This window comes from Canis lupus, chromosome X (genome assembly GCF_011100685.1).
Source record: "Canis lupus familiaris isolate Mischka breed German Shepherd chromosome X, alternate assembly UU_Cfam_GSD_1.0, whole genome shotgun sequence".
Classification (NCBI taxonomy): domain Eukaryota; kingdom Metazoa; phylum Chordata; class Mammalia; order Carnivora; family Canidae; genus Canis; species Canis lupus.
The window spans coordinates 32,416,108-32,668,302 of NC_049260.1; the positions used below are offsets into that span (position 1 = coordinate 32,416,108).

General features: G+C 40.0%; 2 protein-coding genes, 1 long non-coding RNA gene and 1 other non-coding gene across 4 annotated transcripts; 3 read left to right on the forward strand and 1 right to left on the reverse strand.

Annotated features, from left to right (window-relative positions):
* The first annotated feature begins 30,045 nt into the window (after nt 1-30,045).
* LOC119868666 lies at nt 30,046-30,170 on the forward strand. Its single transcript, XR_005386642.1, has one exon. It is a non-coding gene; the product is annotated as a small nucleolar RNA SNORA77 (small nucleolar RNA).
* A 40,502-nt stretch (nt 30,171-70,672) lies between these two features.
* LOC111094893 lies at nt 70,673-71,610 on the reverse strand. Its single transcript, XR_005385939.1, has 3 exons — nt 71,310-71,610; nt 71,023-71,162; nt 70,673-70,802 (listed from the first exon to the last, which is right to left on the reverse strand). It is a non-coding gene; the product is annotated as an uncharacterized LOC111094893 (long non-coding RNA).
* A 158-nt stretch (nt 71,611-71,768) lies between these two features.
* LANCL3 (LanC like 3) lies at nt 71,769-174,621 on the forward strand. The gene is made up of 5 exons (XM_038587164.1): nt 71,769-72,528; nt 147,859-147,982; nt 151,253-151,450; nt 158,250-158,457; nt 165,502-174,621. The coding sequence occupies exons 1-5, from the start codon at nt 71,956-71,958 to the stop codon at nt 165,659-165,661; spliced, it is 1,263 nt and encodes a 420-aa protein (XP_038443092.1). The 5' UTR covers nt 71,769-71,955; the 3' UTR covers nt 165,662-174,621.
* Nucleotides 174,622-175,910: 1,289 nt separating this feature from the next.
* On the forward strand, nt 175,911-220,774 carry XK (X-linked Kx blood group). The gene is made up of 3 exons (XM_038587165.1): nt 175,911-176,232; nt 183,689-183,951; nt 216,914-220,774. The coding sequence occupies exons 1-3, from the start codon at nt 175,988-175,990 to the stop codon at nt 217,738-217,740; spliced, it is 1,335 nt and encodes a 444-aa protein (XP_038443093.1). The 5' UTR covers nt 175,911-175,987; the 3' UTR covers nt 217,741-220,774.
* Nucleotides 220,775-252,195: the final 31,421 nt, after the last annotated feature.

Sequence of the window (252,195 nt, forward strand, 5' to 3'; positions counted from 1 at the left end):
TCTGCTCCAGCTGCTGACTCAAAGGTAGCCATCATGCTCTGCCCTGTCTGAACTTTTGGCCAATAGAATTATTAAAAATAACAAAATGGCTGTTGTTTTAAGGTTCTAAATTTTGTAGAAGACGAAAAAGAACTCCCAAATTCATTCTATGAGACCAATATCACCCAAATACCAAAACCAGATAAAGACATCACACAAAAAAGAGAACTACAGGCCAATAACTCTCATGAATATAGATGTAAAAATCCTCAACAAAATATTAGTAAAATGTATCCAACAATATATTTTAAAAAATCATACACCGTGATCAAGTGAGATTTATTTCCAGGATGCAAGAGGGATTCAATATTCACAAAACAATCAAAGTGATACATCACATCAATAAGAGAAAGGATAAAATCCATATGGTCATTTCAATAGACACAGAAAAAGCATTCAGTAAAGTATAACATCCATTTTTATCCACAATAAAAACCCTCTGCAAGGGCAGCCCCAGTGGCGCAGCGGTTTAGCGCCGCCTGCAGCCCGGGGTGTGATCCTGGAGACCTGGGATCCAGTCCCACGTTGGGCTCCCTGCATGGAGCCTGCTTCTCCCTCTGCCTGTGTCTCTGCCTCTCTCTCTCTCTCTCTCTCTCTCTCTGAATAAATAAATAAATATTTAAAAAAAACCTCTGCAAACTACATCTAGAGAGAATATACCTCAACATAATAAAGGCCTTATATGAAAAACACAGCCAACATCATGCTCAATGGAAAAAGCTCTCAGCTTTTTTTCCTAAGGTCAGGAATAAGACAGGCATGTCTATTCTCACCACTTTTATTCAACATAGTACTGCAAGTCCTAGCCACAGCAATTAGACAACATAAAGAAACAAAAGGCATCCAAATTGGTAAGGAAGAAGTAAAACTCTTTGGTATTTGCAGATTACATGATACTATATAGAGAAAACTCTAAAGACTCCACCAAAAAACTACTGACTGATGAATTAATTCAGTGAAGTTGCAGGATACAAAATCAATGTACAGAAATCTGTTGCATTCCTATACACTACTAATGAAGTAGCAGAAAGTATAATTAAGAAAACAATCCCATTTAAAATTACACCAAAACAGAGGGCATTTAGCTGGCTTAGTTGGTAGAGCATGTGACTTTTGATCTTGGGGTTCTAAGTTTGAGACCCACATTGGGTATAGAGATTACTTAAAAACAAAATCTTTATAAAAAATAAAATAAGGGATGCCTGAGTGGCTCAATCAGTTAAGCATCTGATTCTTGACTTTGGCTCAGGTCATGATCTTAGAGTCATAAGATCAAGCCCTGAGTCAGCCTCCATGCTAGGCATGGAGCCTGCTTAAGAATCTCCATCTCCTTCTGCCCCTTCCCACATTCTCTCTCATTAAATTAAATTAAATTGCACCAAATCAATAAAATATCTAGGAATAAACATAAGCAAAGAGGTGAAAGACCTGTACTCTGAAAACTATAAAATATTGATGAAAGAAATTCAAGATGATACAAAGAAATGGAAAGACATTCCAAGCTCATGGGTTGAAAGAACAAATATTGTTAAAATGTCTACACAACCTAAAGCGATCAATAGATTTAATGTAATCCCTATCAAAATACCAACAGCATTTTTCACAGAACTGGAACAAATACTCCTAAACTTTGTATGGAACCACAAAAGACCTTGAATAGCCAAAACAATCTTGAAAAAGAAAAACAAAACTAGAGATATCACAATTCTAGACCTCAAGTTGTATTACAAAGTAGTAGTTAAAACAGTGTGGTACTGGCACAAAAATAGACACATAAAGCAATAAAACAAAATAGAGGGACACCTGGGTGGCTCAGCGGTTAAGTGTCTGCCTTCTAGCTCAGGGCGTGATGCTGGAGTCCTGGGGATCGAGTCCCACATCGGGCTCCCCGCGTGGAGCCTGCTTCTCCCTCTGCCTGTGTCTCTGTTTCTCTGTGTGTGTGTGTCTCTCATGAATAAATAAAATCTTAAAAAAAAAATAAAATAGAAAGCCCACAAATAAACCCATGATTATATGGTGATTATATGGTTAATAGTCTGAGGCAAGAGTATGCAATGACAAAAATACAGTCTCTTCAAATGGTACTGGAAAAACTGGATAGCTATATGCAAAAGAATGAAACTGGACCACTTTCTTACACCATACACAAAAATAAACTCAGAATGGATTAAGGACCTAAACGTGAGATCTGAAACCATAAAAATCATAGTAGAAAGCAAAGGCATTAATTTCTCTGACATTGGTTATAGCAACATTTTTCTAGATATGTCTCCTGAGGAAACAAAAGCAAAAATAAACTATAGGGACTATATCAAAATTAAACATTTCTGCCTAGCAAAGGAAACAACAAAACTAAAAGGCAACCTACTAAATGGAAGGAGATATTTGCAAGTGACATATCAGATAAAGCTTTAGTATCTGAAATATATAAAGAACTGATACAACTCAGGACCCCAAAAACAAAAAGCCAATTAAAACGGACAGAAGACACGAACAGACATTTCTCCAAAAAGGACTACAGATGGAAAACAGACACATGGAAGGGTGCTCAACATCACTTATCATTGGTGAAATGCAAATCAAAACCACAATGAGGGGGATCCCTGGGTGGCTCAGTGGTTGAGAGCCTGCCTTTGGCCCAGGGCGTGATCCTGGAGACCCGGGATTGAGTCCCACGTCGGGCTCCCTGCATGGAGCCTGCTTCTCCCGCTGCCTGTGTCTCTGCCTCTCTCTCTCTCTCTCTCTGTGTGTCTCTCATGAATAAATAAATAAAATCTTAAAAAAAAAAAACCACAATGAGCTATTACCTCACACCTGTCAGAATGCCTAGAATCAAAAACACAAGAAACAAGTATTGGCGAGGATGTGGAAGAAAAAGGAACCCTCTTGTACTGTTGGTAGGAATGCAAACTGGTGCAGCCATTGTGGGAAACAGTATGGAAGTTCCTCAAAATATTAAAAATAGAATTACCATATGATCTAGTAATTCCACTAGTGGATATTTACCCTCAAAATACAAAAACACTAATTCAAAGGTATACATACGCCCCTCTGTTTATTGTAGCATTATTTACAATAGCCAAGACATGGAAGCAGCCCCAAGTGTATATTGATAGATGAATGGTTAAAGAAAATGTGGTATATAAATAAATAAATAAATAAATATATATATATATATATATATATATATATATATATAGATAATGGAATATTACTCAGCTGGAGAAAAGAATAAAATCTTGCCACTTGAAACCACATGGGTGGATCTTGAGGGTATAATGCTAAGTGAAATAAATTAGTCAGATAAAGACAAATACCATATGGTCTCACTCATATGTGGAATTTGAGGAACAAAATAAACAAGCAAAGGGGAAAAAAGAGATAGACAAAACCAAGAAATAGACTCTTAATTATAGAGAACAAATTGATGGTTACCAGAGAGGAGGTGGGTGGGGTGGGTGGATGGGTGAAATAGGGGATGAGGATTAAAAAGTACACTTATCATGTTGGAAAATATAAATAAAATTAAAATAAAGGTTTTTAGTTTAAAAAGAAGGATCTAATTTGGGGGATAATTAATTATACATAAATAGATAACAAAAAGAGCTGCTAGAGTTTTTTTTAAAGTTATCTTTTAGAAATATATATGAAAATATTTACAGATAGGAAAATCATAAATTATATGGTTCAGAAACATCTGATCATCTATTCCACTGCTGAATTAACCTGGACTCCAAACAATGCTAAGATGTCCAAGGCTAGGGTTTAAATTTCAGCAAGAAACTTTCTCTTTGCTTCTTCCAAACTGCCTCCTTTGGTCAACTCATAGTGACAGATATGGAATTCAAACCCAAGACTGTTGACTCTAAGTCTTCTGCTTTTAATAACCCTCAGGCTATTCTGCTATTTTGTAAACTTTCTATATATCTGGATTAAAAGTGCTACAGAGAAATCCAATGATAGTAAGGTGAATTCCTTATCTTTTTATCTAGTTTGGTAATACAGAAGATACTTTTGGCAGTGTAGAGAGGCAGGGGGTAACCTTTCTTCCAGCTAGATGGGTTGCTTATTAAGAGAAGATGTTTTTATTCTTCAGTGATTCAAACAAGGAAGTCATCTCTCTTTATCCTGGATTGCATTTAACTTCTGGATTTTCTGTCAACTAACAACGTTGGCATTTTACAAGGATTTTAGGAGATTATAATCTTTCTAACCTCTTCCCTCAGTTTTTTCCCTAAACCCTTGGAGATAAATTGGCACACTTTTAAACATTTAATCCTTTTCCTTTCAGCAATTTCTCTTGGGGGCATATTTCACCTGTGAAGGTTTTTCTTTTATTTTCCCATAAATGCCATATGACCTGTCAGATGTCTATTCCTGAGCCATGGAATTGTTACTTTTAAGACTTTCTGGACTTCTCTATCTAAACTCAAAAAAGGTTATGTGACATTGTTTCAGGCCATGCAGCTGATGCTTAACAAGGTTCAAGGGTGACCTTCTACAACCTGATGTGCTAGATATCTTCAGGGAAGGAAAGAAGGAGTGAAAGGGAAGAATGCAAGTGATCCCTAGCTTCCTGAGTTTGGCCAATTATATGAACAGGATGACTTTGGGGGTAGGTGGTAAGCAAAGTCACAGCTTTAACGGTATGATTTTTAGCTTCGAGAGGCTTCTTACCCCTACTTCACAACCCAAAGGATCACATAATATATTCCCATCAACTAAAAAATAATGTGTTTGACATGGAAGGTAAAGTGCTTGGGCATCTTTTCTTTATTAAAAGCATGATTTGATTTTTTAAAAAAATGGAGAGAGTACTTTTTCCCTAACGGTGGTGAGTACTTGAGGGACCAGTGAAAGTTCATAATGAAGAGACAGAGGATTTCTAACAAACTTTTTTATTGGCATAAGGCAGCATTTCTCAGATTGTATATTTGGGAAACATTTGGTCTGAGATACATTCATCTTTAAAAAAGTTTTAGGATCAATTAAACTTGGAAAATGCTTATATTATAACACACTTCTTAGAGATTCACAGTGTATAATATCATATTAAAACTCTAAAAACTACTTCAATTTAAAAAACAAGCTAAGTGATGTTAGCAATTATTTTTGCTCCAGAAAATAGAAAGGGCCTCTTGCTTTGGGTAATTTCTGGATATTATGTTCAAGTGATAAAAGGTACATACTCTTTAAAACACAGGAAATCATAACAAATCATATTGATATAAGAAAAATGCAAAATTTTTATTTAAAATTTCCAAATTTGTGGTAGAAATTGCAGGGAAATGAAAATGGGATTTAAAGTACTTTGGAAAAGATATCCATAAGAAAGGTGCTTTTTAAAAAGATTTTATTTATTTATTTATTTACATACTTACTAATTTACAGAGCATGTGAGTGGGTAAGGGCAGAGGGAGAGAAAAATCTGAAGCAGACTCCCTGCTGAGCATGGAGCCTAACTTGGGGCTTGGTCTCATGACCCTGAGATCATGACCTGACCCAAAATCAAGAGTCTCACACTTAACTAATTGAACCACAGTTTTATATGCAAATTGACATGAGTAAGTCTGGTCCAAATAGGGAAAATGACAAAGTATAGGTTAGAAAAAGTCATGTATAATCCTCAAATGAGATTTATTTCATTGCCATATGTTTTAATGAAATAAACAATTTGTAAGCCTCTATCATGACTACTTAAATGCTAATCTGATGGTCCCCAACAAGATAAGTTTTCACCAGAATGTAAACCAATTCACTATCTCCTTGACTGATAGACTTGCTTCCAAAAATATGTTACTTAGGGGCACCTGGCTGGCTCAGTTGGAAGAGTGTGTGACCCCTGATCTTGGGGTTGTGAGTTTGAGCCCCATGTTGGGTATAGAGATTACTTAAATAAAATAAAACTTAAAAAAAACTCCAAAATATGTTAGTTATATTGGTAACATATCTGATTCACTTCATGGACCAAGCTCTAATCTTGTTGAAAATAATTATTAGAGTTTGCAGACCAGCATTTTAAGTAGCACTGTCCTGGATAATATACGATGTATGAGCACAAAGATATAGCCTCAAAGGCCTGAAATTTAGGCAAGTATATTCTTTTTTTTTTTTTTTTAATTTATTTATGATAGTCATACAGAGAGAGAGAGAGAGAGGCAGAGACACAGGCAGAGGGAGAAGCAGGCTCCATGCACCGGGAGCCTGACGTGGGATTCGATCCCGGGTCTCCGGGATCACGCCCTGGGCCAAAGGCAGGCGCCAAACCGCTGCGCCACCCAGGGATCCCAGGCAAGTATATTCTTAAGAAAATAATTCAGGTTATGGAAAAGCATGATGCCATGATGTCATTTATGAAAAATTTGTGCACATGGTGTGTGTGCCTATGTGTGTGTATATGGACTGCTGACTAGAAGAATGAGCTTCAAAATAATAACTATGGTTATTTTGGGGTAGTAGGATTTTAGGAGATTTTAACTTTTTTATAATTTATTATATGTTTGTATAATGTTGTTGTTGTTGTTTTACAATAACCATGCATCATTGCCCTCAGTATACTGGAAACTACAAGGTATCTCTGAAATCTGGAAATTAGATGGAATGAAGCAAAAGATAAAAATCACAGCCCCAAATGCCCAGCATGGGATTGCTATAAAAGTTGCTTTACTTTCAGAGGTGGCAAAGGAATAGGGAGCCTAGAGTCAACCAAGAGAATGATTAGTTGGGTACCACAGGAGGAACACATACTGCTGCCCACGGCCTCTTCTTACTCTCAATGCTTAGCAGTAGCAATAGAAGCAAGTGATTTTATATCAAGGCAGTATGTGTGAAAGGTCAAGTCAGAAGGTTGGGACAGTTCCCACAGGTAGTAGGCAATACCCAGGAAGAACAAGAAGCACCCAAACTCAGGAAACCAACACTTCACCAAAAATATGTCAGACTCTCTTCAAATTCACTACTGGCTGGAGTATAAGATGTCCCAACTCTGGCTTCACCAAGCATTCTAAATTTGCACAGTAGGATGTCTAACAAGGAATCTCAAAATCAAACATGTGCACACAACAAAGAAACACCATCAAATATTTGAAGAAAACTTATTAAAAGTGAATTATAGAAAGTAATATTGGAGGCAGTCCAAGATGGCAGTGTAGAAGGCCCTGAATTCAGGTCTTCCCATGGACACATTGAATCCACACCTAAATATAAAGCAAGTCCTACAGAAGAAGAACTGAGGGCTAATTGAATACCTTCTGTACAAAAAAGAATAGAGGAACCACATATAGAAGTATAGGAGAAAAAGAGACATAGTAAGAATGGGAACCTCATCCCTAACATGATGACCTGAGGTAAGGAGGGATGTTACTGAGGGACCTGTGTACAAGGGAAATCCCATAAGGCTGTCAGCTGATTTTTTTCAGCAGAAATATACAGGACAGAAGGGAGTGACAATGACAAGATACATTCAAAGTACTGAAAGGAAAAAAAAAAACTTACAACAAGAATAGTCTACTTAGCAAGGTTATCATTCAGGATTGAAAGAGAGATAGTTTCCTAGACAAGCAAAAGCTAAAGGAGTTCATTACCACTAAATCAGCCTTACAAGAAATGTTAAAGGGCTTTCTTTAAATGGAAAAGAAGAAGTCGTAACTAGAAATAGAAAATATATGAAAGAAAAAACTCTCACTGGTAAAAGCAAATTTACAGTAAAGGCAGTAAATCAGCCACTTAAAAAGTCAGTATGAAGGTTAAAGACAAAAATAGTAAAATCAAATATAACTACAATAAGTAGTTAAGGGATACACAAAATGAAAATGTGGAAAATAAGACATCAAAAACATAAAATATGTTGGGAGAGTAAAAATGTAGTGTTTTTAGAATGTGTTTGAACTTAAGCCACTATCAGCTTAAAATAGACTGTATATATATGTGTATATATATATATATATATACACATATATATACACATATATAATAAAACTTACACTTATATATTATATAAATGTATATTTATAAGTAAATATATAAATATATATTTATAAATATATTTCTTTATTTCAGAGTAACCACAAACCAAAAACCTACAATAGATACAAAAAAAAAAAAAAGAAACCTAAATATAACACTAAAGAAAACAATCAAACCACAAGGAAGAGATCAAGAGAAAAAAGGAACAGAAAAGAATATAAAAATAACCAGAAAACAATGAACAAAAATGGCAATAAATAATAATTACTTTAAGTGTAAATGGACTAAATGCTCCAATCAAAAGGCATGGGTGACTGAATGGATAAAGAAAACAAGACCCATCTGCATGCTGTCTACAGAGAGTCACTTCAGATCTGAAGATAGACAGATTGCAAGCAAAGAGGTGGAAAAGCATACTCAGTGCAAATGCAAAGACAGCTGGCTTAGCAATACTCACGATAGACAAAATCAACTTTGTCAACTGTTTACATCAATGGATACATCATCCACACAGAAAATCAATAAGGAAATATTGACCTTAAATGACACATTAGGGGTGCCTGGGTGGCTCAGCCAGTTAAGTGTCTGCCTTTGGCTCAGGTCATGATCCTGGGGTCCTGACATTGAGCCCCATATCAGGGGTCCCTGCTCAGTGAGGAGCTTGCTTCTCCCTCTCCTCCCTGCTCATGTTCTCTCGTGCTATCTCTGTCTCTCTCTCAAATAAACAAATAAAATCTTTTTTAAAAAAATGACACATTAGGGATGCCTGGGTGGCTCAGTGGTTGAGCATCTGCCTTCAGCCCAGGGCATGGCCCTGGGGTCTTAGGATTGAGTCCTACAGCAGGCTCCACATGGGAAGCCTGCTTCTCCCTCTGCCTATGTCTCTGCCCCTCTGTCTTTCATGAATAAATAAATAAAATCATTTTAGAAAATGACACATTAGACCAGATGGACTTATTAGATATAAACAGAACATTTCATCCCATAACTACAGAATACACATTCTTTTTAAGTAGACATGTAACATTACCCAGAGTAGATTGCATGTTAGGACACAAAACAAGTCTCAATAAATTTAAAAAGATTGAAAATATTTTAACATCTTTACTGACCAGAACAATACAAAATTAAAAATCAGGTACAAGAAGATAATTGGAAAAACACAAAAACATGAGGACTAAATAATACGTTACTAAATAATAAATCAGTCAATGAAGAAATAAAAAAATATTTTGAGGCAATGAAAATGGAAACACAACTTTCCAAAATCTATGGGATACAGCAAAAGCAGTTCTAAGAGGGAAGTTTGTAGTGATATAGGTGTACATCAAGAAAGAATAATTCCAAATAAATAATATAGCTCTATACCTAAAGGAACTAGAAAAAGAAGAATAAAGAAATAAACAAAACCCAAAGTTAAGGAAAGAAATAATGAAGATTACAGTGAAAATAAAGAGATGGAGATTAATAATAGAAAAGATCAATGAAACTAAAAGCTAGTTCTTTGAAAAGATAAGCAAAATTGAAAAACCTCTATTCAGACTCATCAAGAAAAAAGAGGGCATACCTAGATAAAATCAGAAGAGAGAACTGACTCTATAGAAATATAAAAATCATAAGAGAGTACTATGAACAATTAAATATGAACAAATGGGAAAATCTAGAAGAAATGAACAAATTCCTAGAAACACACTAGCTTTTAAAAATGAATCATGGGGCAACCCCAGTGGCCCAGCAGTTTAGTGCCGCCTGCAGCCCAGGCTGTGATCCTGGAGACCCAGGATCAAGTCCCACGTCGGGCTCCCTGCATGGAGCCTGCTTCTCCCTCTGCCTGTGTCTCTGCCTCTCTCTCTCTCTCTCTCTCTCTCTCTCTGTATGTGTGTGTGTGTCTCTATGAATAAACAAATAAAATCTTTAAAAAAAATAAAAAAATAAAAATGAATCATGAAGTAATAGAAAGTCTGAATAGATTAATTATGAATAATGAAAAGTGAATCAGCAATCTAAAAACTTGCTTTAAAAAAGGCTCAAGACCAGATGGCTTTACAGGTGAATTCTATCAAACATTTAAAGAAGAGTTGGGGCAGCCCAGGTGGCTCAGTGGTTTAGCGCCGCCTTCAGCCTGGGGTGTGATCCTGAAGACCCAGGATAAAGCCCACGTCAGGCTCCCTGCATGGAGCCTGCTTCTCCCTCTGCCTGTGTCTCTGCCTCTCTCTCTCTCTCTCTGTGTGTATCTCTCATGAAAGAAATAAAATCTTTAAAAAATAAAATAAAACAAAGAAGAGTTGGTACTTGTCAAATTACTCCAAAAAATTGAAGAGGAAGGAATGGTTCCATACCCATTTTACAAGGCCAGCATTACCCTTATACCAAAATCAGACAAAGAAAAACAAAAAAGAAAATTACAGGCCAATATCCCTGACGAACATAGATGAAAAAATCCTCAACAAAATATTAGCAAACTAAGTTTAAAAATACTTTAAAAAGATAATATGCCATAATCAAGTGGGAATTATTCCAGGGATGCAAGGATGATTTAACATCCACAAGTCAGTAAATATGATACACCATGTTATAAAATGAATGATTAAAATCATATAATCAATTCAAGAGATTCAGAAAAAGCATTTGACAAAATTCAACATTAATTTATAATAAAAAATTATCTACATGGTGGGCAGAAAAGGAACATACCTCTACATAATAAAGACCATATATGACAAGCCCACAGATAACATCATGCTTAATGGTGAAAAGCTGGAAGTTCTTCCTGTAAGATCAGTATCAGGACAAGGATGCCCACTCTCACCACTTTTATTCAATATAGTATTAGAAGGCCTAGTCAGAGCACTTAGGTAAGAAAAACAAAATTAAAGGTATCCAAATTAAAAAAGAAGAAGTAAACTATCACTATGTGCAGACTACATGATATCATATAGAAAAAACCTGAAAGATCCAGTAAATAACTTGGAACTAATAAAGGGATTCAGTAAAGTTGCAGCATACCCAATCAGTATACAAAAATCTGTTGCATTTCTACACACTAACAAAAAACTGTCAGAAAGAGAAATAAAGTGGATCCTTGGGTGGCTCGGCAGTTTGGCGCCTGCCTTTGGCCCAGGGCGGACCTGGGAGTCCCGAGATCGAGTCCTGCGTCGGGCTCCCTGCATGAAGCCTGCTTCTCCCTCTGCCTATGTCTCTGCCTCTCTCTCTCTGTGTTTCTCATGAAATAAATAGATAAAATCTTTGTTTTAAGATTTATTTATTTATTTATGATAGACATAGAGAGAGAGAGAGAGAGGCAGAGATCCCCAGATAAAATCTTTAAAAAGAAAGAAAGAAAGAAAAAAAATCTAATTTACAATTGCATCAAAAAGAATAAAACCTAGGAATAAATTTAACCATGGAGGTGAATGACCTGTACACTGAAAACTATAAGACATTGATATAAGAAATTCAAGACAAAAACAAATGGAAAGATATTCCATACTTATGGATTGGAAGAATTAATATTGCTAACGTGTCCATAGTATTCAATACAATCTATACAGTCAGTGCAATCCCTATCAAAATTCCAATGACATTTTTCACAGAAATAAACAATCCTAAAATTTGTATGGAACCACGAAAGACTTAGAATAGCCAAGGCAATCTTGAGAGAGAAGAACAAAGCTGGAGGCATCACTCTCCTCTATTTGAAACTATATATATATATATATATTTTAAAAAGATTTATTTGCTTATTTATTCATGAGACACACACACACAGAGGACGAGAGAGAGGCAGGGACACAGGCAGAGGGAGAAGCAGGCTTCATGCAGGGAGCCCGACGTGGGACTCGATCCGGGTCTCCAGGATCATGCCCTGGGCCGAAGGTGGCACTAAACCGCTGAGCCACCCAGGGTGCCCATATTTGAAACTGCATTACGAGACTGTAGTAATTAAAACTGTATGATACTGGCATAAAAACAGACACATAGATCAATGAGCACAGATATATGCCCACACAGAGATGGTCAATTAATTTACAAGAAAGTCAAGAATATACAATGGGGAAAAGACAGTTTCTTCAATAAATGGTTCTGGGGGAAAAAATAAATGGTTCTGGGAAAACTGGATAGCTACATGCAAAATAATGAAGCTACAACATTATCTTATATCATACACAAAAATCAACTCAAAATGGATTAAAGACTTGAATGTAAGACCTAAAACCATAATACTCATAGAAAAAAACATAGGTGATAAGCTCCTTGACATCATCTTGGTAATGGTTTTTTTGGATTTGACACCAAAAGCAAAGACAAAAAATGTAAAAATAAACAAGTGGGACTACATCAAACTAGAAAGCACAGCAATGGAAACAAACAAATGAAAAGGCAACCTACCAAATAGGAGAAAATATTTACAAATCACATATACGGGGTTAATATCCAAAATATATAAAGAACTTATACAACTAAAAAGCAAAAACACCCAAACAATCTGATTTTAAAATGCGCAGAGTATCTGAATAGACATTTTTCCCAAAACACCATACAGGTGGTCAACAGGTACATAAAAATATGCTCAAAATCACTAATCATCAGGGAAATACAAATCAAAACCATAATGAGATATTACCTCATGTTTGTTAGAATGGCTGCTATCATAAAGAAAAAATAACAAGCACTGGTAAAGATATAGAGAAAAGGAAATCCTTGTGCCACTAATCCTGTTGTTAGGAATGTAAATGGGTGCAACCACTAAGAAAAACAGTATGGAGATTCCTCAAAAAATTGTGATGTATTTCCCTCTTAGGATGCTTTTGCTGTAACCCAAAGATTTTGAACAGCTCTACTTTCATTTTCATTAGTTCCCATGAATCTTTTTAATTCTTCTCTAATTTCCTGGTTGACCCATTCGGTTCCTCGAAAATTAAAAACAGAATTACAAATGGTCCATCAATTCCACTTCTGGGTATTTCTCCAAAGAAAATGAAAATTGTAACTTGAAAGAAAAAAAAATATCCGCACCCCATGTTCACTGTAGCACCATTTACAATAGCCAAGATTCAGAAACAACCTAAGTGTCCATCAATGGATAAAGAAAATATGGTACACACACACACACACACACACACACACACACTGGATTATTATTCAGCCAAAAGAAAGAAAAAAATCCTGCCATTTGTGACAACATGGGTGGACCTTGAGGACATTATGCTAAGTGAAATAAGTTAGAGAAAGAAGACAAATACCATATGATATCACTTATATGTGGAATCTTAAAAAAAAAAAAAAAAGCTGATAGGTACAGAGAACAGATTGGTGGTTGCCAGAGGTAGAAGTTAAGGGATGGGTAAAATGGGTGAAAGGCGCCAAAAGTCATAAACTTCCAGTTATAAAATAAATAAGTCCTGAGGATGCAATGTACAGCATGGAGACTATAGTTTATAATACTGTATTGCATATTTGAAAGTTGCTAATAGATTAGATCTTAAAAGTTCCTATCACAAGAAAAAAATTGTAATTATGTATGGTGATGGATGTTAACTAGATTTTTTGTGGTGATCATTTCACAATATATACAAACATAGAATCTTTATGTTGTATACCTTACACTAATATGTTATATATGTTAATTATACTTCAATAAAAAAATATAAAGTACAAGTAGTATCACATCTTTGGTTTGTTATAGAAATGACATAATGAAACACCCAGATTATTGCCTGGTATATAAGAGACACTCAAATAAATATTTGTTCTTGTTATTCATGTATTCTACTTTCTAAGAATTTATACTCCATTTATGGAGACAAGACTTTAAATAGCAAATCAAAGGTTGAAAAGGAATTTAAATAAAAGAAGAGATAGTATAGAATATTATAAATACATATGGATTTAAATTTTCTAGGAGTCAGAGAAAGACTCAGCATCCATGTAAGGTTTCCCAAATGTGTGATTATTGTAGCTATTGTTTTTTTGTGCATACTCTGGACTTCTCTTCCTCCAGGTTCTACATGGGGATCCCCAGCAACACTGATCACACACATTAATTACCACTCTGCAAAACTCTTTCTTGCTTTGATCTACTACTAAATGATGTCAGTTCCAAAGTGTTCATTAATAGGACACACATATGATCATGTCTTCCTTATGGCTCCACCTATTTTGGCACAAGTTGACATGAACATGGTAGGGGAGTAATAGTGAATCTGCAAAACTAAGTTTATAACCCATCTGAAGTTAGAAAACTGCAGTGGGGCACCTTTTCATAGTTTACCAATATAGTCAGTGGGTTTACCAGCTCATAAACTTGGAGTGAATGTACAGAGGCTATCAAATTGTGCCAGTTTTATACACCACAATTATGAAATTAGAATGACTAGAAAAATAAGAGTATAATGAGATACTGGAGGGGAGAACATGACTTCTCTTGCTCCTTTGTAAATGGAATTAATATTGGCTGTATAATGTTTATGTGGCTCATATAACTGAAGTCTCACAGGGGGGAAGAAGGGAAGCTGCTCCAATAAACTGATGCCCACAACAAATAGTATGAAAGAAGAATCCTCAGGGTAGAGTCTAGGCGTAAATTCCCCCAGGTTGGTAAATAGCTGCTATGGCATGAACAGCAATCATGGCCTCTTTTTTTTTTTAAGATTTTATTTATTTATTCATGAGAGACACACAGAGAGAGAGAAAGAGAGAGAGAGATTGGCAGAGACACAGGCAGAGGGAGAAGCAGGCTCCATGCAGGGAGCCTGACGTGGGACTCAATCCCGGGTCTCTAGGATCAGGCCCTGGGCCGAAGGTGGCACTAAACCACTAAACCACCCGGGCTGCCCCCAATTTGTTCTTCATAGTTAAGCATTTGTTTCTTGGTTTGTCACTCTCTTTCTATTTTCCCTTTGCTCATTTGTTTTGTTTCATAAATTCCACGTATGGGTAAAATCATAGTATTTGTCTTTCTCTGATTATTTCACTTAGCATAATATTCTCTAGCTCCATCCATGTCATTGCAAATGACAAAACTTCATTCTTTTTTATGGCTGAGTGATATTCCATTATATTGGAAGATTGACCACATCTTCTTTATCCATTCATCAGTTGGTGGGCACTTGGGCTCTTTACATAATTTAGCTATGGAAGGGAATGCTGCTATAAACTTAGGGGTATATGGATCCATTTGAATTAGTATTTTTGTATTCTTTGGGTAAATACCTAGTAGTGCAATTGCTAGATTGGAAGGTAGTTCCATTTTTAACTTTTTGAGGAACCTCCATACTGTTTTCCAGAGTTACTGCATCAGTTTGCATTCCCACTAACAGTGCATGAGGGTTCCTTTTTCTCCAAATCCTCACCAATACTTGTTTCTTGTGTTTTTTATTTTAGCCATTCTGACAGGTACAAGGTGATAGCTCATGGTAGTTTTTTTTTTTTAATTTTTATTTATTTATGATAGTCACAGAGAGAGAGAGAGGCAGAGACACAGGCAGAGGGAGAAGCAGGCTCCATGCACAGGGAGCCCGACGTGGGATTCGATTCCGGGTCTCCAGGATCGCGCCCTGGGCCAAAGGCAGGCGCCAAACCGCTGCGCCACCCAGGGATCCCTCATGGTAGTTTTGATTTGCATCTCACTGATGATAAGTGATGCTGAGCATCTTTACATGTGTCCATTGGCCATCTGTATGTTTTCTTTGGAAAAATATCTGTTTGTGTCTTCTGCCCATTTTCATTGGCTTATTTGTTTTTTGGGTGTTGAGTTGTATCAGTTCTTTATATATTTTGGATACCAACCCTTTATTGGATATGCCATTTGCAAATATCTTCTCCCATTCAGTACGTTGCATTTTAGTTTTGTTGTTTCCTTTGCTGGGCAGAAATGTTTAATTTTGATATAGTCCCAATAGTTTATTTTTGTTTTTATTTCCATTGCCTTAAGAGACATATCTAGAAAAGTGTTATAGCTGATGTCAGAGAGATTCCTGCCTATGTTGTCTTCAAGGGTTTTTATGGTTTCAGGTTTCACATTTAGATCTTTAATCCATTTTGAATGTATTTTTGTATATGGTGAAAGAAAGTAGTCCAGTTTTCCTAGGACCATTTGTTGAGCAACCATTGTTTTGTTCTCTATATTTATAAGTCTGATTCTTCTTTTTGTCGTTTATTCATTTTTAAAAGTTTCACATATAAGTCAAGTCATATGGTATTTGTCATTCTCAGTCTGACTTATTTCACTTAGCATTATACCCTCTAGGTCATCAATGTAGTCACAAATGGCACAATTTCATCCTTTTTTATGTCTGCATTATATCACACATATTTTCATTAAAAGATATGTATATAGCAAAAATTAATTAGGAGGAGAAAACTGGCAATTTTTGTGTCTGCCATGGTTGTAATGCACCAATATTCTCTTAGAATGAGCATTCTATCTTAAACTGTGTCCAAAGTATACCAGCTATCTTAGTATTTTAAGCAAATATTTATTTCTCTAATTTAAATGTGGATGCTTTCACCAAAACTGGCAGCATAAGACCATACATAAAGATATCTGTAAGTGCTACATCTAACATTAAAATTTTCTTAGTTTAAAATTGTAAACAGGGCAGCCGGGGTAGTTTAGCGCCACCTTCAGCCCAGGGCCTGATCCTGGAGACGCAGGATGGAGTCCCACATCAGGCTCCCTTCATAGAGCCTGCTTCTCCCTCTGCCTGTGTCTCTGCCTCTCTCTCTCTCTCTCTCTCTCTCTCTCTCTCTCTGTGTGTGTGTGTGTCTGTCATGAATAAATGAATGAAATCCATAAAAAATAAAATAAAATAAAATTGTAAACAAATAAGTAAATACATATATAAGAACAGCAGTATTATAGGAAATATCCCCAGACTGGAAACTGCCCAAATGCCCATCAATAGAATGGATAAATAAATTGTACATTTACACAATGCAACATGATAATGGCAAAGAGAATAAATAACCTACAACTAGACATAAGAATGTGAAACATTTGAAAAACATAATGTTTAATAAATGAAGCCATCACAAAAGAGCACATATTATATTGTTTTATTTACATAAAGTAGAAAAACAGGATATGAAAACAATTGTAGGGAGGAATAGTGATTAGTAAGAGGCATGAGGGTGCAAGGACTCTGGGATACTGGTGAGCAGGACCAGCTATATAATTTGCAGGGCCCAGTGCAAAAGAAAAATGTAGGACCCCTTGTTAAAAATTACTAAGAATTTCAAGACAGCTACAGTAGAGCATTAAATCAAGTGCAGAGACCTTGTAGGTATGGGCCCATTGCAATTGCACAGGTCAGCATTCATGAAGCCTGCCTGAGAGTAATGTTTTTAACCCTGATATGGGCACTGGTCTCATGGATATTTCAGTTCATAAAATTCAGTGAGCTATATGAGTATGTGCCTTTTTCTTTTTTTTAATTTATTTTATTTTTTAAATTTAAATTTATTTTTTATTTTTTTGCCTTTTTCTGTATGTATGGTTTACTTCAATAAAAAGTGGAAACACAAAAATTTTTCACTTTTCTTTGTTTTGCTTGGTTTTATCCAAGGTAGTAAATTGGCATTAATATATTTACATTTTGCTGCTCTCTCTCTCTCTGTGTCTCTCATGAATAAATAAATAAAATCTTAAAAAAAAAAAAGGCCATGATTGGAGGATCCCTGGGTGGCTCCGTGGTTTAGTGCCTGCCTTCGGCCCAGGGTGTGATCCTGGGGTCCCAGGATCGAGTCCCACGTCGGGCAAAATAAAGAACAAACTGATGGTTATCAGAGGGAGATGGGTGGGAGGATGGGGAAAATAGGGTATGGGAATTAAAGAGTACACTTATCATGATGAAAAGAAAGAAAAAATAAAGGTGAAATAGTAAAAAAAAAAAAAAAACAACCCAAAACAGAAAACAAAAACAAAATCATGGTTGCCAGAGGGGAGGTAGGTAGGGGATAGGAAAATGGGTGAAGGGGAATGGGAGATACAGGCTTCCAGTTATGGAACAAGTAAGTCATGGGAATAAAAGGCACAGCATAAGTATTATAGTCAATGATACTGTAATAGTGTTGTATGGTGACAGATGGTAGCTACACTTGTGGTGAGCATAACATAATATATGAACTTGTTGAATCACCATATTGTACACCTGACACTAATGTAACATTGTGTCAACTACATTCAAATAAAAAAAATTAAGTTAAAATTTAAAGAAAAGAAATATGTGAGCATTTCTCTTATACATATACCTAAAAATGGAATTGCTGGGTCACTGGGCACGCACGTGTTCAGCTTTAGTAGATACTGCCAAGCTGCTTTCCAAACTATATAAAAGTACACTCCCAGCAGCAGCCTTTGAAGTTCACCTCCTAGGTAGGCCTTGTTTTAAGTCCTATACTATGATGACATCTGCTGGTGGTTAGTGTGACCCTCTTACAATGAAGCTGTTAAATGTAGGAAACAACAGTTCTTTTTAAGATGTTAAGATTTTACATTTTCCACCTTAGATTCAGTTGAATGTGTTCATTTTTATGTTTTCTGTTATGCATCTTCAGAGGAAATTCAAGTGCATAAAGAATACCTGTTAAATATGTACAGAACTTTCTACACCAGAGCAGCTATAGTATCAAGACCCATGGCAAGGGTCAAAAGAGGTTAGCAGGGCAGCCCAGGTGGCTCAGCCGTTTAGCGGTTTAGCACCTCCTTCAGCCCAGGGTGTGATCCTGGAGACCCGGGATTGAGTCCCAGTTGGGCTCCCTGCATAGAGCCTGCTTCTCCCTCTGCCTGTGTCTCTGCCTCTCTCTTTCTCTCTCTGTTCTCTCATGAATAAATAAATAAAATCTTTAAAAAATACTTTAAAAAAAGAGGTTAGCATAGAATATTCTGTATTTCAAATTTTAGTCTTACCAAATTTTCCCTACCAAAATGCTCAAGTGCTATTGGCAATTCATCTGGTGTTTAACATATTTGGAGAAAGCCTACTATGTACTAGGAATAGAGTAGTTGTTGAGGACTCTATGTTGAATAATATAAGTATGGGCCCTTCTCTCTGGGAGCTTACTATCTAAGCTGGCAGAGAATGATATAAGTTCTACTTAAAAGTGTGACCACTAGTAAGATAGGTCCATATATTATTGGTTAAAGATGTACTCTCAAGCTGGACTGCTGGGGTTTGGAGTCTGACCCCATACTTAATAGCTTACTGATATAGAGCACATTTTTAAAAAACTATTTTGTACCTTGTTTCTTCAGACCTAAATAACAGACCGGACCTCATAATGGTTTTGTGAAGATTAAATGAGTGTAAATGTACTTAGCATTAGTGACTGGTACATAAGTGCCATTTGAGGCTGTTACCATTATCACTGTTTTTAGGGAAGTTTAGAGTTAGAAAAGTTAGAAGGGGATAAAAAGGAATAAAGATTGCATTTGAATGTCTGGGTCAGGTAGACTTTGCTTAAAAAGAGAGAAGATGATTTCCTTGATCAAGTAATGCATATGGAACTAATTGCAAGCATTAGTGAAGGAGTGGAATTCTGCACACACCTTCTTAGTTCTATCTCTGTTCCAATTATCCATTGCTGCATAACAAATTATCCTAAAACTTACTAGCTGAAGACAACAGTTTATTATAGTTCCTCATGGTTCTATGTGTTGATTCTGCTTAGCTGGATGTGTCTCATGTAGAGCCCCTCGTTTGATTGGAATCAGATGCTAGCTAAGGCTAGAGTTTTCAGAAGGGTCTACTGGGAGTGATGTCCAAGATGATGCATTCACAAAGCTGGCAGTTAATGTTTGGCTGTTGATAGGGAACAAAAGTAAGTCCATTGACTAGAGCATCTACATATGGCTTGAGCTTCTCACAGAATGGCAATGGGGTCCCAGGAAAAAGATTCCCCCAAAGTGAGCATTCCAAGGGCCCAGGTGGAAGCTGTAAGGCTTCTAAGATCTAGCTACATGTTTTACATCCCAGAATGCCACTTCCGTCACACTCCATTGGTCACACAGAGCCAGCCCAGATTCTGTGTGGGATATGACTGCATAAAAGGAAGAATACCAGGAGGTAGGGAACGATGGGGGCCACCTTGTAGACTGGCTACTATTACCAGGAATTCACACACTGGGGGTGAAGTCAGAGTCACAGGCTGTAACTCAGACTCTATCATCAACTAGCTAGTCATGCTCTAGGACTCGACTTTCTCATTTGTAAGTTGAGAGAACTAGAATAGATGATCACTAGTATCCCTTGTGGCTCTATGATTCTCCATCTATTTCTCAGTCACTAAATGTCTTTTTATTTTAATCTTTTGTTTTTAGTCCATTTAATAATACTATTTCATGAAGATATTGTTTATATTTATTAGATGTTATTTGTAAAAGCCTACAAAATTTTGTCAAAGTAATCAACAATTAGAATCAAATATGTTCTTTATGGAGAACTTCAAGCCACCTAATTCTGGTATGCAGCCCTATTATCTTATCTTACTAAAATTAAAAATTGTATCAGATAAATGGTAGATAATTTGCAAAGGACTCCTAAATTTTTATAATTATAATTAGTTTTAAACTCCAGTGTGCATGCATATATCATTGATTCTCAGAATTTTGAGTGAATTCCAACATTAAGAGTTTTGCTGTTTAAACTAACATTTTAAGTTTAAACTAACAAAATCAACATTTATCAGAAACATAAAGAGGACTAGGAGTATCTTAAAGTACTGTACACAGTATAGAGCATAGCTTTAAGTAACTGTCTGCCAAAAATATCTTTTCACGGAGAGTGATATTTTCACAATTTAACAATGTATTCATTATGTGGAAGTGGGATACCTCTGGAGCTTGTTCCTCTTTGTCCTGCCATCTCAGGTTCCCACCTTTTGCCCCAAGGTTTGATTCACTTGTTTGGATGCATGAGGCAGCCTGTGGATCTTCTGGAACCAGAGAAATCACATTATGCTCAACATCTTGCAGTTTTATGGGCAGAAAACTACAGGTGTTCCTTTGAGGTCTGGCTATAATGCTTGTCAAAAAAATTTTTCCCTTTATTGATGTCACAGCCTCAGAGCTGGAAACAATGGAAAGTTGGGTTATTTTCCAGAATGCTTCTCTTACGCCAGACAGACACCATTATCATCACCTTCTTGTTTCCATTCTCCTGCTGGGTACACCACACCCTACACTCTCTACACAGAGACTTTCTTTACTTCTCAGAATTGCAGTGTCTCACATCACATGTACTGGCACTGTTTTAGATTCTGCCGTGAGACTTTTCTAAATTGTCCCTATCTCCTTAGAATCTTATTTTGTAAGGAAGTTATTTACAAATTTTATTGTTATTGCTTTCAAAGAAAGCCTGTGTTATAGTAGTTTTTTGTTCAAACCAAATAAACTTTAGTTCAATTTAGTAAATGGGTGAGATTTTTGCAGGACTGCCAGTTAGCGAACCAATTTCCCTAATATGGTACAATTTGGAATGGCTGCAACACTTGTCTACTTTAATTCCTAAGCTGGCATGTGAAATTCAGAGCTAAAGTATAAATCTTTCAGGGTTTTAAACATTTTATTAAGAGATAAATTGCCTGCCTTTGCCTTCTGAATCATTAACATAAAGGTACTTCATATAAAGAACAACACACCCTTATGAACCTCCCCACCAATGTTCACACTCACATATATGCAGATGTTAATCCTGCTAACGTACACTTTCAACTACCTCCACCACTTTCAAACTCATTTCAAAAATTGAACTCTATTTTAGATACTCAGCAGTCCTTAATGATGACTAAGATTTTTTTAAAAGATTTTATCCATTTATTTGAGAGAGAGAGAGAGCTCAAAACAGGCAGAGAGAAAGAATCTTCTTCAAGCAGACTCCCCACTGGGCCTGGAGCCTGACGTGGGGCCCAATCCCATGACACATGAGATCATGCTAAGCCAGAAACCAAGAGTTGGATGCTCAACCACTGAGTCACTCAGGCACCCCTGACTAAGATTTATTTATTTTTTTTATTTTTTTATTGGTGTTCAATTGACTAACATACAGAATAACCAGATTTATTATTTAGAGACTAATACATAGGGATGCCTGGGTGGCTGTGGTTGAGCGTCTGCCTTTGTCTCAGGGCGTGATCCTGGGATCTGGGATCGAGTCCCACACTGGGCTTCTTGCAGGGAGCCTGCTTCTCCTTCTGCCTATGTCTTGCCTCTCTCTCTGTTGTCTCTCATAAATAAATAAATAAATAAATAAATAAATAAATAAATAAATAAAAAATTTTAAAAAGAAACTAATACATATATATTAATTTATCTAAAAAGAATCACAGCACACTTGACTACCAAAATTCACTAACTCCAGAGACAATGTCAACTTTAGAAAAAAGGTTAGATGACCTATCCAATTCATACCCAAAACTGACAGAAATAACTTTATCTTGATCAATGGCCTCAGGCTATTTAGAGTAAGCTGAACCATTTGTAATGTTTAAAAATCCTACGAGCTTGTTCTACCATCCATTAGTTCTATTTTTATGATCAAAGAAGTTTAAATGCAATGCTATAAACTTGAGAAGGGCAATTATAAAATGAAATTTACATGTGGCAGTGAAACTCAAGAATTTAATGTCTAATATTTCATTGTGTTTGAGTGAAATCATCTTCTAATTTAGATCAAAACTCCATTCTTTTTTTTAATTTTTTTATTTATTTATGATAGTCACACACAGAGAGAGAGAGAGAGAGGCAGAGACATAGGCAGAGGGAGAAGCAGGCTCCATGCACCGGGAGCCCGATGTGGGATTCGATCCCGGGTCTCCAGGATCACGCCCTGGGCCAAAGGCAGGCGCCAAACTGCTGTTCCACTCAGAATCCCAATCAAAACTCCATTCTTAGTGAAAGAACATTATCAACAATAAATAAAAGCAGTAGTTTAAATTTCAAAGTGACTTTTTTACATGTAATTCTTGTGTTTAAGTCGTCTCATTTTCACAGAGACAATAGAAGTTGAGAAACAAGCATTGAACTCGAAGGCCTGAATTAGACTCTAATCACTGCCATACTGACTGAGTGATTCTGGGCAAGTTCATCTCTCTGAGTCTTTGTTTTGTCACTTATAAACTGAAAGCACTGGAGTAATATATTAGGACATAAGTTAATCTCTTTCTCTCATGTAGATGTCTGAGCATAAGCCTCCCAGGGTAGTGTGGGAACTTCAGGTAACAGGGCCCCAGACTCCTCTCATCTTGCTAGACCCTTTGTAGGATGTTGTCATCACCTACATGGTCCAATATGGCCCACTACCACCACTCTGCATTCCACCCAGCAGATAAAGGGAATGGAAAGTGGAGGAAACTTATTACTTCAGCTTATATCCCATTGGTCAGAACTTAGTTACCTGGCCCAACTAGCTGCAAGGGATACATGGCATAGAAGTGTTTGTACTGGTAGCCATGTGCCCAGCTAAATACTGGAACTTCTATGAAGTAGAGAGAAGAGATAGCAAAAAATATTGGGGACAATTGGCAATGTTTACCACAATGAGATAGCCTTTGAAGTCTCATCTAAGGCTGTACTTCTTAGGTGCTAAGTTGTGATTTTTGCTTTCAATATAGAGTCTTTGGATTTGTAAATCCTGCTCTTAGCACTTCACTTCTTAGGTGCTAAGTTGTGATTTTTGCTTTCAATATAGAGTCTTTGGACTTGTAAATCCTGCTCTGAGTTTACGAATTAAGAAATAGAGATATGCTACTAACAGATGGAAAGTGGTGTTTTATATGAAATAAACAGACTTCCCAATGGTACAGGTTGAGAAGATATGCCAGGCTTTCTCTAAAATGGTCACTGATGTGTACATTGAGCTACATGGATGTGCCAATATTTAAATATTTTGATGAATAAAAGAGGAATTCCGTATGATTGAAACTTAATATATTCACATATTTCATATAGAAGGAGTATGCCTAAGGATAATTATAAAATAGCACTACCAATCATAATTAAATAAGTTATGACTATTTCAAGAAAAATAAAAAACTGGGTTCTTCACAGTATAGTTGACTCTTGAACAACATGGGTTTGAACTGCATGGATCCATGTATACATGGATTTTTAAAAATAAATATATTGGAAAAATTTTTGAAGATTTTTTACAATTTGAAAAATCTCAGACAAACCACATAGTTGGGACATATCAAAAAATTGATAAGAAGCTAAGTATATCATGAATGTATAATATATATAGAAACAGCTTATTTTATCATTTACTGTCATAACATATATACAAAGCTATTATAAAAAGTTAAAATTTATTGAAACTTATGGACACCTAGAGACCATACACGGCACCATTTTCTGTTGAGAGAAATAGAAACAAACATAAAGATGCAGTCTTAAATCATAATTTCATAAAATTAACTGTAAAGTATACTGCTGTAATAGTTTCATAGCCACCTACCTCCTGTTGCTATTGCCATGAGCTCAAGTGTAGTGAATATCCACTTAAAGCACCATGCAGTGCTAACCAGGTCCACGTGAGCAGTTTATCTCTCCAGTAAATTGTGTAGCACAGCAAAAAGTGATCTCTTGTGGTTCTCATACATTTTTCATCATGTTTTGTATAATATTTCAAACCCTGAATAACACTGTGGGACCCATACAAAGTGCTACCAGTGATGCTGGAAGTGTTCCCAAGAAGTAGAGAAAAGCCATGACATTACAAGAAAAAGTTGAATTGGTTGATACCTACTGTTGATTGAGGTCTGCAGCTGCAGGTGCCCACCATTTCAAGATAAATGAATCCAGCATAATGATCATTGTAAAACTAGAAAAGGAAATTCGTGAAGCCACGACTGCAGCAATGCCAAAAACCTTGTACTTTTTGCAAAATATCTTTTTATCTGGTGGTGAAAATGTAGCTTTTATGTAGATACAGGGCTGCTCTACAAAAGGCATGCCTATAGATTCTAATATTATTTGCGAAAAAGCAAAGTCATTATATGACAACTTCATGCAAAAGGAAGGTGAAGGATTTAAAGCTGGAGAATTTAATTCCAGCAAAGGATGGTTTGATAGTTTTAGAAAGAAGTCTGCCTTAAAAGAAATGTCAAGATAACAGAAGATGCACCTTCTGCTGACAAAGAGGCAGCAGATGAGTTCCCAGACACCTTTAAGAAAATCATTGAGGAGGGATCCCTGGGTGGCGCAGCGGTTTGGCGCCTGCCTTTGGCCCAGGGCGTGATCCTGGAGACCCGGGATCGAATCCCACATCGGGCTCCTGGTGCATGGAGCCTGCTTCTCCCTCTGCCTGTGTCTCTGCCTCTCTCTCTCTCTCTCTGTATCTGTCATAAATAAATAAAATAAAATAAAAGAAAATCATTGAGGAGAAAGGATATCTGTCTGAACAGGTTTTTAAAGCAGATGAAACTGCTCTATTCTAAGAAAAAAAATATGCCACAAAGGATGTTTATTAGTAAGGAAGAGAGCACCAAGATTTAAGGAAGGAAGGGATAGGCTAACTACTGTTTTGTGCAAATGCAGTTAGGTTTATGATCAGGACTGTCCTTATGTATAAAGTTACTAAGACCAAAGCCAAAAGGGAAAGATAAGCACTGGCTACTCGTCTTCTAGTTGTACCACAAGAAGGCCTGGACAATGAGAACCCTTTTTCTGGATTTGTTCCATTGATCTTTGTCCTTGAAGTCAGGAAGTACCTGGCCAGTAAGAGACTGACATTTAAAGTTCTTTTGATATTGGACAGTGCCCCATTACCATCCAGAATCCCATGAGTTCAACATCAATGGTGTCAAAGTGATCTACCTGCCCCCAAACACAGTGTCTCTAATTCAACCTCTAGATCAGGGGGTCACAAGGACACTTAAGGCTCATTACACACATACTCTGTGGGAAGGATTGTCAGTGCTATGAAAAAGAACCATGATAGGACATCATGGAAGTATGGAAGGATTACACCATTGAAGATGCCATCATTTTTATAGGAAAAGCCACGAAAGCCATCAAGCCCAAAATAATAAATTCCTGCTGAAGAAAATTGTGTCCAGATGTTGTGCATGACTTCAGAGGATTTACAGAGAGCCAGTCAAGGAAATTATGAAGGAGATTGTGGCTATGACAAAAAAAAAAAAAAGGGTAGTGTGTAAGGGGTTTCTTCTTTTTTTAAATTTTATTTATTTATTCATGAGAGACACACAGAGAGAGGCAGAGATGTAGGTAGAGGGAGAAGGAGGCTCCCTGCAGGGGACCCAATTGTGGGACTCGATCCCAGCACTCCAGGATCACGCCCTGACCCAAAGGCAGACACTCAACCGCTGAGCCACCCAAGCATCCTGAGTAAAGGGTTTCAAAGTACAGATCTTGGAAAAATTAAAGGCCTAATAGATACCACATGAGAGGAATTAACAGAAGATGACTGCATGGAGTTGAGTGCATCCCAACCAGTACTAGTGAGGAAGAAGATGTAGAGGTAGTGGTGCCAGAAAACAAATGGATATTAGACAATCTGGCAGAAGAGTCTCAATTATTAAGACTGAGTCTGACTTCTTTTACATCATGTACTCTTCTATGTGTCAACACAAAATGAAAAAACCTTTTAAATCTCTAAAAGATAGAAAGTGAGTTTTATTCAAGCCCAAGTTAGGATAGCTGCGCAAGATACATAAAGAACGTGCTTTGGGGAAGGCATACTTGGTGTAGGGTTATATACATTTTTTACATAAAAAGTTACAAATTATCATGATAGAAGACATTTCAGAAAATTATAGACTTTAAGCTTTTAGTATGAGCAGGTCTGTATGACTTCACTATCATGAGAACCAGGGATGTCTTACTTTTATCTTTATGTTTGGAATGTTCTTTTTAGGTCATTTGTCAAAAAAGTAGATGTACAATGTGTGCTTGGGGCAGAAAGGAGCCCATGCTTTGAAGTTTTGCCAAGTCATTCTGACCTTGGTAAATGTTTAAGTATAGCTTTCCTAAGAGCCCATGAGCAGGGCCCACAAATAATAAAAGTTGAAGTTTTCCTTTATTTTATCATATGATACAGGCACTGATTTTTTTTTTCACAAACCCATAATGTTAAGAATCAGTTTTATATAGCTCTTGTGTAATTGGACTAGAAGTATGAAACTCTTAAGAACCAGTCTTCCTGGAATATATTTATGACTGGACCAGTATTGTAAGATGTCTTCTTAATATTTATAAAGGGAGGGGTGCCTGGATGGCTCAGTTGGTTAAGCATCCAACTCTTGATTTTAGATCAGGTCATGATCTCAGGATCCTGGGTTTGAGCCACATGTCAGGCTCTATGCTCAGCACACAGTCAACTTGGGATTCTTTCTATCCCTTTCCTTCTGCCCCTCCTCCCACTCACACACTCTCTCTTTAAAATAAATAAAATCTTTAAAAATATATAAAGGGGGCCTACAAATTTTTGTCTTTTTCTTTTAACATAGCAAATATAAAAGAAACTTGAGCAAGCATTTCATCACCTCCATATTTACTGGTATGAACTCGGAAATTTTATTTCTCCAGTCAGAAGGGGAAAACATAGCCAGTGACCTTTAGTTGACTGCCTAAGAGCAGTCTAAAGAACATTGTTCTTTAGAGCTGTTTCTCATATAACTGCCAATGTACCTGAAATAGTCTCTTGGCAATAATCACTCATCCAGACACTCTTTCTGATACTCTTTTTAAGACAGCCAAGTTTTCATATTTGAAAGGGATCAGTTTGCCTTTCCAGTTAAAAATACAGTTTTAAAAGCACATTTAGGGGTACCATGGTATTATTTAACAAAGAGTTCTCAGTTTTAAACATATATAGTTAAATATTTATGGATAAAAAAATAACAATGTCTTATAGTTTCTTCAAAATAATAAGAGAGGAAGGGGAGAAATATTGCCATAAATTAATAATTGTTGAAGGTAAAAGATAGGAACAAAGGAGTGTATGGTAATATTCTATTTTTATACACAATTGAAATTGACCATAATCAAGAGATACCCCCCACAGTATAGGATCATCACAAAGTATTGCAAAAACAAGTTTGTTTATATTTATTATTAATTTTACTATATGGTACTGTTTAAAGGTAATAAATCTTATTTATAATAAGCAGAATAACTTGGGATGCCTGAGTGATTCTGTGGTTGAGCATCTGCCTTTAGCTCAGTTCATGATCCCACGGTCCTGGGATCAACTTCTGCATCAGGCACCACTCCCGTCAGGGAGCCTACTTCTCCCTCTGCCTGTGTCTCTGCCTCTCTCTCTCTCTCTCTGTCTCTCTCTGTCTCTCATGAATAAATAAATATTAAAAAAATAACTTGAGAATAAAACCTAGTTAGTTCTCCCTCACAGTTATACATCTTGTAAGAAATGAGTTTCTGATACTTATACCATTTTTTTATAGTATATTTTAGAACTTTCCCCGGTAACTTTTTTCAATATTTATATACCATCATAGTTGGATAACAACCTTGAGAAAATATTTTTCCACTCCTGACAAAAACAACAATGCATAAATCTTTCATTGCACATAAAAACTATCTTAGAGACTTGAAGAAAATGGGAGAGTGCGTAGTTTTGTTTTATGTATAAGAAACATATGGCTATGCTTTTTTTGGGAATTGTTGATGGACAATATGAAAAGTGATTTAAATTTAACTTTCAAAATTAACTTTACTCAAAAAAATTCCCTTTGGCAACTAAGATTTCAAAAGCAGATGAGAGTAATGACTACTTAAAAATGCAACGTTACAAGTTATTACCTGAAATACAAATGTAATGTGTAGATCATGGCCAGTTAAACCATTTCCCAGTTTTACAAAGCAACAATTTTATTCAGCACCATTAACTAAAAAGGTTACCACTGAATATGGAAACATGATTTGAAACTTGTTTCCTCAGGCAGAGTCTTGAAAGTATATTTTGTTTCTAAACTATAAACACAATTAAGGGATTCAACTGATAAAATAAGAACCATGACTTCAGACCCTAAGCAGCTTTTCTCCCATGTAAAGATGTATTCTCTCCTCAGAGACAATATAGCTCAGGACCCTTAATCACCATCACCACCATTTTCTCCCTCCCTTCATCTCCCCCAACAGACATGGTCATGTGACATTTTCCTGCACAATCCCACACCAGAAGTTAGAATTCTATGATGCAATTTGATGGTGATAATTAAAGAGAGTTGGGGCAGTTATTACCAAGTGTTTGGTGTATGATCCAATAATGTGACTCATTTCCAGCATGCCCACAGACTTATATCTACTTTTCACACATGCCCTTAACTATCTCATTCTCTACATACTGTTCATAGCCTTTTATCACATTTGCAAAAAAGTACATATTACTGGTTACTTTCATCAGGACACAGCAATATAACATAATGAAATAATGATTTCATAATGAAATACTATTTTTTTAACATATGAAATACTACACACTAGCAAACCAGTATTCCAAATGATATTAATGGTACCAAATTGGTGTTTTAAAGTCTCTCTTTATTGACTTTAAAAGCCCAAACATGCCTGAAACCTCCCTTACTTGTCTTAGTAATCTTCCACCTATGAATTCATCTAATACTTTATTAAAGTCATGAATATCCTGAAGCCATACACCCTCCTGGGAAATACGTCCTTCACATTTACTGTCTACTATATAGAGTATACATTGCTGCCTTTAATTTGAACTAAACTATCTTTTGCAAGCTCCGCAAGGTGACTCTTCATTCCAGAATTTAAAAAACAAACAAGCCTAAATTAATTTTCTCTCTATACATCCAGATTTTATAAACTTTAATCTTGTACTCATGTTAGGATCTGTCTTTGAAGACTGAAGAGTGTTCTTACTTAGAAAGCTTACCCAATCAAAAAAAAAAAAAAAAAAGCTTACCCAGTACAGTTCTCCAGCCCCTCAATTATACAAATTGCTGTTACTGAAGATGTTTCCAGTACTGCTAATGTCCTACTTGAAGTCTGTGATCAAAACTGAACAAGGAAATGTATGTGGAAAAAAATCAGTGTGTACAGATTCACTCTGTATCCAGCTGTAGCCCCAGGTGGGTGCTTTTTCTGTCTGCCACAGAGACATCCCCAAGTGTTGTAACCACCTTGACCTGTCAGGGCAGTGCAACCCTCTGGGGACTCAGGGAAAAGAAGAAATATAAATCACTGTAGATTTCTATTGGGTACTATGACATGTGGAAGCTTACATTTTGAGAGAGATACTGCCTTGCCCAGACCAAGTCCAGAGCATATGATTTCATTCATTAGACAATTGGTTTGTTCACTTGTTAAATCATTCATCTTTTAAGATCTAATATTTATTGAGCTGCTACTGTGTGTTGTTCCCTGATCTGGGTGTTGTTGAAACAATGGTGACCTTGCCTTCATGGCATTTATGGTATAGGTAGTTATATGTCTTTCTCTTTCTGAAAGAAAATTTAATTGGCTAGCACTCGTGTATTTAGAGCACTGTGTGTTAGAGGGCTGTTAAAAATGCATATCCTAATAATGATAAGGAAGAGAGGGAGCAAAGTTACTTAGCATTAGTAGCAGAGATATCCAGGTATTGTTAAACTTCATGTCCAAAAAAGTTTTAGGTGTAAGAACACTCATGAGGACCCATAGTCGCTTTTCTTTGAGTCCATACTCCTAATTTTATTGTGTTTAAGGACTCTTTTTAAAAGCAAAATAAGATTCATATCCATCCCCCCCCCACACACACAGAATAATGTTTGTCATACCTATATAAGAAGGCCCAAAATAAGGAAAATTCCTGGTAATGAATAAGGTTTTGTCTTATGTACCTCAGAATTATCCCCTCCATGAAAAAAGAACCTGGAATATTTATGTACCAACTACTGTTCCTCCTTGTATGAGGGCAGTTCCTATGGGCATTAACTCTCCAGCCCTTCTGACCTGTCATCCATGAACTGAGCTCACTCCTGCAGACAGAGAAAACTCTAAGGCAGAAAGCACAGGAACTATCTTCAGATAACCCCAGGGTAGGTCTGGGTATATTGGTATTTGCCAGCAACATATTTTAAAGTAAATTTTTATTTTCTTAATCACAAGAGTATTTATAAACTTATGAGAACAGCAGTCCATTGTGAGCCATTCTTCAGTCTTCAGACAACACTCTACCAAGGTCTACGACCCAAAATTAGGACTATTGTTCTATATAATTCGAGAAACAAATGTTATAAGAAAATGGAAATATTTCTCTTCTTAAAACATAATAGAGAAAAAAATCACATTGCACACTTAATTCTTTAGAGGATAATCCTATTCCTTCAAGCATTTTTGCAACTAAACTCTGCCTTAGAGGATGTAAAATAAGATGTGGTACCTTTATGTAGGGCAGCTCCTACCACCAAGGTTTTTGCTATTCAATTTTCTCCTATACTGGTTCTTCCACATTCCCCTTTGGGTCAAACTGACCATTTGATAAGTAGTAAGAGGTCACTGGAGTCATTGCTAGTCTAGAACTTTCCACAAAAAAGTCACAGCCTCTAGCCACATGTGACAGAGGAATCATTATGGTCCTTCTAGAATAAAAAATACAACTGGGTTATTGGATATTTGAACCACATGTGCTCAATCATAAAATAACTGTATTAAGGACCATGGCACTTTGAGCTCATTTCTGTAAGAATTGAGCTTGAGTCTATTGGAGGCTAGAAAATACTGAAAGCAGGCCATATTTTTTTTCTTTTTGCCATATCACCCCTACTTCTCACTCCTAGACTAAAAAATGGCAGTGGGTACTTCTGAGTCACATTTAAAGTGTTGGTTTAGTTAATCCACGTGGTGGGTATATCCATTAGGCAATTATTTGAGACCTATTATGTGCACCAAACAGTTTAAAGGGGGAAGAGGGAAGAAAGTATTGTCAAGACCTCACAAAATTACATTCTTATTGAAAATAAGCATAGCTGAATTGACCAAGGAACAACAGATTGGGAATGGGGGGCTAAATAACTTTCTAGAAAACTACTTTTAGTTCTACAAGGAAAGGCAATCCAAATCTCTTCTCTATCTTGACAATGAAATATTGATCTTTCCAAATGAAGGATAGATGACCATGTCTACATATGGAAATGCCACCTATAAAACAGAAGCACAATATCAAAATCAAGAGTAATAAAAAAAGTGTGATGTTCTAACCAGCACATGAGAGGAGAGCCTGCCCAATGTAATCTCCCTTGTCCTATCCATGGCTAGAGGCTTGGCAGCCCACTGAGGAAAAGTACTGTTTATTCTCAAACAATAGTCTTTCACAATTTTTAAAACTTTAAACTCGTCTTCTAATAGAAACTGAGCAAGCAGAGACTATTCCGTGTAGCTGAATAGGAGAAAACTGGCCTTGCCAAAGGTTAGGACAGTCCCAAGAAAGCTGAGCTGGAGGCAGGTGGTGTTAGTGTGCTACTATGGAATCACAACAGCTTTTTCCTGCTTCTGGCTGTACTTCTCTGTTCTCACATTACTTAAACTGGGAGAGGCCTCAAGAAAGTACATAGCCCAGGGTCCTGTTTATACTCCATTTACTAAAGATGACTGAGGTTACTATGGGATACAGTTGAGAGTCAGATCTGACTTTAATCTAGTTTTCAGATCATCTTGGGCAAATAATTTATAATCTGTATTTCAGTTTTCTCATGCTGGAAAATTATAAAGAAGCAATTCCTACTTCACAGAATTGTGAGGCTTAGTGAGAATGCAGGAAAAAAGTTAGTCTGGACTCATCACATCTTTCATTTATTATCTGGTCACAGCACTGGGACTGGCTCCCTGGTCACCTCTATCACTGGGACTAGTCCCTGTGGAAACTCTGAGCTTAAAGCACTATAATTCATTCCTGAGGAAGTTTATCTAACACATATATTCTCTGTAAGGCACATCACAGCCTTCTTGAACTTAGGAACATTGGCAGTTCTTCAGCACTACACTTGGGGACAACTTTAAATGGCTAAATCACCAAAAAAGAACAAAAGGGGGCAAAAAACTTGGTTTAGAACAGACCATGAAAAGACTTCTTTACAGTATGAAAGCTGAATCAAGAAGGCAGAAGGGGGGATGCCTGGGTGGCTCATTAGTTGAGCATCTGCCTTTGGCCCAGGGCGTGATCCTGGAGTACCAGGATCAAGTCCCACATCGGGCTCCCTGCATGGGGCCTGCTTCTCTCTCTGCCTATGTCTCTGCCTCTCTCTCTCTCTGTGTCTCTCATGAATAAATAAATAAAATATAAAAAAAAAAGAAGGCAGAGGGGGGTTCTGGTTCAAGATGGAGACATAGGAAGACTGAATTCACCTTTCCACAGACACATCAAATTACACCTATTAATAGAACAATTCCTCCTGAAGAAGAATAGAGGGCTGACTACAAAACTACTGAACAGCCAAAGACAGAGATAATGGTAAGAGAATAGCAAGAGAAATGAAAAAATGGTAACAAAGGTCACCTCCATCCCCAAAACTGTGAATGGCAGTGGGGATAGAACTGAGGGACCAGGAACAGATCCCTCTGTCCTTGGGCACAGGAAAAAACCTTCAGCTTAAAGGGGCAACTAGCACATAAAAGAGACAACACTAAAACTCTGCCTAGTAGTAGAGGAGCTATGGGAAAGCTCTTCAGGTTAGAGGGAATAGAGAACCACACAGTTTACATTCCATCTCACCATAAATGCCTAGACCAGAGCAGAATTCAGACAGCACCAAGGATCAGGCCAGTCATTTCAGAGAACTTGCTAACTTCAGGGTCCACAAGCCTACACCCACTCTAGCTAGATCTGCTGGGACACAGAGAAAAAGCCTCAGTTTAAAAGGGCCGAAGAAGTGCAGGAAAGTTCTCTCCTTCTCCCCCTTAAAAGCTCAAACCAGAGGAGGGTCTGGCTCACAGTGAGCCTGTGACCTCAGCGAGCCCAGGCTTCACAAGCCCATACAAATTCCCCTGCAGTGCTAGGACACAGAAAATAAGCTGTGACTGTGTGTGTGTGTGTGTTAATTTTTACTTTTTAATTTCATTTTCTTTTAAAATTTTGACTTTCTTTGTTTTTATTTTTTTCATTTTGTTGGGAGAAGAAGGAAGAGGAGGAGGAGGTGGAAGAGGAGGAGAATGATGTAGAAAATTTGAAGAAAAGAGTTAAAAATAGATCTGCCCTACGACCCAGCAATTGCACTGCTGGGGATTTACCCCAAAGATACAGATGCAATGAAACGCCGGGACACCTGCACCCCAATGTTTATAGCAGCAATGTCCACAATAGCCAAACTGTGGAAGGAGCCTCGGTGCCCATCGAAAGATGAATGGATAAAGATGTGGTCTATGTATACAATGGAATATCCCTCAGCCATTAGAAACGACAAATACCCACCATTTGCTTTGATGTGGATGGAACTGGAGGGTATTATGCTGAGTGAAATAAATCAATAAGAGAAGGACAAACGTTATATGGTCTCATTCATTTGGGGAATATAAAAAATAGTGAAAGGGAATGAAGGGGAAAGGAGAAAAAATGAGTGGGAAATATCACAAAGGGAGACAGAACATGAGAGACTCCTAACTCTGGGAAATGAACAAGGGGTGGTGGAAAGGGAGGTGGGTGGGGGGTGGGGGTGACTGGGTGATGGGCACTGAGGGGGGCACTTGATGGGATGAGCACTGGGTGTTATGCTATATGTTGGCAAATTGAACTCCAATAAAAAAAAAAGAAAATTTGAAGAAATAACAACTGAAAACTTCCCTAATTTAGGGAAGGAAATAGCTATCTAAGTAAAAGAAGCAGAGAGAGCTCCCAACAAGATCAACATGAGGAGAGGCAGCCTGGGTGGCTCAGCGGTTTAGCGCTGCCTCCAGCCCAAGGCATGATCCTGGAGACCTGGGATCGAGTCCCATGTCCGGCTCCCTGCATGGAGCCTGCTCCTCCCTCTGCCTCTCTGTCTCTCTCTCTGTCTCTCATGAATAAATAAAATCTTAAAAAAAAGATTAACATGAGGAGGTACATGTCATGGCACATAAAATGTCAAATATTAAACAGGAAAAGATAATCTCAAAAGCACCAACAGAGAAACAAAAAGTTGCCAACAAGGGAAAACCTATAACACTATCAGCAGAAATTTGTAGGCCAGAAGATAGTGGTGTGATATACGCAAAGTGCTGAAAGGGAAAATATCCAGCCAGTAATACTCTATCCAGCAAGGCTACCATGCAGAATAGAAGAAGAGATAAAGAGTTTCCAAGATAAATAAAAACTAAAGGAGTTCATGACCATTAAATCAGCCCTAAAGAAATGTTAAAGGGGACTCTTTGAGTGGAAAGGAAGACCAGGGATCCCTGGGTGGCGCAGCGGTTTGGCGCCTGCCTTTGGCCCAGGGCGCGATCCTGGAGACCCAGGATCGAATCCCACATCAGGCTCCCGGTGCATGGAGCCTGCTTCTCCCTCTGCCTATGTCTCTGCCTCTCTCTCTCTCTCTCTCTGTGACTATCATAAATAAATAAAAAAAAAAAAAAAAAAAAAGGAAAGGAAGACCATAAATGAGTATGAAAAGTAAAAAACACAAAAGCAGTAAAAATAAATATTTCTGTAAAAATCAGTCAAGGGATTCATAAAATGCAAGAATGTAAAATACGACACCATATACCTAAGATGTGGTGGGGTGAGGAGTAAAGAATGGGTTTAAACTTAAGAAACCATCAACTTAATATAGACTGCTATATGTGGAAGATGTCATATACAAATCTAATGGCAACCACAAATCAAAAACCAGTAGTAGATATTCAAATAAAGAGAAAGGAATCCAAGTATATCACTAAGTAAAGGCAACAAACTATGAAAGAGAGCAAAAGAAAGGATCAGAGAAAATCTAAAGAAAGAACCATAAAACTAGTTTAAAGATGGCAACAAATACATAAATATAAATAATTATTTTGAATATAAATGGACTAAATGTTTCAGTCAAAGACATAGGGTGACAGAGAAGATAAAAAAAATAAGACCCACTTATATGCTGCCTTCAAGAGACTCATTTAAGACCAAACGACCCTGGAGATTGAAAGTGAGGGGATGGGGGGCACCTGGGTGGCTCAGTTGGTTGAGCAACTGACTTGTGGTTTCAGCTCAGGTCATGATCTCAGGGTTGTAGGATCAGGTCCTGTATTAGGCTCCATGTTCAGCAGGGAGTCTGCTTGATATTCTCTTCCTTTCCCTCTACCCCTCACCCCACTGGAGCACACACTCTCTCTTTCTGAAATCAATAAATAAACCTTCCAAAAAAAAAAAAAAAGAGGAAAGTGAGGGGATAGAGAAATATTTATCATGCAAATGGATGTCAAAAAAAAAAAAAAAAGCCAGGGTAGCAATACTTATATCAGGAAAAATAAACTTTAAAAACAAAGACTGTAATAAAGACAAGGAAGAACATTACATAATATAAAGGGGACATTCCAACAAGAGTATATGATTGTGAATATCTATGTACCCAACATGGGAGCACCCAAATACATAAAAATAGTTAATAACAAAAATAAAAGAAATAATTGGTAGTAACTCAATAATAGTAGGGGACTCTAATATTCCACTTACAACAATGAACAGTTCATCCAAACGGAAAATCAATTAGGAAATAGGAGCTTTAAATGACATACTAGGGGTGCCTGGGTGGCTCAGCAGTTGAGCCTTTGATCTCAGAGTCCCGGGATCAAGTCCCACATGGGGCTCCCTGTATGGAGCCTGCTTCTCCCTCTGCCTGTGTCTCTGCCTCTCTCTCTCTCTCTCTGTGTCTCTCATGAATAAATAAAATCTTAAAAAAAAATAACATACTGGACCAGATGGATTTAACAGACATATTCAAAATATTCCATCCTAAAACAGAACATACATTCTTTTCAAGTGTGTATAGAACATTCTCCAGAACAGACCATGTATTAAGTCACAAGTCTCAACAAACTCAAAAAGGTCAAAGTCATACCATGCGTCTTTTCTGACCACAAGGCTATGAAACTAGAAATCAACCACAAGAAAAAATCTGGAAGGAGCACAAATACATGGAAATTAAATAACATACTACTAAATACTGAATGGAGCAATAAAGAAATCAAAGAAGAAATAAAAAAGTACATAGAAACAAATGAAAATGGAAATGCAATGGTCCAAAGTCTTTGGGATGCAGCAAAAGTGGTTCATAGCAATATGGGTCTACCTCAAGAAGCAAGAAAAATCTCAAATAAATTATATTTGGGATATAAATCTACTTTTGCCAAAAGGAGATAGAAAAAGAACAAAGCCCAAAACCAGCAGAAGGAAGGACATAATAAGTATTAGTGCAAAAATAAATGATATAGAAACTAAAAAAATAATGGAAGAGATCAATGAAACCAGTAGCTGGTTCTGGAAAAAAAAATCAATAAAATTGATAATCTTCTAGCTACATGTGAGATATATATATATATATACACACACACACACACACACACAATGGAATATGTGAGAGAGATATATATACACAATGGAATATAATTCAGCTATAAAAAAGAATGAAATCTTGCCATTTGCAATTACTTGGATGGAGCTAGAGGGTATAATGCTAAGTGAAATAAGTCAGTCAGAGAGAGGCAAATACCATATGATCTCACTCATATGTGGAATTTCAGAAACAAAACAAACAAGCAAAGGGAGGGGGGAAGAGAGACAAACTAAGAAACAGAGCCTTAATTATAGAGTACAAACTGATGGTTACCAGAGAGGAGGCAGATGGGGGGAAGGGTTAAATAGGTGATGGGGATTAAGGAGTGCACTTGTGGTGATGAGCACTGGGTGTTGTATGGAATTGTTGGGTCACTATATTGTACACCTGAAACTAATATAATACTGTGTGTTGGCTAATTGGAATGAAAGTAAAGACTTTAAAAATAAAGATGAGGGGCACCTGGGTGGCTCAATTGGTTAAGTGTCCAACTCTTGATTTCAGCTCAGATGTTATCTCAGGGTAGTGAGATCAAACCCCATTTGGGCTCCATGCTGGGTGTGGAGACTGCTTAATTTTCTCTCTCTCCCTCTCTCTCTACCCCTCCCTCACACACACACTCTGTCTCTCTAAAAAATGAGTTAATACCTATCCTCTTCAAGCTATTAAAAAAAATATGAGGAAAGCTTCCAAGTATATCCTACAAGGCCAGCATTATCCTGATACCAAAACCAGACAAAACCACCGTGAGAAAAAGAAAACTACAAGCCAATAACCCTGATGAACATAGATACAAAATTTCTCAAAAAAATATTAGCAAACTGCATACATTACATTTAGAAGATCATTCACCATGATCAGGCAGGATTTATTCTTGGGATGCAAGGCTGGTTCAATATTTGCAAATCAATGTCATACACCATATGAACAAAACAAAGGACAAACATCATATGATCATTTCAATAGATGTAGAAAAAGCACCTGACAAGATCCATCAAATATTCATGATAAAAACTCTCCAAAAATGGTGTTAGAAGGAACATACTTCTACTTAATAAAGGCCATCTAAGAAAAACGCATAGTTAACATCATCCCCAATGATGAAAAATTGAGAACTTTCCCTCTAAAGTCAAGGACAAGACAAGGATGTCCACTGTTTGCATTTTTATTCAACCTAGTACTAGAAGTACTAGCTACAGCAATCATAAAATAAATGTAAATAAGAGGCATCCAGTAAACAAGTTAAACTATCACTATTCACAGATGACATGATACTATACATCTATACATAGATACTATAGATATCTATGTATAGATACTATACATCTATACATAGAAAATCCTAAAGATTCTGCCAAAAAACTAGAAGTAATAAATGAATTCAGTAAGATGGCATGATAGAAAATTAATACCCAAAAATTGGTAGTGATTCTATATACTAAAAATGAAGTCTCAGAAAGAGAAATTAAAAAAAAAAAAAAACACATCATTTACAATTGCACCAAAAAGAAAAAAAATACCGAGGAAAAACCTCAACCAAAGAGGTGAAAGACCTATACTCTGAAAACTATGACATATTGATGAAAGAAACTGAGGATGACCCAAACAAATGGAAAGATATTCCATGCTCAACGTCTAGAAGAATTAATATTGTCAAAATGTCTACATTACCCAAACCAAACTAAAAATTCAATACAATCTCTATCAAAATACACCAACATATTTTTGCAAAACTGGAACAAATAAAACTACAATTTGTATGGAACCACACAAGACCTTGAATGGCCAAAGCAATCCTGAGAAAGAGCAAAGCTAGAGGCATTGCAATCCCAGATTTCAAGATATACTACAAAGCAGCAGTAATCAAACACTATGGTACTGGCATAAAAGAGACACACAGATCAATGGAATAGGGTAGAGACCCCAGAAACAAACCCACCTATATATGGTCAATTAACCTAAGAGACAAGAATATACAATGGGGAAAAGACAGTCTTTTCAATAAATGGTCCTGGGGAAACTGGACAGCTACATGTAAAAGAATGAAACTGGGCAGCCCGGGTGGTTCGGCAGTTTAGCGCCGCCTTCAGCCCAGGGCATGATCCTGGAGACCCAGGATTGAGTCCCACGTCGGGCTCCCTGCATGGAGCTTGCTTCTCCCTCTGCCTGTGTCTCTTGTGAATAAATAAATAAAATCTTTTTTTTAAAAAAAAAAGAATGAAACTGGACTGCTTTTGAAGACCATATACAAAAATAAATTCAAAATGGATTAATGACCTAAATGTGAGACCTAAAACCATAAAAATCATAGAAAAGAAGACAGGTAGTCACTTCTCTGACATCAGCCATAGGACTACTTTCTAGATGTGTCTCCTAAAGCAAGGGAAACAAAAGCAAAAATAAACTATTGGGATTATATCAAAATAAAACGTTTCTGCACAATGAAGGAAACAATCAACAAGACTAAAAGACAACCTACTGAATGGGAGAAGGTATTTGCAAGTGATATTTCCAATAAGGGGTTAATAAACTAGGGATCCCTGGGTGGCGCAGCGGTTTGGCGCCTGCCTTTGGCCCAGGGCGCGATCCTGGAGACGCGGGATCGAATCCCACATCGGGCTCCCGGTGCATGGAGCCTGCTTCTCCCTCTGCCTGTGTCTCTGCCTCTCTCTCTCTGTGTGTGTCTCTCATGAATAAATAAATAAAAAATCTTTAAAAAATAAAATAAAGGGCTTATCAAGTGCCCAGCATTCTTTATAAAAGATAGACCTACATCAAGGCATATCAAACTAATTTTCAGAACCCTAAGGACAGAGATGATCCTACTTGCTTCCAAAGAGAATAAACCGTTCGTATTCAAAAGGTCAGAGATTAGAATGACTTCAGACCTTTCACAACAGCCCAGTAACTAGAAGGCAATGGGGAAATACCTTCAAGATTCTAAAGGAAAATTACTCCCAAGCTAGAATTCTATTTAATTATCAATGCAGTGTCAGTGTAGAATGAAAATATTTTTGTACAAGCAAAGTCCCCCCAAATTTACCTCTTTTATGTCCTTTCCCAGGAACCTACTAGAGGATGAGCTTCAACAAAATAAGGGAATAAATCAAGAAGAATTGAAATAAGGAAACTAAGAAACAAAGGATGCAACTAAAGAAGCCACCGAAATTCACAGGCTAACAGGTGAGGGGAGATCATAGAATAACAATCATGAACCAAGAGTAGAGACCTAGCAGTACAAATTGCAAGTGGTTGGAAGATGTTAGAGAGATTATTCAAGATGTTGAAATGGAGAGAACACTGGATTATCAAAAGTGTTAAGAAGAGATTTTGACAACTAATGGAGAGTTCAGGTTTGAGTTGGTAATAAGAATGTAGAAAATTAAGCAAGAAGACAGTGGTAAAAGAGAAAAAGTTGTGCAGAAGTGGAAAAATAACCATAGCTTTCTATGGGGCTCAGTTGTGAACAGTATTTATATAGTCAAGGAGAACACTTAATATTGAACTCACCATAATTATGCTGTAACTATATGAAGATGATAAATGATGGGTGCATGTGTGTGGTAGGTACTGGAAGAATGAAAACAAGCTAAATACTCATCTTGAGTAATGGTAAGTCAATAGAAAATGCTAAAAACTGAAAACAAAGAAAGCAAAAAGTAAGTTAAATATATCAAACTAATTAGTTAACATAATTAAAAACTGTTGCCATTAGAAGGGGAAATGGGGAAATGATTTGACTTTTTATACTTTGTGCAAATATAGCTTTGATATAAATAAAAACTCAATTACAAGAAAGAAGGGCACATCAATAAGAATAATAACGATAATTAAAGCACATCAAATATGTTTAAATTTATGCCAAAAAACCAACTTATTATTTTATTTTTTATTTTTAAAAAATATTTTCATCCATTTATTTGACAGAGAGAGCACAAGCAGGGGGAGTGGAAGAGGGAGAAGCAGGCTCCCTGCTGAGCACGGAGCTGATGTGGGGCTGAATCCCAGGATTCTGGGATCATGACCTGAACCAAAAGCAGACATTTAACTGACTGAGCCACCCAGGTACCCCCAACTCACTATTTTAAAAGCTGGAAAATAAAAGAACCAAGCATTTATCGTATTTATTTTTCCTGTATGCACTATATGTCAAAGTAAACAAATAGTTGATGAAGGAAAATTTTTGTTTTTAGAAGTATTCCAGCAATAAATGAAAAAGGAACAATAGAGTTAGAATATGACCATTTTGTGACTCTAATGATATAATGAATCTAAAAAGTGACCATCAGTGTCTGCTAACTGCATAAAAAGAAAATTAGACATTATAAATCTCATGATGGAAGTACACAACCCACCTATAAATTACTCTTATCAAAATTTCAACTCAAGCAAACTAAACTTCTACAGAAACTTGAACACTGGTGATGTAAAGGAATTGTTATTTAAGCATGTCAATGATATTGATGTGTTTTAAGTGCTCTTATGTTTTAGGAGAGAGCTTCTTAAACTTAAATGGACATCAGCACACGTGGGAGGCTAATTTAAAATCAGATTGCTTAGCCCCTACATCTAGAGCTTCTGATATGATATATCTTTGGTAGAGCCTGAGTATATGAATTTTTGACTAGTTCCCAGGTGATGCTAAAGCTGCTAATATGGGACCACAAATTGAGAATCACTGTTTTAGACCTACATTCTGAAGTATTTATAGATATAACTATATGATGTTTGAAATTTGTTTTGAAACTATCTGGGAAGGAGAAAAAGGAATAAGTAGAGGGTAATATATTAAAAAGATTAGACATGAGTTGGTAATTTTGAAAACTGGAAGATTAAAACATAGAAGTTTATTATAATTTTCTGTCTACTTTTGTATATGTTGGAAATTTCCTATTTTAAAAGTTTTTAAAGGAAAGAAGGAAGGTAAAAATGACAACAAAATGAAATAAATAAAGCAAAATGTTTACAAGTATTTTCTCTGATAATTTCAGTATTTTTAGTGACTATTACTTCTGTATTCAGAAAAACTATTAAAATTTGTTCATGCTTTAAAAATGTTACTAGTCTGATATAATATTACAATAAATAAAGGAGAGTTTAGCAAGGTTTCTGGACATATGGGCAACACACAAAAATCAACTGCATTCTTACATACCAGCAATAATGAGTCAGAAAGCATAATTTTCAAAAAGGACTATCAATATTACCAATGAAAATATAAAGCTCCTTGAAGGCATAAATGTAACAGAAGTTGTGCAAAACTTCTAGTCTAAAAATTTTTAAATTATTGATGGACAATAAAGATCGAAGTAAATGGAGAGAAAAATGAATTCAACAGATAGGAACACTCAGTATTTTAAAGATATCGACTTCCCATATTAATCAATAGATTCTATGCAATTTCAATCAAGATTTCAACTGCATTTTCATGGGACTTTAGAAGCTGATTTTAAAATTAATATGGAAGAACAAAGGACCAAGAATAGCCAGGATTATTTTGAAGGAAAGAACGAGAAGGAAGTTGCTTTACCAGATATCAAGATATTAGAAAGCTACAGTATCTAGTAAACAGTGGTACTGGTTCGGAGACAGGTAAACAGACAAATGGAACTGAGTAGAAAATTCAGAAATAGACCTGTGTGTTTATAGAAACATATATGACGGAGGTAGTATTGCAGTTTAGTGGGAGAAAGATAAATGGTTTAATAAATGACATAGGGCAGTTGGTTAACAATAGAAAAAAAATTGAATACATACCTCATATCATGCATCAAAAATGATTTCAGTAGATTGTGATGTTTAAAAATGAAAAAGCAAAAGTCTAAAACTTTTAGAAGAAAATTAAGATAATCTTTAAAAATTTTTTCTTTATGATTGGAGATAGGAAAGGGTTTATTTTATTTTTTTAAAAGATTTTATTTATTTATTCATTAGAGACACACAGAAAGAGAGGCAGAGAAGCAAGCTCCCCACAAGGAGCCTGACGTGGGACTCAATCCCAGGTCTCCATGATCACGCATTGCTGAAGGCAGTGCTAAACCACTGAGCCACCCAGGCTGCCCAGGAAAGGGTTTTTAAACAAAAACATTAAAAGTATCAGCCATAATGGAAAAGATTGATAAATTTAAAGTTTAACTACATTAAAATTAAAAATATCTATGCATCAAAATACATCATAAAATATTGACAAGACAGACTGTGAGAAGATTTTTGTAACACGTGTCACTAACAGAATTAGTTATCAGTATAAATTAAAAGTTGCTACTAATAGAAGAAAGACAACTCAATTAAAAATAGGCAAAAGATATGAACAAGCAATTCATAGGTGGAAAACTCATTGACCAATGAACAGAGTAACAATGCAATAATCTAGGAGACAAATATTAAAACAACCACAGATACCATTATATATTCATCAGATTGACAAAAAATAAAACGTTTAATAATACCATGGGTTGATAAGGATGTAAACCAATGCAACCTCTCAGTTAGTGCTGGTAGTGATTATAAATTATAAATTATCTCAATTATTTTGGTTTAAAATTTGGCAAAATCTAGTAAAATGCATGATCTTATGTCCTAGCAATTCTGATCCTAGGTATACTCCTTAAAGAAACTCTCATACATAGAAATAAGTAGATGGTTTATAGCATGATTTTAGTAGGAAAAGGAGCAAAACAGCTCTAATATTCATCAGTGCAAACTGGATAAGTATACTATGGTATAGCATGGTTATACAATATAATACTGGACAGCATTGAAAATGAATGAATTCAAGCTACATGTATCAATATAGACAGATCTCAAAGACCTATGTTGATACAAAAAGTAAGTTACAGAGGTTATGTACAATATGATACCATTTGTATATAGTTTATCAACATGCAAATATACAAATATAAATTATATATATGACATACATAAAGTAAATGGCTATAAATGGAAATAATACCAAATTTAGGGTTGTTGGACCTTTAGGGTAGGAGAAAACAATGCCCGATAAGGATATAGTCTTAAAATTAACCAACTAAAAATAATAGTAAGGGAATGATTAAAACACCGTTTTCAAGTTTCATCACTGATTACTTTATATACATGAAGTATTTAAGAGTTTTAATGAAATGATAAAGCCACCAACTGCTAGCCTGAGCAAATTGTAAAAAGCCATCACTAGCACCCTAACAAACCAAATAATGAGAGCTAGCAATAAGGAAGATGATGATGATGATTCTTCCATCAGACAACTAGAGCAAAGTTGATTGCACTTTTTCTACCAATGGCTACTTTCATTGCTTGGCTTGTGCTATTTTAAGCATCTGTCAGGTGTTGAGCAATTTCTACGTATCTCTTTGCAGTAGTCCCAACATCCAAATTAGCAGCTAGATGTATGAATAACCAAGCAAGATAAGAAATTGTCATGTGTGTTTAAGTTAAGCCTCACTTGTCCAAAGGGAAAATAAAACCCAACCCACTAACAATGACAAAAATATTTTTGTATCATAGCTTAATTGTGTGCTGTCATTTATAGAGTTATATAATTTTTGTATTGAGATTTCACAATAGTTCTTTGCTTTTAGCAACAAGAGAATATGGAAGTGTAGTAAAAATTATTTAATTGAACTATTTAAATTCTTCTGTGATATATATTATGATGAACCACTCTGCCAAAGAAGGGGAAAGAATATTATGTCTGATCTTGGCTTATAAAAAAAATGAAATACTAGATAAACAATAGTAGAGGAACGCAGCCATTAGAATTATTCTTTTAAAGTGCTTTTAACAGGGCAGCCCGGGTGGCTCAGTGGTTTAGCGCTGCCTTCAGCCCAGGGTGTGATCCTGGAGACCCGGAATCGAGTCCCACATTGGGCTCCCTGCATGGAGCCTGCTTCTCCCTCTGCCTGTGTCTCTGCCTCTCTCTCTCTCTTTCTCTGTGTCTCTCATGAATAAATAAACAAAATCTTTTAAAAAAATTAAGTGCTTTTAACAAAAAATACAGCAATTTCACAGCTTTGTAAAAATCAAGACACCTTGTGTAAAGGCATAAAAATTATGAAAGGAAATATATAAAAGTATTATAGTTCTCTAGCTGTTGGGTTATATTTTTCAAATTTTCTACCATCAGCACATATTAATTTTCTAAATGGAAAAATATTAAGAATTCAGTATTATAATGTATGTAAATGTTTAAAGGATATACTTTCCATTCTAATTGCTAAATCATTAATATGAATGATTGACTGTTGCAATATTAAACTTCATTTGCATGCCTTGGTAATCTTTGTTTAAATATGTTAAGTATTCTATTCCAATCAGAAGTGACTTCTTCCATTTTCCAAAATCATCTCTTTGGCAAATTTTTTCTTCTCTGAACTGTGCTTTTTGTCCACATGTCAGAAATACTCTTTAGTCATTTACCTGTGCTTTTATAACTAATTATAGTAGTTCTCAATCTTTGCTTATTGAAATCTCCTTGGGAATTTTAAAAAATTCCAATGCTCATGCCACACCCCTGACACATTAAATCAGAATTTATGTGGGTGGAACCCAGGTGTCAGCAGTTTGTAAAGCTGTATGGTGATTCCAATGTGCAGCCAGTGAACGATAGTCTTATTACTCAAAATATGATCTATAAACCAGAAGCATCAGCATTACCTAAGAACTTATGAGTACAATCTTAGATTCCATCCCAAACCTACTAATCAGAGCATTTTAACAAGATCCTTAGATTATTCATACCCGTTAAAGGTTGAGAAGTGCTTTTCTAGAGTCCTCAAATGAATAACTGAAGATTTAGTAAGACCAAAGTAATGAGTGTGACCCATAGTTGCAATCAGTAGTTTGGCTATGTTAGAGGTAGGTAGTCAGTCACTAGCATTTGTGTTTAATATTTTCTGATTTTAAGATCATGTGTACGGATAATCTTTTGTGTCCACAAGAAGATGAGTGCTTGTAATGACCACCCAAAGTTAAGGATGTTTCTGTTCCTTGTTAGGAGTTTATTACCCCAGGAAAGCAGTCAGTTAATGATACTAATTACTCTCACACTACTTATGAACCTCATCACACAAAACTTCACAATCAGATTCTACCTACTTCAGTCACATTCTTGTTGGACCCCAAAGTCTTTTACACATGATGATTCACATTGCACAGAAGAAGTCTTCAATAAATGTTAGCTAGACATTATTATCATTATTCCTGCCTTTAAATGAGCAATCTCCCTAACTAGAATGTCCATCTCTCTCCTTCCTCACCTGGCAAAAGCCAACTTAGTGTTCAAATACCAACTTGATGTGGAGCCTCCCCCTAAGCACCCTCGGGTGATGCACCCTCCTGCATGTAGCCTTCTGTGACAATTCAGCTGTTGTGAGGCTGTAGTTCCTCCTACTCCGCATACTCTTTCAGGAGAGAGACCACATGTCCTTGAACTCACAGGCCCTCCATAAATACATATATAATGAATCAATAATTGAAAGAATCATCTCCCCTCATGGAGATTTGCCAAGTGCATGGCAGAGGTTTTATTCAGGCAGAATAGAAAACCGCTAGAAAGCATCTGGGTTTTAAAATGATAGAGTTATGAGATGTATTTTTTATGAAGCATTTACTATTTAAAGGAAAAATTTTAAATAATGCATTCTTTAAAGCCCTAAACTATAGACTCTTATTTCACATGGCTCCCGAGGAAAATTTCATATTATGAGAATTGGATTTTTATCTGTTCCTTGTGCATTAATTAATCTACTCATTCATTCAACAATAAATCATTTTAAATATCTACTCTAAGGCATTATATGTTTTAAGCGCCTACGTGAGGGCATAACAACATGAATGTATCACTCCTTAGTAGGATTAAGTAGAAATAGTATCATCATATTATAATGCCTTACAATAGGAGATTATGTATATTTTACAATTAGGCAAAATAGCCTACACTTGCTGTAGAGGGCACAATGATCCCTTTTTATGGGTTTTTCTATGTTCCTGCCTCAACTTTTGTGTGCTTTCAATAGCCAGGCTAACACCTACAGCTTTTCTTCAGTAGGAAGACTTCCCTCAGGCTACTGGAAATGCTTTGCAAAGATTGTGGATGTGGAAGTATAATAACACAACTTCTATGCTTCAGGTTGGGACAACTCTAAAAAGTGTAACTTACACCCCAGAGCTCCCTCATGAAAACAGGTTGAAGCTATTCTTTATGTAATTTGACCTAAAATGGCACACTTACTTGGCATTTTCTTTTTTCCCTTCCTACTTCTTCCACTCTCATTGTTGGTGTCTTTCCCCAGCTCCTCTCCATACCACACGCTGCCATAGGAGCATGTCCTTAATAAATTACTTGCATGCAAATCCTCTTCTTAGGGTTTGCTTCTGAGGATTATGACCTAAGGCAGTTTTTTATGCTGTATTTCTATATATAAATATACACACATACACACAGGGTTTTACACATTCAGCACTCTTTAGTCTATATTTTATTTTGCCCTTATTGACTAGTCGTTTATATTATTTATACATCTATATTTCCCACTGGGTTAAAGGGTCCTTAAAAAGAGGAAATGTTCTCTTCCCTCCCCGCCACCACAACATCTCATAGACTACCCATACAGAATATAAGCTCATGAATGTTGTTTGTATTTTTTTAAACCACATAGGATACATATACATTTTATAGACATGTACATTAATTAAGAATAGTCGAAGAACTTAAAGCCTATGTTATTAAAGGATTATTTTTCCAGGCAGGGAGAATACATATTGAAATGTCTTATAACTTAAAAATAACCAAGTGAATTTTTCTTTAAAGTGAATTCATCATCAAAAGGGTTTTAAAGTAAGAAATGGTGAAAACAATTATACCACTACAGAATCTGTCTCTTGGACCATTTTGTGATTAATGCCTACTAAAATTACTCAAATATAATCTGACACAGTTTTTTCAAAAAGCCATAATTAGAAATAAAAGAGGAGATAAAAGGTTTCATCAAGTTTCTTTCTTTTGCCATCCAATCCAGTTCTATCCAATTTCTTTTCTGTTTCCCTAACATCCTTAAGCTAGCCCCTTTTGGGACACTTACATACAAAATTCTCACAGCAGGCAAATGAGCTTGGCAATCTGGTTGGCCTGCAAGATGCCCCTTCTTATCATTTTCCAGCAATAACAGTCCCCAGAATAAGGAAGAAGCCCTTCCTTAGTCTGTTTGCTTTAACTCAGTTACCTGCAATGCTTTAGAATGTTCTTCTCATCAGGCACCTGTACACTGAATTTCAGAAGTCGTCTTATTAGAGATAAAATTGATCTTCACCTTCAACCAATTTCCATGCAAATTAGGCTTGGCTAAACATGTAGCTTGAAAAAAAAAAAAACCCAACAAGCAGTTGCAGAAATTCCAAAGACCTAAAGTATTTTTCGTCACTTGTCACACGAGGTAAAGAAAAGTCATTTTTCCGTAAGTTTCCTCATGCCTGAGTTGCTGCCTCATGCTGACTCTTTACAAAAGTCCACAATTGTATAAAAGTGATGACTGCTATTTTACCTCTTTAGTAAATCTACTTTGTTTATTGTCATGGTTAGTCCTTGTTGCCAAAGATCCAGACAGTGTTGTTGGAGGAGAACATATCTCCTCCTAGCATTAGAGCATCTGAATAGAGGTGTGACATTCTAAGCAAATGCCAAAAATGATGGTGCCTCTATGCCAGAGAAAAGTGTTTCTTGGCTTCTTTCAAGAATCACCTAAATCAGAACTGGTTGGGAGGGCTTGTTAAAAATGTAAATTCCAAGGATCCACTGAATGAACCCACATTTCTGGAAATAGAACCCTTCTCTTTATCAAGCTCTACATGACCATCACCAACTGACCCTGGAGTGAACCCATGACTCAGATAGAGTCCATCAAAGCTCTTCCTTAGAACTTTAAATTCGGTGCCCTTGGCTGGAAGGCCCATAAGAGGCAGGAACTTTATTTTGTTCTCTGACGTAGCTTTAGCACCTCAAATAGTGTTGATCGCATAGTAAGTAGGAGCTTATTAAATTGAAGGCATAGAATAAATTTCAGTTTTCCTTTGATGGTGAACATTGTGAACAGTGATGCTACCATATTCCCCTATGTTTGAAAGATGGGGATAGAGACAGAATGAAACTATCCTAGAAATACTCAAATCCATAATTCTAGTTGCCCCAGAGGCCTAGCTATCTACCTGTCCTTCCCTTGGTTTTGTGAGCCAATAAGTTGCCTGAATTTTTTTCCCAAATTTATTTGATTTTGATTTTTATCACTTACAACCAAAAGTATTCTAATAAACACAGCCAGAATTTTAGAGTCTCTTATTTGTAAATTATCTTATTATATTGTACCACACTTTGACCTAAATCAACTTCTGAAATAGATTTTTAAAAACCTGAGCTACGAAGAGGTTACAAAGACTTGCCTAAGTTACATGCTATTGTGTGGCAAAACAAGGACTAAAATTTATATTGATGCTTCCTTTTTGGTGAAAAAGAATACATAGATAAAACTTGGAAGAGATTGAGAGTTTAGAATTGTTTTTACCTCTCCTGTTTTCCAATTAGCTTAATTAACATCATAGCAAAATTTACTCAGTAATGAAGGAGAGTTTTAGTCACCAGGTACTTTCAGAAATCTCATTCTACTAAAGACAGAATATCTGATAATTTTGGACGCCTGTGTGGCTCAGCAGTTGAGCACCTGCCTTCAGCTCAGGGCATGATCCCGCGGTCTGAGGATCAAGTCCCACATCCGGCTCCCTGCATGAAGCCTGCTTCTCCCTCTGCCTCTGTCCCTCTCTCTCTTTCTGTATCTCTCATGAATAAATAAAATCTTTAAAAAATATCTGATCATTCTTGTCTACTTCTGGTGAAGATTTCAACTGTCAATGGAGAGTGAGAGTAACAAAGGAAGGCTCCTTTTGATTTAATTCTAACCACAAAGACTTGGTGGTGATGATGGTAATGTAAAAGTACTAGGGATCTGAGGAATATTACCTTGTTGTCTTAGAAATTGCCTGACTTAGACCCTGGATATGTCTGGATACATATTTGGGAAGCAAAGATTTCAAAATTTTCACAGAAAAAAAAAACAGAAACTCTTCCACAGTTGTGCAGTAAGTGTGGAGGTGAAAGACTAAAGAGTTTGGGATGTTTTGTTTGGCCAGCATCCTTAACTCTTTGCTTTGGCATCAACACCCTAATTTCTATGGGGAAATCACTTCTATTCCATTCCCAAAACATGTAGTTTGGTCCCACACATGAGCATATGACCAAAGTATGGCCATTCAGATTTGTTCTGGAATGGGTGTGTGACCCAAATCAAGCCAAAGAGAGTCAAAATCTAAAGAGAAGAACTCTTTCCTATAGTTAACAAATTCTGGGTTGCTGGAGGGGAGGGGGGTTAGAGGGATGAGGTAACTGGGTGATGAGCATTAAGGAAGACATTTGTTGTGATAAGCACTGGGTGTCATATGTAAGTGATGAATCCCTAAATTCTACCCCTGAAACTAATAATACACTATATATTAATTGATTTTAACTAAAAATAATAATAAATTTTATTTTTAAACAAGTTTAAAAAATAAAGAGAAGCACTCTATTAGGGTTGTTAACCTGTAGAACTGTAAACTGTCTCCACTGTATACTGGCAGTGACTTTATCAGCACAAAGAAAGAGCCTGCCTAAGAATGAATCCAACCTAGGAGGTAGGGTTGAGGGAGGGACATGAGGATACAGAGAGAGACAGAGAAATTAATTACTTTTTTAGCACCTGATTCTAGCCATGTCAGGATAATTTAGTTATGAGCCTGTAAGTTCCCTTTTGTTGAAACTCAGGTAGAGAGGTTGAATTGGGTCCTGCCTAATATAGAAGCATCTAAAGAAACCAATGTAGTTACACAGAGAATTTGCTGGACAACAAAGATTTTTTTTTTTTTTTGACAACAAAGATTTTTAAAAGACAAAGACTGGATGGAGGGAATTAACCAAATATGAATAAGGAGTATCACGAAGCCCTAAGAATGGCATTAAGAAGCCACTCTGGAAAACTGTGTGGAGGTTCCTCAAACAGTTAAAAATATACCTGCCCTACGACCCAGCAATTGCACTGTTGGGGATTTACCCCAAAGATACAAATGCAATGAAACGCCGGGACACCTGCACCCCGATGTTTCTAGCAGCAATGGCCACGATAGCCAAACTGTGGAAGGAGCCTCGGTGTCCAACGAAAGATGAATGGATAAAGAAGATGTGGTTTATGTATACAATGGAATATTACTCAGCTATTAGAAATGACAAATACCCACCATTTGCTTCAACGTGGATGGAACTGGAGGGTATTATGCTGAGTGAAGTAAGTCAGTCGGAGAAGGACAAACATTATATGTTCTCATTCATTTGGGGAATATAAATAATAGTGAAAGGGAAAAGAAGGGAAGGGGGAAGAAATGTGTGGGAAATATCAGAAAGGGAGACAGAACGTAAAGACTGCTAACTCTGGGAAACGAACTAGGGGTGGTAGAAGGGGAGGAGGGTAGGGGGGTGGGAGTGAATGGGTGACGGGCACTGGGTGTTATTCTGTATGTTAGTAAATTGAACACCAATAAAAAAAAAAAAAAAAAAAAAAAAAAAAAAAAAAGAATGGCATTAAGAAGAAACAGACTATTTAGGCTCATTATGTAAATGTAAAAAAGAAGACATGAGCCTTTCTTAAAAATTATTTTCTCAGCAAAAAGATACAGGAAATTATGGGAGTAATCGATGAATCATAACAAATGATAGAAGAAAAGCCAAAATTATTCCACTTCTATGATGTTTCTATTATTTTTCCATTGAGGAAAATTATTTTCAAATTGAAAAGGTTAGAACAACAAAGATCAGGAGAAAATAGAAACTCTGGACACTTACAGAGATTGGAGGTTATGCCAGGCTGAAAACAACAGCTTGATTTGAACAGTAATTTGGTTGAATTGAACAGAAAAGTGATTTATTAACAGAAAATTGGGCAGCTCATAGAAACTATGGGAGGGGTGGAAAGCTGAACACAGAGACTAAGGGCCAGGGACATTGACCTAAATGACCCCACAGAACAGCCTATTGAAGATTCAGCTGCCACCATCACTGTGCAGTGGATACTAAAGTTCATGCTACAACTACCATGGTATTGGATATTATATGCTGCTACTAGAACTCTCAGTTGTCCTGGGAACTCTGTCTTGATACAACTATACTTCCCACCTGAGATGAATCATATAGGCGCAGATTTTTGCATGTGGTTCTCTTTAATTCAAAGACTGGATGCACCGACAAATATACCAGATTAGCAAAATATGGTTAAATATTCACATTCTCAGTGCAAGGAATGCTGGGGAAAATCTGAATACAGCATTTTTAATTCTACAGGAGAAAGTAGGTCCCTGTCTCTCACTAAAACTCACGAAGTGTGAATTCCTCAGAGGATGGAATTCAACTAGTGTGCAGGCAAAACAACTGGCAATACCCTCCACAGATCACATTTAGTTTGTTTGCTTCGAAGGGCTTTTAAGAGGATCACTGACAAGTGGAATTCCTAGGAGAACCAGAAGCATCTGGAAAACAATTTTTAAGAATAATAATTGAGCAAATCGGCAAACTTTAGTCTGAAGAATCATCCATTTCCTTCAGTACTGTGAATCCTAAGATGACAGCATCACTTTTTCTAGGAATGCTATCTAGTCCAAATTCCACATGCACCACCCACCCAGCTCTTCCTCATTAATCTGTTGCCAGATTTTTTTTCTAGGAGATAAAACTGGGATAATTGGAGCCTGTTCATTACAGACAAGGATATCTTACAGATGTAAATGTCCTCTCATGGCCTAACTCTTGATCCACAGTAAGCTGCATTTGCAGGGAAATCTTGTAAAAAGGCCAGAGGATCACAGCTCCTGGCAGAGACAAATATATTGTAATGTATGGGTATATGGACCGTATAACTATATAGACTATATGGAGCCTACAATAGCATCCTTTCTCCCTTTACTCCTCAGTAATAAAACCCTAGTTTTATGTAGAGTGGCAATACATCCAACTGAAAGACTTCCAGTCATCCTTAAATTAGATAGGGCAATATGACTGGGTTCTGGACAATTAGAAAGAGGAAATATTCTGTGAGATTTCAAAGAGGGCACCTTCAGAGGGCTAACTCACTGTAGAAGAACCACCTTTTGCCCTCCCTCAATTCGTGTCCTTGCTTCAAGCCTGAAATTTAGACTTTGTGGCTGGAACTGCTGTAGCCATCTTCAGCTGTGAAGTGTCTCAGAAAATGGAAGCCATGTACTAAATATAGTAGAGTAGAAAGACAAAAGCAGCCCAGGTCCTTGGTGTCACTGTGATGTTATCTTACCAGTTCTGCCTCCATGCCCTGGGCTTTTTCTATTATGGTAAGACATAGGTAACACGAAATCTACTCTCTTAACAAACTTTTATGTGTATCGTACAATAATGTTAACTATAAACACAATGTTGTATACCAAATCCCTAGAATACTTCCATCTTGCATGACTGAAACTATACCAATTAAACATCTCCCCATCTCCCCCCTTCCCCAATTGAGCTCCTGGCAGTCACAATCGACTTTCTGCTTCAATGAGTTTGACTACTTCAGATACCCCACATAAGGGGAATCACATAGTATTTGTACTTCTGTGATTGGCTTATTTCACTTAGCATAATTTCCTCAAGGTTCATCGATACTGTAGCATATGACAGGACTTACTTATTTTTATGGCTGAATAATATTCCATTGTATATACGTATGCTATTTGCTTTATCTATTCATCCATGGAAGCACATTTAAGTTGCTTTTACCTCCTGGCTATTGTGAACAATGCTGCAATGAATGTAGAAGTACAAATATCTCATTGAGATCCTAATTTAATTCTTTTGGATAAATACCCAGAAATGGGATTCCTGGATCATATGGCAGTTCTATTTTTAATTTTTTGAGAAATGCAATATTGGTTGTCATAGCAGTAGCACCATTTTGCATTCCCACCAGGAGTGTACAAGGGCTCCAATTTCTCCATGTTTGTTATTTTTTGTGTGAATTATAGCCATCCTTAGAGGTGTAAGGTGACATCTCATTGTGGTTTTAATTTACATCTTCTTGATTATTAGTGATGTTGAGCATCTTTTTATATACCCTTTGGCTATTTGTATGCCTTCTTTTAAGAGATGTCTATTTGAGTCCTTAGCTCATTTATTTTTTAAAAGATTTTATTTATTTATTCATGAGAGACACACACAGAGAATGAGAGAGAGAGACAGACAGAGGGAGAAGTAGGTTCCACGCAGGGAGCCCAATGCGGGACTCAATCTCGGGACTGCAGGATCATGCCCTGGGCCAAAGGCAGGCACCAAACTGCTGAGCCACCCAGGGATCCCCCTTAGTTCATTTTAAAATCAATTTTTAAAACAATTGTTTTGTTTTTGCTATTGAATTGTAGGTGTTCTTTATATATTTTGAATATGAACCCACTATCTGATATATGGTTTGTAAATATTTTCTCCCAATCCATAGGTCACCTTTTCATTCTGTGTTTTTTTGTTTGTTTCCTTTGCTGTGCAGAAACTTTTTAGTTTGATGTAGTTCCCAAAGCTTTTGTCCCTCGTGCTTTTGGTGTCATATTCAAGAAATCATTTCCAAGTTCAGGGACGTCTGGTGGCTCAGTGTTTGAGCATCTGCTTTTGGCTCAGGGCATGATCCCAGGGTCCTGGGATCGAGTCTCACATTGGGCTCCCTGTGAAGAGACTGCTTCTCCTTCTGCCTATGTCTCTGCCTCTGTGTGTCTTTCATGAATAAATATTAAAAAAAAAACACAACAAGAAATCAATGCCAGGTACAATGTCAGAAAGTTTTTCTCTTAGGTTTGCCTATACTTTCAGAGCTTATATTAAGTCCTTAATCCATTTCGAGTTGATTTTTGTGTGTTTTGCAAGACAAGGGTCAAATTTCATTCTTTTACATGTGGATATTCAGTTTTCCCAAGACCATTTAGTAGATTATCATTTCCCCATTGTGTATTCTTGGCAGCCTTGACAAAGATCATTTGACTATATATGCATGTGTTTATTTCTGAACTTTCTATTCTGATGTATTGGCCTTTATGTCTGCCTTTATGCCATATTATTTTTATTACTCTAGTGTTGTGATATTTTTTTTGTTTTTGTTTTTTTGTGTGATACATTTTGAAATCAGCATGTGTGAGGTTTCTAGCTTTGTTCTTCTTTCTCCAGACTGTTTTGGCTATTCAAGGCCCTTTGTGGTTCCATACGAATTTCATGATCATTATCTTCTATTTCTGTAAAAAATGCCATTGGCATTTGATGGGGATTTCATTAAATCTGTAGGTCACTTTGGGTACAATGGGCATTTTAATAATAATTGTCTTCTGACCCATGAAATGGGATGTGTTTCCATCTATTTGTGTCTTCTTTAATTTTCTTTCAGCAGTGTTTTATAGCTTTCAGTGCACAAATCTTTTGCCTCCTTTGATAAGTTTCTTCCTAAGTAGTTTATTCTTTTGATGTTATTGTAAATAGGGATGTTTTCTTAATTTCCCTTTTGGATTGTTCATTGTTAGTGTATAGAAATGCAACTAATTTTTGTCTGTTTTCATTCCACAACTTTATGGAACTCATTTATTAGTTCTAAATCATGTTATTTATGAACTGAGATAATCTTACCTTTTTTCTGATTTGGATGCCTTTTATTTCTTTTTCTTGCCTAACTGTTTTGGTTAGGACTTTCAGTACAATGCTGAATAGAAATGGCAAGAATGGGCATTCTTGCCTTATTCTTGATCTTAAAAGATTTCAATTTTTCATTATTTAGTATATAGAATTTGCTTCAGGCTTTTTATATATAGCCTTTAATATGCTGATGATGTAAATTTCTTCTACATCTAGTTTGTTAAGAGTACTTTCTAACATGAAAGGGTGCTGCATTCTGTAAAGTGCTTTTTCTTCATATATTAAGATAATCATGCAATTTTTACACTTTATTCTGTTAACAAGGTGTATCATATTTATTGATTTGGGTGTGTTAAACCATCCTTGCATCCCAGTGAAATCCCACTTTGCCATGGTTTATAACCCTTTTAATGTGATGTTGAATTCAGTTTGCTAGTATGTTGTTGAGAATTTTGGTATCTATGTTTATTGGCCTGTATTTTTCTTCTCTGGTAGTGTATTTTTCTGGATTTGTTTTCAGGGTAATGCTGGCCTCATAAACTGAATTTGGAAATATTTTTCTCCTCTTTATGGTTTCTGAAGTTTGAGAAAGATTGACATCATTTGTTCTTTAAATGTCTGGCAAAATTCACCCATAAAGCCATCTGGTCCCGGAATTTTGTTTGTTTGTTTGCAGGTTTTTGATTACTGATTCAATCTCCTTACTTGTAGATCTACTCAGATTTTGTATTTCTTCATAATTCCATTTTGGTAGGCTGTGTGTTTCTACAAATTTATTTCTTCCAGGTTATCCAATTTCTTGGCATATACTTGTTCTTAGTAGTCTCATAATCCATTCTATTTCCATGGCATCAGTTATAATGTCTTCTCTCTTATTTCTGATTTTGAGTCCTTATTTGTTCTTAGTCTAGCTAAAAGTTTGCTAATTTAGTTGTTCTTTAAAAAAAATCCAACTCTTTTGTTGCTTTTTCTATTCTGTATTTCATTTATATCTGCTTTAATTGTTATCATTTCCTTCCTTCTGACATCTTTGGGCTTAGTTTGTTCTTTTTCTAGTTCCTTGAAGTGTAAAGTTGTAAAGTAAGAGTTTTTATTTGAGGTTGACCTTTTTTAATGTGGGCGATTTTTGCTTTAAGCTTCCCTATTTGTCTTTTTAAAAGATTTTATTTATTTATTCATTCATTCATTCATGAGAGACACACAGAGGCAGAGACACAGGAAGAGGGAGAAGCAGGCCCCATGCAGGGAGCCTGATGTGGGACTTGATCCCAGGACTATGATCACACCCTGAGCCGAAGGCAGACACTCAACTGCTGAGCCACCCAGGAGCCCCTAAGTTTCCCTATTTGTACTGCTTTTGTTGTATCCCATAGTTTTGGTATTTTATACTTTTATTTTCATTTGTTTCATAATACCCTCTAATTTACATTTTGTTTTCTTCTTTGACCTATTGTTTGTTCAAGAATGTGTTAATTTCCACATATTTGTGAATTTTCCAGTTTTCCTTGAGCTACTGATTTCTAGTTTCATTCCGTTGTGCTTGGAAAAGATACTTGGAATCATTTCAATTTTCTTGAATTTGTTAAGACTTGTTTTGTAACCTAACATGTGATCTATCCTGGAGATTGTTCCATCTGTGTTTGAGAAGAATGTTTATTCTGTTGCTGTTGGGTGGAATGTTCTACATATGTCTGTTAAGTTCATTATGTCTATAACATTGCCAAGTCCTGTGTTTCTTATTGATACTCTGCCTGGATGTTTTATCCATTATTGAAAATGAAATATTGAAATCTCCTATAATTATTGTGTTGCTGTCAATTTCTCCCTTCATTTATGTCAATGTTTGCTTCATATATTTATGTCCTTTCTTCTTAGATGCATATATAATTGTTATATCTTCCTGATGAATTGGCCACTTTATCATTGTATATTGTTCTTTATCTTTCATGACAGTATTTTACTTGAAGTCTATGTTATCTGGTATAAGTATGGCCACCCCTGATCTCTTTTGGTTACCATTTCCATGAAATATCCTTTCCCATCTTTTCATTTTCAGCCTACATGTGTGCTTAAATGTAAAATGTCTTGTAAAAGGCATATAATTGAATCTTAAAAAAAAATCCACTGTTTTTTGATTGAAAACTTTGATCCAATTATATTTAAAGTATCTATTGATAGGCAATAACTTATTGCCACTTAAAAAAATTATATTCTGAGACACCTGGGAGGCTCAGTGGTTGAGCATCTGTCTGCCTTTGGCTTGGAGCGTGATCCCAGGATCCAGGATCGAGTTCCGCATTGGGCTCCTTGCATGGAGCCTGCTTCTCCCTCTGCCTATGTCTCTGCTCTCTCGCGCTTTCTCATGAATAAATAAACAAAAATCTTTAAAAAATTATATTCTGCCTTGTTATTTTGTCTCTCTTCCCCTCTTGCTCTCTTCATTTATGTTTTATTGACTTCTTTTTGTAGTAGCATGCTTTGACTCATTTCTCATGTTCTTTTATCTCCTAAAGGTATTTTCTTTGTGGTTACCATGGGGCTTACAAAGAACATCTTGTAACAATCTACTATAAGATGATAGCAACTCAACTTCAAACAAAATACAACTTCATACTTCTCTCCTGCAACACTTTGTTATTGATGTAAAAAATTACATTTTATATTGCATATCCATTAATATATTTTTATAGTTATTTTTATACTTCACTTTTAACTTTTTTTTAATTTTTATTTATTTATGATAGTCACAGAGAGAGAGAGAGAGAGGCAGAGACACAGGCAGAGGGAGAAGCAGGCTCCATGCACTGGGAGCCCGACGTGGGATTCGATCCTGGGTCTCCAGGATTGCGCCCTGGGCCAAAGGCAGGCGCCAAACCGCTGCGCCACCCAGGGATCCCACTTTTAACTTTTTTTTTTTTTTTTTAATAAATTTTTTATTTATTTATGATAGTCACAGAGAGAGAAAGAGAGGCAGAGACACAGGCAGAGAGAAGCAGGCTCCATGCACCGGGAGCCCGACATGGGAATCGATCCTGGGTCTCCAGGATCGCGCCCTAGGCCAAAGACAGGCGCCAAACTGCTGTGCCACCCAGGGATCCCCCACTTTTAACTTCTATACAAGAATTAAAAGTGACTCACATATCACCATTTTAGTATTATAGTATTCTATACTTGTTTATATATTCACCTTTAACAGTGAGCTTATATTTTCCTATGCTTTTGTGTTGCTGTTTAGCATCTTTTCATTTTTCATTCAATATTTCTTGTAAGGCCGTTCTAGTGATGAGCTTTATCAGCTTTTGCTTATCTGGGAAATTTAATTTTAAATGATGGTGTTGCAAAAAGGAATATTTTGCTGGGTACGGTATTCTTGTTTGGCAATTTTTTCTTCTAGCACTTTGAATATATCATTGCACTCCCTTTTGGTCTGCAAGGTTTCTGCTGAGTAATCCACTGATCTGCTTATAGGGTTCCCTTGTGTGTGATGAGCCACTTTTCTCTTGCTTTCAAAACTCTGCCTTTTGATAATTTCATTATAATGTGTCTCAGTTTGGAAATCTTTAGTTTCATCTTATTTGGGGGTATCTGTTGGGCTTCTTGAATCTAGAAGTTCATTTTCTTTCTCAGATTTGTGAAGTTTTCAGTCATTATATCTTGAAATCAACGCTTTCTTCCCTTTTCTTTCTCTCTCTTCTTGTGGGACCCTAATAAAGCACAGATTGGTCTTTTGATGTCCCATAATTCCTCTAGGTTTTGTTTTTCTCGGTCCTTTTTCTTTTCACTTATTTAACTGGATAATCTCAAATGAACTTTTCTTCAAGTTTGCAAGTTCTCCCATTTGCTAATTCATGTCTGGTGTTGAATCTAAGGAACTTCTCAATTCAGTTATTGCATTCTTCAGATCTAAAATTTCTGTTCACTTTTTTATATTTTCCATCTCTTTGCTGAAATTCTCACCTCGTTCATTCATAATTTTCCTGAGATCCTTGAGCATTTATAATAGTTGTTTTGAATTCTTTGCCATGTAATTCATATACCTTTGTTTTTTTAGGGTCAGTTCCTGGAGATTTATTTGGTTTCTTTGATTGGGTCATTTTTCCTTGTTTCTTTTTGTTCCTTATAACTTTGTGTTGGTATTTGCACATTTGAAAAAAAAAAAAAGTCAACTCTCCCAGTTCCTACAAACTGACTTCATACAGGAAAATACATTCACCAATCACTTCAGCTAGAGATCCTGTAGGCCTCTCAAACCTTTTTTGTGAATGTATGTTCTTTGGACTTGTCATGTAGATTCCTAGAGAGATTTGTTGGTTTTTTTGTTTTTTATTTTCAGGAGTTTGTAATCTCTTGCTCCTTCTGCTGTGTGCCTGCTATACTGTAGGTCCTCTGAAGCAGCAACATGCTGCCCAGCTCTTTGTTCTCTGTAGCCCCTAGGGATCTAGATTATGCCAGTTCCTGTCCATTTTCTGAGACAAGTGAGACAGAAACTAGTCCCTCAAGTTGCTTTCCCAAAAGTCAGAATGTCAGATGCATATTCCACTCCTCTCTTATGAGGGAGAAGCCACCAAATTATGTCAGCCTTTGTCTGCTGTGCCATGGACCTTCTAGAACAGCAGCATGTCACACAGCTTTTTTTTGTTCATAGTGGCATTGAAGCATCTGGCGTATGCTGGGCCCATCCACATTCTGAGACAGGCAAGGTAGAAGCCAGTCCCTCAGGAAGCCCCCTGAAAATCCAGAATGTTGGAGACATGTTCCAGTCTTCTCTTCCCCCACTAAAAGAGAGACTGCTGAGTTATATCACCTCTATTGAATTGTGGTTGTATACAATGGAATATTACCCCAGAGCTTTAGTATGCTGCCCAGCTCTTTTTTATTCTCAGCAACCTCCAGGCACCTAGACTATGCCGGTTCCCATCAGTGCTCCAAGACAGGTGAAACAGATGCCAATTCCTTGGGCAGCTTCCTGAAAGTTAAAACTTTGGATGTACAGTTTAGTCTTCTTTCTCTTCCTAGGTTAAAGTTAAAAGCTAGGAGTTTGTTTCAGATTGCATGGTACTGTGCCAAGGTGACAGGCTATGACAAGAGAGTATTACAAATGTTCCTATGGACTTCATTCAATGTGACTGGTTTCATGCTTGGCCTAGGGCACAAAAACCTCTAACTGGCTTTCAGATTTTTCACAGAGGCAATTGGTTCATATATTGTTGTGGAATCTGTTTCTCTGGGGGGAAGGAAGGCCTGGGGCTTCTATTATGGCATCTTATTGACATCACTTTCTTTACCTTTGACTTTTTTTAATAGGTGAAATTATTATGCTTAATGTTTAATATATTTTTCGTTCTAAACAGCTAGATCAAATCCTAATGGATGCAGATAGATGCCTGCTTTAGGTGGCAGGCATATTATATGAAGTCTTAAAACTTTATAAATATAGGATGATATAAGTTTAAGATTCAAATTATTTTCTTCTCCCAAATATTTTATGAAAAGGAAGAAGTTTGTTTTTTAAAGATTTTATTTATTTATTCATGAGAGACACAGAGAGAGAGAGAGTCAGAGACACAGGCAGAGGGAGAAGCAGGTTCTACGCAGGGAGCCCGATGTGGGACTTGATCCTGGGACTCCAGGATCATGCCCTGGGCCAAAGGCAGGCGCCAAACCATTGAGCCACCCAGGGATCCCCGAAAAGGAAGAAGTTTAAAAGAATAATGAAAATACATAAAAGTGCAGTTCTCAGGAAAGCACATCCTCCTCTTTCTGTTTTTACCCATAGGAAAACAATGGCTCTCATGCTGTTTTGGTTAATTAGGAATAGGATAGATATCCAGATGTTAATCCCTTAGCCAGCCTCATACTCCACATGGTTTTTTGGTCTAGATACTTAGTCTGCATCACAAACCAGAGTGAGCTTGTACTAATTAAATGACTTCATTTTATTTATATTTAATCATTTGGTAAATGAAATAAAGCTATTATAAGAGATAATAGACTTCAGATTTAAAAATAAATATTGAGACTAGATAAATATCTCTGCTTTTTCATGACATTTATCTGGCAGCAGGAACTTATTAGACTGTCATGATGTTCTATTCCATTGACTTATCTTCAGGCTGCCTTTATAGAAGGCCAATCTTTTGGATGTTTTCAGTCATCATTTATATGTACTTACCTACTTATCTCTTCTGAATCCACTAGCACTCTATATCTGAATTCCAGTTTTGTGTATCTCATGCAAAACTCAAAATCCAAATGTATAGTGCTCTTGACAAAAAGAGGCTAAATGTCACCATCTGAATAAAAATCAATTTTACTGAGTAGTAGTGGCCTGTAGATTCAGTCATGTGAAGATTCTAAGTGTGAATTTCAGGTAACTATGTATCAAAACCACTTTACCTCCATGTTAAATACAGAGATAATATTGATAACTTTCTGGAAAATCTTAATTGAAAGAGAAAATATAATTAGAGATTGAATATACTGATTTTTTTCTTTTTAAACTAAGTTTGTGCTGTACAACTTCTAGCCAAAAATAAACCAAATTTCTCTGTCAAGCCTTTCAGAAGCAGTTCAAATAACCAAAGTAACCAATGACATATTGCACGGTTGTTTTTTTTGTTTGTTTGTTTGCTTAGGAGAAAACTGTGGAAAGCTTCCATTGTATTTAAAAGATTGAAAACCACTGAGTCAAACATCTCACTCATTTAGTGCCTGCTTATTCTCCTTTCCAGATCTGCTCACCTACATGGCTTTATGTCACATGTTTTTCCTTTCCTGCCTACTCTTAGCACTGCAGAACCAGACAGCCTTGAAAAAGATTAATTTTATTCTGTCTTATGCATCAGCAACAAAATTTGTCAACCTGAATCTTTATTACCAGCAATCATACCAAAGCTGAAAAACATAGCATGATTTCTTTTTCCACCTTAGAAGTTGAATTTGTCACACTAAAAAAAAAAAAAAAAAAGGAATCTTTAGGCTTGTAAATGTAACGTGTTTGGTTTAGGAATCATTGAGAAAGAATAAGCAAAACAAATAAACAACCCCCTTCCGACTCTTTTCTAAGGAGAATCAACTTAGTAAAAGAGGAAGATACAAGAGGTTAGGTGGTAATCAGGCAGAAAGAATACACTTCTTGAAGCAACTACATGCAGAATAATAATGATTTTGGACAAATGCTAACATTTATTCAGAACTAGACATCAAGATAAATCCTTTATAGGCATTATCCTAACCATCGTAGGAGACAGATTCTCTTATTATTACCAATTTATAGATGAAAAACCGAGGGTAAGGAAAGTTAAATAACTTTCTCAAAGTCACACAGTTAGATTTGATGGAGCAGGAATTTGATATCAGGTCTTATTTCAACACTTCCCCTTATTCATTGCTCAAGAGCTGTTCTCAATCAGCTCTTGTTCGCACTCATCCCCTCAAACATGACGTCTACAACTTTTCCAAACATTTTTCTTGCTTCTCTTCCTGCCTACCCAGCTTCTATAAACAAATCACAGCAAATGATTTTTTAAAAGATTTATTTATTTATTTGAGAGGGAGAGGGAAAGAAAGAGCCCACGCAAACAGTGGGGAGGGGCAGAGAGAGTCTCAAGCAGACTCTATGCTCAGAGTGGAGCCCATGGGGCTCGACCCCACAACCCTAAGATCACAACCTGAGCAAAAACCAAGAGTCAGACCCTTAAGCTGACTGTGCCACCCAGGCTTTCCCACAGCAAACTACTTTACCAAAAACCCAAATCAGTCCAGATCTTTTTTTTTTTTTTTTTTTTGTAAGTGACAGATATCTACTTGAGCAAAAGAAGGAATGTACTGGGTCCCATAACTGAACAGTTCTTTAGGTAAACCCAGGTATGGGTGTACCAAAAATGTCATCAGGTCACACTTTTTATTCTATGACTCAGTTCTGCTTTCCTCTGTGTGGCTTTATACCTGTTTTCTCCTTGCATCCACAGGATGGCCACCAGGAGCTGGAAATTTAATCCTATGTTAGCAACCTCAGCTTCCCCAATGGTTCTAGCCTCCCAGAATTGCTTTTTCATGGGCAGGCCTAGGATATATGCTCACCCTTGGGGACATGGGAATGGTTTAGCTCCCTTCAAATGGCATGTTATGGGAATGAGAGGTGGCTGTTTCTTAAAGGAAATTCAAGGGGCACCTGGGTGGCTCAGTGGTTGAGTGTCTGCCTTCAGCTCAGGGCATGATCCTGGGGCCTGGGATCAAATCCCATATTAGGCTCCCTGAGGAAGTCTGCTTCTCCCTCTGCCTTTCTCTTTGTCTCCCATGAATAAATAAATAAAATCTTTAAGAAAAAAAAAGGAAACTCAAGATATTATTGATAGGAGAAGGGAATGAAGCTGGATTGACCAGCACAACAGACTTTGCTCTGAAGTCTGGGTGCCTTTTCCCATATTCTCACTATATTAATTAACCCATTTCCAAAGCTTACCTCCATCAGCCTCCTTTAATCAGACTTAGTGAATTTTGACTACATCTTTGGGACTACATCTTATATAAAAATTGAAATTATATATACATATACATACACACACCATATATATATACACACATATATATAACCCCATAATAAGACTGAAAGTTTCACTCCAAGTTTTAAAATTAAATTATCCATTGTCCTTCTTCTCATACCTATTCTACTACCTGTATCGTTTGACTTGGTGCATAGCACCTCCATTGGCCCAGTTGTCCAGAGCAGAAACCAGACATAATCTTTGATTTTTCTTCCTTACTCCCACATACAATCATCAAACCCTATAAATCCTACCTGCTTAATATCTCCTGATTCCTTCTAAGTCTCTCGATGCTTCCTGCTACTGACCTAGCTCAGATTTCCTCATTTCTTTTTTTTTTAAAGATTTTTATTGATTTATTCACAAAAGACATATATAGAGAGAGGCAGAGACATAGGCTGAGAGAGAAGCAGGCTCCCTGCAAGGAGCCTGAGGTGGAACTCAATCCCGGATCCCGGGATCATGCCCTGGGCCAAAGGCAGGTGCTCAACCGCTGAACCACCCAGGCATCCCTCCTTATTTCCTGATTATTCTGCTTACCATCCTGATAAGTCTTCCACTCCTCAAATATATCCTCCAATTTTCTAGAAAAATGATCATTCTAAAGCTCAGATATGATCCCATCATTCTTCTTTCCACCATTCAGTGGGCCCCAGTTTCCTCATGTTTTTTTTTGTTTGTTTTTTTAGTTTCCTCATTGTTAAAGGAAAGGATTAAATTGATGATTTCTTGGATCTTTCCAGCTTCATGATTCTGTTAATCCTTGCCAACCTAAAGCAGTTAGCTTTCTTTGGTTACCTGGTAATGGATTTTTCTACCTTTTGGACTATGGGCTGGAACCTCAGTTCTTTCTGGATATCACTCCTTGTTATAGCTAATGGGAATGTTGGGCCAAGGTGTATTGAGAAATCATTTCATATTGAGGACAGTTGGAAAAGTGTAAGTATGAGCATTTCAAAGTCATAATCAATAACAATTCTTTGAGACATATCTGATCTTTTAACTACTACCTCTTTTGTGTTCATGTAAGTGTCCAGAAATTCTATCAGAGAAAAACTCTACCTTATGTTTCTCACTTTGGAACTTCTTTCAACAATGAGAACTATCAATGGAGCAATAGATATAGTGCTTTATCATAAGGCAAAAAGCAAGAGTATTAATTAATGCATTATTCATTACTAGGTCATTATTTGACATCCATTGAACTATTCCACCACAGGGATTCTCAGTCACTCCTCTTCTTCTAATCCTGAATATTGCAGAAAACCTTAAAAATTACTACATGTAGGAAACTTAAAATTTCCAAGTTGAAGAATTTATTCTAATCAAAGGAACACCCCCATCTTCAGTTGCCAATTTTTTAAAAATATTTTATTTATTTATTCATGAGAGACACAGAGAGAGAGACAGAGAGAGAGGCACAGAGACAGGCGGAGGGAGAAGTGGGCTCCATTCCATGCAGGGTGTCTGACGTGGGACTCGATCCAGGTTCCCAGGACCACACCTGCGGGCTGAAGGTGGGGCTAAACCGCTAAGCCACCCGGGGGGCCCTTCAGTTGCCAATTTAAGGTGACTTTACATAGATTCATCAGTTTAAAATAGGAGCATATTTGTATTAGTATTTTGCCCCACACATCAATAATTTATCATAGTGTATTTAAGTCATACACCCATACATACATAGTACCCAAAGGGATAACTGACACATATTTTTCTAATATCCAGTAAGGTAGGGTGTATGTTACTACTTATTCTTGGCCAGTGTGACTGATCACACTGGGCTGTCCCTCCTTCAGACATAGTGATGGTTGACAGTTTACTTCTTTTGCCTAGTTTCTAATCTGCAATTACATTGTGCACTGGCGATCATGTTTGACATATAATGGCTAAATAAAAATGCTTAAAATGGATAATGTTGGATGTAGAGAGAAAGAGGCAAGAAAGAAAATCAAATCTTATGTCAAAAATGTACATTTAAAAATGTACATTTTTAGGGCTGCTTATACAAAGGAGCACTATCAAGAAATTGATGAAAGTGGACAGCAAACTACAGCCATGAGTCAGGGATTGGTGGAAGTTTTTGACATTAAGAAAGGTATCACAGACATCGATAAATATATATTGAGCAAATATTGTGTGCCAGGCATTAATCTAGGTGCTTGGCATAAAGCAGGGAGCAACGGAGATAGAATCTCCTGTCTTTGTGGGAATTACATTCTAGTTAAAGGAGACAGACAAGAAACAACATGAATCAATAAAAATATATAGTGAGGAGATACCAATGGTTGGCAGGGATGGGTTGTAATTTAAATAATAAGTTATGGGAGACTACATTGAGAGAGGTGAGGGGGCAAGTATATCTTTTGAAGAGTATTCCAGGAAGAGAATACTGAAAGAAAATTTTCCAAGTTAAGACTCTAACTAGCAACGTTTGAAGAGTATCAAGGCAGTCGGTGCAGCCGGAAGTGAAGGAGCAAAGGTAAGAAGAAGAGGGGAGGTCAGGGAAGGAAGAACAGCGAGATGGCAGTGGGCCTTCTGGGCTATCTTATGCGCTCTGAATTTTACTCTGAGGGACAGGTGCAACACTGACATCAATCAGGACATAGGATCTGACTTCTATTATTCAGGCTGCTATTTTGAGGAGGGGCTATAGGGGACAAAGGAGCAGAAGCAGGAGAGGTCTCCAAGGTTTAGGTAACTAAGCTAAAAAAAATCAGAGGCATTTCCAAAGAGAATGTGCTATAAGGACTAGACATAGCTCTGACTCAGTTAATGGAACCATTTCTAGGTTGCACCCTTAGGGCACAACTTCGGAAAAATTTCTGAAAGTATTTTTAAGATGGTTTATCCCATAAAATGTACTATCTCTTAAGTGTTGAGGTTTGACAGTTATAAATTTACTGTTTTGTTTTGTTTTTTTCAGATTCACCCTGAGAGAGCAAAGATTTGCAGCAGAGAAACCCTTTGATTTTAATATTTTCTTCCTGGATAGTTTTGCATGATTTTTATGTGATTTCCTTGATGAACCCACTAAAACTATTTTCCATCCATAGTTTTGCATAATCTGCATAATAAGGAAATCCTGAGGAAGAACTAGGAACTGGGCAATTCAGCAAGATCACAGAAACCATGTGTTGGGAGCTGCTTGTCAGCAAATGCTGCTAGAGATTCTGTAAAGATCAGGACAAATCTTGCAGATAAAGGCAAAATAACTTGTCTTTGGCAAGATTTTGTATAAGCTGCATATTTCTTTGTGGGGTCGTTGCTACTTCTAAAGAATCCAACTAGAATTATTATTTTGGAACACATTTTTCTGTGTACCTGCATACTTCCTGTCTCCCTGTCCACAGTTCCCCCAAAATATTTCTCTCCTCAACTATTTGCTGCCCAGTTGAAGGGGCCATATAGATTATAAGGGACTTTATGGCATTGGATGATGGGAAGCTAGCAAGATATTCTAGATAGCTTTGCTGCACAATAAATTACCCTAAAACTTAGTAGCTTAAAACTATTTCATTTTGCTCATAATATTGTGGGTCAGGAATTCTGGAAGGACTTGGGATGGTGGTTCTCATGGAGCTTCCGTCATCTGAGGGCTCAGTTGGACTGTGTATCCAAGGTGGCTCACTCACATGGCTATCAGCTGATCCTGTCAGGTGGGCTGTCAATCCGAGCACCTGTAAGTGACCTCTTTGTGTTGTCTGCACTTTCTCACAACATGGAAGCCTCAGGATAGTCAGATTCTTACAAGGTGCTTCAAGTCTCCAAATAGGAGTGGTCCAGCATATAACAGGGAAGCTGCACCATTTTTTCCGAGCTTTGGCTGCCATGCAGTATAATTTCGATCACATTCTACTGGTTATAAGTCAGCTATAAGTCCGCTCAGAGTCAAGAAGAGGGGACACACACTCTACTGTCTGATGGGAGGAAAGTCAGGGTCACATTGTAGAGGAGCGCATGGACAGGAGATGTTGTTAGGGCCATATTTGGGAAATGTAATCTCCTACACAGGGTTAGTTGATAACAACAGATTGGGTGAAGTCACTGTAAAGCATTCAGGTCACCAGCCTGTCGAGAGACAAAGAAAGGAGGCAGAAACTGCAGAACATTTATATTCTTGCATTCATAAGAGCAAAAGGATCCAAGAAAACAGTGGGGATTTAATCAAGTCAGGGCAAACTTTCAATAAAGGTTTCATTCTGCATTCTATACTCCAGGTTACTCTGTGATGATGGTTTCTCATAGTCATTCATTCATCATTTCACAAACTTAATATTGAGTGCCCACTACATAGGACTATTCCAGGCTTTTGGTGCATATCAGCAAATAAATGTAACAAAAAGCCCTATCCTCATGGAGAGTGTATTCTCGTGGAGTCGTGATATTAAAATAAGAAATAGTGCTTGTGAATTCAGTAAAAGGCAATTATAGACAAGGCCTCACATGGTCTAAAGAACTAGCTCCAACCGGAAGGATGTTCTGGGCTGAAGTTTTGCCAGGTGATTGTGAAACAGACCAAGTGGTGGGGTCTTTGGGAAAGACATTTATAGGTAAAAGGGCTAATTTGTCCTATGAGTTTAAGAGCACTTCCGGAAAACTGCTAACCTCTTGCTTTTCCCAAACCATGCTGTTTTACGTCCATCTGGTACCCTTTGTTCTACTTGTTGGCATCACAGCCCCAAACCCGTAGGGCCTCCAATAATGCTCCCCACCCTGTACACACACCCTCTGCCATATACTTTGGAGTTCCATGAAGACACCCTGCATTTTTCATGTGATTCACCAATAGATTAAGGCAGGTAAAAATGGGTCAGTACTAAGGCTAGACCTAAAGAAGTCTTGAGTGTTTTCACTGGAGCTCTTGCCCCTCTGCCTTTGCCACACAGGCATGCTGCGATTAGCTGGAGGATGGGAGACAAGTGAACTAGAGCCCAGTTGCGCCAATCTCCCCAAGCAACAGCTAGCCCAGCCCTAGACACATGAATGAGCCCAGCCAAGGTCCCAGATACATGAGCAATAAACTTACAGTCTATGAGGTTTTGTGGTTGCTTGCTATACACCATTTTGGGGCAACAGAGGGGGTGGCACAACTAGGAAACGGCAGAGCTCCTTCTCTGGGAGACTTGCTTACAGGTCTTTTTGTTGTTGTTGTTGAAGTCAGTGAACACAAGGCCCTGTCATTGCTGCTGGTGCTACCGTGGCACTGGGATTTGCAAAAGGATAATCCCAGTCAAAATGAACAGAGTTGCCTCTAGATTCATGACAAGGGGGAGGTGTGGAGGAATGAAGTGGAATAAGGCTTCATTTCTGCCTGTGAAAGTTTGCATTTTAGGCCTTCTTATCTGAAGGGACAAAAGTCACTCCTAATGTTTATTCCGATCAAGGGAAGAGGAAGAAGCCCCAAGAGGAAGCTAAACATTCCAGTTGCTCCTCTGATACCCTTAACCCATCAAGCTCCCTGCCTAAAAGTGGACTTAGCTTTTTTATCATTATAATTAAAAATAAGCCTGTTTTGGCAGCGTTAGAGGAGGATGGAGACCATAGCACCCACTATGTGGATGCGTCAGTCCTGCCAGTAATCCTGGCAAACAGAGCTCCTTTTCCAGAATGCACGGAGCAAGGACTGAGGGGCAGTCAATGTAATCTCTGCCTCCAAATCGTTGACAATTACCACTTTTGAGGAAAAAAAACCCACCTCCAAACAAAACTGTCCTTTCAAGTAAGCGAAGTAGTTGCTCTCCCCACCAAGTGTCAGGAACTTTTCCACCACTTATTCTTTTGTGTCTGGCACAATCCCTATCAAAATGCAAATACCCCTGGGAGAGGTGACCTCTTTGGCCTTCACTGGTCAACACTTTGGGAATGGAAGCATTACTTTAAAACAGCTGAACAAAAGAAAGGCAACTTGTTTGTGTAATTGTTCATTTTCTGTCTTGCCCAGTGGACTGCAAGCTCCAAGAGGTCTAGGACCGTGTCAGCTTGGTTTACCCATTTATTTCCAGAGTCCAGGACACAGAGGAGACCCTCAGTAATGCCTGCGAAAGGAAAGCAGAAGAAACAGAGGTAGGAAGGGAGGAAAGAGGCAGCTAAGAACACGCAGAAAAGGGTAAAAATGCCTAATTAAAATTCTCACGCAGCATTTACCCTTCTATTAACTAGTTAATGACATCAACCTCTTTACTAGGCTCTTACTACGCATGCATGGGAGGGAGAGGTCTCTAGAGTAGGAGAAACACAGAGCCCCCACCCTCTTACCTTAACCTGGTGTGGTTCTTTGCATTTTTACTTCTGTATACTCCAAGAAAAGCAACACGACAACGAAGGCCAAGCAAGTTTCTCTATGAGGCCTTCCACCGATTCGACGCTTGAGACGTGATGTACTCAAAGCCCTCAGCCTTTGGGATTGAAACATTCAGAATGAGAACGCCAAAGTGACCAAGGTGAGAAAACAAGTTTCAGGAGGGCACTCCGTTTTCTCCTAGTTCCCCCCCTCCGCCCCCCAGTTCAGTGGCTTCTCGACCTTTAGCGTGCCCGTGAATCACCTGGGGGTCTTGCTAAATATGCTGATTTTGATTCGATAGGTTTGGGGCGAAGTCTGAGCTGCTGCGTTTTTAACACGCTCCCAGGTGATGCCGATCTGCTGACTCGAGGGCCACACTTGGAGTATACTAGGGACTCGAGGTCTTCACCTCCACCGCCAGGTGTGTGCGTGTGCGTGTGCGTGTGCGTGCCGGGTCTCAGCTTTCCGGATCGGTCCCGCACGTCCCTGGCCTTCCGCCGAGAAGGGAGGAGCCGGGGGCGGAGCGGGAGGAGTGGCGCGGGCCCCGCGTGGGTCCTGCCGGCGATCACCTCGGCCCCTTGGAGAGGCGGCCGAGCTGCGGCGGCGCAGGAGGGGGCGGGTTCGGCGAGGGCGCGGCCTCTCGGAGGGGGGCGGGCGACGCGCATCCCCCGCGCCCGCCTGGGCCACTCGGGAGCTTCGCGGCAGCCCGGTGCCCCACTTGGCAGTCCGCTCCGTGCTTCTTCCTCGCGCCCGCCTCCTCTTGTCACCTCCCGTCTCAGCCTCCCTGCTCCATCCCCGCCGCATCGACCGCCCGCCGAGCGCCTCCGAGAGCGAGAGGTGGTGCGCGGGGCTTCAGGGCGCGCTCTCAAGCGGACCCCGGCCCGGCCGCGGGGGGCTCGGGCAGCAGCATGGACACCAAGCGCTGCTTCGCCAACCGCTTCGATGACTACCAGGGCAGTCTGCTGGCGGGCCAGTGCGAGGAGGCGGTGGCGCCCTTGGTCACCGCCACCATCGAGCGCATCCTTCAGGAGCTGCCCCCGCTCGGGGGCGGCGCTGAGGCCCGGGGGGCAGCGGCCGCGGCCAGCAGCTGCCAGGGCGGGCTGTACGGCGGCGTGGCCGGGGTGGCCTACATGCTCTACCACGTCTCTCAGAGCCCGCTCTTTGCCGGGGCCCGGGAGCGCTACCTGCGCTCGGCCAAGCGCCTCATAGACGCGTGCGCCCGCGCCGAGGAGTGGGGCGAGCCGGACGCCGACACCCGCGCTGCCTTCCTGCTCGGGGGCGCGGGCGTGTACGCCGTGGCCACGCTCGTGTACCACGCCCTGGGCCGGTCCGACTACGTGCAGCCGCTCGGCAAGTTCCGGGCGCTGTGCGCCGTCTGCGCGCCGGTCTCCTTCCTGGAGTGCGGCTCCGACGAGCTGTTCGTGGGCCGCGCGGGCTACCTGTGCGCCGCGCTCGTGCTCAAGCAGAAACTCGCCCAGGAGGTAAGAGGCAGCCCCGGCCGCGGGGGGGCGCTCGCCGCCTGCCCGGCCCTTCCCCGGACTCCCGGCCGCGGGAGCAGCGCCCCCCGGCTCTTCTCTTTGTTACTCGGTCTGGCGCTGTCATCTCCTCAGCCTCCAGAGGTTTCTCTCCCGGTTTCATCCGTCTTCCCTCCTCTCTTTTAGAGCCTCTCGTTTGTTGGGATTGCGCGTCTTTGCGCTTTGTTCCCGTTTAACGCCCAACGTGGCGTCTCCCCGGATGCCTCTGCCCAACAGCTTCCCGGAGGTCCTTTCAAGTGAAGGGGGGAAAAACCCCGAACTCCTTGAAAATGAGATTTCCCTTCCTTTGGTCCTCCTGTCAAAAAGCCGAAGCACTCTCGTATGTTAAGAGCGCTAGCAAAGTATTGGAAGTTTCGGGGGCTGGTAAGGCTGTCATTGTTTCCATCGCTAACGGGGAGGTAAATGGCTTCTGCGACCCCCCCCCCCCCCGCCTCGGTCTGTAACCCAGAATTACTGCCCAGCTGCGGGTCTGATGTACTGACTCTGGTTGCTTGCTATTTGGTTCATCTCAGGGCTTTTTTTTAAATGCATATCTGATGAGAGTGTCCTTCTGGATGCATAAATGTAGACAGAAGTTTACCCCATTGTAATCGAATGTGCATTTTTCATTTTAGAACGTGTAGTTAGAAATGTCGAGACGACAGTGTACTTGACAGAGCAGGTTTTCTTAATGAATAGCTTTCCAGTAGCTCTTTGAAGTGAATTGGATTTCACAACTACATATGGATTGTTGTTTTTCTTTTCTGGATTCACTTTGAATACAACATGTGACTGTTAGAATGTGCCAGTTCCTGTGGGGGGAGGGGGGAATCCTCCAAAGATCTTAGTAACTAGAACTGAAAGAGGCATTTTCATTCATAACCCAGTGGAGCCAAATATTCTAGGGAGGAAGTGACACATTCAACATGACTTTATTTGGGTGAAAGAGACATTTGAAGAAAAATTAAGGGTATACGGTGTTTTAAAAGTGCAATTAACTTAGATAACTTCTAAGATAACAGGCAGACTTGATTTTGTTTTTATAGCAGGTGAGGTTGATCCAAGTGAGGAAAAAAATCACTGAAGACTGTGTACTGTGCTAGCGCGGTAGCAAAGATCTGTGTGACAAAGTTGTCTTGAAATAGTTCATTCTGCTTCTGAGTCACTGTTATCTGCTAGCAGTTCCCTAAGGGCCCTTCCAGTTGTAGAAAACCTTTTAGAAGGCCACAGGGCTATTTACATATCATTTGCATTACATTTGCATCTGCTCCTCAGACCTTGCAGTCTGGTGGTAGGCAATTTTCAAATAGGTGGGGGTTTTTTTTGTTTTGTTTTTGGTTTTTGCTTTCCCTTTTTGTGCTTTGGAGCCTTTTCTCCAGAATGGAGTGGCAAAGAGTGTGAGACTCATCAGGTCATACAGGTAGAAACAGACCACAAGGACTCATTGCCCTAAATGGTGGCCCAGGGCCAGTCTGCAACGCTGATCCAAAAAGACATTTATTAAGACCTCTCTTTTGCGCTCCTGCCAAACCAAATCTGTCTTTTTCTGCTAATCAATTTGAGGTGCTTTGACCCCTGCTTCTAGAAGACAGAACAAACTCTGAGGGTTAAACACTGCTCCCTGTCCGCCCCCCCCCCCCCCAAAACTCCAGCTCAACCTGAGCAAATAAACTAGTCTCAGTGCCAGCCTCAGCTGCAGTAATCTGAGAAATTCAGGCTTGAAAGGTGCAGGGCAGGGGCTAAGCACGCCTGGCTGGAAGCCCTTATGAGGGGGGGAAAATACATCTTCTGCACTATTCCCACTCCCACATCCTAGTCAGCATATGGCTTTGCCCTCAGTAGATGATCCATAAACGTTGATTAAATTGAGTTGCCAAATTCTGTCATTTCTCTATAAATAATCTGTTATTATGTCCTGGGTTTCTTGCCTTCCAATGTCATTTATATTCGCTTTCCTCTGGCAGTTCCCTCAGTTATCCTAGTCTAGATCCTCCCCACACTACTTGGCACAGCTTTGGCACCTAATAGTCGACTGAATGAATCCCCATTTACTGGGATTAGTACAATATACTCAGCTGGATTCTCTCAAGCCATTACATGTACCACTTAGGAACCAATCTTAAAAGCACTTCATTATGCCATTTCCCCACTCAGCATCCTACAGTGGCTCCCTATTACCTTTTCTCCCGTGGCTTCTCATCTTTCTCAAAGCTAAGGTCCTTAAAATGGCCGACAAGGCCCCACATGATTTGGCCCCCCTGCATACCTATTCCACTTTTGCTCACTCTGCTTCAACCACACTGGCCTTCTTGCTGTTTCAGGCATTTATTGTCTCGGGGTATTTGTACTCGCTGTTCCCTTTGCTTGGAATACTCTTCCCCTAGCTATTTTTATAGCTAGCTCTCTGACCTTGTATAGGTCACTACCTCATCAGTGAAGCCTTCCCTGTTCACCCTCTTTAAAACTGCAACCTTGTCCCCTAACTTTGTGCCCTTTTCTTGTTTCATTTTACTTGTTTATTGTCGTTCCAATTAGAAGATAAGCTCCATACATGTGGAGAATTGTTTTTTTATTGCTATATTCCCCTCATTAAGATGGTACCTGGGACATATTTAGGGTTCTCAACTTTTCTTTTGGTATTATTACAAATATTTTTTATGCCACTCATTTTTAATTGTGACTCATTTATCAAGATTTTCCTTTACGGTGGTGCTTTTGGTGTCCTACTGGTAGGAATACGTCCTATTGGTAGGAATTCTTTCCTACCACTAAGGAAATATGTGTTGCCTGAATAAGTGAATACTAGTTTCTTAAAAATTTTGCCTCAGATTGAGGGTAACCTTAGCCCAGTGCATGTTAAACTTGAACCTTCGTAGGAATCATCTACAGATCTTGTCAAGAGAATACAGGCTGATTCAGCAGGCCCGGTATTGGGCCTGGGATTCTGCATTTCTAACAAGTTCCCGGGTGATGCTGCTGGTTCAGGGACCCTACTTTGAATAGCAAAGGCAGTATAGTGCTGCATAGGTTTTGGCATACCAGTCATGTCTATTAAGATATGCTATAAGACACCATTCTCTGGTGTCTTGGCTTGATATATTTTTTTATAAGGTTGTAGTTGAGAATACTGATTGCTGTATCCTATCATTCTTTCATTATAAGGAGCCACAAGGGAAATTTCTCTCAGTACTTAGAAACAGGAATAGTTGTGCTCCTCCTGGAAATTGATTGAATTTTTTAATCTTCAGAATATGTCACATAACTGACATGTTTCTTATTTGATGCTGGCTACTAGGGAGCATATGGCCAGAATTGTCCACATAAGCTTGTGTAAAGTGCCTTCTCACATGTACCTTCATATACAGGTGTTTCATTTGGGGTTTGTAATTTTTTCTTCCTTAGTTTACCCTTTTTTGACTTGTCTTCCTTCCATCTGATTTGATTGTACTGATAAAATTCAGAGAGGAGAAAAAAAATGTGTGCATGTGTGTCTATGTATGGTAAAGAGACAGTGACAGGAATAGTCCCTCTAACCAGGTAATATATTTGTGTTCAATTTGGCTCTCCTGGAAATACTCAAGGGAAGTAGCTTTAACGGTTTGTTAAGCAGATACCCTTGAGCAATGGGGCACTAAAGTCCTATGAAATCACACCATAAAAACTTGTATTGGGTCCATTCTGCTTTCCAGATTGGTGAAAATGTAGCAGGGAAAAGGAAGTTAGAAATAGTGGAGGGATAAAGGGGACACCTGGGGACCAGAGTTAAAATAGTAACTTTGCCATTGGGGTGACCTTGGACAAATAATTTTAACATCTCTAAGCCTCAATTTCCTCACTTGTAAAATAGATGAATGATTGCTTCCTTATCCACTTAATTCTGTCGTTTATTCCTTTGTTCAATTACTGTCAGGTTTTTTACCTGTGCCAGGCCCCTTGCTAGATACCAGGAGTTCGTAGTGAACAAAAATCAATATAATGATGTTACCACAAGTGCTCTGAAAGAAGTAAACAGGAAATAACTGGGGGCAGGGAAGGAGAGGGGAGGGGTGCTGCTTGGCAGACATCAGCAAGGAAGACTTCTCTGTGGAGGTGATGTCCTGGCTCATCATTGAAGCATGAACGTGAAGTGGCTGCTTTAAGAGCAAGCAGGCATTTCAGGCAGAGGAGACAGCAAGGATGAAGCCCCCCCCCCCCAGGTGGGAATCTGCTTGGAAATTTCAAAGAAATGGAAGGCTGCCAGCATAATGGGAGCAAAGTGAGCTAGGGCTAGATGGATGGGAGAGCTCCAGACCAGGTAGATGCTGTGAGCAGGATCAAACCAGATTCTACAGGGCCAGGTCAGTCTGGAGTTTGCACGTGTTTCAGGCTTAAGTGGCAATGTCTTCATCTTATTTAATTTTTAGAAAGATCACCTGGATTTTCTGTATGAACAGTGGATTGAACAGTATTAAGAATGGTCACAAGGGGGGCTGGTGTCTGGGGTCTAAGCCCCTTTTGTCCCAAGGACTCCTTTGTAAATCTGTTGAATCCTTTGATACCCTTTAGAATAGCATTTTTAGGTGTATATAATCAAACACTTAGAATTACAAAGGAAGCCAATTATATCGACATTCAGTTACCAAGACATTTAAAAAAAATTGTGCTGCAGTTGCACTTATGTTTCTTTATTAACACGTTAAGTAACAAGATTTTGCAGCAAGCCTAAGGATTATGGTACCTTTGAAAGAGTGATGAGGGTCAATGATATTTCGAGCTGTCTTCAACAACTGCAGTGTGATATGAATATAGCTGTGATTTCTATAGGTGGCAAAGTCACAAGTACTTTGGTGGTTTGTGGTCTGCATTTGTAATGAGAAGAAATGCTAAATTGTTTAAATGAGATTTGAGGAAATACAGATGTGATTTTATTTCCTCAGCCAAAGGGGGCTGGTCTGGTAGCTGCCGTGGTGACTTACTTTAAATAAAGTGCCTAGTATAGTGCTTGACACCCAGTAGCTGCTTAATGAAATTGATGTTCTTTCCATTTGCATCTACCAACAGAAGATCAAAAGTGATTCTGAACATCATACAGCAAATTATACCCAATATAAGGAGTCTATCTTCCTGCCATAATTAGTGTGTATATGTGTGTATATATATATATAGCTAGATCGTTCATTGGGTCCTTGGCTCATTCCGAAAGCAGGTGGTTGGCAGCTGTGTGGGGATGCTTTTAGCTGCAAATAATAGAATGTCCAATAAAAAGTGATCTGAATAGTGGGAACATTTACTACCTTACTTTCTAAGGGGTGTAGAGCTTGGCCGTTCCAGATTGGTCCAGCAACTCGAGAAAGTCATCAGAAACCAAGCTCTCCAACTTTTTTCCCTGCTGTTCTCAAAGTAGGAGTTGTCCCACTCTTGAGGATTGCAAGATGGCTACTGTCATTCCAAGCATCATGTTCTCATACAACTGAAGTAGAAAAGAAGGGCCTGAGGCTTTTTTCTTGCATCTTTAAAAAAATCATATAAAACATTTTATTTTGAATAATTTCCCTTCTGCCTCATTGTTCAGCGCTTAGTCACTGGCCACTTCTGGTTTCAGGGGAGGTTAGGAAGGCTAGTGTCCTTCATTTTTAACCTGGATCATTGAATGCAGGTTCTGACAAGAAAGAGAAAAGAAGAAGGAAAAGGCTGTTAAGTGGATACTAAAATGTCTACTTCCTGACACCCCTTGGCAAGGTCTGTCTTAGGACCTCCCACTTCCTTGGCCATTGTGAATAATGTCATGAACGTGGGGATGCATACATCTGTTTGAGATCCTGTTTTCATTTCCTTTGGATAAATACCTAGCAGTGGAATTGCTGGGTTGTAGGGTAGTTCTATTTTTAAGCTTTTTGAGGAACCTCTTGACTATCAATTTACATTCCCACCAACAATGCACAAAGATTTCCTTTTCTCCACATCCTCACCAACACTTGTTATTTCTTGTCTCTCTGATGATAGCCATTCTAACAAGGGTAAGATCCCATAGTGGCTTTGGTTTTCATTTCCCTTGTGGTTAATGATGATAAATACCTTTTCATGTCCCCATTGGCCATGGGTCTGCCCTTGGAAAAATGTCTGTGCAATTCCTCTGCCCAGCTTTAAATCAAGTTGTTTTGCTGTTGTATGGAGTCATTTATAGATTTTGGATGTTAAACCTCTTATTCAAAATATGGTTTGCAGACATTTTCTTCTATTCCATAGGTTACTTTTTCATTTTGTTCATGATTTCCTTTGCTGTGCAGAAGCTTTTTAGTTTGATGTAATCCCACTTACCGGCTTTTGCTTTTGTTGCTTGTGCTTTTGGTGTTCTATCCAGAAAATCATTGCTAAGACCAATGTCAGAGCATTTTCTTTGTTTTCTTCATCTTTTACAGTTTTGGGTCTTATACTTAAGTCTTTAATCCATTTTGAGTTAATTTTTGTGAGTGGTAGAAGTTGGGAATCCAGTTTCATTTTTCTGCATGTGGGTTCTTCAGTTTTCCCAGCACCATTTATTAAAGAGACCATCTTTACTCCATTGAGTAGTCCTGGCTGCTATGTCAGGTAGTAATTGACATGTATGTGTGGATTTATTTCTGGGCTCTTGATTCTGTTTCATTGGTTTATAGGTCTGTTTTTATGCCAGTACCCTACTGTTTTGATTATTGTAGCTTTGTAATATGGTTCAAAATCAGAAATTGTGATGCCTCCAACTGTGTTGTTCTTCCTTAGGATTGCTTTGGCTATTCAGGGTCTTTTGTGGTTTCATGTCTTTTATTATTTTTTCTAGTAATATGTTGACAAAACGTGGTGAGTGTAAGCACCCTTGTGTTTTGTTCCTGATCTTGGAGGAAAAGCATTCAACCTGTTATCATTGAGTATGATGTTAGCTGTGGGCTTCTCTTATATGGCCTTCATTATGTTAAGGTATATTCTTTCTATAACCAATTTGTTGAGAGTTTTAATCATAATTAGGTGTTGAATTTTGTCAAATGCTTTTTTTGCACATCTTGAGATAATCATAGGATTTTTTTGTCTTATATTAATGTGCTGTGTCACATTTATTGATTAGCACATATTGAACCATTCTTACATCCCAGGGATGAATCCCATTTGGTTAAGTTGTATGATCCTTTAATGTGTTGTTGAATTTGGTTTGCAAATGTTTGCATCTTTGTTTATTAGGGATATTGGCCTGTAGTGTCTTTATCTGGCTTTTGTGTCAGGGTAATGCTTGCCTCATAAAATGAGTCGAGTGCACCCTCCTTTTCAGTTTTTTGGAAGAATTTGAGAAGGATTGACATTCTTTTTAATTGGTTGATAGAATTCTTCAAAACCAGTCGGTCCTGGCCTTTCTTTGATGGGAGGTTTTTGATTACTGATTCCATCTCATTACTCCTTATTGATCTGTTCAGATTTTCTATTTCTTCATAATTCAATCCTGGTAGATTGTGTGTTTCTATGAATTCATCCATTTCTTCTAGATTGTCCAATTTGTTGGCATATAATTGTTCACAGTAGTCTCTTTGTATTTGGGTGGTGTCATTTGCAATGTCCCTTCATTTCTGATTTTATTTGAATCTGTTTTCTTAGTCTAGCTAAAGGTTTGTCTTGTTTATCTTTTCAAAGAACCAACTCATAGTTGATCTTCTCTGTTGTGTTCCTGGTCTGTATTTTGTTTCTGCTCTAATGTTTATTCTTTCTTTCTGTTAACTTTGGGCTTAGTGTTTTTTTCTTTTTGTATTTCTTGGAGGTGTAATGTTACATTTTTTTTTGAGATCCTTTTTCCCCCCCTAGTTTTTCTTAAAAATCATTACTGTCCTCATACAAGGTAATACCAAACAAGAAGAAGATACAGAAAGATACATAACAAAAGGTCTTTTTTGAACACATCATTGTTAATGATTTATCCTTTTTAGAACTATTCTGTATAAACTACCTATATCTTTATCCATCTACGGAAATTATCATATTATGTATATTCTATAGTTTTCTTAATGTACCTTGGACATCTCTGCACATGACTGCATAGTGGTCTCATTCTTCATACTGGTTTGATTTAATGGCTGTACCACAATTTAGCCATTATTGATATTAAATTGATTCAAGTTTTTTTCTTTTTTTTTTTGCTGTCAAAACCAATGCTGTAAAGAATACATACATATGTACAACATATATATATACAATTTTTTCATGTAATATGAATATACATACAGGTCTTTTTATATGTGTATCTTTGCCTTCTGTTGCAAGTGTATGTATATATTAGGATAAATTTTTTACTTTTTATTTTTTAAAGATTTTATTTATTCATGAGAGACACAGTGGCAGAGACACGGGCAAAGGGAGAAGCAGGCTCCATGCAGGGAGCCCGACGTGGAACTCTTATCCCGGGTCTCCAGGATCACGCCCTGGGCTGAAGGTGGCGCTAAACTGCTGAGCCACCTGGGCTGCCTGGATAAATTTTTTAAAACTCGGTTGTTCATTCAAAGTTCACGGATAGTTTTCATTTGATAGAGATTATCGAAACTGCTTTCCAAAAAGATTTCATCAATTTCCTTTCCCTCCATGGATGCTGGGGAGTGCTGGTGTTTCCATACAATTTTCAGTGCTGGGTTTCATCAGACTTTCTGGTATATGACAAACTGATGGGTAGAAAATGAATCCTCTTATTGTTCCCTTCAGCACTCACCAAACAATACGTATGCAAGATTTCACTTAGTTTTGATTTGAGTGGTTTCTGTTTGTAAGCAGCCACGTGCTGTGTACTACATATGTAAACCCCTCAGGTTAGGCTTGAAATGACAGCAGGTTAGAACTCTGGAGTTTTATAAGTTGAATCCAGTTCTTAATGGCCTGATTATGGACCCACCAGCAAGTGGGGACCATCAATGGGCTACAGCTTAGATCCTTTGTTACTCTTGAGCCAGAACCCTGTGATTGCCCAAAGGATGTAAGGATGAACAACAGTTGATCACTTACTGTGCACACTGTTGGCAAGCACTTCACAGATTCTATGTCCTTTAATAGAACCAGCAACCATATGACTTAGGCACCATTACTCTCTCCATTGTACCCAGTGAGGGAATGGAGGCACAGAGAAATTAAGCCACTTATTCCAGGTCACACAGCTCGGCAGTGGCAGAAATGGCATTTCGCCTCCTAGAGGCTGGTTGTCAAATCTGTGCTTTCAGTTGGCACTCCTCACACTTGAATGTGCACACGGATCTCCTGGGGATCTTGATAAAAAGCAAGTTTTGATTTAGCAGGTCTGGGGTAAGGCCCCAGATCCTGCAGCCCTAGCAAGTTCCCAGTTGATGTTGCTGCTGCTGCTGCTGGCTCATGGAGCGAGCAAACTGGAGTGTAAAAAGCTCTAAATCAGGGAATCCCTGGGTGGCTCAGCGGTTTGGCACCTGCCTTTGGCCCAGGGCATGATCCTGGAGTCCCCGGATCGAGTCCCACGTTGGGCTCCCTGCGTGGAGCCTGCTTCTCTCTCTCTCTCTGTCTTTCATGAATATATAAAATAAAAAGAAGGACTTCCTTCACTTAAAAAAAAAAAAAAGCTCTAAATCACTATTTGTCTTCCAATTTTATGGGATTGCCTATCAAAAGATTTGACAGATTCCCCCAAAACTTCATGATTTTCATCGTTTGTCCTTTGTGCTGAAAATGACTTCTTCCATAAATGCCAAAGAATATTAATTCTTCAGTTCGTGGTTAACGCTGAAGGAAAGATTCACTGCCCAGCACATCTTGCAGGTGTAAGAACTCTGTTAATATCTGTGAATGAATGCATGAGTTTCTTTTTTTTCCTGATAAATATAATTTTGCACTATATATACAAGGGTTTTGTAGGATTTCCTTAAAGGCCCAAATAGACCGAATTCCAGCAGTTTTAAATTAGTTCATAATAGAGGAGACACTTGATTATATTTCCAGATCAGATAGAACACATGATCTTGATGCTCATGGAACCACTCCCATTTTAGAATCATTTTAATTAAATTCACCTGTGTGACATAAAGTAGTGCTGCCCCTACTGTAAATTAATTTAAATGGAAAATGCTTAGACCGTTTCCTTTTTATTTTTATGATATAATGATTCAACAAACCTCAGTAATGCAGATTTCCTGAGATAGAATTTATTTATACCTTTTCATCTATTAATATACATTCCACTAAATCCTAAGCTTGTTTGCGTTGTAATTATTTAGCAAGAGCATGGTTTGTAATTTTCTTATTACTGAATCAATGGGGGGGGGATATGTGCTTAGTAAAAATTCTTTTAAATGTATTGAAATATTTATTTTGCCAATAACTTAACCTCCCAGTGGTTTGTAAGAGATTGTTTTAATGGAATTTCACTGTATTTATTGACCTCTGAATGTGAAAATTGTAGATTGTATTAATTTTGTATTAACTTGACTGTTTTCATTTTTGCTGGTTAATTTAATGTTTGTCATGTGATGGCCCCTACAAAACGCACAGATTTCCTCCATGTGGCAGGGAGGTCCTTTAACATCCCCACATGGTGATGGTCTCTTGGTAAGGGGGCCAGTAATCTATGGTGTGGTCAAGTGTTTTTCTTCTTGATTGACTTTTACTGATCTCTGACCTGTATTCGTTAATTAAGTATGATGCCTTGGATATTTGGTTTGTCCCAAAGAAAAACATGTTGTTTTCATGCATTATTTATATATAAGTACCACTTATCTTTGTCTAATTATTTTCTTAATGGATTGAGTTACTAGGGAAACCTACCAAGTTAACAGACTCATTATTCTTGGGGTGCTAGCCACTTGGACAAATTAAATTTTTAAGAAGTCGTTTGATCCATCTTTTAGCAAGCTGAACAAAGAAGTGTTTTGTATAAGATCAGATTTCCATTTCTGAATAGCTTTACCCATTTAACAACCCAGACAAATAAATGACTTTGACACGTTCAAGTGTGAGTGTTGCTACCTGGCCCATAAAGAAGCTGTTTCTCAGATGAGAGGCAGTCTTACAGACTTCATAGGTGAGAACATCATTTAAATTAGAGGTGGCAAAACAAATATTGGTCATAGCACTGTGTGCAGTTAGCTGTCACTGTGCCCATCTGCTGGCTCCATTGCTTTTCATGGAATGGATTTCCCGTGCTCAGTGGTGTGTTGAAATCTGGTGTCCATGGCAACCAAAACATCACCAATCTCAAAGCACACACTGTGGGAACCAGCTGAATCTCCACTTATTACAATGACTTTAGGAGGGAGCCACATTCCTAACAGACTTTAGAGCTATCTAAGCTGAAGAGATCCAGTGCTCAACCAGAAAGGTATTATCCTGGTGTACTTTCTGTAACATAATCTTACTATCTGAAATGTTCTTTCCTCGTGAGGCAAAGAGAATTGCAACTGGTAAAATAGATTGGACTCTAAATGAAGGCATTAAAATATAGTATTTAAGAGCAGAACTTTTCAGAGTCGAATAGCTTCGGAATTGAATCCTGGCTCCACCACCATAGTTGGTTGACCTTAGCCAAGTTTCTTAGCATCTTGGAGGCCGATTTTTCATCTTCTATTGCAGAATGCAATACAAGCAGCACTCACCTTGTACGTGTATTAAGGAAAATCCATGGAAAAATGGGCATGTAATGTGCTTAGCAGAGGGTCTGTTAGGTACAGAGTAAAGACTCTGAGTCAGCCATTATTAGTATTTTAAGTATTGTGAAGCGAGACTCTGTATTGGCTAAATAATATTGGTATACTTTTTGGACGCTCAGCCAGTCTAATATTTCCCGTGGTGGCATTCAGAGCTGCTGTGCCCCTGATCAGAGCTTTGAGATCTTCACACACAGGCCATAAGGGGCTGGAGGGAAACATCCTTTGCTATGCTACTCAGGAAATTAAGCTGAACAGTTCAGAGAGATTGTGTGTCAAAGCAAATTGAGTGGCTGGTCATCACCTCTGAAACACAAACCTATGTGTGCTACCCTCTCCACTTTCCTCCTTTGAAAATTTCAGGCTCTTTGGGGACTTATTCTAGGAATTGCCTTTCCTGTGTGTGTCTCTGATTTGTACTCCTCAGAGTAAATCACCTAATGGGCCTTCAGCAACTGGAAATTGCTATGCAAGTGATGTTGGAATCTTTCTTGGCCTGTTCTCCCGGAATCCGAGTGGCAGATTCAGGGAACTCTCTCTTACTCTTAAGTTCTTTTCTTTCCTTCTAAAGATCATTTGCTTGCATGGCACTAATTCAGAATTTGAGATGAATTTCAATAGTTGTATCTCTGGTGAAGTGACAACATCAAATGAGTTTTCCTCACCAAATATTCTGGATCATGTATATTTGGTAGCTTGTTTCAGAAAAGAATTAATACAATTACGGATTCTTTCAAGTGTTTCTTAAGCTTCTGGGCCCAGAAATTGTTTTTCTTGCATTAATGCACTTTTCTATTTGTGTTTCAAGACTATATGGTATAGGCTCACTGTCAATTCTACAAACTTAAATCCTCATTTTACTCTTTAGCACCTAACTCCTGTTTATATTCATTTATAACTTGATCTTAATATTTACATTGCTCTAATAATAAAAGTATAATTATGACTTCTTCCTATCCCTAATCATTGAATGGCTATGTATATTCATTAGCTCTGCTTACAGTCTTCAGTACCACACTGACTGGCTCTAGGTCTTAGCCTTTATGGGGGTCTGTTATATTTTTCTCTAATATAGAAACTGGCTTTAGGTCTATATTTCTCACAGGCGAACATACATTAGAATTCCTTAGAGGGCTTGTTAGAATGCAGATGGCTGGGATTCATCCCTGGAGTTTGATTCTGTAGGTCTGCAGGAGGACCTGAGACTTTGCACTGTTACCAGCTTCCAGATGTTCCTGCTCATTTGGAGATGACATTTTTGTAGAACCACTGCCTTAGACTATTCCCTCAACCTTGAGCAGACATCTCAGAAGTGTGAAAACTAGGTAAAGACATAGGGTGATAGTACCTCAAACTTGTTATTACCACCAGAAAATAACCCAAAGGACAGGGCTTTACTGTATGACAGGCACTGCGATAAACATATGATATGACTCAGAGGCTCAGTGACTTGCCCATCATCACACAGTTGGTAAAGCTGTTGAGCCCATGTTCGTCTGACTAGAGAGCTGCTTTCACTTCTAGGGCTTTCAGTGAGGGAAGACTTCTGTATGTTTTCCTACTAAGGTTTACACTACTACAAGGAGAGTGAGTTATATCCAAGATGTTTGGAAGAATAGATGCTTTGAAGCTGATGGTGTAACTAAAGTGTCACTTAGAATTGAATAAAAATGGCAGTACAGGCAAGTGTTCTACAATTGTCACCAACTTCCAGAAGCCTCAGCTTCCTAGAACACTAGAAAGGTTCAGGAATGGGAGGTTCTCAAAACCCATGGTGGTGGTGTAGGGGTGTGAGTCAGGTCTGAAAATAGAAGAACTATTTGCAAGTTTGATGAAATGGTTGGACATCTGGATCCTTTCCCAAATCCAAGCAACCAGATGATGGTCTAAGGCTACTTCTCCAAAAACCAACTCTGGGCTATAGATTGATGTGGAAGTGCTTCCTTCAAAAAGTGCTTCTTGGAGAAACCAGTACAAGGGTGTGGGGGGTGGGGTATGGGACAAGAGCAAAGGGCAGGAAGCCGAGCAAAGGTGTGATTTAGGCTAAGTCCCAGCTCTGTCTCACTCTGTAGAGGAGCTCTGGAACAGAAGTAACATCAGAGGCTGTCCTGACTAGAGGCATACTCTTGGACCAGTAAGTCAAGACAGCCAGTGGTGTGGGCTGTAATCTTCCCAGCTAGGTCTGCTCTGTTGGTGTGTGTCCAGTGTGTCTCTCGTAGCATAAAACCTGGGCCCTGGAAGAAGGCTGCAGGCATGGGTTGTTAGAAGCAAAACACATGGACACTGGGGGGTGAATTCACAGACTCAGTGAAAGTATCTGAGGAGATTGGGTAGGAACACCCAGATTCTGTACATGGGCCCTCCAGATCTTGGCAGAAGCCTTGATAATCACTTGACCGACTGAATTAGAGAAGTTCTGGGCTTTGAGGCCCAGGTCACATTCAAGGGCAAAGATGAGGTACTTCACTGAAAATAACATTACATGCTGAATGGTGAGACATCCCCTTCACACCACCTTACCCCCCCACACCACTGCTTCCCCCTCCCCCACACCCCTTCCCCCTTACACCACCCTCCCCCACCTCACCACCCCCCTGCAACATATACTGGCCTAGCCTCTCAACCCTCAGAGTGCTGGCAGACACACCCATCAGGAGCGGGCAGATTAAAGGGGGGGGGGGGGGGGCTATGGTTGTCAAATAGATTCCGCAAAAAAGAATTGCAAATATTGACATTTGTACGTGTATTCCCTCCCAATGACGAAGCAGTTACGCTGCCTTGTCACCCTGTAGTAAATACCACCAACTGGCTAGCACTCTTCCCCATCCCAGGCTTCCCAATGAGCTTTTTAGGCTGAGGCTCTCAAATAGGACCTGTCAGAAGACATTTGAAGAAAGCATCTGATGTGAAAAACAGCAATCACAACACATAGGAAAGCCAGACTTGGATTGAACAGTTCATATTGGGAGCAGAAGAAAACTTCCCAAGTGCCCAAATCTATAATTTATATTGCCAGGGAAGAAAGCGATCACATGGATGAAATAAAGGCAGGATGTTATTGAAAGCAAGATCAGAGGACAGAAAAAGAACTCTTCAGAATTAAAAATATGATGGCAGAAGTAAAAATAATTCAGCAGAAGGATTCGAATATTAAATTGAGGAAGTGTCCCTGAAAGTTCAGCCAAACGAAAATGAGACTGATAAAAAGAGAAAAGACTAATTAGAGGAAGCCCAACCTCTGTCTAGTAGTCAGTCCCAATGAACTAGAGCAAAGTAAATGAAAGGGAAAGATGAAAAAAAAATGACTCCAGTATTTTTCATGGATGCAAGCCTTGAGTTGTCAGATTTTAGGGGCCCACCAACATGTTGGATGAAAAAAGAGATTTTAAAGACTTCCAAGGAGAAAAGCAAAACGGGTTCCATAAAAAGATTAGCTTTGGGCTTCGAATAGCAATTTAGGAAGGTCCAAGACAATGGAGCAAGGCCCAAAAAATTCACAGAGAAAATTACTTATCAACCAGAATTCTATGGCAGCCAAAATAATCAAGTGTGAGAGAGGGGAAAAAATAACTTGCAAGGTCTCAAAAAAATTTTTTTTTCTTTCAAAAGCTTAAGACAGAAGTAATCTAGCCTCACAGGATATGTGTTAAGAGAATTTTAGAGGCCAGAGGTTCCAAATAAACCAGCCACCATCTGGAACACTTTATAAATCATAAAATATATATATATATATATATATTTTAGGCCTATTGTAAAGGGGGACTGAACCAAGAAATAGGAAAATAGGGGAATCTCAAAATCTGGAGCAGGTGAAGTGATTGGAGACTTCCAGAGTGATTATAAAGATAGCCCCAAATGACAGCTGTGTATCCAGCCTTGAAGGCAGCCAGCAAGTACTGAGGCAGAGCTACAGCTGGGATGTTGCCAAGAGGAAAAAAAATCAGAAGGCTTACCTGATGTGTTTGGATATACCTAGGGGAGTTTTGCAGGTCAGTTGGAAAGTTTGGGTGTGCGTTTGTTACAGATAGAAAACCAAGCAACTATATAAAAAGAAAAGGAAATTATTAACTCCGAGGTGGGATAAAGTAGGAGAAGTGTACCTGGTTTTGCTGAGTATTTAATCACATATTGTTTTTTTTTCCCCACATATTGTTTTGATAAAAGATATAACTCAGGTGTTTGAGAAAGGGAATGTATGTATGGAGAGATAAGAGAACTAAATCTTTATCTTCCATGTTAGATTAATAGCACCTAAAATGGAAAAACCAGGAAATTGCTGTATAAGAAGAACTGTGAAGGTAAATAGCAAAAATACAAATGTTTTTAAGTTTTTGCTTCAGAGGAACAAAACATGGATGGTGGAGGGTAGGGGGTAGGAGCCCAATATTACTTTAAGGAACTCTTCTTTTTTTTAAGCTATGTACATGTATTTTTTTGAGAAATATGAATACCAAGAGCACAAGAACTCTTTTTAAAAAATTAACCTTGTGCTTTTTAGCTATGACTTCTCCATATTCTGTTCTACACATTTATGCTGTTACTGCGTAGTGATTCAAAAATGCTCTGAGAGAACATTTATGGGATATTACCTAGTAATGAAATAATGTGGTCATTTATAGGTAAAGTTTGTCAACAAATACCTCCTCATCAAAAATATGGCTCGACATATCCTTTATATCCTTAGAGCTCATACTAAATTAGAATATAATGATATTTTATTAGTTTGAATAGTCAAATAGCCTTGTGACCATTAAAATCTTCCTATGGTCCAATTTAAATAATTGTGCCTTCTTTAATAAAGTATTGAGGAAAATGAGGATCAGAGCCACATTTAAGCTTCTCCCCCAGAAGGAGAGGAGGGAACCTGGTTAAAATAATTAAGAGTGAAAAGATGATTACAATACAGTAAAGACTGGTTGAACCATTTATGTAAAGAAGAACAGGAGAGACCCTTTTTTTCATAGTAGTGGCTCTAAGATGCTCCAAGATCCTAAAATGCTTCCAAGTCATTGCAACCAATAGTAACTAATAATTATATAGAACATTAAGTCTGCTCAGTACTTTTCACATACATTGTCCCATTTAATCCTCATAATATCTCTCCAAGTTAGATAATATTACTACTTCCATTTTCAGAATAGAAAATGTTGCAGAGAGGTTAAGTAACATTCCCAAGGATACAGGGTTGTTAAGTAAGATAAAGATAACATTTCCGAGCACGATACTTTTGATAGGAACCAACCTGTTGGAAAGAGGCGATAGAATCAGAATTTACCTATGGGGCTTACAGCTCCCAATTGATAAGGGACTGAATCTAGTCTAGAGCTCATGTTCTTCTTCAGGGTTGTGATCTTTCTGCTGCCCTGGGCTGGTTAAACAAAATTATATACCGATAAATGTTCACCAAATGACAGATAATTGTTGCAGTTCATGGAGAGAACATTTGAGGAAGTTGGCAGAGCCTCTAAATCCACCCTGGGGATTCAGGACTGAATTAGTTGCTCACCAGCTACCCCCCCCCCCCCCCCCCCCCCCGCAGATTCCTCATAGCAGCTTGAAAACTCAAAGAGAGGAGGTGTCTGGATGGCATTCAGGTAGAGGTGAGAAGGGCCCAGATAGAGCATGGTCAAGCATGGTCAAAGAACTGGTAGTGTGATGTTCAAGATGAGCACAGATGATGACCTGTGAGGATCCAACACAGATGGCAAATTGTGAGATAAATAATCCTTAGCAGAAAGTTTCTAATACCATATTTGTTATTTTTCTGAGTTTCTTTTGTTATTTTTCTCACAAGCCTTTTTTCTTAATCCCTTTCCTTAGCATCTCTGGCTGCCCTTTTGGGTGTACTGTTCACTGCACATTTCATGTTTGTTTTCATCCTACACGTTTCCGAGGGAACCTTTCCTGCAGCATACCTGGGGCAACTCCGAGCCCCTAATCTCCACTCCCTTCTTAATACTACTGAGCTGAATAATAAGCACACTCCTGGCAAACAGAAGATTCCTAATACTTACTGAAGGAAGGAAGGAATGCATATGAAATGTTTTTAATTTCATGAAAGTAAATAGCCCCCTTTATTCAAGGCTCAAGAAGGAGCAACCCACATTTTAAAAGCAGCTCTTATCTAAATGCATTGTAGCTTTTATGGCTCTGAGAGCAGAGCCACTTAGGATTAAGTATTTGATGGACAGGATACTTGGTTAGTCATGAATATTGTCATATTTTCACTCACAATCAGCTTTGTGACAGCCAAAGGATGGTGAAATTCTACCACTTTTACACAAAATGAGAAATTTACCCAGCTTGTGACAGGTCAAAATGATCCACTTAGGCATTTCTGTGCTGACACATAGGACTCTCTGATTGTTAACATTAAAGATAGCTTTTAGAGAACTATAATTTTGGACTTGTGTAATACCTGACATCTAAAAAGCTTTTTGTTTTTCTTTTAAAAAATAATTTATTACTTTTATATTCATGTGGGTGATAAAACCTTCTGTATGTTTTCCAACCTTTACCTCCCTCTGTTTAAAGTTTACATTTGTGCTTGATAAACATTGACAGCTGTAGACACTTAATCAGCCATTAGAATGCCTTTTTTGGTTTGTTTTGAAGGACTTAAGCTTTTCCTGTAAAGAAAATAACTTAGTGTAGAAAACTGTCAGTTTAACTGCATATTAAAATACTGTCCTTCAAACAGTTATTAAATATTTATGAACCAGATATGTACAGGAGGAGAAAAGTCAAAGGCAGTTTTCAGTAAGTATACTTTTACTACAGCTAAGAAATGAATACCTCATCAAATCCTTCTCATAGTGAGTAAAGATATCTGAAGAGATAATTAAATCTAAGAAATGAGAAGGAAATATGAACCTGAATTTTTATGTGGCATACTGTGACTTAATATTTCTCTTCATTTTAGCATGAGCTTTTTGTTTTTTTAATTTTTTAAAAAATATTTTTTTATTTATGAGAAACACAGAGAGAGGCAGAGACACAGGCAGAGGAAGAAGCAGGCTGCCTAAGGGGAGCCCAATGTGGGACTCGATGCCAGGATCCCGGCCAGGATCATGCCCTGAACTGAAGGCAGATGCTCAACCACTGAACCACCCAGGCATCCCATGAGCTTTTAATGAGCAAGGTGGTACCTGGTATGACACAACTGCTTCTGATCTCTGTCCTTGCGTATTGACCAACATGTAACCAACACCCTGTCAGCCTTTGCAGCTGGGTAAAGTCCCCAATTTTGCCTCCTGATGCTAGTGACTTCCTAGGGATTCTAAGTAAAACGACTTTGTCAAATGACTTTTAACATTTAGCTTTCAAGCTTAAAGCATCCTGTGTTTTCCATCAGGCAAGCTGTGTTCCCGTCCAAATGTGAATCAAAAGTAGAACAATACTGCTTTGATTTGTTTACTTACTGCCCGGTGTTTTATTCTCTCTAGATTTCGGGCCAAATGTGAGGGTACCTTCTGGGTAGTTCCTTGTTCTGAAGTTCTGTGCTCTGGCTTTCTTGTTAATGCTCTGATGCTTTCAATGTGTTCACAGTCCCCTCTAGATTTTGATTGCCAGTGATTTCTGTGTTTTTGGCTTTCTGCAGTTTCACCATTGTGTGTCTAGGAGTAAATTTCACTGGAATCCCCCTACTTATGTCTGTGGTGCTTCTTGTATTTGTGGATTCTTGTCTTTAATCAGTTCTGGAAAATTCTCAGCTGTTGTCCCTTCAAATATCACCTGTTCTGCATTTTTTTTTTTTTTTTTTTGTGATAGTCACAGAGAGAGAGAGGCAGAGACACAGGCAGAGGGAGAAGCAGGCTCCATGCACCGGGAGCCCGACGAGGGATTCGATCCCGGGTCTCCAGGATCGCACCCTGGGCCAAAGGCAGGCGCTAAACTGCTGTGCCACCCAGGGATCCCCCTGTTCTGCATTTTTAAATTAACTTTATTGAGATAGAATTCACATATACTACTATTCACATATACGAAGTACACAATTCAGTGATTTTAATATGTGCATAGGGTTGTGCAACCATCACCATGATCGATTTTAGGATTTTTATCACCCCAAAAGGAAACCTTGAAGCCAATTAGCAGTCACTCCTCCATTATATCCAACTCCTCTTTCTACCCCCACTGCCCTTGGCAACCTCTAGTCAACTTTTTTGTCTTTATGGATTTGTCTATTTGGAACATTTCATACAAATGGAGTAATATGTGGCCTTTTGTGAACGCTTCTTTCACTTAGAAAAATGTTTTCAAGGTCCATCCACGTCTGGCATGTATCCGTTCTTCATTCCTTTTTACTGCCAAATAATTTTCCATTGTATGGATGCATCACATTTTATTTATCCTGTCAGTTGATGGACATTTGAGTTATTTCCAGTTACTGACTATTGTGAATAAAGCTTCTGTGAACATTCTTGTACAGGTCTTTTTTTGTGGACATATATTTTCATTTCTCTTGGGTATATACCTAGGAATAAAATTGCTCAAATAGGGATCCCTGGGTGGCGCAGCGGTTTGGCGCCTGCCTTTGGCCCAGGTTGCGATCCTGGAGACCTGGGATCGAATCCCACGTCGGGCTCCTGGTGCATGGAGCCTGCTTCTCCCTCTGCCTGTGTCTCTGCGCCTCTCTCTCTCTCTGTGACTATCATAAATAAATAAAAATAAAAATAAATTAAAAAAAAAATAAAATTGCTCAAATAGTAACTTTAACATTTTAAGAAACTGGCAGCCTGGTTTTCCAAAGCAGCTGCAGGATTTTCCATGACACCAGCAATGGATGCAAGCTCTAGGTTCTCTGCAGTCTCATTAACACTTGTTACTATTTAACTTTTTTATTATAGCCATGTTAAGTGGGTATGAAGTGGTATAGAATTGTGGCTTTGATATGTATTTTCCCAACGATTATGATTTTCATGTGCTTATCGGCCATTTGCACACCTTTGGAGAAATGGCTTTTCTGTCCTTCCCCCCCCCCCCTTTTAATTGAGTTGTTTATTACTGAATTGTAAAAGTTGTTTATATATTTTGAATACAAGTCCCTTATCAGAAATAGGATCAGCAAATATATTCTCCATGGTATGGGTTGTCTTTTAACTGTATTGATGAAGCACAAAAGTGTTAATTTTTATAAAGCCCAATTTTATCTACTTTTTCCTTTGTCACTTGTGCTTTTGGTCTTATATCTAAGAAGACCAACTAAAGTTCACAACGTTCCCCATTTTTTATAGTAAGGCTTCTCTACCTTGGCTGCACATTAGAATCATCTGGGGAGCTTTAAAAATTCCTGAAGCTCAGGCCATGCTCTAGAACAATTAAATCAGAATCTCCTGGAGTGGGAAGTAGGCATCAATAGTTTTATAGTTCCACAGGTGATTGCAGTGTGCAGCCAAGGTAGAGAACCAGGGCTCTATATCCCTCTGGGATCCAAATGGACACACATTACCTTTTGTATCACTTCCTGTTGCTTATCCTCTCTTTTACACTTGTCATTTCCTTGTTTCTCTGTGCTACATTCTAGGTCACCTCTGCAAATCTATCTTCTGATTTACCAGTTACCTGTGGAGCACTGTTTCACCTGTTTAACCTATCCATTGAGTTTTATGTCTGTCAATTTTATTTTCCTTTCCTGTTAGTTCCAGGTGAGCCTTTCTCAAGGTTTCATATTGCTTGTTAAGTTTTGTGATTTTTACTTTTTTTGTTTGGAGCATTTAATGCATTTGTTGGGGGTACAGTGTCTGTTAATTTAAATGTTGGAAATCCTTGGTAGTCTAACTTTATGGTTTGTTGTTTCTGCGTATTGTCACTCATGTTGGCTTGTTGCCTTGGGTCTTTGGCCTTTCACCCTGTACACATATTTGCTTGATTTTAATGTGTGGTGCCTAAATAGAGAATGATACTCATTTACAGAGACTTGTGTTTGCTTTCTCTGGGATTTGGGAATATCATCGGCCTGGAACCACTTTGGACTTTTTCCTGGGTCCCCAGCTTAATATATAGGAGATTACCAACATTTGCCCTCAGGACAGCCTTCCCTTGCTTATCACATATACTTCAGCTCAAGGTTTTTGTTTTGTTTTACTTTTTTTTTTTTTAGGGGAACCTGGGGCTTCCATTAGTGTATTTGAGTCTATGTATTGGCAAGTAAGCCTTGTGAAGGATATGTGGAATTTAATCAATTATAAGATTATGTCCTTTGTAAGATGCATCTTCCTTATGTACCAATGAGAAAAACCAGTCCATTAAACTGACATAATACTTTTTATCACTTAAGATTTTATACTTCTTGAAAAAGCTCTTTTTAGAGTTAAACAGTGACTTTTATCACAGATCACTCTTGTGTATACCTAAAAGGAGAATATAAGCAAAATAAATTTGTTATGATATTCATAAAATTTTCTCACATTCACACTTCAACAGGTCTGAAGTGTGTCTTTCCCCTTGAGTTACTGATGGTCTGTGATTTTCCACATAATATAGTCTCCTGTGCCATCAAAAGCACTGTGATGCAGCATTTCTCAAAAGAGTGTTCTTTGTGTCTGGCAGTTTTTCCAAGTAGTTGATATCCATTTTGGACATTTTTTAAAGATTTTTTATTTATTTAGAGAAGAGAGAGAGACTGAGAGGCAGAGACACAGGCAGAGGGAGAAGCGGGCTCCATGCAGGGAGCCCGACGTGGGACTCGATCGTGGGTCTCCAGGATCACACCCTGGGCTGCAGGTGGCACTAAACTGCTGCGCCACCAGGGCTGCCCCATTTGGGACATTTTGACGCACATGCACAGACCATGAGAACGAAGTCCTGCTGCCTCCAGACAGATAGTGATTTTGAGAGACATTCTGATCTCAGAGATGTTAAAATGTAGAAAATAGGTGCATCTTAGAATCGATAAAATTACAGTTCCTTTATTAAAGGGAAAGGCCTTTCTGAGTGTCTAGACCAGTGCTACTCAAAGTACAGCTTGCAGGCTAGTACCATTCTGCACGTTTGTTACTGGTCTAAAGGAATAGAAATATGGTAACAGAGAGTAAGCAAGCACTTAGGAATTTTTTTAGTAATTACATCAAATAATTTTTGTCAGTTGGATCTAATAATAAAAAAATGGGACTTGTATTATGCATTGGAATTTAAATTTTCTGGCAATGTATCAGTCCGTTATGTTAGAAATAAACAAAATTGGTCCTTTACCAATGATAGTTTGAGTAGCGTTGATCTTAATGGTCCTCAAAGTTTAGCTTCCAGCAGAATTGCCCACACAGCTTGTTAAAAGACAGGTCGCCAGTGGGTAGATGTGGGGTGGGATGTGAGAATTTGCATTTCTAACAAGTTTCCGGGTGATGCTCATATTGCTGTTCTAGGAGCCTCAGTTCTGGCACCACTGTCTTAGCCTACTACATTGCTAGAAGCAAAAATCTTACTTCCAAGAATTTCCAGCTTGGCATGTAGCACAAGGAATCCTGGTGCTCTCTTGGAAAGTTCCTGCTTCCAGTGATCACTCTTCATGAATATAAAATAAGTTCTCTAAACTTCAGTTTCATCTCCTTTCCTTGGCACACTGTTGAGAACATCACTGACTTTCAGGGCTATGGCACAATCAATGTAGGCTGTAGGGGATATGTGGTTTTATTAGATTAGATGTTCACACTCTTAGAAGAGCAAATGTGCTTTTTCCTGTTTAAGCCAAGTGGTACCATGATTTGGGTGTAAATAAGCTCCCAGTTCTCTTTAATAATGCCATGGACAATCTGTTGAAACATTCTAGGGTCTGACCAAGTAGCACAGATGCCCAAGCTATTCCTTTGCAGTGGCATGGTGGCATAAACCAGATAGCATCCCAGACTGCTGAGACATTTGTGTTGCTTTGTTTGAAGTGACAGGAGGAATCATCTTTATGAAAAGTGTGCCTTGCATCTCCACAGCATAGTTCCCCACAAGTGTTGTTATCACTGTCATCTTGAAGAATATATATTAACCTTAGAGACCTTAATAAATGACCTTTTAGGGAGAAGTTAATGTTTTTAGACCAGTTGAATATATTAATCATTGGTGCCAGGGGCAGAGTAAATTTTCTTCTTTCTGCCATGGCAAATGCTGTAAATCCTTGCAGTGTCCATAGGCAACATTTGTGGCCCTCAGAATATTAGACTATGCCTGCTATTTGCTGGGGTGAGAATAATCTACATCTCTCAATTTCTGGTGTAGTAACATGCTAGCAATGTTCTTAAAGTTTTAAACCAGTGCATCTCTATCTTCAATGTGGCCAAATCACCTGGATAACCTGTTAAAGATCTAGGATGGGGCCTGAGATTCTGCATTTTCTGAGAAGCTCCTGGGTCATGCCACCGTTCTTGGTATAAGAACCACACTTGGAGTGGCAAGATGCTAAACACTTTTGAACCACCTGCTTTCAGAAGGGTATCCCTTCTTTCAAACTAGCGAGTAGGGTGCTGGCATAACTCTTCACCCGGAATCTTGGCCTGCTCACCTATGGTAGTCATTGCTCGCATCATTTTGTTCACTTAGTAAGAATATTTTGCTTACTCTGTGGACAGTATTTTCATCAGAAACTACTCCTTTTATGTCTGTGTTCTTTAAGATCTTTTTACATTGGTCATTAAAATGGTCATTAAAAATGTCAACTTTGGCTCAGCGGTTTAGCGCCTGCCTTTGGCCCAGGGCGCAATCCTGGAGTCCCAGGATCGAGTCCTGCATTGGGCTCCCGGCATGGCGCCTGCTTCTCCCTCCTCCTGTGTCTCTGCCTCTCTCTCTCTGTCTGTCATGAATAAATAAATTTTTAAAAATCTTAAAAAAAATAAAAATGTCAACTTTATTCTTGTCGGAAAATGCTGTCGAGGGAAGAGTTGTGATGAATGTCATGTTGAAGGTGATCACATGTCATCATGTCAGAAAAAAACCACCCGAATTCCAAGGAAAGACATGTGATGCAGGCTCTGTGCTGTGCTACTTAATAATGTCCTCAGAAAGCCATAGCTTTCACTTGCAAACCCAACTTGTGACCAGTGGTGCATGAGGGTGAGTACTGCTTTAAAAAAAATCATTTCATTGCTGCTTTGGTCCTGGGCAAAATAGGAGTGATGGGAGATAATATTAGAGCCTGTGTGCAGCAGTTGCTCATTGTGAGGCCCTCATATGCTTCTCTTCCCAAGGAGCAAAGCACAGTATTCTAACAGGGATTTTTTTTCAAACAATGAAACCTACTCAGATCAGAGTATGAAAGCTGGATTCCTGTCCTAGCTGAATGTATCAGTTTAGCGATGCTTTTAGCTGTGATTGAAAACCTGACTTACAGGGGTGTAAGCCGACAGGGTTATTATTTTAACATGCCAAGAAGTCTGCAGTTAAGTGGCTGTTGGCATTTGTTCGATGAGTGGTGGTGTACTGCTTTACCTTTCCCACCCGAAAGTTGCAGAATCTGTGTGGAAGTTCCAGATACGGTGTCTGTATTTAAGGCAGGAAGAAGAGGGAAGACCATACTATCTGTCTGGACTTCTCAGAGAAGCAAGATCTATCCACAAAATCACCAGCAAAGTTTTCCCTTCTGTGTGTTGACCAGAACTGTTGTGTGGCCACAGAGAGGAGCCAGGGAAACTTGCATTTGTCAGGGTCACCTTGAAAACCGTTGGGGTTCTGTTAGGAAGACAGAGATATTGGGTAGACACTAACTGTATGCCATACCTAAAATAACTAAAGTAAAATTTTTCTGCCTTCTGTGACTAAATTTCGTTCTTAGCAGAATCCAATATTCTTACTAGGAAATAGAATATATGCTAGAGGGAGGCTGGGTAGAGTGAAGAAGCAGAGGTCAAACAGCCTTTCAGCATCCAAATTTGATTCCTTCCGAGTGAAATACATACACACCTTGGGTTTTGAGGGCACAAATTACAGCTAAAATGGAAAGGAATGGACATTGTGCACACAAAGTAGCTTGGAGATTCAACAACAGAATTTCCAAAGTCATAAATATGGCGATATCCCTTATCCTGTAGTTTTATTAGAAAGTTCAAGTATTAAACAGCTTGTGTTGTCAGCTTAATGAATCCCTAATGATTCCGAAAGAAAACCTCGTACTTTTAATTATAATTAGAATGCCTCTTGGGAGGCTTTAAGATTCACTTCTTGATAAGCAGTAATCAATAAAGGCTTTTGATAGAGAATGAAGCAACATGGAATGTGAAAATCAGGGGGTATTATGTTCCATTTAAAAACGTTCTTTTGGACATTTATTCTTAAATAATACCTTTCCAATGATGTTACCATATGTTTGCTGTTGGTTTTTAGACACTTCACATCAAGTAGAGTTAATTAGAATTGTGTGAGATTATGATTTTCCACACTGTTGAGCTGGGTAACTGCTTTCTGCCCCCCCCCTTCTTTTTCATTTAACCTTATTAAAATAATTTAGTTGCTAGGAGTTAACTCTTCTTCTGAAGATGAAGAAAAATGCAATTTTGAGGACAGAGTGACGTATTTCTCTTGATTAAAAACCTAGTGTGGATGGTCAAGATCAGGCTTTTCAGCTTGGCTTTGTAACATTTTGAAGGTGATTGCCTAGTTTAATCCCCTCTCTCTGTGCTTTCTGGCTTTGAATTCACTCACACATTTTTATCTGTACCCTGGTCACTGGATGAAAGGGAATGATGATTTCTGTGTTGTGCAGATTTTAGCATTTGGAGGAGAACAATGAGATAAAAGACAACTTTTAATTTTGTTTCATTCATCTAGAGGAGTAGAAGTGTTTCGCACGATCCCATAGAGAGTCTGGCAGGAGATGGTAATTGGGAAAAGATATACGTGGGCTTCCTTGGATCTCTCTTGAATCAGGAGATTAGTTCTTACAGAGAATTCCTTTTCCTGTTTCCAGAGGAGTGTAAAATAGCTCGTGTCCAGGTCTAAAGGATGGGCAGGGTCCTGGTAGGATTGTGTGGCAGAGATATGACAAAGTAGAATTTCAGAGTTTTTCCATGTATTCCTCAGAGTGAATGACTGGGATTCATGGTCCCTGGGAGACGTGAACATTGGGGTTCTGGGCTCTAACTTCACATTGGTTCCTCGGCCCTGTGGACATACTTAAGTGTTACTGCCTCTTTTGTGTTTGCACAGAACTTGGAAACTGCTTCCAACACTGCACTTGGCATTTTGGGTCCTGAGCTGTGCCAGAGTTGAAAGCTCCTTGTGAGTGGACCCAAGAACTCAACCTCCAGAGGGCTGGGAGTACGTCCTGTCTTGTTTTCCATCATCTTTGGTACCGAATAAATGGATGCAGGAATACAGGACCCCACTGTGATTCTTAGTTTATATGTCATTTTATCCACATTTTCACTGGAACATTGTGCCTCCTTTCACTGTACTTATTCAGCTCGTTTTGAGAGAATTTTTGGTATGACTTTGAGGGGTACTTGAAATATCTTGACCTTTTCAGAGTACATTGATTAGAGGGGGTACCTTGTGCATCAGTAAAGCAAAAAAAGGGGGGAGAGTTGAAAAGAATGTAGAGAACATTGAGGTTGACGGGCACAGACATAATCAGATTTTTGAATTAACCTTACATGTTGCTGCCTAAGACACAAACAGTAACATGGGCAGCTCTGTTGTTCTTAGGGGATGAAAATATTCTCTCGGCTCCATGCAATGAGGCTATGATGTTGAAACGCTGCCAGCCTCCCCGCTGGGCAGCCTGCCCACACTTCATCCAGGCACTGAGTTCTTTCTCAGCTGCTCTGGCGTCTGTGCCCTTCCTGCTGTTCCCCACTTTGCCAAAGGCCAGCCTCCCCGAGCCATGTGAGAATCTGCCCTTTGTTGTACTTGAGCAGAGATTGTTTCCAACATTTCAATTGCTCTTCTCCTTGTGAGCCAGAAAGAGAGAGAGAAAAGCAGTGTGACAGCTGTTGGACTCTCAAGCCAAAATGTAAGGGCTGTTTCGAAGTTAAGCATCCCATCCTGGAAGTGCGTGGCCTCCCTCCAAGTCCTTCTGGCTTTAAAGTGGTAGTCAGGTCTGCCTTCATCCTAAGAGCCACTGTGAGAGATTCTGCAGTGCTCTGAGCCCTGGAGCTTCTGCTAGGAGTCCTCTGGAGAATTTTTTTCAGAGAATACTCCATCCCGGGCACACATGTCAGTTATCACTGCAGAACAAAACTACCTCACAACTTAGTGGTTGATGTTTTGTTCGTTATTGCTCACGAGTCCATCTGATGGTGCTGCGGATCTGGGCCAGGCTTGGCTGATCCTGGCTGGGCTTGCTCATATATCTGCAGTGAGCTGAAAGGTCAGCCACGGCTGGCTGGTGGAGGACAGTCTCACTTCTGTGCCTTTCAGCTGGCCAGCTGTTGGCTGGAGCGACAGGGGTCCCTGAATCCCTAGAGTGGTAATATAAACATGCAAGGCCTCTGGAGGCTTAGGTTCAGGGGCAGTGCTCCATCACGTCCACTGCATGTTGACTGAAGCAAGTCACGTGGCCAGTCCAGTTTCAAAGGAGAGTCCGCTGGACTCCACCCTTTGCTGAGAGGAAGTACAAGGTAAAATTGCATAGGGCATGGATGCAGAGAGGGAAAAGCTTGGCATCAGGCTTTGCAGTCTGTCACAGTGTGTGATGTCAGAGGCAGCATAATGTACTGTGTTGGTGCATGAGTGGCTATATCCTCTCAGGGTTCTAGACTTCTGGGAAACGTGGGGAGATGTGTGTGCTGGAGAAGGCACAGGGCAGGTATTGAGTTTTCCGGAGCCCCACATCTCCTTTTCTCTCAACACATCTCATCAAGGCTGCCGCAGATAACCCCAAATACTTCTCTTCACCTCACGGGTATCATGCCATCTATTCCTCTGCCCCTCCATATGGCCAATGCTAGGTATTTAATGTATATAACTACAAGATGAGGCTAGAATGATTCGGTGGTGTTCAGGGATGTGCCTTTGTGGTTTGCTGTTCACATGAAAAGGAAAAAATCTATGGTGATTATTAATCCCAATTATTAAGCTATTATATGGTTGTTTTGGACCTAATTGTTGCCTTAATATTGAAATAGAGTGACTCAACACCTGAGATTTTCCTTCTCAGAGCAATTCAAATTGACCTCTCACTTCCCAACTATGAAGGTCCATGGTGAGTCTGTTTTGGTGTATTTACCTCACCTTTGACTTCATCTTAATTATCCTACTCTAATTTTTATTTCTTGTTACCCTCATGGTGGCTTACAAGGCCCTGTATAGTGGGCAACCTCCCTTCCTGGCCTCACTTCTCTGACCTCCTCTCTCACCGATCTCCCCCTGGCTTTCACTGCTCTGGGCACACCAGCCTCCTTTGGGTTCCTCAAGCACACAGGCACACTGTCATGTCAGGGTCTTTGCATGAGCTGTGCCCTTGTCTAGAAAGAAAGTTCTTCTTAACAAATCACTTTGGCTAATATCCTTTCCTTCTTCAGGTCTTTGATCAAATGGCACCTTTTCAGTGGGACTTATACTGACCTTCCTGTTGAATACAGTATGCTGCATCCCTTCACCACAACATCCCAGTCTTCCTTCCCTACTCTATATTTTCTTCTTCGCATCAATCAACTTCTAGTATCCCAGATAATTTAGTCATGTATAATATTAATTGCATATAGTCTAAACTTCTTCCTCCTTCCTGTTGGGGGTCCCCAAGACCACCCCAGGATCAATGATTCAGTAGGAAAACTCAAAGGACTCAGTATCTAGCCATAACCATGGTTATGATTTATTGTTGCCAAAGGACACAAAGCAAAATCATCCAAGAGGAAAGGGTCCTGGAGTAAAGTGGGGAGGAACTGAATGCAAGCTTTGGAAGCCTGTGGAGTCCAAAAGGACATGCTTAATTCCCCTAGCAGGGAGTTGTGACAACACATGAAACGTTGCTCATCAGGGAAACCTGTGAGAGACAGAATGCCTTGGGTTTTAGTCATGGAGGGGGCTCATCACGTAGGCATCCTCTGCCTGGCATGTACCAAAATTCTAGCCTCCCAGAAGGGAAGCAGGTGTTCACAAATAAACTATATTATTCACACAAACAGTTTAGGTATAGCTAGTCTTCTAGTTCTTACTAGTCCTGGGAGTGGTTGTTCAGAAATCCAAGTTCGCAAATGCCAGCTAAGGGCCATCCTTGGAAGCAGACCTTTCTAAGGATGGCAGTCTCAGGCCTGCTGTGATAACTCTTTTCTCCATACCATGCAAGAATATGAGCTCCTCGAGGACAGAGATCTTTGTTTTGTTCCATGATATATCCCCTGGAACAGTGTTTGACACATAGTAAGTGCTCTGTAAATATTGATTGAATGAAGAGCTAGAACCCAGACACTTGAGTAGACTTTCTCTATGACAGAAGTTCCGAGTAAAGGAGACCACGATCTCCTGATTTATACCTGTGAGACTTTACCTGAGCCAGCAGACTCCTATACTCCCACCCGGACAACTCCCTGTCCAGGGGTCTTGAAACAAGCTGAGCTTCCATGCCCTAATTTGATTCTCTGTTTGACATGTGAGTTCATCTCACCAAAGCCATTCTTTTTTTTTTCTTATAGTAAGGAACTTTTTTTTTTTTTAAGATTTTGTTTATTTATTCATGAGTGACAGAGAGAGAGAGAGACAGAGAGAAAAGCAGGCTCCATGCAGGGAGCCTGACGTGGGACTCGATCCGGGGTCTCCAGGATCAGGCCCTGGGCTGAAGGCGGCGCTAAACCGCTGAGCCACCTGGGCTGCCCTCACCAAAGCCATTCTTATGATGGACTCATGCAGCATAGGGCTGGAAAGGGCCTTTTCCCTTGTGAGTTGATTCGCTGGAGCAAAATGGAGCAACCAGAGTAACCTGGTTAGTTGCTTAGTGAGGACCCTGGTCTCTTGATCCTGTTTTTTCTCTTTGCCACATCCCACGGTGCCTAGCACAGCGCTGGGAAATGTTATATTGTCTTTAAGCATAATTAGCTACTTTGGACTAAAAAGTGGCCTGGGTGGACCATTTGACGTGTGTCCAGTTATGACATTTATGCAAGCAATGTCTCAGTTTCTTCTTTTAATGTTTATCTTCAAAAGCAAATGTGCCATATTAAAGGACTTTTCCTCCCTCACACCATATACATGTCCTTGTTTTTCTCTGTTTCTGGATCCTGAAACCATTTTTCGCTGTGACTACATAAGCTCTTTAGTTGACCTGTTATCACTGACTCTTCAGGTAAAAACCTCATTTTTCATTTCCTGCTCTCTTAGTAATAGAAGGATTAAGCTAATTTCAAAACTACTTGTGTCAGGATTTCATCCCACCTGGAAAGTCTATCCATTTCATCAGAGCCTTGCTTATCACATTCTGAAGTTTGACAAATGGATGGGATGAATCATTTGTTGAAATTCAACAGGAAGTACCCAGCCCACATTCTGTGTCTCTACCTACTTAGGATCAGCTCCAAAATACTGAATTGAATTTATCAGCAGGAGGGGATCCCTGGGTGGCTCAGAGGTTTAGCGCTGCCTTCAGCCCAGGGCCTGATCCTGGAGTCCTGGGACCAAGTCCTGCATCAGGCTCCCAGCATGGAGCCTGCTTCTCCCTCTGCCTGTGTCTCTGTCTCTCTCTCTCTATGTCTATCATAAATAAATAAATTAATCTTTAAAAAAAAAAAAGAATTTATCAGCAGGAAAAACGAAAGGTTTGCAAAAGGAATATCATAGTACCATCTTAGGATATAAATGTTCTGTAACATTTGCTATCAAAATTAAGTTTTAATATTTTTGCAAGAATGTGTTGAAATATCATTCCTGCCTACCAAGAGAATATCCTCAGTTGGCATCTTAATAACAGTCATAATGAATGCTGAGTCACTTTTGTACAGGGAAAATATTTTTCTGAACGGAAGGGGAATTATGAGTCTATTTTTGGCACAAATAAAAAATAATTGTACATCAAGTTTCCTGGACTGATCAGATGAATTAATATTTCTGGCTAAGAAATGATAAATTCTAAGGGAGATAAACTGTCAAGGAGCATTCACTAGCAACTTGAACAAATGACTTGGTCTTGACAGAAATGTTTTAAATACAGCTTCTGGCTGTTTAAAGTATTTAGTCATTTTTGACAAGATTGGGTTAGCCTTTCCTGAAACTTTAGAAAATCTGACATGAAAAAAAAAAACGGAATCATATGCCATGATATTATACTACTTGGCTAGTGCTCTTGAAGGCAGTGACTTTGTTGCTTTCAAGAAGTGGTAAGGACCTAAGAGAAGTTCCGTCTCAAGTTATTCATTGTATAGATAGGAAAACTGAGGTCAAGAGACGTGTGGTGATTTGATGAAGGCCACACACAGTAAATTAATAGAGCATAGAACAAAACTTAGGTCCTTTCAGTTTCAGCTCACAGTACCATTCTTTTTTTTTTTAATTTTTATTTATTTATGATAGTCAGAGATGGAGAGAGGCAGAGACATAGGCAGAGGGAGAAGCAGGCTCCGTGCACCGGGAACCCGACGTGGGATTCGATCCCGGGTCTCCAGGATGGCACCCTGGGCCAAAGGCAGGCGCTAAACCACTGCGCCACCCAGGGATCCCTCACAGTACCATTCTGATCCAGTTTTTTTTTTTTTTTTTAAGATTTTATTTATCCATTTGAGATAGAGCAAGAGTGAGAGAGCATGACATGGGGGGGAGGGGAGGAAGAGGGAGAGGCAGGCTCCCTGCTCAGCAGGAAGCTCAATTCGAGGCTCAACCCCAGGATCCTGGAATCACAACCTGAGCTGAAGGCAGACGCTTAACCAAGGAGTCACTCCGGCGCCCCATTCTGATCCAGTTTTATGTTCTAAGGCAGGGGTTCTCATAATCCAGCAGGCATCAGAAACACCTGGAGGGTTTGTCCATACATACATTGCTGGCCCCTACTGCAGAGTTTCTGTTTCCATAGATCTGGGATAGGGACAGGGAATTTGCATTTTTGTTAAGTTCCCAAGTGATGCTTGATGATCCTGATCCAGTGACCATACTTGCAGAACCACTGGGTTAAGAGGGGTAGAGGAAATGTTAGGAAACCGAGAATAAATGTGGAATTTGCTTGTGGGGAAGAGGAATGACTGATTTTAGCTAGTCCTGAGTATCTTAGTACTCAGAATAGAAGATCTACTTTTCCTTTTGCACTTGAAATTACTGTTAAACGAGGTTTCTACTGTTTGCACAAATACCTGGTAAATTTCTTATCTGACTCAGAATTACGACCCATTGGGTGCCTAGATAATGGATGAAAGGGACCTTAGGAAACCAAGGCCAAGGAAAAGAAAATCCTTGAGAGCCACCCTAAAATATAGAATGATGGCTAATTGTAAACACCTCATCAGAATCTAAACCCTCACCAGGAAATCATCAAATTGTCTTTATTCATCTTGAATGAATAAACACATTAACATAGGAAAAAGGAGAGCCAGAGTGATGACTAAGAACAAACACAAACATCAGGTAATTGAGCTGACAAAGGGGATTGAATTTAAAGCAAAAATTGAATTAAATTACCAGAAATATGCTTTAGGTTTTCCTTGGTGCTACAGAATGGGGAGACTTCCTAATATTAAGGTTAAATGTAAAACCTAAACTCTCTCAATAGATTCTAAGCACATTTTTTCATTAACATAAAGTTTCTTTCTTTTTTTTTAAAATCTTTTTGTCTGTATTCATTAGCTAGATTAAAATGGATGCTTTATAATATATTGAGAAAAAATCAAAGTTGGTGGTAGCATCCTTCCACCTCCTTCCAGAAACCACCTGCCTGCTAAAAAGAAACCCACATTTGTCTGCTCAGAATCCCTCTTTTTGTCCCTTTCACCTTCCTTAGAGTGGGTAAAATTATTCCTTGCAGACCTAGAGGCCAAATCAAGGTTTGGGGAGATGAGTAGAGAAAAGAGGGGAAAAAAGAACCCAAGTGGATTCTGGCGCCAGAGAAATAATTTGTGTATAAAAGGTTCTGAAGGAGCTGTGAGGGACAAAGGGATTGGAGAATGGGGAAGTGTTACTGCAGGTTATGAATAGATTTCTTTTATTGTACTTTAAAAGACAAGAAAAGAAAGCTGCTTTCTGATGATCTGTAGTTGCCAAAAGAGACATTGCTTCAGGATCAGACCACATGGGTCCTTGGATTTATTAAGTTTACCCAAAGTACCTGAGACTCAATCTCTGCTCTAATAAAATTTGTTTGCAAGACAGAATCGAGGGAATCTGTGGAAAATTAGGTTTCCAAGGAAACCAGCCTGGATGGGATAAGAGGAACACTGTATCTATTTATCAATTAACAAATACTTATAGTCCCAAGAAAGCTCTTGCTGTTGGCAATATGGGAAACTTTCCCTATTGCTCTAGCAGGACTAGTGGAAGAGATAGGGCACTTGAGACTACAAGCTTTAGAAAGGGGACAATACACTGACTTTCAAAAGAAGGTTTTGGTAAAAGCTCTTAGCTTTCCATTCTTGGGAAATTGGGTGTATCACCTACCTACTACTGCCTGGCATACTGCCTCAAGAAGCTCAGTAGTTCAGAATAACAGTCATTTATTTTGCTCAAAAGTCTGAAATTTGGGTAGGTTTCATCTCAGCAGAGATGGAGAGATGGCTTGTTTCTTGTCTTCCTGTTCTCAGTTGAGAGGGCTCACCTTGGGGTTAGGGGAACTATTTTCAAGACGACTCACAGGGGTGGCATGTTGGTCTTGGTTGTCTCCAGGGAGCTCATCTGGGGTTGGGAGCCTTGGTTCCTTTCTGCGTTGGCATTCGCAGGGACTGCTTGGGCTTTCTTACGGTGTGGTGGCTGGATTAAGTGAGCATCCTGAGAATATGCCAGAAGTGCATGGCTCTTCGTGACCTAGCCTTGGATGTCAGTCATATATGGTGTCACTTCTATCCAGAGCAGTCACAATGGCCACTGAGGCTCAAGGGGCAGGGGAATGCAAAGGTTTTAGGAAAGCATGTGGATGGGCTATTGTGGACATTTTTGGATAATGTAACCCGCCATACGGGGGAACCTAAGGGATGTTCTAGGCTTTAAATTAGTGTCCCCAGATTGCTCACCTTGTTCCTTTTCCTTCTTTTGTCTCCATAGAGAGAATGTTTGGCCCTTACTAAAAGTATAATCTCATAAACAGTCCCATTTTTTTTCTTGACTCTTTATGAAGCCAGTTTTGGCCATTTTTAAACATTTCGGGCTACAGACCTGGGAAGGAGAGAATAAAAAAGAATTCAACAAGAAAAGCAGAAATTCCAACTGTTAGTGACTTTTCCAGCCAGCAGCAGCCCTCCTCACACACTAAGAGATTTGTCAATTTGAGAACTTCATCTGCAGTAGCCACTACATTTATTGTAAGTACTCCTTGCCTGAATTCAGGTTCCCCTGAAGTACACTCTGAGACTTGGGTTTGGGAGCAAGCAGTTTACGTGAGAGGTGATGCCAGGAAGCACGGTGAGGGAGTAGAAAGTGAGGTAAAGAAGGGAAGAAAGCCAACAAAGCGTGATGATAATGAGCAGGTTTCTTGTGGGCAGCTGGGGCACGATCCCATGGGAACCTTTCATAGCTGGTGTTGAAACACAACCCAGAGTTGTCCCCTAGGAGGAGTGAGGAATGTGGTGTATTTGTCTATAAGTTCCTGTCCCCTATCGGTTGGGGGCATTGACTGTAATGCTTCCAGCCTACCCCATGTCCAGACCAAACCCACACATAAAGCCAGAGAGAGGCTTCAAGCAGAGAGCCCCAATCATTACATGATCTCCCAGATGATCCTGCTGCTTCAGTCTAAGACTGAGAAGCAGAGTGCTGAATGCCAATTAGCTTTCTTACCTCTTATCACACAGCGCACCTCTCCCCTGTCCATCTGCTCCATGGCTGTGGCCATTTCTTTTTTGTCTCCCATCCCAAGCCATGGGATGAGAGGTGCCTTTGCTTACTTATCTTACCATGATTTGTGTTCTCTTCCATCCTTCTTGTGGATATAGACCTAGTCATCATCTTACCCACAAGGGTAGGGCCCGTGGTCCCCTTCTGATGTGGGAAATGTAAGAGTTCCCTAAATGCACAGGGTCAAAGTAACAGTAGTTCTAGATGGAGAATGCAGGAATTGAAGAAAAAGACTGCCATAGGCCAGTGTTTCTACAGTTGTGCCCGCAGACCACCAGCATCATTGGCCTGCTTGATGTAAATCCATACCAGATGGCAATATGCTGAGGAGCCTCTGTGCATAGGCTTTGGATCCAGAGTGCCTGAGTTTGAATCTCAGATCTACTCACTTGCGTATTCCCAGTCAAGTTATCTGAGCCTTCTATGTCTCATTTTCCTCATCTGTAAAGTGTGTCATGTAATTTTTCTGTGGATTAGCTGAGATAGGACATGGAATGCATTTAGAACCAATGCCTTTATAATTACTAAGCATTCAGTAAATTTTAGTATTCTTTTTTTATTTTATTTTATTTATTTTATTTTATTTTATTTTAATATTTTATTTATTTTTTTATGATAGTCACAGAGAGAGAGAGAGAGAGGCAGAGACATAGGCAGAGGGAAAAGCAGGCTCCATGCACCGGGAGCCTGACGTGGGATTCGATCTCAGGTCTCCAGGATTGTGCCCTGGGCCAGAGGCAGGCGCCAAGCCACTGCACCACCCAGGGATCCCATATTTTAGTATTCTTGTGTCTTAGACCTAGTAAATCATAATCTCTGAGGATGGAACCTAGAAACCTGCATTTCTAACTAGCTCCCAAAGTTTGAGCACCACTGCTCCAGGCTGAGAGGCAGAGAGAGAGAACGTGAGAGAGAGCGCTGGATGGATGGTTGGATCAGGTGATGTCAATACAAGATTGATTAGCACAGTAACACCTCATTTCTCTAGCAGTTTTGGGGAATGAGGAGTTTCCCATGAGTTCTCCAGATCCAGGTGGCTGACACTTTTGTCTTGTTTTAAACATTCTATTTTTAGAGAGAGGGATAGGGGTGCGGGGAGAGGGAGGGAATCTTAAGCAGGCTCCATACCCAGAGTGGAGCATGAGGGCAGGGCTCATTCTCACAACTCTGAGATCATGGCCTGAATCAGAATCAAGAGTTGGACCCTTAACCAACTGAGCCACCCAGGCGCCCCTAAACACTCAATCTTTAAAGTTAAAACTTGATGTATTATTCATTCTGAAGTCTAAATTTTATTACATGTCCACACAGAGAATTCTGGAAATAGTAGTATTAGAGTAATATTTTTGGGGTGACTCAACATCATCAACCAAGCAAACAGTAAATATTTATCGACTACCTTGCCATGTCCCCTCATGGTAGTAGGTGCTGAGGATACAGTGACAAACAGGACCAAATCTCTGCCTTCAAGATACTCACTGTCTAGTGGAGAAGAGAGCAGGAAATGGGGATGACACAGTAAGAGAAGTGATAGAAGGCTGTTTTGAGCTTTATCACCGGGATGTCCAAAAGGCTAATAAGGTGAGAAGGTATGTGGCCCTCACACCAGGTCATCTGTGAGCTCGGGCCTGCCAGTTTATAGCTACAGCATCCTTCCCCTTGTTGTCAATTGATACTCTTTGCCCTGTCATTTTGTCTGCCTTCAAGCAACATTCCCATCCTCATGTCATGTACTGCCTGCCTCTAATGTACTATGGGGTGGAAACCAGATACCTTAAACTTGCTGGAATGTTGCCCTCTCAGGAAGGCCTCTCACCTTGCCATCCAAAATAGCATGCCCTATCTCTCCCCCCACCCCCACCCCACGTACATTGCAGCCCCTTACCCTGCTTGATCTTTCTTCTTGGCATTTATCACAATCACAACCTGATGATGACATATTACATTTATTTCTTCATGTCCCATGATGTGTATTTTCATTAGACTATAAATGCCAAAAGGGCAGGGGCTCTATCAGTTTAGTATACCTCTGTCTCTAGCACCCAGCACATGGCCAGGCTCAGAGTAGGCCTTTAATAAGTTCTTGTAATAATAGCAGATACATTTATTTTTATTTTTTATTTTTTAAATTTTATTTATTTATTCATGAGAGACACAGAGAGAGGCAGAGACACAGGCAGAGGGAGAAGCAGGCTCCATGCAGGAAGCCCAATGCGGACAAGATCCCGGGACTCAGGGACCACGCCCTGAGCCAAAGGCAGATGCTCAACCGCTGAGCCACCCAAGTGTCCCATCTTTTTATTTTTTACCAAGGTATAAAAAATACCTTGCATACGGTAAAGCACACCCATCTCACGTATTCAGCTCAGTGACTGGTTGTATATATGTGCACACATTAGAATGCCGCCCAGACTGGGATATAGACCAGCACCCATCCAGCAGCCCCCCTCAAGCCCCTCCCAGTCAGTACCTTCTCCAAAAGAGAATTGCTCTACTGACTTCTCTCACCACTGATTGGTTTTGCTTATTCTTGAATTTCAGACAAATATAATCATGTACTTTGTGCTCTTATGTGTCAGCCTTCTCAACATTATGTCTGAGATTCATCCGTACTTTTGAGTATACCTGCAGTTCATGCTTTATTTCATCACTTGGAATAGTCACAGTAAATTTATTGCAATATGCTTAACTCATTCTACTCACATGTGGGTTGTTGCCTGTTTGGCCGATAGAGAAAATGAGTCTGGGGAATGGTCCTTGCAGAGCTTTGAGTAAAGACCATAGGCTTTATGGCAGTTATTTTTGGATGGTTTCCTCCTTACCCCATTTTCTCAGTCCTACATTTCTGGATCTGTCCCCTTTTTTTTCCTGCTAATTCAGGGTTCTGATTTATGCTTGGACCTGTGATGAATGCCTGGAACTAAATCACATTTACAAAAACCCTAGTTGGCCTAGTAGAGAAAAAAGCCACATATCTAGTGGTTTATCCCAAGACATAGAAGCAGAATGCTGATTAGCTCTCCCTTATGGTATCCTTCCCTTCTCTTCCTCTTTGTCCTTGATTCTTATTCACTTTCTGCTAATTCCCTCCACTAACTGGGGGCACCTTTGGGCCTAATGTGTTTTATAGCAGTGTTTCTCAACCATGGCTGCACATTATAACCGCTTGGGGAACTTTAAAAATAATACCCATGCCTGAGCTTTACTCCAAAGCAATTAAATCTGCGTCTCTGAGAGTGGGTCCTAGGTATTAGTATTTTGGTAAAGCTCTCTAGATGGTTCTAATAGGCAGCCAAGTTTAAGAACCATTGCAGGACACACCTTACCCTTGGAAATAGTATAGATGTGTAGAATTAACTGAGCCCCTTTCCCCCCAGTTGAGCAGAATCAACTTGTTTCATATAGTTTACTAGATAGGGCTCTTTTGAATGCTGTCCACTTTCTAAACCTCAGGGAGCCATGTATGAGAACTGCTTGAAAATCAGGAAGCCAAGGAATGTGGCTTTTCCCCCACACCATATTAGTCACTTCATGGTGTTTACAGCAGTATTAACTCAGGTTTGGCTCATGAATTATAATTTAGATCCATCATTTAAAATCCAGACTGTGGCATGGATGCCTTGACTACCATTGAATGAGTGCTTCAGAAAGATTGTTATTGTGATGGCTTTTTTTTTAATGGGCACTATGTGTAAGCAAGATTAGCACCAATAGGTCCTAAGTGTCATGAAGTCAGAGTCTATTTTTTGAAAATTTATTTTCCTGTTCATTTTTTAAGTAAACTCCACACCCAGCATGAAACCCAATGTGGGGCTTGAACTCACAACCCTGAGATCAAGAGTCAGATGCCTAACCGACTGAGTCACCCACGTGGGCACCCTGGTCAGGGTCTATTTTTAAATTCTGTTTCCTGACAACACCCAACAGTATTTTGTCCACTGCGGCTAATATTTACCAAGTGTTTTCTATTTGTTTACTGCACTCAGCATTTACAACTCAATTAATCCTCACTATAACGGTAGTCTTACTGAATACTTATGTGCTATGCCCTTTTATAAGCTCTTCTTATGTATTCATTTACTCTTCTCAACAGTTAGTTGAGTTTTTATTGTCATCCCTATTTTATGGGTTAGGAAATGGAGGCACAAATTGGTTAAGTACTGTTTTAAGGAGTTGGAAATGGTAACTAGTAGAGCTAGGATTCAGGCAGTTTGGGCTCAAGACACTGCTTTCTCTTTTATTTTTAGTTTTTAAATATATATCAGATTTGTCTGAAAACATGGATTAAAGAAGAAAATTACAATAAGAAGGACTCTTGGAAAGTCAGCTTGGGATTTAGAGAGGTTTAAACTTACCATAATTCCAGTATAGTTAACATACAGTGTAATATTAGTTTCAGGTGTACAATATAGTGATTCATCACTTCCATACAGCACCCAGTATTCATCACACCAAGTGCCCTCCTAATCCCCATCATCTATTTCACCCATCCCTTCCCTACATCCCCCCTGGGTACCATCAGTTCTCTATAGTCAAGAGTCTGTTTCTTGGTTTGTCCCTCTTTCCTTTGCTCATTTGTTTCTTCAGTTCTACATATGAGTGAAATCAGCTGGTATTTGTCTTTCCCTGGCTTCACTTGGCATTATAATCTGTAACTTCATGTCATTGCAAATGGCAAGATTTCATTTTTATGGATGAATAATATTCTATTGTGTGTATATATATATACACACACACACACATATCATGTCTTTATCCATTCATCAGTTCATGAACACTTGGGCTGCTTACATAATTTGGCTATTGCAAATAATGCTCCTATAAACATGGGGGTACATGCATCCCTTTGAATCAGTATTTTTGTATCCTTTGACTAAATACCCAGTAGTGCAATTGCTATGTCATAGGGTCATTCTATTTTTAACTTTTTGAGGAACATCCATGCTATTTTCCACAGTGGCTGTACCGGTTTGCATTCCTACCAACAGTGTATAAGGTTTCCTTTTTCTCCACATCCTCACAAATACTTATTTCTTGTGGTTTTGATTCTAGCTATTCTGACAGGTGTGAGGTGATAGCTCAGTGTGGTTTTGATTTGCATTTCCCTAATGAGTGATGTTGAACAATCCTAAAATTTAAATGGAACCGCAAAAGACCCTAAATAGCTAAAGCAGTTTTGAAAAAGAAAAGCAAAGCTGAAGGTATCACAATTCCAGGCTTCAAGTTAGATTACAAAATTGTAGTAATCAAAACAGTATGGTATTGGCACAAAAATAGACACAAAGATCAGTAGAAAGGATAGAAAACCCAGAAAATACACACAATTGTATGGCTAATCTTTAGAACAGGAAAGAATATCCAATGGGAAAAAGACAGTCTTCAACAAATGGTTCTGGGAAAACTTGTTAGCTACCTGCAAAAGAATGAAACTGGACCACCTTCTTATACCATACACAAAAATGAACTCAAAATGGATGAAAGACCTAAATGTAAGACCCAAAACCATGAAAATCCTAGAAGAGCGCACAGGCAGAAATGTCTCCGACATCTGCTGTAGCAACATTTTTCTACATAGGTCTCCTGAGGTGAGGGAAACCCAAGCGGAAATAAACTATTGGGACTACATCAAAATAGCTTCTGGACAGTGAAGGAAACAGTCAACAAAACTAAAAGCCTATAGAATGGGAGATGATATTTGCAAAAGACATAACCAGTAGAGTATCCAAAATCTATCATTTGACTGATATAACTCAACACCCAAAAAACAAACAATCCGATTAAAAATTGGGCAGAGGACATGAACAGATGTTTCTTCAGAGACTTTGTTCTTATGTATCCAGTGCTTCTCAAATTTTCACATGTGTAGAAGTCACTTGGGGATCTTGTTAAAATGCAGATCCTGGTTCACTCTATCTGATGCAGTGCCTAGGATTCTGTAGGTCTTAAAGCTCCCAGGTGGTGTTGATGCTGCAGGTTTATGGTCCACACTGAGGAACGAGGGCATACCCTATGAGATAACTTCTTTTACTGTCTCCATTTCCAGGTGATTACTCTGGGGCTCTGAGAGGATAGTGGTTTCACCAGCTTCTCAAAGCAAATACACAGGAATTCACACAAAGGGGTCTCAAAGGTGATGGTTTAACCAGTATGCTTGGGTATTTGGTAAGTGGCTATTGAATGAATAAGTAAACTGACTTTGGGTGCTGGGTCCAACACATCACCATTGTAGAGTCAAAAGTCGGAATGTATTAAATAGAGCCCAGGTAATTTATCTTTCATTGGTACTTTTTAAACCTTGGAAATGAATCTTCTATCAGCTTTTATCTTCACATTTTCTTCTTACAGCCTATACAGGTCATTTCACCCTTGCTGTTGACAGGGAACAAAGAGGAAACAGCTCATCAAATTTTCATTGGGGATGGTTTTCTGTGGGTCTTTTTACCATTGTCTTTGCTTTTGAAAAAGTACACAGACCTAGTGTCCTGCTGATAGCATTTCTTGTTAAACTGTCTAAACAGCAACATCCATTCAGAAATAATGCTGCTATTTAAGGTTTGGTCATCAGCAAAGAGATTATTTTCCACTTTTTGAGTGACGGGAAAATATTTCCTTTAGTAGCCTTGGCTCCCACATTTAGTGCAGTCATGTGGTGGACAAGATTCAGGCTCCCATCCTCTGCTCTGTTCCAATAGCATAGATTTTCTTCTTCATGAGGGACCTCCCTGAGAACAGGGCCCATCACAAAACAAAATAAGAATCAAATTTAATGTTCCTTGCAACAATTCAACCATTACAGGTTCCAGGAAGAACTCTCTATGCACTCCCACCACTCTGGATAATGTTCTCTAACCAGATGATGCATATATGTGACAAAGAGGTTTTGCCTGGAGGAAAATTTATTTACTTATTAGATTATTTTAAGTAGCATTTCTTGGCTCAGAGAACCAGAGGGAACAAAGTGGATAATAAAAAATTTGTAACTCAGAAAAATCTGTGACTTCATGCAACAGAAATCGGAGTGAAATCCTATTGTCTCGACATTGTTATGGGGTCCAATGTTAAGGAAAGGGCTCTTGGCTACATTTTATTGACTGAAACTCTGCAGAAATATCCAGTTGAGGTCATGGCTTGTGTCCTATTTATCACTGTTTGGAAGAAGAAACCAGACCTGAAGATTAGGTCCTGTATTCACTTGCCTCATTCATGCCATTCAGTTACTCAGTAAAGGTTGTTGAGTACCACTAGGCTAGGTACTCTGGAGGTACCAAGGGGTGTGAAACATGCCACCTACCCTCAAGGAGTTCACAGAAAGGAAAGAGGTTTAACAGAGGTGGTGTGTGACAAGGATTATAGAAATGGTACACTGTGTCTTACATCTTCTTTATGTGTTTGTCGAAGGACACTTCAGTTGCTTCCATATCTTGGCTATTGTAAATAATACTGAAATAAACATAGGGATGCATTTAGCTTTTCATATTAGTGTTTTGGTTTTCTTTAGGTAAATACCCAGTACTGGAATTACTGAATCACACGGTAGTTCTCTTTTTAATTATTTGAGGAACCTCCATACTGTTTTCTTTTTTTTCTTTTTTTCATTCTTCCAGCCTTTATTGAGATATCATTGAAATTGACATATAATGTTGTATAAGTTCAAGTTCTATAATTTGAATATGAATTATCAAATGTGATCAGGAGCATTAACAGGTGTGACTGTAGGCACAAAGAAGATGGAAGTAGAGAGAAAAATTGTGTCTGGTTGGCAGGTGCAGAGATCTCTGAATGTTTCCTGGAAGGGGCCTGGGAAGATGGGAAGTGTATCAGTTAGGAGTGCAGTTGGCTGTAACAGAGAACCAGATTGGCAGTGAATTAAAGAAGGCAGGTTTTCTTATACAAGAAGTAGTTGGGGGGGGGGGGTCTCCAGTGCTGATTCCAGTATTCCATCCCCAAGGATGTCGGGGTTCTGGATCAGTGTCTCTGCAGCCCTCTTGTTGTCGTTTTTTGTTTTTTGTTTTTAATGTATCGCTATACAACATTGTTTTAGTTTTAGATGTAGAACATGAAGACCTGAATTTATATATATTGCAAAATGATCACAATAAGTCAGTTTCTCTCCATCATCATACCTAGCCACAAATTTTTTTTTCTTGTGATGGCTAAGATGTACTCTATTAGCAAGACTTTCAAGTATGCAATAATACACTATTATTAACTGTGGTCACCGTGCTGTATATTACATCTGTGACTTACTTATTTTATAGCTGGGAGTTTGTACATTTGACGTTCTTCACCCATTTTGCCCACTTCCCACCCCCCACCTCTGATGACCACTATTCTGTCTCTGTACCTATAAGCTTGATTTTTTTTTGTTTTGCTTTCTGTTGTTCTTTGGGGAAAGGGATGAAATATTCTTCTTTTTTTTTTTTTTTTTAAATATTCTATGTATACGGGAGATCAGGGCAGCCCGGGTGGCTCAGCGGTTTAGCGCCAGCGCCACCTTCAGTCCAGGGCGTGATCCTGGAGACCTGGGATCGAGTCCCACGTCAGGCTCCCTGCATGGAGACTGCTTCTCTCTCTGCCTGTGTCTCTGCCTGCCTCTCTCTCTCTCTCTCTCTCTCTCTCTCTCTCTGTTCTCATGAGTAAATAAATAAAATCTTTTTAAAAATGAGATCATACAGTCTTTTTCTCCATCTTATTTTACTTAGCATATTATACTCAAGGTCCATGTTGTTGGAAATGTGTAGTATGCCTCTTTTTTTTCCCCCTTATGGTCACAAGATGGCTGATGGTAGCTCTGAGAATTACATCCTCATTCAACTGTATTCATATACAAGAAATAAAGGGTTGGAGGGGGGGGGAGATAGGACAAAGAATTCTTCTGCTTTCTTATCAAGTAGGCAACTCCCTCCTAGGAGCCTCCCACCATACCTCCCCTTTGTCTCACTCACTAGAATTTGGGCTTATGACCATCCACACCAGGGGCTGGTCTACCTTCTATGGATTCTAGGAATTCTAGTCTAATATTCAAGTAGCATTGCACTTCTTTTTGGAGGGAACAAGTATATTTAAGTGGCAAAGACTACTTTGGGTAGTTCAGCAACACCCTATGGCACAGTAGGGCTTCAGCTGGTGGAATCAGGAGTAAGGGCATTCCCAGGAGAGGGAAAGACTTTAAGGCAGGGAGGGTGAAGTGTGTATGGAGAATAGTGACTAGATGAGTTTGACTGAAGCCCAGGGGTCTTACAAAGGAATTTCAAAGCATTTATCTTTAATCTGGGGAACCCTTTGTTTAATCGGAATCATGTGTGGAAGCCCTATTTGGAAAGGAGAGAGAAGCATAGCTACATTGATCAGAGGTAGGATGGGAGGCATGGGACCTGTCTGCTCAGTCTCTGGCCTACTTCAGCTGAGAGGGCCTCCTTTTTTTTTTTTTTTTAACTGAGATGTAATTGACAATACAGTACTATATAAGTTTAAGGCACACAGATAATGACTGGACTTACAGGTATTGTGGAATGATTACCAGAGTAACTTTAGTTAACATCCATCATCTCCTGTAGACACCAAAAAAGAAAAATGTTTTTGTTTTGCCCTTGCAATGAGAACTTTTAGGATCCCGTATTCCAGACCTCCACTTCTCTTTCTCTGGGGCTTTCTCTCCCATTCTTGATCTCAGTACCACAGTCCGGTCTGTTAATTCTTATACCAGTGGAATTTACTAGGTAAGGTGGGTTTTTGCTAGGAGTACTTCATCCTCACTCTTCTGTTTGAAGAGATGATCGTGTAGACTAGTGTGTGAAAAGAAATGCTGGGCTAAATTATATACCTATATTCAGTCTTGTACATGGGATCCTACGTTTGCGTAAAAAGAAGTGGAACCAAAAGACTGAATAATTATTACCGCGATTATCATTTATATAGCAGTTTCACACACATTCTTACTTGGAAGTGCAAAGGGATCAAAATCCCTTTTCCCCATCCACTTTTACTCCATAATAAATTCTCCTTGAGGATGTATTCTGACAGGATTGTCTGCAGAAAACCCTTTACTTAGAGATGTAACTGGATCTTCCTAAATTTAGCAGAGTTCATGCAACACTGAGCTGAAGCCCAAGGAAGGGAGGATGGAGAGAGATAGTAAACAAGACACTGAAGAAATTATAAAGTGGAATTGAAAAAGTTTTTTTATGTAAGGGCACTGACCAAGGGGATTAAAATTTGGTTGAGCTATCTTTAGATTATATGGTTCTATTTGGCAACACATGTTAATATTAAATTTTGAAACTTGCTAATTAAATACAAGTTACCAGTGACAAAATCTGCCCTTGATCAAGAAAGCAAAAAAAGAGAAGCTACTCTGCAAACTGTGGTCTCTTCACTTTCTTGCATTCAACTGTGTTGTCAGATGCTCCGACCATTTCCTCTTATTCAGTGGAAATTTCCTGTCATTCCGTTTCCCTGGAAATGGAAGACAGCTGAACAGAACCTCCATTCACCCCTCCCTGCACTCAGACTCTGTGTCATCAAGTCTTCTCTTTTATCCCAGTCTATCAACAAGCTCCCCTCATTTCTCTTCTTCAGAGTACTTTAAGCATGACACCTGGCCATTGCTCACCCTGTCACTCCTATCTAGAATGCTTTTCCCTCTTCATTTTCTGCTAAAATATATCCCTTCTTCCTTCCAGACTCAGCCAAAGAGAGAGCTCTGGAGCATGTATAAAAAGGTGTAAAATGGGGATGCCCCCGGAAAGGCAGCTTCTCAGGTGACACAGCTTGGTTTCTTCTCTGTTTCTCTGCAGCTCTTTTACTCTGCCATATCTGTAGTGCTCATCATTATTGACCAGTTGAAGTTTTCTGGAACTCTGCTTTCCTAGGGTCCCGTAATTGCTCAGGTGAAATCCAGACTGCGAGAGTCTCCAGAGACAGCCCAAGGCAAAAGAGCAGATGACTCTTGGGGTCTCAGACATGGAATGACTACTATGACCAACAGGGCACACGTGGAGATTTGGGTACCACTTGGGTCGCTAGAGGACAGAATCCTTCCTTAAAAAAACGAAAACAAAAAGAAAAGGGGGCAGATATTTAGGCCTGTGATAGAATCCGTGAATTTCACCTCCCCACTTTCCATCAGGTCTAGGGAAATGGAGACTAGCTCCGGAGACTGTATGGTCTCGCAGAAGCTAGGACACATTGATCTGGCCTGGCCCATGCAGATCCTAACTGTTAGTGGCCCCACTTCCAGAACCGGAAATCCCGGCATTCCTGTAGCTGTCTTACTTTCCAGTGCTACAGAGAATTTGCAAATGAGGACAAGACTGTAGGACTAGCCATGAGACCACAGCCAACATGGACAAATTTAGCTATATTCCCAATACCTTTAGACCAGTGATAACAGCTGTTGAAACTGATAAATGAGATTTTGTGCCCAGAGCCATCATTTGGATCCTTAGTTATTCTTTAACATTGAACTCCACATGCCTGACGTAAAGGAGTATCCTTGCCAAAGCTGAGAAGCCCTTGACATCCTATGCACTCTTCTAGTACGTTCCTGGAATGACCCAAAGGGCTGGGGAAGTGGCAGCAGACTCTTAGCTCACAACTTCTTAGCGCTGATCCCCACAGATCACAGCCTTGTTCCTGTCACATCAATAGCTCCCCCATCTCCTTTAAATACAGATTAAGGAAAGCTTTTAATACAGGATTTCAACCTTTCTAAATTAGACCAAGCTGGCTTTGGATATCTCACTAACAAGCACCTTTGTATTTTTCCCTCCATGATTTTGCTCCTCAGAGTCTCTGCAGCTCTGGTGGGTATTTGTGGAGCTCTCAGCCTCTCGTCCAGTTATACATACTTTGAGGTCATGCACTATTATCTTAGAGATTCTCGACAGAGCTTGACACGTCATTTGTAGAACATACACATACTATTGCTTGACAAGTAAATTTAAGATACTTGGTTGACTCTGAAGATCAATTATGTAGTCTTTATCTAAAGGCATTAGGTTCCACAAAACTCCTTTGCTAAATTAGGAAATTCTGGTTGAAGGGCATCTTTATGGTAGAATAAGCGTGGCTAGATCAATAGCAGCCCATGACAAATATTTTCACATTCACTGAAATATAGCCTTAACAGCAGCTTTCTAAATAAAGAGAATACCAATAATGTGTTACCACCTTAAATTAGTATTTGGGGATTGTTTTTTTCCAGTTTCCTCAGCTCACTTGAGAATTATGTCTTTCTTCCCTCCAGTTTCAATAAAATGATTTGTTTCGATTTGTTGCAGAAAATATACACTTGTTAAGACAACTTGGGACTGTGTCTAGTCCTATGTCCAGAATTCAGTCTTCCTGGAAGTCTCTTAGTGACTTAGTGATTCCATGGTGGAATGGGGAGGCACTTGGAAACTCAGGGAAAAGTGATGTTAGTGTGGATCAAGCTCAACCCTTGTCCTCAGCCCCCTCCTACACTGGTATCTCCTTGGCCCAGCACCCACAACTCAAGCCAAAGTGGTATGATCCGCTCCTCTCCTACAAGTCTCTCCAGTCTCTCAAAAAACTGCCCCCTGAGGATGGTTTATAGTTCAGAGGCCTAGGCTGACTTCTGTTCCTTTGTCTTTCCCAAGACCTCACTGCCAGAACTTCTCCTCTTTACCATCTGTCTTACCTCTTGCTTCTCAGATCCCCTCTTCATTTGAGGAGCCCCCCACAGTACTGCCCTACCCTTGGTATTTCCCAGGATCACACTTTTCAGAGTGGTGGAGAGGTGTCAGAATTTTACACATGGGAGAGGAATTACAGTCAGACAGAAACTTGTGTAGTCATAAAGGGGAGTTCCCAGGTGTTCATGGCAACAGTTTAGCTCATTTTGTACCTCACAGCTTGTAGACCTTGTGCAGGTCCTTGGCCTACTTCCTTAGTCCCCATTGCCTCTCTGGCATTTCTCAAACAGAGTTGTGATCTTGGAAATTATGCAAAAAGAGGGACTTTGGGTCAAATGTTTTCTTTGCAAACTCTCACCCACTCTTGGAGAGTCATACTGCACTGAGAAATCATACATTGGGGGGGGGGGAAGCATTTTTTAACCTAATATTTAGGTTAAATCAAATATTTAACCATCAGGACCAGGACCCTTCCCTTCCCCCCTTTCCTGATCATGTGTTATCAATGTGGTAAGACAGTTTTGTAAGTACCCGGGTAATGCATGAATTGCACACTTCTGCGTGGCTTCCAAGCCTGCTACAAAGTGGACTGAGCTTTTCTGTTCGACCCAAACGTTCTCTCTCTTTCACAATATGATGTGTGGTTCCACTGGTGTCCATTTTTTCAGTTGGCTGGTAGTCCATCCCTGGGCGTTTGCTCGTGCTATTTTACCTACCTGGATACTCTTCCTTTCAGGCACAGCTTATATTTCCAAGTCCTGGTTGAAGCCTCCTCCAGCTTGTCCTTTCTCCAAATGCCAGTAGCTTTGCCTTCAGTACTGCATCAGTTAAAACCAAATTCTGTCTGTCGCCACGACAAAACTGTACATTCCCGTAAGGCATGACTATATCACATCCAACCGCACTATTTCCCCTTAGCTGCTTTTTGGGGACATAAATGCACTAAACACCTCTTCATTGATTGACAGGTAACAATATTCATTCAACCACAGGAGTGGCACTTTTTGAAAGGTGGCTTTTTGTGGGTTTTGTTTTGTGTTTTTGGCACTGAGTGCACTGTCCTGACCTAGGTACAGTGCAGCTACTCTACATTTAACCCCCTTAAAAGCCTAACATGCTTATTTCTGTTGTATTTTAAAGAGAAAATAATTGTTGTGGAGTTTTTTTTTTTTTTTTCCAATTTGACAGAAGTAATTGCTTTTAACTTTCATAATGGCACAGTGCCTCAGAAACACTTGAATCCTCCTGGACCAGTCCTGCCATAGTCATCTAACTTGAGGGTCTTGTCCCTTCGGCCTCTCTGCAGTAAAAGATGAGCATGAAGATAATGCAGGCGTTATCTTTTGTGTGTCCTCAGAGTTATGTAAATAACCGTACCTTCCTTCCTGACTGAAAACCTGCCATTAGTTTGCTTTTCAGGTCATTCTTTGTCTACTGAATGAAATTCAGTAGTCCTTGAAAAGTCAGCCTTCCACAGTCTAATCACTAGATCATTGTTAAAAAAAAAAAGTTATCCTTTTAAATGCATTGATTTTTCTAGAATTATAGGGAGGCTATTAGGCTTTCTTTTTGTTTTCCTGTACGCCTTTAGGGACTGCTCAATTCTATTTATTCGTATTAACTAGACTTTTATTTTAAAAAATAGTGCATGCATTTGGTATACACCCACTCAAACCCAAGTGTACAAGGTGGCATATATAATGAGACATCAGCCTTCCTCTCACTGCCAGCTTCCAGTTCTCATCCTCAAATGTAAACAGTTTTCCCCTGTTTCGTGTGAATCTTCCCAGGAATATTCTAGACATATCCACACATGTGCATATGCAAGTGGAGCATGCCCCGAACACTGTCCTGCACCCTGCTTCTTGAATCTGACCATGTCTGTTGAAGAACTTCTCATGTTAACACACACAGATCTACTTTGTACCTTTTGTAGATGGATAGTATTTCATTGTCCGGGTGGTACCACACTGCACTGAACTATGCCTTTTTTTTTTTTTTTTTTAGGAATGTATTCATTCATGAGAGACACAGAGAGAGAGGCAGACACATAGGCAGAGGGAGAAGCAGGCTCCCTGCAAGGAGCCCAATGTGGGACATCTAAGACAATTTTTCCCCAAGATCTTACTTTTTTTCCAATTTTATTGAGGTATAATTGACACATATCACCATATAAGTTGAGGATATACAGCATAATGGTTCAACTTCCGTATATTGTGAGATGATCACAGTGTTTAGTTAGCATCCATCTCCTATTGAGACAATAAAAAGAAAAAGCAAAATAAGGAAAAAAAGTTTCTTTGTCATAAAAACTATTAGGGTTTATTCTCTTAACAACTGTCCTATATATCCTATAGCAGTGTTGGCTATAATCATTATGCTGCACATTACATCCCTAGTACCTACCCATCTTATGACTGGAAGTTCATACCTTTGAACTCCCTTCCTCCTGTTCACCCTCCCCCACCTACCACCTCTGGTAGCCACAAATCTGACCTCTTTTTCTATGGAGTTTTGTGTTTAGATTCCACAGGTAAGTGAGATCACACAGAATTTGTCTTTGACTTATTCCGTGTTGTCACAAATGGCAAGATTGAAATCCTTTTTTTTTTTTTTAAGATTTTCTTTATTCATGAGAGGCACACACAGAGAAAGGCAGAGACATAGGCAGAGGGAGAAGCAGGGAGAAGCTCCCAGTGGGGAGCCTGATGCAGGATTTGATCCCAGGATCATTCCCTGAGCCAAAGGCAGATGCTCAACCACTGAGCCACCCAGGCGTCCCAGGATTTCAGGGGTATTTTATGGCTGAATAGTACTCTGTGGTCTATACCCAATACCACAACTTCTTTATCCATTTATCTGTCAGTGGACTCTTAGGTGGTTTCCACAGATGCAGTTTTCGATCATTGTTGCCAAAATGCCTTCCAAAGAGGCAGCACCTGTTTACCTCCCCACTCAATACTGTGTGAGAGTGCTTGTTGCCCCACCACTTACCTGTGTTGTAAATTGACTTACCTATTTCTTACCACTCTGCTAGATTAAAACCTAGTATCTCATTTTAATTTGCATTTGTCTCACTTTACGATAATTTTTGCCAAAGTTCTAAGTCTTTGGCATACCATTACGTGCAGATTCCCTTCTTATGTCCTTTTCTATTTTTCCTTTGGATTGTTGCTCTTTCTTGGTTTGTAAAATTTAAAACACTAATACTGTCTGTCGTATATTTGGCAACATATATAAAATCCCTGTGTGTTTTCTACTTTTTATGATTGCTTTCATGATTGCTTTTTAAATGTTTGAATAGTTTATCAGGAAATTATTTTATGATAGGAAATGACTGTGAAAACAATACTGTTTTCATCATTACAAGTTCCAGGTTTATTAGCTGTTGTATACCTAGTATTTGACACATTTAGCACCATCTGTGGCCACAATATAATGGGTAGCACATTTCTAGCAATTTTGTTGTTGTTGTTGTTCTTATCAACTGGCTCTCAAAAGATTCTATGACCTGAAGTTTGGGAGAGTAAGTGGTCATACCACACTTTATTGAGATATTAGCAGTTGAGCAACAGTAGTGGAGGTAATGGTGGTGGTTAAGGAGTCATTCTCAACCTTGTCTCCATTGCTTCCTCCTCACAGTGCTCAGGGCTTTTGGTAGCCCTAACAAATGTATCAGCCTACATATAGTGCTTTCCTGGCCCTCCCATGTGAGAATGCATCCCCTTTGACCTGCCTCTGAATGGAGGAGCACCCACACTATTGTATACCAGTCAAAATGAGGGCACTGGGGAGGTGGGGGAATGTCCTAAAAGATTCCTGGAATCCTCTTAGCAGCTACCAGGCAGTACTGTGTGGAGATACCCCAGGTAGTTACAAATTGAAGCTCACCTCTATATCAGATAAAGGGCTGGTATCCAAGATCTATAAAGAACTTATTAAACTCAACAGCAAAGAAGCAAACAATCCAATCATGAAATGGGCAGAAGACATGAACAGAAATTTCACCAAAGAAGACATAGACATGGCCAACAAGCACATGAGAAAATGCTCCGCATCACTTGCCATCAGGGAAATACAAATCAAAACCACAATGAGATCCCACATCACACCAGTGAGAATGGTGAAAATTAACAAGACAGGAAACAACAAATGTTGGAGAGAATGTGGAGAAAGGGGAACGTTCCTCTTGCACTGTTGGTGGGAATGTGAACTGGTACAGCCACTCTGGAAAACTGTGTGGAGGTTCCTCAAAGAGTTAAAAACAGAGCTACCCTATGACCCAGCAATTGTACTCCTGGGGATTTACCCCAAAGATACAGGTGCAGTGAAAGACTGAGACACCTGCACCCCAATGTTTATAGCAGCAATGTCCACAATAGCCACATTGTGGAAGGAGCCTCGGTGTCCATCGAAAGATGAATGGATAAAGAAGATATGGTCTATGTATACAATGGAAAATATTACTCAGCCATTAGAAATGATGAATACCCACCATTTGCTTCGATGTGGATGGAACTGGAGGGTTTTATGCTGAGTGAAGTAAGTCAATCAGAGAAGGACAAACATTATATGGTCTCGTTCATTTGGGGAATATAAAAAATAGTGAAAGGGACTAAAGGGGAAAGGAGATAAAATGGGAAATACCAGAGAGGGGGACAGAACATGAGAGACACCTAACTCTGGGAAACGAACAAGGGGTAGTGGAAGGGGAGGTGGGAGGGGGGTTGCAGTGACTGGGTGACAGGCACTAAGGGGGACATTTGACGGGATGAGCACTGGGTATCATACTATATGTTAGCAAATTGAATTCCAATAAAAAAATATACAAAAAAAAGCTCACCTCTATCATTAGAGTTTGCAGTTGATAGCCAAGTAGGGCTGGGTACAATTCAAAACACTGTTGCTATTATTTAAAAATACATAGCAAACACCTTTAAATCTCAGTGGCTTGCAACAACATTTTTCCTCACTCATGGGGTAGCTCTGTGTGGGTTCAGGTTGGTTCCGTGTGTGTCCTCATTCCCCTAGGATTATCACTTATCTGGAGGGTGATCTCAAGGCAAGTGCAGAAGTGCAAAGGAACAAGCTAAATCATGCTGCCATATTGAGCTCATCCAGGTCAAGTTGAAGGGACTTCTAAGTAGCTTCTACCTACTTATGATAGAAACAATATGGGGTAATAAAGATAGTGGATTTGGAGCCTGACAACAATGGGATGGCAGATACTGTTGAATGGCTATTCAAATACCCTTTATCTCTTTCTCCCAGGATGGTGGATGCTAGCCTCCACAGTAGAGGCTACTAATCCCAGATACTTTTCCAGTCTCATTTGTAGTGTAGGTAGCCATGTTACATATTTCTGGCCAATGAGACATCAAGAGGACACTACAAGAGGTGCCCCTGGGAAATTACTTTCCTCTTTGAATAAGCCATTTAAATGCCCCAGTGTTCTCATCTGCAGGTTGGGGCTAGTTATAATTCACAGAGTTGTATTAGTCCAATTTCCTTTGTAACAATCCCAAATCTCAGTGGTTTATGGTAGCAAATATTGATTATTCTTGCTGATGGTCTGCGGGTCATCTGGAGGTGGAGTGGCTCTACTTCAGGCCACAGGTAGGGTTCAGCCTAACTCCATGTATCCCAGCACAAGACAAACTATGCAAGCATGTTTAAAGCTTATATTATGGGGGCACCTGGTGGGCTCAGTCAGATGAGTACACAACTCTTGATCTCGGGGTCATGAGTTCAAGCCCCAGGTTGGGTATACAGATTACTTAAACTCTTTTTTTAAAAAAAATATTTTAATTATTCACTCATGAGAGACACACAGAGAGAGAGAGGCAGAGACACAGGCAGAGGGAGAAGCAGGCCCCATGCAGGGAGCTCCACGTGGAACTTGATCCCAGGTCTCCAGGATCATGCCCCAGGCCGAAGGCAAGCACTCAACCATTGGGCCACCCAGGGATCCCCTAAAGATAAACTTAAAAAAATAAAGCTTCTACTGTGTCACTAACATTCCTTTGACCAAAGCAGTTCACATGGCAGAGCCCATCAGTAGGGCAAGGAAGTATGTTCCACTCACAATGAGAAATCCTGCAGTTACATAACAAAGATATGGATGTATAATCCTACTCCGGTGGAATGAAGATTTAGAACAAGAATCCAACCTTTCCCACTTTATAGGTGTGTGAGCATAAACAAATCACTAGTTTCCTCCTCTCAAGATGGCATGGGGCTTTTTTATCTGGGATGATGTAAAGATTAAAAATAAACCGTTGTGCCATAGGAGGCCCTTAATCAAAGTTAGCCCTGCACTCCCACCATCAAACTCAGTTTACTAAGTGGGTTCCTCCCAGAAGACAGGTGTGTGATGTAAAGCTGGTGTTCCATAAAGTTGATACGTGCAAGAGAAGTCACCAAAACAAAGTGTTTATTCATTAAGCAAGCATTTCATTGAACACCTGAAATCTGGCTCATTATTTCAAGGCCATTGTCACGCTTTCATGCTTCAATAAACTGGTTTTGGTTTTTTGTTTGTTTGTTTGTTTGTTTGTTTGTTTTTGCGGGACAGAGGGGCAAATGACCACTGGTAGCTCAGGGTTGATTTTTGGCTATTTCACAGGCTCCCTCTGCTGGAAGAAAACAGCATCTTTTTTTTTTTTTTTTTTTTTTTTTCTGAAGATGAAGTCCCTTTCCCTTTAATTGAAAGCAAGTATAATAAACAATTTGCTGCATTGCTAGACTGGCTTTTCATATAGTGTTTCTGCTGCCATGTCCTAAATTTACCTGCCACAGAGCTGTAACACCAACTGGCACTTCTTGCATTTTCAAAGCAGAGCCTTAACAAAAAACACTGATTTTAAAGAGTTTGCCAGAAATGTGAATTGTTAATAAGAAGCAGGTTCGTGTTTCCTGTGAGTAATGCCCTTGTTACTTCAATTCTAACCTTCTCAGTTTTAGAACATCTGGGAGTATTATGGGAAGGCTGTGCCGGGCCTATTTAGAGGTGCTTGCTAAAAGGAAATTAGCCTGAGTCACCAGGTTTGTTATGTAGGTAGACTGTAATTTTCTGGAGAAAAAGCGAGGATTGATGCAAAGCCAACACTTCCCCTGCCAGGGGTAGCCACCCTTCCTCAGGACATGCACGTTTTCAGGGCTATCAAAATGAGATTTTTGTGTGAACTTATTTTTTAGAAAGCCATTATTCATAGCTTAATGTGTACAGATTTTCACTTTGTTTCTGGCTAGGCAGTGTGATAAATATGTCTCCTTTGCCTTTGTCACCTCTTTATCTTTTTGTTGTCGCTTTTTGGATTTAAATGACTTACTAGGGTATTCAGTGAGTTCTGAATTGGCTGATTAGAAGAAGCTTCTAGATGATGGTATAGAGGGAAATTTTACAGTGAATGCCAACTCCAAAGTATGTGAGGGAGTGTGGGCACATCCATTGCCGCGATAGCTCCAAACAGTGTTCTCCTACGGCTTTGAAACCCAAAGTGTGGTCTGGCATCACATGTGGACCGATTGGTGAAAAATGCAAAATATCAGGCTTTACCTGAGACTACTGAATCTGGCTCTGCACTTGCACAAGACTTCCAGGGAATTCTTATACACATTAAGATCGGAGAAGCACTGGTCTAGAGTGAGGGGAAATCGCCAACCCTGTGGTATGTGAGATAGTGCTGGCACCGCAGAATCTGCCATAGCCAGAAACACCTTACTCCTGCACTCCGCTGAGGTCTGTGACTAACACCCATGGGCCCAGGGCCAGCTCCACCCATTAGCTCTATAATGCTGGGCAGGGAGCCCACAACCCCTGCCCTGCAGTCAGCGCTTACTACCTTTGTTGATTGGTGCTTGCAGACTTTGACCTCATGGATGCTGACTTCTTGGACCTACCCATCCACCCTCCCCCTGACTGAGCTGACTTTCATAGTGTATTTATCACTGGTCGTCTTTGGCCCAAACTCCTATTTCCCAGCTGGGATGTAGCCAGGCCTAAGTGATGACACACTTTACTGTTGCAACTGTTATTAAAAGAGCCTGTGGGTCTTCAGCAACTAAGGCCTTAAATTAGTCATAACTTTAAAAATCTCAGATGATAGGGGCACCTGGGCGGCTCAGTGCATCTGAGCATCTGCCTTGGCTCCGGTTGAGATCCCGGGGTCCTGGGATCGAGTCCTGAATCAGGCTCCCTGCAGGGAGCCTGCTTCTCCCTCTGCCTATGTCTCTGCCTCTCTCTCTGTGTCTCTCATGAATAAATAATTAAAATCTTAAAAAAATTGAAAAATCTCAGATGATAGAAATTGAACTGGAAGTAGGTTAATTTTCTTTTTCTTTTTAAATTTTATTTAAATTCAATTTGACAACATATAACACCCAGTGCTCATCCCATCAAGTGCCCTCCTTAGTGCCTGTCATCCAGTCACTCCATTCCCCCACCTACCTCCCCTGCTGCAACCCTTTGTTTGTTTCCCAGAGTTAGAAGTCTTTCATGGTTTGTCTTCCTCTCTAACTTTTCACCACTCAGTTTCCCCCCTTCCCTTATGGTCCCTTTCACTATTTCTTCTATTCCACATATGAGTGAAACCATATGATAATTGTCTCTTTCTCTGGTTGAGTTATTTCACTCAGTATAATACTCACCAGTTCCATCAATGTCGATGCATATTCTTTCTGATGACTGAGTAGTATTCCATTGTGCATATGTGTGTATGTGTGTATGTGTGTATATATATATATCTCACATCTTCTTTATCCATTCATCTGTTGAAGGACATCGTGCCTCATTCCACAGCTTGGCTCTTGTGGACATTGCTGCTATGAACATTGGGGTGCAGTGCCCTGTTGTTTCACTACATCTGTATCTTTGGGGTAAAGGAAGTAGCTAAATTTTAAAAGTAGGGGCACCAATAGGGATGAAATATCACAACACGATTTCTGGGATATTCCTGCACCAAATGCATAACTCAAATTGGATCATTAGGAACACTGTACACATCCAAATTGAGGGATAGCCAATAAAATAAATTGCTCGTACTCTTTAAAAATCTCAAAGTCAAGAAAGACAAAGACTGAGAGATCTGTTCCAGATTAATGAAGTCTAAAGGACATGACAGCTCAATGCAGTGTGTGATTCTGGATTGGATCCTAATAGGAAAAAAAAATCTTTAGGGAGCATTATTGGGATTATTGGAAAAATTTAAATATGAACTATAGATTAAATAATAGCATTGTATCAGTGTTCAATTTCCTGATTTTGATAATTATACTATAGTTGGATAAGAGAATTCCCTCATTTGTAGGAAATAAACTCTGAAGTACTTTGGGGTAAAGGCAACTTAACTCTAAAATGCCCCCTCCAAAACCAGAGAAACATAAAGCAAATGGGAAAAAAATGCCAACAAAATGTGACTAAGGTACAGAGTTTGTGGGAAAGTTTGTAATATTCTCATATATAGTCTTTTGGACTTCTATACTAAAAAATTTACAAAAATAAAGATAAATTAAAGGGGGAACTTTACCAACAGAGTACCGGGGAACTTCACAGAATTACTGGAAGAGATGTAAGACTCAGGACAACACAGGTGAGGGCTTGATGTCACCAGAGCAACCTCTGATCTGGATAAACTTCTTTAGCAGTAAGAGAAACCTGGAAATTCTGAGAAAGGAAATGGCTTTTAAGGGCTTTTAATGTCTCCCATTTCATAGATTGAGAAAACTGAGATCCAGACTACAAAAGTGACCTGCCCAAGGACTGACAGATAATTAATAGTTTTCACCTGCAGACATTTAGAACTCCTTTTCTTATTGGTTTATAAATGGATCTCTAAAATTTGTGACTTTAAAGTTACACTTTTAAGTTAGACATTGTGGACATTGCTGCTATGAACATTGGGTGTTCATACACTTTTAAGTTAGGTGTTGAAACAAAAACAAGATTCACATAAATAATGTGCTGTAATGTGAACATATGTTCTATGAACAAATATCTAAACAAGATCCCCCCTCACAGGATTAATACATCCCCCTCAGTTTTGCCATGAAATATCTTTATGATAAATATTTAAACATAAAAAGCAGCGATAATAGTCTTTTAACACAAATTTATATGTGAAAATCAGCTAGAAGATTTGAGTTTCTCTACTTAGCATGTGGATGAGTACATTCTGTCCTTTTCCATGGCATTTTTCTCTCCTCATAGAACACATCCTCCAGTTGAAAAGTAGCACTAACTGCTCAATTCTTGGAAATGTCCCTGTGATTCGGAGAGACCGTGATTGCAGTCCATTTAGAAAGGATAATCTCAGGCATGGAGTGATACCTAAAAGCCACCTAGTCCCACCCATTCTTTCTAAAGGTGAAAACTGCCTGCAGTTGGTAACTCACTCTCTCCCTTCACCTCCTGCGCGTGTTTCACACTAAGGAATGGATTTAAAATGGAATAGTATCCATTTACATATATTGAAATAATTATCTTTGACATCACTTCTGAAATAGCAGTATTATTTAGAGAAAACAGAGCTCCTTTAATCATCCTTCCTGTAATCCTGTATTATCTGTATAGAAGAGGCATTTGTGTAGTGGTTGGATAATGAGTCTGGGAGCCGATAAACCTGCCTTGACCAATTACCTCCATGACAGCTTTTGAAATAGAATGCAAATCCTAGCTGAAGGATCCTGCGTGGTGGAGTGCAAAATTGAACACACACACACAGGGTTTAGTGTGTGATGAAAGCAATGAATTAAAAAAAATTAAGTATGCTTTCCATCACCTGTGTCCAGACATGATCACAAATGGCTAACATAAATTTTTCAGAGAATATGGATTCCTGTAGTTCACTATGGTGACAGACACTGTCTGTTGCCTACCAGATATCCTTTTTCCACATCGTCCTTACTAACAGAACCTTAATCTTGTTTGACATAGCAGTGTTTTCAGATAATTACTTGATTTTCCACCTCTCCAAGGTGGCTATGCCAAAGAGCACTAGCTAATGACATGTCAGTGTAAGTGCACTTGGGAGTTCTGGGAAACCTTTTGCTTTCCTGATTTTTAAAGAAAGAGAGAGAATAGATATGACTGGCGATGTCCTTTTCTACTCTTTGTGCCTTGGATATAAACATGGTGTCTGGAGTTACCACAGCCATTTTGTGCCTGTGAGCCAACAGGGGGAGGGAAGAGAGAATCGTGACATTCTGGCTGATATCACAAACCACTAAATAGTATCAGCAGTGCTGATACTTCCAGACTTTGTTGTATGAGAAAAATAACCTTTTATTTGAATAAGCCACTGGAAATCAGATTTTCTAATGATTTTTTTTTTTAGATTTTCTAATAATTTAACTTAAATACGTCCCTGATACAAGCATAGTAGACCCTTCTGGGCAAGTCCAGTTAGCTCCAAATATCCCCAGTTCTCTGCAAAACACTCTCTGGCTGGACTTTTATACCCATGTTGATGCAGTTGAGGTAAATGCACCTGACTTGAGGCCAAGCCAATCAGATTCTCTCTCAAGAATTTGAAATTGGGTCTCAGTGGTTCTAATGATACTGCAATGTGGCTAAATTTGAAGAACATCATAAAACTTGGAAGCCGGTATGTGTTATGGTATGATAGGAGATCACCTTCAACCATAGAGAAAAAAATGAGTCTGTGGAAAGTGAAAGAAAGAGGCAGAGACCAATGTCACACTACCTGGGGCCTAGTACATTTCCGGGCCCAAGTATTAGTCCCTTCATAGGTTTGGCTGCATTTAGATTGCAGGAGCTCTCAAGCTTCCTTCCAGAGAACCAGGCAGCCCTGTGTGATTAGCAGGGTGGTGCCCTGCATAAGAGCACCTGACTATAAAATGGAGGAGGAAATGAAATCCAGCCTCTGTATATTGGTCATAAGTCTTGATCTGGGGCTGCATCATCCCAGAGGTAATGTGCTTTATTATGGAATTCATTTGCCCACAAGGGGCAGACTTCACACAAGATTTAGGAAGGCCCTTCTTCAAGACAGCTAGTAAGGTTAGTGTCTTATAACCAAAGGATCTTGACATTCAGACAAAATGTATTAATGAGCAGTGAAACCATTTTTTCTAGCATTTGACAGATGTTGTTCAATACCCTGATTTATTTTGCTTTGAGAAAGTAAAGCATGTTTTACATATAGCAAAGTGTACAAATCATATAGTTCAGTGATTTCACCATGAGTCATATACTCACTACCCAGATTAAGAAAAGGAACATTTCTGGGGCAGCCCAGGTGGCTCAGCGGTTTAGCACCTGCCTTCAGTTCAGGGTGTGATCCTGGAGTCCCAGGATCAAGTCCCACGTTGGGCTTCCTGCATGGAACCTGCTCCTCCCTCTGCCTCTGCCTATGTCTCTGCCTTTCTCTCTCTCTCTCTCTCTCTCTCTGTCTCTCCAGAATAAATAAATATTTAAAAGAAAAAAAGGAAAGGAACATTTCCATCATCTCAGAAAGTTCCTTTATCTCAGTCAGTACCACTTGCCTTCCCCACCACACACACACACACACACCACAAAGGACACAGGGAAGTAACCACTCCTCTGTATCACTGTAATTTGTTTTGCCTTTTCAAGTACTCTTCTGTTCAACATATTCATGAGATCCATCCATGTTGTTGCATGTATAGGCGATTCATTCTCTTTTTATTGTTGAGGACTGTTCCATAGTGGAATGTACCACAGTGATTCATTCATTCTCCCCTTGATAGATATGTACAATGTTTCCAGGTCTTAGGAATAAAGCTTATGAATAAACTCTTAAGAAATAAAGCTGCTGTGGACATTCTTATACAAGTGGACCTAGGTACTTATTTCCCTTGGACACTGATGTAGCAGCAGTCCAAATTCTACATCTTTCACTCTAAATCTATCTATATATTTATATAGATATATAGATCTCATATGCATGCACCTGGATACACTTTGTCGTGAGTTGTTCCTTGATAGTGTAATTGGGAGACCTTATTTTGTAAGTACCTCTTCAAAATTGATTCTATATTTAACGTAACTACCCACTTTACATATTAGACTTGGGGCTGCTCTCTCAGTATTGTGGGGATGCATGCTTCTGTTTATTCAAAACTTGCTAAATGGTCAGTAGTATTTTGTGTTGCAACTAATGAAGCAAATTTATAGGGAGGGTACCTGGCATTAAGCTTATAATTGAAAGTCTAGTTTGTGACCAGGTATAAATACAGCAAAGCTACATGAACCACATAAGATTAAGCTGAGTTCTTTGTTGTAGCCACCTGTGCAATTTGCAATATTAAATAGTGCTGGATTTGCAATGCAAAGCCCATAAAGCAGCGCCTGTATCCCAGCATCCTGAGTGGGGCTTTTCACAAAATATGAGGAGTCTGGTCTTACCCCACCTCCTGTAAATCTTGGTCCAGAGGGAAGCCTCGATTTTTCAACTCTTTCATGTAATTATACACTATAGCAGCTGGCCAGCTGAAAATGTCTTTCCTATGTCCATCCTCATGATTCTGGTGATTACCCTCAGTTGAACATTGGTGCCTGTGAACAGATTTCATCTCCTGTTAAGCTTTCCCCAGGCAACATGAGATGAGGCACACGATTTACTTTTTATGAAGACAGCTGCATTAAAATAATAACAAATAATGGAGAGTGGCCGACAAAGACATATTTGGGGTAATAAAATATGGAGCACAATATGAATTTATTCAGACTAGGATATAATCTCCACTGGTGGCAGGGATTTGTCTCTCTTGTTCACTGATGTTCTTCTGGCGAGCCATAGGAGGGCTCAATAAATATTTACAGAATAAACCCTGTATAAGACAAGGACCTTAGTTACTTACAAGGTTATAAATCCTGCTTTGCTTAGTACTAGCTATATATCCCAGTTGCTTACCCCAGCCTCGCTAAGGACCAGGAAGGAGCCTCCCTAGCTCCATTCATTTGGCAGCAATCCACTTGGCATTTGCGGAGGCTCAAATCTAATGAAGAGGATTTGGGGACCTTCTTGTCTCTAGTAGACTAAAGGTGTTGATTTACTTCATTCTTCTCTCTTCAGCCACAGAGTCAGCTCCTAAGATTCTCTATTCCTTCTCCTTCCTTTAGGCATAAAATGAAAATTGAAACTAGCCACAGTGACACTTTTGTTCATCATGGCCACCTAATCCCTAACCAGGGGTGGTGGTGGCTGCCCCCTTCACACCTTCATGCCCAGCTTACACCAAATCTTTTTCAATGTATCATTTAATGCAGAAAGTGATTCTATCTGAATTTTATAATCTAGCTGTAAGATCCCTGCCTAAAACTTTCTGAATAGAAACCAGAAAACAGTAAACCAGAATCATTTTCCCTTTCAGGTACCTGAAGACATAATGTCAACATAACAAAACTACTTTGGACATGATTACACAGAGGGTTCTCTACAATACCTAACTGAATATGAAGGGAGGAAGGAAAGTATGCACATACTTATAAATCCTAGAAATCATGAACCAGAAAGGTCATGGGAAGTTTCTTGGTCAGCAGTGTCATTATATAGATGAAAACCATGAAGCCAGAGAGGTTTGATCACTTGCTCAGGGCTATATAATGACAAGGCCAGAAATTCTGAATTTCTCAGCCATGGTCACTCACTCCATCCTACCCCCACCCCACCAGCTTTGGGTTTCATTTTGCACATCGAGAAGGTACCACTCATGGTCAAACCCACACTCTATCTCACTGGTTCCTTTAGCCCCAAGGAACAGATTTACTAAAATGTATTTTAAGATATTGGGGAAAAAAAGAAGAAAAAAGATCTAAGCAATTTTAAAGAAACTCTGCCTTCCCTCCCCTGTTTCTGACTTTCAGGGCAGCCATCAATCCTATAGGTCCACGTCAAAAAGCTTGGCAAAAGAAACCCTTTCAGCTTGTTCTGTCAAAAGTATCTAGGTGAAAGAGTTACTGAGCCTTAAAATGTCACAAATTGTTCAGATATTATTCTCCTACGGCCATTTTCATGAATAGCTCTTCAAAGTGACAAAGTAGGCAGTACATAATATAATTACTTAAGTTGAGGTGACACTGGTTCCTGGAAAATAAGGTAATTGCTTCACAGCACTTGTTGCTGAGGCTCCCATGGGCTTCCTCTCTGTCTTCCCAAATCAACTTTGAGGATTTGAGGATCTACTTTCGTGGTGGCAGACTGGAGAGTGTCCATTGTCCTTGACCTAGAGCAGGATAAGTGGAAGGAGAAGGGAGACCACCCAGGGCAATGGCAGCAAAGGTGCCACTTTGTTTCCCAGGCTTTGTCTTTGGGCTCTAGGATAGCACTTAAGAAAAATCAATCACAGCTTTGTGAGTGCTGCCAGAACTGGAAACCGCATTTGAATTTGTCCACTTAAGAAGTCAGCCTCACTTTAAAGAGCTGCAGAGCTAGAGGTTTCTGTGGAAGCAGAGGTACATGTGGGCAAAAACTGCCTTACAGGGAAATGAATGCTAGCCATGCTGTTAGATTGGCACTTTATGGCTACCAAGTTGATGTGAGTTTAGCCATAAGTAAAACAATGAACAGCAACTTTTTAAAAAAAGATTTATTTATTTTTTTTGTAGACATACACACACAGAGAGAGAGAGAGAGAGAGAGAGAGAGAGAGAGAGTGAGAGGCAGAGACACAGGCAGAGGGAGAAGCAGGCTCCATGCCGGGAGCCTGATGCGGGACTCGATCCCAGGACTCCAGGATCGCGCCCCGGGCCAAAGGCAGGCGCCAAACTGCCGAGCCACCCAGGGATCCCCTGAACAGCAACTTTTAAAAAGGGGATAATTTTTCTCTTCAGGGATCCCCTGAACAGCAACTTTTAAAAAGGGGATAATTTTTCTCTTGCAACTAGAGTCTGGAGATAGGTAGTCCTGGTTGGGGTACAGATGCTCAATGATCTCCACAAAGCCCAGGATCTTTTTTTCTCCTCCATCATTCTTTGAATGTTGGTCTTTGATCCATGCATGCTTTGCCTCAGGATGCAAAATGTTTGCTATAGCTGCGGGCCTTATGTAAACATCCAAGGTACCAAAAAGAGGAAAGGCAGGTAACATCCAAGTCTACCCATTTTATTTCCATTTATCATGAAATAATAAACTTTCTAAGAAGCCCATGCCCCAGAAAACTTCCCCATAGATCAAAAGGGGGAAGGCTACGTAGCCAAGCCTACCTTCAAGGAAAGCTGAGAACTGAGTATCTGGCAAGAGACAAAAGGATCGACATTATGGGCTGAGGCTATTCACTATTTATAACTTAGAGTTAAACACAATTGTCAGCCTAATAAAATTGAAATCTAGTTACCAAGGAATAGGGGGAAAGTGGATGCTGAGTAGCTAAGTGATGATGGAAATCACAAATATGTAATCAGAATTGGCCTTTCCAAATAGGAAAGGCATTTACTATATACCTGATTGTACTCAACTACTCATCTCTGTATTTCTGTACTCTCTAGCACAGTATTGTACACCCAGAAAGCACTTGAAAAATGTCTGTTGAATCATGGTTTGAGAACACTGCAATGACTCATTCATTTAGCCATGCCTTAGAGGAGGGTCTGATGTGAAATGTCAATTAAGCATCTGGCTTTAGTAACCCAGTCATTCACTTTAGAGGCATCAGGAGGCCAATGACTACAGATATTCAAGTAGCCAGTGCCAAAAGGCCAAAACAATTTCTAGTTCTTGAAGCTTTCTACTTAAGAAGAAAGTACATAAAAGTATCTGTCTTGATAACACCTAGGATAGAGGACAAGTTACACATGCATTATGATCTCAGTGCCAAGGACCTTTGGCCTAGCCTGTAAGAAATGAAACCACTGAAACATAGCATCACATCCATGTCCCAGAATTAGAGCCCAAATTAAGTATAGAGGGATTTGTAAATAGTTGTCATAAAGTTTTGACTCCCAAAATAACAAAATACTATTGCTGAGAGGTACATTAAAGACCAGCTTAACTCCTTGTTTTTTCAGAAGAGGAAACTGAGGTCCAGAGGGGTTACACATGATTGGTCTAAAGTTACATAGTTAGTGACAGAGACTGGTCTAGAAACCATATAAACTTGAGAAGTGTTGTACAGAAGCAAAGAAACATGGTTTGAGGGAAACAGGACAATGAAAGGCTGACACAAGCTGGTCCTTGGGTGGACCATGGGGGTGAGAGGTGAGCAATAGCAGGGTTATTATGAGAAAGATCCTGAGCGCAGACCCCCAAGGTCAATGGTGCTGAATGGTGGAAGTTGAGTCACTAATTGAACTCTTTTTTTTTTTTTTAATTTTTATTTATCTATGATAGTCACACAGAGAGGGATAGAGAGAGAGGCAGAGACACAGGCAGAGGGAGAAGCAGGCTCCATGCACCGGGAGCCCGACGTGGTATTCGATCCCGGGTCTCCAGGATCGCGCCCTGGGCCAAAGGCAGGCGCCAAACCGCTGCGCCACCCAGGGATCCCACTAATTGAACTCTTATAGCTTACATGTATTGTGCGTGTGCATTATGCTAGGAATTGTGCTAAGTATCTTACGTGGAATCCTCATAGCAATGCAGTGAGATGGGTAGGTCTTATTGTTGCTGCTTTTTACAAATAAGTAAACTGAGGCTTAGAAAGTACAGCAGCCCCCCTTATCCACAGGGCATATGTTTTAAGCCCCCCAGTGGATGCCTGAAACTGTGGATAGTACTGAACCCTATATATATATTATGCTTCTTCCTATACATACATACCTGTAATGAGGTTTAATTCATAAATTAGGCACAGTAAGAGATGGATAACAAAACTGAAAATAAAATAGAACAATTATAGCACAATAAAAGTTATGTGAATACAGTCTCTCTCAAAATATCACATTGTCCTGTACTTACCCTTCTTGTGCTGATGGGAGATGATAAGTTGCCTATGGATGAGCAAAGTGAGGTGAATGATGCAGGCATGGTGATTTAGTGATAGGCTACTGTTGACTTCAGATGATTCATCAGAAGGAGGATCACTTCTTTGGGACTGCAGTTGGCCAAGGGTAACTGAAACCACAGGAAGCAAAACCTCATACATGGGGATGCTGCTATATAAGTAACTTGCCTAGGGACGCCTGGGTGGCTCAGCGGTTGAGCATCTGCCTTTGGCCTAGAGCGTGATCCCAGGATCTGGGATTAAGTCCTACATCAGGCTCCTTGCATGGAGCCTGCTTCTCCCTCAGCCTATGTCTCTGCCTCTCTCTTTTTCTCTGTCTCTCATGAATAAATAAATATTTTGAAAAGTAACTTGCCTAAACCCACTATGGTAGAAGTGGTGAGGCCAAGTCTGGAACTTAGATCTGTCTGACCTCAAAGTCCCTATTTTTTTTTTTAAAGCATCATGCTATGCTCCTTCTTTTGTTCAAGAGCCAGACTCCTCCAACACTTTAGAGAACCAGAGTGTGGAGCCCTGAGGAGTCTTAGAGGTCACTTAGTACATTGCTATTCAATGGGTTGTTCTCAGACCAGAAGCATGCCCACCAGCTAAGAGCTTGTTACAAACAGAAGATCTCCGGCCCCATTCCATAGCTACTGAGTCAGAATCTCTGAGGGTAAGGCCCAGGATGCTGTGTTTTAGCCAACTCACTAGGTGATTTTTAAGGCAGACTAAAATTTAGGAAGTACTGACTTGGTGGGTAGATTTTAGTCCAGCTTCTTCATGTTAAAGATGAGGAGGGGTGCTTGGGTGCCTCAGTTGGTGAAACGTCCAACTCTCGATTTTGGCTCAGGTCATGATCTCAGTGCCATAAGATCCAGCCCCGCTTTGGGCTCCATGCTGGGCATGGTGCCGGCTTTAGATTCTTCTCCCTAAGTGGAGGACCGTCTTACGCTGTTGGTGGGTATGCAAACTGGTGTAGCTTCTCTGAAAAACAGTATGGAGTTTCCTCAAAAAGTTAAGAACAGAGCTACCTTATGACCCAGCAATTGCACTACTAGGTATTTACCCAAAGGATACAAACATAGTGATTCAAATGCACCCGAATGTTTGTAACAGCAATGTCCACAATAGCCAAATTATGAAAAGAACTCAGATGTCCATCAACAGATGAATGGATAAAGATGTGACATATATATACAATGGAATATCACTCAGCCATCAGGAAAGAATGAAATCTTGCCATTTACAACAATGTGGATGGAACTAGAGGATATTATGCTAAGCGAAATAAGTCAGAGAAAAACAAATACCATATGATTTCACTCATATGTGGAATTTAAGAAACAGAACAGATGATCATAGGGGAAGAGGGAAAAATAAGACACAGATAGAGGGAGGCTAACTATAAGAGACTTAACACTAGGGAACAAACTGAAGGTTACTGGAGGGGAGGTGGGGGAATGGCATAACTGAGTGATGGCCGTTAAGGAGGGCACATGTTGTAATGAGCACTGGGTGTAATATGCAACTGATGAATCAGTAAATTCTGCCTCTGAAACTAGGAATACAGTATATGTTAATTAAAGATTCTCTCTCCCTTTCCCTCTGCCCCTCCCCCTCCTAAAAAAAAGCTAAGGAAAAGTTCAGTTCTAATGACTGAACCCTGGTCACTGTGGCAGAGTTGGAACTCAAGCCCAGACCTCCAATATACTGTCTGCTGTGCTCTATGGTCTCACCATGACTGTCCTACAATATGTGCATTAGTACCTGTGTTGGAAACACTGGATGAGGTTCAGTGACCTCTGATCTGACCCAGCATATCATGTGTATCCACTCATGGGGCAGTGGAGGGAGAAACTGGATATGCCTGGGTCCCACACCCAGAAAGTCTCATGTAATTGGTTTGGGTGTGGCCAGGGCATCAGGATTTTTAAAAGCTCTCCAGGTGATTGCGGTGTTTAGCCAAACACTGGCAATGGCTTTTTTTTTTTTTTTTAAATAGTCTCACCAAGACCTGAGGAGGCAGGTGGGGCAAGTCCTTGTGATCCCCTTTCCATAGATAAGTTCAGGCTCTGATACATTCAGTGTCTTGCAGAAAACAATGACACCATCTAGTGACACTTGGTACAGACTAGGTTACCAGCTACTTTCAGTAAATCTTTAAAGCTAGCAGTCAGTCTGCAAGAATGGGGTAAAACCTGTTTTTCTTTTCTGGTTTCCAGTGTTTTCTGGGCTTGTGTTTCCTGATATGAGAAGGGAAAAGAAACAACTTTGAAATGGTATCTGGGACCAAATGTTTATAACTGAAATTCCTTGCTGAATGCTTTTAGGAACTGAAAGATAATCATTAACTAGAGCACCCCCCCCCCCCATTCCTCATCACCCAGCATAATAATGGTCAGGGAACATCAGGAAAACCAGATGGAGGGGACTTGCTCATTCTGCACCAGCACACGTGCCCCATTTGGAGACTAATTAAGAAAATAACAAACCTGGCCATGTTGGCTAAGAGAACTCTCTGCTGGGGTTTGCAAATTTGGACACATTTTTCCTACACACAGCATATTGGAAGAGAATTTCCTATTGTTACTTGCTTCTCTTCTCCCAGTATTCTGATCATTTAAATTATGGTGTGCAGTGTTCTTGCCAGGTGCTCCCTCTTACTTCCTTGAATGTCTTTGGGAAGTTCCTACAGTTCGTTCAGTCTAATTTCTCACCCTTCCCAGGAGAAATCCTCTGCTGCAACCAGCCTCTCTGTTCCCATAATCCCTTGCTACTTCAGGTGTGTTCCCTGGACCAGCAGCAGCAGTGGCAGTGGCATCACCTGGGAGCTTGTTAGAAATGTAGAACTCTGGTCCCATCCAGACTGGCTGGCTCAGAATCTGCATTTTAACAAGAGCGCCAGGTAATTTACACATTGTAGTTTGAGAGGCATTGCCCTAATACGCAGAGTTTTCCTTGTTATCTCCTAGTTTAAAATGCCTGCCCTCCCAGCTACTTTTATTTATCTACTTCCTACTTGTCCTTCAAAGCTTAGCTTTGACCCCTCTCCCATCTGCTAGGTCCCTAATGTTTATTCCCTCCACCTTACCCCTATAGGTCATGACTTTTCAAATTTAAATGTTGAATGTTTCATTGTTCAAATGGTTCAAGTATTACTAGTCTAACTATTAAGATTACATCTTCCCCCAAAGCGCCTTGCACAGGCTTTGCACAAAGTAGGAATTGTTTGATTCATCAAAATCTGTTTCCTGCTTGAAAGCTGTCCTTTTAGCCCTGTCATGTCTCTTTAAGCTGCTTCTGCCTCAAAAAGAGCTTCCCTGAGTTTTTGTCTTCTCAACACCTGAGGTAAATCTCCACCCACTCCAGAGATTTTCTGAAGGCCTGACTATTCTCTGTAACCTAGTGGGTTCCAACCAAACCACAACCCCCAAAAGGCATAAAAAGTAAAAAAGAAAACCAAACAAAAAACCCCCAGCCTAACCAATTGTGAATATTGACTTCGTACAAAAAAGTTTCCCTAATTTTTTAATTTGAAGTTATTTGGGGGCACCTGGTGGCTCAGTCAGTTAAGCATCCAACTCGTGGTTTCAGCTCAGGTCATGATCTCAGGATCGTGGGGTTGAGCCCTCCATCGGGCTCTGTGCTCAGCTTGGAGTCTGCTTGTCTCTCTCCTTCTGCTCCTCCCCCTCACACCCCACCATAAATAAAAATAAAATCTTTTTTAAAAATAAATTATTTGGGGACACCTAGGCAGCTCAGTGGTTAAGCGCCTGCCTTCAGCCCAGGGCGTGATCCTGGAGTCCCGGAATCGAGTTCCACATCAGGCTCCCTGCATGGAGCCTGCTTCTCTCCCTGCCTATGTCTCTGCCTCTCTCTTTCTCTGTGTCTCTCGAGAATAAATAAATCTTAAAAAAAAGAAATTATTTGTGCTGGGAATTTTTAAAAATAAATTTACTTTCGGGGATGGTATTTTTTTCCTGCTTCACCATGGTGCTCACGGGAAACTCAGGATTGTCAGTGGCTCTCTACTGGGATGTGCCATGCAGTGTTCTCTCTTTTACGGCCCCAGACCCTGAGACAAAAGACACATCTTTGAGGCTACCATCTCCCCAAATTCCAGGAGGAGCAGGGGGCACACATCTTAACTACCTATAAATACCCAAACCCATCCAGGGACTATCAGGTCTCTCCTAAGGCTTGGCACAAGGGAGTGTAGGAAGAAGAGCAGGGATTCCATGCTGATTTTCAACCTCGTGGTTTCCTTTCTGTGTCAACTCTTCCTACCTTGAACATCTTGTAATTCTATCCAGACTCTGTATGTCCTTCAAGGCTATTCTTTTTTTTTTTAATTTTATTTATTTATGATAGTCACAGAGAGAGAGAGAGAGAGAGAGAGAGAGAGAGAGAGAGAGGCAGAAACATAGGCAGAGGGAGAGGCAGGCTCCATGCACCGGGAGCCCGATGTGGGATTCGATCCCGGGTCTCCAGGATCGCGCCCTGGGCCAAAGGCAGGCGCCAAACCGCTGCGCCACCCAGGGATCCCAAGGCTATTCTTTATGGTATCAGCTTTCAATTCAAAAGTACCCAGGTTCTGCCAGCTCAAAAGCCCTTTCCTCAAAGCTATTGTCGATGGGCATCAAGTCATTTTGATGTTCACTGGGAGTCAAATGGCTTGTTTCTTTTCTTTGAGCAGAAGCCTATGCTACCACATATGGTGGTAGACAAAGAATTGGGGTCAAATAAATTGCTGGAGGAAAACAAATTAATATCAGATTCCTACTCTGCTACATATGTGTTTGGTGTGATATAGGAGTAGCTTTCTGCATTCCATGTAGATGGGCAACCACATAGGACATTTTGGACTTTTGCATGATCACATTGGCAGTGGTTGACCTATAGCTAGCAAAGACTGCCACTTCAGAGGGCCTGTGGGCAAGACACTTGCCTGGGAAAGAAGACTGTGGTGAAGGAAGCCTTCTGTGGCTTGGTTCATTTCATGCATTTCCTTAATGAAACTCTCTCCTGGGCATGGAGCTGATTCAGTTACCACACAACCCTCGGGTAGGGCCAAGAAACATAGCATGGGCTTTACTGTTCTCCCATATCTTCAAACTCAGAGCCCAGCCCAATAGGAACTATTTCACCTCAGACACCTCTGTTTGAGGCTTGGTGAAGGGAATCAGTTAAACTAATGAAACTGTTTAAATCAAACCACCACGGACTTGCTTTGTATTTTTGAGATACCATAATTTATTTTAATTCAATGTAGGAAACAGTTTATTTAAAGAACCAAATCCGTCCAAGGTACCCACACACACATAGGCCTTTGATGCTACAAATATAGTAGGGGGAATTTGGGTTTGTTTTGGTAAAGGCCTGATGGACAGGGAGCTCCTGTCTGCCATCCCCAGTCACTTTTCTCCACCCCCACTGGAAATGCCAACTACCTCATTCCCAGGCCTCAGTGTCTCAGAAGCGTGGAAGCCATCTACTCAGAGGTAGTGAGTGTGCTCACAAGCTCATTCCTGTGTGCTGGCATAGAAATGGAGGGATGCCCGAGAAAGCAAAAAGATGAGAAAAGGACTAGCACCTCCTGCCACATGTCTTCTTTCTGTGCTCTTTGCTGGGTCGGGGGTGGGGGGAGAGGGGAAGAGCACACTCTTCCTCAGTATTCCTCCTTTGCACACTTTGGATAAGCAGTGTTTTCACTTTTATTTGCCGATCAATAAACCCAAGGGTAGGTCTTGTCTGTTCCCAGAGATAAAGAACTGCATGCATAACTGGTCTTTATCCAGCCAACCTAGCACAGTTTTTCTTTGTTTTTTGCAGTGTTTCTGAGAGATAAGAGGAAACCACCCAGACATGATGCATGACCGGGGAGGTTTTAAAATACTTTATAAACTCGTGCTCTATTCTGAGCAAATTGTTTTGTTATAGAATAATTTACCCATGGATTAGGGGTGGAAAGAAAGGAAGAGGGCACCACATGTAATCTAAGTTGATTTTTTTCCCCTGCATTTAAAATAAGCAGATGAACACATACGCAGAGAGAGAGAGAGAGAGAGAGAGAGAACATGAATAAATGTTCAACTGAGGAAAGAATAAACTGATTTTCAAAGTAGTAGCATAGAAGTAAGAGAGAGAGAGAACATGAATAAATGTTCAACTGAGGAAAGAATAAGCTGATTTTCAAATTAGTAGCATAGAAGTAAGATAAGGAGAATTTTAGTACTTCAAATGAATACATACCCCGAAAATTCAATGACCTTATCTACAAAAACTGTTTCTGTCATATGGATTCAAGACCAGTATTGGCAAGCAGGACCTAAGTTCAGTTGAAGAGCCAGATATATTGCCAGGAAAATGTGGGCTGGGACCAGGTTAGAGTCCTATTAAATCCATGCCGTTCGAGGTTCTTAGTGGGTTTCTGAGAGCAAGCCAGTCAGGAGGGGTTGATATGAGACTGGGGACGGAAGCTATAAAGTAGAGTAAGACTCAGTGCAAGATGTTTTTATTTTTTTAAGATGTTTTTAATAGCAAATGAAAATTTGGGGTAGCAATTTGAGTGGATATAGGACAGGAGATCATTTAGGAGAAATTTGCTGGTCAGCTCTGGAAAGACCCAAGTCTGAGCCTTGAAATGATGGCGAAAATGCCTGGGAAGATAGAGCCTTCAGGAATTTTGGGCAGAAAGGAGTACAGCCAACAGACAAAGATAGATTGCTAATAGAAAGAAAATTGAAGTTGCAAGCCACGACATCATTATTTCTGAGCAACCAGATAGAAAATAGAATAGTAAAGTCTTAGTGAAGCTAAACAGTGCTTCCTTGTCTGTGTTATATACTCTGCATTACTGTTTCTTTCCACCCTTAGGCTCAGGAACTTAAATTGCTCTATGGTAGACTATTGGCTATATCTCATCTCCAGTGCTGGATAGTAAGTTCCATGTAGGGAAAAAATAAGTCCTGGGTTTTGTAGAATTTCCGCCATAATACTGAGTATAGGGCCTTACTAGAATAGTAGCCCAGTAAGTGTTAATTGGCAGAAATAATTAATGAACAGACTCCTCTCTATGTAATTAATTTCCCAAATTAAATGCTAGATTTGAGGAAAGCAAAACCTGTATTATATTTTGCCCGTTTCATGTTGGGTAAATCAGAGGAGCAAAACCCTGCAAGGAAAGAAAAAAAGAAAAGGGGGGGGTGGGGGGAGGGCGGGAAAGAAAAAAATCATTCGTACTTTATTTCAGAAGTAATTGGTGAGTATAATGGTAGGTATCAGGCAGAAAGATTTGATGTGTGAGCCTTAGGAGAGAGACCAAAATCCAATGGACTTTTCCTTTCTTTTCTTTTTTTTTTTTGCTCTATTTTTATTGAAGTTCGATTTGCCAACATATAGTATAACACCCAGTGCTCATCCCATCAAGTGCCTTCCTCAGTGCCTATCACTCAGTTACCCCAACCCCCTACCCACCTCCCCTTCCACAACCCTTTGTTCATTTCCCAGAGTTAGGGGTCTTTCATGGCTTGTCACCCTCTCTAATTTTTCCCACTCAGTTCCCCTCCTTTCCCTTATAATCCCTTTCAGTATTTCTTATATTCCTCGTATGAATGAAACCATATGATGATTGTCCTTCTCCGATTGACTTACTTCACTCAGCATAATACCCTCCAGTTCCATCCGCGTTGAAGCAAATGGTGGGTATTCGTCCTTTCTGATGGCTGAGTAATATTCCATTGTATATATGTACCACATCTTCTTTATCCATTCATCTGCCAATTGGCTTTTCCTTGATCTTAGATTCATTTAATCAGGCTGAGGCTGAATTGCAGGTGATTTTTGGAGGAGCAAATGGGGGGTTGGGCAGTGGCCAGTCACTCTAACTAGTACTTTTCTGGTGCAGGTCTGTATTTTTGGAAGGTTGGCTTTATAAGAACAGAGGTCTTGTTCCTTGTCATACCTCCAGGATCTAGAACAGCTTTTCTGCCATACAGTAGAGGCTTAAGAAATAACTAAGGAAGGAAGGGAAAGAGGGAAAGCTCCGCTTCTCATGCCTGTAAAAACCTGGCACTTAATTACTCCCAAAGACCCTGTCAGGTTCTGTGTTAGGAACTAAGGATACCAAGAAGGTGAGATGCCACAGTCTTTGCCCTCCAATAACTGATCGTCTAGTAGAGAGAGACGGAGACAGAGACATAACACACCAGGAGGTAAATGCTCCCCCAAAGAGTCATGGTGACCTAGGAGGAGTGAGCCCAATGGAGCTGGGAGCATCTCATCTGCTCAGAGGCAGAGTGGGGGGAAGGGCTGAAAACCTCTTGAACCTGAGCAGAATCCTAATAAACTCAACAATGCTTTGTAGGCTTGAGAACATCTCCATCTCTATAGTCCTAAAACAGACTGTGGGTAGAGTGAGTAAAATGTGGAAGGCTGCACGTCATTGCATTTTAGCCATTCTCTCTATTCAGAGTCATTGTGATTTTGAAAGTGATATTGCTTTAGTACTTACAGGACTTTGGTCTTGGTCTGGGAATGCAAAGGCTACAGTGAGTTCCTGCCATGCAGCAGCTTGTCCAAAACTGGCTTTAGGGATCCCTGGGTGGCGCAGCGGTTTAACGCCTGCCTTTGGCCCAGGGCGCGATCCTGGAGACCCGGGATCGAATCCCACGTCAGGCTCCCGGTGCATGGAGCCTGCTTCTCCCTCTGCCTATGTCTCTGCCTCTCTCTCTCTCTCTCTCTCTCTCTGTGTGACTATCATAAAAAAACAAAACAAAACAAAACTGGCTTTACAAGCATAGCCTGAATGACACAAACCGAAGGCCCACTGTCTGGGCCAGGCCTGCGTGGCACACTGAGAGTGACAGCTTTGTTAAGGATAATCCGTTAGGCCTGGTCTTTGTTCTTCTCTGTGCAATTTCTTGTTCCTTTGACAAGGATTACTGATATAACCGCTCTAAAGTGAGCTTTGCGTTTTAGAAAAGCCTACAGTGATAAAAGTGTGTATTTCCCATCAACACAGTAGATTTTCTGAAGAGGGTGGATAAACTTGACAACAAAGAGAGAATCGGTTGTTAAAAAGTTACTGCTGGCTAAGCTTATTTACATAGAGGAAAGGATCTGGGGAATATGCTGATGGTCTTTAATGAGAAAACCCAGTGTCCGTGAAAAAAAGATCCTGATTTGACTTCTGATTGATTCTTCTTGATTTCCTTCCTCAGGTGCTGACCCCAGCACAGATCAAATCAATTTGCCAGGCAATTCTGGACTCTGGGAAGCAGTATGCCATGAAAAAGAGAAAACCATTCCCCCTGATGTATTCTTACTATGGAACTGAATACTTGGGTGAGTGTAAGTGTTGGCAAAGGCCTGCAGGAAGAAGAAAGTCTCTAAGATCCTCATGGACTAAAAACTAGAAGGTTTTGTTTTATGATATAGGTCATCACCATTTGACAATGAACACTTTAAAATGCCATTTAAGGACAAATATTGGGGGTGCCTGGGTGGCTCAGTTGGTTAAGCATCTGCTTTGTCTCAGGTCATGATTCCGGGGTCCTAGGATCAAGCCCCACATGTGGCTCTCTGCTCAGTGGGGAGTCTGCCTCTCCTTCTCCCTCCCCTGCCCCACTCATGCTCTGTTTCTCTCTCTTCCTCCCTCTGTCTCTCTCTCTCTCTCTCTCACTTACCCTTGCTCTCAAATAAAATCTTTTAAAAAATAAAATAAAAACAAATATTGATAGATGCTACAAATCACAATTTAATGTTTGTTCTCATAGTCTAACAGAAAGGTAGCTATTTTAATGATTGCTTGCACTAGAGACTAAAATCCTTATTCTGAATGGTGAGTTCATTGGCTGAATTCCACCAAAAGTTGGCCAACTGTTTACACACTGGTTGCCAATAGTGTCTCTGCAGAGGGAAACAGGATGAAGCCACTAACATTTTCAAGTGTTTAATATTTGTGGATTAATAGCAGACTACTGAGTCATAATGGCTACTTTTGTGATATGAGGCATGTAAAGTGATAATTAGTTACTTTCTTTTTTAATCTTTCAGTAGCTCCCCAAACTCCCAAGCATGAGTCATGCAAGGCCCTTTGGAGATCACCTGCTCCCTTCTCCAAACTCAAGCTTTCTCTCTCTCCCTTTTCTGACTCTGTCCTGTATAATGTCCTACAAGCAAAGTGCTCTCATGTCTTCAAAATCTTTGTGCCCGTTCCTCTTGCCTAGAATGCCTGGCCTCCCTTAGTCCCTTCAACTATCTGTAATATGTACACCTAGACTTCAAGACTGATCAAACAGCATCAGAGCTACTGAGAAACTTTGTGTTTTTGGAAAAAGAGTTTATTGAATCCTCTCTGGAGAAACATTCACATCTTTCAGGTTTTACCCTAAAGCAAAATTGGTTAGTGTCAGGTCACCTTGCCATACTTTTATTGGAGCCCTTATCATGTCACATTGTAATTAGTGGCTTGCCTGTCCAGCCACGTCAGCAGGCTTTGTGCACCATCAGGATGAGGGCTTTTGCTCACTTACCTTTGTGATCCCTAGAAATTTACCAAGAGCCTGTACATAATGAAGGTACCCAACTTCAGCAGTGAGCTTATAGACTAGTAGTTCTCTGAGAGATTTCTCAAGGAATCTTTAAGTTCCTATCTGAATTTCTCTAGAATCAGACCTTGAGACAAAGACTTGAGTATAAATGGTGTATTTGGGAGATGGTCCTAGAAAGTGTTGATAGAGGAATGAGGAAGTGAGACAGAGTAGATAAAAAGGTTAATAGAGGATGTAATAGTGAGCAACTGTGGATAGCTGAGGCTTGGTTCCACTGGGGACCCTGAAGACCATCTAGAACATGCCTCAATTGTCCCACCCAAATGGTGAGGTAGCTGGGATATTCATCCATCAGCTCCTTGCTTCATGGGTCAAGGGCTGCTCCCAGACCTGTTAATTCCCAAGGACTTTAGTCCTGCACCTGTGGGCTGGGCATATCCCTGTGGCTAGAGAAAGCCTCAAGCAGAATGAGAGATGCTTGAGGTAGAAGGTAGAAGGAGAGGTGCACCAGAATGGTGAGTGTGGGCGAGGTGATGGGCAGGGCATGGGCAGTGTCTGCTAGAGTTCCTTAAGAGAAGTATTCCTTTCATTTTTTTCCATCTTCTTAGAGAAATTAACATTCTAGACATTTGCATGTATAGCACAAACCAGATTGCTATCTACTGCATAAATATTTTCCTGGAAAGCTTTTTTACCTAACAAATTAAAATCCAGTGAAAGAAAGGTAACTTCAAGTGTTATGACTAAATTTTAGGAAGAATTGGTTTTTAAAAGATTTTATTTATTTGAGAGAGACAGTGAGGGCGAGTGGGGGGAGGGGCAGTGGGAGAGGGGAGAGAAAATCTCAGGCAGACTCCCTGCTGAATGCAGAGCCCATCTCAGGGCTTGATCTCAGGACCCTGAGATCACGACCTGAGCCGAAACCGAGAGTCGGACACTTAGTCAACTGAGCTACCCAGGCACCCCAGAAGAATCCTTTTTGACTGAATAAAACTGTAAGGCCATTTCTGGGTGGCCTGAGTGCAAAGATAAAGCTTAACCGTTATGGAGTTGAGTTTAAAGGAGACGTTTTCAGAATATCTTGACCCCAGCACCACCCACCAGTCAACTTTCTCTACTCATTAGGAATGAGTGAAAACTTCTAGAGGGCTAGGCTGACTTTTTTTTTACCTTTGTTAAGCTAGCTCCTTCTCCAAAAGCAGGCTTAGGCCTTTGTTAGTACAGTACCCTATGCTGGAACACAATACCTAGGAAGACTTTGCTCAGATGATACTACCTGTTTTGAACCTCCAGCACTTCTTGCACTCCTTCCTTGGTTCTCTTTTAGCTGCTGGTACACATCTCCAATAATAGCATTTATCGTTTCATATTCTGATTATTTATTTACAAGTCTGACTTTCTCACTATACTGGATGGGGAGGTCTTCAAGAGCATAAACGAAGTCACATGCATCTGTGTATCCTCAAGGTGTAGACAATGCCCAGTACACAGTGCTAACTGTGCAAGATTAAGGAATTAATACCAATTATTAGTGTTTAACTTTAGAGAAGAAAGGATTTAGTTTGTTCATTCGTCTATCTTCAGTACCTAGAACAGTAAAAGCTATTGATAAATTACAAAGTCAAAAAAATCTTTGCCTAAAACAGGGGTTGTCGCTAATTTTTTTTCCATAAAGGGATAGATAATAAATATTTTAGGCTTTGTGGGCTATAAGGTCTTTGTCACAAATACAGCTCAGCCATTGTAGCACAAAAGCTGCTGTCTATAGCTATAGCTGTAGCAGCTATGGACAACACTTAAATGAATGTGGCTCTATTTCACTAAAACTCTATTTGCAAAAAACAGGCAGTGAGTCGGATTTGACCCACAGGCCGTAGTTTACTGATCCCTGTTCTAACATATGTCCCCCAGAAGTCTAGATCTTGGGCAACTTTATTATCATATTTCTGTGTCTGCTTTCAAGTAATATTGCCATTCATTTTTTATACTATGATTGTTTTTTCACTAAATTAAATGAGCTGTCCTTCCAATCGTGTGAACTAATTATGCTTTGTTGATATAGGAGCAGCTCACGGCCTGTCGTCCATTCTCCAGATGCTTCTTTCTTACCATGAGCACCTCAAGCCCTCAGATCAGGAGCTGGTATGGCAGAGTGTGGACTTCCTCATGGAGCAGGAACAGAACTGCAACTGGCCACCTGAGCTCGGCGAGGCCATCGAGAGAGAGAACGAGCTGGTGCACTGGTGCCATGGCGCCCCAGGTCTCACCCACATTATTATCTGAAAACATTGCCTTTCACTGGGCTTAGCCAAAGAGAGGTGTCTTTTCTGAGGAGTGAGAGTATTTTTCACCTTATGTCATTACTTTATGAGATACAAAAGTCAAGATGAAACTTGTCAAAGCTAAAAAAAAGTCTTGATCTGCAAAGGATCTTCAGAAATGATCCTGTAGTTTTAAAAATATATGACCTATATCTATTTGTATATAAATTAAACTAGCACTGTCCAATAAAATATAAGCCACATATAAAATCAAGTTTTTAGTAGCCCCACTAAAAATGTAAACAGAAACAGGTAAAATGAATCTTAATAATATATTTTTTATAACCCAGCATGCCCCAAGTATTATTTCAACATGCAACCAATTTAAAACCTGAGCTGTTTCACATGTTTTTCATAGTAGAGTCTTTGAAAGCCAGTGTATATTTTATGTTAATACCCCATCTCAGTTCAGATTAGCCACAGGGCAAGTGCTCAGTGGCTGCATCGAACAATGTAGGTCTGGAGGCTGGTAATTCAAAATATGGTCCCTGGACAAGTGGCATGGGCTGTATGGGAGCTGGTTAGAAGTGCAGAATATCAGGCCCTACCCCAGAAGCACTGAATCAGAATCAGTTAACAAGATTCCCACGTGATTTATATGCACATTAAGGTTTGAGATGCACTATTACATAATTCTTCTTCAAATGAGGATTTCCATCATCACCTAATAAAAAGTCTAGAGAACTGAGAAGACATCTGCAGTGTACTCTCTGGAATTGAGCCTAGAAACTCTATCAGACTCCATCATTTTTTTCCTTCCTTTCTTTCTTTCTTTCTTTCTTTCTTTCTTTCTTTCTTTCTTTCTTTCTTTCTTTCTTTTTTTTAAATCCCATCACACTGTTAATTAGGCCTTCTGAGAAGGAGCAATTTGAAAGAAGCTAAATTCAAATAAATCAATTAATTTCAGTTGATTGGCCAGGGGAGAGAGATAAAATACCAAAATAACAAAAATTTTGGATTAGGAGTGGATTTAATTTTCAAGGCTATGCTTCAGTGCCATGAGCAGAGCTTTAAAATATATTTGATTCTTCTTTAGTTTGCGACCTGATTTTCATTACTTCCTTTCCCCTCCTTATCTAATTAATGTTCTATAATCCAGCTGCAATTTCAGTTTTTCTTTGGTACAGTTTGAGTTGAAGAATAACATACATTTTAGCTCATTGGCCATATTTTCTCTGCCTGCCACATTTTACCCAAGGAAGGGACTTCAAAGGCTCCTGTGTGTGCTTGTACCAGTGCCAGGGCATTGTGTCCAACCTAATTCCTGCTGGTGATAATTTGAGCCCATTTCTTCTTGCTTTGAACTTTTTGGAGAAAAACAAGTTATTTACCACTCTGGAAATGATAGCTCTTCATGTTACGCTCAGCACTCCCAAATCCCATTTCCCTTTAATCATTTTCATTGATAGTCACTGTATATCCCCCAAGCACCCCAGAATCCTTGAATTTTGGAGGTATCCCAAGTTAAGTACAGAGTGTTTTAAAGGGACTCAATGTGCTACTAAAAGCCTTGCAAAGGATGGGAAGATAATCCATTAAACTGAGTGACTCCGTCAGTTAATTAATGGGGGTGTCTTGCAGGGCAATTTTTCCATCCTCTTTGTACATCACATTCCTTGTGTAAACCATGTACCATAACAGTATAACATAGGATTTATCACCTTGGGGACTTTATTTGTCCTCGTATCTCATTCATGTTCTCTACCTTGGTAAGATTAAACATAGGTTGCAGAGCAAAATCATTTAACCCATGTAGTCCCTGAACTACCAAAAATAAACCAATTCACAAATGAACAAAGAACCAAATAGGGCCTATTATTTATGCCAACCTGCACTCCCACCTCAAGGGTACTAGTCTTCCTTTTATATGAGATATGCTAAATACAGCATAAGAGTGATTATAAATCTGATAAGTACAGGTTAAAGACCATCAAGTCGGCAACAGTAAACTCTCCCAAAATTCTAAAAAAAGATGACTTAGAAAAATCATTTTCACTTGTTTGAGGAAAATATTTTTTGAGAATGGATTTGTGAACAGAGCAGATGGTTTGGGGCAGCAGACTGATTCTGTGAATAAAAACCCGCCAGAGATAATCCAAATGTGGACCTTCATCAAGGATACCTTATCTCTCCCTATAATTGCTTCCTATTGACTGTCCTTTAGCACACCTCTGTAGGTGACAGACAGCCGTAGTTATCTTTCAGGCAGTGTAGAAATAGTTCTGGCCTCAAAGTTAATAACTTTGGGTTCTAATTGTAGCTCCAACACTAACCACTAAATGACCTTGAGAAAACTGCTTTGTGCCTTTCATGGCTTTGTTTCTTCATCTGTGAAATGAGTATGTTGAGATGGAGCAATGAAAGTCAGTCTTTTTATCACCACAGATCCCCTTTATCCTGTGGATCCTTTCCCTTCCCTAGGGATATGTCCCAAGAGATCTGCAGGCACCCACATTTAGAAATAGGCAGTGTGGCATATAGTTTTTCTCACTAAATGCAATGAAGTATAGCAGGCAGATGCATATGACCTCTTCATAACCTTAATGTTTCTGAAATACAGGATGAGAGTCATTTACAAAATCATTAAAACAAATGCCGTGTCTAAAATAAACTCTAGATTGCATTATGTTACATCATTACTGTGGTAACACTGACAGTGCATTTCCTTTCCTCTGTGTGAAACACAGGTGTGGCTGTTTTTTAAAATCCTTTCTCAAGGGCTCCTGGGTATATGACTTTGAATAGAGAACGAGGGCTTGTCCGGTGCAGGTGTCGTTGGTCACTAAGCTTTGTTGTGTACCGTACAATGCATGCCTCAGTGAAATTACAGACTGCAGAAGAGAACTGCATGGTGATTGCTCCAGTATGTTAAAACTATGCGTGCCAAGTCTAGCTATTGTGAGGCTCTGCTAGATTGTGTGCTTTCGCAGGTTTAGCTTTTTAAACCATATTTCTTAAGTAACAATTTTCCCTCCAGTTGTGTTTGGTAAACACATATATTGTTGCTGACTTAAGTTTCTTATCGGTGCACGATAATTAGTGTTCCGGTGACAAAAATGACACGGTTCTTATCAAAAGCAAAGAAATCCAACATTCCTTTCTTTTAGATTAAGCAGCCTTATTGTGGATTTCAGTAGGTCAGGTTAGAAGACAACAGGTTTAGAAGTCTTTCAAGGTCCCTTCCATGTACTGTTCTGTGATCCAGGCTGCAGGAAGAGACCCTCTGCTCTGGCCAAACCATAGGATCAATAGGTATTAAGCTGCCTTTGGCTAATGACCTGGCACAGTAAGTGGACCATATCACCCCTTCCTGCTTCCACATCTCATCTCTGCTTCTGTGTCAGCCTGTGCTGGGGTGAGAAATGAGACATTATAAAGTCAGCAGATGTTTGTGGAGCCTTTGCCATGTCAAACACCATGCCATAGACTAGGGGAGCAAAAATGAGCAAGATAGAGTTCCCGTCCATGGGTAGTTTGCACGATCCTAGGGAAGGCAGACACAGAAACACAATTTTAATATGATATCCTGTAAGTGCTAAGGTTTGTAAAGGGAATGATGAGGACTCAGAAGAGGGCTTCCGGGTGCCCCTCCAGCCTTAGGAAAGGCTTCCTGGAAGGCAGTAATACCTGAGGTGAGTTGGCCCGGCCAAGAAAGTTGGGAAGATTGTGCCAAGAAAAGTCACTCAGAGGCTTGGAACCAGAGTGGAGGAAGGGGAACTGCAGGTGGTTTGGTTTTACTGAAGTGAAAAGCTTCAAGTAGGTAATGGAGGAGATGTCAGCAGAACAGAGTAGGAGCTGAGACACAAAGGGCTTTTTGTGTCTCCCTGGAGGCCAGCTTCACCTGGCTTCTGAGTAGAGCTGAGAGGCATAGATTACACCACAGAGTTGGTCCATCTTGAGGCACGGAGCTGACTTTTGGGATCCCTGTGTCAGCCAGTCACTGGCTGAAATCTCCTCTCATTTGGCTGAGTGCAAATGTCCCAAGAAGAGGGAGCCATGAGCTTTCTTAGCAGCCAACTCATAGCAACTGGGAGATGTAGCACCTGCCTGTAAGGTAAAAGCAATCCAGCAGAGCACCAAGGGCTCCCAGTTCACTTGGCTATTTCTTCCTCATCTTTGGTAGTCAGGCTAGATAGTGTCACTCCCCTAGTAGGCCTTTCCTGCCTCTAGGTGTGGGTCAGGAGCCTTCCTGTGTGCTTCCATGACAGCTCTATTTCCCTCATGTAACCTAATTAATGCCTCCAGTTAGGTTGTAAACACCATGAAGGGAGAGACTTTTTAAAACCTTAGCACCTATTGCTGTACCTGGTATATAGTAGATGCTCAGTTGATACTTAAACAACCACCAAATCCTTTGAACCCTTTTTTTTAAGGTTTAATTTATGTATTCATGAGAGACATACAGAGGCAGAGACATAGGCAGAGGGAGAAGCAGGCTCCCACTGGGGAGCCTGGTGCAAGACTCGATCCCAGGACCCCTGGATCATGATTTGAGCCAAAGCCAGACACTCAACCACTGATCCACTCAGGTACCCCTCTTCTGAGACTTTTATTAACCTCTCTGCCATCTTCCTGCCAACATGATCAGCTCATAGCTACCCCATTGTACTCTCTTGACACCACTGTGGGACATTGTGTCTATAATACTAATCACACCATTAAAAATAAAAACCAACCAATCCACAACAAAATCCCTTCCACTGATTCCCTATGGCCCACAGAACACAGTCTATGCTGCCTAACTGGACTTGTAAAACCATCCATAACATGAACCCAATCTAACTTTCTATCTCCCTGTCCTGTTGGTTAGAACACTATACCTGTGGTCTTCATGTGGATTGTTTGTCCTGCCTCCAAATCTTTGCCCTTATTGATCTTGATGCCTAGAAATGCTGTCTCTAACTCATGTTGGGCCTAGAGTTTCCTATGCATCCTACAAAGTCCTGAAGAAGGCCCTACTTCTAGGCCTCGCCCAACTCTCTCCCTTAGGGAACTTCCACTTTTTTGATCCCTCTAGTGTTATTGACAGCATCATTCATTTTATGTTCCAACAGCATCATGAACTACATGTCCTATTATGTATTAGTCACATGGACAAATTTTTCTCTCTCTTTCTAGACAGTACTTCCTGAAGGTCAAAAATTTTGTTTAAAAAAAAAAAAATTTTGTTTAGCATCTGTTTTGTATAACCCAAGGCCAAGGCTGGCTACATCATTTGGGGGGCCCAGCACAAGGTGAAAATGCAGCCTTCTTTAAGAAATGGATCATTCATTTCAAGATGGTAACAGCAGAGTATTAAACCCAGCATGAGGTCCTTCTGGAGGCCCTTGAAGACTGTACAGATCACGTGCCCATGAAGCAAGCCCTGCCTAGGGCTATGTATACAGTAATCAATGACCACTTACAAATGTATGGATACATGAATGAATCAATGTGTAATAAGTTCAATTCTTTTAAAATCATCTTTTAGCTTGTGGGAGATACTTTGTTCCTAGAACGGAAGGACAGTGTGCTGTAGGCAACCATTGTCAGTAGTTGACTGGAAAGCCTTGGTTGAGGAGAGTCTGTTGTTATGTATTAATCATAGGAAGTGTTAGAGGATGAATTCTAAAAGAATAAAATCATAACTCATACAAATATAAAATAAACATATGTCAACAATTTTACTTAGCTCATTAATTAACGAGGGAACCAGAAAGGTATTACAACTAGTTTCAGAGGAAAATCCTAGGAGCTGACATGTTTATGGGCCATTAGGAATGCTGACAAAGATTTGCTTAAAAAATGCAAAACTGGGCAGCCTGGGTGGCTCAGCGGTTTAGCGCTGCCTTCAGCCCAGTGCGTGATCCTGGAGACCTAGGATCAAGTCCCATGTCAGGCTCCCTGCATGGAGCCTGCTTCTCCCTCTACCTGTGTCTCTGCCTCTCTCTCTCTCTCTCTCTCTCTGTGTCTCTCATGAATAAATAAATAAAATCTTTAAAAAAAAAAAAAAAGCAAAACTGGCTGCTTCCACAAAGGCTGAGGGAAATCAATCCAACCTCTACCAGACAGAATGTGGTTTTCTAGGAATAGGAATTATTTGCATTACTATCAGTTGTTCACAAGGTACTTTCTGTCCCCCCAGAGTTGTAAAATAGCCTGGTCAAAAGATAATGAAAGGCACAGATAACTCTGATGAATGAGGTAGTCGAGATACCTACTAAATTCCAGTCTTCCCCACTTTAGGAGAGAGGTGGAGACAATGCAGAAGAAGGATCTTGTGTTACTAATCTCCTCCCAGAATGGGAGCCCCTGGAACTTGGGGGAAATTGTTTTTATTAATAGCTGTCGCTTCTCTTGTTTCTGTTCTTGCCTGTGTAATGGAGATTGCCTCTGTGGAGGAGTTTTGAAGGCAAATGTCTTCCTTTGGAACAATCGAGTAGGGAAGGACTCACTTCACAGCTGGAGTAGAAATCTTGGCCAGGTCCTCTGGGATCCTTGTTGTTTCTGGAAGGACTCCCAGTTTTGCCTTAAGAAAAGGTGTATTGGTATAAGCACTTTAACATTACAAATTCGGAACCTCCGTTGGGGAATGGGCAGACTGTATAAACACGTAGTCATTTCAAATAGCCAGATATGCATAAGGCTTACCAGAGCATTCACCATTAAATATTAACCCATTTGTGAATTATGGATTATATCACTCTATACTTGTTGCTCTTTCTGCAGGGGTCAGTGATGTCTTTGATGTTTCCACAGGAATTGCCTATCTGTTTGCCAAAGCTTATCTGGTTTCCAAAAAACCACAGTACCTTGACACATGTATCCGGTGTGGGGAACTGACATGGCAAAAAGGTCTGCTAAAGAAAGGACCAGGGATTTGCCACGGTGTAGCTGGCAGTGCCTATGTTTTCCTGCTGCTCTACCGGCTCACGGGAAACTCTAAATACATCTACCGAGCCCAAAGGTCAGCTGATCTTTGCATGTATTTTTTTCTAAACGTTAATCAAATTCATGTTCTGAACAGGTAAGAGTCACATAGCTGGAAAAGTGAAAAAAGACATACATCAGCTGTGTACTCTAGCAATTGGGTTCTCTTCTCAGGTGACGATCAGGGTTCACAGTTTCTTAGTTAACTTGGAGATACTCTGTGTATATATACAAGCGAATGTACTATATATAAAGTTTCATCCCTCTTTTTTTATACAAGTGGTGTAGCACCTTGCTCTCTTAATGATTACCCTAAATCAGCACATAAGCAACTCCTCATTTTTATTGTTGCATAGTTTTACATTCTATAAATGAACCAGAGTTTAGTTACTAGGTCCCATGTAAAAGGATATGTGCATTTTTGCCAGTATTTTGCATTATGAATAATGCTATCATGAATAACCTTGCACATGTACCATTTTGCACATGTATGGGTATATCTGAAAGATAAAGACCTAGAAGTAGAATTGCTGGGCCAAAGGTATGTATAATTGAGATTGTCTTTTATTTTTATTTTTAAATTTTTTAGTGTTGAGTGTGATTTATTGTTATTATATTAATCATACATTCTGATTTTCCTATTAATTTTTTTGTATATATTTTTTATTGGAGTTCGAGATTATCTTTTATTTTGGTAAGAATGTTTCACATGACATCTGTCCTCTTTACATGTTTTCTTTAAAGATTTACTCATTTATTTTAGAGAGAGAGAGCACAAGCAGGAGGGGCAGAGGGAGAGGGAGAATCTCAAGCAGACTCCACACTGAGCATGGAGCCCGATGTTGGGCTTGATCCCACAACCCCGAGATCATGACCTGAGCCAAAACCAAGAGTCAGATGCTTACAGACTGTGCCACCCAGGTGTCCCCCTCTTAACATATTTTTAAGTGTATGATACCATATTGTTAGCTGTAGGCACAGTGTTGTACAGCAGATTTCTAGAACTCATTCACCTTGCATAGCTGAAACTTTATACCTATTGATTGACAACTTTCCATTTTCCCTTCTGTCCCCAGTGCCTGGCTACCACTATTCTATTCCCAGCCTCTATGAGTTTGGCTATTGTAGATACCTCATATGAGTATTATCATGCAGTATGTGTTTTTTTTTTGTTGTTAACGGCTTATTTCACTTAGCACAATGTCTTCATCTATCATTTAGAACAGTGTCTGACACATAATTACTGCAATGTAAGTGTTCATTATTATTATTACTAAAAATTAGAGTTCTGTCATTCCAGACATTTCTCTATGCATAGATGCACGTTCATATATCTGTGTATATATAACTGTGTGTATATATACATATATATATACATGCACATAAATAAGATCCTACTATTATATATATATAACAGTATCATACATGCCATTAACAGCTTGTAATTTTAAATGAACAGTTTTTAAGGGACAACCTTCATTTCAGTTTGTATAGATCTATCTCATTGTTAAAATGGCTATATAGTTATTCATTATAGATGTACCATGATTAATTTCACTAGTCTTTAAGTAATGGATACTTGATACCTATGTGGTCTTTACGAATAACAAGAAAAATTGTCCCAGATATCCAGTACATACTTTCTATGCCCTCATGCAAGCATTCTTGTCACAGAAATTTTAGAATTGAAGTCATTAGACCCATGGGTATTTCTAGCCTGTCTTTATCTTTTGCCCATTTTTAATCCTAATGTGGTGCTTGTCTTGAGAATTGTAACTCTTTGTTACAATATATGCTGTAAATGTTTTCCTACTTTGCCATTTGTCTTTCAATTTAGCTAGTAGTCTTTTGCCAGACCAAAGTGTTTTTTTTAAGATTTTATTTATTTATTCATGAGAGACAGAGAGAGAGACAGAGAGAGAGAGAGAGAGGCAGAGACACAGGCAGAGGGAGAAACAGGCTCCATGCAGGGAGCCTGACATGGGACTTGATCCCGGGTCTCCAGGATCACACCCTGGGCTGAAGGCGGTGCTAAACCCCTGAGCCACCCAGGCTACCCGCCAGACCAAAGTTTTAAGTGTTTTTCTTGTCAAACTTTCAAGATTTCTGGATTTTGTGTTATGCTTAAAAATACCTTTCCCGCTCCAAGATTATAAAAATATTAATTTACATTGTCTTTTAGTACCTTTGTGATTTTATTTTAACCTAAAAAAATAAATTTATACCTCCTTCACCCATTTAAAAGCTATCTTAACTTTCAAATCTTTGACTAATCTAGAATTTACTTTTTTAGGGGCACCTGGGTGGCTCAGTGGTTGAGGGTCTGCCTTTGGCTCAGGTCATGATCCTGGGGTCCTGGGATGGAGTCCCACATGGGGCTCCCTGCAGGGAGCCTGCTTCTCCCTTTGCCTGTGTCTCTGCCTGTCTCTGTGAATAAATAAATACAATCTTTAAAAAAATAGAACTTTTGAAAACAGTGCTATCTGGATATCTATCTTTGTGTTTTTTAATGACGAAACAAAACTTTCCAGTAGTATCTATTGACCAGTTACCCCAATGATTTGAAATGCCAAATTTATCATAAACAATTAATATGCATGTTTGTTTCTGGACTTGCCATATTTTATTATTCATTTTTCTAGTTTTTCTTAGCTATTTTCTCTTATTTATCTTTCCAATTATATTTTAGAATCAATTTTCAGATTAAAAAAAATCCTGCAGCAATTTGATTGGAATTTCAAGAAATTTATAGTTTAGTGAGCATTAACATCCCTAGAATGTTGTTTTTCTATACAGGAACATGATATATTTTCCCTTTATTTAAGTTTTCAGAAATGTCATTTGGTAAGGTTTTGATCTTACAAAGAAGGTCTTGCATGTTTCTTGTTAATTTTATTCCTAGGCATTTTATGTTTCCAGGTTTGTGAGTAGAATCTGCACTATATTTTCAGGCCATTTATTACTGGTATTTATGAAAGCTTTTTAAGATGTGCATATTATTGCAATTTAGCAATCTAACATGCACTTCTTTCATATACATCTGCATTGTATCTTATAAACTATTTTGATAGCTATAATGATATATCTGGCTACCCTTCTGAACTCTGTTACTGTCTCTATTAGATTTTCATTAGAGTCCATTGGATTTTCTAAATAGACACATATGTTTGCAAATAATTATAATTTTGTTACTTCCTTCCTCTTTTATATCCTCTCCCTCCCCCTCTCCCTCCTTGCTTGGTTCAGAATCTCCATAAAAATGTCCATTATTATGAGCCATAGTAATGCTGATTTTATTGAAATACTTCTTTGCTTCACCCTGACCTTTGAAATGTGCTTCTTACACTGTGTATCATGTCGGATTATGACACTCCTCTGTTCAAGATAATCCAGTGGCTTCCCGTATGACTCAGAGTAAAAGCCAAGGTCTGTGCTCTGAACAAAAGGCGCTATAGGATCTTGCCTACCATTACCTCTGTGAGATCATCCTCTACTCTTTTCCACCTAGTTCTTTCTACCACAATGGCTTCCTTTTGATTCTTTTAAGGTGCCAGGTACAACCTGCCTCACAGTCTTTGAAATTTTGGTATCCCCCCTATCTGTAATGCTCACTTTCTATATATATCTCCCAGCCCTCTGACTTCATTCAGACCTTCACTCTAAAGCTATTTTCTCAGAAAAGTCTTCCCAAGCCAATTTAGCTAATATTCAGTGTTAAGAAACATAAAAGACCCTTTATGATATTTGCCCATAGGCACTGAAGGAAAAACACTAACATATGCCCATCCTCCGTTTGAAGCTTCACTGTTCAGGAATTCTGTTAATGTAGTTTGATTCATGGCTCCCTAATCTGTTTGGCTGCAGCCTGACCCTTTACTTCCCAAATCTACATTTCTCTACAAAGGAAAGTCATTTTGGATTCTATTTAGACTAATGCGATACCACCTTCGTAACAGGTTTCATCAGAGATTGTCATGCCCTAGAAAGCCTAGTAAAAAGTGCCAGAACAACCACTATATTTTTTTGGCAGACCAGTCCTAGTTTACAGAGTCTTATCTATGAGGTTCTGGAGTCCAGGGCCCTTCAGGCAGCTTCCATTTTTCACTTCCAGGTAGAGCCTGAAAACGTGCAGCTAATATCTGAATATTTTGGGGGCATTGCATTTCATTGCCTTAGTGTACTGAAATTTCCACTTCATTATAATTCAAAGTTAACTATGCTATGGCCCAAACTGGGGAATCTTCCCTAATTTTGATGGGTCCTCAAACGTAATGTCAAACAATATGTACCTTCCTGTAATAAACATTACTTGGTCATTGGTTGAAAATTATAGTTGCAGAAAAATAGTTGATAATGCTTTCAGTTTCTTCCATCATTAATTATTCCGGGTTTCTACCTCTTCTTGAATTAATTTTGGTAGTGAATATGTTCTATAAAAGCATTTAGTTCATATGGATTTTCAAATGTTTGATGTAAAGCTTTTAACAGTATAGTTCCATGATATTCTAAATTTCCCATGTCTGTGATTATATGCCCTTTTACTTTCCTAATGCTTTTTTTTTTTCCTTTTTGGCCAGACACCAGAATTTTGTCTATGTCATTCTTTCAAGGAACTAGCTTTTGGCTTTGTTTATTGATTCTTTTTGTGTTTCTTTTGCTTATTAATTCATAACTTTCTGCCTTTATTTTGATTTTCTAGTTTTCCTTTCTTTTGTTATTTCCTACAGTTAAAAAATGTTTCATTAGAATATCTTACATCATTCTTATAATAATAGTAAAAATAATAATAAAATTCTCAGATGAATGAATTTTCCGGAGTTCAATTTTTGTCATAATCAATAGGTTTTGATATGTAATGTCCTCAGTATCTGTACTCTTTTTAGCTCTAGAATTACCATCTGACTTCCATTTTGACAGAAGTTTTTAGAAGAATGAATTTGTTAGTTTGAATTTGACATCAGTGGATAGATTTTGGGAGCAATCATTTTTACTTTAATGTGCTAACACACTATATGGGTCAGAACACAATGAAACCACTACTCTCATACATTGCTGGTACTCTTATAAATTGCTATATATTTATTTAGAAATCATTTTGAAAAGCACAAAAATGTTTATTTTATTTTTAGGCAAAAAAATGGAGGATACTAAATATTATATAGACTATAATTTCAGTAATGTGCTAAATAAGTCAAAGATTAGGGGGAAAGAAAGGTCCAGAGGAGAAAGCAAAATTAACTGTGGGTTTCTTTTAAAGTATCGTGGAATGGTAGTCTCTGTTTTACAAACATTTTCACTATGTTTATGTGAAAAATGATATTTGCCCTATATCAAATGCTTGCCATATGCTCAGAGCCTAATATATGATATCTTTAATTTTTACAGGTAATCTGACCCAATTTTGCAACTTCACCATTTTAAAATCAGATTAAGAAATTTGCCAAAGGTCATCTAACATGAAATTATCAGAGTTGGGTATCTCAGCTCCAGATCCCTTCCTCTTTCTGCTCTACCAGGGCTTCTTAATCTAGGGTTTGTGAATTTACTTGAGAAAAGTATTATCTCAAACTGAGATGGAGCATTACCTCCAATTTGGAACATAAGTAATAAGCCACAGGAGAATTAGCAGTAGCTGTGACTCTTGCCAGTAGAAGTCATAGATACAACTCTTGTTATAGATGTTAATGAAATATATTTGACTCTCATCACTACTTAGAAATGTCTGCAGTTATTAGACCCATTATATATTGTTCTTTAATGTGTTAATAAAAAATCCATATATTATTACTTCATAAATTTGGTTTGAAAACTTTTGCTGTGCCTTGATATAATTAATTTCCTTGGGAATCCTGTGTATTTTATTTTCTATATTTGAAGACTTTTTTTCTGGAAGAAGTCCAGACTGCGAAGTGATCCATTGCACTGTAAAGGTTCTGTCTCCTTGAAGCTATACTTTGAAGTTTCATTGCATAATTAAAAGTTTTGAATTAACTCTTAAGGGGCATCATCATTCTACTGTTTAAAATTTTGAACTCCATTGAAAAATTGTTGCATATTCAGGGAAACAGTTGATAGAAAAATGGTGCTGAACAGAATTGCAATATGTTTCCTGCTGACTTATTTTAAGCTACTATTGATAATTCCAAGAGCCCTAAAAAGATCAAATAAGTAATTACTCTTCATAGGAACCCCCCCCACACACACACACACAGTACCAATAATCTAAATTTATGGCAGTATCAGCTCTCAGGCCTTACCAACCTGTGAGTTCCAGCTTCTGAATTGGTGATTATTTGTGTTTTTGACAGAAAGTAAAAGAGGAGGTTCGTAAAGAGATAACACAGGTCACAGCACTTTCAAAGCTGTAAACTACTACAAATGTTATTCATCATAAATAATTTGAATAGGATTTGTGGCAAATAAGGTAGAAGAAAAAGGATCTTTAGAGAATCCAGAGACTAGTGATTTATTTTTAAGGCAGATGTCCTAAAAATAATCTATCTTGTAGCTGAATTTTCTATTTGTTGTCATGATTATAAAATGCTGTTTGCCTTTTCCCATTCATCTTATTCCTTTGTTTGCCCAAAGCACAGATTGTATAAAATCTTGCCCATTTATTTTCACAGTCTCTGCTCTCTGTCACATATAAATGAAACCTAGCTCAGAAATGATATGGCTGCAGAAACATAGCATATTTACTCTTCGAAAGGAACAGTCATACATCAGCTTGCTTCTATTCAAAATACATAAAAATATGGTTATTTATCTGTCTCTTTTTAGTTTTAATTATCGGATGACAGAAGGAATGAAAGCCACAGAAAATACCAAACTGCTTTGCAAACTCTGACAATAGTTGAACTTGCTTGTCAACATAATTTGTTGTGAAACATACACAATTATGTAACAGATCCTCCTTTTAACAGAGAAAAAGGCTTTCTTAAAATATTGTACAGTTTTGCAAAGAAATTGGTGCTAGAACTTTAACTTAGCAGAGAGGAGAAATAAGCAATTCTAGGCCAATAATATGGAAACAGTCATGTTAAAACTGCTCATATTTTTTTTTTCTTTTTCTTCTTCTTAGGTTTGCTGAGTTTTTATTTACAGAGGAATTCAAGGCCGGTTCTCGAGTCCTTGAAAGTATATACAGCTTGTATGAAGGCTTCTCCGGGACGGTGTGCTTTCTGATCGATCTGCTGCAGCCCAATCAAGCCGAATTCCCTCTCTTCAGTGTCTTTGTCTAGAAGGTTCCCTCTCTCACTGTGGCCCTGCAGAAAGTCCCTGAGATTTCCCGAGCCTACCCGAGGCAGTTTCCACATAAGCCACATCCAATGGTATCACAACCATGAGCCTTAACATTGCCGCCCGAAGGAAGGAAGGGAGGGAGAAGGCAGGAAGGCAACATGATACCAGACTTCAGGGAGAACAGTTTGAGAACCTGCAGAATAAAAACACCACAACTCTTCCAAAAACCAGAGAGATTTAAAATTTCAGGGAATTATTGTGAAACTAGAGCTCAGAGGAAAAAGGGAAAGAGAAATAATACGTTTTTCAGTTATGGCATATAAAACAAAACTGAAATGTGGACTCTGTTGATAAAATGCCAGTACCCTTGCAACTGGAAAGAGAATCTGACCATCTGTGGGTGCCCTCCACCCCTAAATTCAGAAATAAACACAGTCAAAAACTAAAGTGATTGCCCAGCTGAAAATTGCTGGGAGGGATGAAATGTCAGGTTGCTGAAAGGACAAAAAAGGAAACTCTTGGTTGTCCTCTGTCTTTACTTATTGAAATTTATGGTTTTTACTGAATGGAGAAATTTGCATAATGGATCTCTATTTTATCATTACCCTGGGCACTTTAAAGGAAACATATCATAACCTTTTTTTTAAACAATTTTCATTTTTAAGTAATCTCTACGCCCAACATGCGGCTCAAACTCACAACCCCAAGATCAACAGCCATACACTCTACCTGCTGAGTAGCCAGGCACTCCAAAACATATCATAACTTAGTTGAAATCCTGAAATTCTGAATTTCTTTAGGCCTTACATCTCTTTTCCTGGCTCCTTTTTCTTTCCTAAAGCTCAGTTAGAAAAGTAAAATTCATAGGCTAGCAAATACTGTAGCAAGTATTGCTGTCCAATGTTTTTCTCAATTTGAAGTGTGAGCTATGTATTCTCTATTGTTAATTTATATTGAAATGCTTATGTAATCCCTATGGAGCTATTAGATGAACTGTAAAATACACTCATGGTAAAAATCATTCATCTCAAAGATCAGGGTAGCTACTACAAAGATATGTTGTTTCTACCTTTGATGGAACACCGTGTCCCCTGGGACAGGCAGACCCTGGCTGAGAAAGGGACCTGGAGATAGTGAAAAGAACATTGGTAAAGTTTATGCTGTTAGATTAAGAGATGAGTGAACTCCTTGGCTGCTCACCTTACACTCCAAGACACAGGTTCCACTAGAAACTCTCTACAATACCCACTGAGCCAAGTTGCCATATTAAATTCTACCCTGTTGTAAACACATAAAGGGGTCACTGGCAATTTCATATATCAGAGTGAGGAGGGACTTGCGTACCATACAAGATATAAGAATTATTGAAATAGTCATTAAATATTTGTATATATGTGATAGATGTAGAATATATACATATATATACATATATATTCTACATCTACATCTATCTCCATGTAAACCCAAACACTTATTAAGTTCGTAGTTCCTAACTTCTTGATTTATAGATAAACTGGGAGGAGTTGGGAATACTCTGTTCCCTAAAATGTGTGTGTGTGTGTGTGTGACCTGGCATGTGTGTGCATGTATGCACACTCATTTCTCTGGGAAGAGGTTCTCTAGCATTCATAAGATTCTCAAAGAATCTGTGGCTGAAAAGGGTAAGAAGTACCTTTGTATATTTTTTTGACTTTATGTTTGCACTCATCAGAACAAGCTAGGACAAAATGATTTTGAAAAGCATGCACCTTTTTTGTTTATTGTTTCATTTTCACATCCTCAGATATAAATATATACACTTGGCCTCAGTTGTTCATCTTTGAAAATACTCAGGTTGGAGCAACACCACATAAAAGGTTTCGGATGACTCCCAAAGTTGGGTTCTAGAAGTTCTTCCATGAATAGTCTAGGCCTTCTCAGAAAGCCTTAAGGCGAAATGCCTTCTATGGAGTAGTCTTCTTTTGAAATGACAGTGGTCCCTGCTTTTCAGCATCTGGTTTTAGATTCATTTCCTTTGGCCTCTATAGGCTGAAGGTAATAAGCATCCAATATACAGGGCTTTATGGAATACATGCTTTTTTTCATCATCCAACAACCCTTCAAGGTGACTTACATAATTGTTCCAAAGTCTCACAGCTAGGAAGGGGCAGAATGAAGATTCAAATCCAGGGTTTCACTTCACAAGTACATTTACTTAGTATTCTAGACTAGAATCCAGGTACAGCAGTGAACAAAAGTACCCCTGGAAGGTACCTTTTGTTTGTTTGTTGATCCTTCCACCATTCATTCTGGAAACCTAAAACCTAGAGCACTAAGAAGTGATAATCTAGTTTAACATATCAGTTTTATTTCTAAGAACTTCAGAAAAACTGGACTCATTCATGCTCGCCCACCCTTTTAAGGTCTAGTAGGGTAACTATGACATTGTGCTGACCCTTATGAAAAGGCAACCTTTTCCTGTGTCGAATCCAAGCAAAGGCCATGCTTGAGTGTGTCTTTATGAACTGACACCTTGGTAAATTGGAAACAAGGGTAAGCTTGTTTAGCATGTCAACATGTTGTAAGTTTCCATTTTCCTGAAAGAGTAGAATTGTAGCTTTAGGAAGATCCTCTTCTATCTTGTTTTTTCCAAGAAGTGGGGAAAAGACCCCTACATATTACTGTATAAAGCATGGCATGTCACTTCCTATCTAATCAATTTGTTCCCTGCTAAGCAGTACCATCCTTTATGGAGTAGGTGCTTAGGCAGGTTGCCCCGTGACGGCCACAAGGGCATTTTCACTACCACTAGTATAACTCTAATGTTAGTTACTATGTGTGCATGAACACTTACAAACCCCAAGGGTAACAGTGGAATTGTGGTTAGATTGAAAGAATCTCTCCACAATGGAGAGTCTGCAATATACTTTAAGAATGGGAAGTTTTGGAGAATATTACAACTCGGCAAATTTGTTTCATTAACACAATTACATACCTTCTCTTCTACACATACTTTTCTCTCCATCTGTATCCTAATAACTGAGATTTGACAGAGTTTTCAGCATATACACCCCTGTGGTTCTTCAAGTAACCAACTACATGATTAAAATAATAGTATTTACTTTCTGATAATTTGAATCATTTTGTTGGTTCATTTTAAGTTAGCATTCTTCCATGGCAATACAGAACTTTAACTTTCTTTGACACACTAAGATTTTAATCAAGGTAGTACTCAAATTGTTTCCTTTTCCATAGAGAGTAAATCTCAATAATTTCAGTGCAACTAATGTAAGCTTGTGATTTATAACCATGATCAGGAAACACATGAATAAAAGGAAAAACATTAGTGATACAAAGAGCCCGCTCCACCTCACAGGATTGTCATGAGGGTTGTCAATGGGTAGAAGAGAGTTTTGTCATATGCAGGTCCTTTATATGTTTTAAAGGGAACATGTATTTTAAGTATCTACTATGTGCATAGAAAACTGTGCTCAGGTTTGACCTCAAATAAGCATTTCAGCCAGGTGGAATCTCCCTATGTGGATGCAGTGTTTGGGGTCTGGATCACTAGATGGGCGAAAATGAAGTGTGTGTTTTTTATATTCTAGAACCAATCCTGGCCATAGTATTTGGGCCTCAGAAGGTTCTGGGGCTTAATAAATAGGAATAGGCTGGTTTGGCTCGGAGCTCCTTTTCATGCAAATATTTATTTTGCTTGCTGCAAACAAAGGATTTATAGTGCCAGTAATGTGAGAAAAGGAGCTGGCAGGCTAGCTCTGCAGGGCAAAAATGAACTGGGAAATAAAGTATTTTTGGTAGAGTTTGGTCTGCAGTAGAATTCAGGCCTCAGAACTGTGTGACATGCAGCAATAGAAATACATTCTCGATTACATATAAGGCCTTCCTTGGGGGATCTGGGTTGTTTATTCAACACTGTCCCAAATTAATATCTCAATGACCAGCCTCAGATTTGCCAAGGCCATGTTCTCTTGGCATAAACTTGGCCAGGAAAGCAAATGAAAAGGCAGCCAAAGGGGCGGGTGGGAAAAGCTTTCTGGAGCTCAGCATCTAAGTGTGAGTTGCCCATGCACTCTTCATGCTGCTAAGAACCCCTCATCTTACTTGTGGGTTTTATTGCTTCCTGGGTCTTCTGATCTCCACCCCCACCCCTACCAACCTCCCCATGATTCAGCAACTTCTTGTCCTCCCTTTGGTCTTTAAATAGTACATTCTGATGTTTATTTTTTTTCCTGTGTGCTTAATCATGTGACCTCCTTTTGCCTGGGAGGGCAGGATTTCTCCTTATCTCTTCCATCCATGTTAGTTCATAGCTAATAGCTCTAGGCTTAATAAGGCCAGACTCCCCTCTGGACAGAAGCGCTGACCCCAAGGTCAGCCACAGCAGGAGTTGGGCCCATTGTGTTGTTAGGTGACAGGTCCAAGACAGCTCACCCCAAGGACAGCTATACAGGGAACAGAATGGCAGCTGCATTTATCCTGCTTCTCCTGCCTAAAGAAACCTGGTCATTTTATTTGTACTGTTGTGAAAAATACCAAAGTTGATGCTACATTACATATCGGAGCCTCCTACATTATCATAAATCTACCAGGTGTGCCCTCTCTCCTTGTTTCTTTAATTGAAAGTGCTAATGAATTGAGGCCTGATGGCTGATGCCTTTAGAGTTAAAAAATATTTTTTAAAATTCCCTTCAAATATGGAACCTTGTCATTTCCACCTAGACTCTTCCACAAGTGGCAAAGTCCCTTATCTGCAGAAATTCCTGCATCTTCTTTCACCTCTGAACTGAATTTGAAAAATCATTTAGCACAAAAACCAAATCATATTTTATTTTTTGGAGGGGTGTATTGGTGAGTAGTATGGCTAAAAGAGCAAGCTCTCCTTCCTTTTCTTGACTTTCTCCTCCCTGAACAATATCGAGGAAGAAGGGAGACAGGGAGAAAAGATACACGAGGTGAGGCTTGAGTGTGGAGGACTGAAAACAGTTTGTGAGCACTTCCTGTTGGTTTCCTCTTTGGTTTTTCTTAGTCTCCCCTGTAAGAAAGTGTGTGTAGGGTGGTGTGGGGTGGGGAGAGAGATGGAGAGAGAGAGTTAGAGATTGACTTAGGGAAAGTCAGTATCACATATGATGTAAAACCCAACAGCTCTGGTGCCAGAGTGGCTCAGTTGGTTAAGTGTCTGCCTTCGGCTCAGGTGACATCCCAGGGGTCCTGGAATCTAGCCAGTATTGGGGCTCCCTACTGAGCAGGGAGTCTGCTTCTCCCTCTCCCTCTGCCCCTCCCCCTGCTTGTATGCTCTCTCTCTCTCGCTCTCTCTCTCCCTCTCAAATATGTAAAATAAAATCTAAAAAAAAAACCCAACAGCTCTTAGATATATCCAAGTGGTAAATAGATATATGCAAGCATACACTGATTAATGAATGGGTCTGCATTGTGTGTTCACTGCCCTCTAATAAATTAGTACATAATTAATGAGGGCCCTCGTTAACACTTCCACTTGTCTATCCTAAGTATTCATTTTCGTGAAAACTTCTGCCAGGTTAGAGCCATTAGTAGTAGCCAGTTGTAGAAGCTAGCAGATGTGAGTTTTACAAACAAAGCCGCAAACGTGAGTCACGTGTAATTTTAGATTTTTCTAGTCACCACATTACAAGAGTTAAAAAAAAATGAAATTAATTGTAATTATTGGATTTAACTCAGTGTATCCCAAGGATGATCGCCTCAACATGTAATCAATATACAATTACTAATGAGATGTTTAACCTTTTTTTGTACTGAGTCTCAAATCTGGTGTATATTTTACACTTACTGCACATCGCAAGTCAGACTCGCCACATTTCAGGCGCTCAAGAGCCACATGTGGGTTGGCTACTGTATTGAACAGTGCAGGGCTGGCACTGTACTGCTATTTCACAGTATTGTTAAGGTCTTCCTACAGCTTATGTATGTTTTTGTTATTATTAGATAAAATGGAAACAAAACACTGCATATTCTTTTGTACAGTGGTGTTTCCCCAAATTCCGAACACTAGTACCAAGAGCTGCCCTGGGGAAAAATAGATTCTGTGATTACATAAGGTAGGCGAGTTCTGCTCTTTTGCCCCCTTTTGGAGATGTATGTAGTGTATTAACATATCTGAGAAAATCCTCTTGGATAAAGAACCTGTTTGCAGATGTTGAGTTGTGTCTGTAAGGTTCAACCTCCTAATTGTTGCTGTTGCCCAGCTGCCACTATAAAAACACGGTTAGTCTGGCGTGCTATGTTTATGTTATACTTATAACATTTGTTTTTTCTACAAGAAGAGTTTTAATACTCTTTCCCACACCCCGGCCCAATAAAGATATCAGAACAACAATTCTGTCCTAGAGTATTAATCCCTATTAATTATCTTGTCCTCACAGAGACCTGAGGTCATTCTTTACTACACTTTCCGGAACAAGAATTCCGAAAATTGCCGCAAGTGTCTCTACATAAGAAAAACTTTGTATCTTTCCCTCCTTCTCCACTCTTCTTGGAGCCTATCTCTACTTATTCTTTCTATTCAGAACCACCCTAGAGCCAAGATACATTTTTGTGTTCTAGAACCACCTACTAAATTGAAACCAGCAGATGGCTTTAATGTCTTGCACATGGGTGTGGATCTTCAGAAAGTACCCAAATACCCACCTTCCTCTCCCACTTTCAGAAATTATGAGCACTCTAAAAAGATGAAAGGAGAAACATCTGACTGTGTAAATGTGTAAACACAGAATACAGTCTCCTAAGTAGAGTAATACTATCCTGCTGTTGCTTTCTTTTTATATTTTGTGTGTGGTGTTAATTTACATGCATCAGTGTGTACTGTTTTTGTAAAGTGTGTAAAGTAGATGTTAGCAATCAGTTTAAAAAAGCTATAAATGATACGTAACTGCTGTCAATCTTCAGCAAATTACCTTTTTGCCTTTGTTTTAGTGGGGACCTCTGATGCCACCCCTCCCCCCAGTTTTGTTTTGCTCTCCATGCTTAAGTGGCAATTATCAATTATCAACTTCGGTCACTGAATTTTGTCCAAGTTGACTGCAGTAGTTCTCATAATGTGGATGTATTCAAATAAGAAGACTGATTTTAATGATCAATTTTATCTCTGTTTTTTTAGGACTTTAGTATTTCAATATTAGAAATGTCTTCTGAAGACTAGCAGCAGAATCCCTTTGCTCTTGAAAATGCAAAGCCAGTTTTATGTAGACTCTCCAGGAGTAGAAATGGAACATTTGAAACACAAGAGTTTGGTTTTAGAATCTGATAACGAAGGGAAGCTCCTTCTCTAAAAAAGGTTAACAGCTTTCCCAACTTTGAACATCTAGTGGAGCTGTCCTTGGAAAGGCAGTCTGAATTTTAATCTCATGGATTTAATGGCGCTAAATTAACAAACATTTTTAAAATGGATTTTGTAGAATTCAATTATTAAGGAAACACTTTGCAAAGCCATATAAGGGGAATTGTCAAGCACCACATGTTTTGGAATGTGCATTTACCAAGTGAATAGAATTTACTTCACCAAAAAAGATTTTTTGCACAATTCATGATACTTAACAGAAATATGATTGTATCATTGGAGAAAAAAAGCTCACCCTCTTAATGGTATACTTCACATTCTCTAGTAAACTGCAATTCCTTATTATTTTAGGGGATACAAAAGAATAATCTGTTGATAGAATATAACTGCTTATTCCTAATTGTATCTAGAAATGAATACTATGATTTAAAGTAATATTAAACTTTGAGGAACTGATCAATAAATTATTAATAAAATTGTACTCTTTGCAATACACTTGCCTCAGCACAAATGCAGAGTTAACATAAATTTTTAAAAAATACACCAAATAATAGACGTAAGTTGTTATTACTTTAAACTTCTAATTTCCACTAGCATTCAATCCAACACCAGTTATCTGTTGTATATAACTAAAATTTTGAAAGTCTTGCAATCAAAATGAGAGGCTTCTTCAAAAATGCCTTTTTTTGCCAAAAACAAGTTCTATGACCTCTTGCATATTATTGTATTTCTTTAGGGGTATTTTGAGGCACGTTCAAAGACCTATCGTTAGCAGTTAGGTCTAAATTTAGAGCAGAACATTCTGTCAGATATTTTACTATATCACAAAATGTTGTAGTACTGTATTTTATAATGAAACCAAATTCTCAAGTATTCTGGTATGTTAGCTATTATTATACCAAAAAAACCACTTTCTATAAGTCTATTATTATGTACATAATATTTTAAAAAATGAGTATTTCAGTCCTAGGAAAAAAGTATAATGTAATATGTGACATTAAATTGATCTTCAGTCAAAATCCATTTAGGTATTACAGGGAAAGAGCAATCTTTGGCTTGAATGTATACATTATTCTCAAGGACAAAATGGTAAGCGAAAATACATAAAGACGCGGTCACTGGGGGCAAGTTAGCTGGTGTGCACACTGAGAAGGATCAACTTGCAAATGCTCATGAGATTTTAGCTTTGGTTGTAGTTGTTCCTGGAGGGGGAAGTGCTATAGTCAGTTGATGTTGCCTCCCCTTCATATGGGGCGGGCCGTGGTTCTCACAGCCGCTGCATGGTATAATGCAATCTTCTTAGAAGCAAGATTGAGTCAGAAGCTTAGAGATGCACCTTACTGTTTGAAAAACTGCTGTTACAATGTTCTAAACACTGTGATCTTTCCAAATGTGTTTTCTGTATTAGTTTTGTACTGTAGAAAATATAATTCATCATAAACTGGACTCTATAGTGTTTAAAGCAATGTTATTTATTGGCTTATCCTCCCCCATATTTATGTACAGTCAACAGTATGAAACCTGTGATAATCCTTTGCCTTAAAATAAAGTCCCATGCTAAATATTGAGTGCGCTGTAATAATTCTAAGCTACAAATTAATTTTTCCTTTAAAGCTTAAGACTGTCAAATAAAATATTACACAAATATTCTGTGGAGTGTTGCTGCTTAGTCTGTATTTGTGACAGTATGTGTATCTTGATCCAGGACATGGTGGCCTGCTGGGTTCTATAAATAGACATTAGTAATCCTTTCAGAGAATGGGCTACCTCTCAGCTGTCGGCTGAACCCTCCCCTTAGCCCTTGTAAATAGATTTTCCCATGCCACACTAGAATGAAGAAAAACAGCCCTTCGTGTTCTCTCCCTCTACAATTTCTGTCTTGATTTCTTCTGAACCTTCATATTCTATTTGTGTTGACATCATTTTCCCAAATAGAAAAATGACAGCTATGCCTTACGAATGATGGATTCACCTAATTTCTGCAGGGAAAGGGACCTTGGATTATTAAGGTCTAATCCCTTATGGAACGGGTTAGGACCCGAGTTTTAGAGAGATTTAGCGACTTGCTCAAACTCTGAGGGACAAGGGTGGGCTGCGCCCATCCTGACGTTCACAAGGTTGTCACAGGTTCAGAAAAGGAATTACGTTAGCGCTGGGGGCTGGCACACTAGCAAGCAGAGGTATGCCTTGGGTTAGAAAGCCGTTTCCTTATTAGGTCCTGGTCTTCACCCTGTGCAAAGCTAGTCACGGTTACAGAGGAATAGATTATGTAGGCAGTTTTTCCAGGAGAGGCGGCTTTGGCTCCTAAGGATTGTCTCTGAGGCTCTTTCCCCACTGCCAGCAACGTTGTAGACCCCCGTATCTGCAAGACTGAAGGGCATGCTCCTTTGGCCCACTGAAACGGCAAAGCCCGGGTACAGGACTTCACACTCGTACTTTGAAAAGCATCTGTGTGGTCTGGTTATTTTTAAATGACCGGAAACGTCGGTCCTTTGAGGAATTAAGCGTTCTCTAGGCTCGCAGAATAGAGACGGGGATGGAAAGGCGTCCAGACCCGGATTCTGGGCCCTACTGGTGGCAGTTTTTCAAAGGAACGTGAACGCGAGCGCGGGCAAAGGGCTCTAGGACCCAGAAGCTGAGCGCGGGGCCAGCGGGGCCCGCCGCAGCCGTTGGGGCTGCGGCGCCAGCAGTCGCAGGGCGCAGGTTCGCGGCCCGCCAGAGGACCGTCGCCGCAGAGACGCCCGCGGCGGGGTTGCGCGCGGGCGGCGCACGGTGCGCGTGGGCGTGTCTCGGCGGGGCCGCGCTCCCCGCCCCACCCCAGTCAGGCCGGGTGCCCCCAGGCCCAGCTCCGGCGCCCCGGCCTGCGGGCCGCCCCCTGCCCTCGGCGGGCAGCGCAGAGCGCGGGAGCAGTCGGGGGCCGGGCATGCCGGGAGCCCCTCGGGCCGCCGCCGCCGCCGCCGCCGCCGCCGCCGCCACAGCGTCTGCCGCCGGTACGCGCCGCTGACGCGCGGAGATGAAATTCCCGGGCTCCGTGCTGGCGTCCGTGTTCCTGTTCGTGGCCGAGACGACGGCGGCGCTGTACCTGAGCAGCACCTACCGCTCGGGCGGGGATGGCATGTGGCAGGCGCTGACGCTGCTTTTCTCGCTGCTGCCCTGCGCGCTAGTGCAGCTCACGCTCCTCTTCGTGCACCGGGACTTCAGCCGCGACCGCCCGCTCGTGCTGCTGCTGCACCTGCTGCAACTCGGGCCGCTCTTCAGGTGCGTGCGGGGCCCCCGGAGCCCCCTCCCCCTGCCCCGGCCGAGGGGGCGGCCTTCCGGGAGGGGCGGGTGGCTGCACTGGGTGCCGGGCCCAGGCCGGCCCGCCCTGCTCCTCGGCCCCACCGTTCCTGTCACGCGAATGCGACAGAATCCGGGGAGAGTGGGAATAAAGCCGGGGCGGATCGCGTTCCCCTTAGGTCCTCGCGTATGAAACTGCCAATATGCGACTGAACTTGACCAGCAGAAATGGCAGTTGCATATAGTTCGACCCCACAAAACAAAAGGCCTTCCTGGGGTCAGGTGGGCTCTGGCAGGATTGGCTTGTGTCGTGACAAACCCTGAGGTGTGTGGGGGCTCAGTCGCCTTTAGAGCAAAAGCGTGTGCAGATTCTTAAATTTATCAAACACGCGGAGTTTCCTGGGTGCCGGGCACTGTTCTGAGCGCTTTACAAATATTAATTTATTTAAATTCTCATACCGAGCTCTAGAAATCCACGCATCATTCTCTTGGCGTGGAAACAGGGTTGTAGAAATGCCTTCCGGCCCTGCCTAACTAACAAACATAGTCACTGAAGCTGGAACACAGTGTGCCATGAAGATAGAAACTTGCAGTTCGTTAAGAAAAAAAACAAAACAAAACATTAGTGACATTTCTAGAAATTAATTTCGATTAACACAAAGCTAGTAGAATGCATGGTAGTGAAGTAGACTGGCTTATCTAAGGGCCATGGAGAGAGTTTAAAATGTGTTATTTTGACAGCTTTCAACTCTGTAGGGAAACCAAAACAAAGGATTTTTATCTATATTAGAAAGCAATTTATAATATTAAATTAGACACAGGTGATAGACAAATTGGGAGAGATAGAAAGGCTAGAGCTCAGCTGCCAGAAAATTCAGAAATTTCAGAAAATTCAGATCCCCCAGGAATCTTTCCCTACCAGGCAGTATTTTCCCCACCCCAACACACACATAGACAAAAAAGTCCAGTAGCAAGATAGATTTTAGAGAGCACTATTATGAAACTTGGCACTTCATATTAAACACAGCTATCCCAGCTGACTCTTAGAATATTGACCTGTAGTTCACAGTCAGGACAAACTTGGTGAACAAGTCTCCCAGGCTCCAGAAGCCACAGAATGCTAGAAAGGAAGAAAAACAGGTATACTTGCGGAACTTAAATGTTGCTACTGACATCTAAGAGCAAGAGAAGAGTTAGGGAAAACAAGGAGCGAGAGAGGGATTTTCAAAGGTGCAACTTGGAGCTATTTAGTGAGGAGTTAGTCCTCCCTGGCCAAGTAGGCCACAGCATCCTGAATGTAATCCCGCTCAGTAAAATCAGTGTGATCTGACTTTGGGCAAGGCACTCATCGTTTATTAACCTTGAGAAGAAAACTCCTTGCTTATGATGTTTAATTGGAGCACCCATGCTCTATTTTTTAAATATTTTATTTATTTATTCATGAGAGAAACAGAGAGAGAGGCAGAGACACAGGCAGAGGGAGAAGCAAGCTCCATGCAGGGAGCCTGACGTGGGACTGGATCCTGGGTCTCCATGATCAGCCCTGGGCTGAAGGCGGCGCTAAACTGCTGAGCCACCCGGGCAGCCCACTTATGATGTTTAAATGAAGTAACAGGTAAAAGGGAACTGACAATTCTCAACGCAGCTTGCGCTAGATGGTTTGGTAGGTGCTTAGATCCCTCAGGACACTGAATCCTCACCATGAAGTAGATGTCACTGTTCCCACTTTATAGATGAGGAAAATGATACCCCAGACGATGTTCACAAAGCTTCTTAGAAATTGAGTTCAGTTTAAAAAAACAAAAACAAAAAACGAAAACAGAGTTCAGATAACGACTTCAATTGCTATCCAGGTGAGTGATCTCTATCATTACTGCCATTTGAAATATTTCTAAATACTGAGAGTTATCCAAGACAAAGCTAATGACATGATGGTATAAAAATAGGATGGCACATATAAACCTGAGCTCAAGGAAGTATACCAAGTTGTAGAGAGTGGTAATTTCTGTATGACAGAGTTATGGGCGGTTTTAATTTTGTCCTGGAAAATATAGAAAAGTACATCATTTTCCCCTTTATTATATACTTCTCTACATCTTTCAGTTTTTTTTCATCTTTCAGTTTTTTTTTCTTTTTTTTTCTTTTTTTTTATCTTTCAGTTTTTATAGTAAAAACATTTTAACTTTCTTTAAAAAAATTTGGCACTTTGAAGAGATAACTTCTCAGCTATATAAAAGGTTTCAATACCATAGAAAGACCTACTTGCAGAAAATTCTGAATGGGTCATTGTCTTTTTTGGGGAAAAACAAAATAAAACATAAAAAATAAATCAACAAATCATCCCCTACTGTCAGCAGGACTCTTTTATTCTAATGCAGCTGATTTCTTTCTTTCTTTCTTTTTTTAATATTTTATTTATTCACGAGAGACACTAAGAGAGAGGCAGAGACATAGGCAGAGGAAGAAGCAGGCTCCCCACGGGAGCCCGATGCTGGGACTCAATCCCAGGACCCCAGGATCACATCCTGAGCCAAAGGCAGACTATCAATCACTGAACCACCCAGGTGCCCCTGCACCTGATTTATTTCAAGGAGATACTTCACCCATGATCTTAGAGCTGAGGTACACAAAACGTGAACCCAAACCTCTTAGCTTCCAGATTAAGAGAAAAGCAATTTGCTGTTACGTAGTCACATGACTTAATATCTTATTGGAAGTTTTCCCTCCTGACAGTTTGAGTCTCTTTTAACTCCAAGATAGCAGCTTTACTTAAAGATCAAAATTATTTCCCCCAAACAAAGGAGAGTCATGGTATGTTTCTTTCCCCTTCTTACTTATTTGACTCACTAATATTTCAAAATTGTTTTTGGAAAATGTAGCTCAATTTATTTTTGGTGGGTACTAACTAGCCAAACTCATGTTCTTTTTAGGTGAGATGCTGTTTTTGAGTTTACTCAAATCTTCACTGCATTACACTGTAATGATTATGGGCTAAATATTAAAAACTAGGCCCTGTTCCTTCTTTCCTTAAGGGAAGCACTGGGAGAGCATCGTATTTCATTTATCGGTCTTCTATTTGAAACTGGAGGATGCCTGGGTGGCTTAGTGATTGAGCACCTGCCTTTGGCTCAGGTCATGGTCCTGGGATCCTAGGATCGAGTCTCGCTCAGGTTCCCTGCATGGAGCCTGCTTCTCCCTCTGCCTGTCTCTGTCTCTTTCTCTGTGTCTCTTGTGAATAAATAAATAAAATCTTTAAAAAAATAAAAAATAAAACGAGTTGTGGTTTGTGTGGTTGTTTCCTTATTAAGGTTAGGTTTGAATGATTGATCATTGAATAATATCTTGAATTTATTTTTTGGTTTTTTTTTTTTTAAAGTTTTTTTGTTTTTTATTTATTTATGATAGTCACACAGAGAGAGAGAGAGAGAGGCAGAGACATAGGCAGAGGGAGAAGCAGGCTCCATGCACCGGGAGCCCGACGTGGGATTCGATCCCGGGTCTCCAGGATCGCGCCCCGGGCCAAAGGCAGGCGCTAAACCGCTGCGCCACCCAGGGATCCCTATTTTTTGGTTTTAAGGATGATCTTATTGTGAATGATAATAGATATTCTGGCAAACCAGAGAGGGGAAAACAACTCTTAACAACAACAAAATCTATTTATCGTTGTTTTGCAATCATGTTAATTTTATTAATTAATTGGGAGAAGGGATAAATATAAATGAGTTTCAAGTTCAAGGGATTTCCCTCCATTTTTATTTTACTGGTATCATGAGGAAAATCTGGGTTTATTAAAATAAAAGCTAAGAAGTACTAGTAATTTTTTATAGAACATTGCAAAATGATTCATCATAGTATTTCTTTGTATAATAAGCTTTCAAAAGACTTTAATAGCCTAAATTTGAAGAGCTTTTTTTTTCTTTGTTTGCAAAGTGCTTTTATGTACAGTATCTAGTTCCATCTACTATAAAACCCGGTGACCTGTCATTTTCTTTTTTGTGACAGTGGAGAAATTGAGGTTCAGGGAGATTATGCAAGTAGCTTTTCAAAGGGCACTTGGCACTTTCTATTTAACCAGTTTAGTTCTTGTATAGCCTCATCGAGCATGTGTGTCACATGAAGATAACATGGTGTATAGGAGATTATAGTCAGTATTTCATTTGAAAATGCGTTTTTATTAACTGCTTTAGAGGGTCTCTGGTACCATGGGTTATTTGTGCAGAAACTAACAAGCATGGTTTCGGATAAGGAATAAAACTCCTTCCACTGTGACACTTGAAAATGGGGCAAAGTGAAAAAAAAAAAAAAAAAAGGATCAGCCTGCTGATTTTGTACATCATGGGTTGGCAGACCATGCCTCACAGGCCAAATTCCCCCACTACCTATTTTTGTAAATAAAGTTTTATTGGAACACAGCCATGCTCATTCATTTAATGTATTACATATGGCTGCTTTTGCACTGCAGTGGCAGAGCTGAGTCGTTTCAATACAGACTGTGACCTGCAAAGCCTAAAATATTTACTCTTTGTAAATACAGAAGATAGTTGCCAATGCTTGGCCTGCATGATACTGAAAAACAGCCTTGAATGACTTTGATGAAAATATTTAATTTAGGGCTATATTTAGACCATCTCTCAAGCAAAAAAAGAAAAGAAAGAGAGAAAGAGAAAGAAAGAAAAAAGAAACACCACATTTGGAGTAATTGGATGAGTCTTGCAGAATTCCAAGAAGAATGGTAGTTTGTTTCTTATCAGTTTTCTTAACCAGTAGTGGCAAGTAGTGGAAGTCTTAGGACCATACACAAACTTACTAAACACCTACTATGTGTAAAACTCTGTGCTGAGATAAATGTATTAATTGGGAAAAATAGTGGATTACGAAGGTGTCCCACTTGGGCTTCAAGGCCACCTCTGTGAAAAGCCATTCTGGAAGCATCTATGGTCCCTATTGGAGACACTGACATTTCAGTTTGTCCACAATTCTGTACATGCTTCCTATTTAATCCAGCACCTTCCTCAGAATCAAGAGAATGGCTTTCTCCTCTGAACCTTTATTTTCATTCATCTACCTCTTAGCACGTGCTGGTGTTTGGTTGATTGTTTAGCCTTTAAACATTCTAAGCCTGATTTGATTATTCATGTAAAACATATTTGTTGTTGAAAGAACAGAAAATAGGTACACATAATTAAAAAATAAAAAACCTCTATTTCGACTACCTAGAGAGAACAGTTTTCACCATTTTATTGTGTATCTTTACTCATATTTTTATTGCAGTAACTGTTAAACTATCTCTTGGGGGGGGGGGAATCCCTGAATTGTGGTGTTTGCTGGTTTCTGTAATGTAAATATTCCTATCATGGCCTATTTCAAGGTACCAGTTTTTTAACAACTGGCCCACATGATTAACTGTTTAACAGTCTCTTGAGTCAGTGTGAGCCAAATCAAGCATTCCAGTGTTTATGTGTGATTTATATGTTTTCATATACATAATTTTTTTTTACAAAAAATGGAATTTTCTATGTATATTATATTCTAATTTACTCCTTTCACTTACCAAATAAACATTTTTATGTATTAGTAGATGTAAGTCTATACTATCAATTTTAAGACTGGGTAATATTCCATTGAATATATGTTTTTTGATTTATTTAATCTGTCTTCTGGTCTATGTTGTATGAAGTTGCTGGGCCTTGGGATCCCTGGGTGGCGCAGCGGTTTGGCGCCTGCCTTTGGCCCAGGGCGCGATCCTGGAGACCCGGGATCGAATCCCACGTCGGGCTCCCGGTGCATGGAGCCTGCTTCTCCCTCTGCCTGTGTCTCTCTCTGTGACTATCATAAATAAATAAAAAAAAAGAAAAAAAAAAAAAAAAAAAAAAAAAAAAAAAGAAGTTGCTGGGCCTCAAATAGTTCTTATAGATTGGAGGTTTTTTTCCTCAGAGAAAATTCACTTGGATTAGTTGAACTTGAACTCATAACCTGTACTTCATTATTTTCAGTTGAACAAATTGGCCCAGGCCATTTTACCTGTTTTTATGTACTATATTAAAGTGTCTGTGACCCCATTGGACAAAATGTAGCAGACAAACCTGTCTCCCCCACCTTCTCTCTCTCTCTCTCTCTCTCACACACACACACACACACACACTGCTATGTACCTTCTTCCAGGAATAAATGAACAAAGACAACAGTCACAAAATATGTTCACTTCATACTCTTGCATTTCCTTTCTTACATCAAGTTTTATTATTTAAAATTATAAATGTATTCTTGTTGCCATTGTTGCCTTGGGTGAGAGTACAAAGTTAACAACTTTCAATAAAATAAGTGAAGCCATAAAACCTTCTGGCGGCATTATAAAGTTGTTATAAAATTGCATGTTGGGAGAAAAAGTCCTTTAACAATTTTTAAATGTAAGGCCATGAGCATTTTTCTTATTTGAAGGAAAACCCATTTTCCCCCCAACATTTTATTATGAAGAATTTTCAAACATACAGAAGACAACATGAAAGAATTGTACAGTGAACACCCAAGTACTCACCACCTAGGTTCTACAGTTAGCATTTTGTTTCACACGTCTATTCCTCCCTCAATTGATCCCTCAATCCATGTGTATTGCATGTGCACTTCAAAGTAAATCACGCACATTGGTACTCTTCCTCTCTTTGCTATCCATATCATTACCTAGAGAAGAAAATCTAATTTTAAAAGCCAGGTACTCGGTCAGTCTAGAAATGTGACTAGTTAAGGCTCCATCCTTAGGGTAGGCTTATTCCATAAACAAGGCATAGCTGACAGACCTCCAGACAGGATTGACTTTAGTCACATCCCATAAGGGTTTATGAGAGCCGAGGGCTAAGTAGTATATTGTGGTCTTTTAGGAGAGTGCTAGATGGCATGCTGCTCTGTGCTAGGGGATCTCCCAACCATAGCTGCTGCTTTAATTGAGGTGATACAGGGCATCTAGTGGATGTGGGGGGAAAATATATATGTATATGCACCAATATGCTGTATTACTTTCATAACAGTGTGGCACAGTAGATATTATCTCTGCTTTATAATTGAGGGAAACGGTTCAAGGGTTAAAGAACTTGTCCAGGGTTGCACAGGTGCTAAGTGTCATGAAAGGAAATTGAACATTCTTCTGTGGCTCTGGAGCCTGAACCACTTCCCATTCCCTACTTGGTTTCCTTCTTCAGTGGTCTCTGATGTCATCTCTCAATTAGGTTCACACTCATTTACAGTCGACCTGCCGGAGGGCCGCAAGAGGGCTGACTGCATGCTCAGAACTCCTTGCAGTGGATGATTTGAGAGAAGGGGCTATAGTCCAGAGTAGCCAAGTCAAAGCTTTGAGAATCAGGCTAAGTAAGTGTAAACAAGGTAACTGAGAAAAGACAGAATCCTGTCTGCCTCTGATTATCATGACCTGCTGATTTGTTTCCAGGTGTTTTGAAGTCTTCTGCATCTATTGTCAATCAGGCCACATCGAAGAGCCTTATGTCAGCATCACCAAGAAGCGACAGATACCAAAAAATGGCTTTTCAGAAGAAATTGAGAAGGAAGTGGGCCAGGCAGAAGGCAAGCTGTTCACGCACAGGTCTGCGTTCAGTCGGGCATCGGTGATCCAGGCCTTCCTGGGCTCAGCTCCTCAGCTGACTCTGCAGCTGTATATAAGCACCTTGCAGCAGGATGTTACTGTCGGAAGATGTATGTATATTTTTCATTTCTGCCTGTAGTCAGGGGTCAAAGTGTGAAATTCATACGTGCATTCGGTTCTGAGTCTGTGTTCCAGTTAACTAAGCTCAAAGCTTAGTTAAAATAATAAGTGTTCATTTTGTTTATGAATCTGCAGTTTGTGCAGGGTGGCCCAGAAGGGCTCACCTGTGCTTCACTGTACATCAGCTGGGGTGGCTCAAAAATGAGGGGCTAGGATCCACTGAAGGCTCATTCTCTCACATTACTTATGGCTGATGCTGGCTGTTGCTGAGGGCCTCTGATCTTCCCCATTTCATCTCTCTATGTGGGCAGTTTGGGCTTCCTTCCAGCATGGTGGCTGCTTTCAAGGGAAGTCAGTGTTCTGGGAGGAATGAACTGGCAGGTGGAAGAGTATCACCTATGTGGTCCAACTCAGAAGTCATGTGACATTATTTCTGCTGGATTTTCTTTGTTGAAGCAGTCAGGAATCCCATAGAGGTTCAAAGGAAAGGGAGGGGAGGAAACTCTGACTCTCCATTGGGAATGGGAGAGTTCTGGAAATTCATTGCTGTAACCATTTTGAAAAAAAAAAAAAACAGCTTGCTGTTGGCTGAAAATACACTTGTCAGAAGCTGGACTTCTTTGGATTTTGCCTCTGTCATTCAGTGATAGTTCTAAACCAGCTGAGACCCTTGGTTGTCAGGTTCTGGAATCAAGAGCACTCTCCTGTCTTCTTAAAGTTCTTTTTTTTAAATTTTTATTTATTTATGATAGTCACAGAGAGAGAGAGAGAGAGAGAGAGAGAGAGAGGCAGAGACACAGGCAGAGGGAGGAGCAGGCTCCATGCACCGGGAGCCCGATGCAGGATTCGATCCCGGGTCTCCAGGGTCGCGCCCTGGGCCAAAGACAGGCGCCAAACCGCTGTGCCACCCAGGGATCCCTTCTTAAAGTTCTAATAGGGAGCTTGGCTCTTAAACGAACACAGTTCTCTAACCTTTGGATTGTTCTCACATCATCAAATTGAGGGCAGGTTTTGGTTAAGCCAGATTTTTAAAAAAACTTCTACATGCCTAAGACACAAGTGAAAACCTTTATATGAGAAAAGGAAATAACTCCTCCCAAATATTAATGTTATAGGCAAATGAAAACCAGATATCTTGGTAAGTTTTACTATATAGATAAGCAAAAATGAGTTAAAAGCCTTAAGTTGAAAAAAATGCACATTTAAGGTAACACGGGAATTGGAATTGTAAAAAATAATCACTCTTAATTAATCTTGCCTCCCTCAGTATTATCTTCCTTCTGCTAAGGTTAGATTTTACCATCTAGGCTAGCTGGTAAAATGGCTTATTTATGGCAGGATCGAGTATTTGCACATCACAACTTATTCAGGTTACCTCAGAGTGACTGACTCTTAAGATATATCAGGACCTTAAGTTGAGGTCTTGAACCTCGGTACATTAACATTTATGTGAAATGCCTCCTACGGCTGTCTGCTCCCAGGCAGACCGTAGGTACTCAATAAATGTAGCAGCATCCTTATTCTCTAAGGACTTGTAACTGGAATGGGTCTTGACCAGGTTGAGTCCTCTGCATGCCACTCTACCCTTTTCCTAGGTCATTGTTTTTCCATGTGACAGGGGCGTAGCAAGAGACCATATGTGGTGATAGCCTCTTTGATTTTGACAGGTAGATCCAGTTTTTATTCCCCTCAAGTTTTTGAAATTGAAGATTGTCTTTGTTGATCTAAATGAAGAGGCAAGGTTAAAATCATGAAAAGAGATGAGTTTAAGAATAGCAGAGGAATTGTAATTTGGGACTCATAGACTATAGCAAGCTACAGGCAAGTCTGCCAAAAGTCTGGGGTAGGCTGGATTTTTCGGCAGGGAAGGTAAAGCGGGGAGAACTCAGCTGGAGTCTGTTAAAATCAAAACAAGTAGAGACCAGCTTTAAAAATTCCCCAAGCAGCCAAAACCAATCCAGTCCTACAAACAAAGCTCAATTCAGCTCATTCTGTGAGACCAGCCAACCTTGGTCATTTCTTGTTTATGCCTCTGGGAAACCATAAGCAAAACTTTCCAAGGTTGATATGATGCAACCCCATTAAGAAGATTCCAATATTATCAGTTTCTTGGTAAATGCAGACATTTACAGGAAGGCAGTCTCTCAGTCCTTAAGTTTTGTTTTCCTTAGGGCACAGGAGTGAGATTTTCCATTTCATATCCTTGGGTTCTGTTTTAGATTAAAGTTCCTTCACATCCTTTTTGATCAAGATCTTTCACAGAAAACATTGCTGATCAGTTATGTCCTTCAGGCGTATGTATATTAATTTTTCTTAAAAGTATAGTTCTTTATAGGTGGATTGTACTGTATGTCCCGCAGAGCTGAGGAGGGTTGTCCTCAGGTGTCTTTTTCCATGGAGCTGAGGACCATTCTCAGTTGTCTTTCCTCACAGAGCTGAGGAGGACCCCATCCTCAGGTGTCTTGTCCCATGGAGGAGGGAAATGATAATGGCCTCATTTGAACAATAAGAAGATTGAAAAATGAATAATCTCAGGTCCAGCCCTTTAAGGTGGATGGTTTAGTTTCCATAGTTATTTTAGTTTCAGGAAAAGCTTTTGAAAGGAGAAGAATTTTATTTTATACATACATTTGGGAAGAAGACATTTGCTTATTAATACGAAACAGTAGAAATTTATTTAAAAAGATTAAATCAAAGACAAAAAGCCCAATGATAGTGAGTTATTGAAATGCACTTCTCAATCAGCTTCCCTAACTGCCTGTGTTTAATAGATCAAAAAATGTCCTGAAGTTCCAGGAGCTTGGCCAGCTTCGGCTAGCAGCTTGATACTGTCCTTCATTGTTTTTAGTTCTTGTGTTATTTTCTCTGATTTACTGACATAAAGACAACTTTCTTCTCCAAGTAGGATGCAGGTTCCCCCTGCTAAGCAGTGAGGAGGTTTTGTAGAACTACTTCTACAAGGTTGTTTGGGTCTGTTGATAGCAAAAGTTTGGACAGAAGTATTAAGAGTGGTGGACATGACTATAGAAAGATTGCAAATTGTTGTTGTTGTTGTTGTTTTAAGTTTCACTACTTCAGACCATGGAAGGAAGACTGGTAAAAGCATGCCCCCAACTTTTTCTGTCCACTGTAGGGTTATATGTAGGTATCCAGCCATAATTTTAACCTTCCCAGTTCCAACGTATCCTTTTATGTTGATAGGAGAAAGACCCTGCATTAGTAGAGGGAAGAATTTTTCTAGTTTTGGTATTTGGGGTAAGGCAACAATCCCTCTATATCCCTTTCAGTTGAAGGATAGTGTAGAATATATTTCTTCCACCTAAAAAGAAGTACCCACTGTCTTCTAAGGATAAGGCATAATTGGGTCCTTTTGCCCAGATTCTTTTCCCTGGAGTGAAAGAAAAGATCTCATAATCAGAAATGTAATCATAAAAAAAGAAATGCAATCATTTATACAGAGCACATGATCTATTTTACTAGCATTATGGGAATGGTTATGTGAAATTTCTATAGATCTGAAGTAACAAATGAGCTGATCTAGTATAAGTAAGATTTTGGTTGAGGTATGGAAGATCTCTAGGAAAAAAGTAAGTTGAATTAAGTTTCCATCTTTTACCAGATACTTGGTCAGTTTCCAGTGAAGTACCATTGAGTGGGAGCACATTAGCTTCCGACTTCCCCTTCTTACTGCATTTTTATTGCCCCACAATAGAGATACATTAATAGGGAAGATTATATAATTGTCTGGATTCCAGCAGGGAGTGAATTCATGTTCATCTAGGTCATATAAAATAATATAGTTAACAAATATTTACTGGGAGATACCCTAGAGTTTTGCCATTCCCATAGTTGCTTTTTTTTTAAAGATTTTATTTATTTATTTATGAGAGAGAGAGAGAGAGAGAGAGAGACAGGCAGAGACATAGGCAGAGGGAGAAGCAGGTTCCATGCAGGGAGCCCGATGTGGGACTCGGTCCCCGGACTGCAGGATCATGTCCTGGGCCGAAGGTAGGCGCTAAACCGCTGAGCCACCCAGGCGTCCCTCCATCGTTGCTTTTGAAAGAAAGATTTTGGGTAAGAATCCAGACCTGAGTGAGAGTATCCCTTTATGAATGGAGGGTACTCAATGGGAAACCATAATATTTTCTGCCAGCTTACCAGAAGGATGGTTCCAAGGTACCAAAGGAAAATCCTACACCTTTGCCAGGTAGGTTTTGCTATCCTTCAAAAGACAGTGGCCAGGCCACCAATTCAGTTTCATCATCATGAGTATCATTTACTCTGGCACAAATCCGGAAATCATAAGTTTAGCAGAATGTGAGAGTTTTTGTAAAGTGGAGCTAAAAGGATATGTTAAAGCTAAAATAAAGGATAGTAGGGAAACTAGGGAAGAAACCATTGAAGTCCTGAATGACAAGATTAAACACAGAATAAGAAGAGGAAAAAAAAACTTAATACAGGCCTAATCCTTTTATCTTGGGTATGCTATTTCTGATGCTATCTGCCTCAGTTTCTAGAAATTTTCATTGTTTGATCATCAGGTGGTATGCCAGTCCATTCAGATTTGGGGCTTTTTTTCATGAGACACATGAATCCAAGAATCTATTCCTTGAGGTTTGGTTGCTCAGAGGTTAGTTAATAACGCCCCTGGTAGGAGCATTTCCAGTAAGGTTGAAGGGAGTCTGTTTGGAGATGTCTTTTCCAATAGATGAAGTATTCAGACTCTAAGGTGTGATGTTTGATGCTGTCATTTCCCAGGCGCTCACTATGGAAAGATTGTTCTACCAGAGCATAATTATTTTCTATGGACTTAATCAGGCCTTTGCAAAACTGAAGTACATCCCCCTACCAACCCCTTATTAGCTGTGGGTCAAAAGAAATGGAAGCTAAGCACATTGGTCATTCTATAATTATTTCAAAAGACAAAAGTTTATGTATCTTAAAGAGAATGGATCTAAGGTTTAGAAGAGCCAGTGATAATGCTTTTGCCCTGGGTATTTGGAAGATTTCAACTGATTTAGCTAATTGAGTTTAGCAATTCCATTTGTACATTTGACCAGGCCTGAATACTGAGGATGATAACACAGTGACACACAGCTGCCAAGCCGGCCAGGCAGCATAGATTTATCGAAGTATTTGACCAGTATAATGGGTTCCCCAATCACTATGAAGTTCAAAGGGGATTTCCCAAGCAGAAATAATCTTTTCTAGTAGGAATTTAAGTACAGAAGAAGCAGTTGCCTCTCTACATGGGAAAGCTTCAGTCCAATCTGAAAACATGCAAACCATTACCAGAATGTACTTCTGTCCAGTAGATGGAAGCAATTGTATGAAATCCATTTGCTAAATCTGAATGGTCCACTGGGCACATGAAACTGTCTGGGACAGTACAGATAGGTTTCCCTGGGTTAAATTTAGGGCATATGGAGCAAGGAAGATAAATGCTTTTTGAGGCCTTGTCAGCGTTTCCCCACCAATATTGATTCATGAATGTTATTTTTTCAGTTAATCAGTGATTTAATTCATATATGGTAATTGATATACAAGTTTTAAATTTTCTGGCAGGACAGTTTATTATTAGGTACAAATCGAGTTCCTTTTTGAGTTCCTTTTCTTTGTGACACCAACAGCTTTAGATTTCCAATTTTGTTTTTCCTTTCCATGGGCCAATTGTATTACCCTACTTGATTCTCTTGGGTTGTCACTAGGGGAAGCAGTATTCCAGACCATGACAGAGGTTTGGTCTTTGGATCCCCTAAGAGACCAGTGTTTTTGCAGAGACGTCAGCAAGGTGGATTCCTTTGGCTTCTAGAGAATCACAATGACCAGGGACTTTTTTTTTAAATAATAGCCAGACGTCCTGGCAGGAGGATAGCATCAAATACATTTTGGACGTAAGGAAAATTTTTAATTTTGTCTGTGCTGGAAGGAAACTCTGTTGTTTCCATAACATTCAAAATCATAGGCTACTCCAAAGCTGGTTGTGGGGGAAAGAATGTCTCACAGACACTGACGACTCAGAATGACAGAAACTGAGACAAGTCAGAGGCACAGCCCTGGGCTTCAACCCTTTAATGGCTGGTGCCCCTGGAGGAGCAGGCCCCCCTCATCTGCATGCTGCTCTGGCAACTAGACTAGATGAGGCTGTCAGCCCCCTGGGACTGACCACTTCGTGGCCTGGGGCATCCCATCACCACCACCCCCCCCCCCCAGTAGGTGTTCTCCTCAAAGAGTTGGCTCAGGTGTTGGTTGTTGCCCAGGGCTTTCTGCATGTGCTGGGGGGGTGATGCGCATCTTGTGGCTGTTATGGGCCTCCTGGCCCGCCAGCTCCAGGATGTTGGCCGTCAGGTACTCGAGGATGCTGGCCAGGAACACAGGCATGGACAAGCTTAAGCAGTGGGCATAATGACCCTCGCGCAGGAGGCGGTCCACACGGCTGATGGGGAACTGCAGCTTGTTGCCTAATACCAGGGAAAGCACCAGCAGGACTCTGACAGAAACATATAATAGACAGGGTGCTGACAAATCTCTAGGAACTCTGCATACAGCATAGAACTGAAATACTGATATTCATAGTATTTTCCCTATTCCAACTTGAATCTGTGGAAGGCTGAATACTTCTTTCGATTTGACTTTTTCTTATGTAACTAATCAATACTAACATAGCAAATAGAGCTGTTTTTTTCCCCAATTTTTTATAAGAAAAAAACAAACCTGCTTTGCTTTTTAGGGACCTCTGGGAAATCTCAAAGGCAGTTTGGAGTCCAAAAGGTGTCATTAAGTTTTATTTCAGTTTTCATTTTGGAATCAGTGTTGGAAGGTAAAATCCAAAAGTTTCCCAGGAGATTTGAGAGTTAAGATGGGATTGTGGGTGTCCTTGAGTCCATGAATGATTGTAGCTTTGGATTGGTCTTTGGATCCCCTAAGATCCAAAGACCAATTTGTTAAATAAAGTAACAGTTCAATATTTAAACATACAAAAATCACTAACACATTTGCAAATGCAGGTGTCTTTTATTTTAAAGGGAATTATCAAAGGCATGATAAAATGCTAAGAAAGTGTCACCGTGGTGAGATAGGGAATCTCTGCTATTCAGACAAAATACATAGAAGGTGAGGTGGGAACCTGAATAATGACCCTGAAGATACTCAGGTCCTAATCCCTAAACCCTGTGAATGACATTGGTGTGCCTTTAAAATAATCACAAGTGTCCTTATAAGAGAGAGGCAGGAGGAGGTTTGATGACAGAGGAAGAAGATAATGTGAGGATTGCTGGCTTTCAAGCTGGAGGAAAGAGCCAGCAGCCAAGGAATGCAAGGAATCCAGCTCTAGAAGCTAGAAAAGGCCATGAAAGGGATTCTCTCTCCTCCAGGGCCTCTGGAGGGAGCCTGGCCCCACTGACTCCTTGATTTTAGCCCGCTGAAACTGATTTCACACTTCTGACCTCCAGAACTGTAAGAGAACAGATATGTATTGTTTTAAGCCACTAAGTGTGGTAATTTGTTACAGCAGCCATAGGAAGTTCTGGAACAAGTGATTTTACCTCAGACAGAAACATTCTCTTTTTGGCACTTAATTAAAAAAATAACCACGTCTCATTATCTTGGGACTCCAGGTAAAGTTTCAGTCACATATAGTCTCATTCCTATTTATTACTTAAAACATTTAAGCACTCATATTTCACAAAGGAAACTAGGGGGTGGATAATTGTGAATTTCTGTTAATTTAGATAGAGCTTGTATTTACACTCAACCTAGATTTTATTTAGCTACATGATTCCCTTACACATTTCACATCATGGCAGAAATGAACACATCCATCTACAAACCCAAAGATATAGCCTCTTTATAGCATACACAAATAAGAAGCAAAAGTATAAACTAAAATTATACTTAGTAATGAATGTTTTAGTATTTTACTTAGAAATGATCTAGGTGTCCATTCTGTGTCTACTAACTATTTCACAGTACCGGTCAAAGGTCTTCAGTTATCTAAAGATTTTGGAAATGCTTTTCAAGGTGGCATACTACAAAACCTCATTACTGTGGAAATACAAGTTCGTCAGAACAGTGATTCAGTTTGCTTAAAAATAAATTGGTATTTTTGTAATCTTAAACATCAGTAGGTCATTCTAGCCCATTTGATTATAAACCTGTGTAAGTTTAGCAAAAATATATCCAAGAAGCATAAAAAGGTATGCTTGTACTAGATTTCATACCAATATATTAGAGAAAACATATTTTCGTTAAGCTCCAAATACATACTAGTTGAAATTGTTAAAGATTTACATAAATTCCATGTAAATTTAAATTCTTAAAATATATTTTAAAAATTTAGCACATTTAATGTATTTAATTTCTGTATTTTAGGAAATTTTGTTATATTCAGTTTATATAAACAATCCCTTATCTACATATGCCAGTCAGAACAGAGCTTCTTAAATTAAGAAAGAGACTTTAAAATCTAACATATTCATACCATCCAGTGGTAGGAAAATGTTACAATCAGAGATGAAGGCATTTCTGCGTTACAGCTATGGAGACATATAGCTCTAGAGAAACAGCTTCAACTTTACAATTTTAGCCATGGATTGAGAGTAAACACAGAAACAAAATCTTGCCAGTCCAGATTTCAAAAAGCTGTTATCCTCCCAAAGGGCAGGGAATTTTGAATTGACTTAAGCTTAAAAAGAGACTAATAAACAAAAAGACTGACAAACCAGATTCTCTGTTGCCTCTCATCCAACAAGGACTAGATCTCTATAAATCAGGAGTCCATGTAGAGAGATCTCCAGATGGTCAGATCCTAAAACCAAATTCCCACCCATTTCTGCCAACCATGAGGAATAACTTAATGGCCATAAATGAGCAAAAACAAAACAATACATTAGTATACAGGCAATTTTTTAAAAGACAGAATAAGGCAGAGTGAACACAGTTCTCTTGGCACTTTGGCTTCGGCTAGGAAAGCTGAGAAAAGACACTTCTGGGCTTTAGTACATATAAGGTCCATTCTCTGTCAACAGTTTATCTGGCTCTGACAGGTGAACCTATTGGGCATCTCATTTCGAGTTTCAAAGCAGTTAAAAGATATTTTTTCAAAAGGTAAAATCATGTTATATGAGTGATATATATATATATATATATATTAAAAGATTTTATTACTTATGAAGGGGTAGACAGATGTTAAAAACCATTTCAAAAGAGAACAAAGGAATTTGATTAGGAACATTGAAATAAAGATGTCCTTGGGAATAAAACTGGTTTTATTACATTGTGGTAGGGGAGACCATTGAACCTCTGCTAGATTATGCACTTTGCATGTGTATCAGTGACTTGATAGCCTGTGTCCTGGAGCTACCAAGTAACAAGGCCAATGACCATCACCTCACAATCTATAGATAGGGCAGTGCCAGACCTTGAGCTCTACCAGTTCTTTAAGGGTGGGACAATCTAATTGATGACGTGTCCCAATTCAGGAAGAATTGTGGATGCTTGTGTTCTAGGGCCTAACAAGTGCCCTCATAGCCTCATCCACTGGCAAAGCCCACTCACCATTGAGGGAGCCCTGTACTACTGCCATCAGCAAATGCTATTAAAGCGTTTAACTCCATGGGTGTGCATCCTCCTCTTCTTGGTTTGTCATTTTGAGTTGGAAGTGTCTATGGGGAATCATTATAGAGTTTAAAGGTTTAGTTTGCAAGCAAGAATGGATGTATAGCCTGGAAAGCTACATTTGGGGCCTATAGCAGGCTCTTGGATACTCTTAGCCACTTTTCCTTGGCCCTCTGGATTTTAGTGCAGCTGTGGTGAAGAATTCCACATGCGGTGCCAGCATCGCACATCAACTACAAGTCCCAGCACACATGGTAATATTTCTCTTTTTTCTGCTTAAGGTTTTCTCCTATGCCAGATAATGCAGCTCAAGTATAGATGAGAAGTATCGGGGAACACTTGTGGGGGCATCTGCAAACCAAAGGAGATGGTAGTCAATGGATATAACCTCAGCCTCAGCCTCTGTCCTTAAGATGGATAATTTGGGGTCCAAACTGTACAATCCTCTGTGGATCCTTAGAGACACTGAACTCTACTTGCCACAGTGGTAACCAGCTTAACATAGTGGTTCTTAGCCCTGCTGCCTTTATTCCTTCCCTTTCTTTCCTAGGCTTACATCCTAGATGAACCACCTGCATCCAAATGCTTGCCTCAGGCTCTGCTACCTGAAAGTAGTCATCTGAATAGAGGTAGTAATTTGAACCACAGTGGGCCAGGCACGTACAGCTGTGGAAAAGATAGCTAGATCCCTCCGGGGTACAAGTTCTGTCAGAGACTGTAAAAGAACAGAGGGGCAAGTGTGTTTGAGGTTTGTGCAAGACAGTGAATGAAGTTGATCATCAAGGATTCTTAGCTGGATGGGGGGAAATAAAAGGGTTCATTTGATTTGAAAGCTATATAAAGTACTTAAAAAAACAGTTGTAGTAGTTCTTAGACAAGTGTATTGAATGGGTAGAAGGTGGTGGTTAGCATAGGATGTTTCAGTTAGTGATTTCAGGGGTACTTATTGTGTCTTGGATTCCTTGGAAAGCATTCTTAATAACTCATCCCTACTGTTTTATTTCTGCCATATTTGGGGAAGGGCTGAAGAGGCTAGGATTCACTGGTCTAATTTTATAATACAGTTCTTTGAACTTGGTAACCGGACATAATTGCCTTCATTTTCACTAGGGCACTTCCCAGAGATGTACCTTGGCCAGACACATTGTCTAGCTTCACAAAAAAACTTAACGTATCACCTATTTCCAGGACCAGCTGTGTTTTATGAACTAGTCTAAAGATAATAGTTTTAATTTGTACCTTCTTAGAGGCACGGGAAGGGATGTTGAAGGATAGATAGCTGTGTGTGTGTGTGTGTGTGTGTGTGTGTAGTGCTTTATATAAGTTTAGAAGTTTCTGCCACAACATCTTCTCAGCTTTTTGCATGTACACACGTTCACTCACATGCACATAGGCACACACATACACAAAATAGAAAACTTCAAAAGGAGTCTCAAAGGAAATACACTGAAATGTCAATTAGTTGTCTTGGGATACTGAGGTTATGGGTTTTTTTTTTCTTCTTTCCATTTATCTGTCTTCTTCATGCTTCCTCAGTGAATGTGTATTAGTTTTTGTTGGGGGTGAGGAGAGTGGTTAGGCATGATCTACTGGTGTAGCCATGGGTTTTTGTCTTACTCATTTGTGCATGCCCAGTTTGGCACGTATGGATTCTCAGTATATATTCAGTGAATGATGAAACCTAAAGAGCAGGGCAGTTGTATTAATCTCATTTTTTACAAATGAAAAGGCGGAGAGTATCATTGAAGACATCGCAACTACAAATGATAGAAGTCCTAATTTAAAGTTGCTTAAAAATAAATAAACATAAAAACTAAAAATACATGTTTTATATGTATAGATATAGATATATTTACCACCTCCTATAATAAATTCAGAGGCAGAATGATCCCGTGGTTGACTAGTTTACTGATGCAATAGCATCATCAAGGACCTCGGCATTTTCTATCATTGTACATTTCCCCTTGTGATTGCAAGAGGACGGTGTATTTGTAATATATTGCTCATAGTAAACCGCCACAAAACGTAGTGACTTAAAATAACAGGCCTTTCTTTTGCTCACGAACTTGTAATTTAGGTGAATCTCAGCAGAGTCAGCTTATCTCTGCCCCACGTGGCATCACCTAGAACAGTTTGAAGACTTCCAAGATGGATCACTCACATGGCTGGCAGTTTGGTACTGTGTTTACTTTCGGTTGCTTAGCTAGGGCTGAGGGCTGAAGGCCTTGGGTCTTTTCCATATGGTCCTTTTGTTGCCTTCCTCACAGCATGGCAGCTAGGTCTTAGGAATGACTGTTTTAAGAGACATGCAGTAGAAGTTTTCCGTTTCTTAATATGTTTGCCCAGAAACTGGCAGAGTCATTTTTGCCATATCAGTCACTAGATCTCAGATTCAAGAAGAGGAGACATAGACTCTACTTCTCAATGGGAAGAATGTCAAAGAATTTGGGGGCCATGTTTTAAAACAGCTACAGATGAGGTACCTGGGTGGCTCAGTGGTTGAGTGTCTGCCTTTGGCTCAGGGCATGGTCCCAGAGTCCTGGGGTCAAATCCTGCATCAGTCTCCATGTGGGGAGCCTGCTCCTCCCTCTGCCTATGTCTCTGCCTCTCTCTCTCTGTGTCTCTCATGAATAAATAAATAAAATCTTAAAAATAAACCAGCTACAGATTGTTATAGGTCTAGACACATGTAGGCATGACCAAGCCAGGGGGAAGAGAGGTTTCTTCCTGTGTGCTTTTTTTTTATTGGGGACCTTTCATTCAGCAGAATTCTCCTCAGGTTTCGTTGGCCAGACATAGGTCAGGCTAAACTAGTCCCTAGCCATGGTAATAGAGAGTTATAGATGCCTCTAAGGTATAGATGCCCCTGTCCCCACAGAGCACCTGGGTGGGGCCTGGAATAGATAGATCAACCTCATCCACTTAACCCAGTGATTAGACCATGCATATATCATTTTTTATGTTTGTGACAAAAAATCGTAGGACCAAAAATTGGTCTACACAAATCTTGATTTACTTCAGGGGCCAAACCTGTGAGTGTCTTCCTTAAACATATGGGAGAGCAAGCATGTAATCAGGATTAGAGTCCTGCCTTCAAGGAAGAATGAAGAAAGGATACCAGTTAAGTGGGAGGCCCATAGTATCTGCAACACCAAGGTTCAGGAGGTTTAAGGACCCAAAGCCAAGACTGAAACCAGGTTTTTGGAGGCTTGGCCCATGGCTAGGCTTTTAGCCAACACTGCTGCTCATGGAGATGGAGAATATTAAGAGGTAGAGAGGACTTAAGAGGTCATCATGTCTGACTTTGTACTCTGTGTAGAAATCCCTTCTTTGGTGTCCCTTACAGGTGGTCCACAAGTGTCTGCTTGATAATGTTCAGCAGTAGAGCTCTCAGTACTCAAAAGGCACCATTCCACTGATAAAACTTTCTTATTGGTATGTTCTTCCTTGTGTAAGTGGAACTTTTCCTTTTCCCCCAGAAGACATCAGGCCCAGGTGCTGTATGTGCCACATTCGGGGGAAAAAAAGCCACTAAGCATTGGTCAGATTCCGTTCTTCAAGATTTTCCAAGTGTGACAAACCAGCCATACCACAATCAACCCCCACATCCCCACCCTCAGATTTTCTATAAGGAAATAACCTGAGAGGAGAGGTGAGAGAATAGGGGCTTCTATTATCTATGTGGTAAGAGGCCACTCCCTCACTTTCCCTCCCAGAAGCCACCTAAAGGGGGGTTTCAAGCTGAAGAGTGCTCACAACATGGGTAGCCAAACACTTCATTTCCTGCCTTCTAAGCTGGGAACCCACAGGCCCACCCCACTGCTGTTCTCCTGAAATAGCTCTTTGGGTGTACCCTGGAGTTTAGGATTATTCACAAGTAGATAGACTGAGGCCTGATTATCATTTATAGATTTCTGAAGGTGAGAGACTTGAAGGAAGAGATCAAGGTACCATATGCCATTCCAGGTCTCCTCGATATCAGCTAGCTATTGTAAGTTACAGACCACCTAAAACATAATGGTTTAGACAGCAAGCCTTAATCGTTGCTCATCAGTCTGCAGGTCAACCGGGCAGAGCTAGACCAGTCTGGGCCGGGCCAGGGCGATCTTGACTGAGCTTGCTTCCGAGTACACACTCGACCTCTGGGTCATTTGGGAGTCACTGATCTAGGATGACTGCACTTGGGATGGCTCACTTACAGGTGCTCTTCACTCCCACAGCAGGCTAGCCTGCTGCTTGTGGGGCTCGGGGAAGAGTTAAAGCATGCAGAGCTGCAGAGCCTCTTGTGATCTAGGCTTAGAAATGGGTCACTGTCACCTTTTCCATATTCTGTTTCCACAGCACAGTTGAGAGAAGATTGGGGGGAATAGAAATCCCTTTCATGATAATACCCCCACCAAGTTGACACCACTAAGTAGATATGATATTTTATTTATATTTTATGGAAATCAGCCTCCTTTAACCTTCAGCCTCCTTTAACCTTCAGCCTCATGGTTAGACCTGATTTTTTTCCCACTAAAGCAGCACTAACACATCCACTCCCCATTACTACAGGGCAGATCTCCAAATATTCACAACTATCTTATCTCCTTTTTCTTTTCTGTTTTTCAGATCTTCCAGTCATTTCTCTAATGGAATGCTTTGTAGCCATCAATGTTACTATACTTGAAATACAATCTGGCTTGTCACTTTTTTTTCTTAAAACACATGGCATTCATAATTACATATGATATTGCAAACTTATTTTGACAGAAGCTGTTAGCAGTGGGATTATGTTATATTTTATTTTGTTTTGTTTTGTTTGGCTTTAATCTGGACTCTGTGATTTTTTTTATGTGCCCAAATGTTGTATCTTTGGGAGGAGCTAAAATATAGAATTGTTTTATATGGATAGATATAAGTTCTCTCAGTTCTTTTTGTCATGCTGAGAGGAGCTAAGCCAAGATTTACCTATCTGTACCTGTACAATGTATTTTTAAACATAAAAAGGTAGGGCTTGATATTTTTTCTTGTTCGTTTCCTTTTCTTGGATTCATGCCCAGTATATCAGCCTGTTGAGAACATGTTGAATCATAATTCTCTTATCTTCCCGGTTTGGTCACAGCTATACATATATGCCTTCAGTAGTTGACAAGAATGTGAGACTAGGACAGCCCCAAAGCCATAAGCCTCAAGCTCCTTGGCAAATGCCCTTTATTCCGAATGGAAGTAGTGAAGAATATGAGTACAGACTGCTTATCCAGTTGCAGATCCATCTAACTGCACTCATATTAGCATATGAATTTTCTGTAACTTGCCCACAAGGATGTCATGAGGGCTTTTCTGGTGTTTTTCTGGAGGCCTGCTAAAAACCATACACAGTGTCTACAGTATCCACCCACTTTTTAACTGCAGATATTTTTTCTTTGTACATTAATTCAAAATATTGGTATTGTAAAATATTAAAGCATATAGACAGGAGTAGAAAATAATATAACAAACACCCACATACCTCCTTGTGTACTTTACCAAATATGCATATGACATGTTTGCTTCAGAATTACCTTTTTTTCTCTTTAAGAAATAAAATATTAGTATAACTGGGGCACCCTGAGACCTTTCATGATTTCAGTATTTAATGTTCTCATGCACAATTTATAACTTAATTACATTTGTACAGTATCCACAAATACCATATATTGATCTTTTAGGTCTTTAATCTTTATTATACTGCAAGCATCATTCCGAAATTTGCATTTTTGCTCAACATAATATTTTGAGAACCATGCTTGCTGATGAAAATAGCGCTAGGTTATTTTTTGTGTGTGGCTTACAACAATTTTCTGTAAAGGGACAGATGGTAAATATTTTGGATTTTGCAGGCCATCGTGGTTCTGTGTCACTTATTCTTTGTTTTTGTTTGTTTTTACAACCCTTTTAAAAATATCAAACATTCTGTGCTCTTGGGCTATACAAATATTGGGCCTAGTTTGCCATCCCTTGTTCTACCATATGGCTCTAACACTATTTCTCCATTCTCCTTTGAATTTTGTATGGCCCCCTAGGTCTCAGTTTCTTTTTTCTTTTTTTTTTTTTATAGGATAACCAGAGGTGGATTCTTTATTTCACAAGTTTCAAGATACAGTACAAAACAAGTCTGTACATCTCTCTATTAACAGAATTTGTTTACACAATTATATTACACTTCACCAGCCTTTATACCTTATTTAATTAAATACAAAATAAATTTACAAAAAAGCCTACCATGGTGTTCCTTCCAATGCCAGCTTATGGTCTTTTAAACTTCTCCTAAATACTGGTAGTGGTTATACCTTGATCATATCAACATTATGATTTCTTTTTTTAAATCAAAGAGTCTCAGTTTCTTTTATGAAGCAGAAGTGACAATGACTGTCTTGCCTACCTCCTTAAGAGGGTAAGAAGACAAGGCAGATAATAGATTTGAAAGTGCTTTGAAATGTTACAAAGTCTGTTTTATTCCTTTCCTCTCTTCTCCCTTCCCTATTCCTTCTTTTCCTTGCCTTCTCCTTCCTTTTTGTTGGCCCAGGTGGGCTCTGAATTAAATTTCCATGGAGAGAATCAGGAGTTAATTGAGAAACCTAGATGGGCAAGACACACATGAAGACCCTGTGGGACAGCTAGGGATTGGGGAGGTCTGAGCCCAAACAATGGAGTATTAAATTCTCGCTGGAGGTTTCCTCACGGCTCTGAAGCATCAGTGCTGGGAAATTCAGGGGGCATTCTCATTCTGGGCAGCCTTGAAGCTGAAACACAGCTGGTACTTTGTTTAAATCTTCTGGGACTAAGGTCAGGAGCTTGGGCTCATAGCCTGTTCTGCTATTGAATAGTGTAACCAAGCTGACCTCAGAGACCTTTTGTCTCTTAATTTATAAACTGCATCTATCAACACAGGCTTCACAGGATTGTTGTGAAAATTAAGTGAGACAAGCAGAAAACATTGGCATGTGGTACAGGCCCTTGGTTACGATGCTCACTAGAGGTTAATTTACTATGTTATTAAATGTTTATTTATAGAGGGTCTCCTTTCAGGGAAACCATACTAGATAGCAAGTCTGCAAGGGGTGTGTGCCTACTTTTGGGCAGGGTACAGCATTGATGACTTTAATGGATTTTAATGAAAATTTTAACCTTATTAAAGGTGATTCAAATGAGTTTGCATTTTATGTTTTGGCTCCTTCTCTGGTCTTGATGCAAAGCAGTGATGAATTAATTTTTCTTCATGAAGGTATTGCTAATTAATTTAATTTCTTTAATACATAGATGGCTATTCAGATTTTTAATCTCCTCTTGTGTCACTTTTGGTTAGTTGTATTTTTCCAGCAATGTTTCCATTTCACCTAAGTTACTGAATTTTTTGGCAAACATTGTTAATAGTATTTCCTTATACGTTTAATGTCTACAGTGATAGTCCCTCATTTCTTATATTGATGGTTCATATTCTTTTTTTTTCCTTGATCAGTCCAGTTTCACTTTGAAACAATATTCTTATAATTATGCATCAGTTAAAAAGCATTTGAGGGAGGTGAAAGTTTTTTTTTATAGCTTTATATCAATTTTGTTGATTTTTTCCAAAAAATCAGCTTTCGTATGTCTACTTATAAAACTATTCTAAAAATAAGAACTTTCGGGATCCCTGGGTGGCTCAGCGGTTTAGTGCCTGCCTTCGGCTCAGGCCATGATCCCTGGAGTCCCGGGATTGAGTCCCGCATCGGACTCCCTGCATGAAGCGTGCTTCTCCCTCTGCCTGTGTCTGCCTCTCTCTCTCTCTCTCTCTCTCCCATGAATAAATAAATAAAATATTTTTAAAAATAAATAAATAAAAATAAACAACTTCCATTTGAGAAAAATATGTACAAATAATAGCATTCCTCATACATTACTGCAAATACCTTCTTAAACACATGTTTAATAGCACTTGGCCTGGTGATGGGCATGTGAAAATACTAAAGATTTTTTTAGAAAGGTGAATTGAATTCACATTTTTATTCATCAAGTGTGACATACTCAATCCTTCCTCCTCCTCTCCAGTCAAAGATTACCCTGACTGCTGAGTGGGGGAATAAAAGGTTGGCCAAAGGCTAGAGATTTGTAGATGAGCAAGGGGAACATGTAGAAAGGGTCAAACTGGCTCACATAGCTCTATTATAATGTGAGTAATAGTCATTGGTATTGCTGGCCTTTTTTATTAAGGCTGATTCTGCAGTTTTTCAGCATGTAGGAGACTGAGAAAGATTTAGAGAGCCAAGCTTTACATTTCCGTAGATAAGTAGTTTTTACTGCTTGCTTCAGATTGGAAGCTATATCTGGTATTTCTAATTGTGCCTAAAGAGACCTAAAAGTAATTTGGAATCAGTGGATAGAATGAAATTGAATTTTCTCTAGGGAAAATAATGTTAAGCATAAATTTAAAGCATCTTATAACAAAGTTATGATATGAACTATATGATAGTGGCATATGTTCATTGTGTTTAGGAAAAAGTAAAATAAATTCATGACTTCAGAATTTCTGAGATTGCCTACTTTGAGTTGAACTTAAGGACATGCAGTTGTTACTGTCTGTTTCTGTGAACATTTTCTGAGTTCTGGTCTATGGACTAGGATCCAAATGACAGGGTGAATTAAAGGATGTACATATGCGCGTGTAAGTAGGGCAATGAATTAGCTAGAAAGAATCTAGAAAACTTGCTAATTCTTTGATTTCAAAGTTCTCTTCATTTTTAAACCTTGTAGAAGTGCATTTGAATTACTTTAGTTAATGCTTGATAAAAAAGGTGGTAATACATTGAGCAAAGAGTTGGTTAACTGGTTCCTTCTCTTTTAAAATAGCAGTGACTGGCAGAACAAATGTGCCATGAAACTCAATTAGTCCAAAGGGAATGGAGATTTCTGGGGCATTCAATTTTCTGATAATCATGGGCCATCCAGAAACCTGTTTTGCTCATGTATTTTTCAGCCTTATATTTGTTAGCTTTCTGTGTCTCTTTGGACGAGATCCCATGTATATTAGAAACATCCTTTTTTTCCCCCATTTTTAAGATCCATTTACTTGATTCAGAAAGGCTCTAGAAGTTCTTTTATACAAAGAGAATAAACAAAAATAAAGACAAAATTAGTACTGATATTTTCCTATTTCTACTTGATGAATAATAGTTGGACATATAATCTTAAATATATTGACATTATTGCCTATAATTTGCAATTACTTTATGGCTCACATCACTTTGAAACAATATTCTTATAATTATGCATCAGTTAAAAAGCATTTGAGGGAGGTGAAAGTTTTTTTTTTATAGCTTTATTCTATAAAATGACCCTCTTTTATCAATTGATTTTGATTGTTACAATCTGCTCACTTGGAAAAATTAGTTACATTAGTATTTATTTTGTCATTTTTTATCACTACTTTCTATCACCTCTTGAGATTATCTTACAATAATAGGCAAGGAATATAGAATTTTAAAGGTGAGGAAATTGTATTGTCCTGTATCAGTGAAGTAATCTAAGATCAGTCTATGTTTCTAAAATAAATAAAGAAAATGTACACACACATACACAAAACCTAGGGCCCAATTTATACATGAAAGAAAGTCCTTTAATTACAAATAATTTTGCTTTTGGGCACCTGGGTGGCTTAGTCTCCTAAGCGTCCAACTCTTGGTTTTAGCTAAGGTCATGATCTTAGGGTTGTTAGATTGAACCCTTCATAGGGCTCCATGCTCACTATGGCATTTACTCGAGGTTTTCTCTCTTTTTTTAATTTCTTATTTATTTATTTATTTATTTATTTATTTATTTATTTATTTAGCAGTTTCAAAGGCTAGGCTTTTTTTATTTTAATTTTTTTTGTATATTTTTATTTTATTTTATTTTATTTTATTTTATTTTAATTTATTTTTATTGGTGTTCAATTTACTAACATACAGAATAACCCCAGTGCCCGTCACCCATTCACTCCCACCCCCCGCCCTCCTCCCCTTCTACCACCCCTAGTTCGTTTCCCAGAGTTAGCAGTCTTTACATTCTGTCTCCCTTTCTGATATTTCCCACACATTTCTTCTCCCTTCCCTTATATTCCCTTTCACTATTATTTATATTCCCCAAATGAATGAGAACATATAATGTTTGTATTTTTATTTTAAATTTGACTCCTTGTTTCTTTTTTTTAATACATTTATTTTTTATTGGTGTTCAATTTGCCAACATATAGCATAACACCCAGTGCTCATCCCATCAGGTGCCCCCCTCAGTGCCCGTCACCCAGTCACCCCCACCCCCCACCCACCTCCCTTTCCACCACCTCTTGTTTGTTTCCCAGAGTTAGGAGTCTGTCATGTTCTGTCACCCTCACTGATATTTCCCACTCATTTTCTCTCCTTGAAAGATCAAGGATGGTGCACTGTTTGGGACATGCTTGTAGCATATGGCTTGGTAAATGAAGAAGCTATGTTACACTGGCTTGGATACATTATTTTTTATTTAACAGTAAATCCTTGTTACTGCCTAACTTATTCAACAAGTGTCTGTTGAATACCGACTGTGTGCCAGGCATCAGTTAACAAAACAGAATCTTTGTTTCGGTTGAGCTTGTATTCTATTAGGGACATGAACTTGACATATTTCTCTTTTACCTAAAAGAAGAGCACTGGGTAATTGGAAAATTGCTTAAATATGGGCTCATTGAAGTTAGCGGTTATTTTATTTATTTATTTATTTATTTATTTATTTATTTATTTATTTATTTATTTAGTATGTATGTATGTATGTATGTATTTATTTATTTATTTATTTATGAACGAATGATAGACATAGAGAGAGATAGGCAGAGACACAGGAGGAGGGAGAAGCAGGCTCCATGCCGGGAGCCCGACGCAGGACTCGATCCCGGGACTCCAGGATCGCGCCCTGGGCAGAAGGCAGGCACTAAACCACTGAGCCACCCAGGGATCCCTGAAGTTAACGGTTATTTTAAATTTTGATTACTAACCATTTTACTTGCATACGTCCAAACTCATCAAATTGTACACATTAAGTATGTGTAGTTCTTTGTATACAAATCATACATCAACTAAAGCTGTATAAGATTACTACAGCTTGTTTTCTTCTTACCCTGAGATTGACTTAGGTGTATTGTATTGACTTTGCCCCAGTATGGAAGTTGCTTAAACCTCTTCTCTATGTTAGATGTCTGTGTTTGAATTGTATAATGCTTTCATCAGCCTGTAACCAGATGAATTTATTTAGCCGTTGCAAATCCAACAAGGAAGTGATGATATATATATTTTTCTTCACCAAAGAGCATTTCTCAGCTATACTCAGTATAGCATACAGAGCTGTTATAGCAGTCTAAACAGTGGTCTATAAGATTATGTAATGGTGTATGTCAGTGTATATGTCAATACGAAGTCTGTAAGACTTGAGGATGGGTTCATATCCATTCCTCCTAAATTGAAATCACCTCTGAATGCACTGGGGGGAAAATGCTCTTGTGTACCATCAAGACTTTTAATCCATGCTTGGCTTTTGTCTGGGTGTAGGCTTTGATTTTCTTTTCGGATTCTGTGGCCATAATCCAGTGGAAGTTACCTAATGCTACTCATTGGGAAGGAACCTTCCCCTCTGCCCAGCATATAAGAGTGTGTTGTCAAGGTTGTTTTTGGATTCACTGGAGGATGGCAGTGCTGCTTATATAGCTTATCAGGTTTCCTTCTAGAGCCTGTGGTTGAGGAATCCTGCACAGGACCTTTTGATTCCACATCCACATATCTGCAAAGTAGATTTTGATAGTACAGCTTAGAGTTGGGGGCACTGAGCTGGTACAATCACACACAGAAGGAGAACAGATGTCTTCTTTGCAAAGTCCAAGCCATTTATTTATCCACTGTTTATTATTTATATTCTGAATATTTCTAAAGGTTTTCGTGTTATTTACAACCCATAAGCACATACAAAATAAGGCCACTAAATAAGAAGAACAGAAAAGCATTTGAAAGGAGGGAAGAGAAGATAGATTTGGAAGAAAATTATACTGAGGATTATTGTGGGAGTTGAAAAGACTAGTGGAGGTAAGGATGTGTGTACAAGTATTTGTGTGAGTGTCTATGGCTCAACTGTTGGCAAAGGCAGAAAATGGAAGAGATTATTTCCGTTGTGGAGGGTCAAATGGCCATGCCTGATTATTTACAAAGCTCTCTGTACATGAGTGTGTTTTAAGAAGGTTTGGTGTGTCTTGCCAAGTTGAGAAGGTGCAGCAAAATGCAGAACTTCTGTCTTGGGGTTCTGAGTGGTCCTGCTACCATTTTGCTGTTAGATAACCTGATGTAGGGGCCCACACATGGATGGATCAGGTACTAAATTCCTTTGGCCATGGAGGGCAAAGGTTTTCTTTTCTGTAGCTCAACTCACTAATACCTCTTCTCTCTGCCTGAAGCAGAAAGATAAGGAAGTTGGTAGGACAGATAGAGGAACCTGCCTCACTTTTTTTCCAATCATTTTTTGGGCCTTGGGAGGTAATTCGCAGAAATTAGCTTAGGGCAGTGATGCCTACCCACTCCCAGCATGATTTCAGGAAGTCTTCATATAGAGAATTCTCACATAGTAGAAAATAGATATGAAATTTGGGCTTGGTGGAAGCAAGGAAGAATTGGACAACTCCCCAAATACTCAGAAGGGATTCTCCACACTCCTTGAGGCCCTGGGCAGTTTGAAAGGTGGTAGGGTCCTGCTTCTTGTCTCCCATCCATAAAGGAGATGAGAAGTGAAGCTAAGAGCACTGCTAGGGAAATGGACCTTATTATGTTTATTTAGGCAGAATTGCCTTCTGGTTAAGACACCAAGACTCTAGAGCAAGACTTCTTGGGTTTGAATTTTAGCTCTGCTAGTTGAGTGATTTCTGGGAAGTTATTTAGCATCTTCATGTATCTGTTTTCTCATCTGTATATTGAGGATAATAAGAGTATTTATTTTATTTTTTATTGAATTGTTAGGATGAAGTGATTAGTACCTGTAAAGTGCTTATTACTCTAGTCCCTGGCACAAAGTAAAAGTACAATAATTTTTCTGAACATAAAAGATGAGCTGGAGGAGATTTTTATCATCCAGTTTCCTTAGGCAAGAAATCAGAATATTTGGGGGAGAAAACTAGCAAAATCATGCAGGATCTCTGGGGATTATAGACAGTAATAATCACATCACGAGTGCTATGAATGATGGGCCATAATATTTGTTCTGACAATTCTGAATACTAGATGAGATATAAATATGTATTGAAAGTCCTCAATTTCTGATGAAACATCTGGTAAACTGGCAAGTGTTCAAGTGAGACTTTAGTAGTAGTAAGGTCTTAGTCACTAGAACTTTAAAATGTATTTTACAGTATTAGGGTGTATCCCTGTATCTTCATGCTTCCATGTGGGATCATTTTCATTGGGCCCAACATACCAACTTAATTATTTTCTTTAGAGCAGGTCTGCTGGTGACAAATTCCCTCATTTTTGTTTTGTCATAATATGTCCTTCTTTTACCTTCATATTTGGGTATGGAAGTCTGCTTGAGATCATTTTCTTCCTACTTTGAGATGCTCATTCCTTTGTTTTCTGGCTTCCATTATTTCTGTTGAGATGCCAATATCCTTGTTGCTTCTTTGAAATTCATCTGTTTGCTCGCTTGCTTGCTTTTTAAGGTTATCACTTTGACTTTAGTGTTCAGCAAATTTAATATTATATGCTTACTGTAGTTTTAATATTTATCCTACTTGGGTTTTAGTTTTATATTTCAGCAGTTTGGGAAAATTTTTTTTTGGATCTAATTGGTGCAGAGTTTATTCTTAATCCAGGCATAGTTTACAATTAGGTTTACTTTGCATTATCTTGAAGAAAGCATAGGGTTATCGTATAAGAGGTTGTAGCCAAGCGTTTGTTGTTTTTTTATTTGAAAAACAGTTATGTACTTTAAAATACTCATTTATCTGCCATGCTTTGAAAATTTATTCACCCAATCAAAGCCTTAAAGAGCTAATAAAATTCCTTTTAAGTGGAACGTCCTTGAAACTATCAGGGCAATATAGTTTTTCCAAATATTCTACCATAATTTAAATTCTAATAATTTAGACCATTACTCTTCAAATTATGATGGCTCATTCAGGTTTTTATGTATATACATTTTAGTATTCCACTCATAAGTTAGCATTTGTAAAAGGTATTTATTTTCTTGTTCTTTATCTTTTGCAATAGAGATTTTTATAGGAGAAGAGGCAGAAAATATGTTAGGGATTAAGTTGTGCTCATGTATGGTATGTATTTCCTCTGATTTTTGTGATAAAAGCTGTGTTTTGAGGGGACCATGTGAAATGAGAAACTAGGTAAAGATGGTTGAAGATGATCCATGTTTCCTTTTTAAAATCCTGGCAAATACCAGAGTGGCACCTTCCAATGGAGCTGTGGTCTTCTTCTGTAGCACTTGCAGCCTGAGGACAAGCTGTTTGAGGTCAGCCAATTAGGGTGACCGTTTTTTGAAAGATTCAGTAAGGATGTGCTTAAGGCTGTCACTGAACATTCCACAAGCTTGCTTATTTCTCTCTCGGGCTGTACATCTGTGTTGTTTTGTGTTCAGGTCAAGTTCTGTGTAACAAGGTCATGTTTTCTGACTTCTTTGTAACTTGCTGCCTTTATGTTTCTGAGATTGAAACACAAAAGAAGTGGCTTTGCTGAGTGAGTGGCCTGTTTCTGTGGGGAGTTTGGAAAAATTCTTAGCCTTCATTTCTTTAAATATTGCTTCTGATTCGTTCTTTTTCTTTTTTCTTTTTCCCTATCCCCTGACATTTCACTTTCCCATAAGTCTCTTATCCTTTTTGTTTCTCCATTTTCTTCTGACTTGCCTTCTGCCTGGCAACTAATTATCTTATGGCTATTTGTAATCTATTAAAACTGCTTGTTGATTTTTAAATTGTAGTTACTGTATTTTTCAGTTCTATCATTTTCAGTTCAGTTTTTTTAAGATTTTTATTTATTTATTTACGAGAGATACAGAGAGAGAGAGAGAGAGAGAGAGAGAGAGAGAGAGGCAGAGACACAGGCAGAGGGAGAAGCAGGCTCCATGCAGGGAGCCCAATGTGGGACTCGATCCCAGGTCTCCAGGATCAGGCCCTGGACTGAAGGCGGCACTAAACCGTTGAGCCACCCGGGCTGTCCCTTCAGTTTTTTTGGTTTCTTTTTGTCCCTTCAGTTTTTAAGATAGTTTCCAGTCTCTGATAAATTCTCCATTTTCTCATATAACTTTGTGAACATATTAATTACAGATATTTTTAAGTCCATGTCAGGTAATTCCACTATCTGTATCACCTATTGGTCTATTTTTAATCATCTGTTTTCATTCTTGGGTTTTGATCATTTCTTGGTTTTGTTGTTGGCATGCCAACTTATTTTTAATGAAATGTCAGTTATTTATATTAAAAATAGAGATAATTTGAGACTCTGGATGAATTATCTTTCTCCAGGAAGATTTAACTTTTATTTTTTTGAGAGAGAGAGTAGGGATGGCAGGAGGTGAGCAGAGAAGGGCAGAGGGAGGGAGAGAGAATCTTAAGCAGGCTGGATGCCCAGTGTAGAGCCTGTCACGCAGCTCGATCCCATGGCCCAAGACCATGACCTGAGCCAAAATCAAGAGTTGGACTGAGCCACCCAGGCACCCCTGGGAAGATTTTTTTCTTTTTTTCTTTTCTTTGTATATTTTTTATTGGAGTTCTGTTTGCCAACATATAGTGTAACACCCAGTGCCATCCTGTCAAGTGCCCCCCTCAGTGCCCATCACCCAGTCACCCCAACTTTTGTTTATAGCAGGTAATTAGATTAGATACAGTTCAGTGTGATTCGGTTACAACTTGAGTTGGTTGAATTCTGTACTTCAGTGTTTGTGAGGGCTGATCTATTTCTGGTCACTTTTACTTCTAGCATCTAGTCTTTTGGGTTCCCACCATAAAGCTTTCAGTATATACTAAGATCATTACAGGGCCCAAATGTCAAGATTTGCTCCCACACTCACCAGCTTTGAGATACTGCTGAAAGCTGTGTTCAGAGTCTTAGTCTCTTAGTACCCACTATCATATGGGCAAATACCTTAAGGGGAAAAGCAGCTTCAGAATTTTTTCTTGGGACTTTTCTTTGAGATCTTGGACCCAGAAGTACTCACTACTTTGGTAGATCTCTGATGCTTTCGAATGGATGTTTTTCCAGTTGTTCTGGGCAGAAATATTGGACCAAAACAAACTAATCTACTATTGCCAGCATGAAAATCCTCTTTTTGCTTTTTAATGCCGTTTTTTAGGGAATTAAAAAAACGAAAGATAGAATTGTACTTTTTAAAAAAGATTTATTTATTTCTTTATTTATGATAGATGAGAGAGAGAGAAAGAGAGAGAGAGAGAGAGAGAGAGAGAGAGAGAGGCAAAGACACAGGAGGAGGGAGAAGCAGGCTCCATGCAGGGAGCCTGATGTAGGAGTTGATCCTCGGTCTCCAGGATCACGACCTGAGCCTAAGGCAGGTGCTAAACTGCTGAGCCACCCAGGGATCCCGTACTTTTTTTTTTTTTAATGTTCATTGATGTCTCTGGGTAAGGCTAATATATTATTCTTAAATTAGTCTGTGCAGATCTGGCCTTCAAATTTTGTTAAACTTTTTAGGATACGTATGGGACAGTGTGAAATCTATTATGAGTGTGTTCTACATTTAGGAACTACAAGCAACTAAGGAGATAGACAAATGACCAATAAGCACGTGAAAAGATGCTTGACATCATTAGTCACCAGGAAAATGTAAATCAAAATCACAATGAGATACTACTCCACACCCACTAGGACGGCTAGAATCAAGAAGTTAATAATAAAAATTCAAGTCAATAACAAATATTGGCAAGGATGTGGAGAAATTGGAACCCTCATATACTGCAGATGGGGTTATAAAATGGTGCAGTTGCTCTGGAAAGCAGTATGGCAGTTCCTCAAACAAATATAAAATTACCATGTGACCCAGCATATGATAGACGGAAGAGAACATATTTGTACATGAATGTTCATAACAGCACTGTTCTCAATAACCAGAAATAATCTAAATTTATAACAACTGATGAATGAATTTTTAAAATGCAGTTTATCCATACAATGGAGTATCATTCAACCATAAAAATAAATGAAGGCCTGGGACACCTGGGTAGCTCAGCAATTGAGAATCTGCCTTTGGCTCACGGTGCGTTCCTAGGGTTCTGTGATGGAGTCCCACATCAGGCTCCTGCAGGGAGTCTGCTCTCCCTCTGCCTGTGTCTCTGCCTCTCTCTCTGTGTCTCTCATGAATAAATAAAAGAATCTTTCTTTAAAAAAACACAAGGATCCCAGGGTGGCTCAATGGTTTAGCGCAGCCTTTGGCCCAGGGCATGATCCTGGAGTTCCGGGATCGAGGCCCACATTGGGCTCTCTGCATGAAGCCTGCTTCTCCCTCTGCCTGTGTCTCTGTCTCTGTCTCTCTCTCTGTGTCTCTCATGAATAAATAAGTAAAATCTTAATAACAAAACATGAATGAAGGCCTGATACGTGCTGCAGTATAGATGAACTTTGAAAACATTATGCCAAGTAAAAGAAACCAGTCACAAAAGACACCTATTACATGATTTCATTCCCATGAAAGTCCAGAATTGGGAAATCCATAGAGACACAAAATATGTTAGTGGTTGCTTAGGGCTGAGTAGGGGAGGGGGCTTAGAAAAATGAGAGCTAATGGGCACTGGGTTTCTTTCTGATGTGATAAAAATGTACTAAAATTGACTCTGGTGATGGTCATACATATCATGAATCAACTTTTAAAAAACCCCACTGAATTGTATACTTTAGATTGTGAGTTGTGTGGTATGTGAATTCTGTCTCAATAAAGCCATTAAAACAAAGTACCAAAGCAATATTTGTGGTAGCAGCTGGGGAGGGAGGGTGGCAGATGTGGATACAAGCTCATGGTGATGATGAGCTCTCTGCTTTTCAACTTCTTTATTAACAGTTTGTTAACCAGTTGTCAGAGCCTAGGGTGGAGTTAGAGCAGAACACTGGGAAAAAAATAAAGTAGAACACTGAGTTCTAGAGTAAGTGGTCAGGTCAGGTATCACTCCAGGGAGTAAGCTGTGGAATCCTACAAGAACAGTGAGCTGGATAACTGGCCAGGAAAATCCAGCAGTGCCAAGATCATCCAAAATGATCTTGCTTCTTCTTGGGCCCCATATGCTGAAGCAGTACTTAGCTTCCTTAGTTAAGCCTTTGGTCAGAGAATAATGTACTGTTCCTACAGCTCCTTGTTTTGCAGGCGTCTCATGTACCTCAAAGAGAATTTTTTTAGAACATAGACTTGAATCTCAAAGACATTTTCTAATTTGGATCTGACTTCTCAGGAAATGTTGGAAACAGGTGCAACTTCTTGATTGAGAAAGGCACATGGAAGCAGATGTAGTTGCATAGGACGCCCATAACCACAGAAATCACCCTCTGGTAAGGGGCTTTGGGAGCTCTCGTTGCTCAGTTCAATTATAATTCTGTGAGAGATGTGGAACTTTAATTCCAGATTCAGTGGTGAAAAAAGGCTGTTCACAGGTTGTGCAATTTTTAATTCATTTATTCATTCATTCACTCAGTATACATGTATCTGTTACCCACTATGTGCCAGTCTTGGTTCCAGGTGCTAGTGATAAAAAAATCTGTATGAAACAGTAGCTACACCAAGGAAATGGCACCCAACCCAAGATATCTGGCAATGAAATAAAAGTCTGCATAGGTGGCTGGCTGTGAGATCTCACTAAAGGGGTGTTTCATTGAGCTTGGAAGAGTCTTGGAAGCCTTTAGCACTACTGAATGAATGTAGTTGCATAAAGGCCAAGGAAAAGCATCGTTGATGACTTCACACTTTAACTGAACCTTGAAGAACAAGTAGGGTTTATCCAGGCAAAGAGAAAAGGAAGGCTGGTGACAGAGAAAGAAAGGGGTTATGATCCTGTGGCAAGAACCATATGAGAGTCAACAAGTGACAGGACTAAAAAGGAAAGAAGAAAAGAACTTAGAGCAATACTTCTCCAACTGGATTGGTCATACAAATCACCCTGAAAATCTTGTTAAAATATGAATTTGGATTCGCTGGGTCTGAGTTGGGGCACTTCTAACAAATTCCTAGTCAGTGTCACTGCTGCTGGTCTGTGAGCCCCGCAGAACAGCAGGAGTAGAGATCAACTTGGCTGTGACGGGACAGGAAGATGAGAAGTTCTACTCTAACACAGAGCTTTCTGGATAGGGTGATCTGGGGTGATGGTCTAACAGGTTGTTAGAGGAAGCATTGGAGGAGCTTTCAGGAAAATAAGTTTTGTTCTGTTTGTGGTTTTGTTTTGCGGCACCTAGAAGATATCTAAGAAGAGAAACCTAGTAGGCCCTTGTATAGGAGAACATAAAACCATGGTTCCTAAGCATGAGAGAAAGATGTGCCTATGAATGAAACTGAAAAGAGGCTGCCAGGAAAGCAGGAGGATGATTAGGAGCAAACAGTGTGATCACTTCTACAGGAGAGGTTTCGAGGTGTGAGTAAGCAACATCCCGTGTTATAGAGAGATCAGGAAGCAGTAAGACCAGAATCCAAACTGCAAGAGGTTGAAGAATAAAGAGTGAGTGTTTTGATTAGATGTAGCTCAAGAGGGTTAACCCAAAGTGTCAAGGAAAGTCCAGTAGAAGATGGAAAGAAGTACAGGGTGAAGGAGACATCCTTCCTCTCTTTCTCCCACACCCCCCCTTTCCCTTCCCTTCCTTTCTTCTTCCTTCTCCCTCCCTTCCTTCCTCCTTTCCCTTTCCCTTTCCCTTTCCCTTTCCCTTTCCCTTTCCCTTTCCCTTTCCCTTCCCCTTTCCCTCCCTCCCTCCCTCCCTCCCTCCCTCCCTCCCTCCCTCCCTTCCTTCCTTCCTTCCTTCCTTCCTTCCTTCCTTCCTTCCTTCCTTCCTTCCTTCCAGCATTATTATTATTACAGCATTTTTGCAACAGGAGAAAAGACCAAGAAGATACTATAATGAATCTCCTCTTATCCATCACACAGCTTCTACAATTATGTTGGTTTTTGCAAATGAGGGATGGTTTTTTAGATGCAGCTGACTTAGGCATATTCATACACTCAAGGAAAAGAACCCAGATAGAGGGGCAGCTGCAACTTTAGAAGAGAAAGATGATAATTGATGGAGCAAGGTTTTTGAGAAGGAGGCAAGTGGCAGAGTGTAATACAGTTAAAGATCCTGGCTCCAGATAGTAAAGAAAGCACTATTCAGCTACTGGATTGAAAGAGAAAGAGATAAAAAGTACCGCCTTTCAGAAATCTGGTCAAAATTCCGATTTTCAGAAGCTTCCTATGCTAACTCCTTCAGTTGCCCTCTGCCACCGTAAAAATCACTCCATATTCCTTTAGGACGCCTTGGTTTACCTCCTTGAAGTCAGTCATTAATTTTGGGGGAAAATATCTATTCCACCTAAACATTTTGCAAGGTTAGTCATTTTATATGAAGATCCAGTATCCATAGAGAGTAGTCACATATAGAATTCCCCTCCGAAGAGGAATCCTGGGAAATAAAATATTCTTCATCACTTAACATGGAGATTCAGTTTTTGGTGTCATCAGGAAATGGGTAAATTCATGCCTATTAACAATTTTTTTTCTCTGTGAAATAGAAAAATCTTGTTTGGAAGGAGATTATTTGGCAGGAATTGAGTGGGAAGAAGCTCTGAGTGTGGCAAGATTTTGGAATAGTGCCAGAGCCTTCTATTCAGCTTTACCTAAAGTGATGTCTTGCCTTCTAATGAAGGATGAGAACAGAATGCCCCCCCCCCACACTCATAGAAAATGAGAATAGGATTATTAAGGGATGTTAGACTTCTATGAAGTACCACTTCAATGGGCAGGATGGCCAGTGGATCCCCTTTTATGTTACCTGTGGGAAGATAAGGTTGGGAAGTGGCTTCAGAGAGCTTCTCTCCACTTACCTCTGAATAAGTAGGTATTTGCATGAGCATCACCCTAAACCATTCATTAGATAACAGCTTAAATCAAGAGGTAGAAATGTGCATTCCAAGCATTTTGTACAAGCTTCTTGTCTTCCAAGTACATCTCTCTTCTGGGACCCCTCTCTATCTGTGACATTTTGCAGTGAGCACCCAACAGTGGGAGGGACAATTGAAGTCAGTGATTTTAAGACACTTTCTTTGCATTCTCAGAAAGTTTTACTAGGTGACTGCCACTGAGCACCAACTGGGTAATCACTAGCTCATTCTCTTCATAGAAAAAGAAATACAATTTGGAAATAATTGACCTAATGAGAAAAATGGATAAATGCTTAAAAAATTGTTTGGGTCATTGTATTACTAAGTACCAAAAATATAACAATATAAATATTATATGTGTATGAATACACAATTTACATTTTAATTATTTATGCTTAGCTCATCTTCTGCAGATGAAGTATGTTTCTTGTAGTGGGAAAAACATAAGGACTTAAAGAAAAGGATTCAACATTAGATCCTTAGGGCATAGAAATTTGTAAAAATAGAAAATATATAAAACATATAAAAATACATCGCTGATATGTACTGCTTTACAACACTCCACTGAATTAGCCTCTCAGGAAAAATAATTCAGTCCAATTGCTGCCCATCTCCTCCTGTGGTAGTGTTTCTATCTTTTAAATTTGATTAGTAGATGACAGTCTTTCCAGTGAGTGATTTTGATGATTTCAGTCAGTGCCAAAAGACTGAAAAAACTGATGCTTTGAGTAAAATTGAGCTTCTCCCAGGCAAAGAAGTACCAAGGCTTCAGAGCTTTCATGTCCACCAAATATAGATGGTTTCCCATTGATTTGGAACTTAAATAAGGAAAAAGCCCTTAATTCCCACACATTTCAAGTTACACATTCAAGTAGAGGCAGTTATGTTATATGGACACTGAACCTTATAAAGCAGACATTGGAAAGTATTATCATCTCAATTTTATGGATGAGAAAATGGAACCCAAAGAGATTACCATTTCCCTAGTGTCACCTGGTGGGCTAAGACTAAACCAGAGCCAGACACTTGGTCCCTTACCACCAAGCCCTGCCTCCAGGTGCTCCTTGATCCAGTATGTGAAGGTTCTGCCAGCCTGTCATAAGTGATCATATTTCAGTTTCAACCACACAATTTGTGTCCATGGATTGGCAGCACGTTTCTCAGACTGTAGCTCACAACCACCATTGTCATGCTCTCGAACACGGTATCATGGCCCGTTTAAATGAGCCATATCTTGTCCCCACCCCAAACTTCTGCTTTGTATAAACTGGATAAACCCATTAGCCACAGGTCATTTCAAGAAATAAGCAGCTAGCATTGAGACTTCTTCAAACACTAAGGCCTTTCAGCCTAAGACAAGATGCCCAGTAACAGTGAGGTTCTCATTTCTTCAGCAATCTGTGGTTAAGGGTCTTAAATGTCACTGAAGAGTAACGAAAAGTGAGCATTCTATAGTCAGCATAGAAACTGAACTATCTGTTCCCCTGCAGATAGAGAGGAACTCACAGAGCAATTTATTACTGAGACCTTTCCGTCTGTGTACCTACTACTGGTACATGTTGAGAGATGCCAAGACGACGCGTCAGACGTGGTCATTCTTGACTCCTCTAGAGCGTATAAGGGAGGAAAGAGAGCACAGCCTGTAAAGGACCTTACATATTATTCAGACAGAGCAACATGGAGTTAGGAAGATGCTTCAATTCTAGTTGACCCTTAAGCAGACCCTGAGACAAGGATCTGAGTGCACATGTTTTTAGAGGAGGGCATTAAGGAGCACAGGAGAGGGGACTGAGAAGAAGGGAAAGACAACCAATACAGGGAGCATTATTAGACAGCCATCCCCATGGGTGACCAGAAAGAAGCCCTGTGAGGAGACACCAGCAAAGACTATAAGACATAGACACAGGCCTGAGTTAAGCTACCCAAGGCGTGGGGGTGGTTGGGGGGCGGCGCCCAGGTGGTTGGGTTCCAGCTCTTGTCAGGGCTGGACTTGAGTATTGAGGGCTTTCCCAGGGGCACAGAGTCCCTTCCACAGCCCTGGGGCAGAGCAGCCCTCTGAGGCCCTAGAAAAAGCCCTGAGGCACAGTGATCACATGCTGACACCTGGAAATCAGCCTGTGAACTGCAAAGAGAGGGGTCCAAGGAATACTGGGAAGGAAGTGACAGTGTCCATGGTAGCAGGATTCTTGGAGCAGGTGACACTCGACAGTGTTCTTTGTCTCCTCTCCCCAGGTCTCTTCATGGTCCTATCCCTGTTGTCCATTGTGTATGGAGCCTTGCGCTGCAACATCCTAGCCATCAAGATCAAGTACGATGAATATGATGTCAAAGTGAAGCCCCTGGCTTACGTCTGTATCTTCCTCTGGAGGAGCTTTGAGATTGCCACTCGAGTCATTGTCCTGGTCCTCTTTACCTCTGTCCTGAAGGCCTGGGTGGTGATGGTTGTACTTGTCAACTTCTTCAGCTTCTTCTTATATCCCTGGATCCTCTTCTGGTGCAGTGGCTCCCCATTCCCCGAGAACATTGAGAAGGCCCTCAGTCGGGTGGGCACAACCATCGTGCTGTGCTTCCTCACCTTACTGTATGCCGGGATCAATATGTTTTGCTGGTCTGCCGTGCAGCTGAAACTCAACAACCCTGACCTCATCAGCAAGTCCCAGAACTGGTACCGGCTGCTCGCGTACTACATGCTGAGATTCATTGAGAATGCCGTCCTCCTCCTCATGTGGTATCTTTACAAGACCGACATCTATATGTACGTGTGTGCACCTCTGCTGATTCTGCAGTTGCTCATTGGCTACTGCACAGCCATCCTCTTTATGCTTGTGTTCTATCAGTTCTTCCACCCTTGCAAAAAGCTTTTTTCTTCCAGTGTTTCTGAAGGCTTTCGACAGTGGCTAAAGTGTGTCTGCTGTAACTGTAGGCAGCAGAAAGCCCATGAGTCTGTAGGAAAAACAGATCTCAGGTCAACAGGAGACAGAGATGAGACACCTTCCAGCAGTAAAATAAGTTCTGTGCCCAGCCAGATTCTGAATGCTGATGAGCTCTGCTCTGCTTAATAGGACCGGAGTCTCTCGGGGCTCACACATACTGGTTCTTGGGTTGATCCTTGTACTTCATACAAGAGATGGGCCCCACACAGTTAGCAAAGAGGGAAGTTAGCTCTCAACTCCCTGTGAGTTGCTCCACTTTAGAGAGCTCTTGGGCATGTGGGAACTATGGAGAGAAGCCAGGGAAACCCCTGAGCACTGGAGGGGCAGCTTGTTCTCCCAGGCATTACCAGCCTTTTCATTGACAAGGTCCCCATGCTATCTGAGTTGGGCTGGTTGGATCCATCAGATAGAATGAGGACAGGAGATTTCTTGTTTTCTGAGGTTTTTTCTTTTAACTGCTGGCATAGGTGGCCTTTCATTTTTTTTTTTTTCCTCTGAGCATAGCTTTCATCAAAGAGCTGTTCTCATGACCAGAGAAGGTTACTAGGGTTTTGTCATCAGCAGTATCATTCCTGTCAGAGTGTCCAGAGAGGGCTGTTCATGTCACTTTTTGAATAGACAGATGTTCCATTTTTTCTCATTAGGGCTCTTTGTACATAACCACCTGTAGCCACCTTGGCCTGCAATCTCTGATTGATTCAGAAGTCTAGATTTTGGAGACTTTATTCCCAAGGATCCACAGATGCAAAATTGTATTCTGAATTTGGCTTTAAGCCCTAGAATTTTAGGAAAGTTGTATTCCTTCAATGTGTTCAAGAAATTCTGGATTAAGAGGGTTGTTAAAACATCAAAATGATGTAGACTTTTATAAGCAGAAATCTTACTTTCTCGGGATGATCAAAAATAAATGAATCTGCTGGAAGATAGGTTTAAACCTCTGCAAGGTTCTGTCCCATCCTACAGTTCTGGGAAATTTTTAGTTGAATTTTCTAGGATTTTCTTCCTTAACAAAGAAGAAAAATAAACTCACAGTCTTCTCTTCCCCTCTTCCTCCTTGCCTGTCAGAAAAATTTGAGATAAGGGTTATATTGATTAACTTAAGTTTTTCTAGAAAACTCCACAGAACACTCTTGCCAGGTGTAACTATATGGGGCATTTTAATTGTCATTATTTGAAGGAAAAGGGTCTCCTCTCCCAAGTTAGATACTGACTTCAGAAACTTTTATTTTTTTATTTTTTTCAGAAACTTTTAAATATAGAAATAGATGAAATGGTCAGAGGATTTTTAGTCTTTTTTTTTTTGGATTTTTAATCTTTAACTGAATGTATTTTGATTTGGCATAATTATAAGTTATTTGAATGAGATCTGAAGTTTTATGCTCCTATACTCTCCTGTCTCCAGTATAATTTCTCCTTTAATCTGGAACCATATTTGTTTCATATAAAGATTGTGTAGCATATCCTCAGTTGTCTTGGGAAAATGCCTCAATGTAGTGCCATTATGCCTACCCTAAAAACCTTGATAATGAAATATTTGGAAACTGATGACCTGTCATTGACTAGGCTAGGACATTGCAGTTCAGTCAGGGTTGATGATCTAAAGACCCGTAATGGCTTAACTTTCTGACCTATCCAGTTTCTAATAGGCAGTCTGTCACGAGACAGGTTAAAAATGGTGAGTTTGAGCAGGAATTGTGGTTAGAATTAGACAGGAAGGAGGGTCAGATGTTTCCAACCTTGACTTGGAAGCGTGTCTCAAGAATTATTACAAAATCTGAGCCTTCAAATGCATTTTAAGTCATTTTAACATAAAGGATAGCTAAACATCTTAAATGACCCCAAACCAAACTAACAGTGATGGTCTGTCAGGCTCCCATAACCCAATTATAAGCCACATTTATAAGGACAAAGAGGTTTGGTAACCCTTAATATACAGCTATCCCTGCTGTGAGGCCATGTGTATCCATTCACTTTGGGGGAGAAAAAACACTGTTTTTTTCTGTATTGTAAAAATCTAAGTCATGGTGAACTGAGAATTTTTGTTTTAAAATTTATATTATACCTCTGAAATGGTAAAATTATAGTTCAGACTGCAGAGCTAGGTTGCCCTAAAGACAAACAAGTAAATTCCCTCATGTGTTGAGAACTAAAATGTTTTTCATTTTAATTCCAATTTTTAAAACTCTCAGTGCTTCGTTTAATTAATTGCATGCCATAACTTGTCATGACAGCTGCTCCAACTGAATCACTATCATTTGGCTGAATGGAGGTGAAGTATTTCATCAAAATACATTGAAATAAGATCAATCACATTTAGGCTTTGTCTCTTCATTACTGGAGGCAGTGCAACGTAGAGATCGGCACCTCCCTGTGTAGCTCTGCAAGTTACTTAGTGGCTGTATGCCTCAGTTTCTTCACCCACCAAATCTGGATGATATACTTGCCTGGCCTACCTCACAAGGTTGTTGGAAAGATCAAATTAAATAATAGATGTGAAAATGCTGTGAAAATATGTTAAAGTGCCATACATATTTAAGGAGTTGATACAGTTATTCAAGTCCATAAACAGGTTATTATTATGCTTTTACTGTTAGAAAAGAAACTAGCAGTATCATCCACATGAGTGTCTTGAATGAATACGTTGGCCTTTGACCTCATGGAAGGGCAAGTGTAAATGGTCTTTATTCTTGGAGAGATTGCAGCAGTTGCCCTCTCTCTTGCTGTGGGTTGCTTACAAAAATTAGCACCCAAATACATGATACTTGGAGGAAGACAACCCACTGAAATCTGAGAAACTGCCTCCAATGATCATGAGCTGATCATTTGTGCATCTTTCATCTTTCATGAAGGACATAGTAGCTAGTGTCTTTTGACAGTTGTGCTTTACAAGCTGAATGCCTGGTCTTGTTAGACTTTAATTGAATGCGAGTCTAATCTTTTCAGCCTTGTAAATGGGAAAATAAACATTAAAAATGTCAAATACAGCATTTCCTTGGAAACCACCTTAGAACATTAGTGCTGTGGTTATGAGTGTTATGTGTTAGTACTTCTCAGTCAATAAACTGTGGATGTGAGCTTTTGCAGGCTGCTTCTGTGCAGCCAGTGACTATAACAAATATTGTTTATGTTTCTTCATATAATAAATTAATTTTTCAATTTCCCCTTGTGTTTCATTCCTTACACAGTCCTTTCATGGCTTTTTGATGTCAGGGACGATTTTAAAAACAAATTTGAAAGTGGTTTCATTGTGATTAATTATGGTTTTGTAACCTCACCTGAAAATTCTTTCTGCCAGGATGAGAAAGTGCTAGGATTTGAGAGTGCTAGCATTCTGACTTGCAAGACACCAATGGCTTATAGAATCTTCTCTGTTTTATAAGGCATTCCTTCCATTTGTTGAACCTGCACTGCTGGATACTAAGACTCTGTCTGTTGATTTGCTGTGTGTGATACCAAAAAAAAGAGGCAGTACAAATCCAGATCTCCACTAGACAAACAAATATTATACCGATTCAGAAATATAAGCTTCATATTAACTTAAATAATCTTCATATTAACATAAATAATCAAAGTAAATGACAATCCACAGTTGGAAGAAAAACTATCAGTTATTGATGAGGTCATTTCAGAGCATGAGATAGACATGGATTATTGCAGTAATTTCTTTTCTTCTGAAGATGGCCTTGCAATTTGGAAAGACTTAGCTATAGGTTAAGTCTTTGGAAAGAGAGCTTTTGGCATTCAGTCAACCCCTTGAGAAAACTGAATGTCAAGTATTGCGTTTAAGTAGGTCAATCTAAAAGTACTTCATTCGGTGTTTGTAAATATTTCATTTTGAAATAATTTCAAGCTAATAGAAAAGCCTCAAGAACACTGCAAGGGATTCTTTTTGTATCTTGCACCCAGGTCTACCTATTAATATCTTGCTGTGTTTGCTTTGTCATTCTCACTTGGTCCCTTTTGCCCTTTGTTCTGAAATACTTCAGGGTATGTTTCCTAAGAGCAAAGGCATAGTACAGTGACCGGATTCAGGAAATTTAACATGGATTCAATACTAGTCTTCTAATCTAGCATTCATGTTCCTTTTAACAATGGTACCTATCACTTCATTTGTTTTCACAGAGCTTCCCCAATGATGGGAATCTGCTCAGTCCTCTTCTTGGAGGGTATCTTTATGTAAAGTTAAAAGAGTAAGTTTTAACTTCCCTGTCAACACTGGGACTTTGAAAAGATAGTTGAAGAAAACACTTTCACGTTATCAGTACCACTGAATAGCTTAAAACCATACATTTGGGATGTTTCCTGGTAAACTGGGTGATTTTTGCAGCATACACATTTTAGGCACCACATTTTGCTGCTTCATATGTGAACCTAAAGCTCACTCCTCCCACCCCACTGTGATAGTTCTGTTTTACGGCGTTTAGGCCCAAGTTTGTGAAGATTAGGAAGGAGATGAGGGAAAGAGATGTCATTCCTCTATGGCCATATTTCTCTGGGCACCCGTCTTCCAGGAGACTATGTTCTCTCTGCATATCTTTCCAAATGGGAAAGAGCTCAGAAATGTCAACTATATACTGTAATTAAATGAGTAACATGTTGAGCCCTTTTCTTTTTCTTCCCAGAAAAAGGCACTTCATAACAGCTGAGACCTGGACAGAGTTGGGAATTCAGAAACCTCTCCAATCCTGTCATTCCCCGCACACAGCAAACCCTACCAGACTAGGCCCTTAACCTGCTAAGGAGGTGTGTCTGTTGCAAAAGCCTGCCCTAGGGAATGCTCCACAGCTACTTGTCACCCCCTTTGCATGGTCATTTCTCTGGAAATGATTAGGGCCAAGGAGGTCAGAAGCAGTGTTGGTTTAAGCAGGTTTTGGAAGCCAGAACATCTATGAGGAATATATAGCAGTAGTATGCAGCAGCATCTTTTTGTGGCAGGCTATCAGAAAACCTCCCAGCTGGACTCCTCTGCAGCATACACCCCCATGTGACATGGTTTGCTCCTCCCAAGGAGAGACTCATCCAGATAGATCTTGATATTCTGACTGTGCTTCTGCCTCCCATCCTGAATTAATTCTTTCCCTCTGAATGATGGGTTCCTGATTGAAACCTGATTAGCCTGCTTCCTAGAGCCCTGGGAATATCATCCTCCTTAGACATCTGCATTATGCATACTGGTTTAATTTCTTATCAATCAGCTTCCTATTTTAATTGCCTACACTGTACGGTTAATGAGTCAGGGTTTCAGGAGCCATAGCACTCAAGAAACAAAATAAGATTTAGAAAGTCTGTTTTGGAGTGGGGCTATAAGACCATCCCTGCCAGCACCCCAGTGCAGAGAAGAGTGGTTCCCCAGTGTCACCTTCTTTTAACAAGGTGACTTTAAGTGCACTTAAAGTGAAATTTTTTTTAGAACAATGGTGCGCAGCCGTAGGGCTGCAGACCTCCAAGACTTGGATAGGCATTGCCTTCCTCTACAGTAATGAGATGTTTGCAGGCTAACTAGAAATCTCTGGCACACATTTGTGTGGTTAATTTTCAAACTGATGGGGATGCTGTTGAGAGTGATAGAACAGGACTGATGAAATGCGTTGCTGTATTAAAAGTCACTTTGTCATTATCCTCCCAGCTCCTACCATGAACAGGTATTAAAAATTCAATCACTGTCATGTGGGAGGTGACCTTAAGAGACCTCCTTTGTGGGGTAGTGGAAAGGGAGGTGGGCGGGGGGGTTGGGGTGACTGGGTGATGGGTACTGAGGGGGGCACTTGGCAGGATAAGCACTGGGTGTTATGCTATATGTTGGCAAATTGAACTCCAATTTAAAAAAAAAGAAATATATAAAAAAAGAGACCTCCTTTGTAACTGGAAATGTTGGGAATTACTACCCTAGAAAGCTTTTTTTTCTCTGCTGGAATATTTTCTCAAGTATACGTATAGTGTACTCTTTTCTTTTGGAAATGAAGTTCACATGCAAATCCAAGAGATGAGAAAATATTTTTATTTTTAAAATGTGGGGATCCCTGGGTGGCATAGCGGTTTAGTGCCTGCCTTTGGCCCAGGGTGCGATCCTGGAGACCCGGGATCGAATCCCATGTCGGGCTCCCGGTGCATGGAGCCTGCTTCTCCCTCTGCATGTGTCTCTGCCTCTCTCTCTCTGTGTGACTATCATAAATAAAAAAATAATAATAATAAAAAAATAAAAATAAAATGTGATGTGAGTCTTCTGCCTTCGCAAAGTAAATTATCCACCTTCACACAAAGTACGTCATCAAGGTGAAACACTTTTACACCTTCAAAGCTCTAATATATCCATCAGCATAGTAACTGTCACAATAGTCCAGTGATTTCTGTGCATTGTTCAGTTAACCTCCCAAGTCACCTCCTTGGATTTATTAGGAATTATTATGTCAAGGTACCTGCAGCTACAATTTGTAGAACACCTGATTAAAAGCGGTTTTTAGACAATAGGATTTTGTTATCTGACCTAACAAGAAATCTGGAAAAAGAGATGGTTCAGATTCTAATGGACCCAACAGCTTCAGGCTTTCCAGAGGCTTTCCAGCATCCTTTCTGCTGTCTTCAACCTGTCACCTCATCTTCATGCTTGCCTCCTTGTAATTGCAGATGGCAATCTGTGTCCCACGCATCACATTTACACAACTGAATCCAAAATTAGATGATTTCCCTTTGGGTAGCTCTATTACTTCTGGAAGAAAAAAAAAAAAAAAACTTCCTGGAAGTCTCTCAGCTGCTACGGCAGAACTTCCCTAATTTCTTACTGGCTAGGGTCAAGACACAGCCCCACCTCTAAAGCTGTCCCTGACAAAGAGAATGCAATTACCCTGCTCTCTTACAACTGCCCGGCATTCACCCCCAGGGGCTGGCAAAGGGGCCACCATCCATTAGCTTATGGGAGAAGGAACACCCACAAAAACAGGGTTCTGCTAGCAACAGCAAGGGGGAGAAACAGTCATTTGCTGGGCAACCTGGGGTGTCTTTCTTTAAATTGAAGTATAATTCACATAAAACATTACAGTAATTTCATGTGTACAAAATATTGATTCAACAATGCTATATACATTGCTTGATACCACAATAAGGGTAGTCACAATCTGTCACTGGAATATTATTGACTATATTCCGTGTGCTGTACTTTTCACCTATGAGACTTTATTTTACAATTGGAAGTTTGTACCTCTTAAATCCCTTTATTCCTCTCACCCCCCCCCCCCAATCCTCCTCTCCTCTGGCAACTGCCAGTTTGTTTTCTGTATTTGAGAGTATATTTTTGCTTGTTTGTTCATTTTTTTTTTTAGATTCCACATATAAGTGAAATCATATGGTATTCGTCTTTCTTTAATTTATTCCACTTAGTATAATGTCCTCTAGGACCATCCATGTTGTCACAAATGGCAAGATCTCATTCCTTTTTATGGCCGTGTAATATTCCACTATATATACCATATCTTCCTTATCCATTCATCTATAGATGGACACTTGGGCTGTTTCCATATCTTGGCTATTGTAAATAATTCTGCAATAAACAGGGGTGCAGATATCTTTTTGAATTGGTGTTTTCATTTTCTTTGGGTAAATATGCAGTAGTGGAATTACTAGGTCATATGGTATTTCTATTTTTAATTTTTGAGCATTCTGTGCTGTTTTTCACAGTGGCTGCACCAATTTACAGCCCCACTAACAGTGCACAAGTGTCCTTTTTTTCCTCCACATCCTCACCATTTGTTATTTCTTGTCTTTTTTGATTCTAGTCATTCTGACAGGTATGAAGTGATATCTCACTGTGGATTTGATTTGCATTTCCCTGATGATGAGTGATGTGTATTTTCCATGTGTATGTCTTCTTTGGAAAAATGTCTATTCCAGTCCTTACCCATTTTTTAATTGGATTTTTTTTTTGGTGTTGAGTTGTGTAAGTTCTCATTGACATTTTTGAAAATAAAGACTCAGCTAAGTTGATGATTGGATAAGAATACAAAAGCTCTCCATTCCTTCTTTCCAAAAAAAAAAAAGAAATCCTATACTTACCTCCTCTAGCATTACGTGTCCCTAGTTAAGAAGCCATTCTTCTGCATGTGGAGTTAAAAATATACCTGCCCTACGACCCAGCAATTGCACTGTTGGGGATTTACCCCAAAGATACAAATGCAATGAAACGCCGGGACACCTGCACCCCGATGTTTCTAGCAGCAATGGCCACGATAGCCAAACTGTGGAAGGAGCCTCGGTGTCCAACGAAAGATGAATGGATAAAGAAGATGTGGTTTATGTATACAATGGAATATTACTCAGCTATTAGAAATGACAAATACCCACCATTTGCTTCAACGTGGATGGAACTGGAGGGTATTATGCTGAGTGAAGTAAGTCAGTCAGAGAAGGACAAACATTATATGTTCTCATTCATTTGGGGAATATAAATAATAGTGAAAGGGAAAATAAGGGAAGGGAGAAGAAATGTGTGGGAAATATCAGAAAGGGAGACAGAACATAAAGACTGCTAACTCTGGGAAACGAACTAGGGGTGGTAGAAGGGGAGGAGGGCGGGGGGTGGGAGTGAATGAGCTCTCTGGAAAAAGTTGTGTATTGAATATATAGTGGCAATTACACCCAGTTAGTCTGTGAGGATGCCTACTAGTGGGATTGTCTTAGTGTTACAAGATCGAAATCATGGAGGAGCTGTGGGTATTTAGGAGGAGCAGGAAGGAAACCTCTCCTCAGCTCTGGAGGATCAGGAATCTCAGAGGTTAGATGGGGGAAAACCAGATACTCATTCATTAGTTGCACAGATATTTAGAGTGCTCCCATGTGCCAGATGCTGTACTAGGCACTGGAAGTAGACTGGTGAGCAAGAAACTAGTCTGATTCTTGAGAACTCATAGTCTATTTGAAGAAACAGCCAATCTGGTGATTTCAATGCATAGAGGTAAGAGCTGTGATGGAGATATAGCTAAGAGGTCCTAGGGAGAGAGATAAGGAGTCCAGATCTGGTCTTGGAGGTTCAGAAAAGGTACAAAGAGAAAGTGACATCAAATCTGAGACTGGGGGTAAATTTACCATGAAGTCTATCAAGCTTAAGCCCCAGTGAATGCTGGGAGGTGTAGCATGTTCTAGGTGGGAAGCAGAAGTCAGGAAGCAATTGGAAGGCAATCTACTAAGCATTTCTGCCACACTGTCTGAACAGATCACAGAAGGAAGGAACCTGAATCTCTAAGGAGTTTGCTGTGATTTCTTTTTCAGTCTGAATATTCTTTCATCTTGTACCAAATTTGGAATTCATATTTTTCATGCTTTTGTTTTTCAAAGCCTATCCCCAGACCAAATTATCTGTTTCAGGCACTATAAAACTTGGATCTGCCCCTGGCTGAGATCTGAATGGTGAGGAGGAGTTTGCCTGATGAAGGCCCTGGAAAGAATGTTCCTGGTAAAAGGGACATCATGTGGAAAAGCCTGGAATTAGTACAAAGGACATTTATGAGCAGCGAAACAGCCTGTAGGTCATTGTTGCTGGAACATGGGAGAGAAGTGAGACTGGAGAGGTGATCAGAAGCCACGCAGTGACAGGGAGGAAGAATGACTGTTGACAGGAGCCAGGCCTCTGCTAAGTGTCTTATACACATGATCACTTCTGTTCCTCACCATAATCCTACACAGCAGTTACCACAATTGTTTTCATTCTGCAGAAGAGAAAACTGAGACTGGTAAGCTAAGGGAACTTTCCTGTGATAGCCCAGAAAGTAGCAGCGTTGGGATTCAAGCCCATTGCACTCTGGTGCCAAAGCCCAAGTGTTTAATCCCTAGACCCTCCTGGCTCCTAAGGTTTGCCCAATTTGCAGATGTGGTTAGGTCTGGCAGATGTCTGAGACAGAGGAAAGCAGCAAGCCTGGTGGCATTTCCCGGGGTACCCTGGTGTGAAGGGGCAGGAGCAGGTGTAAGGCAGCTCTTACTGAGCATGGAGGAGGTGTTCCTCCTGAGCCTCCAGGCTGGGGGCTGAGGCCGGGTGCCCTCCACAGCTCCCAGCACTGGAGCCATGCTCTGAAGAGCCATAAAGGGGTCACTGGGCAGGACTCATGAAGCTCCCAGAGGAAAGTACTCTGGGGTTGAGATCCTCTGCTTCTACAGCAATACCTGTGCTCAGGGCCACACTCCTCTTTTCCTGGAAAAACTGCTAGGACTTACTGAAGTCCAACTAATGAATTAGAGCACACCTGAGCCCATAAACCTGGTTTAATCAAGTCTTATTTTTTTGTTCTTTGGAATCAAAAAAATTACCACCATTTAGATAAATTAGAAAAACATTGTTTTCAAGCTGATATTTTAAGAAGATTATTAAGTGCTTGCATTGTAGAGGAAGGCAGTTGGATTAAGAGGTCATACATAGTTACATGACACTTGATGATGTCAGTCCAGGGAACAAGAAATACTTCATCTCCTACCCAGATCAATCACCTCGTTCTTCAAAGCCCCTGAGGACAGTGTTTCTTTTCTTTTTTTTTTTAAGATTTTATTTTTATTTATCCATGAGAAACAGAGACAGAGACAGAGAGAGAGAGAGAGAGGAGAGAGAGGCAGAGACACAGGCAGTGGGAGAAGCAGGCTCCATGCAGGGAGCCTGACGTGAAACTCGATCCCAGGTCTCCAGGATCAGGCTCTGGACTGAAGGTGGTGCTAAACCGCTGAGCCACCCGGGCTACCCAGGACAGTGTTTCTTGAGAGAAGGAAAGAAGACATTTTATTATCTCCCCCACCCCTGATGCAGAACTCTAGCTAGCTTATCTGAGACACATCTGGAAGGATCCTTTTCCCCACATTAGAAAGGCTTAAGTAGCTTAATTGAACAACAGGCTGTAAGACATCCCCTATGTATTTCCTTTCACTGCCAATGCTCAACTCTTGGAATTAGAAAGACCAACAGGACAAAAAACTCAATCACCTGCTCCAGAGGGCACATCTTTCACTTGTAAAGGATTTCATGTGGACTAATCATGGCCCTAAAATCTGACCAATTGGCTCTGGACATCTTGAATTATGGAGAGGGTCCCAGGAGTTGCAAAAGGAGGCAGAGGGTCTTTAGCCACTGGGGTCACATATCTCTAGTATCATGGGTTATAGAGGAGGGGGAAAAAGATCCTAATTCTTCTGCTTGAATGTTGACATCAGTTCTTAGGTCTTGGAACTCTTTGGGATTGCTTTACATTCACCTCCCACCTGAATTCATTCTCTACTTCCTCTGGAGAACAGATTCTGAAGGAAAATGATAAGCAAGGTTTCTGTTAGGTCCCAGAGAACTACTAAGGCAAGGTGGGACTCTGTACCTGACAGGGCTACCTGGGATTATAGGAGGTAACAAACATTACATTTCCAGGGCCCCGATATCATTGACAAGCTTCCAAAGGGAAATGAGTTTTATGCTAAAATGTCATCTCCTTAGCACTCTGATTCAGCATCCAGTACTACTGAATGCCACGATGTCTAACCCAGCATTGACCAGTGTTAGCAGCCACTAGCTATCTGTAACTACTGAACACTAAAAATGTCCCTAGTCTGAAGTGAGATTTGTCATAAGTGTAAAACACATCAGATTTCTAAGACTTGATACAAAAAAGAATGGGGAAATATTAATAATTTTATATTGTATTACATGCTGAAATGATAATATTTTTGGATATATGGGGCTAAATCAAATGTTGAATCAAATTAAAGTTGATTTCACCTCTTTCTAGTTACTTTTTAATTTTTTTTAAAGAATTTATTTATTCATGAGAGACACAGAAAGAGAGAGAGGTAGAGACATAGGCAGAGGGAGAAGCAGGCTCCCAGCAAGGAGCCCGATGCAGGACTCAATCCTGGATCCTGGGATCAGGACCTGAGCTGAAGGCAGACACTCAACCGCTGAGCCATCCAGGCAGGCATCCCTGTTTTTTATTTTTTAAAGACTTTATTTATTTATTCATGAGAGATGCAAAGAGAGAGAGGCAGAGACATAGGCAGAGGGAGCCTGATGTGGGACTCGATTCCAGGACCCCAGGATCACAACCTGAGCCAAAGGCAGATGCTCAACCACTGAGCCACCCAGGCACCCTCTAGTTACTTTTTAGATGTATCTATTATAAAATTTTAAATGTCATATGTGGCTGGCACTTGTGGTTTGTGTTATATTGGACAGGGTTGCTGTGGATATTTGGATAGATATACTGAAGACCTTCATAGACCATTCTTTTCTATGAAGAATGCTAAGTACACCAGAAAAATGCCAGATCAGCCAGGTCTGCTCCTTGGATGGCATTTTCTTCCCCTGTGTGAGTTAAATTGTATTTACAGTGAGAACAAGTACTCCTTACAACTATTTCTGTATTCAAAGAGAGTGCCTGGAGGAATGGAGGAAATGTCACTCTGTAGAGTGTTTCTCAAACTTGGCTGCCCATTAGAATCACCTGGAGGGGGGTTTTAAAAAATTCTGAAGTCAGGCTATACCCAGACTAATTAAATGTCTGGGAGTGGGACCCAGATATCAGTTTGGTTTTTTTTCCCCTCCTTTTCCCCAGGTGATTGCAATGTACCTGGGCATTCCAGTATTCCAGAAATCTTGCTTTATCAACAGAGGTAGGTATCTGGGGCTTAAGAACAGGTGAATCTTTCATCCAATACATGTTATCTAAAGGTAGCAAAAGCACTGATTTCCCCCCACTGTGCTCAGATGTCCGAATAAAATGAATGTTTTAATAGAATGATCTGAACTTCCTCATGATTCCCAATCCCCATTTGGCACACACGCACACACACAGTACCCACAAAACCTTGCTAAGCTTGGCATCTCTGCTTTACAAATGAAAGTCTCTTTGGACCAACTGGATGTCTTAGACTTAAAATACCGTGTCTTCCAAAATGCCTCCCTACCCTCCTCCAGTACTAAGACGGCAGCATCCGAGTGGGAGAGAGACTGTGGGACCGCCTGGCAGAGGACCTTGTGGCCTGAGGCTGGTCTTTGAGGCCTCGTCAGGCCAGGGTTAGTTCACACCTGGGTCTTACACATTCTGTTAGAGTCTGCTGCTGAGGTCTGCAGCCGGAGGGCCTGTCCTCTGCTTGCTTCCTCGGCCTTCTTTGGCTCCCTGTGAGCTGCAGACCCCAGAGTCCATCCTGTTCCCTCCTTTGGGCTTGGGGACTGGGCCGTTCCCCACTTGGACAAGGGCCGATGGAAGGCTTGGGCTCAGCATCACGTCCTATCTCCTCTGGGCAAGGCTGGGCTTCCCAATCCCTGTAGCCACCCCAGAGGGCTAGTCCCTGTGGGGGACTAGGGCCACCCCTGAGGGCTCTGTCTGTGTGACTGCACCTTTCCTCCCCCTTGATAACACACGATTATGGGGGGGGGGGCACCAGATAAACGTCCCTCAAGAGTCACCAACAGGAAGATGCGCAAAAAGTCCTAAACCTTTGGTATTCTCTCAACTGACTCAATATGCCCCTTCCCAGGCTTCAGTCTGGGGACTGGCCTGAGGATGCAGGGAGGTCCCTCTTCCCATAATCACCCAAGGGCCCACAGCCCATTTCATCTTCCTCAAAGGCTGGCTTTCTCTGGGGCAGCATGTCCCCCTTGTCCTACATGCCCCAGGTTGAAAGAGTGTCCTCTCTGCTCTACAAGAGCAGCTGTGGCCTCAGCCCTCCAGGATTTGCTTTTAATGTGCTCTGGGAGGGCCAAAAGAGCTCAGAAAGTGGTTCTCTCTCTCCCAACAGCCTGACTTCCAAGATCATGTCTTAGCCTCAAAAAGTCTCTTTACCAACCTCAAATGGAAAACTCTACCTTCCTCTCTCCAATTCTAGCCCATCCTACATGCCTTAATTCCCCCATCCCAAGCAGATGCTGCCTCGGGGTTACCAGGGACAGGGTCAACGGGTGGAATGCAAAAGAGAAAAGCCCATTAATATGCATCTTAAGATTATCACACCTATTACAATTATACAGGAACAGTTTACCTAGTGCCAGGCCCTGTTCTGGGGGCTTTACACCAATCAAATCACCTTTTAAAAAAGATTTTATTTATTTATTCATGAGAGACACAGAGAGAGGCAGAGACATAGGCAGAGAGAGAAGCAGGCTCCCTGTGGGAAGCCTGATGGGGAACTCCATCCCAGGATCCCGGGATCAAGCCCTCAGCCAAAGGCAGATGGTCAACCACTGAGCCACCCAGGTGCCCCAAACGAAATCACCTTAATCCTGGTGACAACTTAATGACGAAACAGCACAGAGAGGTTAAGTAACTTGCCCAAAGTCACACAGCTGGCAAGGTCAACCAGGGATTTGAATCTAGACGGGCTCCAGAGTCTATGCTCCTAACCACCAGAGCTCTTCTTTCCCTCCACGTGGCCCCTTCCCCTCTGTGGCCCTTCACTTCTCCTCTTGGGAGACACGAAGGTGACAAGTGGTGAGGAAGCACGGGAAACCCGAGAGATCTTTTCATGTGGGAGACCCAAGAGCTCTCACTACTGAAATGCCTTCTGGGAGGAGTTGGAGTGCAATATTCAAAAAGTAAATAAATGCAGGGGAAAGGCGACTTCAACCGTATTTATTATCAACCATGAAAGCGCCCTCTCCCCACAGGACCTAATGGTCTCTGTGGAGTCCCAGTCCTTTGTCTCGGGCTCTTCTGAATTCTAGACGGTTCCATTAGCTAGACTTGTTGATGATGCAACGCTCCCATCCCCACCCCGTAGCTCACTCATTCCAGCCTCCTGATTCCTCCAGGCCATCATCGATACCCGGCCAGCCACAACTTGCAGCATGTTTTGATGAGACTATATGTAGCTTTTCTCTTTGCGTCCTCCTTGCGTGTTCTACTTCCTCACCCCGCCTGGTTCCTTGCGCACAGGTGGACAGCCTACCCCAGACTCCCCGCCCGCCCCCCCACCCCCCACCCTGCAGTGCAATGCCCAGCGCCCTAGGAAGTGCGGCGGCGCGCAGCGCCCAGGAAATTTGCGGAGTGATTCACTCCCGAAAAGATCAGTTGTCTCTGGGACTTCATTGCTATTTCAGCTCCTTTCCCTACTGGCTTACTTACTCTGCAAATCTTTCAAAGTTCCACGCCGTCTCTGGGTTCCTTTATATTTCAAACATATGCATTGGGCTCTGTGCTGAACTGCTCGCGTCGAAATGGTAGCACTGCCAGTTCTTTCCGGAGTGACTCTGGGCTAGGTGCATTCAGCCCTCTGTGCCTCAGTTTCCGCAAAGGTAAAATCAAGATACAATTGTACTGTCTCATAAGGCTGACGAGAGGAGATGAGCTAACACACATTCAATGCTTAGACTAGCGCCTGGCGTATTGTAAATATGCAATAAATGTCCGCTACACAAAAACAGATGCCTTTTCTTCATTTACCTTTTAATGTCATTTCTGCTACCCTCGGGTTTCTGGATCCCACATTTGCCATCACGTGGCAAGACACGATATTTTAATATTTTTAAAAGATTATTTATTCATGAGAGAGAGACAGAGGCAGAGACACAGGCAGGAGAAGCAGGCCCAATGTGGGAATCGATCCCAGGACTCCAGGATTACACCCTGCACCAAAGGCAGGCTCTAAACCGCTGAGGCACCCAGGCATCCTTTTTTTTTTTTAATAATAAATTTATTTTTTATTGGTGTTCAATTTGCCAACATACAGAATAACACCCAGTGCTCATCCCGTCATTGCCCCCCTCAGTGCCTGTCACCCATTCACCCCCACCCCCCGCCCTCCTCCCATTCAACCACCCCTAGTTCGTTTCTCAGAGTTAGGAGTCTCTCAGGTTCTGTCTCCCTCCCTGATATTTCCCACACATTTCTTCTCCCTTCCCTTATATTCCCTTTCACTATTATTTATATTCCCCAAATGAATGAGAACATACACTGTTTGTCCTTCTCTGATTGACTTACTTCACTCAGCATAATACCCTCCAGGTCCAGCCACGTCGAAGCAAATGGTGGGTATTTGTCATTTCTAATGGCTGAGGAATATTCCATTGTATACATAGACCACAGCTTCTTTATCCATTCACCTGTCGATGGACACCGAGGCTCCTTCCACAGTTTGGCTATTGTGGACATTGCTGCTAGAAACATCGGGGTGCAGGTGTCCCGGCGTTTCACTGCATCTGTATCTTTGGGGTAAATCCCCAGTAGTGCAATTGCTGGGTCCTGGGCAGGTCTATTTTTAACTCTTTGAGGAACCTCCACACAGTTTTCCAGAGTGGCTGCACCAGTTCACAATCCCACCAACAGTGTAAGAGGGGTCCCCAGGCATCCTTATTTTAAATATTTTAAAGTTTCTACTGATTCACCCGTTTCCTCACATTTTTCAACTACATGATTTCTAAACGGACTCCTGGGCAGTCCTATTCTTCTTGGCCATTAGGTGGCGATGTTTGTTCAGCCAGGTACAAAACAATGGCAATGCCCTTACACGGGAACCCAGCCTGAGTTCAGCATGCTGTTTCAGAAGTCATATGCAGTCTAAATTTTCTACCCCCCGCCCCCGTCCCCCGTGTCCTCTGATGGGCGGTTCCTTTCCTTCTGCTTCTTCCTCCTTCTATTGCTTGACCCACCTGTGTTATACATCTGACCACCTCCTCATATATGCACCTTGTAGACGGTGACCTTGCAGACATGGTTGAGGCTTGCACCTAGCAAGGTGCCTACCAAAAATAATGCTTTTAAAAAGAGATGCTTTGAGAATTCTGGAAAATTCAATAGTAAGTCACCAAATATTAAATCTCTAAAGGGGCAGGAAATGCAAATGGTCAGCCAGTCTCTCCACTCCAAACTCATCCCTCCATTCCAAGCCCACAGCAGGGCTAAGGTGACCAATCATGAGGTCTGTTGCCACCCTGACACTTGTCATGACCTCAGAGTCCTTGTCAGCACAGCTCTCCAGGATGTTTTCATTAAACAACAGGTCAGCAGGACAAACCCACATTTGCCACCCTAGGTAGGGCAAGTTTCTGGGTTGGAGTGTGCATATGTACAGTTCCCAGGCATTACATCCTGCACTTAGGGCCGCTGTCTAGACCTTTCCACCATTCCTCTTTCCCAGTATGAGAACAACAGCAAAGCATTAATAACAGCAGCTATTATCAATGAGCCCGTTCTATGTGTAAGACATTAAGTGATTAACATGCACCGTCTCATTTTATCTTCAAAACAGGGCTGAGAAGTAACAGTTACACATGTGGAAACCATGGTTGAAGTTTAATTGGTCTAAGGGATGCCTGGGTGGCTCACTCACTTAGCTCTCACTCTTGATTTCAACTCAGGTCATGATCTCAGGGTCATGAGATTGAACCCCATGTCGGGCTCCATGCTCAGTGGGGAGTCTGCTTGGGACTGCCCCTCCCACCTCAAATAAATAAATAAATAAATCTTTTTAAAAAATCGGTCTAAATCATGCAGCCAGGAAGTGGAAAGAGCTGGAGTTGAGTCCACGCCATCTGATTAGAAAACCCTTGCTCTTAACCTCTCACTCCCTTGAGGGCCTCCAAGACATTACATGTTCTTGCTTCAGCGGCCAAAAGTAGAACAATGCCTGCCATTGCCCTTGTTCCCACCCCACACTCACACTTACCAGATGTCACTCTCCCTCAGCACCCATGGCTCACAACTGCAGAAAGGTCAGACTTGGCAACTTGACCTGCCACTCAGGAAAAGCTGTGATTGTTTACTCTGGGGTACCATCTCCAGCAAGCTGCAAAAGAGCCCCTAGAAGACCCACATAGGCAAGTTACCACAATGGCAACTTGTAGTTGGACATAGAGTGAGGGAGGTCACACAGTCTGCAGTACTGAAGCTGCGGGAACTTGGAAATGTGGGGGAAACACAAAGGGTGGCTTGCAAGGAGGCATGCCTATTCTAGAGCTAAGGTTTGGCTTCTCTGAGTAATTCAGTAATGTCTCCACACCCTGAGGAAGGGTGAGCTCCTAAAAGGGCCCATAAAGAAATTATCCTCTGGGTGGCTGTTGAGGTGAGGGAAGGGGTCAGCTCTTCCATAGCCTGGGTGAGATAGGTTGACACGCCATTTCTGGGACATGATGCTTTCTACAAAGACTGGCGGCAGATTCCGCATGCCTGCTGCTTCGGCCATGTGTCGCATTTACCTTACTGTTTTGATGAAGAAGAGGGGAAGAAACAGATGGCCGTGATCGTTTTGGTTCACTGCATGGTTGCTTTTATTGGCCTGAAAGACGGGTAATCATGGAAACTGAAAGGCTTATTCTGGAAGGGCCCACTAGCCTGGTGTTGCCATCCATATCTTAATTTTTAAAAGATTTTTAAAATTTATTTATTCATGAGAGATACAGAGAGAGAGAGGCAGAGACATAGGCAGAGGGAGAAGTAGGCTTCCTGCAGGGGGTCCCGATATGGCACTTTATCCTAGGACTCAGGATCACGCCCTGAGCTGAAGGCAGACACTCAACCACAGAGCTATCCAGGCATCCCCATATCTCTTGTAACTTACATTCCAGAATTCTTCTCTCTGTGACTTGCAAACCACCAAGGCATCCCAATATTAATTTAGGGGGTCACAGTCAGAATTTTTTTTAAAGGAAATAGACTAGAATTGAATACAAAGGAAAATATAAAAGCACATACCATGTCAATTATTCTTTGGGGGGAATTTTTTATTCCATTCTATACATTTGTGAGTATGCTGAGTCACAATATAAAATGTATTCTTACTGTGACTGTGGCCAGAAATGTTTGTAAATCTCTTAACACAAGTCTTACCTGGACAGAATGGAAAATCTTCCCTTTTTTGCAGAGAAGGACAGTATTTGTAATAGATGCTGGACACAACTCAAATAGCCACAGACAGTAGGAAAGAAACATCAAATGGGGAATAATTATACAAAGGGAATTTTATATATACAGGAAAGTAAGTGATGAACTATAGCTATGTGTAACAAAATGGATGAATCTTACTAACTTTATTTTGAACATAAAAACACAATGAGAAAATAATGCCTACTTTACAATTCAGTTTATTCAAAATTTTTAGAAGGAAAAATTAAACTCTGTGACTTAACTTATAGGTGGTAAAATCATAAAGGAAAATGACAATTGCATAAAGTCAGGCTACCGGTTACCTCTAAAGGGAAAGGAGTTAGACTACAATCAGGAAGGGATAGACCAAGTGAGGAATACCAGAGGGCTGGCATGTTCCATTTCTTAAACCTGGTGGTGCTTACATGGATGTTTACTTTAAAATTATTAGTTAAATTGTACATAGATTTTTTAAAAAGATTGTATTTGTTTATTTGAGATAGAGAGCAGGGGCATGGAGAGGAGCAGAAGGAGAGGGGTAGGAGGGAAGAGAGAAGCAGACTCCCCCCAAGGGAAGGAAGCCCCACACGAGGCTCAATCCCAGGACCCTGAGATCATTACCTGAGCCCAAAGCAGACGCTTAACTGACTGAGACACTCAGGCACCCCTGTATATTGATGTTATTATGCACTTCCAGCTATGCATCTTTCATGATTTTTAAAGAGATTTTCAAAAGTGATCAAATTGGTACCTTTAAAATCTACATTTTTATTAGTTGCTATAAAATGTCTCATCAATGAAAGGTTCACAGAAGCAATGATACAGTTAAATTATGCCAGGGCCTGGTAGTGTTGTTCAATCAAAAATTTCAGTGGTAATGGAAGCATTCTACGCCTACACTCTCTGATACAGAAGCCACTAACTATATATAGCTATTGAGCACCTGAAATATGGCTAGTGCAGCGGAGAGATTCAATTTTAAATTTTATTTAAATTTAATTATTTTAAATCTAAAGACCCACATGTGGTTAGTGACTCCCATATTGGGCAGTACTGGTCTAGACTCATTTGCTTGGTAAAACCAAAAGTACCAAAGCTTTGTCCTTAGGCCATTCTAAATTTTAATCCTACCTCTGTTTCTACCACCATGAGACTTTAGGCAGTAGCACCGTCACTGTCACTCTTTTGTAGAGCTTCTTTTGTAGCTCCAACTCCAGAGAAACTTTTCTGCCCATGTTTCCACGAAGGAATACGTTCAAACACCAGCCTAGCCCTTAAATACAGAGAGAGAGACCACCTGCGCAAATGAATTTTTGTTTTGTTTCATCTTGTTTTGTTTCTTAGACCTACAGTTTATACGTTTTATCTTTTATGGGGCAGGATGCATTATTTATTTCTTCCCTCAGTGAATAGTTTTTCAGGGTTTTTCCCTTTTGGTATGAATATTATATTATTATCATTACATGTTACTGAAATTTAATTCATATTGTCTCAACATTTTTACTTTTGTGTGTTTCTAATGTGTCTTAAAATATGACCAGAAGCCTTGACAAATTTACATGGTTTTAAAATAGAATTCTCACTGTGGAAGGAGCCTCGGTGTCCATCGAAAGATGAATGGATAAAGAAGATGTGGTCTATGTATACAATGGAATATTAACCATTAGAAATGACAAATACCCACCATTTGCTTCGACGTGGATGGAACTGGAGGGTATTATGCTGAGTGAAGTAAGTCAATCAGAGAAGGACAAACATTATATGGTCTCATTCATTTGGGGAATATAAAAAAAATAGTGAAAAGGAATAAAGGGGAAAGGAGAGAAAATGAGTAAAAATATCAGTGAGGGTGACACAACATGAGAGACTCCTAACTCTGGGAAATGAACAAGGGATAGTGGAAAGGGAGGTTGATGGGGGTTGGGGTGACTGGATGATGGGCACTGAGGGGGGCACTTGACAGGATGAGCACTGGGTGATATGCTATATGTTGGCAAATTGAACTCCAATAAAAAAATAAATTAAAAAAATAGAATTCTCATTGACTAATTATATGGGATGAATTGTGTCCCTCTTCAAATTGGTATGTTGAAGTCCTAACCCCCAGGAACTCAGAATGTGACTGCATTTGGAGATAAAGTCTTTAATGAGGTAATTAAGTTAAAATGAAGCCATTAGGGTGGGTCCCAATCTAATATGACTGGTGTCCTTACAAGAAGAGATTAGATCAAAAGACCCACACAGAGGGAAGAGCACATGAAGACGAAGGAAAGGAGGGCCATCTATAAACCAAGGAGAGAGGCTTCAGAATGAAACCAACTCTGCCAAAACTTTGATCTTGGACTTCTAGCCTCTAGAACTGTGAGACAATAGATTTCTGTTGTCTAAGCCCCCCAGTCTGTGGTATCTGGTTATGGGAGCCTACTATAACAGCCCTTCCTCCCATGAGGCTTCCCAATTTATATATACATGGCCTGAAGTTTTTGATCAGGTACCTCAAGTCAATTGCTGCAGTTTATATTAAAATGGTCTGGTGGTTGAAATTGATTGCACATTTCTATGTGAGCCAATAATGTGAAGCAAGTCTTTAAAAGGGTAGCACAATTGGTCTGAGATTGCACCAGAGACATGCTATCATTAAGACAGAGGAAGCCAAGATCCCCCTTCACTCTTGACTAGTCAGACAACACCTAGAACATTTTTCTCAGTTCTGTGCACCACATTTACAAAGGAGGTAAAACTCATGCATTTTTGGGCACTGTGCTGGGTGCATTGCGTACCCTTCATTATCTCACCAACCAACCCAGTGAGGTAGGTATTAATACCCCTCCTCCATTTTTCAGATGAGGAGGCGAGAGTAATAGAGGTGAAATTGATTGACTAAAGTGATACAGCTTCAAGTAGAGGGTCGAGATTCAAACAAAGACTATGCAATTTCATTGACCCCTTTGCTACTGAAGGAGGTCCTTCCTTCTGGGTGACTTCAGTGGATCCAAACCCTGCCTCATTCTTCCTTTGCCTCCTTATTCAGAGATCTCCATGTCCCCCCACTTCAGCCACCCTGTCTCATGGCCATACTCTGAACCTGGTCATCTCTCAGAAGTATACCATCTCTAAAGTTTCCAGCTCAGACATGACCCTTTGGATCACCACCTTCTGCTTCCCTCTCTTCCTCATTCACTCACACTCTAGGTGACTATTTCAACCTCATCAAAACTTTTGATGTCTCTTTGATTCTTTGACTTTGCCTCCCTCCTGTGTGTTCACTTTCTGATGCTCTACCTATCTTAGACTCTACCATCCATCACTTCATTCTCTCGTACATGTCCTGAACTCCCTCACACACTGTCCTTCCGTATCACCTGTCAGGCAAAACCCAACCCTGATCACCTCAACTGCCTTCTTCCTCTATACTTGCACAGAAGTTGTTAAGGAGAGCCATGAAAATTACCCACAGATTCATACTGCTGCTGTTCTATGATCTCAGAGACAACTGGGTTCTTAATTTTGTTTTCTACAGCCAAATCCTACATCTGAAAAGCAGACACAAAACTTGAAAGCTTTCTTCATTTTCCTGAAATGTCCATTAACCACTTAATCAACAGAAAACCTTTCCTGTCCTTTCACAAAGAAAATGGAAACCACAAAGAGGAAGTTCCTCAAACCCCTGCCACCAGCCCTACAGACCTTTCTGCATCTGCACTCTTTCCATCCTTTTACAAGAGAAGAGCCCCTCCCCCTCTGCCTAAGATTCCTTCCTTCTATGTACTCAGGAACCTTGCTCTATCAAAGATCCTCTGTGTGTAGCTCCTTCCCTTTGTCCTAGCTCCTTCTCAACAACAGTTACAAGCTCTTAGTTGAAAACAAAACAAAACCAAATCCCTCTGGTGTCCATATTTCTTCTCGATTCCAGCTGTGCTCTCTCTTCCCTATCAGAGCCAGCCATTTTGAGGTGACTCCAGTTTTTCATCTGAGCCCATTAACATCTGGTCCCCTTGGATCACCATCATCTACCGAGCATGCTGTCTACTGAAACCTCTTACTGAGGTCACTGGTAACTTAAACTTATTGCTAAATCTGGGGTCATAAGTCTGTATTATGCCTCAACTCTTGGCATCAAATGACTAGTACCTGAAAGTCTAGTGGCTGCCAAGCACCATAGTTACGGGTTTGCCCTATCTCCTCTGACTGCTTTTCCTCTTCCTCCATTTCAGACTAGTCCTTTTCTGCTCTCTTCAAACTAAGTCTCCAAGAAATATCTGCCCTGGGCCTCCTTCCTTCTTACTCCTGTACTCTCCTATGACCTTGCTTACCTTCAACTTACTTTTGCCACTCACAATTATGTCTCCCGCCAGACCTCATTATTTTTTAAAAGATTTTATTCATTTATTCATGAGAGACACTGAAAGAGAGGCAGAGACATAGGCAGAAGGAGAAGCAGGTTCCTCACAGGAAGCCCGATGCAGGACTCGATCCCAGGATTCCAGGATCATGACCTGAGTCAAAGGCAGATTCTCAACTGCTGAACCACCCAGGCATCCTGGCCAGACCTCATTATTGAGTTCCATATGTATACATCCAATTAACCAGCCAATGCTTCCCCTTGGAGGTCTCTCATTCCCAACCCACCTAAACTCAGTCCTATACAAAAATGAATTGATTACCCTTCTTTGCATAATGGTTGTTCTTGGCCATTTTCTTCATATGGCATTGCGGTTAACCTAGCTGCCCAAACCAGAAACCAGAGGTCAGACTTGACTCCTTCCTGTCCCTTAGTCTCATCCAACTAATTGCTCATTCAACAAATCCTGGCAATATTACTTCTGAATTTTCCATTTCTCTCCCTTGCCTAGTCTAAGTCACATCACTACCATCCCTTGCAGTGGTAGGATATATCTATCTGCTGTATTGTTTGAGAACATCCAATTCTGCAGTAGAAGACAAGAAAACAAATGGGACAGGTGAAACTCAGACAATACATAGGCAGAGATCGGTGTCTTGGCTCAGGTGGCCATAACAAAATACCATAGACTGGATAGCTTAAATAACAGAAATTTATTTTCTTACAGTTCTGAGAACTGGAAGTGTGAGATCAAGGTGCCAGAATGATTAAGTTTGGTTAAAGCCTCTCTTCCTGGCTTGTAGATGGCTGCCTTCTTGTTGTGTCTTCACATGGCCTTTCCCTGGTGTGTGTGTGTGTGTGTGTGTGTGTGTGTGATAAAAGAGAGATTCCTTTCTCTTCCTCTTTTTATAAGGACACCAGTCCTATCAGATTAGAGTCCCACTTGTATGATCTCATTGAACCTTAATTATCTCCTAAAAGTCCTATCTCCAAATACACTCATACTGGGGGTGGGAGCTGCAACATATAAATTTTGGGGTGACAAAATTCTGTCCAAAACAATGGAAGACATGTGAGATAAGTAAAGTAAGTACAGAATATGCATGTGAACCTAGATAGAAAAGGATGGAACCAACAAGGAAACAATAACACTCCTGACATATATGATAAATATACATAAAGTACTCGAGGCATACTGTTTTACATGAGGATTATGAGGGATTCCATATTCGTGAAGTCCTATGTTGGCAAAAGTCTTAGCCTTCCCCCCACCCCCGCCACTGGGGGCCCCATCCTGGTCCCATGTGTCCTCTCCCTAAGAAATACAAATCAAGTCCTCAGGTTGTTCAGCAGACTTACTGACAGCTACAGCTATGGGTAGGTATACCTGTCTGCATCTCTCAGAGGAAGTGTGTGCCACCAGTCCTAGGCACTTTCCGTCTGTGGACCCCTGGCTCAAACCTGAAGTCTAGTGCTCACAACCACACCATCAACAGGTGGGCTGACACAGCAAGAGACAGACAGGATGTCTGCCCACTGCATATACCTGGATTCAGGAATTGGGGTCCCTCCGTTTGTTTGTACCCTATGGGTAGTATGTGAACCTACCTTATCTCTTTCCCCTTGCCATTTGCTGTGTGTTTTAAGGTTTGCCTGGTAAAGTATGTGACTCAAGTCTTTGCATGTGTTCTGTGGGTCTTTTCTGTGACCTCTGGGATAGTTCGCCTGGTAGGCCGCCCTTACATTCAGGCAGTTTCCCACATGACAGGTGGATTGCATTAATGGTGCCAATTCTTCACCACTCCCTATGTGCACACCATTGGTAATGTGGCTTTACAGTTCCCCCAGAGAAGAGATGAAATGTGTTTTCCTGCCCTTTGAAATTGAGCTCAATCATGTGCTTTGCCCAATGGGATGTTGGCAGGCATGACACTCATAGAGGCTTGAAAGAGCACTTTTCTGCTTGGGCTTGCTCTCCTGCACCTCTTCCACCTGTAGGAGAAGGATGTGCCCATATTTGCCCACTGTTACCAGGAGAAGGATAAAAAACTGCAGGGTGTGGAGTTATGGCCGCCCAACCCACTCTAAATCAGCTGACTCCCAACTTGCCCAGCCTAGATTAGTCATCTATCAGCTGATCCACATACTTGCAAGAAATAGTACTGGATGCTGTTCTAAGCCACTAGGTTTGGGATCTTTCCTTAGACAGTAATGGCCAATTTACATACTCACCAAGACAAATTCTGGAGCCTCCTAACTTTTATTTCTGTCTATAGTGCTCCTTCCCAATCCATTTCTTGTTGAAGTTAGAGTTATTTCTGTGAAGTTATTTCTTCTAAGACACAAATCGGATCATCTTATTCCCCTCCTTAAACCTTTCAGTGTATCTTGCCTTTATCTTTAGGATAAGTCACAAACTCCTGCATAATCTGGTCTGTGCTCATTCATCTAGCCAGCCTCATTTTTGACATTCCCCATCCTCTCTCTCTCTTAATTTCAAATACACTGAGCTATTCACAGATCCTTGACTGAGCCATCTTCTCTGTTTGTCTCTAGGCCTCTGGGCATGTTGTTTTCTCTATAGGAGGCATATGTTAGTTTCTTAGGACTGTTATCACAAAATGCCACAAACTGAGTGGTTTAAACAACAAAAATTTATTGTCTCATAGTTCTGGAGGGCAGAATTCCTAAACCATGTTGTCAACAGGTCCCTGCTCCCTCTGAAACCTGTGGAGGAGTATCCTTCTTTGCCTTTTTCTAGCTTTTAGTAGTTGCTGGCAATTCTCGGCATTCCTTGGTTTGCAGCCATAACACTTCTTCCCCCCTCATGTCTTCACACTCTTTGTTTATAAGGACACCAGTCATATTGGATGAAGGGTCCATCCCACCCCTGTATGACTTTATCTTTCTTTTTCCCTAGCTTCATTGAGATATAATTGACAAGTAACATCTTGTAAGTTTAAGGTATATAACATGATGTTTTAATACATGTATATATTGCCAAATGATTACTACAATAAGGTTAGCTAACCCATCCATTACTTCACATAATTAATGTTTCTTTTTTGTGGTGACAACATTTAAGATCTAGTTTCTTAGCAACTTTTAAAGCATATAACACAGTATAATTTACTGTAGTCACTATGCTTCACATTAAATCCCCAGAATTTATTCATCTTAGGGGCTGGAAATTTGTACCCTTTGACCAACATCTTCTAATCTCTCCCAACCCCTAGTCTCTGGAAACCACCATTTTACTGTTTCTGCGAGTTAGACTTTTTGAGATTCCACATATAAGTGAAATGAGACAGTATTTGTCTTTGTGTGTCTGGTTTATCTCACTTAGCATAATGCCCTTCAGGTTCACCCATGTTGATGCAAGTGGTAAGAGTTTTTTCTTTTTATGGCTGAGTACATTTTCTTTAGTCATTCATCTGGGCCATACTTTCTTGTTTCTTCTTCTATGCATGCCTTGTCATTTTTCATTGAAAACTGGATATTTTGAAAGTTAGGATATGGTGCCTTAGATTCTCCCCTATTCCAGGATTTGTTGCTTGCTATGGGTTACGGTTGTTTGTTTTGTGACTTTCCCAAACTGCTTTTGTAAAGAATGTATTCTCTGCCATGAGTATTTCATGAGGTCTCTTTCCTTGAACTCACGGTCAGCTAGTTATTTGACAGAGATTTCCTTAAATACCTGGAGCTTAACTGAGAAAGAAGGAAGAGAGAGAGAAATAAAGAGAGAGAGAGAGAGAGAAGGAAAGAAGGAAGGAAGGAAGGAAGGAAGGAAGGAAGGAAGGAAGGAAGGAAGGAAAAAGAAAAGAAAAGAAAAAAGAGAAGAGAAGAAAAGAAAGAAAAGAAAAGAAGAAAAGAAAAGAAAAGAAAAGAAAAGAAAAGAAAAGAAAAGAAAAGAAGTCTCCTCTCCAGGTCCTTGAAGAGTGGCTCTGTGTTTGGGGTGCTCCTTCAACCCCTTAGCCAGGCCATTTACAATTCTGCCTTAACCTTCACTTCTTACTTGCTCAAAGCCTAAAGATCAGCCAGACGTGGAAGCTTATGGTTTTCTTAGGTCTTCTCTGTGCACGCATCCTATCCTGGACATGTGCGTGCATGGCCTTCTGGTTTCCTCAGTCTACACAGCAGGTTGTCAAAACCCTTCATCGTACCCCCAAGAATCTCAGCCCAGCTTTTCCCGGCAGGCTGTCAGTGCCCTGAGTCTTACATTTCCCCCCCAGGTGACGGCGCATATCCTTCCAATGTCTTGGAGGAAAGACCTCCAAAGAGCTCTTGATTTTGGGGAAACAAAGTGCTCCAGTCCCCCAGGGAACCCCAGATAGGTCAGAACCCACAAACCCTGTTCCTCAGGAATGGTCTGCTCTGCTCCCTCTACAGATAGGGCCCCACAAGGGCGTGCCATCTACTGTCTTCAGGACCACTGCCACGCGGGGGCAGGGGATCCTACAAGGGCAAGTGAAAGTGCCACCAGAGCTCTCCCACTGGGTTTCCGTGGCCCTTCTCTGGGGGAAGCACTTGCTCGCTTGCTAGAAACCTTTCACTATCTTCCAGAGCTCAGATAAGGTTTATTCTGACCGTTTTCCCCAGGCGTTCCAATGATTCTGGGGATGGACAGGCCCCTGATTTCCTTCCTTGCCTGTGTTAATCTTCTCAGGCTGCCATAACAAAACACTCCAGATGGGTGGCTTCAATAACTGAAATGTTATCTTGTCACTGTCCTCGAGGTTAGAAGTCTAAGATGGAAGGGTCCTCATGGTTGATTTCTGGTGCAAGCTCTCTTCTGGGCTTGCAGATGACTGCTTTCTGGCTATGCCTTCCCTTGGCCTCTGCTCTGTGGCCATGCAGAGAAAGCGAGAAGTCACTGGTGCCTCTTCCTCTTTTTCACAAGGACACGGTCCTATGAGATGAGGGCCCCACCCTTACAGCCTCATTTAACCTTAATTGCCTCCCTAATGGCTCTATCTCCAAATATAGTCACCTTGAGGGTTAGGACTTCAATATATGAATTTTGGAGGGGTATGATTCAGTCCATAATACCATCATCTTTGCTGACCTCATAACTGACTTTTTTTTTTTTAATAAATAAAAAGTTTTTCTGGGCACCTGAATGGCTCAGTTGGTTAAGCGTCTATTTCCGTTCAGGTGGTGATCTCGGGGTATCAAGATCAAGCCCCACGTTGGGCTCTGTGCACAGCACAGAGTCTGCTTGAGACTCTCTCTCCCTCTCCCCCTGTCCCTCCCCTCTCTCAAATAAATAAATAAATCTTTATTTTTTTATTTATTTACTTGAGAGAGAGAGCACAAGGGGAGAGGGGGAAGGAAAAGCAGACTTCCCACTGAGGAGGGGCCTGACTCGGGGCTGGATCCCAGGACACTGGGATTGTGACCTGAGCCAAAGGCAGATGCTTAACCAAATGAGCCACCCACCCAGGTGCCCCAGTAAATAATCTCTCTCTCTTTTTTTTTTTTTAAAAGAAAGCTTTTCTAATACTGATTTGTTCTTTACCCCCTGGACAATTTTATTTGAAGGCTACTTGTAAGGAGTTTGGGGAAGTTTGGGAGCCTTATTGTTTTTTTCATTCTCTATATTGGGAGGCAGCCGAGGAGAAGGAACTTGAGAAAATCTTTGGCATAGTCAAAAACAATGCCTGTAAATGTTGCTATTTAACAGACTCAATTATCCTGGGGAATGTGAAGTGGATACAGCCAGGGAATACCTCATGTTGACCCTGGGCTCCCATTGCTCGTGGTGCCCCTTTGATTTCAGCTGTTTCATTAACAATAGCAATTTTATACAGTTACCCAAAACCCAGGTGTTGCCCATCATCAGACCATACTTCTAGAGAGTTTATGAGACTTTTGGCATCTCTACTCGTATGCCTGTCATATTTCCATGGACATTGCTGTTTCTGATGGGCCCATTTCAGTTTTAAGTCAAATCAGTAGTTGTAAATTTGCACCACACAGACTGGAAGTTTTCCAATTATATATGTATGGACATAGATACTTAAATTTCAAAAGCAACTGAAGAACTTTTGAATGTCACTCATGGTCTTCAAACCTTTCGAAAATTGTGGTTTCATTTCCACCAAGCCATTTGCCTTTGCTCAAAGTTGTTAATCTACTGAACCCAGGGAACTTTAGAACGGGAAATGACTGTGGTCTCTGATTTATATAAAAGTTTGTCTTCAGTCTGAATATCTTCACTTCCTTGAACTGACAGCAATATTCACATTTTTAGCCTGTAGTTTCAAGTTCAGTGCGTGCAGATGTCTTCCCATATTGGTAAGAAAATAAAACCTTATGATTCATTTGAACCCTTGTTGGTTGAGTTTCGTAGACTTCTTTAATTACTATAATTATGCAAATCACTGCAATGCAAACCCCAGAGAATGCTGGCCAAGTCCAGTGTGTTTTCCCAAATATTTTAGGGAGGTTTTCAGTTGTTAGTATCCTCCTGTTGTCTCCTGCTGCTCCTGGGCGGGGAGTCATCTCTGATCATCTCATCAGGACTTCTCCTGCCACCTGAGCCCCTTCTAGCTTACGTCAGCCATGGCTAGCATCTGCCTTATCCTCCTGGATGACCATTAATCCAAGCTGATGCTATGTCGTGCTGGTTAATCAGCTTTCATGAAGGCAAACCAACAGCATGAAAGAATTATGGCATAGGAAAGGGAGAACCAGCAATCATTATTGTGCGTTCCTATTCTCCAAGATCATCACCATGAATGAGAAGGCCTCTCACTGGCCACGTCCTCTCTTGGGCCAGACTTTCTGTCCCGTCCTGGGGCCTAGTTGTCATTTCTGTGAGAACCACTTGTATCCACTATGACATTCTCTTCTACAACCTCCAGTGGAAGCTTGAAATCAGGTATCACGGTAAGTTTCTCCACACAAGGATGTCGCCCTTTCATTATACTGTGCTGAGCACTTTAGCTCTCTCCCCACCACACCTCTGACACCTAGGCCAGGCAGTGCCTTTGAATTACCAAAAAGCCCCTCAAGGTGTGTTCCCAAGTGAAAGAGCAGCATCTCACCAAAATATATTCTGCCCCCAACTGCCAGAGAAATCTGTACACACTGAAGACTGCTTTGAATGTCAGCTTTTAAAAATTTATCTTAGGGGTGCCTGGGTGTCTCTGTCAGTTAAGTGTCTGCCTTCAGCCCAGGTCATGATCTCAGGGTCCAGGGATTGAGTCCCGCATTGGGCTCCCTGCTCAGTGGGAAGTCTGCTTCTCCTTCTCCCTGTGTCTGCTGCTCCCCTTGCTTGTGCACTCTCTCTCTGTCAAATAAATAAATAAAATCTTTTTTAAAAAAGAAAACACTTCTTTATTTTAAAATAATTTCAAGCGTGCAGAAGACCAACCAGGATAGTACAAAGAAATCCAGTATGCTCTTGACCCAGATTTATCAACTATTGATGTTTTTATCACATTTACATTATTCTTCTCTCTCTAGGCTATTTTTTTCTGAATCATTTCAGCATATGTTGCCTACATTTAGTGTGCATTTCCTAAGAGCAAGGCCATCACCATGTTTGTGATACATATCGCATGTTTGTGATACGACAAACCAACGTCATGGTCCTCACGATGTGGCACACTGAGAAGGACACACATCAGTTCTAGGATATTCCTGCCTGGTATGCATAACCTGACTCTAGTCATGAACAAATATCAGACACACCTCCAATGAGGGACATCCTACAAATAACCAGTCTGCCTTCTTCCAATATGTCCATGCCATAAAAGAAAATAAAAGCCGAGGAACTGGTCCAGATAAAGACACTGAAGATACATGGCAACTGGATTCCATGCATGATCTCAAATTGGATCCTGGACCAGAACAAAAAGTAAATGTTGGAACTTGTACTGTGGTTATGTATGCTAACAGATTTTGCATGTGACTACACGTGTTTACATAAAACATCTTCGATTTCTCACTGGCAAGCAGTAAGAGCCTATTAGTTTTTTTTAGGCCAAACATTATTTGCTGAAAGTATCAGGGCCATGTGAAATGCATATACCTTTTCTCTTGGACAGGATCCTATTACACTGCCAGTATTCTTAGGAGAGCTGCCACTTGAATCTCTCACGTGACACTTAAGTTACTGGCTGACATCTTCACAAGGATGAGTCTTTGCTAACTGCCCAGGGTGGTACTGTGAGAGCTCACATACATTCTGGGGTAGGGAAAAGTGATGGAGAAGACACAGAGCCAGAGCTTTCCTCCTTCAAGTCCAGGTAAAAGTGGTTGTAGGGATCTAACACATTTTGCTCAACAAACTTCAGGCTTCTTGGGGCTGAGCTGGTTCTGCATGTGTGTGGTTACTGCAAGGACCTGTCAGTGACATTTAGGCTGTCGGAAAGGGACTGGAGACCAAGGACTATTCTATCAGTCTTGTGACAAAGAGTTGTATTACGTGTTGCAAACAAAAGCAGCATAGCAGAGTTCAAGTCGGGGCCTTGGACGGCAGCTGGTACCATGAAATGATTTTATTATTTATGGTGAAGCCCTAGCTTTACAAAATGGTTCTGGTGGCTCAGGTAAGCAGTAGTGCAACAGACTTCCCAGATTTAACTCTCAGCTCTGGCATCAAGCAGCCTTTTGACTCTGGGCAAGCTACTTTATCTCCCTGGGGCGCTCATCTCTCATATGTAAAATGGTGTATGAGTTTCCTGTTGCTACTGTAACAAATTTCCAAAAGCCAACTGGCTCACAAGAGCATGAATTTGTTTTTTTACAGTTCTGGAGGTCAAAAGTCTGATATCAGTTTCACTGGGCTAAAAGCAAAGTGTCAGCAGGTCTGTATTCCTTCTAGAAACTCTATGAGGGAACACATAACCCTGCCTTTTACAGATTCTGGAGCAGCATTCTTTGGCTGATGGCCCCTTTCTCCATCTACAAAGTCAGCAGCCTAGCATCTTCTCTTCTGTGATTTTTGCTTCATTCCTCACATCCTCTCTCTATGTCTCTGAGCCTCCAATAAGGACCCTTGTGATTACATTGGGCCCAACTAGAATAATCCATACTAATTTCCCCATCTCAAAGTCTTTAATTACATCTACAAGGTCCTTTTAACCCCATAAAGTAATATATTCACATGTTCCAAGGATGAGTTCTGTTGGGGAACGTGATCAAAAAAGGCATGACCACTAATTGACCTGTAAGCTGGACCTGGGCACTTAGAGGCTCCTTACCCCCTGCTCTGTCCTTGGACTGTGGGTTCCACTTGCCTTGCCTGCTCCCAGAGGCTGCTCCCAAGACAGAGCCTTGAGATGGTGATGTGATGTTGAAAACATCTACACAGTATACATGATTGAGCCCAGTGGGGGTATCTTTATATAAACATTTAAAATTTGGAGGAAAGTGTGGGAGTCTATTCATCTTGCTGCCACCCAAGATAAGCCTCGTGGGTAAGTTCCCTCTGCTATTATTAAAATGACCATCTACCCACATGGTGTGGTTGCCTCTTCCTCTTCTCCCTGCCCTCTGCATAAGGGGGCTGGTTTCAGATTACACTAGGAAAGCTCCCAAGAGGGTTGTAAACCTACATGTACCTAAACATCCTTGGTAGGAGGACAAGTATTCATCCTACTACAAATGGATATGATAATTTTATATAGCTTGCGGGGTGGTTATGGAAAATAAATGAGGTAAATCACATGAGGCTCTTGGCAGGTATAAAATGCTTTACAAACCTGTGATGAAGACTGAAGTAAATTTCTAAATATTGATTTTTTTTCCAAGAAAAACAAAGAAAATAGGCAATTTACCACAGGAGGCATACTCAAAAGTTTTAAATTCACATAAATGATTAGTGAGAGAAAATATATGAGCTTCCTGTATTTTCTTCCTTATTCTGATGAATTAATGCATGTAAATCACATTTAACCTAGAGTTAAAAATGTAAATCTTCATCACCAGACACTTTAGCTTTCTATTAAATGAAATGCCAGTTAAAAATCATGTCCTTGATGCCTTTAATGACCTATATCACTAAATGTCTCTTCTTTCACTTTATTTTCTCCCTCAAACAGGGGATAGAACATCTGGATCCCATTCTAGCAGCTGTATTCAACTTTCACTAAGCATTGAGACTGTGGTTATGGAGTAGAAGTGAGTTTCATTACACCACACGTTAGTAGAAACCCTTCTAGGTATAAGTGGTAGAAAGTCCACTCAAACTGTTTTTTAAAAGCAGGAAGTGGTAGTGGTGGGAATTAATGGTGTATGTAACTGCGTTTGATACTATAATGTGGCCACCAGGTTGAACTTCAGGAACAAGAGATTTCCTGCCTTGCTGTGAGCACCCACAGCACAGATTGTTTCAGTGAAGAGAGTCATCTTGTCCAAGACCACTCTGAGTCATCCCAGCTCCGGATCTCCCCACAGAGCTGCTGAGACCTTACTTAGACCACACATGGATAATTCAACTTCCCCTTCTACCCACTCCTACTTTCTTATTTTTCCCTACTTTCCACGGGTATTTTCCTTCCAAGGCACCCTGTACAAAATGTCCTGAACACTAATCTCCAGCCTCAGAAATCCAGTCTATAAGAATAACCAGAATGTCCAAGTGTCTTAGGCAGATCAGACCCGAAAATTCAAACATGGCCATCTCATATCTGTCTCCAAACCTCTCCAGCTTCCCTATCTTCTGATTTGATTTTGTTTGTGTTGACATAATTCTTATGCAACTTCTTAGCACAAGATAATAGTGAGAGTCTACAGCAGCAGCCAGCATATATCATTCACAAAGATAGAAGAGCTTCAGCCTCTGTACTCCAGAGTCCCTAACAACCCCTTCCTCAGGCAAAGAGCTCTAAATGGCCTTCTCTGGGTCGAGGACCCACCCCTGGGACAAACACTGTGTCCAGGGAGATGATGTCCCCTCGCTGGTCATCCTTAGGCAAAGGAAATGGGGCCACATAACTCAAAGAAGCATATAGAGTGGGAACATGGCAGTTCTCGAAAGAACAGCATACACAGCAGAGAAAAAGGGAACAGAAATCAAGGCGCCTAAGTGGCTCAGTCAGTTAAGCATCTGACTCTTGATTTTGGCTCAGGTCATCACCTCAGGCTCGTGAGATCAAGGCTGTGAGATCTGCATCCAGGCTCACACCAAGTGTGGAACTTTCTTAGGATTCTCTCTCTCCATCTCCTTCTGCTCTTCCCCTACCCCATGTGTTCTCTCTCTTAAAAAAAAAAAAGGAAAAAGAAAAGTAAAGAAAAAGAAAAGACAGAGAAATCCACTTATCATCACCAGGAGCAAAACACACTAGGAATCTTGGTGTGGTAACATGCCTCCCTTTCCTCAGCAGTTTCACACATACTTCTGGGAATACATTAGGAGCCTAATTTAATTTGAAAAATCAAGAAAGAATTATACTTGGGAATGCGCAGTCAGGGAATTTCCTG

What these genes read in the sequence shown, in the direction of transcription:
- LANCL3 (XM_038587164.1), top strand. Translation starts at nt 71,956, where the DNA reads ATGGACACCAAGCGCTGCTTCGCCAACCGCTTCGATGACTACCAGGGC. An exon ending in AGCAGAAACTCGCCCAGGAG is followed by an intron (nt 72,529 to 147,858) that starts GTAAGAGGCAGC and finishes TTCCTTCCTCAG; the next exon opens with GTGCTGACCCCAGCACAGAT. An exon ending in TACATCTACCGAGCCCAAAG is followed by an intron (nt 158,458 to 165,501) that starts GTCAGCTGATCT and finishes TCTTCTTCTTAG; the next exon opens with GTTTGCTGAGTTTTTATTTA.
- XK (XM_038587165.1), top strand. Translation starts at nt 175,988, where the DNA reads ATGAAATTCCCGGGCTCCGTGCTGGCGTCCGTGTTCCTGTTCGTGGCC. An exon ending in CAACTCGGGCCGCTCTTCAG is followed by an intron (nt 176,233 to 183,688) that starts GTGCGTGCGGGG and finishes ATTTGTTTCCAG; the next exon opens with GTGTTTTGAAGTCTTCTGCA. An exon ending in GGATGTTACTGTCGGAAGAT is followed by an intron (nt 183,952 to 216,913) that starts GTATGTATATTT and finishes TCCTCTCCCCAG; the next exon opens with GTCTCTTCATGGTCCTATCC.